This window comes from Perca flavescens, chromosome 10 (genome assembly GCF_004354835.1).
Source record: "Perca flavescens isolate YP-PL-M2 chromosome 10, PFLA_1.0, whole genome shotgun sequence".
Lineage (NCBI taxonomy): Eukaryota > Metazoa > Chordata > Actinopteri > Perciformes > Percidae > Perca > Perca flavescens.
The window spans coordinates 15,713,765-16,002,122 of NC_041340.1; the positions used below are offsets into that span (position 1 = coordinate 15,713,765).

The 288,358-nt window shown below is 40.5% G+C and overlaps 14 protein-coding genes across 26 annotated transcripts in view; 8 read left to right on the forward strand and 6 right to left on the reverse strand.

Moving 5' to 3' along the window:
- Positions 1-2,462: 2,462 nt before the first annotated feature.
- Positions 2,463-4,319, reverse strand: sox3 (SRY-box transcription factor 3). The gene has a single exon (XM_028589218.1). The coding sequence runs from the start codon at positions 4,091-4,093 to the stop codon at positions 3,191-3,193; it is 903 nt and encodes a 300-aa protein (XP_028445019.1). The 5' UTR covers positions 4,094-4,319; the 3' UTR covers positions 2,463-3,190.
- A 16,856-nt stretch (positions 4,320-21,175) lies between these two features.
- On the reverse strand, positions 21,176-27,444 carry LOC114563240 (P2Y purinoceptor 4). Its single transcript, XM_028590091.1, has 2 exons — positions 27,113-27,444; positions 21,176-25,524 (listed from the first exon to the last, which is right to left on the reverse strand). Exon 2 carries the CDS (start codon positions 25,474-25,476, stop codon positions 24,403-24,405), a length of 1,074 nt encoding a protein of 357 aa, XP_028445892.1. The 5' UTR covers positions 25,477-25,524; positions 27,113-27,444; the 3' UTR covers positions 21,176-24,402.
- A 4,499-nt stretch (positions 27,445-31,943) lies between these two features.
- Positions 31,944-66,445, reverse strand: inppl1b (inositol polyphosphate phosphatase-like 1b). Of its 2 annotated transcripts, XM_028588735.1 has the most exons (28): positions 66,428-66,445; positions 50,715-51,143; positions 49,421-49,484; positions 47,014-47,152; positions 46,619-46,739; positions 45,690-45,830; positions 45,416-45,503; positions 45,185-45,262; positions 44,838-44,975; positions 44,596-44,710; positions 44,402-44,502; positions 44,213-44,315; positions 43,901-44,097; positions 42,953-43,070; positions 42,668-42,764; positions 42,418-42,556; positions 42,207-42,306; positions 41,929-42,017; positions 37,161-37,242; positions 36,551-36,640; positions 36,351-36,464; positions 36,177-36,265; positions 36,002-36,089; positions 35,312-35,464; positions 34,838-34,919; positions 33,423-34,218; positions 33,194-33,309; positions 31,944-32,788 (listed from the first exon to the last, which is right to left on the reverse strand). In XM_028588735.1, the coding sequence occupies exons 2-28, from the start codon at positions 50,849-50,851 to the stop codon at positions 32,695-32,697; spliced, it is 3,669 nt and encodes a 1,222-aa protein (XP_028444536.1). In that variant the 5' UTR covers positions 50,852-51,143; positions 66,428-66,445; the 3' UTR covers positions 31,944-32,694. The 2 variants fall into 2 exon arrangements, with proteins under 2 accessions (XP_028444536.1, XP_028444535.1); XM_028588734.1 differs by lacking the exon at positions 66,428-66,445 and having other exon boundaries at positions 50,715-52,006.
- Positions 58,549-62,554, forward strand: arr3b (arrestin 3b, retinal (X-arrestin)). Its single transcript, XM_028590244.1, has 15 exons — positions 58,549-58,560; positions 59,135-59,203; positions 59,360-59,420; positions 59,529-59,573; positions 59,684-59,877; positions 60,026-60,085; positions 60,173-60,249; positions 60,364-60,499; positions 60,665-60,749; positions 60,923-60,995; positions 61,290-61,427; positions 61,931-62,008; positions 62,101-62,124; positions 62,232-62,281; positions 62,529-62,554. Exons 1-15 carry the CDS (start codon positions 58,549-58,551, stop codon positions 62,552-62,554), a joined length of 1,128 nt encoding a protein of 375 aa, XP_028446045.1.
- Positions 65,557-73,189, forward strand: rab41 (RAB41, member RAS oncogene family). The gene is given in 9 exon segments (XM_028588736.1): positions 65,557-65,789; positions 67,091-67,149; positions 67,588-67,641; positions 68,548-68,653; positions 68,974-69,030; positions 69,033-69,084; positions 69,557-69,650; positions 70,929-70,995; positions 71,227-73,189. Coding segments are annotated over 9 exon segments (633 nt in total). The 5' UTR covers positions 65,557-65,710; the 3' UTR covers positions 71,292-73,189.
- A 1,132-nt stretch (positions 73,190-74,321) lies between these two features.
- On the forward strand, positions 74,322-78,658 carry stard14 (START domain containing 14). Its single transcript, XM_028588737.1, has 6 exons — positions 74,322-74,675; positions 74,936-75,083; positions 75,735-75,838; positions 76,053-76,170; positions 76,271-76,323; positions 77,913-78,658. Exons 1-6 carry the CDS (start codon positions 74,514-74,516, stop codon positions 78,117-78,119), a joined length of 792 nt encoding a protein of 263 aa, XP_028444538.1. The 5' UTR covers positions 74,322-74,513; the 3' UTR covers positions 78,120-78,658.
- Positions 78,659-83,074: 4,416 nt separating this feature from the next.
- pdzd11 (PDZ domain containing 11) lies at positions 83,075-90,178 on the reverse strand. Its single transcript, XM_028588738.1, has 6 exons — positions 90,094-90,178; positions 89,409-89,520; positions 86,819-86,959; positions 86,341-86,439; positions 85,998-86,058; positions 83,075-84,500 (listed from the first exon to the last, which is right to left on the reverse strand). The coding sequence occupies exons 2-6, from the start codon at positions 89,499-89,501 to the stop codon at positions 84,466-84,468; spliced, it is 429 nt and encodes a 142-aa protein (XP_028444539.1). The 5' UTR covers positions 89,502-89,520; positions 90,094-90,178; the 3' UTR covers positions 83,075-84,465.
- Positions 90,179-94,691: 4,513 nt separating this feature from the next.
- On the forward strand, positions 94,692-101,077 carry gdpd2 (glycerophosphodiester phosphodiesterase domain containing 2). Its single transcript, XM_028588748.1, has 11 exons — positions 94,692-94,782; positions 94,898-94,991; positions 95,554-95,699; positions 96,398-96,480; positions 97,381-97,540; positions 97,649-97,855; positions 97,938-98,080; positions 98,985-99,132; positions 99,308-99,390; positions 99,484-99,512; positions 100,598-101,077. Exons 1-11 carry the CDS (start codon positions 94,705-94,707, stop codon positions 100,669-100,671), a joined length of 1,245 nt encoding a protein of 414 aa, XP_028444549.1. The 5' UTR covers positions 94,692-94,704; the 3' UTR covers positions 100,672-101,077.
- A 1,277-nt stretch (positions 101,078-102,354) lies between these two features.
- dlg3 (discs, large homolog 3 (Drosophila)) lies at positions 102,355-189,142 on the forward strand. 8 transcript variants are annotated; one of them, XM_028588742.1, is made up of 25 exons: positions 102,355-102,444; positions 104,289-104,420; positions 111,755-111,840; positions 119,649-119,756; positions 152,535-152,588; positions 153,136-153,186; positions 155,649-155,773; positions 156,119-156,288; positions 157,089-157,225; positions 158,415-158,559; positions 159,858-160,020; positions 162,408-162,533; positions 168,394-168,550; positions 170,072-170,174; positions 178,238-178,352; positions 180,088-180,264; positions 180,375-180,450; positions 181,035-181,134; positions 182,612-182,653; positions 182,771-182,821; positions 184,520-184,621; positions 184,711-184,883; positions 185,166-185,275; positions 185,384-185,475; positions 185,974-189,142. In XM_028588742.1, the coding sequence occupies exons 1-25, from the start codon at positions 102,423-102,425 to the stop codon at positions 186,078-186,080; spliced, it is 2,724 nt and encodes a 907-aa protein (XP_028444543.1). In that variant the 5' UTR covers positions 102,355-102,422; the 3' UTR covers positions 186,081-189,142. The 8 variants fall into 8 exon arrangements, with proteins under 8 accessions (XP_028444543.1, XP_028444544.1, XP_028444540.1 ...); XM_028588743.1 differs by lacking the exon at positions 102,355-102,444 and adding an exon at positions 102,930-103,242 and having other exon boundaries at positions 104,285-104,420; XM_028588739.1 differs by lacking the exon at positions 102,355-102,444 and adding an exon at positions 102,930-103,242.
- Positions 189,143-189,298: 156 nt separating this feature from the next.
- Positions 189,299-200,084, reverse strand: tex11 (testis expressed 11). Of its 2 annotated transcripts, none has more exons than XM_028588670.1 (29): positions 199,811-200,084; positions 197,849-197,961; positions 197,488-197,572; positions 197,235-197,314; positions 197,071-197,151; positions 196,840-196,959; positions 196,533-196,613; positions 196,330-196,415; positions 196,198-196,255; positions 196,011-196,106; positions 195,826-195,907; positions 195,358-195,436; positions 195,059-195,210; positions 194,840-194,925; positions 194,471-194,608; positions 194,227-194,329; positions 193,971-194,095; positions 193,429-193,514; positions 193,115-193,168; positions 192,963-193,003; positions 192,773-192,850; positions 192,566-192,636; positions 191,538-191,651; positions 191,256-191,328; positions 190,994-191,143; positions 190,789-190,897; positions 190,544-190,664; positions 189,762-189,929; positions 189,299-189,568 (listed from the first exon to the last, which is right to left on the reverse strand). In XM_028588670.1, the coding sequence occupies exons 1-29, from the start codon at positions 199,836-199,838 to the stop codon at positions 189,566-189,568; spliced, it is 2,661 nt and encodes an 886-aa protein (XP_028444471.1). In that variant the 5' UTR covers positions 199,839-200,084; the 3' UTR covers positions 189,299-189,565. The 2 variants fall into 2 exon arrangements, with proteins under 2 accessions (XP_028444471.1, XP_028444470.1); XM_028588669.1 differs by having other exon boundaries at positions 189,299-189,585.
- Positions 200,085-202,756: 2,672 nt separating this feature from the next.
- Positions 202,757-248,682, forward strand: kdrl (kinase insert domain receptor like). Its single transcript, XM_028588668.1, has 30 exons — positions 202,757-203,303; positions 210,696-210,786; positions 212,136-212,341; positions 213,881-214,008; positions 215,351-215,510; positions 215,627-215,763; positions 215,855-216,023; positions 216,226-216,352; positions 216,522-216,691; positions 217,885-218,041; positions 219,827-219,941; positions 222,665-222,773; positions 223,757-224,041; positions 224,211-224,357; positions 225,019-225,147; positions 226,164-226,270; positions 226,655-226,784; positions 227,548-227,652; positions 229,953-230,066; positions 230,230-230,318; positions 230,527-230,680; positions 231,451-231,548; positions 232,438-232,560; positions 232,932-233,043; positions 236,433-236,532; positions 238,989-239,094; positions 241,188-241,312; positions 242,188-242,266; positions 243,462-243,565; positions 246,411-248,682. Exons 1-30 carry the CDS (start codon positions 203,240-203,242, stop codon positions 246,586-246,588), a joined length of 3,918 nt encoding a protein of 1,305 aa, XP_028444469.1. The 5' UTR covers positions 202,757-203,239; the 3' UTR covers positions 246,589-248,682.
- An 11,781-nt stretch (positions 248,683-260,463) lies between these two features.
- cdx4 (caudal type homeobox 4) lies at positions 260,464-263,623 on the forward strand. The gene is made up of 3 exons (XM_028590032.1): positions 260,464-260,899; positions 262,312-262,457; positions 263,282-263,623. Exons 1-3 carry the CDS (start codon positions 260,464-260,466, stop codon positions 263,552-263,554), a joined length of 855 nt encoding a protein of 284 aa, XP_028445833.1. The 3' UTR covers positions 263,555-263,623.
- Positions 263,624-264,992: 1,369 nt separating this feature from the next.
- On the forward strand, positions 264,993-271,279 carry chic1 (cysteine-rich hydrophobic domain 1). Its single transcript, XM_028589278.1, has 6 exons — positions 264,993-265,203; positions 267,062-267,116; positions 268,132-268,287; positions 268,657-268,713; positions 269,356-269,415; positions 269,898-271,279. The coding sequence occupies exons 1-6, from the start codon at positions 265,058-265,060 to the stop codon at positions 269,946-269,948; spliced, it is 525 nt and encodes a 174-aa protein (XP_028445079.1). The 5' UTR covers positions 264,993-265,057; the 3' UTR covers positions 269,949-271,279.
- Positions 271,280-273,006: 1,727 nt separating this feature from the next.
- lnx2b (ligand of numb-protein X 2b) overlaps positions 273,007-288,358 on the reverse strand; it is a 32,032-nt gene continuing 16,680 nt past the window's right edge. For 2 of the 4 annotated variants that reach the window (XM_028589111.1, XM_028589109.1), the window contains 10 exons: positions 284,988-285,566; positions 282,774-282,967; positions 281,369-281,568; positions 279,686-280,117; positions 279,540-279,554; positions 277,691-277,837; positions 276,106-276,280; positions 274,838-275,081; positions 274,591-274,749; positions 273,007-274,492 (listed from right to left, as the gene is read on the reverse strand). In XM_028589111.1, the coding sequence (XP_028444912.1) occupies positions 274,357-274,492; positions 274,591-274,749; positions 274,838-275,081; positions 276,106-276,280; positions 277,691-277,837; positions 279,540-279,554; positions 279,686-280,117; positions 281,369-281,568; positions 282,774-282,967; positions 284,988-285,394 (2,109 nt within the window). In that variant the 5' untranslated portion in view covers positions 285,395-285,566 and the 3' untranslated portion in view covers positions 273,007-274,356. Of the gene's footprint in view, positions 274,493-274,590; positions 274,750-274,837; positions 275,082-276,105; positions 276,281-277,690; positions 277,838-279,539; positions 279,555-279,685; positions 280,118-281,368; positions 281,569-282,773; positions 282,968-284,987; positions 285,567-286,444; positions 286,609-288,358 lie in introns of those variants that run through there. The other 2 variants (XM_028589110.1, XM_028589112.1) reach the window with 2 other exon arrangements.

Genomic DNA, 288,358 nt, shown 5'->3' on the forward strand with positions numbered 1-288,358 from the left:
AGGAGGTTCCAGATTTGAGTTTAAGATTACGCAAAGATTTGAGAGTATGTGCGGAAGGTGTGTTGCTGCTTGAAGTTGCCCATCCAGTTGAGCAGGAGAGTTAGTGATGTCACCAACGTCAGCCTGTCAGCCAGATTTGTCTAATGACTTTTCCACTCATCATGCTGATGTAAAGAGAGACACTCAAAACACACTCCTGTTGATTTAACCACCTAGTTCACATAAACCACAAGATGTGTAACTAGCAGGGCATGTTCTAACCTAATATGAGGAGAGACAGTTGTGAAACACAGTTTGGACTGAAACACGGCCTAGAGCACTGCCGCTGTTAAGCTGGAGCCTTGCATGCGATGCACACATGCATAGGTGCGCGTAGGCACACAGTGGCAGAATCCACTGGGAATCCGCTGAATCCGTGTTCTACAGGGCTATAATTAGGTTAGTTTTTGGAGAGGGGGTTAAACAAACAGGGGCTGTGAGGTCATAGGCAGATGGAAGTGGGATATGCCTGCACTTGCTGAGTGGGCACAGAGCTCCACATGACAGGAGAGAGAGGCCCTCTGGGCGCTCAGCAGGGGGAGAGTGAGGGGGGGATGGGAGTGGGGGTGGTGGGGAGCCCCACTCGTACAGGCTCACTGCCAGAACATTCAAACACAATCAATAGCCATGCACGGTGCAGTCACACACACACCTTTCCCCAAACAGAGTTTCACTCCTAAATCATCATTAGGCATGACATTTCTGTGCCAATCCCAGATATCGCTGACATGTTTCAACTTTTGCATCACTTGTTAACCTCAACATTTTGGTTCAAAGTTAACCCACAACTTGCCATATTTATATTTCTGTGCAGGTGTAAGCCATACTGAGGTAACCCTCATTTTCAGAGTTTGATAAATGACTAAAACCTATCGGTCTGTCTAGCCCACAGCAAACACCTCTGACACTGAGGAGCAGGAAGAGAAAAGCTGCTTAATCACAAAAAAATGAGTTGGAAAGTGTGATTAGGTGACGGGTGGCTGCTGGCACGCTAGAGTGACTTAAGACCCTGTCAGTGAATGCAGGGAGGTCTGGATAATCTTTCCCTCCACAAAGGTGTGTGGGGCTAATCCAGGCCGCTGTGCTGAGCTGTGGATCAAGTCCTACAGGGAGTGTGGGAAGGCCAGCAGGACTGACACAGGTTCGGCCCTTTTTAGTGGCCGGAGCTTATTTATCCTAAAGTACGCTGCGACAGCAGGCTGGTCCATTCTTCCACACACCTTTGCATTATTAGTGTCAGCCACAGTACGTGCTGTTGAGGGCTGTTAAGTTCGAGAATGTGATGTGATTTCAGAAAAACTTGTTAAAAAATGACAACCACCACATAGATTGTTGCCTGATTCATCACTATATTTTAACAGAAGCAACACGTAGGTGGACACATCGCCACAGAGCAATTTCAAAGCGTTCCAAATGTAAATGAGCAAAACTAAAGTTTCTCTGTGCACATCAGAAATTATATAAAAGACTAAATGTGAAAATCTCTCGTCAATATGCAAAATACTTATATAACACTTAAGTTGAAGTCATTTATGACATTATTTTCTATGCCAAAGAAAGTCACAAATTACATATACTATATTGGTACATCAGCACTGACACAAAGTCAATTCACAAAACTTTTCAAAACAGGTTTTAGATGGCATCTTGTTTATCGGTAATTATACATTTTGAAAAATGTGTTTACAAAACTTTTAAATGTGAAGTGATCTGACGCTCATCTCTTTATTTCTTATTTAGATTCTTAAATTATTATTTTTTATAGTAGAAATATAAGTGAATTTTTGTGATAAAATATGAAAAACACATTCAAAGTGACTGCTGACAACCTGTGGCATTGAATAGTCTTTCTTCACCAATAAATACTGAAATAAGTGAGAGAAAATGTAAATTTAGGTAAGTATTCCAACTTAATAGGACAGACAAATAGTTTCTTTTCACCAGCTATTTCAAAAAGACTACCCTCATTTTCTACTAGTGTTCTAATTCCAAAACTAACCTGCCTGTAAAATAAATGTTTACCAAAAATCTGATTAAAACCCAGCAGGCCTGAGAATGATATTCTTAATTTTAAATGGATGTTTAAAACTATACACAAGCATTTTTCCCCCCAGGAAAGCAACAATAGAACTGGAAGACCAAATTATTTGTATAGTACCTTCTCCATGAAGACAAATCAGATGAGTTACCAACATGGTACCAGTATTTTTATTAATGAAATAATTGTGAGCAAACATGTTGAAATTGTAGATTCCAATTGTTTGATCGTTACAGGATTATCATTGTGGAAATAACAGATTGTCATTCAGTGAGTCTTTACACCTCTATAATAAATCACTTTTCTGTAGGCCTACTTGAGATTATTTTAAACAACCAGTCATATTTCCAAACCTCATGTTACACACAAAAGACAGAGTCAAGAATTATGTTTCGTACAAATTTATTCAGCATTTAAGAATAGAGGATGGTCTTAAAATATGTAGAAACGTCAGTTTAAATAAACATTTTCGTTCAGGATAATGAGTAAACATGACACTGTCAAAACCATCATAACATTTTACAAAAAACAAATTTGAACATTTTTCACGTGACAAAAAACACCGGGTTCACAAGCTAAAAAGAAGAAAACAAAATCTTACTATAAATAAAACTTGCGTTTGCGACCCGCACAGTCTTAACATTTCATTTTAACCTATAGGTCATGAGGGGGAAGAAAATAAAGGGATTACAAAATTTGGACACAGTCGAGACAACTGACATTCTACAAATTAGGTGTAAACATTTATGAACCAACTTTCCATCCAGCTTTTCTGAAATACACCAGCCTCTCTTAATGAGGCCACATGCCTTTTCATAGAGAGAAAATATGGCATTCATTAAAATATAGAAGTCCAATTCTTCTACATAAGTTGATTGCTTATACTTGTGATAAAAAGCCTCTTTGCAATGCAATTTACTCTGATGGGCTCAACGTTTAGTTTCGGTCCATTTCAAATGCATTTAAAAATGGACAACTCAATACATATTGAGATTTTTTTTAAACAAAACTGCTGAACGTTGATTCTTTAGCAACCAAAAAGTTCAAGTATCCGAAGTACTTTTTTATTTTTATTTTTTAAAGTTAGAAGTCTTTTTCTTTTCACAATTGCTCTCAGATGTGGGTGAGAGGTAGCGTCCCATTGACGCCAGTCCCTGCGGTCTGATAGTGCGGATGGACGCTGTGTAACCGGCTGCTCTGCAGGGAGGAATGCTCTGCGCTTTCCCCGCCGGGAGGCAGGTACATGCTTATCATATCCCTCAGGTCCCCCAAACACGCCCGCTGAGAGTGGGACGTGATGGCCGGCGGCGGTGAGCTCGGCTCGGTCTTGCACACGGACGCCATGGAGCCCAGTCCCATGGCGCTGCTGGTCTGCTGCGTGTACGCTGGAGACATGCTGTACGTGGAAGCCGCGTTCATGTAGGTCTGCGCCGAGGACATCATCGGGTACTGGAGCCCTGCCATCTCGTATCGGTGCATCTGCTGAATCTGGGGGCTGTTCATGCTGTGATGCTGAGGGTAGGCCAACTGGTCCTGCATGAGGGAGTACGCACTGTTTGTCCACCCGTTCATGTGCGCATAACCGTCCATCCGCTGCCCCACCGACACAGAGTTGCCCACGGCGTTGGATCCTGGCGCCAACAGTCCCCCGGGCAAAGAATACTTGTCTTTCTTGAGCAAGGTCTTGGTCTTCCTGCGGGGACGGTATTTATAATCCGGATGCTCCTTCATGTGCATAGCGCGTAGACGCTTGGCCTCGTCGATGAATGGCCTCTTTTCAGCGTCGGTCAAAAGTTTCCAGTCAGCACCGAGCCTCTTGCTGATTTCAGAGTTGTGCATTTTGGGATTTTCTTGAGCCATCTTCCTCCGCTGTCCCCGGGACCAGACCATGAAGGCGTTCATCGGCCGCTTCACCCGCTCCTGGTCGCTGGCACTGTTGTTCTTAGCGCCCGGCGCCGAGCCCGAGTTGGACTGCGGGAGCGGGGTCTTGAGCTCGGTTTCCATCATGTTATACATTCAGGCGGCTTTTAGTGTTCACTCACAGGCACATAAAAAAAGTTCACAAAACAGCACCAGAAGTCAAAGAGGTAGAGGTACTGACCAGTCTTAAAAGAAGATAGGATAAAAAGTGTGCCCAAAGAGGCAAATGGGTCGGCAGGTGCTTCTGGTTTCTCTCCGCTCAAAGCTGCTCTGTCCCCTACGGCTCTGAAACAGAAGTCTGTAAACTTGTTCGCCAAGCTCATGTTAATAGGCCTAGTGGCCGGACCATGTGATGTGGATTGACAGCATGACAATGAGGGGCAGGCGACCAATCAGCGCGCAGCTCCCATATCCACCGTGAAAACCAACTGGAGCACACAGCGCTGTGTTTTGGTTAGAGGAGGAGGGAGAGGTAAAGTTTTAAAACAGCAGCCCAGCTCCACAACCTAAGCGCAAAATGGTAGAGATTTACAACCTTTATAATGTGAAAATGAAGATGACAAGTTCACGGAAAATGCAGCCGATTTGCTTTTCTTATTTAACTGATGTTTTTCGAACAAATTACATCCAAAATAGGTTATTTTGTCAACTGATTTCTAAATTTGGGGCTCAGTTGAATAAAACTGAAAAAAAAGTTTTGTAGACAATGAAGGCTATGCCTTTAAATGAAAAGGAGGCTATATAAATGCTGCTATATATGCTGCAGGGAAACAAAAGTCTAAAGGGATCAATCTCAATAAATTAATTGCAGAGGCGAGTCCCAACAGGCCAAAACCCACATAAGATGAGTGCAAATACTTTAAGTAAAAAGTGGAATATTGGAATAAAATGTGCCCTTGGCAGAGAGAAATCCTTTCATCTCTACTTGCTGTCAAACACGCTTTTGTTGCTTTAATCACAATTTTACAAAATATATATTGCCAACATCAAAACACCCTTATAAAAGGAGTGGTCTTATTTTAGGGATTATGTCTAACAGATGGCCTTAAATACTTGCTATCTTTTTCCGTCTTTAAACAACTAGAAGTTAACCTGCCGAGGGGCTGAAATCATTCAGTTCCCTTCCAATACAATATAACTCCTTTGGAAGAATAAGTGTAGGCTAAATATAACAGAATAATGATGTTTCAATTAGTATAATTAAAACAACAACATAATTGTTTTGTTTTTTAAGCAATCAATACTAATCTCATCTCATAACATGACCTTAACATGTTTTGACTAAGACAGTACTCCTTTTCAGATGAAATAAATGGCACGTTAATGTGGCTGTTTGTGCAGCGTTAAGGTACCCACAATGCAAAACTTTAATACATCAACGACCTCTTGTGGAGAGGACGGGCTAGCTCTTGAATCCCTGAGGGAAAGTTTAGTTTGGGACTCGTGACTTCCACACAGCTCGCTCCGTCGTGTTTAGTGTCAGTAACTGTTTGCGGACTTGTTTTCTCTCTGCCGTGTTAATGGTTATTAAAATGATGACCGCGGAGAGGTCTTCATTTGCATGTGTCTCCTTACAAACGACCTGAAACGCCGCTCCGCCGCTGAAACCAATCGGCCAACAACAGGGCACAGCTCACACCTGCTAATGGTTAGGAGCGAATCGCCCATCGAAAACCACTATTAACACCTCGGGATTTAGAAGAGCTCTGCAGGGAGCTGTGCATTTTAGAGCGTTTCGCCTCCCGCAGCTTTAACATCTAAAGTACGCCTCATGCATTGTATTATAGATGCAGCGCACCTGAGGGGCCGGAGCCTACAGACTTTTTATTTTTATTTTTATTTTATTTATCACAGTTGTGGAAAGCAATACAATGCAAAACCCCAGTCTATTGGAAAGTCGCGTATTTAGTTGAAAACACTTACTCAAGATCAGATCTTATTTAGGGCTTTAATGAGCTGCTTCTATTAAATTATAACATCACCAGTCATTGGTGCTCTTCTTTCTTCCCAATAATGAAAGTTTCAGTTTTCAAAATGAAACTCAAACATATCACACACATTTTGTTTAACAAAAGGGATATACGATGTCATTTGCAGCCATTAGACACGTTTATAAAAGTTACACTGTGACTAAAAAACAGAGCTACAGAAAAAAAAAAAAAAAAAAAAAAAAAAGTATGACTTTTCAAATGAAACGGCTCATCTATAGGTACAAAGAAAGAAAAGGATGCGTTGTCTTACAGGGAGGGAAAGCCTAGTCCCTCAGCCATATAGTTGTAGTAAATCAGCTAAAAAGAGACATCACTTCATGGATTTAATTTTCGCGTTCAGTGGGGCGTTACAAACAGAGCAGGGGCAATAAAACTAACGTCCAATTAGCAGCTATCTATTCTCAGGGACCAGTTATTTGTTTATCTGGGAAGATCTCAATACTGATCCGCTTGTAATCTTCTTATGGAAATTGACCGGTAGCAGAGGGAGAAAGAGAGAGAAAAAAAACCCACCAGGAGTAACCCGGAGTTTGGTAATGAGGGCCTCTGTGCAGCTAATTTCCTAATTAAGGAACGGAGGACCACCAGCACAGTCTGATTCAGACTCAACGAGCCTAACAGCCCAAAGGGGCTCTCAGGGCTAGGCTGCAGGGTCCCACTGTTGAATGTTGGGAAATATGTGGATGTCCTGATGGGAGGATATAACCTGCATGCAAACAGCTAAATAGATATACAGTTTTTTTTATGGATAAATTGTGCATATCATTTTTCTCTCTCTGAGGGGAAATTAATAGTGTTTTAGTCGTTTACAATAAAGATGTATCGGATTATTAAAAGCAAATATTTTGTTGAAATGTCACATTTATGTTGACACAGCAATGAATCTGGTGGCTAAATTTGATTACAGAAAATACAAGTTTGTGTTGATATTCTGGGATTTGGGCATCGAAAATAAAACAAACGAAAATGTAAGCTATATTTGCAAAGAGCTTTAGAGGAATTAAAATCTATTCAGGTCGACACAAAACCACATTAATCCCACCTTTAAAAAACAGTTGCGTTCTCTGCATGTCCGCATCCTTTACTCGGCTGTCAATAGAGCTCAATGGCCAGACAATTAGAATGAATGACGAACTAAATGCGCTCAACTTTAATATTATACAAGACACCGGCGCTGCATGTCCGCCATTCAGCTGCAAATAAGTATCTGATAATAACTTGTAATGTATTGCCTTTTTATTGCTTTTTTTTATCACTATAGCCAGCCTTTACAAGTATTTTTTTTTATCTTATTTTTGGCAATTCCCAAATAGGAAAGTGATTTTTTTTTCGATAATCGAAAGTCGCATCTGAAACCGACAATAAACAACATTATTGTAGGTGTACATTATAAATCCCCCGACCTCCAGAATCAATAACTTTTTTTGTTTCAGCTCAGTGACTGCGGACAAGGCCTTTGAGAAACAGTAATTAACAAAGAATGGGTTTTCAATTACAGCCACAATGGAGACTGTCTCATTAAGATTTGCATGATTTTTGGACCAGGAATGCAAATGAAGATGCATTTTACGCACGGTCTGCTGTTCCTATTGTGTCGGCGTGAATGGTTGCGTCCTCCCAGTTCAACACAGGTAAAATAATATTCACGGGTCATTTAAAGGAATAAAAGTGATGCTATTATCACCCCTTTATTTCACAAAGCAGGGCTAGTAGTCCTGATGGTAATTTGACTTATTTGACCCATACGAGACAATAAAATACTTAACAAAAATAGCCTAAAATGTTTAATGTCTGTGTGTAATGCAGAGTCATTGCTGAGGAACATTTATACTCTGTCAGATCTTAGTTATCTTAGTTATTTTTTTGAAAAGCGTTTGAACTGATATTAAACACATTTTTACAAACACTCTTCAGTCATGGTTCATTAATTCATTTCGGAATATTTCTTACTTAAGATTCTAAAAAAAAAATAGCTAAAGGCTTCTATAAAATGCTTTTTTATAGGCTGGATGCTGCTTTGGAAAATTCAGACGTTAATATTATGAGCTATTCCAGCAACAGGTATCATAAAACCTCATGTATACTTGCTGATAGCTTCTCAGGAGCTCATGGCAGATCTGTTATAGGAAAAGGAGCTTCACCTTGAGTTTTTTTATTTACTTTGAAACATTATCAAATGTTATTATTTCTCTTAAAATAATAATTTGAGAATATTTTTGGACTGCTGCATAACGTCCAAGAGTCCAAACTCTCTTTGCGAAGCAAACAACAAATTAAAAGAAATAAAGATTTATATATATATATATATATATATATATATATATATATATATATATATATATACATATATATGTATATAATCAAGATTTATTTAATCTAATTTAGTTTCCTTTTTAACATATTGAAAAATCATTCATGTTTTACAAATATGTGCAAATGTGGTCCAGATAAATGATGGCCAAAACGTTAAATTAATAAGCAGATTGGTTGAAGATGGTGTTTAGACTGACAGACTTTTTCTACTGTATGTACAGTATCAGGACAGAGAATAAATGAGAGCAGGTCTTTAATATAAATGTGATTTTCTGCTCTGTGTCATTACTTTTCCTCGGTTGTTCCACCGTAGAGCGGCTGTATGTGGAGCTTAAGTCATCATGAGAGAGGATGGGAAGGGATCAAGCAGGAAGATCATCTCTTACTGTGGGCCCATCTGAGGCAGTGAAAGCGTCTAAGTTCGGTCATTAGTTGGAGGGACTGTCACTCAAACCTTCAAAAGAACCACAACACACACTCAGAGGACAGATGCATTGATTTTCAGGAGAGCTTTTGTGGAGTGTTGCAAGTGTGTCAGGAGGACTCTGGGGCTAATAGAGAACGCTGCATTCTTGCCTCCACTGTAGCAGAGTAATTTGTATTTTTATTGTGGCGGTGGGGGAGTGAAGCCCAGGAGCGATATGTCCGCCACCTTGTTCAGCCCTGTGGAATGTAACCGTCTTACTTATTGACCTCAGCTTGTAAAACAACATGCAAAAAGCTGTTTTGCCTCCTGTAGCTGCCTGTGAAGAATGCTTCAAACTTCAGCCTCTTTTTCTCCCCGGCAGGCCAAGCATGTCCTTCCTCATTATGTGTGAGCAAGGCCAAGGCTGCTGACACAGACCCAGTGTAATCTCTTTAACCCGCCACTGTCATGAGCAGACAAGGCGTGACCACCCAACACTCTGCTCCATCTCACTTAGCCAAGGGAATAGTTTTTCACTTCATCACCTCACCCTCTCTGGGATGTAGCTGCTTATCGTTTTGGGATGCACATTTCAGACACACTTTTATCAAGTATGCTCGACACACAAGTGCATGCAAAATTGTTCAGTAGTGCACACACACACACACAGCCGGGGTTAATCATTGTTACAAGACCACTTAATATAATCGTGTGCAGCAGTGTGCAGTTAAAAATTCACATACTCACTGACCCTTGGAGTTGCCATAATTGACACAAGCATTTTTTTTTGCTGTGGTTATTGACTAATGAAGCTAAAAGCAAATGACATTATATCACAGGAGAGGACATCGGTGGAAGCATTTTTAAATGAATACACAATGATTATTAGCTCCTTGAAGTCATTTCTTAGACAAAGACTCTTTACGTTTACTTAGCAGATTAAGAGGAACACTCACATTAAAACATTTGGTATATGATGCGTTAAATGGAAAATAAAATACTAAATTACTGTGAATTATAAGCTCTTATCCATTGAAAGCTAATTTCAATTCAGTTGAAATTAAGCAGAAAATTTCAATAAATATGGTTTTGCTTCTGAGCCACTGGGTGAGGCTGGATTAAGCCATCCAGTGCGCAACGTGATCACGTCTGTGTTTGCGCAGGAACAAAGTCTGCTGCCTAAACATCCTCCGCTAAAGCTCTGCTCACACTTGAAATTCTAATCTGTGCAATCTTCATTTATCCTATACAGACATCATATTACATCTTATTTGCTGGTTTCAAGAGTTTGCTATGCAGTCATTTTCAGAATGAGATGCACTCTAGAATAATACCAAATGCATTAAACGTGCAACAAAAGAGAACACAGGCCTCCAGATGCTTTCTTTCACCAGCACTAAAGTTATGATAGTCTGTCAGCGAGCAGATGCCTGCTGCCTGCCTCCTGTGAATGGCATTATCAAGCACCTCTATATGATGATCATTTTAAATACTGTTGTTGCCTGACTGGCTAATTACGGCCCTCATTATTTTCCATGTATCTTTTGAATCATTGCCATGTTCAGTTTTTTTCCAAAAACAATGGAAACTTTCTCAGTTTTTTGTTTGGACAAAAGTGCTGAATCCTCACTTTTTGCTTTGTGCCATGCCCAAGCCAGCAGCCCTCTTTTGTTTTAGCCATAAATGAGATCCCACTAATCTAGCCTCTTTAAAAAAAGAAAAGAAACAGTCTCTTTGTCAAGCCTTCATTAGTTTAAGATAATATTGTGAGAATGCACAATTAATTTTCAGTGTAACTTCTAATTAATTAAATATAGCCAATTTTGTAATATGATTAATGCCACCACGTTGTTATCTGTATTCTCCTCCAAAATGAATATGTAACAGCGATACAGCACTGAGCATTAATTGCACAAATGTGGGCTTTTTAGAACCCAAAACTAGGTTAGGTAATTATAGGAGGTAATTTATTAAACCTTAAATAAAGAAACAAACAAGCATAAATTGATATATAAATCATGAGTACCATTGTGTGTAATCTGGCTGTGATTTGGGACAAAATGACTCATCTTTGTTGCGTGCAGAGGACTTGATAAAGCAGATAGTAGTCATAAATTTAGTCCCAGTCAAGGTCTCATTAAATGAGGCATAATTTAATTAAGAGTTAGCCATCGACCTCCAAATATATTAATTACCTTGAGCATGACGAGATGAGTGTGGTGATTATTGCGTATTTCATTAGAGTAAGTCTTCTGGGAGAAGAGCAAACTAAGGTGGGAAGCTGACTGTGTTGACAAGATAATGGATGGGCTGGTCCGAGATGAATTTGGTCACCTTGCCTTGGGTTGAGCTGAGGAGGTGATACAGAGGACAGCACAGGTCCTCGAGGAGGTAGCACGTCTCCGCTCTGTTTACCGGGATTGAATAGAGCTTTCAGGTTAATGTTTGAGAAAGGTTTGGCAAGTCCGTACCTCACTTAAGTAAACATGTTTTTACCGTATTGATCAATTATTAATGAGAAATTTGGACCAAATGATAATGCGAGCATGTTAAAAATGTTTAGAGTCAATTCAGGATAAAATAATCAACATTCTTTATCCTGAACGGCAGCGGCCGCGGGTTCGACTCCGACCTGCGGCCCTTTGCTGCATGTCGCTCCCCCTCTCTCTCTCTCCCCCTTCATGTCTTCAGCTGTCCTATACATATAAAGGCCTAAAAAGGCCAAAAAAGAATCTGAAAAAAAAAACAAAAAAATGTGACTGAACTAGAAAGTGTATCTACTGTATATCCCTAAGTGTGCTGTTTTTGTGTCTTACCTCTTTTGTCGCTATAACCTCTGAATATGGTGTACAAAAGAAAAACAAAAAAAGGTGTGAAAACATAAATAATTACAGTTGAAATCATTATTGTGATTAATTTGCAATATAACTGCTAAACCAAAAGCTACTGCCTCTGTTCTCAGCCGCTCAATCCCCCGTGTAACTATAATAATGCTTTACTTTTACAGTTCGCTTATATCAACTTCACTTTTTTTTACTAACACTGTTAAGAAGCACACCTTGGTGTGCCACCTATTTGCGCACACACACACACACACACACACACACATACACATTATACATACACACACACAGACCAGGAGTGCAGAGGCGACGGCTCATTGCCCCATAGACTGATATGTCAATGAAACATACAAGATGTTGCCGCTGCATTACAGCGATTTCCAGCCTAGCTCCTCTCCTGGCTGACAGCAGGACAAAGAGCCTAAGCTACTATTATCTGGAAGCAAGCTCTCATTCTTGCTTTCATCTTTCTCTTCACTTACACAAACATAGATGTACGTGCTTGAGCAAACCCACGGAGCTCAGCATAAAGTCACAGATGCATCCAGTGTGCATATCAGCCGGGACAAACCTTTGCTATTGTAGGGGGTTTGTTAAAGTGTCAAAATGGTTGCTGACTGTATAACGTTGGCATATAAAAGAAGTGTAGCATGAGTTCTGATTTTCTGAGGCTGTCGGTATTTTTGCAACAGGGCAGACCAGCTGTAATATTTTACATAAGTTAATAGTTTCTACTGTTTCTGTCTTATTTTTGATTCTTCTGATCAGAATGACATCTAGACCAACAGGTGACGTGACATGACGTGTCTTCAAAAAGAAATAATTGCCACAGGTAAAGTCAGACAATGTCTTCACAAATATATGCGTGAACAGAGACAGCAAACACGACTCACAGAACACACAGATGGTGCAGGGATGGTGCTGCCTGCACCATCTCCCTGATCGCCCCCTCCCTCTTTTCTCCTCTCTTTACCACTAACCTCCTCCCACTCTGGCCAGAAAATTGAGGACACTCACCAATGTCTGACTGGTCCCAAGGCTGCTGCTGCTTCCCAATCCCTCTGTTAGACACACCTTCAACAGCTGGCTGTCAGCAGGGCCAGGAGCAGGAGCAGGACCATGGACTGGAAGATAGCAGTGACATCCACAGCGCAGAGCCTCGGCCCAGAGTCCAACCACGGCCATTCAGACGGCAGCACCACCACCATGGCAGCTCCCAGTGCAGCAGAGAAATATAAAGAGTGAGAGAGCCGGTCGGTCACTGGTGTGGTAGTGCACACAGCAGCTGAGCTCTCCCTGCTCTGGGACCCATCTCATTCAGCCAAGATTGCTTCATACAAAAGTTGACAATGCACCAGTGAAAGCCATTGTTGATATTCAACATTTTTTAAATAGCTGAGCAGAATAGACAACATGGCAGGCTGCAAAACTTGGCAAGGGAAACTGACCTGGAGCGTCCCCGTTTGAAAGGGTTGCCACACTGGGCGAGAGGAGAGAGGGCTATTGTGTTAAAAACAATAAAAAGGGAGAGCTGGTGTGAAAGAGCTCAAAATACAAAACATCTCCCATCCCAAGAGAGCAGAGTACAATGACCTTGCATGGTCACAAGCATATACGCATTACCAAGAAAGGGCAGAACAATGAAATCAGTGCAATCAGATCCATTTTAAAAAGAGGATATTATAAGTCTGATTCTTGGACCGAACAAGGAAGCTCCAACTGCACACTCAGGTACAGTTGTTACAAAATAAACCTGAGAACACTCAAATGCGTTGTCAAATGCAACATTCAGACCCAACAGCTAAATGTAACAAAAGTCAAAACTGTAATACGTTCTCTGTGCATTGGCTCAGCTAACATCCAGAGGAATGTCTTCCAGAGGGCCATCTATTTCTCTAATGTTGCACAGATGAGGACGATACTGCCTGACGCTGTTAATGGTGTTCGGTTTCCGTCATTGTCAAGCTGACAAGCGTGCAGATTGATATGGATATTTAAGAAGCCTTTAAGCTTCCATATGTCAGAGCGTTACAGTGCCGCTGGTGCCTCAGAAGCTATCAAAACATCTAAGGCGGCACCCAGTGTTGTGTTTCGTGCATCCTCGTCTCTCTTAGTGTGGAGCAGGGTGGGTGAGAGGGCCTGAGTGACTAATGTGGATTTTAAAACCCCTGAAGGAAACAGCTGCAATACCTGAGACCCTTCCCATCTAGCACAACACACATCTATTCACTCATTTAGTAACGTCTTACAATACTGTAAACTCAAAGAAATCAAAAGTTCACTTATTGCAGTGCATATATTCTTTTTTTTTACATGACTGCTGATGGATTTACTGTTGCAATAAACTTACCAGCACTGCAACTAAATGGTCATTTAAAAACGCAAAGGTTTTCACTTCATCATCATCTGCAATAAAAAAAAGCTGCAAATCCTCACACTTAAAATGCTGGGGGATTTTTATTTGGTAAATTACTTATTATAAATGATTAATCCACTATTACAATTGTTATTGTTTAGTTTTCCATCAGTTGACCGAATCGATAAACCCTATTTTCGTTGACAGTGGCTTTGCTTACTCAATGTGTCCACATACCACAATGCTATAAAAGTAATTATATCATCAACTTCCATATGTAAGCTTATAAAATCAACAAAGTTTTCCCCCTCAAATATTTTTTTCTTTTCTTTTGAGTTTATTTAAACCCAATATGTAGAAAAGTATTGAAGTGCTAACTCGTTCCTTTAACACAAACTGAGCTTGCACATTTGATGATGGTGATAAAATACAGAAATGACCATAAAGTACTATTATGACACCAAATATATAATATATTTCATGTTTCATGAAAAAATGTCAATAATAAAAATAATAGAAATCCAAAAAGACCTATTTCAGATTTGGCATTTCACCATGTTCTTATATGTTAGCACAAACAGAGCTGACTTCTGAAACATGTCATGAGTTAAAATATAATGAATAAAATAGATACAATTAGGAAATGTGATGAAGTACCAAGTTGATAAAACAATGTTAAGTATGTCTTTTGAGCTCAGAAAAATGGCTTAGGGTGTCCAGCACCCCAAACCGAAAATTAGTATTAATTGAGTAATCATTTCAGCACATATACCTACTACTGTGTCATACAGTAATGTAAAGTGGAGGGCTTCAGTTACAAAATCTGTGAGTCTCAGTCTGCAGTGTGTGTGTGTGTGTGTATGTGTGTGCGTGCGTGTGAGAGAGAGAGAGAAAGAAGAAGGCTCACAGAGAAACAGGACCGGTCTGGCCCTTTGACATAGGCAGGCTTGGAGTTGGAGAAGTATAATTACACTGAGCAGGGAGAAATTACAGCTCTGAGAAATAAGGCAGGGCCCACATAATCTTATAGGTGTGTCAGTGCTTGGCTGCAGGACAGAGAGAGAGAGAGAGAGAGAGAGAGAGAGAGAGAGAGAGAGAGAGACCGAGAGAGAGAGACAGAGAGAGAACCTGTGGCGTCTTTACTGGAAATTCACATCAGCGCCACCCATCACACACTATTAGCTGCCATCAAAGCTCTAATTTTACTCTAGCATTACACCCGCTCCCTGTACCCCCCTCCCTCCCCTGCTGCTATGGATGGCGCAGCCTGGTGGGAAAACGACATTCAATCCGCTGTCCGCCCCATTCAGGCCAAATTGGCAAATGACAGCTCTCCGCCTCTCAGATTTCGGGAAGTGAAAGTTAGTACCGCCTGAGCCTCCTGTTAGTGGGGGAAGGAGGAGGAGTGAGGACCGGTGAGGCCGACGACTGGACCGAGGAGGGTTAACAGCCTCCCTCGTCCTTGGCGGTGGTGACGATGCTGGACAGAGAACACAGAGAAGAGAGAGAAGAATGCCTACTCAGCAGATCAAAGGAACTTCCCTCAGACCAATGGGAAAAGTTGACCTCAATCCCCTAATCACCCACTTTACCACGCCGGGCTGAGCCGTGCGGGAAGATGGGAATAAAACGTTTGTCCTCATGGAGGTCAGCAGCAGCGAGAGGGCAGCACACAGAGTTGAATCTGGATAGAGGCATGCTGACTTAGGAGCACAGGCCTTCACTGTTCCACTGTACCAGCATTTATAGCTCTCTTCTAGATGTATTCAATCACAAATTCTGCAGAAATAAACCATAAAAATAATAAGGTGTGACATATTTGGTCTGATAAGCTGCATAGGAAAACGACATAAAAAATAAAGAATGGAACACGCAGCACTGCTCGATACACATGCACAAACAACATGGTATTTAATCTGCGTTTTACCATGACACAAAGGGAAAAGACACAGAACATATTGTGTAAGACACTAACTGGCCGCCCGACTGAATGGTACTCTTACTGCTAATTAAGTGCTAATGGCAGTTCCCCCCGCAGAGAATACTAATTAATGTTCCATTCTTCTGTGACCATTCTGCTTCCAACACAGTGGGGTCTGAGTAGAGAGGGCCATACCAGGGGGCTGCTTCCTGTTCCCGAATCTTAACAGACCCCCCTCAGAAAAATCACAATGAGCCACAGAGGTAATGAAAGGGTTTGTACCATGAACTCGGAAAATAGGCCAGCTTGTGTGTCTCTGTGGATAGCACCTTTAATATATTTGGTGTCTCTACTAATGTAACATTAACATGTAGGAAATGCTGGATTTAACAACAAAAAACATATGACAACAAAACAACCTGTCCACTTAAAGAAAGTGATAATTATTTCAGACAAAGATATTTGTGATAATTTTGGGGAACTGTGTCCACATTTCACAGGCAAGTGTATGTAACTCAGCATATAACTATTGTATGTACACACTATTTCTACCCAGCAATGCAAAAGTATAACAGTACTTGGAAAACTGTTCCTTAAGTACCATTTCATATTGGGTATGTCTTCCTGTGTGTCTTCCTACAGAATTACGACCTAGAAACTGCTGATGTCTCTTAGAAAACAACTTCTATTTTATATAGTTTCCAGCTCCCTGAGAATATGCGCTGCAGAAAAATAAATAAAAACATTACCTGTTTGGATGCAGAAAGCCTGGGAATCAGATTCAAAGTGCTGAAGAATGAATGGATGTGCGAGAATGTGGGTGCGTGCGCGAGCGTAAACATAGATTGAGGATGGTATTGGAATTACCTGAGTGAGATAATGGTGGTGCATTAGATTAACTTTCAGTCCTTAAATGCAACACATTTAGGCAATCTTGTCCCCCAAAAACATGTCAATGTCTGAAAGGCCTCCCTCTCGCTATCAGGAGCCTCTGGTCCCCCACACTGATGCAGCTGGCAAGGCGCTACCGTCGACAGTCAAAACGCAGCGCCAGATCTAGTTATAAAATAATTGAATTTTCATATCAGAGGGGACCAGAGTCCCAGCAGACAATAGGACTGCTGAGTCCTCTCTGATATTGGCTCAGGCCCTTTGCCATGCGCATGAAATCAGTATGTTAATGTTCCAGGGTTTTCTTTTTTTAAGGGCACTTGTGCTCTCGCAATGTACTACCGATGCGGTTTCAAAAAATTGCAACTATTGATAAGTAGGCAGCCAGCAACCCCCTCGACCCCTCCTCCCACCCAACATGCTCACCCCCGCCTCCCCCCAACCCACCGAGGCTCTAGACGTTCTTGCACCCCCATCCTCCCCCATTATTAAAATTGTAATTTATTTTTCTAAATCAGAATGACAGCTTGCTTTCTTTTCTCTGCAGCAGGCAGTGAATCACCAAGCTTTAATTACTTTCGTAACTTCGCTGACCCTGTGAGCGCGCTGCTCTGTGAGAGAAAATGGGACCTCCAACAAAGGCTCTCCACCACCACAGCCGCCTTCGGTTCATTCAAAATGCGAAAATTTATCAAATCGGATTTTATAAGATTTTGTTAACATTTCACTGCCTATCTTTTCACCCCCAGCCCCCCCCCCCCAAAAAAAACATGCCCGTTTGCAACAGTTCTGCACTCCCAATCTCCTGGCCCACCTCCTGAAGAAACTCAGTGCACTAAACAACCTTGTTCCAACTCTCCCTCTTTCCATCTCTCATGTGCTTGAGTTGACTCAACAAGGTCTATTCAGGTCAAAACAGCCAGAGGTCACTATCATCAATACCCCCTCATATCCAGGCCGTGGCCTCGGCAGCAGGAAGACAGGCAGCGGCCTGAGGCCAGACAGGGTCAAGATTTTCATTTTGGCAGACAGGGTCAAGCTTTATTCAGCACGGCCGTCAGAGTCTACATCACACAGCCATCCGGGGCCTTTTCTCACCACAGGTCAACGCCACAAAGGAGTCGCTTCATTGTTTAAAAGCATCTCTGAGACTCGCATGGATCTAGGCCGTGACACTGATGTTTGTGAGAGAGCCATTAGTGACTTTTGAAATGAACAGGAAGAAGGTTTAAGATACTGCCCTCTTCGGCTTTGCTGCTACAAAGTTCAGGCATGTTTCTTGTTCGCCAACACAGATCTCTGTTTGCGTCACATTATTCCCGCCGCCCGACTTATTAAAGAAGCTAACATGTTGTAATCCCTGCTATCGCTCTCACCTTCTCACTGGCACACCTCTGTTTTGGGCTGTGCCACTGTGTGAACCAGAGGGTGCACAGGCACGGTTGGTCTTTTGCTGACTGCCTGATAATTGAATGAACGATTATCCCTCCCATTAATAGACAATGATACAGAAAGCACTGCCATATGTACGGAATATTAATGAGTGGCTGCAGGGGCCTAGATAAGAGAAGCGCCATGCAGTTGCTGTAATAGGGGTTAAAACAATTTGCCCCCCACCACCCTAACCCACACACACACACACACACACACACACACACACACACACACACACACACACACACACACACACACACACACACACACACACACACACACTTTTCACTATGCTAATCCTCCATCCTCTCACCAACTAAGCAGGCTGCCACCAAAAAACCACCCACCCCCCGCATGGCCTGAACTTGTGCTTGGCGCTGACCTCACTGCTGCCAAGGCCGACCCACCATTGTGTAAGAGTGTGAGCAGGGTCACTGACAACAAAATGACATGCTAATGATGGGAAGCAGCGGGTGTTTAGAATTTATGTCATGAGACATTTTGCAACATGGGAGCTGGGAACACATGCAGCAATTCAGATTTTTTATGCCAGAAAAAGAAAAATGACTAGGCCTACCTCATGTTTTTTTTTAGTTTTCTAGCTTCATCTCACTGTTTCACTGCTGAATCTGTCTTCATCTTCTTGCTGTCACAAGTAAAGTTAATATTTATTTATATATTTTTCTATATTCAGGTAAAGTAAAGACGCAAGAGCTGCTGAAGCCCGCAACGCCACAAAGGCCTATCCAGCCTCACCTCTATCACATTTCATTAAAAGGTTGCAGAGAGTCAGGCCGGTAAAACAGTTGGGGCACACTTCTATATGAATCACCATGCCAATCAATATCTAACATCTATTAGCATTGGAAAGCAATATTTCCCCTTTTACCTTGCAATAATTGTGCTTAATGCTGTGAAGTACCTTATCATACGACTGACGGCAAAAGAAAGGCCAGTTACCATGGCGACTGTGAAAGCCATTGGTTTCCTTTTCAGCAGAATAATGAACTTCTTTCCTATGTGTGTCACTCTTCGACTCCACTCTCAGCCTCTCCGATTAAATTGAAGTCCACGCGTCCTTGAAATCCCTCGTCTCTGCCTTATAATTTGCCAAACAAGAAAAAAACACAGAAGAAATGTGCCAAGGCTTGACAAATGCATCACTTTAAGCCGAGGTGTGGGTGTATATCTCACAATCAACATGCAGTGTATTTTAATTTACTAATAGGAATATGTCCTCGTAATTAAAAAAGCAAATACTTCTATAATTCCAGTTACATTTTGTATTTCATGAATGGTTTAAGATTACATTTTCCTTGACTTTGTTTAGTGGCATAATAATCTTTCAGTTTTCTCTTAGAACGCCTGTAATCATGCTCTCAGATTAAACAACTCTGACACATTGGTTTTAAACAGTCCAACAGGCTATAGATTTAAAATCAGTTGCAATTACTTTTAATGTTTGCATTTTTGGAAATTAAAATGCAATTTTTCTGCAAGTGAAGACTTTAAGCTGATGTGTGTCAAAAGTGTTTTACAGTAAAGTCAGTAAGACAAGGCTACTCTGTCACGTTTAATAATAATACTAATAATGATACATAGAGCTGAATAGACTTCTCAAAGTAGTCTGACACGTGCTCCTCTGTCAGGTCATTTTTTTCTATATTTCTATAAGAATAAAAAAAAAAAACTTGCTTTGTGAATCCGAAGCACTCGCTATCCACAGCGTCCTTGAGCACAGACGTCCTCACTGTCCAAAGACATCAAGTGGTTTATTCAGTGGTGTTGGTCGATAATGGCAAGAAAAAACACTAATTCAAGTCAACCTGGAGAATCGAGACGATACTTTCTTTCTTTTTCTTTTACCGAAACTACTGCAATTGGTTGGGTTTTTAGATATAGCCCGTATAAACATTGCATCCTTTAGGTCCTATTTTAATATGATTATTTAACTTGAAGTTATTTAGGGTCATTATATTTGATTGCTTTATCAGTTAAATACACAATACATTATTTTAATGTTTTTTTTTTATGTCGTTTTCGATAAGTTGTTGGCTGGTGCATTATTTGTAAAATATTTTTATTTGAATTAATCCTACTGCTTTGTCACAATTAAAGTGACAACCGCTACATTTACTAATTAAGTTAGTTATCACATATTGCCATCCTAATGTACCTCCATTAACGGGTTTCCGTGTCGCTTCTCCTGTTATATAGACTGTAAATGACAGACTCGGTCATTTAATGCTTCAGATGCGTTTTAAGTCGAAACATCAATTACTCAGAGAGGGCGATAAATACCCGTGTTGTTGTCTTACAGGCGTGGGGTGGGCCTGGTAACATATGACCCTGACTTCTTCCCCAAAATATTACTACAGCCAATTGATATTGGTTATCTGGTTATTTTAAATTCCTGGTGGCATATGGCAGCAAACCAAAAGCACTATTGCATCTCTATTTAAAAATAGACAGTTAAGTTACTCTGCACTGTATCACTTAATAATATTTGATAATTACGTGTAGATAAGTCAAGAAGCAAACATTTCTCTCACAGTACCTTAAACCATTATAACAGCAATTTCAAGAGAACAATTAGTTTCTTTACATTCATAAAGCAATGTCTAATCTGACCATACAACGCACACAATTGTGTTCACAACTCCAGACAGAGTCACCAACATATCTCATCAGCATGACCTTATTATAATTTAATGTAATGAAACCTGCCTTCTAAAGGGCAACCAGACACGTAAAGTAAGCCAACAGCATGATTGAGACAAAGATGTCTAAATCTGTTACAGAGGCAAGAGAAAAGTAGCTCACCAATGTTACTGTAAACTAAGAAAATCTGCTTCTCTTTTTAGGCTGATGGTCTTGCATCTTCAGTTTATATTGTTATTAAAGAGTTTCATGAACCCAACAGAGGGAGATTTCTCTGAACTCAGAGAGGGGCATGTCATTCAGTGTAGCAGCAACCTGAAAACCCGAAAAATCCCTAAAATATGTAATTTAGCACAATTCTATGACATGTAATCCAAATGCTCTATTCGTAGAGGAGAATTTCAAGACCAGACAACTTTTCTGACATCAGCACATCAAGGGCAGAGGGAGCAGGTGAACAATACAAACTGAAAGGATGCACTTTGCCCCAGAATGATCCTTCAACATCTTCTTTACACAATGCATGCAACAAACATAACACGAGTTATACTGTAAATAACCAACAAAATATACTTTGCAGTGGCCTATTAAACAATGATCTGCTTTTCTGTCATTTTATTTAGGTTTGCCTTCCATTTTAATCCTTGTCTGCACTGTACTGACACCTACCTCTACAAGTGCAACTTGCACACAGAACCTGCTTCAGATATGTATAGGCCTATATCAGGCACAACATACGTGTGTTTTAACATGAAAGTTTGCTTCCAGAGTTGCAACCAGGCCCAGGTCAATGGAGCCCATGCTTTGTGTTTCCAGGTTAAGGTTTTAATGTGAAACACGTGACTACCAGCATTTTCTCAGCAGTTTTGCAGGTTGAATGTTTCCTGACCCTCTTACCATGTTTCTGTAGGGTATACTTTGCTCTGGCCTCGTTCTTTGTCTGTTAGACAGCGCTGAGGGCCAAAATACCCAAATAGCACTTTTACAGTATTTCTTTCCACATTTTTTTGTAATGTTCCTTCTTAAAGTATTCTGACTTACTGGAGAGACACCCATCTGACAAGTTGAGCTCTCCTGACTGAGTGCAAGTTGCAACTTCTTGTCACCATCATACCACAGGGGGGCGCTCATGAGCTTACATCACATTGAGGTTAACTGTTGAAAAGTGCACAGAATGACAGAACAGTTTGAAACCTTCATTAGATTCATTTTCATTATTACCAATTCGATAATGTGTCAAATTAGCAGAGCTTTGAATCAAGTATCTGTTTTACATGCTAATAGTTGGTGGGAACGTGAAGATGAAGATGCTGGTGATGTGGTTTGTAGGTCTGCTGGCAAATGTTAACATGTAAAGAGTTATCCGATGCGGTCTGTCATGAACTGAAGTTTTGAGAAAAATAACAACTCAGAATGACTGACAGTGCTGCTTATATGTTTGTGATCATCCATTGTTTGTAAATTACAGACAACATGGAGCCATATTTCTAAACGGTATTGCCATTTAGACTGTAATTATTGTTATTAGCCTTCAGGCTACTGGGTCCTACTGCGCTCTGTTATTATTTTATTGGTTTCTAAAGATGGGAGAAAAAAAGTTGGTCATGTTCTCAAACACTGAACTGTTTCAATGACGTAGTTTAGGTGAATTCTGGCCTTGAGTTACATCTTAAGGAAATACGCAATCATAGTTTTATTTATTCATAGTATTTGCAATGGCATTACGTTTAATCTCTTCAACTTTTCATGGGTTGGTCATTGTAACTCATGTTGTGTGGACTGCAATTATGCACTGGAACAAACTAATATAAAATCACATTAGATGATGTCACACAGTGTGGAAATACTGTAGGTTTTTAACATTAAAGTGACTTTAGGGGGGAAATCTTTATCTTGTTCACTGTCATCATCGATATAGTGTTTTTTTTTTTTTAGCCAGCGCCCTTATCCAAAAAAGAGCCTTCAGAGTTCTCTTGCCGTGGAATGATATATGGAGATGATAACATGAAAGATCACTCCCTAAACATCAACTGTACTGTATCTATTTAGGTAATAGAAAGTGGAGTTAGTTTCAGTCTGGCTAAACACATGAGTTGTGTGGTTTACACAAATAGCAAACTTTATGTGCTTCCTCTGAATTCATAGATCACTTAAAATTGCTTTTTTCATGAGGGAGAGTTGAAAGAAGAAAAAATTAGAGCTTAATTATATTGTAAGTGATTTCACACTGACCAGACAGCAAACAGTCACTCGTGATGTACCACTTTATGATACATATAAAACTATTTATTTAGAGTTATTACAGAAACATCTTTGAAGATAGTGCTCATACTTAATATCAAGAGAACACCGTGTGATGCAGAGCTGTATGAATACATCTGCTCCTACAGTATTGGTTCATACGTCAACATTAAAAAGAAGGATGGAGGGACCAATGCTCTGTAACTGCTCTCACATGTTGCAAAACCATCAAGGAGTTCAGCCTAAACTACTGTAAGAAAAAGGGGCTTTCAATTCCACGTATCAATCCCAAAGGTAAAAGGAAAATCCCTTATCCCTCTAATGAGGCGTGGGTGGTTCTTGTCCTGAGTTGTCTCTTTGCTTTTCTCCACAGTTGAGCAAAAGACAGCTGTGAAAGTTAAAGGATAAAAACAGCTGGGATCATGAGCTGGCTGTAGCTTAGGTTTCTGGGTAACACATAGATATTGTTGATATTACAGGAAGGATTGCATCATAACTGCCTAATGTCTGAGAAAATGACCAGGCTATCTGTCATATTTGGTCAGATAATGAACTTTAATATTTAGATCAGTGAGTGACCGATTGATGACAACAATTCACTTACTTATTGCTTATGAACTCCTGCCTGAGGAGATCAGGGCTGTGAACCCTGTCCCATTTTTTTATTTTCCTTTAAAAACCCACTTTTTAAAATAGTTTTTCAGTGATTTCATTGATGTTTTATGCTCTGTGTCTTATGTGTTTAGTTTTTGGGGTTTTTAGTTTGTCTTATTCTCTTTGTGTTTTAAATGTGTTCTGTTTTTATTGTAAAGCACTTTGCAACTGTGTTTTCAAAGGTGCTATAAAAATAAAGTTTTTTGTTATTATTAATAATCTACCTGTGAACTCCAGTGTCAGTTTCGGTTCCCATAATTTGAAAGTAAAACGTTTCTTCTGTATAGCACAATTTTCCCCACACAGCAGGACAGTATACAGTAGCCTAAATACTGTCTTTTATAACTTGAGTTTGGTGTAATAATCCCTTTGTGGTAGGAGACTGGGTACAGACTCTTTCCCACTTGAACTTCATTTTACAAACACAAGAACCTCAAGAAAATGAGGGGAATTGAAACATGGCCTTTATGCCTGTTGAACACAGGCATTACATAAGCTGGATGGAGTGAATGCAAATACTGTAAGTAAATGTTACAGTAAACTGATTCTCTACCAAACCTCTCAATGCAAAAAAGGAAATATAAACAGGTGCTTCTGCATGTGGCATTAGAAATGTTAGCTAAGCCTGGAGCAGAAATACATGTTTAAAACTTCAGATTTCTCCAATAGATTTCCCACGATCTCTCAGAATCTTTCAATGGCTTTCAGGGTTCTTGTAGACCAGAGCGATGCTATGATTATTGTTCGGCTGTGTGTGTGCCTGTTCAGGTGTTTGGCTGTTTGTTGTCTGTCTTTTTCCCGTCAGAAAAGACATCATTTTGGCTCTGTAGTGATCCCCAGCCAGGAAGTACAGAATTGGGTCAATGCAGCTGTTGATGCTCGCCAGCGGCCGGGTGATCTTGTAAGTAAAGTTGACAATGTTGAGAAATTTACAGTTAAGATCTAAAACACGGGAGGTGTAGTAGAGCGTCCGTGTGATGTGAAATGGGACGAAGCTCACAGCAAACACCACCAACACCACGATGATGAGCTTGATGGACTTCTGACGTGAGGCGGTGCCCTGCTGGCTGGCAGAAAGTCCCTTTCTGGGTCGGCACAGGGCCCGCGCCATCATGCAATAACACACCACAATGACCAGGAACGGGATGCCAAATAGGAGCACCATGATGACAGAGCTGTAGTCCACATACTCCTTAAAGGCCTCCTGGTTGGTTGTGTCATGGCACAGGGTGTCATTGTCCCTCGTGGAGGTGGTGACAAAGATGAGGTTGGGCACCAGGCACACGCTCACCACAGCCCACACCATGCCGCACACCAGGTGGGCATGGCGGGACTTCACCAGGGTCATTGTTTTGAGTGGGTGGCAGATGCCCAGGTAACGGTGCACGCTGATGCAGGTGAGTAAGAGGATGCTGCAGTAGAGGTTGGCATAGAAGAGGAAGCGCACCATTTTGCAGACGGCCACTCCAAAAGGCCAGTGACTGCGGTTGGCGTAGTAGTAGATGAGGGTGGGCAGGGAGAGGACGTACAGGAAGTCGGACAGGGCGAGGTGGAACATGAACACGGTACTGGGCTTCCACGGACGCATCTTAAGGAACAACCACAAAGCTGTAGCATTGAGCACGAAGCCGACCACAAACACCAGACTGTAGGACACGGGCAGCAGGATGTATTTGAACTCCTCATCAAAGCGACAGCTAGCGTTGAAGATTGAGGTGAAAACCATCGACTGGTTGTACGCGCCGGGGTTGCTGATGACCGTTTCCATAGTGATGTAAATTTTAAGTAGCACTTTTAAGCCAGCAGGTGACCAAACCTGCAAAAGGAAAAAAGAGACACCAAATATGATGGCTTTTACATTATATCAAAAGAAAATACACATGTAAACCCAGTAACGTTACAAGGTGAAGGGCCCCCAAACCAAATCCTGCTCAGGGCCGACAAAGTCTAGCTTTGGGGGTGTCAGCTTTCAAGTCAGCTTGAACCTGCATGGCATTTTATCTCTAATTCACGTAATTTTAATAATCAGTGATTATTTGGCATTTAATTCCTGTCAATATTTCAGTCACACTTTTATGACAAATAAAAGCTAATACACCGACAAATTTATTCTAATCCTACTTTGCTCCACCAGCGGAGGTCTCAATCCCAGAGTTTTAAGTAAAAGTAGTGCTAGTCCGGGATAAATTAAAAGTGTTTGATGTACTTGTTAATCTATCGGTTATTGTATCAGGGAAGATGCATTGCTATCAATCACAAAGAACTACAAACAATCATCTGTGTCATATGCTTACAAATTAGGAAAACAAGATGTGCAATGGTTTTACAGCAAACTCTTCTCCTCCTCCCCTCCTGTAGTCTGGACAAACTGCTCCTTCCATGGAACAAACTGAACTTAAAAACTGACAGCACTACAGGACCATGGACTCTATGCACTTTATAATATTGTTGCAATTTTGGCAGTGGCTGAAAAAGTTGTGTCAGAATGTATAGCGTCGGAACACCTGAGGGAGTAGGATGTAAGTCTGTTGGATGTCCTCAGAGTGGTGACTTGATATTAAGGTCAGTTATTGAACAGTTGTATACTTATATTATGTGATTGTTTTGACTCCCAAGTCAATTTAGTTTATTTTCTTGAAAGTATATATTTTTTTTGCTTTCCATAATTTTATAAGGGAAAACAATAAAAATCCCATCTTGTCAACTTCATCTCCGACTCATCCTGAGTGTTTACACCTGCTCACGACTACTCGACATCTACCCTTTACTTTACATTTATTGTATTTATAAACTTGTCTTTTACTGTTGAAACTTCAAATACAGAACTTTAAAAACATAAAAGGAGTGCCATAGCGTAAAAACATACTCTGTCCTGTATGTTACAGTAAGTTACTTAATTTTTTACTGAGCAACAATATTATCAGAAAAACATGAAGTATGAAAAAGTAAAAGCATTTACTGCAGACCAGTATCTTTGAAATCTGCTATTATTTATATAACACTCTGAATTTTAGAGTGATATATAAATGATAATTATAATAATAATTATTATTACTACTATATTATTTTGTTATTATAGATGCATGTAAACATTTGATGTTGTAGGCCTAGGTCAAGGTAGAGCTATTGAATAATGTCTAACAATGTAAGTAACTATTAACTATAACTCAAACAAATGTAGGTTAGTGGAGTAAAAAGTATGCTACAATGTTTCACTCTGAAATATAGTGGAGTCGAGGTATAAAGTGAAAAAGTGGAAATACTCTAGTAAAGCACAAGAACCTCAAAAGTTGAGTAAATGCACTGGATACTTTCCACCACTGTTGGTTATGTCATGTGTTATCTTTCTCCTCAGTCACACACACACATAAGAACCGAGTTATCGTGCCACTGCGGCTACTCACCCCAAACGGGATCCGGAAAACAGCAGCGGTGGTGTCAGGCTGGTCTAGATGCCGTCGCTCCAGAGAAGTCCTTCAACTTTTCAGTCGAGATCGCTCGCTGCTCCTCTCTCTCACTCTCTCCGTCGTCGTCTTCTTCGTCCAGCCGGCGCACATTAGATACGCACGGCACTAAAAATTATGTTTCGGTGGACGTCGTGTTTGGAGTCCATGGCAGCGCTGCAGAGACGTTCTGCACTGAGCGCAGGATACGTGGAGAGCATACAGAACATACACTGTCTACACGCCTGAAATGGGAAGTCACGCTGCTGAGTGGACACAACTGCCTCCCAAAAAAGTGTGCAAGTCACTTTCAATTTAGTGAACCACGTGAAACTACTACCAGAGCTGATTGACACATTCAACATAAACACTACCCCATATTTTTACTTCAAAAGTTAGTTGTTCTCCTTATAGCAGCTTTTCATGTACTTCTACACTTGTACTCCTGACTTTTCATCAGTCTGTATTAAAATACTTGCAGTAATTCAAAGATCATTCTTGTGCTATCATTTTCTTTAACAACAGTTCAGAGGGAAATATAATCCCTATTCATATTATGTATAGTCTAATTTATGATGTGCTCATGAAATTAATGCAATATTATGGAGTAAATCACCCAACAGAATATAAACAAGCCAAACTCATCACTGTCCACAGCCTAACATATACTGCTTACATGTTAACACCCCATGTACAGTAACACATGGAGAACCAGCACTGTAAAATATGCGAGTACGTCTTCCAACATTGCTATTATGTGTCTCGTTCCCATGACAACACTTAATTCCACTCAATGCTGAAATGTTATAGAAGGTAATATTTGAACAGCTGTACAGTAGGCCATTATATAAGTAAACAGCTGAACTCTGGAGCTTCGAGGGATCAACTTGTTCGTCTCCTCAGTCAACTTTATCATCTCAGGCTTTTCTGTAAGATTCACGTGATAGGCGTGTAATTCTAATCATAAAGAAATAAAAAATAGGCAGGATGAGCAATGCTGGTGTCAGAGACAGACCATAAACTGAGGTGAGATAAGGCAGTCACTTAATAATTTACCAAAAACTGACCAATGGTCGCAAACAAGATCATATCCACTTCGAAGACTATAAACACATTTGGTAGGAATTACCCTTTTATGGTCTACATTGAGATAGACAATAGAATGCAAAATAGGACATGCAAGGACATCTCCTTGTAAAGTTCAAAAGGCTCAAAGATAAATCTTGGCAGTATTTGGAAGTTAATCAAGATACATTTTTAGGACCGATAACATATCTAAAATATTTAAAATCCTGATATGGTCAATAAAAGTCAGAATGAGATAGATGAAAACATATCCCTAGCAAATGGAAAGTCCAGACCCCTTCACCCCAGTCAATGTGTGTGTGAGTGAATACCGGTAGGTCATCTTGGTGGTAGCAGTGCGATTTTCTGTGTCTGTGAAGTGTTTGGGTTTCTGTGGTAAGAAGTCTGGAATGTGAGTGGGCCCCTGACAAAGCATGTTCTTCTTCAGAAACCCATTCAAAGCACAGCATCAGTTTACAGTACCTCACAGATGGAAAACATCAACAGACAAACAAAGCTACTCTTATCAGATTTTGAATTAAACTGTTGTTCGTTAATAAAGGACTTTTTTTCTTAAATCCATAAATTGTCGTAATCGTAAATTGCCTTTAAGCCCCCCTTCAGTCCAGAATGTGTTTTGCTTATTATTATTACTACTTCATTTGGGTGTTTGACCTTTACTGTGCAGAATGTGTGTGCAGAGTTGGTCATTAGAAGTATGTACTTACATGTATAATAATTTTCTTTCCGTCATCGCAATATCAACTCGCGCAATATTCACATCGCGCAAGGCTGCAACATATCGCGAAAATACACTCAGATCTTTTGTGTTAGTAGAAAGGAAATATCAGTAGAAAACTGCACTTTATAATGTAACTGTCATTCTTTTTTTAGTGGTGCCTTTATATTCAATTCAAAGTTGAATTGAAAAAAAAAAAGTATGTTGAAAATTATTTCTGTTCATTTGTTTTAAATTCAATAAGCAATTTGTTGTTTTTAGTTCCCTTTCTAATGGTGCCCCATTTGTAAGGAACATGGATTTATGGGATGAGCAGCAGTGCTGAGTATGTGGGTTGCAGCCATGAAAAATTTGCCAAATCTTCTTTGCCATTGCCAAACATATACAACACGTGCACTGGAACCTGAACATGTGGAGGAACGTTATGTTCAGTGATGAGTCCAGATTCTGCCTACGGCAGTGGGCTTGTAGTCAAAGTGTGGAGAAAACGCGGAGAACGCTATGCTGATTGCTGCACCGATAGAGTAACACCTTTTGGTGGAGGCAGTGTGATGGTGTGGGGCGGCATCTCCCTCACTGGAAAAACAAGCCTTGTCATCATTGGAGGCAATCTCAATGCAGAGAGATATAGAGATGAGATTCTGCAACCAGTGGCAATCCCATATCTCCACAGTCTGGGACTGAACTCTATCCTCCAAGATGACAACGCTGGCCCCCACAGGGCGGGGTTATCAGAGACTACCTCCAGAATGTGGGAGTGGAGAGGATGACGTGGCCTGCCAGCAGTCCTGACCTCAACCCCATTGAACACTTGTGGGATCAGCTTGGATGTGCTGTTTGTGCCAGAGTGACCAACACAACCACGTTGGCTGACTTGCGACAAATGCTGGTTGAAGAATAGGATGCCATCCCACAGCAGTGTGTGACCAGGCTGGTGACCAGCATGAGGAGGAAGTGCCAGGCTGTTGTGGCTGTGTATGGTTATTGGTCACGCTACCGAGGCTCCTGTTTGTGAAATGAATAAATTGTTAAATTGCCAATATGTCTTGTTTCTTCAAACTTCAATCATCCAATCCACCCAACACCAAACGAGTCAATAGCAGAGAAGATTTGGCAAATTTTTCATGGGCACAACCCACATACTCAGCGCTTCTGCTCATCCCACAAATGCATGTTCCTTCAAAGAATATTTTGATACATGGAGGGCATCTTTAAACTTCACTTTGTCAATATGTGCACACATTTGTCAAGCCTAATATGATAAACTAATAATCATGTATTAAAACATGCTGCTGCATAATCACAGACCAACTATGTCAATCTAAACCCCTGTTTTATTAAACATGTGACTTTTAAAAGAAAAGAAATCAACATTTTCCACCCTGTTGTTCACCCTGAAAAAATTCCCAGAAGCCCTACGGGTGATGACATACCTACCTGCTGTCAGATGACAGAGGGATGTGTTTGGTCATGCCTTAATGTGTAACTACAAGCAAAAACACATAGACACACTCTCACGCTCACTCTCACTCTCACTCTCACACACACTCTCTCTCTCACACACACATACACACACACATACACACACACACACACACAGTTGTCTCATTTCTTTCTGCTGCAGTCTATTATTTAACTAAGCTGACAAATACAACTTTTTTGTTCATGGACTTGGCAATCATGACAGTTACCCTGTAACATGACGGATGTAATATTTATGTAAGTTGTTTACACTGGAAAAGCACTGGTCTTTATCCAATCTAAGAAAATATTATCTATGCATGTTTCAACAAGATCCTGAAAAACTAGAAAGAAATAACAGATGCAGACTTTCTGTAACTTAAAAAAAAATAAAGACTATGATGCTTGGCTAAACCTAGCTAGTGTCACGCAGGGGGGCCTTAATATGTAATCTTTTGGATGTTTGTGTGCTGTTGTGCTTCCTTGTGTGTGTGTTTAAAAATAACAATGAAATGCTGCGCTATTGACTTTAGACCAGGTTTTTGTTGGTCAATGGCACGATCATTTCCCGCTGCCTCAAGAGAGCAATATGCCAGGAATTCACCTAAACACACTTCCCTGTAAGACTAGCACGCCCATGGGCGCAAAGATGGGTGCAGGTGCATTTGCTATATAAATGACGTGTGCACTGGACGGTCTTAAAATAGCAAAGACACTTGCGTCAGGCTTTGCGTTGAAATTTGCGTCGGGCTTTGCGCCGCGCTGCGCCAGGTGCAAGATAAGGCCCAGTGTGTTGGTACTTGCATGACTGTCACTCAAAGAGAGAAGCATTATTTTTATCAAGTATTGTGGCAAATAATTGCCCCATGAATTGCATTTCTGGTTCTACTGTTGCAACCCATATATATTGCAGTATTAGACTATTAAAGGAATACGCCACCGTTTGTTGAAATAGGGTTATTCACCGTCTCCTCTATATTTATATAGGTGGGCAAACGCATAATATCTCTGTGCCAAAGTAGCAGTGCTTCGGCTGTAGCCTACTTCCACCCAATGTAGTCCCAAGTCAATATCTGTCTAGGAAATCATCTAGTCTTAATCTGCATTGCTAATTGTACTCATTGTGAATACGCAGTCCACAATTAGTAATTAGGTTTTGTTTTTGTTGTTGTTGGGTCACTTTTAATCACAATATGCTAACCGGCAACATAGAATTCCATTCACTACGCTAAGCTAAGCTAGCGGCAGAGCTGTCGGACTAAGACAATACATGCACTGAGACAAAAATGCGTTTGCCCATCTATATAAATATAGAGGAGACTGTGAATGACCCTATTTCAACAAACGGTGGCATATTCCTTTAAGAAGGCTACACCTCCATTCTAGGTGGCATTAAACATTAAACAAAACATACAAGTAGCATGGTGCGATGATGTGAGTTGAGCATTGAAATGGAAAAGACCTGAGGAAGTGATTTCTCGGTTTCCAGCTGCTCAACAGAATGAAATGACACTTGTGATTGCCTAGTGAAAGTCAAGAGTTGCTTTATGCACTTTACTTTATAAAAAGGTTGCATAAAACACGCACAGTGGACTGTGCACATACACAGTGGTACTGATTAAGTGACATGATAACAACAGTATGCAACAGTAAACAACATGAGATAATGGCAGGTCCTTCTATACCAACTTTACAGCCGACGTTCGAGTAGATATGAACAGCTATGGATTTTATGCTCCATAGGTTTAATAGAGGGCTTTTACAAGCTCAGATCCAGGCTCAATAATAGCAGAGTAATGGGAAGCACACAGTAGAAGGCCTGAAGGTGAATGTTAAACACTAGCCTTGAGTTAACACTGGAAATTGAAAGACTATATTTTTATAGTCATTTAAAATTCACTTAAAACTAAATCAATGAGTCCTTGATATCATAAACAATATTTGCATACGTGTCAGTAACTGGAGGTACACATTAAGGCTTTCCATTCATATCCCCCAATGCTTTCATTATCTGTCAAGATGGATAGATGAGTGATGCAGACTGTGCAACAAGTACTTCCTGCGTTATGTTCCCTTTGCTGTGTTGACGCAGGCAAACTATTGTTACAGTATTGATCGAGTAAATAAAAAGACAGTAATGCTCTGATAAAGTCCAGCTGATGTGATTGATATCCGATTAGTCTGTCCTCTCTTTCAGACTTCGGTTCTGACAGTTTTTCCAGTTCTAATTGAGCGGTCTATGAGGCTTCGTACCAGCAATGTTTTTTATCTCTGTATGTCAGTTCCAGTTCCTGGGCAGGTTCTCGAGGATCTTGCGTCGGTGTGAAGGGTTCGTCACTCCTGCGGCGCGTAGATCCTCCTCAGTGATACCACTGTAGAGAGGAGAAATGACACTAAATCACACCTGACTGGAAATTCAATATAACTTCATAATCCGGTAAGTCTTTGTAAGTACATCTGGTGCCAACATCCTTATATCAACACACCATGACTGGATGTGTTTAAACATTGGTGCCCCAGCGAGGCTCCATGAGCTAACTTGACTGTCAAGTTCAATCATCTCACTCAGATGAGCATGACTGTCACATGCACGTTAGTAATTTGATCAGGCCTACAACTGATTATTGCAACAGTCCTGTGAACACAGAGGTTATCTCTACAAACAAATGTATCTTGCTCTGTGTGTGTGTAGTAACCACATTATTTGTATCTAAGAAGTGCAGTAATGAGCCTACCTAAGTACGGCTTGTGGAACATGTTATCCGAAATCATTTTACCTGAAGTAATCCAGATCATCCCAGCCATTGAGGCTGAGTCCCAGGGTGTATTTCTGAAGACCCAGAGCACTGAGAAGCTCCCGCACGGTCTCTGGTGCACCTTGGAGGACAGACACCTGCGTTGAGATAAAGCAGACAGAATCTTTTACAGAGAACCAGGAGTGACATCTTTAAAAAAAAAAAAAAAAAAAAAAAAAAAAAAAAAAAGTCTTTTGAAACAGTGTCATACCTCTTTCTCCCAGCTGTAGCCTCTATCTCCATGCGTAGAGGGGCCATTTCTATAACTTGGCCTCTGGTTGAGTATGGATGGGCCTCTCTGCTCTGTGGGGAAGAAGTCCACTTCGCTGAGGGACTTGGCCATTTGCAAAGCAGTGAGGGAGTTGTCCCCTGTAGGTCCAGGGGGCTGCTGATCCACCATCCAGGGAACAGAGACCTGAGAGTGTGCTATGTGAGTGGGGATGTAGGGGAAAGCTGACGGCGCCTTGGCTGCCCGAATAGGATTGGTTCTTTCTGGGAGAAGCTGATGTTGATCCCTTCTGGCTTTTTCCCTGATGATTGCCGAGTGATTCATATACAAGTTCCTCAGGTTCTTCTCGGGCAGTATAGAGTCTTGAACAACCTTTTTACCTTGGTATTTGTCTCTGGGTTGTGAAGACTGTTCCTGGTACTGTGACATGGCGTTACTTGAGGTTGGAGGTAAGGGAGATGGGTTTTTGGCCGGAAAAAGCTGATAGGAGGAGTTGGTTTGGGGTGTATGAAGGTCATTGGTTGGAGTGTACTGAGGCAGGACGGCTGGAATTTCAATCTCTGTAAAGTCTGATCTGCGACAGGGTCTTTTGTCAAAGCCCTGACGTCCTGAGATTTTTGGGAGCTGCAAGGCCTCATTTCCAGACCAGATCACCTGAGGGTCCCTTCGCTGGGGAAGAGCCTCCTCCACTCTGCGTGCCACTGACACACCTTCAAAGATGAAGTAGGCAGGATTGGTGTAGCTGCTTGGAGTAAGTTTGGGAGGAGCTGCCAAAGACCTGCAATGAACATACAAGTTTTGAATTTGCCAACCGAGTTACAATTTTATGGTACTAAATGTGTCCTCAGTTCTTTCTTTACAAGAGTTTGTATGTGGTCTCTGGCATTCATCAATGTTAACGTTGCAGGTTAGGGTTAGCTTGGACCTTTAGCTCAAACCAATAGTGGCACAGTGCTAATAGAAACACAAAGGCTGCATTGATTTGGACATGTGGCTTCAGTAAACGGTGAGATGATGAAATACCATCTAAAAAGGAGTCCAGTTTGAGTAATACACCCATGAGTTTGAAGGCTTATCAGATGTCAAAACATTACACAGCGGCATTGAAGAAAAAAAAAAAAAAAAAATTCATAGTTTTTCAGTATAATTTAGATAATATCTACTGTATCAGATTCACAAGAATAGGGAACACATTTCTGATAATTTTTTTCTAAATAAAAGTATACAGTGGAAAGTGACTAACTGAGCTTGGTTATGTTAAAAAAAAAAAAGCAGGTAAAACGTGCTCACAATCTGCTGAGGATTGGGGACGTTTTTCAAAGAGCTCCAGAGAACCTTTCCTTGGAGGCTTTCTGCTGCTTCACACTGATGCTCAGAAACAATGAGGAGGTTCTCACCTGTTTATTGGGACCCGTGTAGATGCAGGAGACATGTGTCCCCTCACAGGACCTTTATCATCTTTCTCAAAATAGAACCAGTCTGAAAAAGGAAATCACAGAATCACCGGTGATCAACACATTCCATAACGAGCAAGACTTCCTTAAAATCTGTATGCTGCAGGCAGGCCAAAAGCCATACCAGTTTGTTGTTGTAGTGCCTGACCTGGTGACATAAAACTCATCTGTCCTGTTTCAGTGTCTCAGGATGCATCTGGTCAGGGTCAGTCAATCAGGAGCCAAAAGAGGAAGCGGTCGATAGATACCAGCAAGTGTAAAGCCAAGCCAGGGATCGTTGAGGAACCAAATAGAGGAAGCAATGTAAGACTCACAGGAGAGTCAAAGAATGCAGTGACAGTGGAGATGAAAGTTTAGTGGGAAGTGATAGTGCAAGCAAGGCAGAGCGTACGAGATGACCAGTTCAGGCTGACTCACCGTAGGTCTTCTCCCGAGTTCCTCGTCTGTCCTTGGGCACATGAACTCTGACCCGTCCTCTTATGGAGCCCATCTCCTCGCCTCTGTGACTCAAAAATGTCTCAAACTGCTCCGACGCACCAGTGAGTGAGCGCAGAGCCACACAGCATTCACCTATGAAAAAAGATTTTAAAAGATTCTTCATTAGATCAATAAGACATCTCACGCTGAAACAAAGTGGGGAGTGCAACCTATCCATCCAGATAGTTCCAGCATGATTTCCACAGACCTTGACACTGACTGTAGTTCAACTACAATAAAGGTCAATTGCATTTGATTTGGAGAAAATTGTTATATATAACACTCAGTTTAGTGCCTCAAAATACAGTAATCCATGCACTTTGTTGTGAACATTTTCTGCCTTTTGCATCGAGATGAAAAAACTGTGAAACTGTTCACAAATTGATGTGTCATCTCCAAAGTGATGTTTTATGCAATTTTTTGATAAACTGAAATCTGCAAACCGTATCAACACATAATGAAACTATCTGGATTAGTAGATAGCAATGTGATAAGAGTTTACAATAAAAAAACAAAACAATTTCATGTTTTTGGATAAACTGTCATTCTAAGGGCACTCATTAGCCAACCTAGAGGGACATTATGAATGAAGGACTAAATTAGACTAAATAAATTTGTCCTGTGACCAACCGTATGACTCAAACCCGTCACATGACTTGACAGACAACAGCAGGTGCTGATCCTGAAGATAATCCATGTCAGACATAATTGGAAGAAGCTATGACAGACACAAACAAATCACAAGTTCAGAATTTGACTTAAAAAACAAACAATATTTTCAGCCATGCCCAAATGAGCCTCTAACCTTTGGCAGTTGTTTGAAGGACCAGCCAAGTTTGAGAAACCTGGGAACATCCCAACTCTGCGAGTCATTCTCATTTGAGCGTCGTGTCTCTGCAAAGAAAGACATTAACTACTCTTTTTCCTCTGTGCTGCAAAATGGCTTCATATGAAATGTCTTTTTCATGTGGCACCATACCTTCAAGGCAAGACGAATTAAATTCAATAAAGAACTTTGCCTTGCTTGCCGTCTTCACAATGGCCTCAATGCCTTCGAGCTCTATCCAGGCCCTCTCCATGCTTGAATTTGTATCTGTGCGAGACAAATGCATGACAATGCTTTTCACTTAATGAAGGGATTCAGTCCTATTCCATCTTGAAGGGTCACAATGACAGCACCTGTTTTGGAGCTGAACTGTGAGGTCACTCCCACTTGGAACGTGGCAAAAACAGGTGAGTGATCACTTGTGAAGATGTCATCTGGGCAACCTGGTGAGAGACAAATCCATCCTATTACTTTATTATTAGACATGCAATAACAACACTAAATATCACTAAAAATGTATTGTGAGGCTGATGAATGGTCAGCGATATTTCACAAGATGTGACAAAAGAGTGATTTAGGAGACAAAAAGTAGTTTTGCTACTCCACAGTATCTGTTATGTTTTAATAGTTTGCTGAGGTTAGTCAGACAGAAGCTCGGGCAGAATGAAAGGAAATGACTGTGTTTCTTTATGGACCATAGACCAGGATGTAGGGGCCGACGGTTTCTGTTCTCATTTCGCAGTGGTACAAATGAAAAAAAAAAATGACCACAGATATCTAATTTGAGAATGCTGCATCAAACCCTTTGGCTATGTCAAGACTTAAACACCGACATCTCTGTGCTGCTCTTACATACATACATACTGTACATACAGACATACATACATTTTGTTTATGCCTTATTTAACGGTTTACCTTTCTACTTTTGAATTTAATCCTTTTTTTTTAATCTCCAGATCTTACCATAGGCAGTGCAGATCATGTGCGTCTCTGGGTAGGACTTCCACAGAATCCTATCACACCATGATGGAACATTCACTCGCACCTAAAGAAACATATTCAGGTATAAATCAACAACATATTGTACAACAAATTAATTTGCCATATAGAAACTGTATGCAGTGAAGAATGCCTTCATTCCTGTTATGCCAGAGGTTCCATTTTTAGACTGTGGGTTAATGCTTGACCTCCTATGTTAGTGGTCATGGCAGCTGCTGTCAGTCACATATCCCTACAGACCCCTTAAATAGGATTAAGTTACACGTAAAAATATCTTAAGAAGTGAGTCAACTGTATATTTAGAATGCTTCTAGGGTCTTTTCTTTATAGTTCTGCTTTGCCATACTGCAGTCATCAAGTCACTCTTAAAAAAGAACAATCTAGACACGTCACTAATGAGCAACTATAGGCCGATATCAAACCTTCCATTTTTAAGTAAAATCACTGAAAAAACAGTTTCTCAACAACTCAAACTTTTCTTGTCACTAAACAACAGTTTTGATGCCTTCCAGTCGGGTTTTTGACCACATCACAGCACTGAGACAGCTCTTGTTAAAGTCTTTAATGACATCCACTTAAACACAGATAGAGGCAAAATTTCATTCTTAGTATTACTTGATCTCAGTGATGCATTTGATACGGTCGACCAAGACATATTACTAGACCAACTGCAAAACTGGGTTGGCACTTCTGGCTCAGTACTAAAGTGGTTTGAGTCTTATTTAAAGAATAGGGAATACTTTGTGTCTATAGGGAATTATACATCTGAGCATCAGTGTTGCCACAGTTACTTTGAAAAAGTAACTTAGTTACTTTACAGATTACTTGATTTTAAAAGTAGTTTAGTTACTTTACAGATTACTTGATTTTAAAAGTAACGAAGTTAGATTACAAGTTACTTTATTAGTTACATGCAGCAGCTGCCGACAACACCCCCACAGCCTCAACATAAAAATGACAACCGGTTTACTGTGAGGCAGCTCGGCGTTGCCAGTAGTAGGATCTGGTTTATTATGGCACGAAAGAGAGCGAGTCAACCGTGTTTAAGGGCAGCATTTCCGCTACAACATAGGCCTACTGCCCGACCAACTTCTTCAACTCTCCCCCACTTACTGGTTTTGCACCGAAGTCCAGCTTTTGTTGTTTGGGTGGTGGGGGACCTCCTCTCTGCTTCGTAAGTTTGACTGCAGCGCTGCGACTCCAAATGTTTCTTCAAATTTGACGTAGTTGCCACCAGCACAGAGTGTACAACGAACCTTAATATTGCCGTCTTTAGCTGACACAAACTCTATAGTAATATATAATGACTGTATTTCCAGCTAGAAAACGCGCATCTCTCTCGTCCCTCCATTGTTGTTTACATTTGTGTCGCTGCGTGGTACACGTGAACTGTCCACATGCTGAAAACGTGACTTGTCGCATACCTGACTTCACTCCCCGAGACGCAAGAAGAAAGCAAAAATATATATTTTTACTAAGGAAAATGACAAATAGTAATGCACAGTGACTTGGATAAGTAACTTTAATCTGATTACTGGTTTGGAAATAGTAACGCGTTAGATTACTCGTTACTGAAAAAAGTGCTCAGATTAGAGTAACGTGTAACGCGTTACGTGTCATCACTGCTGAGCATACAAATATGACGTGCGGAGTTCCCCAAGGCTCAGTTCTGGGGCCTCTCCTGTTTAACATCTACATGCTTCCACTGGCTCAAATTATGGAAAACAATAAAATCAGTTACCATAGTTATGTGGATGACACACAAATTTATATAACCTTATCGCCCAGGGGACTATACTCCAATACAACAACTAAGTGCATTGAACAAATTAACGACTGGATGTGCCAGAATTTTCTTAAATTAAATGACGAAAAAACTGAGGTGGTTGTTTTTGGAGCAAAAGAGGAACGATTAAAAGTCAGCACTCAGCTTCCAACGACAATGTTAAAAACAACAGACAAAGCCAGAACTCTTGGTGTAGTCATGGACTCAGACCTGAATTTTAACAGCCACATTAAGACAATTACAAAGTCAGCCTATTACCACCTTAAAAATATATCAAAGGTTAAAGGACTTATGTCTCAGCAGGATTTGGAAAAACTTGTCCATGCTTTTATCTTCAGTAGACTTGACTACTGCAACGGTGTCTTTACAGGTCTCCCTAAAAAATCAATCAGTCCTCACTAAGACCAAGAAAGTGGATCACATCACTCCAGTACTGAAGTCTCTCCACTGGCTTCCAGTGCCTCAGAGAATTGATTTCAAAAATACTTTTGCTGGTTTATAAATCACTAAACGGTTTAGGGCCGAAATACATTTCTGATCTGCTACTACACTATGACCCCTCAGACCTCTCAGGTCGTCTGGGACAGGTCTACTTGTTGTCCCCAGAGTCAGAACTAAACAGGGGGAAGCAGCATTCAGTTTTTATGCTCCACATATCTGGAACAAACTCCCAGAAAACTGCAGGTCCGCAGCAACTCGGAGTTCTTTTAAATCAAAGCTAAAGACCTATCTTTTGATGTTGCCTTTCTTTGTTATACTGAAGTTGCATTGATGACACTGTATGACACTCAGTAACTGCTCTTTAATGTTTAATTTCTTATACTACACTGTAACTTTTATTCGCATATTTTATCTCTCCCTTCTTTAAATTCTTATACTGCACAGTCAATTTTTTTCTTGTCGTTTAATGTTTTAATTTGTTTTTAAATCGTTTTCTAACTGCTCTTTGATGTTTTATGTAAAGCACTTTGAATTGCCTTGTTGCTGAAATGTGCTATACAAATAAAGCTGCCTTGCCTTGCCTTGCCTTTGCTGGTACAGTATGTATCACAAATTGAGCATCAGAGTCTAAAATATAATAAACCTATTTCAACAATGTCATTCAGAAAAATGATTAAGGCCGTGGTTACACTTGCCTTTTAATGCGACTTTTCAGATGTGCTGGATCGGAACTTGTCCGCATATGGGTCCACACTTGACACTTCAATGTGACCTGCCTGATCGTATAGTGATCGGATATATTTCCGAGTGAATATAACGTAATTGCATGCATCCCAAATGGTACTTGGTGCAAGAGAGAGCGTTCTTTGTTTCTTTATACATATTTCCTTTATTTTGTAAAGGTGGCAGGGACCGTACGAAAAGCGCTTTGTAGAGAGAGCAGCGGAGACAGTGGGTCCCTGCTGTGCTCCAGCCCCTTGTTTTTATTAATGACTAGCTACGAACAACGCTCCACTAATACCGTAATAAACACATATTTCCAATTAATTCCTCATGATAACAATTCCCCATTACTTTGAAATTTAAAAGTTTTTATAGCGAAGCAGCAAAATGTAGGAAATGTTGGGTTTTCATCAGTAGTAACTTAACACAACTTCTACAATAGTAAAATAAAGTCAATATCTGAAAGTACAAACAGGACGTAGAAGACATATGCATTATGCAAAACTTCTCAGTTCAGAGAGCAGCCCCGGTTCCCTTTGCTCTCGCTCAGGAGAGGAACTCCCGTGAAACTGGGTGATGACACAAGATCTCATATGTCCAATGTGTAGGAATTTCTCCCATCTAGCGTTGAGATCATATATCGCAATTGACTCTCTCGCACCACGCAGTTCAAAGTACGTATTATGGTACGCTACGGTAGCCTTCACGCTTCAAAAAGCCGGGCGAAGAAGAGGACTCACGTTCATGAAATTTGGATTTTGAATACGTATTGTCCTCCACGTTTCCTTCTTCAAACTTGCCGGGGCCGGGAAGCTACAATACCCATTAGCAGCATTAGCAGCACCTGTAAGTTTATCATGTGACAGCGAAAACGCGAAAGGCGGAGCAGTATGTCCTGTATGTCCCTTACCAGTTAACGTATTTCAAGATGGCGCATGAATATGGAGCGTCTACCTATGCGTCTCATATACTGTCTATGATGCGTCTACACGAGTTCATGCAAATGCAATTGTAAAATTTCAAGCCAAACGGAATACTTGGAATTGATGGTGGATGTGAATATTCATGAAAAGGATAAGTTTGTGAACGGGCAACACAGATTTTGATAATGAACAACTAAACACGTCACACACTGGACCTTTAACCTATTTTTTCTTTGGGGAGCATAAGTCATTCATGAACTCTCTCCAGCTGGTTCGGTGTTGGGCGGTCTTCTCTGCATCCTTCCAGGATGATGTTGTTTCAGATGACACGAGACCTACGTTTGAGTTTAAGTGTAACGGCCTGAGACACAAACTAAGATGATGAGGTGCCCTTAATGTGAAGGATAACAAATGCAATATATATATATATATATAAAATATTATAAAATATATAAAATATGAGATATATATATATATATATATATATATATATATATATATATATATCATATTTTATAATATTTTATAATATTATATAATTAATATAAACAGGACTAAGAGTCTACAGTAATGGTAGTGGCTCTGAGAGGCTGTTCCTAGATCTCCAAAGTCTTTAGGATACATTGTCTGGGACCAGTCTAGTCTAGTCTAGTCTAGACAGAAGTGGTGAATAGACCAACAAACCAACAGAGTCATGGCTAAAAACCTTGATGAAGTTATTGAAGTATTGATGGTGCGTGTCCAAACATTTCTGGTGGCTACTCAGAGGTGTGTATATCCTCCATACTGCAGGAGGAGTTTTTATTTGCACATCATCTGTTTTTTCTGAGCTGCCTTTGTGTAACAAGAAATGACTTACTCCTGAAGTCTTGTACTTTTGCCACAGGTAGCAGTCTCTAGAGCCCCGTTCATATCGATAGGTGGGTGGAAATGTAATCTTCTCTTCCTCTTAACCACGATAAACAGAGAAAAGTGCAGTGTGAGGTAAGCAAAGGTAGAGCCGAATCATAATAAATTGGTATTTATTTAATATCATTCATTTTGTAATTGTAAAATAGCCTTAAAGTGCATTTACAATAACTGTCAGATGATATAGCTTTCAATGCAGAACAAAGCCAATTGCAAACTGAAACTCACTGAAATTGAGAAAGGACTTCCTCTTGTGTCTCTCTCGGGTCAGCTGGTCTGCACACATGAGCTCCTCAAACTCTCTCTTAGATACATGTTTCAGTATGTCCTGGAGTCAGTGAGGACCAGAAAGAAGCAGTAACATCAATGTCTGGGCATTTTTTCAATTGACCATCAACACTTAAAAAAGAGCAATGAATAATAAAGAAATCGGTCCGACCTGTACATCCAAGTCGAGTCTGTAGTTGAGGTCTCCACACCATAAGAGATGGGTGAAGCGCAGGCTGATGTCGAAGGCACTGAGCTGTTTGTCGCCCAGAGAAAGCAGTCTGAGGATGTCCACAAAGTTCTGGTTCCTCCTAAAAATAATGTACATTACAAGAGACAATTCTAAATCTTTCTTATACTGCTTAGCAATGAAACAGGAGCACACAAATTTGGTATTACACGTATGTATCCACGCAATGTACCTCAGGACTTTCTCACTTCCAGAGGTCAGGTGGCAGTTGACAAACCCAAAAGATGTTCCGTTGAAGAGGAAGGAGACCCCAACAGCTCCCTTGTTTCCTGAAAACAGAAACACTCAACCTCAAACCTCCAGGTTAATAAACACAAATCTTGGTTCTTGTTAATTGTGCACTATTATTTCTGGCTGGCAGCCATGATACTGTACATTCTGTACATTCATCTGTAAATTCATCTGTATTTGCTTTGTGTGTATTTGTGATGGTGAGATCATGCAGTGCAGCCTCTACCTAATGTGTTTCCCAATCCAGTCTTCACACTGGCTGTGTTCACATGGCTGATGCGACTTTCGTGCTCCGGCTTCACAAACACAGCCAGCCTTATATTCCAGAGTGACTGTACTGCCACCTACAGGACAATGCGCCACATAACTTGTTGTTGGTGACAAGAACAGTTTCCAACTAGTCAAAGAACACATAATTACAGATTTCTGAAATTATTTGACCCATTTCTATAAAGTCAGGCTCAAATTCAGTTAACACAGCCACTGACACAGATGCTCATTATGCAAAAGAGCAAGATGAAGTGTTGCTTTAATTTTTATTTACAACGTTGGAAATACAAATATTGACATCAAAACTATAATCTATCATTAATTTTTTTTTATAAATTTTTTGTATAAATATATTCCCAAAATAACGCTGACAAAATATCAGAAACTGTCACAATCCTTCCTATAATCTGAGATGCTGCTGAAATATTATAGCCTGACAAGCCAGACCCTGGCTGCTGCTAGGGTGCATCTAGATTTCTAGGCTAGAAACATTATCCTGTTTGTGTGTTCCTTCACACTTAATATATACTTTCTACCACTTGTAACATCTCAAGGTTTTACTTGAGAGTGGATGCCCTTTGAAATGCTGAATAACGTGTTTTCATCTTTTCCAATGTACAATACTAGAAAATGAATAAGGCACTGATTGACATAAGTTAAAATACAAGCTTTGTAAGACTAAAATGCAAGGAGTCCTAAAAGGCTTTATACAACTTTTTTCACATATGCGGTAGTTCTCCCCATGACCTGTTTTGATGCATAACAGTGGTGCAGTCCCTCTTTAATTTTTCTGGGCATGTAAATTTGTGAATCTTTCTTTTGTGAAAATATGGTAGCTTTATGGATAATGCACCTATATAGCATAAGTATCACCACTTTAGGTTAAAAAAAGAAAGAAAATTACTTGTTTAAAGTCGATTTGAGTGTAGCTGCGAAGGGTTGCTTTTATATGTTCTGTCCATTCTCTCTCCCCCTGAGGGTTTTCCTGAGTCCCCAAAGCATAGATGTCGTGAGGGAGCAAGGCAGTCGAGTCATCAGGGGTGTGCCCCAAACCGCAGCAGGTCACCCACGACTGCAGGCTGCGAGGTGGAGGGGAACCGCCTGTGCACACAAAACAACACAATAAATAATAATCTTTTTAATAGTTTCTTTTTTGCCTTTAATTCAACTTCTGTTGCCTGACAGTGAAAGAGACCATCGCTACATTTATGGTTACCCATGTTCCAGGTGCCAACAAACACAGAGATCACGTCAGGGTCCCTCAGCTGAGAGTGCCTGGTTTTCATCAGCTGGAGGAGTTGGCAGAAGGCATGACATTTCTGAAAGAGATGAGAGCCACTTAGTGAATTATAGGAAAGGAAACCGTGGATTCCAGGTAATAATAAAGACAATCCTTTTTCTTTACCCGTGCACTCTCAAACGTCATCTCCCGTGGTGTGTTGTTGTGGCTGTCAACCACCATGCGTACCTTGGCCGGACTGCTCTGGAACTTGACAATCTGAAGGACTGATACACAGGTAACATGACAGCAGATAATTATACACTATATCTGCAAGCAAGAGAAATGTTTTAGGCACTAAAAAGTAAATATTGTCTTACTTCTGTCATGTGAGACCCTCTCTATACCAAATGAACCAGCCTTCCTGTCAAAGAGCAGCACTCCTGTGTCCACATCCACAGAAACCGTCTGTCTGCCATACCTCACCATCTTCACCTGGACGCACAAAGACAAACAGCTGTTAATACATTTACATAGTCAGAGATCAGTTGTATGATTTGTCTTATCCCATGTCATACATGATGAAAAGAGATACAAATTTAACTTTTTCAACCTGATTTACCTGAAAGGAGTGGACTGGCAGTTGTCTGGCATGGTTCTTGACAGATGTAACGTTGGTGGGTGTTGGTTCAGGAGGGGGTGGGTTCGACTGCACTGCCAGATTGTGACTGGTCACTGCATCTTGTAATGCTTTTAGTACCTTTTGGAGCAGAGAATGTGCAGTGTTACAATCTAACCAGTGCTGTCATCACAAACAAGACTGGTTTGTTTTTTTAATCTGTCATTGTGAAAACATCATCATTCAACAACCACTAAAAGTTACAAGACTGTGAGCGTAATCACTCAAGAATCTTGCCATGATAAAGAAAAACCACAAATAGATAACTTTGTGCAATTTCACAAACATACCTTTTTTTCCAATGAAGAAAGGAGGCTGACCAAAGCTGAAATCTTACACAAAAGGCTGTCTATTTCCATCTCTGGGCCCTTGTTCCAAAAAGTACAAGATGAAAAGGTGCAAGGAGTTAATGAATTATGTATAAGAACGCACCTGTTAGCCCTTCAGTACTGGGTTACCATTTGAGAAATTACAGTTAGTTAAAGCTCTTCGGAAAGTATGTTGCATGGTTTGTACTGTACCTGTGCTTTGGTGTGTGTTAAAGAGCAGCTAGGATGGTCGAAGACCTTGGCCAGGGTTTCCAGACTTGAGAGAGTCAGCTCAATCTCACTGTCGATCAGACCAATACACAACATTTGTTTAATGACCATACCATTCATTTACATACATTTTAGTGTAGGGCATCTACTGCATATATTTAATAAAAATATGCAGAATTATCAGTGTACTGCATCGTAATAGTCCGTACACCAGTTTTTACGTACAGTTCATAGTTAACAATAAAAGCATGCAAACCTGTTTAAACCTTGGCATGCAGTACCAAGAGTACGCCTGAGGTGGCAGAGAGTTGTTGCGCCTTTGTGCACATTCTCAATGTCAAGAGGCAGCTCAGTGAAGAGGTAGTCATTAAGTAGAGCGATCAGCTCACCAGCAGTACTGTAAACAGGGTAAAACAGGCAAACTTCAGCTGTGAAGCTATGCAAAACATTTTTGCTTTCTGGACATTCCAGTCATTATATCTCCTAGCAAAAACCACAGAGCAGATACTATACATCAGTACTGTTTATTAATAGGCCAAAAAAAAGTATTTCAGTGTTTCGCATGTTGCTTTCTCATTGCTTGATTGCCAACAGGTGCATATTTAAATGAGAAAATGTTCTGAACATAACAGATGGCTGACATTGAAGTTATAGTGCATAGTTTCTGTCCCCATCATGAGGAATTCTAAGTAATGACAACAAAACACGTCAGCACGTCCACATGATACAAGCCTTACGTGATCACGCATGCACCCCAACCCCTCCTCCCTTGCTAGTAGCCAAGGAGGAAACGGATTAAAAAACATGATGGACACTTCAGAAGAGATAATTATCTAAACTTGAGTTTCTGCACAGGAAAGTCACTGGACGCCACAATCTTCTGAACAAAGCCATACTGAGAAATACAGAGAGAGTTGTGTGGTAGTCTTAATTAGCTTCGTAGCAACTCATTTGGCAATGGCTTGAATGACGTTTATTAATATTAAAACATTACACACTAAAGCTTTAATGTGACACTATAAATCACCTCAAGTCAATAAACAGTCACATCTATAAATGGATCTGCTATTGTCGCACAGAAAAAGCAGCTGTCGAATAGAACATATATGTTAAGAAAAGCTACACATGCAGCATAGAAAGGCACTATGCCTACCTAGTTTTGGTAATAAGGCTAGATAATCATACCTGGATGTGTTCAGCTCCTGCAACTTATCCAGGAATAGGGCATGAGGGGCTGGTTTAGCTGGTGGTCCTGTGAAAGGCACTGTGTTGACAGAGACTGGAACTAGAGGGGGCTTCTCATCATCTGTGCAGGCATTAAAACATAAAATCAAACATCAATAATAATAATAATGATAAGGGGCAGACATTATAAGTTTTACTTCTTTCTGCTCATTTTCATTCATGTTAAATGCTGTTGTTGCATTTGTTTTAAATGAATGAAATAAATAAAGGAAAAAAAAATTCAGCCCTGAAAGGAGCACACCTTTTTATTAGGTATGTATTATGTTATTATGTATGCACTTGTACATGTATTTAAGTGTTGGATGATTTGTTGTGATAACAGCTAGTGGGCCCACCTGAGCTCTCATCCCCAGTGTCTGTATCACGGGGAACAGCATAGAGCAGAGGAGTGACCAGGCCCTTGTGGGGATGCTGGTACCCCAACACCAGGTCCTCCAGTGTCCGGAAACAGTTTACCTGCACCCCCTGTGTTGTCTGTGAGAGGTATGCACGCACGCACGCACGCACGCACGCACGCACGCACGCACGCACGCACGCACGCACGCACGCACGCACGCACACACGCACACACACACACACACACACACACACACACACACACACACACACACACACACACACACACACACACACACACACACACACACACACACACACACACACACACACACACACACACACACACACACACACACACACACACACACACACACACACACACACACGCATGTATATTTGAATAATGTAGCAGTTTACATTTTTATTAATCCCCCAGGGGAAAACTAAGTGCCACCATACAAATAGGACAGACCACAGGTGAGACAATAGGAGAAGACATACACATCCCAAGACAATACAAATTAAGGGAAGAGCACAGCACCATAAAGTGTGTGCATCAATGTGACTAGTGTAGGACATCAAAATCAACAAATTCATGACACCAACATTAACACAATACAATCAGTACAACCACCAATCTCGTCATCAACATGAGTTCATCATGTTCATCATAAACATTAACATTAAACTTTCTTTCAAAATACCCTTGGAATACCTATTATGCTATAATGTCTAAATCTTGTATTGTATGCATTAAATTGAACTGCCCAATTCTGACTTGCATACTTTGTGTGGGTATTAGTGGATGTTTCCTTACATGACTCCCCCCTTCTATTAAATGTTGCTTGGTAGAACAAAAGAGAAGTGTTTATTTGCATGACAGAAAAAGGAACACACAGATGATTTGCTGTGATAAAAAGCATCCCATGGGGGGGTTTAGAAAGCTCTAGCCAACACCAAACAGCAGAGGCAACATCACTGACAGCTACTTCCTGGCTACAGCAGAAGATGGCTGTCATGTTTCACTGTGGGTCAACATTCCCACTTAGTCTAAAAGGCCTCCCAAAAAAACATGGCAAGGATGCTTTCACATGCATACGTTCACACATTTAAGCCACAAGCACAAGCCAGCCTTCTATTAAACTTGGCAACTAAAATCTGTACAGCTACACTTCAGTGGCACTCAAAGCAGTACAGGCAGAAATTAAGATTAAATATGCTATGTACAGGTGCTGTGCACACATACTCATAACACTACCAGTCACATGCACAAAATCAATAGGGTTCACATTAGCCCACAAAAACGAGCAAGCTCTTTTCTTGTGCCCTCTTTTTAGAAGTTTTTGTTTTCATTTTGTGGTGAAAGAAACCTGGTTTTCTCTCGAGCTACCCGTCGGTTTTGCCAGGAACTCTTCAAATAGTATTTTTGTACCACAAGGATCTCTTGAAAAGCAATTAAAAATAAATGACAAGGAATAAGAGACAGTGAGAGACAAAATGTGCCCCAAAATATCTCCATGGCCATGTTGGAAACACAAAAAGGCAAGCATGCGACTTGTGAGTTAGTGGAGCAAATCCAGTGAGGGAAAATATGTACTGGGAGTTTATACTGATGGCAGTGGAAACACAACTGAAATAGCAATAGAGTTTATGTCTTCATTTGAAAGCAGAGAATCTTTCCAAGTTGGTGGCTTAAAAAAAACGACTGCCAGACAATCATTATTACAAGTTATTGGACTTTAATATACAGACATACAGTAGTTTAAAAAAAACTAAATGATTTGTGGCTTCGGCCCTTGAAACTGTTATTTTTGTCACTCTCTTGCTTTCTCTCAACGACTTTGTGTGTGCTTTTGTGGTTTGAAACGGTTTGCTTGTGTGTGTTTTTTTCCTTCGAATAATTAGGTCATTTGCTGACTTAATGCCCCCCTGCTCAGAGTATCAAAAACACATACCATTACTGGCTTAAACCCTGCCACATCCAACAGACTTATTATGTCTAATACAAACACCCCTGTGTATACACATAACAAATAAGCACACCCATTGGTCAAGGACCTAGTGTGTGGGTTGAGTAGGAATCTCTGAGACATAAAAACAATTTCTCCTCTGTGCTGCTGAGCAAATGCTGCTGAGCAAATGCTGCAAGCATGCGGCCACATGGCAGAGATGCCATTCAAACAACAAGGCTACTGCAGTCCTAACAGAGCCTGTACAGAGAGGAAACACAAACATCTTCCTGTTCTCCCTGCAACAGGCAATAACAAACCATTGTTTGATCCCTCTAACTCCATCTGACCGGCCGTGCCTCTCATGGTGTGTACAGTTTGTGCCAAGACATCTATTGTGTTTCACTTTCCTGTCAGGCAGAGGATTCAATGTTGTATGGTGATGAACACTCACTTGAACTGCTAGGAGGCCGTCTGCATCGGGAAGAATACGATAGGTGTGAACGTGACGTTGGAACCTTTGGAGACCAAAAATAACTCTGTGATTAATGCCATGGCAAATTACTAAAACATCTTCTGAGCAAACCTTCAAAAGGGGAAAAAAAATACTTAAATGTATTGTTTAAATAAGGACCAGATGTCTAACTGTAGTTAAAGACACGGTAACCTTCTTAACAAGGCGCCAGTTGTTTAGTGTTTTAGATCACTAATGACATGGCTTGTTGTTGTACTAATACAATGTGTGAGAGACACTTAGATCATCATCTCCATCAGTCACGTCAGAGGAATTTGTTTTAGGCAGCACGTAAAGATGAAGCCAGCTGTAAATCCGTCAGCTACTGTATATTACCTGAACAAAAGGGGAACCATGATAACAGAATAACTCAACAAAATATGTGGACATATTTACCAAAAGAAGGAATGACATATTGAGAAAAGAACGAAAGGAAAGAAGGGAGCACTGCGAGCAGCCCAGCTCAGCTTTCAGGAATGTATCTGGCTCAGGCTGATGAGCAGTTAGCGTAGTGCGGTCGCTGGAACTCCCGCCCTCTTTCAGGGGCCCCAGGGAAGAAATAGGGGTAAGAGGGGAAACAGGGAGTCCTGGGCCAGGGTTTGACTGGCTGAGATGGACTGTGTTCGGACAGGACAGTGTGACTAGTCTGGAGAGGGTGTGAGATTGGCCCATCCTGTACGCAAAAGCCTTTCTTTGCTGGCAGATGAAGGAGAAAGTGATGGATATGACAGGGGAGTGAAGCTGCTGAATCACTTTACAGATGGGGACATTCCGCAGAAATGTTGTGTTTATGAATAGTTTGCAATCCTATATGCCAAAATCAAAAAGTTTTGAAAGATTAATTTTGGTTTTACATAAAGTAGAACTGTTTCTTCTCACATGATGCAGCGTTTACTACTTCCTGAGTGAATAATTCATTAAGCATTTTCAAATTAGACATATAAAGTAAATTCAGTAACTTCTATAAAAAATAATTTAATAATAAAATTTTAGACAGCATTACTGATAAGAGCTTTACACTTTACACACATGTACAGTACACGCTCACAGGTGCTCGTAGGTACCGTCTAAGATAAAGTGAGCTTTACGTACCTCCGATAGGCAAATAGGTTTGATTATGATTGGTAAGATAAGCTTGCTGTCCTCTAAGTAGGTGATAGGTGTGTGTGTGTGTGTGTGTGTGTGTGTGTGTGTGTGTGTGTGTGTGTGTGTGTGTGTGTGTGTGTGTACTCACAGCAGGCACAATGCATATGCTCCTGGCACAGACTCACTGTCTCTCACTAGGTAGCTGCCATCCCTCCCTGCCCGTGCCAGCAAGTCCTCTGCATGCACACGGCTGATGTCACGATGATACCATGCTGCCGTAGCCATGGCAATCAATGTTCTGAGATATGTTCATAAAAATAATCCTCATGAGGTGATGAACTTGACGTAACACAAATTTAACGCACGTTTCCTGTCACACTTGCTCAGACAGCATTACGTCGGCGGACTGTCATTCAAGTTGTTATTGACAGTGTATGTTGAATGGTCTACTTAAATGTTTAGAACTTTCCCATGATCCTTTTCTTCATGATCCAAGTGTCAAGCAGACAACCCATCACCTTTTCTATTCCAGTTAGCACTCTCTGGGACCCTGTTGGTTCCTTCTGGGTCACACATCCTGTTGCAATGGAGGAATAAAGAAGAAACATTCAGCTGATTTTGAGGTTAGTCCACTCTTACAACAGTCTGCCCCTCAACAGAAGTCCACCTTTCTGTGATAATATCCGTGTGAAGAGGGAGCCTGTTTCAGTTTTTGGTTGCAAGTTGCTGCACCCAGGTGGGTGTGTTGCTCCAACAAACCCAAACCATCACAGCAGCGCGAGGCAGGGAGGTACAGGAAAAAAAAAGCGAGAGGTGCTGCACAGTCTGAATGAAGCAGCCACCCCTGAGGCAAAGCCGTGCCTCTAGCTTAACCACAAACACAAGCCCTCCTCTAAACCCTATATGCAAACAACAGCAAAAGAAGAACCAAGAATGGCAAAACAAACAAATCAAGCCACACACACGGCGCCCACACACTCACGCGCACACAGCAGAGACAGAAACATACCAGATGGAACTCAGTCAGCACTAAAACCAGACAGGCATGCAACAGAAACCAGACTAATTCAAATGATTTCCCAGCTCTGCTGCCATATAAGGGAATAGGAACACCCTCCAAAAGCTTCAGCTGATGACTGCAGTTGTCTTTGCTTCTTCCAGGCCCAGATTCCATTTAGAGTGTGTCTTAGTTGGATGAGGGCTACTCCAGTGGTCTCACTTTCATGCTGGACGTTTGTGTGCTGGCGTGTGTCTTTTCAGTAGAGTCCCGTCCGCACTGGCGTGGTCTCCAGCGGTTCTTCAGAGTGCTGTCAGAGCAGAGGGAGGGAGCTTGAAAGGCAGAGGACAACCCTGTTAGAGCGCAGGGCAGACAGAGGAAGTGACTCGACATTCCAGATGGCGGACATAGCCAGGAGAATTCTTGCGAGGGGCTCAACTTCACCAGCAGTGTGTGAAACAGCAGACTGCTTCCTCTCTCTCTCTCTCTTCTCCCGTCTCTTTACTTCTTCCTCCCTCAGCCCCTGCCCTCAAATTCCAAACACTATTTACCACACACAGGTGAGCTGCCCGGCTAATCCTCAGATTCTTCCTTGTTTTTTTTTTATAGTCTTTACCTTCAGACGTTTCATCCTCTGGCAGGCCTATTTGCTTTCTTTCACCCTCTCTTTCTCCTGTCTCAACCTTTTAATTTTTGTCACCCTCCCTAAACTTCCCTTGCTCTTTTGCTCACTCCTTCCCTCTCAGCAAAAAGCAGCCTCCATATGGTTATGATCATCCTTCACTTTCTTATTTTTGCCCTCCTAGAACTTCGCCCATTATTCAGCCCTCCTACTTCCCTACTTCTCCATTAGCTGGAGCGTATAACTCTGTGGGAAGCTGTTTAGTCCCATATTTGCTGTTCTGCCTCTCATTACTCAGCAGAAATGTGTGACCACTAACCGCAGGCCCCATAAAACAAATAGACACAAGTAAATCCCAATCTGATGACATATCAATTTAACCCTTAATCTCTTATATGTTCCTTTTAACATGAGCACTCTACAGCATATCATTGAAAGATAAACTGTATCATATGCCATTGAGGATGTACAGTGATGCTTTGAACTTAATGCTAACGTTGACATGCTAACATGCTCACAATAACAATGAAAACATGCCAATGTCAGAGATCTTTACCATGACGACCATCTTAGTTTAATGTGTTAGCATGCTAACATTTGCTAATTAGCACTTAACACAATGTAAAACTGGGGCTGATGGGAATGTCATACATGTTGCAGGTATTTGGTAATAATCATAGATCTTAGATGTAAATCAAAGAGCTTACAATTCATCATGAGAGGAACATGAATGTGTGTACCAAATTTCAAGGCAATCCTTCTAATAGTTTTTAAGACATTTCAATCAAAACTATCAACCGCATGGAAGAGTCGAGAGATCAGCAGTGTCAGTAGGAAACATCATCTGGGAACCATGAATATGGGTACAAATTATGTGCCAATCCATCCAATTGATATTGAGATATTTCACTGCATAAGTGAAAACACTGACCTGATGGTGGTGCTAGAGGGAACGTCAGAGGATCACCAAAGTCATTAGGGTTCACCCTGGGGACAATGAATATATGTACCGAATGTAATGATCAATGATTTGGTTTGAGCAATTAAAAATGATGCATTATCTAAGCTCTTCATCACAACAACACAAGCTTTAGCGAAGGTATATCTCTGATAGAGAATTTTTGTGATCATTTTTCTTTAAGTAAGTGGTGATTACAAATGGGGGAGTTTGGGGGGGAAAGATGTGTTCATGTTGTAAATGGTGTTTTGTAAGCTGTTTTAACAAAAAAATAAAAATTGTTAATCATAAAAGAAATTAAAGAACACAAACCCCCAGTAAGCCACGTCATAAATAAGAAATAGTTGTGCTCATAACAGCTAAGAATCTTTCCAATTAATAGCAACAACCCTTTAAAGTTACAGCATCAGTTGAGTTAGTGAGTAGCAGATAGAAATACAGTTGGCTATAGGTCAAATGGGAGTTGCAGAACACGATTAACAGAAAGCTCACAGGTAATCTCCCTGTACAACTCACTTCATACTCTGTGTGTTTCAAGTGCATTCATCTTTAAAACAGTGATGTTGACTTTAGTATGTATATTAAATCTTTGTTGACGGTTACACTGACAGCACTTCAAACAATTCATCATGACTTATAAGGAAGCACTGATTGGCTCAGCATCTAATAAAGTTTGTCCCTGTTAGCTACAAACACTGCAGCACTGTCTTAAATTTAGCAACACGCTGAAGACTGCGTTGTTAAGAGGTGGTAATGCCATGGTGCTGTAATGCACCGGGACTAGTCAACAGTCCCTTTAAGACAATGTTGACTGCCTATTTTAAAGCAACATGGAATATTCTTTTGGACCTTAAAATAATGTTTCCAAAATCATTTCAGTGGTTCATCAACTTGTAACAGGGTGAACGGCACTTCTGCATTCGCTTTGCGGCCCTCTATCGGCTATAACTGCACTATACAAGTTTGCCAGATCGGGTAGCGGATCTGTAGTTCGAATGACAGCGGTAATGGACAATTCCGCTTCCAACCTGTAGGGGGACCAAAGAGGAAATGTGCTGGTGTTGCTTTAAAGAACTTGCCAAAAATGGCACCATATTAAGTGTTAAGGGGCTTATGCAACTGTATGTAAACTCACACAGACATAAATGGAAGAAGAAAACCCAAGAGACAGAAAATAAGACTCTAAGTCTTTTGTTTTTTTTTGTCTTCATCCTGGATAGTAATAAGTGCTAGGCCTATGCAAAAATACACCTGTACACAGGTCTGTAGCTACACCAAGACTGGGTAATGCATTAATTTACTAACACATCCCTTCATTCATTCACTTGATAAATGGCTAACAGTTACACAAACCTTACACCTGTCTTTACCCCAAGAGGCCTACGAATAAATGTATGAATACACGATCAGTATTTATTTAGCATTGACGGAGCGTGTCAGTTAACAAGACAAATCAATGGTAATTAAATTGAGGAGGTGTACAGCTTTTAGGCAGTGTCCTTTCCCAGCCACAGATGTGGTTTTGTTTGCCCAATGAAGCGCATAGAGGCTGTATCAAAATGACTGTTAATTCTAAAATTAGAATACACAGAAAAGAAGATAGGGCTTTATGAAAAAAAAACCTGAGCAGTGTCAGTTTTCAGATTGTATGACTATTATCTGCCCAAACTGTGGCTGTAAATTTGGAGCTACATAAAACCCTTATGTTTAAAGGGCCTACTGCTCCCACATTTCACCACTCCTCCAAAAACAATTGTTGAATTTGGTTTTGTCCTGTCTAGACAGCTTTAAAGAGATCTCAGACTTTGGCCTCATGTCACAGTTGAATCTATCCAATCTAATTAATTATCCATCACTGCCAAGGTGCAACAATCCATCCTTTAAACTCATCATCCAGCTCCCTCATTAATCAATCAATTACATCTGGCTAAGTGGCCAATGAATGTGGGTCCTTTGAAAGACCTGAAAGGCAGGCTCAACCTGTGCCTCCTCCGCAAATGACAACTATAAACCGAGGAATTGATCAACATGATGATTTTTTAAAATCAGAATAGGTCAGTAACAATAAATCAGCAGGTCATTTTTAGATTTCTGTAAACCTACCATGAGCACAGATTGTACAAAGCTAGGTAGAAGAGCCATCTGGTGTCCCAGCAACCATAACACCCAAAATCCAACTAATACCATTCTACTCCTGTCTAAGCTATGACAAAAGGATGTCCTTGAATATTCTTGCATAGTCCATTCAGAACAAGACAATCCTTTAACCTTCGCAAGGCTCAAATAGCATCTCACAGCTTAGAGCAAAGAAGTTAAATACGTACCTTATCATTGAGACACTAAAAAGAATATTTTAACCATGTTTTTACAATCCAAGAAATATTTCCCCTCCAGGTCTTCTAATGTCAGTGACAGTTTGCCATTTGCTGCACCGTTATTTATTTGATCAGCTCTCATAAGAATAATGTTTTGTATTTTTAACATCTGCTTACAGTCATATAGAACACTATAAACTACTGTGTGTTGTTCAGGCATAATGTTCAGTATAAACACATCAAATTATAAATGACATGCATTAATAGGCTGGTTTGATGCATGATTATATCGGTGTTTCTGCACTAGCTATACGAAAATATGGAGGACCGTACGTGCCAAGTGTTTAGTACAATATTGTTCACATCCTGCAGCACATGTACTTTAACAAAGACCAAGTGACCAACACAGTTTTACTCCACTATCTATGTTTATTGCACTCCGTATCTGTTCCAACCCCAAAACTGCCCACGTCTCCGAGCTTATTCTTTTGAAGTCACATACACAATGTTATTTTACACATGCTGTGCACCAGAATAGTAGTTTTCTAATGAATTAATCAGATTTACTCTAAAACAGCCCTCTGACAGGCTGGGTAAGCTGAGGGAAGGCTGTGATTCTGGAGTTACATAAAAGCCTCATGTTTCACATAAAGGAGCTACTGCTCCTACATATCAACACTCTGCCAAAAGCAATGGTTGAATTTCTTACAATGACATCTGGTATACTACAGCAGTCTAAAGCATGCTGTCCACAGGTCCTTAGCTGTCCTGGATTTCATTGCACTGGTGTGAATATTAGAGTCATACATTGGAGTGAAGCTGCAAGTTATATGTAGAGCACTAATGTAGAATGATTAAGAGAGCAGCTTTAATGTTTTAAGCAGTTTAACTTGATGATCCAGCGGGGTAACAGCTTTAAAGAGATCTCAAACTTTGGCCCCATGTCACAGTTGAATCTAAGCCAATCTAATTCATTATCCTTCACTGCCAAGGTGTGACAACCAATCCAATAAACTCATCATCCAGCTCCCTCATTAATTAATGAATTACACCAGGAGTGAGAAGATCCTCCACCAATCCATCGGATTAACCTCTCTGTGTGCTCCAAGGTTGGAAGGTCATAGTTTTTAAAGCAAAGGGGAGGCGGTTGTTAGCACACACACACACACACACACACACACACACACACACACACACACACACACACACACACACACACACACACACACACACACACACACACACACACACTACATAGTGTCTTTAAACAGTGACGGATTACAGAAGACAGCAGAGAAGACTAAACTGAAGGCACGGTAAGTGAGGTTTTTTCTTGCTGACCAACGGCACATTAGAAATATATTAATAATGATCATTAATTGTTGAACTCATCAGTGGTCCTTATGATATGATTGAAATGCTCTTGGATTGGTAAATCATGTAGTGATTTAAAAAAAAAAAAAAATAATGATAAAAAAAATGTATGTTTTTGGAAAAAGCCTCTGTATAAAATCCAACAATAAACTAAATAATCCAAAAAATAACTATCCAAAATCCCAAACCAACCAGTTAGTAACTCAGTCTTTTCAACATTTTTATTTGCAGACTGGATCTGTAACTTTGCAATCAACATGTCAAAGTGAGTATCAGGAGACTCATTCACTGTTTCACTTATTATTCTGCAGCTATGTCATTAGAGGTTAAAACTCACGCCTTTTCATTTCAAAGCTTTAGTATGTTTCAAAAAGACATTTGATGAAACTCCTACCAAACATCAGTGGCCATTATTAATTTACTAGTATTGAATTAAGATTGCTTTGTTTCTTTTGAACTTTCTTTCCAACGTGTAGAAGTGTAAGGCTTTGTAGGAAAAGCCTGAGCACTCTAAGTTTTCAAATTCATGCTGCCTCAAAATGAACAGAAAATACCAAATGTTAATCCTTGAATTCTTCTTATAATTTAACTCTAATTTAAGGCATTTCTTTGATATTGTGTTTTGATAAACAGATTTTTGGAACTTGACTCAATTAATGGAAACAAGAAAGGCTCAGGCCCCATGCAGGGATCAAGGTGGACTTATACGTAACAATTTAACATCTTGGCAGAGGCACATACAATGTGACTTCTCTTTAGGGTTGGGTATCGTTTGGTTTTTTTCGATTCCGGTGCTAAATCGATACTTTTAAAACGGTGCCGGTGCCTAAACCGGTACTTTTCAATAAAGTAAAAAAAAAAAAAAAAAAGAAGAAAAAAAAAAATAAGGGTAGTAAACAACAGTCAGTGACTTGTTTATTGCTAAGGCCATGGTCAAAATTAAAGATTTAATAATAATGTAATAACTATAACAATAACTTATTTCACCAGTAAATTGCTGTTGAACCCCAGATGGGAAAAGGGTATTTTACAATTACTGTGAATGCACCACGAGGCTACTTGTTTTAAGTGAATCTGTGTTGTTTAATTCCGACAATGGCAGCTGCAAGTGAACGCACTGTCTGTGTTGTTTAATTCCGACAACGGCAGCTGCAAGTGAACGCACCGTCTGTGTAGTTTAATTCCGACAACGGCAGCTGCGAGTGAACACACCGTCTGTGTTGTTTAATTCCGACCATATAAACATACTGTATATCTATGAATTGCGACAACGGCAGCTGCTGCGCTGCAGAGCAGACTGTTACATCCCGCTGTTGAAGTCCTCCACAGTGAAATACAGTCACACTTTACACTGTTTAATGTTAGCTGTCAGCATTTTAACCGTGATTAATCCAGCTGCTAGCTAAAGGTAGGCTAACGTTACATGCTGTCAGGTGTAGTGTAAAGTCGAGCACCGAAACTTTTGTTCTTATTCGGTCTCGTTCCTACGTTTACGTCAGCACCGGTTCCCTATTGGCACCGAGTTTCGGTACCCAACCCTACTTCTCTTACACTTGAGTCTTCCAGGATATGGATAAATCCTGATTAAGGTGGATTGTGGGGATTTGATCTTGGAAGAGAGGTTTACAAGACAACGGAAACGTTTTAACATAATTACTTGTCACACACAAGAAAGAGGCTAACACCACTAAGGATTACCTGTTTGTTTATGGCTACATGGAGCAAAGGGTAATCCGCTTACAAGATTTATGTAACACTAAGAATATTAAGAAAAACAATATTTAGTGATATTGATGTCACGTTTACCAAAAATATTCACCATTCAATAAAATGCCACAACATATCATTAGTTCAAGAGATTTTTAGGAATATGCCACTTCCATGAGTTTAATAGTCAAGTCAGTACCATGAATGGAATTTAAAAAATTCTAATCTTAAATACTAAGCCAAACGAGACATTTTTCATATACTAAGTATAATATATTGATTTACCAAATCACAATTATGTCCAGATTAGACACGTGCCAGAAGGAGCCTTTCCATCCTGAGCACTTAGCCATGCAGGAGTGGGGTGGAGGGTGGGGGGATGATCCTATAATTGGATATGACAACTATGGGAGGTGGTAGGTGCACAACACTGTTGCCTTATTAAAAATAAACTAAATAATTGTAATGCAATAAGGAACATTTTCAACATTATGAGGGGACATTTGGACTTGGTCCGTGACGCCCTGTGTTTTTATCAAATATATTCAGTGAGCCTAAAAGTTAAAGTAAGTTAAGTAAAAGTGTGAAATAATAGTCTGATTCACTGCCTTTTCCTTTTTTCTCTCTTTTTAGGGTATTTAAGAAGACCAGTGGCAATGGACATGTAAGTGCCCTCTATAATATAGTCATTACCTCTTGGGTATAGGGAGGAGTGCATTTTGTATGTAGCTCGTCCAGCTCCCAGAAATAACTTCCAAACTCTTGTAACCTTGGCGGAGGAGTAACTGTTTTCGTCTCTGCTTTTCTCTGTTTCTCTCAGATTGCCCTGTACTTGGGGAAGAGAGACTTTGTGGACCATGTGGATTCAGTGGAAGTAGTTGGTGCGTGGCACAGTGTCTGTTTATACATCCCCAAATATGCACACGTACAGTATACTTGTCTCTGTGTAATCTAATGCTATTTGCTATTGGCTTTCCTCTCATTTGCAGACGGTGTTATTAAAGTGGACCCTTCTGGTCTTAACGGAAGAAAAGGTATTTTTTTATCTCATTCACTGTCAATGATAAAAGTTATAGAACCTGCATTTATGCAGCACACACTTAAATATTAAATATTAAATTAAATATTTCCTTTTCCATTGCAGTATTTGCCTACCTTGCTTGTGCCTTCCGCTATGGAAGCGACGATTCGGACATGATTGGGCTGTCTTTCAGGAAAGACATCTGGATACAGTGCGTTCAGGTGTATCCACCTACAGGTGCAAACGCAACCAAAACCCCAATGCAGGAATCCCTCATGAAGAAAGTTGGAGAGCAAGGATGTCCTTTTTCATTTCAGGTAGGAGGAGGAATCATGACTCACTCATTCTTTATATAACATAATAACTAACTCTTGTCCTTCAGTAAAATATTAGATTGATCAACCACAGATCATTCCTTCAGTCAAAATTTCATTCACTAATGTGCCATGTTTCTACTTGTTTCAGATGCCAATAAATCTCCCATGCTCAGTCTCATTACAGCCTGGGCCAAACGATGCTGGCAAGGTACTACTGTCCATTTTAATTTACTCTTGTAAACTACTTTAAATGTTTGACAAACAAATTGTTTATTTGGGTCTTGTTTTGTTGTAGGCTTGTGGTGTGGACTTTGAGGTTAAAGGATACATTGCAAACGAAGCTGACAGCGCAGATGAAGTCATTGACAAGAAGTATGTATACCCACAGTCAAACCATGTCAGCCCAATCTTATATTGCATTAAACTTAAGCTATAGCAGAATAAGGGAAATATATACTTGCATCGCGTGTCTTTTTCTGAACTTAGGGACACGTGTCGTCTGATGATTCGCAAAATACAATTTGCACCAACTAACAACAAGGCGGGACCCAAGGCTGATAAAGCCAAGAAGTTTAGGATGACTGACAAACCTGTTACCTTAGAGGCCTCCCTTGAAAAAGAGGTACATTGAAGTCTACATACTACAGTATTTAATATATACAGTACCAGTCAAACATTTGGACACACTTTCTCATTCAAGTGAATGGGAAAGTGAGTCCAAACTTTTGACTGGTACTGTATATAACGATTGCTAAAATTATTCCAAATAAATCATTCTTATTTTTAGATCTACTACCATGGAGATCCAATCAGCGTCAAGGTAAAAATCAACAACGAAACCACCAAGGTGGTGAAGAAAATCAAAGTCTCAGGTGAGCAACGAGGAAAGGGTTAAAGCTCGATTGGAGCTAAATTCTTTAAAAAATGGTGTTGTATGTAGCTCGTAAGAGAGAACAAGAATGAGTAAGGGTTCAAGTGCATCGGTTTATATGTTCAAGAGTCCGATATGAAGGGATCGCTCTAACAGAGCCATGTTTTCTTTTAGTTGAGCAGCTAACAAGTGTGATGCTCTACTCAGCTGATACTTACTCCAAGACAGTCTGCTCTGAGGAGTTTGGGTAAGGTTTTCAGTATATAAAAAGAGGCTTATTACAAGGATTTTAGATCAAATTTAACTAATTTATGAATTAACATTTTCTGCCAAATGAAATATCTGAAACTCCTATCATATAAAAAATATTCTCAGCTCCCAATGCCCCTACATTTAATCAACCCAGCTATTACTGAGAAATAAAATGCTTTGTCGTGGTTATATTTCAGTATGGATTGAGGAAAAGTCAATAAAAACAAACAATGACTGTTAAGTTCAACATTATTATTATTATGAATTATTTATTTCACTACCTTCACAGAGAGACAATTAACGCCAATGGTACATTGGAGAAGTCCTTCCAAATAACCCCCCTGCTGGCCAACAACAAAGAGAAGCGGGGTCTTTCAGTGGACGGACAGCTAAAAGACGAGGACACCCACCTAGCATCCACTACCCTGTAAGTCACTCTAGGTCTCTCATCAAAGGGCTTACAGTGAGCCCAGGACAGGTTGTCATACTCTTATTGAGTGGTGATGGTAATGCAACTCTGCATTGTGTCATCCACTTATCACATCTTAAAGTGCTCATATTATGCTCATTTTCAGGTTCATAATTGTATTTAGAGGTTGTACCAGAATAGGTTTACATGGTTTAATTTTCAAAGAACACCATATTTTTGTCATACTGCTGTAGCTCCTCTTTTCACTCTGTGTGTTGAGCTCTCCGTTTTAGCTACCGAGTGAGGCCTCACACTTCTATTCCATCTTTGTTGGGAGTCGCACATGCGCAGTAGCTAGGTAAGGACTGCTAGCTAATCAGAAGCTTTGTATACCTATAACATGCACAAAAAAAGATATACAACACTATAAAGGAAAGGGAAAAAGCCAAACAGCATAATATGAGCACTTTAAGACCAAATTGTCAAGCACTGAAAGGTAAATTATTCCTGTCTCTTCATAGGTGTCAAGGAGAAAAGGAGATACAGGGAATCCTCATCTCCTATAAAGTCAAGGTCAATATATTGGTGTCCGGCGGAGGGTAAGGCTTAACATAACAGAAACTATTCCGCCATAATACTTCTAATTGTGCACACTAAAGGTTTCTTTTATTGTGTTCTCTCTCACCAAAAGCCTGCTGGGTGGCCTTTCAGGAAGGTAAATATTGATTCTCCTTCAACTGTCGTCACATTATTAGTATGAATACATTATAAATTACTATTTTGTATATTTTTTATTAAAATAACGTTTTTTTTCATTTTCAGCAATGTCACTGTGGAGCTTCCTCTGACCCTGATGTCCCCAAAACCTGCAGGTGAGTGTAGTGTTTTTGAATATAACTGCTATTTAAATGCTTCTTGGGACATTTCACTTAAACAAAAAAGACAGGATAGATTAATGAACATGTTTTATGTCATGTCCTCCACTTTTATCCCTTTGCTGCATGTCACTGCTGTATCCTGAGCAGAAGTGTAAGTATAAAATAGTCTCTGTGGCTGTAATGCTTGTGACATGCTGCTTATAATTTTCTCCTGTGTCTTTGTGTGTTTTATGAACCACAGCCAATTGGATTAAAGGCCCCCTTTAGTTCAGGTGAGGTCAGCCCTTCTTCAAGGTCTACAACCCGTCTTCTTTTTGAAATAAATGCCTAATTTGAACACTACTATGTTTGATTACGTTCATGGCGTATATCAACAATAATTATTCCATTTATGAGACAAGTAAAGCTTATCAAGTCTTTAGAAATGAACTATAATTGCCCTAGAATGAGAGCACTGTTTCACCCTTTAACCCTGTTGCATTTGTGTGAAATATTACATTTGAACACTCGTTGCTCCACCTCCAAGATGATTTTTTTTGTTTAATTGCGGGGGTTGAGCAATAGCTTATACTGAATGTATGAGATATTCGCCCATGTTATCCATATGTAAAATGGGGTGAGCTGTATAATTAGATGAAATGCATTCCATGAGTTACCTTGTAATGCAATGTTGGACTCACAGAATCAGTTGTTTTTCCACTGCATACCAACAGTGCAGACATCTCAATTGAGGCCATGGAGGTTTGAGACAACCAGCGAAGGAAAAATCAGCTCACTGACAGAGAATACAGAACATAAAGGAACTCAACACCCATGAAGAAAAGCACAAAGTGTCAAAGAGTCTAAAAAGAGTATCTGAAAAAAAAGATCTAAACTCCGTGGGACATTTCTCAGAATGCAATTATACTGTAGCATTAAATAGAAATAAACATGTATTGTCATTTTCTTTGTTAAGAGATATGTCCCATCGTATAGAAAGTAAACTTTTCTTTATATGTGTTATGATTACCAAAACTTTATTTATCCTTCATCTCTATCACTGTGTCAGATATATTATGACTGAATGCAGATTCTCTTTATCAACAAGAGAAGTTAATAATAATAATAATAATAATAATAATAATAACACATTGTTTCCCCAATTATTTGATTGTTTGTTTATTTTGCTCAGTACTTTTACTACTACTTTTATTAATTTTCTTTTTTTTTTTTTTAAACGCCATTATTGTTCTCAAAGCGGTTTCTTTTTTTTATATGCCAAATATATACACTGTTATTTTTATTTAAACTGTGTATATTTCATTTGGGACTCAAATGAATAGCCACTGACACCCAAACATTTCTCTGAAAAGTAGCTTAGAGTAGTTGCTTTAAAGCACCGCTGTGAATCATGAAGTGAGTAGCTATAAAATAAGCAAACACATTGATGTGGATTCCAGTTTTTCTTCCAAGTGTGACTCACATTGAAATCCACTGGCTTAGGAAGCCTTCCTCTACCTCTTCTTCTTCCTTCTCGTTTTGCCCTTAATTAAATGTTTTCTAAACACACTATCTTACCTAGCTTTAGTAAAATGCCAGCAGCTAAATCAGAGTGACTAATTTTAGGCCTAGTGGCCCTCATTTATCAACCTAACGTAGAAACCAAGTCCACAATGACTGGAAAACGTGCGTACACAAGTTTAAACTTCACGTGAGATTTGATTGTAGCCTCCGCTCACGTCCATATTGATAAATGGCGAGCTTTGCGTTGAAACGACCGTACCCCGGTTTTACGCTTGTTTTCTGTCATACGTTCATTTCGTAAATGAGGGCCACGCTGTGTAAATTATCACTCCTTCTGTCTAGCCCAAATCAATTAAAATACTTTGTTTGACACATAAAATAAATAGCAATGTATAAACATATGGGCATGTAATAAGGCTTTTCGTTGGGTGTTTGTGATCATTGTGTGGTACTAGAAACTGTAGAGTATGTGCTTGCTAGTTGCAGGAAACATGTATCAGAGAGAAGGGACATGATGGAAGAAATGAAACGATTTGGGATAACAGGAGCAGGAATAAAGAACATACTGAAGTGTGGTGAAAGGGAACAAGGCAGAAGGTGCTTGGTCCGCTTTCTAATGAGAAACAGTACTGTTGAGGAAAATCTGACATACTAAGCACTGTAGCGATTACCTAATTCCAGAGGATGGCAGTAATGTAACATTAACCCTTGTGTTGTCTTCTATTCGACCATGCATAGTCATCCTGGGTCAAAACTGAAAATCACTTTTTCTAACGCTTTTTTCAATGTTTTTGGCACTTTGACGTTTAACGCTTCTTTTCACTACCATGTAACAACACAGCACCAACCCATTACTAGATTTACACTTATTTTCGGAATTCATGGTCAATAAACCTCATTTATTGGAAATTATACCTTATTCTTGAGTTAAAAAGCAGAAATTATGAATTTATTTTAACTAATATTAAAGGAAGGATAATCACAGAATGGCATATGTCAACATTCAGTCGAGTTTTTTTTCAAATGCTAAAAAATTGAACAAAACACACAAAATTCAATGAAAACATAGATTTTTGTTGTACTTGCGAAGCATGTTGTATGGAATAATCCATGTTATATGTTTGGGTAATCACAATTAAGTAGTTAAAAAGAAACTCTTATATTATTATATATTATATTACTGACATTTATTATTATATTACTGATATTACATTTAGACAATGGGTCAAATTTGACCCAAAGACAACACAAGGGTTAAAAGTGCAAGCTGCCGTTAAAACCCAGAAAAGAATGCTTTCCTATTTGGGGAAATACAGTTTTATCTCAGTTATCTGATACAGTGGGGACATGTTTTAGAATAGTATAGTGCTTTTGTGCAGTTATTCCTTTACCAGTTATAAACAGTCTAGTACAGTTTAAATTAATTTCAAAATAAAAAAAATTGGAGGGATGACTTCAGGATTCATAATTCATCATAATGTTTCGTTTTGCAAGCTCATACTTCTAGAGAAAGAAGCTGGAAATGATGACATATTTTGTGTTGTCCAATTGTGAATGTCATGTTATGTCTGTGGTTTAAATATAATTTCACAAAATGAGCACATATTATCATCAATATTAAAACGCCTAAGTAATTCTTTAGGATAAATGTCGTTCATAACTTTGAAATGTGTTTCTTTCATTTTGGGTGGTAAAGGGAATGTAAATACATAGCTAGTTCTCAGTTAAAAGAAAGCTTTATGTTACCATTCCTGTTATGTCTCAACATTTGCCTCTTGGTGGTGCTATTTCACTTCTGTACGTTTATGAAAACAATAGCGCTGGCTAGTGCAGGATAAAGATACACTACTTGCTCCTCTCCGGTCTAGACATCACACCATTAGCCAAGTCAGCTAGTTAGCGGTTTATTTTCTGGACAAAATGTCAACTACGACCGGCGGCGGAGAGTTTGGCAACCCTCTACGAAAGTTCAAGCTCGTCTTTCTGGGCGAACAGAGTGGTAAGCAGGGAGCCGTGTGCTTGAACAAAGTGTTAATTCAGTCGGATGTTAGAAGAAGTGGCTAAGATTAGCTCATTCCAGCTAGTAAAAGTTATCCACCGGGCATTAACCGCCAGTGATAATACAAAGCGAGATGTTGATATTCCAGTGTTAACAAGGGGTTTAAGAGAGAGTAAAATAACAAAAAGACTATAACGCTATGCACACATTATTTTTTCTTACTCGTGATGATGTCATTTCATAGCTAGCTAACGCTTAGCTAATCGTTAAGCTATCTTAACATATCGCTCTTTAACGATAACGTTAAATGCCTACAGTAAATAGTTACCGTTGCATAATATTAAGATCTGTTACTTATTTACATATTGAGTTGTTGCCTGATTAAAGCAAAAGGACACTGTCCTTTCTGTGATCAAGTTTGTGATGCATCATCTAACTGTAGCTAATGCTAGCCGTTAAGTTAGCTGTGCTAATCAGTAACGTTAGCTAATATTGACGTTCACTACTTAATTTGAACCCTAATGTAGCTTCCAAGAGTTTTTTAGGAACATTTGCTTCCTAATACAATACGCTGTATAACGTTACATCAAGGGAATATAGTGTATATGTCAGTGTTACGATAGCGCTTTTCAACTCACTAGCAGTTAGCCTCCTACGGCAGCACCTTGCAGAGCCACGTCGGCCAGGCAAGTATTTTTTTTCCCAGGATGGCGAAGGCATCTCCCGACCTACTCTGCCTCAGATTGGCTTACATTGACAATATTACCCTAACCTTACCCATCCCACACCTCTTTCCTGAATCTAACCAACCCAGCCAGAGCAGGCAACGAGTACTCGCCAATCGGAGGCAGAGTAGGGCGGGTCATGTCTTCCTTATGCCTTCGCCATCCTAGGAAATAAAATAGTGAATGGGTCGGTCCAGACCACCAGTCGGCCTTTTACCCCGAACATTTAACGACCAGGGACTGTCTCTTACACTGACATTTGCTAACATGCTTGTATTTTAGTGGTACATGTCTAATATGGCAGTGACATACTCCCTCATCACGAAACAAATATAAGAAGTCAAGATATTGTGTTGTGGCTCCACCCATACTGCCAGCTCAGCGAGTGGGTTCAGCAGTGCACATTGCATCAGTGCATGTATCACGGACTTACTGCGTTTTTTTTCTTCTTCTATAATGCAAAATTCGAATTTATATAATTTGTATTTAATGTAATATTGAAAGTTTTGGCATATAGAATATGGTTTTTGATTGCCAGGTGCAACTCTTAACGTGTATGTTATTGTGTTTGTACAGTTGGGAAGACCTCACTCATCACCAGGTTTATGTATGACAGTTTCGACAACACCTATCAGGTAATAACATCACAATATGATGCAGAAGTAGAGTGCCAAGGCACTGATTGATTGCATTCTAATACATTCTAATCTAATATATGGTGTGTTCCAAAACACATTTTTCTTAATAAACATTGTGACTTATTAAGTACAGGTATAATTGGTAGCATTAATTCATTATGGCTGTTTCATGACCTTCCACTTCCAAATCCTTTGTTAGTATGCATGATGACTTACCGGCATGATGAGCACCTTACTTGGAACATAGCCTTTGTTAATGTTTTAAGTTCTATCTGTGCCGATCCCACTATGACAAGTCAAAATGTTGTGGAAACGGTTTATGTATAATGTTTAATATAGACTGCAGTCAAACACTTTGTCTAATGGGTTTTTCTTGAATATAGACCTTATGCATTGGGTCTATAACAATGTTTTAATGCAATGATTTTCTTACAGGCAACCATTGGCATTGACTTTTTGTCAAAAACCATGTACCTAGAAGATCGCACGGTAAGCCCTGTGTATTTTATTGTCATTCTCATCATTCCTATTGCCATAGTTTTAAAACAGCTAAACAAGCTCAAAGCATGCATTTGTTTTTTTTATATTAGCTACCTTTTATTTCCCTTTCACCATTTCATATTGTTTCCATATTATCCTAGATTTTTCCATTTGTTTTGTTAGACGTGTGATCATGTGTTTTAGCTTCCATCGTTATTTCAAGTTTTTGTTTTCCTTCCATCCCCTGGCTGGGTCATGAAATGTCCTCCCCCTTCCCACATTCATTTCACGGCTGGCCACAGATTCGGCTGCAACTCTGGGATACAGCCGGACAGGAGCGTTTCCGCAGCCTCATTCCCAGTTACATCCGCGACTCAGCCGCTGCTGTGGTGGTTTATGACATAGCCAGTAGGTATCATGGCCTCACCTCGCCTCCTTGTCCTTCACTTAGTATATGGAAGGGCGAAAAAAGAGCATTTACTAGCCTGGCAAACCCCACTGGACAGCATGATAAGGGGTAGTTCCAGATTCTTTGCATCAGCCATAGTGATACTAAAGCATTTCTCCAGCAGTGTCCAGGGGGGGTCTGTGCTTCCTAAATGCTGTTACACATGATGCTGACAGAAGGAATAACGGAAAGTGTCTTCAGATGTCACCTCATGGGCAGAGATTCTCTGAAAAAGCCTAAATAATGATTCCCCAGGGCCTACTTTTACATGTCTAATCAGCATAATGCTGGTCATCTCTGACCCTTCTGCATTTGAATGATTCTCCCCATTCCTCCATAAAAAGCCATTTTCATCTCTGCTGCTTGGCTTGCAGTTCCTTTATGACTGTCCTATTCTCCAGTTTCTTGTTCTGCCTTTCCCATCTTTATCTCTTTGTCCTTTTCTTCCCCTCCATTCCAATCCTCAGGTCCGGCTCCAGCTTTGGGACACTGCTGGACAGGAGCGTTTTCGTAGCCTAATTCCCAGCTACATCCGTGACTCTACCATTGCCGTGGTTGTTTATGACATCACCAGTGAGTCAGGGCTGTACTCTAACCTTTCTGTAGGGGTCTAGAGGAAGAAAGCTATCTTGGCATAGTTGCTACCTTATGTACTTCTGCTAATAACCTTCAGAATCTCTAATTATATTTTCCTTCTTCAAGCTTCTTTTCTTAACACGTTTTCTGACTAACACGAATACTTTACGGGCTTTTCTTGCCAACCTTTTTAATGAAGACTAATACCTGCTTGAGCACACATTTAACTGTAGATAGAATACCAAATGTTTTATGTCTTTTGGGGCTACTTGTGGTTGATGTGTACAGTAATTGTGTGGATGTTTTTTCATCCACAGATCTTAATTCATTCCAGCAAACCTCAAAGTGGATTGATGATGTTAGAACAGAGAGAGGAAGGATGTCATTATCATGCTTGTTGGGAACAAAACAGACTTGGCGGATAAAAGGTACATGGTTGTGTGAGATGTGACATTGTTGTGTGAGACGTGTGAAAGATTGTTATGAATTTCCTTCTCTAGAAACAATGATTGATAAATAGACTGCAATTTTATAATTCTACTACAATTAGAAAGTGTGTAGCATTAAGTATTAAGTAGTATATAAACTGCCAACGCCTGGAATCCCACTTGTCTTCTCTTTAGTGCATCTCATCCAATTTTAAATTGTATCATCCCTTGGCATTTTACATACTCCAGCCTTTTTATTAGTGATTTAAGTACTTTTATTTGTATATTTTGTATGATTTGATCATATTTCTGTTCTGCCTTTTTTTTTTTTTTTTTTTTTTTTACTTTTTTTTTTTGTTCCCTTTCCTGCTCTGTTCTCTCCATGTCATTTTGAATTATTTTTTTTTTTTTTGTGTGTTTCCCTCAACACCACACTCCACTCCCTCCCTCTCCCTTCCTGGGGCCATGGCAGGCAAGTTTCTGTTGAGGCGGCAGAGAGGAAAGCTCGTGAGCTCAATGTGATGTACATAGAGACCAGTGCCAAGGCTGGCTATAACGTCAAACAGGTTGGTGTCCAACAACAGCAGGTGTAAAACTGACAAATAGTCCTGATAGTCATGATGTTCTTTAGGTTAGGGAGGCCAACCTGTGCAATCTAGGATGTACAACTCATTCAAATGGATCAGCGTGTGGCTGTTGAATGAATGAGTGATCTCCCGATTCGTTTTCCTGCTGCTTCGTCTTAACTCAGCACAGCAGCTTCTCTCCCTTTGTCTTCCTCTCTGTCTGTCTGTGTGATAACTAAACTAACCTCTCTCTTTTTCACCCACAAAACAAGACTGTGTTGAGCTCTCTTTGTTTCTCTCTCTCTCTCTCTCTCCATCTCTTCCCTCTCCTCTTGGCCTGTCCTCTTTGCGATGTTTCTTTCCATATCTGTCTGTTCGTCCATCTCCCCCCTCTGCTTCTACCTGAGCAGACAGATCACCACGGAGGAGGGTGAGCAGAGAGCTAAGGAACTGAATGTCATGTTCATTGAAACCAGCGCAAAGACTGGCTACAATGTCAAACAGGTAGAGATTCTGCTCTCTCAAGGTAGTTGAGCTAATTCTGCCCTCAAAGTCTACACTTAACTCTTTACGCCTCCTTTTCTGCTCTCGTTGCTCATCGGGACATGTCTTGGTATTCTCAGTACCTACTGTACATGTATAGTTTGTATTTTCTCCCCACAGGCTTTGCTTTGAGATGTTTCAGTATTCACTTGTCTGCACACATTTACTGCTACTGTGCTCGATTGTCTGATTCACTAAAACTTCTGCAGCTTTCAAACTGTTTCTGTGACTTTAATGGGCTTGCTCAGTGGAGGAGGTTACCACGGCAACCTTCCCTTTCATGCTGTTATCTCAACGACCAATTACAGTCACATTTTGTATCACTGCTTTAACTGCTTCTCGTGTTGTTCAGTGAAATATATTATTGCGTGAGTGACTTCTTATAACTTTGATCCCTTTCTGTCTATACTGTATAGTGACCGTAGGGGTGGGTGATATACACATACAGTAAATTAATGAGCAGTATTGCATTATAGCAATAATGGATTTACAGGATTTCTGCATTAAGGTGAACAATACCTTAACATTTTTCAGACACCAGATTAGACAAAAAAAAACATTACTGACTGATTATTTTATGTATGAACTGTTTGTGGCAATCAATTGAAATATAAGTACATACACTTTGATCGAAGATTTTACCCAAATCACTCACCCCTATTTGACAGCATTTTACTTCTACTACAACTTTTCAAATTTGTTCAATCGTTACATTTTTCTGACTTTGTTTTATAGCTGTTCCGTCGTGTTGCTGCTGCATTGCCTGGGATGGATAGCACACCAGAGAAAAGCAAAGAGGACAGTATCCTTTTAAAGTTGCTTTCAACTGAAATTGTTGGCATACTCGTTTGAATATCTGCTACTATCGCCACGATCTGTAAAAGTAGAAAAGCTGGTAACCAGTACCTCGTAGTTTACTCTGCACATAAGAGAGAATGTTCTCTGAGGAGATGGCAGCCAGATAGCGCTGCAGAAAATACTGAAGTGAAATTTGCAAATTCATTGACGTTGTTACTTAACCAAGTGCTCTCAGTGATCGACATCAAACTGGAGAAACAGCCAGAGATGAATGTCACCGAGAGCAGCTGCTCATGCTAGTACACCTCACCCCTCACCCTCACCTAGCCTGTCTCCTCCCCACCAACAGCTTGTCTCTCAGTGACCACTCTCTCCACCTTGGCACACTGCCATTGGCATGGAGAACCTGTCTTTTTTTCCTTTTCCAACTCAGTGACTTTTCAGAGTAACCGTGTGGATGTGCATTACTGTATTGAAACAGATTATCTATGTGTGGGGGGGACGGTACAAAAGTAAACATTTAAAACAAGGAATAAGTTAAACAATATGTTCATTTTTATCCAGTTGCATGGCATTATGTAGGATTGCATACTGACATAGCTAACCGCTCATGAGTTATTGCACAGTTGGGAATCTTAGTGCTGTTACTCTTGTCATTGTTGTAAAGTAAAACTGATTGGGATTATTTAAATGACTACAAGGTTGAGTCCTCAGCCCATTATATTCTACTTTTTTTTTTTTTATTATTATTTTAAATGGAGAGTTTGCCTACAACTTTTCTATCTCTCAGATTATTTCTTGACTTTGTTTTATTTTGAGGAAGTAGAGACAGGATGTTACCAGTGAATTTACATCATTGCTCACCATCATATTGGGCTCAAATATTAGGCTCAAATGGACCTTTTTTATTGAAGAGGGGCAATGGTCCATTCATAAGATATTATCTATACCTAACACATCTGCAATACACCAGTGTGTTAGTAGACCAAATTGACATCATTTGAGACCTTATTTAAAACCGTGGAAAAGGGATGTGTAACCAAACAATGAGGTAATAGATCATCAAAGGGAAAGCATCCCAAATTCAGTAGAATGGTTACTAACCTGAAACTGTGTCTGCATTAAAACTATAACAACTGTCATTCCAATGTTGTTAAATTAGCTGCACGCATACTAACATGTCTGAGGAGGAGTTTTCTGTTATTAGAAGCCCCTAATGTAGAAAAGAAAAAAAAAACATTAAAAGCCAGTGTTTAGTTTTTCCACGCTGATGGAAAGTTGTCACTTTGGTCGCTATGACGTACCCGCCATCTCATTGATAATTTGTGTTTTGTTGATTACACTATTGCAAAACATGCAGCATGCTCACCATGCAGGATTTATATGGATAAGAACACAGATGCCTTGCTTGTTTGTTCACCAACGTTGTGCACTGAATCAAGCCACAATATTGTAAAATATAAAAGAAGCCTGCTGACTGGTTCATGGCTTCACTAGTTGTTTTGTAGAGCTGGTAAATAAGAGTTAGTCCTCCGATACAGCTTATGCTTACTAACACCCTTGCTGTAAAAAGTGCAGAGAAGTTAGTCACAGTACCCATTGCTGTATTGCTATTGCCTGTGTAGGACTGTTGGTTTTATTTGTTTTATTTATTTTGTAACTTGGACATACAGATAACATTGTATGCTTGACCAAAAGTACAGATGCTGACACGCATGTTGAAAGTTTATTTAATTTATTGTTTGCGTGTCTGCTGGGACTCCATCTAAAGGCAACGCTTAGGCCCGGTTACGTTTTTTCCTGTCACACTGCTAGGAATTACTTTTTTGGTGTGTGTAGCTTGGTTTACAGTCACAGGTAAAAGCTGCACAGTCTCCACAGACACACACACACACACACACACACACAACTAACTAGCCATAGCACAACAAAAGACACTGGTCATTTGCTGTAGCTTGTTTGAAATGTCAATGTTTTAACATGAGCAGCTCTTCTATTACTTGTCACTGACTAAATACTCAGCTTTGTGCTATTCTAAATTGTGTCTGTCCATTTGAAAATATGCTGTCTACTCGTGTTTAGCAACGTTTGTGTGAATAATGTTCTATTACTATCTGATGTATAAAAAGGAGAAATAATGAAACACAAGTGTAGGCCTATCACATGGAATAAAATAAAGATATTTCACCAAAATTTAACATCTGTGAGCCCTGTTTTTGCAAAGCACATTTATAATGCTCTAATTTCAAATGCTTTGGAACAATAAACATTCTGTACAGTCTTTAAGCGATACTATAAAGCACCTCAGTTATGTGTGAAAAACCTGTCACAAAAGCCTGTGTGTCACAGGTCGCTAAAGTAGACTGAAACTACGCATTAGGCAATGCATCACAGGCATGTACTGTTACAACAGAAAGGTGTGGCTAAGAATGAACGTTGAGATTGCATTTCACACACACAACTGCCACTTGATGTGCATCTTTGCTCAAAAGCTATTGAAAGCATGTAAATAAAAAAATGTATGAGCTGGGGTTTCATACATTATTGCCAATCTCCATGCACATTGGCCTGTTTATACTAGAAGGCCTGTGTTCCACTGTTTGATTTTTTTCACCTACTTGAATATTTCATTTTAAACCTTTATTTAAAATCCAAGTTCACTGAGGTTGGCCTCATTTACAGAGAGTTGAATGAGGCCAGTTACACATCAAAATAAAATACAAAGATTATTATCTTTGTATTTAAAAAAAAAAAAAAAAAAAAACTCGAGCAAGAATAAAAAAGGGTATATGTGTGAGTCTGTTTTTTCTTTTTTCTATATTCTCTTTTGAGGATGTAGGCTATAGTGTACAGCTATTAGTAGGCATTCAAATAAAACAGCCATTTTTTTAATTATTTAATTTAATTTAATTAGAACTTTTGTTAACATTTTTGAACAGATGTTAAAATGCTTGAATTATTTCACTACATTTTTTGTTAGTGTACTTTTATCGTTTAACATTTATAGTCGTGATGATTCTCTTGAACACTGAGCAATTCGCACCCACCCACTGTCCCCTGAGCAGCCCACAGTGTATGTAGCCTTCTTTGTATCTTTCGCACTTTCTGATAATAAAACAACACTGCTCTTTTTTATGAACTGCTTCATTTCATCTGTTATCAGTTTTGACCTAGAGTAGGCCTATAGCTGTATGATATTGTTAAAAAAAAAATCTGTTTCTGTGACAGCGGGACGAACTGTTTTTGTTTTTTTTCTTTAGGCTACCTGCGTAACCACACCTGGATTCAGGAAGTGCTGTGACGTCAGCGGGAGAGGTGTTTGAAGGTATGACTCAGGAATTCAACACTTAAAAAGAAATCCTGCTCGACTTGATTGGTGATCACCAGCTCGCATATATTGGAGTAGCCAGAGGCAAACAACCGCAGACGCCTTTCAACTCTTCAAGAGTCGACTTGGTCAAACATACACACTCTGAATTGGACTGAACAGATAGTCTTTTTCTTCTAAATATTCATTCAAATATGTCTATTTTACCCGACGAGGCGGACTTTGCTGACTTCAGAAAGCAGTGTTTATCAACGGACAATTGGTCCAGCAAGTATGATAAGAATGGGATGCAAGTGTTGGTCGAAGCTTCACCTACAAATAAAGGGAATCCCGTACCAAAAGTCCACAAGATCAAGGTAAGTTAATTTTAACCCCAACTTTAGAAATAAAGATATCATAATTGTCTCTGGGAACTGGGAACTTTAACTATATATATGGGAACTTTAACTATATATATATATATATATATATATATATATATATATATATATATATATATATATATATATATATATATATATATATATATATACACACACATACATACATACATACATACATGGGCTACATACATATACCTATATATATATATTTTATAACACGTTGTTTGTTTCAGTGTAAAATGACAATCAACGACGTATCCGCTGCCACCATGTACGACGTCATTCATGATGGCCAGTACCGTAAGACGTGGGACCCCGCCATGTTAGACAGCTTTGACATTGCCCGGCTCTCTGCGAATGCTGATGTGGGCTACTACTCATGTGAGGACTCCTTTCTGCCGAATCTGATCACATTCCTCTGTGTGTTTGTCTCTCTAATGCAGAAACATGTCAGTCTGCAGTGCAGGCCTGGCCTGACTCCGTTTCACCTGTTGCTCACAAGAAACACACCCACTGAAAAGGGACAGTGCATATTTAGAGTTTGACTCATTTGGGATTTTGAAGATATTCTCTATAGGCTAGGCCTACTACTAAGAATAGTGCTTTCAAGACCGTTCATAATTAAAATCAGTGCTCATTTGTATTTGTTTTGTGACAAAGTTCTTGATGTAAATGTCATAAAAGTGCTGCAAATGAGTAATTAAACTTTATTTTTTAGCCATAGTGAAATGTAAACAACGCTACCATTATTTTCCCATCAGCAAGCTCTTTACTCAAACCAGGTTTGCTTTTCTTTTAGTGCATCTTAGTGCTGTCTCCTTTAACCTTCTTTTCTAAATAATTAGAACTGGTTTCTTCTGTCGTTTTGTAAGCTGCTGAAGCCCTCAGGGATGAAGAATCCGCGCCCTTTTTGTTCCACCGGTGTAATTATTGTCATAACAAGGGAACACTTGTTGAGTCTAAGGTTGTGTACAGTGAAGTAGTTAATGAAGGAACACTATATAACCAGATGTTTGTCTTTTTATCCTGCAGGGATTTGTCCACAGCCTATAAAGAACAGAGATGTGGTGACTCTGCGATCGTGGCAGGTGACCGAGGACGAGTACATCATCTTTAACTTCTCAGTCAAACACCTGGTACGCCGCCTCCTCCACACACCCACTGTCTCTAAACGTGCCATTTCTACAGCTCTCTCACCCCTATTGTATTCATGTTATGTGTGCATTCATGTTTTTCCTACACAAACTTGTCTAAACAAAGTTGATGTGTCCACATTGCATAACTTTTCCAACATCTTGTAGATGTATTGTAGTGTTTCTCATTCTGCAAACTGTTTTGATTCAATTCCAGAAATACCCTCCGCGCAAGAACCTGGTGAGGGCCATTTCCATCCTCACTGGATATTTGATCAAGCCCACAGGACCAAACAGCTGCACTTTCATATACCTTTCACAAGCTGACCCCAAAGGTAAGACCATAACCAACGCTCACCCTAGTCTTTTCAAATTGAGAATTGTTGCTAGCATTTTTGAAAGCGTTTTTTTTTAAAGTGTATTTCTCTGCTCCAGGTTCTCTTCCAAAGTGGGTGGTGAACCAAGCTTCTCAAGTTCTTGCTCCACGGGTATGTAACGCAACATGTTGCACAGTTTTGTTTTCTAGTAGTCAACAGCGGCACTGAAGGTGCTAAGGTTAAAAATACATGAACTGTGTATCCGTGCGTGGGCGTGTGTTCACAAGGTGATTCAAAGTGTGTAATGGGTGTGTGCGCGCATAAGGTAGTGAGGGTTTAATGTGTCTTAAAAGGACAATAGTAACCGTAGAAACCCAATTTTAAAGTGGCCTGTCCTGGTAAGGTTGCTGACAAAGGAGTATCTCATCTCTCTCTCTCGACAGAACTCGTCCACCAGGTTTCATATCCTCCGCAGGTCGAAACTATTTAGACCCTAATGTAATGTGTGCATTTGTGGGAGTCTGAATAGTTTCAAGTTTCTTATCATATGCACAATTGCAGATAAGCGGTCGGCAATAAAAATGGTCAAATAGTCTGTAAATAATTTAAAAGCCGATACTATTTCAGCCAGGCTAAGGTCCTCTAATAAGGGATAGCAATGAACAAATAAAACCCATCTTACAAAGGGTATTTTAGCAGTTTGAAGCAGGCTTGTGAAACGTAGCTGTTGAGACTCGTGGGGTCTTGCTAAGTTTCTGCAGAAGGGAGAGTTTGCTTGCTTAAATCTGAGAGAATGGAGTAGGGTTGCAAACTGAATATTTTCAACGGATTGTGATTATTTTCACACGACGAATCGTTTTGTCTATAAAGTGTCGAAAATATAGTGAAAACGGTCCACCATAATTTCAGAGTGGCTAATCCACCTAGCATCGAAAAGTTGTGCGAGAGAAAACTCAGATCGGACAGATAATCTAGCTAGCTGTCTCAATTTACGCTGCAGAGATCTGAGGAGCGGTCAAAAATAGTTCTCATTAATCCACCGAATTTCAAATTCCAACACAAAGAAACGGAAAATACATGCATCCAGTGGAATTTCCTGCGGCAACGGAGCAATCCCGGAAGGGTAACGTCAAGGATATAGGCTATCACAGGAGGCAAAAACTTAAATGATTAATACCTTTGCAAAATAGTTGCTGATTTAATTTCAAATTTGATGATTCGTTTCAGCTCTAGATTAAAAAATTACTGATGGCAGATAAAAAAATATATAAAATGACCTATGTCCGGCTGACTGAGAAGAAGCTCATAATGTAGATAGTTGAACAGTTAAAATGTAACCACAGCAGACAAAAGCAGAATTTTGAAGTAGGCTATCCTAATTCTAAACAGTCAAAGCTTGATTTGTTTGACATCTGGTTGAAGTCAAGAATTGATGTGCCCTGTAATGGCAAAGGCAAGGTTGCCATTACGTACTTGAGAATGTGAAGGCCTTTGGTTAAAATGGTAATGGTTTAAATATGACTTTATTAAGTCAATATTTTAGTTTTTGTTGTGTTACATTAACCTTATATGTAGACCGTCAGAGCTGTAAATAGTTAGACTTGTGTATCTGCTTGTGACATAGTCTGTTACTCAGTACGTTGTGACCAGCTTTATCTTCAGCTTTATTGACTGAGAATGAAGGTACGGTATGACCCTCATTGTAGGAATGCTGCCCTCTGATAATGGTATCCTCTCTTGGCTTGGCCCACTCCTTCCAGGTGATGAAGTGCGTACACCAGGCAGGACAGATGTATCCGGAGTGGAAACGGCAGAACTCTCCCGACCAGAAGCCGTGGCTGTATCCAGAGCTGAACATCTTGCCCATGATGGACCCCAGCGAACTGTCGATACAGAGAGCCGACTCGCTAGAAAACATGGATGAGAGTTCCAAGGTGGCCACTGTGGACAACCAGGACTGCAGTTAAATTACATCAAGGTGATGGGAAGGATAGCAAAGAGGGAGAGATTGGAGGATGGACTGTATATACTCATACATGTAATAAGACTTGAGACCTCCGACTCTCTGAGACGTCGCCCTAATGCTCTTGAATATTTATCCTTGTGTCTTTTGGATGAGCAAGAGCATGACGTGTTTACAGCTGTCTTACCTTACAAATGAGAACAGATCAAATTGCCATTCACCTCAGTCCAAGTTAAACTAAGCTTAACATCTCTCCAGTGTTTGCCGCCAGGCTTTTAAAACTTATTTTTACAATGTACAGGCTTACAGTTAACAATGTTTGAATGTGTCATAGTGAAAGCACTACATTTACAATGGGTAGCTTGGCTACGCAAAAATAGACAAACACATTTTTAAATAAAGAAATTAAGCATAGTTGTCCATTTTGTCTTTACAAGTGACTGAATGGAAAATAGATAAGTTACTGTCAGTTGTGAAAAGTAGAGTGAAGGGAAATTATTTTTTTCTAAATTGTCAGGTTAAAAATGATCTGATGATCTTTCATTTTTTTATAGTTTTTTTTTTTAATAGGTTTACAGTTTTTTTTTTTTTTTTTTTGCAAAACAAAAAAAACTGAATTGCTTTAATTGCTTACCATTAATTTATTTAATTAAGTCGTAATTAGTGAGCAATTAGAACAGGAAGCTGGTTTGAAGGTTCATTTTATTTATTTAACATGTGCAATCAAAGCTTTATGCAATGTAACATGTCATTTTGTATTCTAAGTTATACAGACCCTTGCATTGGCACTCAAGGAGGGGATCGGTTGTTGATCTCTGAGAATTAAAATCTTGTTAGACTGTATTAACATGTAAAATATACATAGCAAGTTAGCATTTTTTCATATGAATAACTTTACCTAAAGGATATCATTTATTTATTTGAAGTTGAAGTTTGAAGTCATGTTTGAGAAAAGACCCTGGAATGAAGCTCTGCAGGCTGAGCTCAAGTTTTTTTTTTTTTTTTTTTTTTTTTTTTCTTTTCTTAAGATCTTTGATGTTATGTTACATGGTCTTGACTTTTTTTTTTTTTTTTTTTTTTTTTTTTAAAATAAACCTTACAAGGTTTACGTGCTTTTGTAATGACTTGACTGCATTCCTTTTCAAGATCTGTCTCAAAGAAACCAAACAAACCAGTCGAACAAGTTTGGCTACTTGAACCAGAGCAAACTGGTCTATTTCCAGCTGGTTAAGGCTCTTCAAGTATAAAGACAAGGTTATTATGGTTCAAAAGTTTATTAGTGTACAAAAGAATAGAACAGTGTTGAGATGCAACAGGCAGGTATTTGCATACAAACACACATTTTACTGTATACTGCGGTAACCGCCCAGAGCTATTCAACTGTTTTCTGTAAATGTTAAGTGTGCACCTTTTCTTTCTCTTTCTCTCTCGAAATCTTGCTAGCATCAGGGTCTCTACTGCACACAGAAACATGTAAAATGTATCATGTATGAAACATGAACAAAATTTGAGTATTCAGTATTTAATAAACACTCAGCCCACAATAGCGGTCTCTAAACTATATTTACACAACTTAATTTCCCTAAGTAATTATAAATTTGTTAAATATTTAAAAACTGGATATATATTCAGAGATATTTAAAATCAGTGATATTTACATGTACCAGAAGTCTTGCATTATCATTTGCTCTTACAGTACGTAAGGCCCTGCTGTCTCTGTAAATCCAAGTATTATGTAAAATGTTTTACATGTAAAGTACATACACTCAGTTGCCAGTTTATTAATATAAGAGACATTAGAAAAAAACAGAGCTGTGATTTGCAGTTGAAAGCTCCAGGAAAAGTCAGTAAGCGGCTCTTGAGTTGAAATGATTTCATCAAACCGTTTTAAACAAAAATCTGAACGTTATATATTTCATGATGATTGGATATATTGCTGAGCTGATGTAATGGACTGCATTAGTTTTAGCCAGGTGTACCTAATACACTAGCAACTGGGGGTGGAATGGTACATTCGTATTGAACCGAAACGGTACGGCATCATGGTTCGGTGCATGAATTTACACAAAGAATACACGGTATAAAAAGAAATAAAACTCACGTGCAAATGAATATAATTGCAGAACTACCGTTACCCGCAATTTCCACCAACTGCGGAACGGCTGCAACACCCACCAGGTCCGGGTTTGTTGCGGAATGGCTGCGGCCGTGACTGACAGCTGAAGTCACGAGGACCCACGAGATCTTGCGATTTCACGTATGATTGCCCGATATAACAGTATGTAGTTTCTATAAATGTATTTTATTTTGAAAATTAACCAGATGTTTTATTTTGTTTCTGTGCTCGACTTCCTGTCCCGCACAATCTGCCCTGTGCTGAACTGCTGCGGAGCTTTCCGGCATCCGGCAAAAATAGAAGCTAGTGATGGGACAACCGACTCTTTTACGAGAGTCGGTTCAACCGGACGGTCGTTGGTTGGCCTAGCGAGTTAATAGATTCGGTCACCGGTTCGCCTCCAGATTTCCCACCGTGGTCACATATATATGACTCTAGAGTCGCTACTCGCTTTGTTTCTCTCACGTATATATGACTCTAGAGTTGCTACTCGCTGCGGAGATAATTGCCGTCACTCTCTCACTTCTCCCTCGCTCACTAGCTCCCCACACACACACATACGGCGACTCGACACACACACATCACACATGCGCGCACCAGTATAACCATCAGGCCACTTGTATGCTACAGAGAAAGCTCTGCGTGGAGCCTCCGGCAGCAAAAAAACACCGTTGGCTAAACTATTTAAAAATACCGTCTCTCGCTAGTGATGCAGTGATCAGTGACGCTTCTTTCCGACCAATCAGCAGCCTGCAGGGTTTCACGTCACCTTCTCGGCTCGCCTCAGCTCGCTTGGAACCTCGACTGAGCAGGTACTAAAAAAAGTACCTGTTAGCAGGTACCAGGTACTTTTTTTTCGTAATGGAAAACCAAAAAAGGAGAGTAGAGGCGAGGCGAGTAGGTACCATGTAATGTAAAAGCGCCATTAGAGTCGAGCGGGCCGGCCGGTTGCACGGTTACATTCGTTCTCGTTCGGCATAGGGTCTAGGCATTAGTAGCTCATTTCCTGATTGATTCTATCACCACCACTCCAGTCCAGCGGAGGCGCTAATGAGCTAGATTACAACACACACAGTAGCAGAAGAATACCAGCTACACAACGGCCAACCATTGACATATAATGCCAACGGCACGAATGAAGTAAAAGAAAAAAACAGAAGTGAGTCGGTTCATTGACGTATGGCACTCGATTCTCCCGGCTCAGTGACACGAGTCGGGTTAATTAACCGGCTCTTCGGTCAGTTCGTCAACACTAGTGCCATAATAAACCAGATCCTAATACTGGCAATGCCGAGCTGCCTCACAGTAAACCGGTTGTCATTTTTATGTTGAGGCTGTGGGGGTGTTGTCGGCAGCTGCTGCATGTAACTAATAAAGTAACTTGTAACCTAACTTTGTTACTTTTAAAATCAAGTAATCTGTAAAGTTATTAAACTACTTTTAAAATCAAGTAATCTGTAAAGTCTTCCAGTCAAGTTTTTGACCACACCACAGCACTGAGACGGCTCTTGTCAAAGTCTTTAATGACATCCACTTAAACACAGATCACAGAAAATTTCAGTCTTAGTATTACTTGATCTCAGTGCTGCATTTGAGACAGTCGACCACAACATATTACTTGACCGATTGGAAAACTGGGTTGGTCTTTCTGGCTCAGTACTAAAGTGGTTTGAATCCTATTTAAAGAATAGGGACTACTTTGTGTCTATAGGTAATTATACATCTGAGCATACAAATATGACATGCGGAGTTCCCCAAGGCTCAGTTCTGGGGCCTCTTCTGTTCAACATCTACATGCTTCCACTGGCTCAGATTATGGAAAACAACAAAATAAGTTACCATAGTTATGCGGATGACACACTAATTTACATAACCTTATCGCCAGGGAATTATAGCCCAATACAACAACTGAATATGTGCATTGAACAAATTAACGACTGGATGTGCCATAACTTTCTTAAATTAAATGAAGAAAAAACTGAGGTGGTTGTTTTTGGATCAAAAGAGGAACGATTAAAGGTCAACACTCAAACGACAAATGTTAAAAACAACAGACAAAGCCAGAAATCTTGGTGTAGTCATGGACTCAGACCTGAATTTTAAAAGTCACTTTAAGACAATTACAAAATCAGCCTATTATCACCTTAAAAATATATCAAGGGTTAAAGGACTTATGTCTCAGCAGGATTTGGAAAAACTTGTCCATGCTTTTATCTTCAGTAGACTTGACTACAGTAACGGTGTCTTTACAAATCTCCCTAAAAAATCAATTAGACAACTGCAGCTGATTCAGAACGCTGCTGCTCGAGTCCTCACTAAAACCAAGAAAGTGGATCACATCACTCCAGTACTGAAGTCTTTACACTGGCTTCCAGTGCCTCAAAGAATTGATTTTAAAATACTTTTGCTGGTTTACAAATCACTAAATGGTTGAGGGCCAAAATATGACCCACCCAGACCTCTCAGGTCGTCTGGGACAGGTCTACTTGTTGTTCCCAGAGTCAGAACTAAACAGGGGGAAGCAGCGTTCAGTTTTTATGCTCCACATATCTGGAACAAACTCCCAGAAAACTGCAGGTCCGCTGTAACTCTGTTCTTTTAAATCCAGGCTGAAGACATATCTTTTTAATGTTGCCTTTCTTTAAATAACCTATTTTTAACTGCTCTTTCTTTAAAATCCTTATACTGCACTGTACATTTTATTCTTGTCTTTTAATGATCTTAAATTGTTGTTAATTGTTTTAATGCTTTGAAATAGTTTTTAATTGTTTTCTAACTGTTTTTAATGTTTCATGTTTCATGTAAAGCACTTTGAATTGCCTTGTTGCTGAAATGTGCTATACAAATAAAGCTGCCTTGCCTTGCCTTGCCTAAAGTAACTAAGTTACTTTTTCAAAGTAACTGTGGCAACACTGGTGGCGACCCACAAGAGTTAGAGGAACCGCGGGCCTCTTTAAGATCACAAGTTTGGGAAAACTTTGTTTTCCCAGTCAGTTCCAGTAGTAGGCTACAGGGGGGAGAGTGGTGGATAAGACGAGAACTGTGAGTCAGCGCTGTTCACTAGTTGTTGGGTATGTGAGTGGAACTACATCTAACATGCTAACGCATATCCGACGCCATCACCCAGAGAACAAGCACCAAACTGTGTATCCAAGAACACTTAAATCAGTGTAAATTACGTTATTTTATACACAGACTGCTGTTGTAGATTAGTATTACCTTTCCAGTGTCGCGGCTCCGAACCGTAACGTTAGTTGGGACAGACGCCTTGTTTCTTAAGGGTAACTATATTAGCTTTAGCCAGGCAAGGAGCAGCTTTCTGTGGTGAAAAATGGCTGGGAGACGTTGTGACAACGTTGCATTAATCAGGTAATTTAGTTCGTCTTTGCAGAAAACAGAGATGCTGTATTTTTGTTTTATAGCCAATTGTCTTTACAGTTACAGATGGAGTCTGGAGATGATGTGGGGTACTTATTGTTAGCATCTTACTTTACACACTTCAGGCTGTTGCAGCTAGCACAGGGTAGAGACTGTATGACACTAGGTGGTACAGCCTGAAACATGCACACACAAAAAAAAAATTGCCTTCTGTATTTTTGCTTTTCCCTCCATTGTACCGAACTCGTACCGAACCGTGATGTCTGAACCAAACCGTGACCTCTGTGTACCGTTCCACCCCTACAAACAACTGAGTGTATGTGTGTCTCTACTTTGTATCAGTGTCATCAAGGCAAATGTGTAGAGTACACATAAGCGCTACTCTGTATTTGATCAAAATATGTCTAGAACAGTAGAAACATCTTATTATAGGACTTAAAGAAAAATGAATAAAGGCAATGCGTTATTAAAATATGCAGGGTCTATAAATGCTATGCTTGAATAGAAAAATAGGTATCAGTTCCATAATTTATAATGTGAAATATGTATGTATGTATGTATATTGAGTTTATGCTTATACGGTAACTCCCTTCACTCCCTGTGAATACATCCTGTTGTAGTAGAAACCATGTATCAGAGTAGATAAGGGAGCCCTCAGATATCTGGGTGAGAGAGGAAACCAATATTTAACAGAGTATATTGTTCTTACATGGAGAACTTTGAATGATGCTGAGTCATACGTCAGTTGTCATACGTCAGTTATCTTGAAGCTGAGACAGACAGGAAGCCAGAGTCTGTAGGAGGAAGGGAAATGACGTGCAGTGCCGCGGCTGTCCAACTCTCTCATTGCTGCCACCTAATGTACAGTCCTCTCCTTCTGCCGTTGATAGTCTGATAAACACAGACACAGAGAACAACATCACAAAACTGAAAGGGATGTTATTATATGATCTCATGCCAGTATAATATAATTCAGTGAATCCAATGACTGTGTTGTTGTTGTTGTTGAAGACATGCAGTGAGATCAGCCAGATTATCAGCCAGTTATCTTAGCTGCAGTATGCAGGTACTGTAACACGCAGGCAGCCAAGTGCTGACAAGCTTCAAATTCTTGACATGTGGTCCCTTGTAAAGAGATACATGTTCTGTATGAAAGCTTTTCTCGCACATGAACTTTTTACTGTCATTTTGAGAAGGGGTGTACATATACTGTAGTATTTGTTTTAGTATTTATTTTTTAGTATTTAGGGGTGGCAGTAGCTCAGTCTGTAGGGAGTTGGGTCCCCATACGGACTAAAGTTTGGGGGTGGACTGGTAGCTGGAGAGGTGCCAGTTCACCTCCTGGGCACTGCCAAGGTGCTCTTGAGCAAGGCACCAAACCCCCACCTGCTCGAGGCGCTTGTCTATCGACAGCTGCAGCCCCCTCACTCTGACATCTCTCCATTTGTGCATGTATAGGTACTGAGCATGTGTGTGTATTTCAGGCCTGTGTGTAGTGTAACAGCATTGTAATTTCCCTTGCAGGATTAATAAAGTGTAAATTATTATTATTTGCATCTGAAACGTTAGTATGATCAATAAATTGTATACTCTCTCCAAAAAAATATCTTCACAATGGGCAAAACCAACTACTACAACGACAACATAAATGGTCATGTTATAGTCCTCTGTAAAAGGAGGTAAAGGAAAAGGTATAGCAGATATGGACTCTATTTTCATGACGTAGAAATTGTCGTCTTGCTTTTGATATGATTTTGTAGAGTAAGGGCCGGGACACATATAGCCGACGGCCGACCGTTGACAGAAAACCCCGTCGATATGATCAGTCGCGTCCCCGAGGTCCAAAAAACTGCCACACAACAGACCAAAAAGACGAGAGGAGACGAGACGTAATACATCTCTATAACAGCAGGCGGCGCTAATCTGTAATGTTGTCCAAGAAATGAAAACCGGCAACTGATTGGACGAACGCGTCACATGGGTTTGTTTTCTCCGGAAATTGAAAGCCAGACTGTCCGTTGGCCGTTCAGAATATGATCTCATATTGTACTAAAATAGTTCACTGAAACATGTTTCTGAAAACATTTTAAGCAAGAAATAGGCCATGCAGTTGCTGAATCTGTCTTCATTTCAGCTCAACAAAGGTCACTTTAAAAAATGTTGATCAGATTTTGAGAGACTCTAGTCACCTCATTCCGCTCGTCATTTCCGGGTGAGTCCCGACGGCCCTGCCGCCGACCGAACATGTCAGGTCGGCCAAAATGAACGCCGACAGCCCCCCAGACGGACGACGGCACGGGACACACCGAACAGATTTGAGTCACTGACCTCGCCAGACTGTCCCCACGGCCAATAATCGGCCTGATGTGTCCCGGCCCTAAGACTTACTGTAAGGAAAGAAGCGAACCCTCATCAGTATCTCTCGGGCAGTCTTCAGAATCTCTACAGCCTAACGAGGAAGAAGAAATGAAATCAATACAATAAAACTGTTGGAGGAAAACGTTGAACAATGCAACATTGGACTCAATTTATTGAGACATTTTATAGACATTTACATATTCAATAGAAATTCAAATATTGAAATATATAACTGGCACGTTCTAAAATAAAGACCCATTTTACACAGATGTCTTTCAACATGTTCCGACTACAGTGAAAATGTGGTACTGTGTAATATTGTGTTGATTACAATCCATATGAATCTCGGCTTGAGAGTACTGCTCCGACTTACTCTTGAGTGCTCTATGTCTTGGAAATCAACCTCATTCACAGAAAGAACCTGGTCTCCCTCTTGCAGCCCTGCTCTGTGGGCATCGGAGTCTGGAACCACCTGACACACACACACACACACAGACACACACAGACACACACAGACACACACAGACACACACACACACACACACAGACACACACACAAAACCACAATGTGGAAAGTAAGCAGCTGAGTCTGACTTAATGTCCCACAACACTATCTGACTATCTTTTACTGTGTATTATGTTAAATGTTTCTAATTTATTAAATAATTTCTTAAATTATTTAAACAAAGTTTTGTGTCGGAGTTTTTAACATTCCAAATTCCTAATTTTGACCTTTTGAAGATTTTCATTTTCACTGTAAATGCACATCGGTTCCAAATACTGGTTATCGGTTACACTAAATACTAATAATCGATATCGGCCTTGAAAAACCAGTGTCGGTCAATCCTTACCTTGGATATAAAGATTCCCAACTGTGATGCCTTGCCCCCACGGATGTTGAAGCCCAGCTGTGCTCCTGGAGGTTTCTTTAATACAATGGTACGGGGCAGGAACTGGGTGAGCTCATTGTTGTAGTCAGGGTGAAGAACCCGCTAGAAATGTACAAGAAAAAAAAAAAAAGCTGACAATGTACGACCAAAATGATGGCATTATATCCATTACGACCCTGTGAGCTGAATTCTTCTCACACACCTTGACTCAAGGCTGTTTTATGCTTCTGCGTCAACTCCTACGCAATAGCTACGCCGTCGCTCCTACGGCAACATGACCCTTTTGGAGTTCTGTGTCGGGTTTGAACGCGTTTCTTTGCATCGAGGTGCATTTCACTTCCGGTTTTTGGAGGGTCAATCGTGAAACTCTGCCATTTCCGACGAAAGAGAGAGAGACAGTTTATATTATGTTGGCAAGCAAACTTTAGCACAAGTGCCCACAAAGTACAGCTTGTTGGCGAAGTGCTAATTTCAAAACGTTACTGACATATAGACACTTTAAAAACGGATAACCCCGTCATTGTAACCAAAATATGTCTGAGTTTATTTGCAAAGCTTATGTCAGTGAACTAGCATGTTGCTACTCCCCGCAGTAGGCTGCTTGAAACACCGACTATCAACACACAGGACGAGTTGACCAATCGCAGTCCTTGCGGTCTGCGTTGCCTCAACGCAAAGTTACACATTTTTGGAGGTGCGCGTCAAGCTACGGCGGAGGGCTCGGAGAGGGGTTCACGTCGATGCAGAGGGGTCTGCGGGGGTACGCCGTCGATTCGACGCAGAAGCATAAAACAGCCTTTACTAAGAGCAATCTTAAGGTTTAACAACCTGCAGAAAATGGTGTTACAAGACATCACATTCCAGAGGATTGGGAAAATACTGTTTTCGCACATTTTGTAACTAGGTGAATAGGCAGAAAAGTTACTTATACTGTCTGAGCGTGAAAGTTCATTTATATACTTCTATAAAGTTCCTTCATATTGGAAATCTTGGAAACCGTAGATTGACAAAAACATCTTCATTCAAGGTCCACTTATTTGCTTAGTGCAGAGCTTTCAACTTCATCACATCTTTTGGTGTCGGATGTGAAAGCATCTTTGATCTTTCTCCGGCCATCCACAGACCCCTGGTCAGTGACTTTGACCCATTTTTTTGTCTTACAGACAATGTTGTGTATTTTTAGTGTTGATGAAGTCTCTTGCCCAGGGACAAGGACACATGGGAAACAGACTAAATCAGCTCTCTGTGAACACAGATCAGAAAGCTCAAGGAGGCTATTCACATCCAACACCAGAGACCACCTTTAAACAGTGACACAGGTTACAAAACTACTTAGGATCTGTGATGACATCTGTGCCTTCTCCATAAGAAAACACCATCCCCTGATAAAGACCTGAAGGTGCAGTTGAGAAAAAGCTAGTAAACCCCCTGTGGACCTTGAGTTCACTTTTTCTCAGTCAAAGTTATATAAACAAAAAGTGTGGTTCTATTTCTCAGTTGCTTTGGTACATTTCTCAGATCACACCTTCACATGATTTAGTCACTTGTGCACAAGATAAAAGGCAATTTATCATTGTTTTGGTCAAATTGCAATTGCTTTTGTACATGCATGCAATTGATCATGTACAATTGTCTGCTGTTTTTTACATGATCAATTGCTTATGTCATGTTGCTCATAATATAATATACTGGATGTCTGTTGAATTGTCTTACCCCCCAAACCATCTAGACATAAGTTCATTGAATAGGTCTATAATTGCTAAATGGTTGAACTCACTGTTATTATCATTATCAAGCAAGTTTTCCATATAGTACATTACAATTGTTTTTACAGATTGTTGTTGTGAATTTGTCAAGAATTTTAATCAATAAATGTATCTCAGGTGAATCTTGACTTCCATTAATTAAGGAGATTGTGTAAAAAATGTGATCAACCACTATGTAAAATAGCTTGGAGGTACACCAAACGAACCTTAAATTGGCGAGCATATCTTAACAGAGAACAACACATAGTTTTGTGTTTTTCTTTCTGAATCGCAATGACACTGTAATTTGTTGAAAAACCAAAAATAAAAGCATAAATGGGAATCCTGTCCAATCTCTTGCTATCCTAATCTCACATAAAAGAATGTGTGGCTTTGTACTGTTGAGATGTATGAAATCCATACAGAAAAAGTGCATCCTTGTGTATTTTCAATCATTGTCATACAATATTTTAGCCATAGTATACATCAGAAAATACCTAGAGTACAATTTTATATTGACAACACGACTAAGCTTCTTTTTTTTTTTACAAAACTAAGCATCTTCTTTGTGAACGATGGCACAAGGAATTGACAATCTGATGGCTCTGACATGTTCATTGACATAAAGATTTACTTTTGAGGAATGGACTAGAGATTTTGAGCAAGTTACAGGCTTTTGCAGGTTATCGATTGTGTAGTGCTGTTTGTAATAATTGTTTTTGAGAAATCGACTTACTGGTTTGCAAATGTTAAGAATGATTCGAGAAATGTACCAAAGCAACTGAGAACTGTAATATGAGGCATACCTCCTGTGGGGCTATCCATGCTGGTGGGTTCTCATAAGAAGGCAGGAATACCACTGGGAGCTGATAGTCATCATAGGGAATCTTCTGATCCATTGTTTCTAAAAACAATACCCTAAAGAAAGAAATAAAGAAACGCACGTTGTTATGAAAAGCTGTTCCTTAAGAGTATTATTGTACCGCTTGTTTTGTTATAATAATAAAAAACATGAATGGGATATCTTTGAGTCTAGCTATATTACTCCAAATTAACGCTGTTTGTGTATAATCAAAGCCCGGTCTACGGTCTTATTAGAAATTATTATTTGGTATAATGTTAGCATAAGAACGAGCAAATCGAATAAAACATAGCCTACCATATATGTAACGTTAAGTTCTACTAAAAAAATCAATTTTCAAAGAGCAAAAATGCTGACATTAGACAAATCCTGAAATGAATGGAACATATTGATGCAACGTTAAATTGGATCAGATGATGGAAATAAAATTAAGTTACTTTTAGTGGACAATGACTGCTAGCTAGTTAGCTTACTAGCTAACTTCGAAACGAGCCTGCTTTGCTCTGTTTATCACACACCACGTTTAACTAACACTGACTGTTATCATCATTAGACCTATAACGATGAAGATAGTGAGTAACGTCTGGGTGAACACAAACTGACAACCATCAAATAACAAATGATCTCACCTGCCAGTCTGAAGCTGAAGTGTAGGCTAACAACAAGCCCTTTTTCTTATTAAACGAACGATGACTGGTCTCCAGTGCACTACCGCCACCTGCTGGCACGGAGGGGTCACGCCAACACGTAATAATCACTATGGTAGGCTATAATACAAAGGACTCATATCTTTTATTAGTAAAAGTAGCAATGCCACAGTGTAGACATACTCTGCTACAAGTAAAATCCATTCCCTGCACCACAAAGGAGACAAAGCAATTGGTGTGTGCATGCTGCTTTCTACTCAACACGTAAAAACCATACATTCAAAATAAAAATATATACATTTAAAGACAATGTTGTATTTTTTTTTTTGCTTATCATTTTATGTTGGTCTCACTTTGAAGCCTACCTGACGGAGCTGAACTGTTTGGATCCTCCCTTTCCATTAGGGCTACACGCCTTCATCCCTGCACCCATTCATGTGCGAACATTCACATTCAGTTCACGGAAAGGATGCGGGAGAAGTAGAGTGGAGGCAATAAGAGTGGTTTTCCCACGGAGTGTGCTACGGAGGAATTTAACAACACAGTGGGATTCACGGTGAGTTTCTTTTGGTTTGTTAGATTCTGCAGATAGATAGATAGATAGATAGATAGATAGATAGATAGATAGATAGATAGATAGATAGATATACTTTAAATAGATAGATAGATAGATAGATAGATAGATAGATAGATAGATAGATAGATAGATAGATAGATAGATAGATAGATAGATAGATAGATAAAAAGAAAGATGAACAAAAAATATTTATAGCTGATTTTCAGGAATGTTACAAAAAAAAACTAAAAAAAACAGTAAGCACTTCCTTCGTGCACTTCAGCCTGGACACATTGGTGTGATTACATTCTTGAAAGGTTTTGACGTAAAGCTGACAGGTTGAAGCTAAATAGTCTTTTATCTGTTTGGTCTAATGGGAAGCCCACTGAAGCTTAAAATCCAACATTTCTTTATTATAAAGGCTATATGTGTTATTTGATATGTTATTTATATTCTATGTATAGGCTAATATACATTACATGTTTTTTTATTCATGTGCTCAAGATTACATATTGCCATCATATGCTCTTTGCCATTTGAACATAATAAACACAGCAAAGCGAAACACAAGAAAGCAAGAAAACAAAAAGAAAACAAAACAAAAAAGCAGCCTAAACACCATCCAATGTCTTTCCTAATCCTTTAAGAGATTTACAGGGGAAAAAAACCTGGGGGGAAACAGAAGGCTATGATATATATAATGATGTATATCAAATCACAAAAAAATTAAGTTTTACATCATGATTCCTGTGTGCCAGAAATCGTACTTACTACTGGGCAATAATTAACCAAAAACTAAAGAAGGAAGTTGAAAAGTAAAGCTTAATGGAAAAATGTTTCTGAGAATAAAAGCAGCAGCAGCAGATCAGCACAATTCTTGCTCCACGAGAGTGTGAAAGTGAACGTTTCATAGTTTTCACTTTTTCCTCCATGTGTTTATCAATGTTGCATATCATTCATTCAAGAAAATGTGATTGGATATTTTATCTCTCATCAGTTTTTATTGCATTGGTATGCTCATTACATTTTTGTGCATAATTACAGTTTACATTGCTAAGTAGATTAGCAAGGTGTGTCTCTGTGTTATCTTTTAATCTTCCTAACAATGCAAGTATACCACTGTGTGCTATGCCTTTTAATCCATTCTATTACATGATATTCTTATACTTTGAAGCATATATTAAGTGTGCTTATGCATGAGTTGTGGATTGAGAGAGAGACAATTAAAGTATAAAAAAATAAATCAACAAAGTGATGTATTCCAGCTATTTGACAGGGACATCAAAAAAGGACACTAAACTGTATGTGGGACATTTCTATTTCCCTCTCTTTTGTCATCTTGTCACTTGTTGACAGTGTGGTTGCTCTCACATACCTGCAGATATTACTCAACATTCAGCTCAGCTTTGTTTCACTATGTAGTGTGCGCAGTGAAACAAACTGTCTTGTGTTTCTTGTCAATGACATTTACACCTGTGGACCTGTCCAAACACACACATTAGTTGATAATTATTTTTATAGAAAGGAGGTCATTTTATTAAATACTGTAGAATGACATAAGAGTGGTTTGTTAAGTTTCATCTTATCTTTACCTGCTTGATCTATTCAAAATGTATGTCCTAACCTTGCACTTGCTGAATACCCTGCAGGCTTTGACTGTGGCGACACAATGAACAATTGATGCATGAAGATAGCTGGCAAAACCCCAAGTCAAATCAAGTCTAACAAGAAACAAATGCCCCTATAAAACCTTTTTACAACTTAAACCGTTATTACTCAATCTGCCTCTTCAGTGGGTGACAACTAGCATGTGTAATTTCGCATGTCCCTTTTGGAAGAGTTGACCGAAACCTGGCACAACTACACTTAATTGATAGGCCCCAACATGTCTAGGATCTTGCTGTGCCCTGGTGTCAGGCTATGCATATCAACATGGACATTCCTCGCAGTCTAAACGCCTATAAACTAAACCCTTACAAGTACCCATGTCCAAAGATTGTCCTGCACTCGGTCAGTAAACAGTTTGTGTATTACGTTTGCACAGTTTATTTCCTCCACCCCCTCTCTGTGCATGGATGTGCCTGTCACTGTGGTTGTTTGTGCTGAAATAGTGTGACTTCACTCTTTGGCTGGTCTATGCACTACTCTCAATACCCCATGCTGTTGGCCATTGTAAGTGCAGCCAGTGGTGAACACCCCCTTTTGCACACAGGCTTTATTGAGAGGGTTATTGAGCAGGGATACCCCCCCTCCCTCATTTGCTTTCTGTCACAGTTGTCTTTTTTCCCCTCCTACACGTCATAGGTATAGAGAGGTAAATGAGGTCGGGCCTCTCCTGGTATCCAGAGAAAGAATTATCTTGGCTCCATCCAACCTCCTTCAGGCCGTCCTGTATCAGGTGTCCAGATTATACTGAGCAGGATCTGCACTTCCTAAACTGTGAATGAGGAGGAGAAGTCATGTCTCCAGACGAGAGCTGTTGCAGAGTTTGCAGCAGGGGCTTATATAGCTGCCACTGGAAGCACTCAAGTAAAACTGAAAGAAAAGTGGGTATTTTTAGCCATATTTGTGTTTATATTAACGTTTTCAAATATAAATGTATTCTTTATACTCTTGTACTCTTATGACCATTAGGGTGTTCAGATAAGTCCAAAATGTTCAGCCTTCAGCGCTGCTCTTTACTGTACTGTAGTGTGTGATGTTTATGAAATAATTGTTTGAAATTAGTTCTATTAAATCTATTTCAGTATTCAGGTTCCTTGTACTTCCATTGAGCATAACCTTTACAAATCCCTGTAATCAGGGATCAACATTCCACCTTACTGAATTCAGAAATGTAACATATTTCCAATGAACAGTTTTGCTATACATATCCCGTGCTTTAAATGCATGGAAAGTGGATACCTATGTTTAGAAAAAAACTATTCACATATTTTTAAGAAAAGAAAAACTTTGTAAATGAAGTAATGACGATGATGATCAAATGGGTGTGCCAAGAAAAACAAGTAAACTCTCATGCCCTAACAGGATTATGAAAGGGGAGGAGGGTTGTGGTGGCCTATAATTTTGTACACAAATGAAATGGTGGAGGTGTGTGTGAAAGCATGACGGGCCGTTTGTGGTTGCATGCGCAAAACCAACTATGAAAAAATACTGGAATTGTTCCATTGTCTTCTCGGATCAAATTCCCTTTGGAATCCATACACACACATACTTTCACTTACGCACACACACCATACAAAAAATATCTTTTTATTTATTATTTTATTATTATTTTAATCCTCATGAACTGATGTCTGGATAATATTTCACCTGTTCTTATCATTCTAGCGTGCATGCTGTTGGTTCTCAATTGTCATTATGGTCTGCCTGCTTTCCCTGTGCTGGATGTATATCTGTCTGGTTACTTTTAATGACCAAGAGGAGGTTAACTGGTGAGTGATCACAAACACACAGACAAACGGCCCACATTGAATCAAGCACAAAAGACCAGAATCCTCTCTTTTCTTTCCTTTTCTTCTCTTTATTTATTAGTGCTAACCCTGTGCTGCCCTCTTTTGTTCTATTATCAGGAATGGCTTCAAAACACTGAAACGATGGGTGAACTGGTTCATGGTGCTGATCATCATTTATGCAGTGGTAACCAGCTACTGCGTTCTGCTGCTGGTGAGAATATAGTGTTGATACTGTGGTGTTGATTGTTGCAGAATATTATACCTTATTGTCACAGGAGAGTTTAATTACTAGCATGTGATTGGATGTTTAGAAGTCTATAAGAAACATAAAATAACTATTGTTTAGCCTTGTAGCCATGTAACCAGATAATATGACAGTTTCAAAAAGAGATTTGTTATAATTTAGTTTCATTCATTACAGCTCTTTGCACTATTCCAAGTTGCCTTAGAAGAACCACTCAACTTACACTGGCTACACAAGGTATTGTGAACATTTCCAAACATGGATCCTCTATTGAGGCTGTTCAAGTTATTGAATGTTATTTTTTTTTCTCTACACAGATCCTCCTATTTTTTGGTGTGATGTTCATCACTTTAGGGGTCATAGGAATCTGTGTCAAGTGGAAAGATGAATTGCCAACTGTTCTTCTTTCACTTCAGGTACAGTGAGACAAGTTTTTGTGGGAATATTATAATGTAAATGTCTGTTGTTGTTTTGTTCTTAGTTGCCTGTGTCCGTCATGTGTTTCTGATGGGTGTGTCGGCCTGCCGGCAGGCCACAGCTCCTTTCTTGCAGTTTGGTGCTGTTGGGGCGTTGACCCTGCTGTGCTCGTTCGTCTTCCAGGGCTTCCACACTGCCAGGAAACAATGTATGTCTCAGACATAATTTAAAAGCACACTGGCATAAGTCACAAGCAATTAAAACACTGTGTACAGACACAAATACAATTACAGTACATACATACTTTGAAAGAGTCAATTTTGATATACTATAGGTCAAAGGAAAGTGAATAAAGATATAATAAATAAATAAAAAGGACACAGATATAGATATGGATATATCACATCTGGCAATGCCCTAAATTATAGCACACCACAGTCTGTGTCTGTGTGCAAATCTTTACTAGTTCATTTTAACTCAGCAAGTGAAACACATATATGTAACAAATGGCTGTTGCTTGACTAAGTTCTGTAATTTGCATGTTGCATAAAACTATGTACAGAAATATTCATGTGTTAATTCCTGCAAGTGAAAAAATACATAATGACTTGAAAAGCACAAATGATATTAATGACACTCCCACACTACAAACAATGTTTGTTATTTACTCACACTCCTCAAGGGACTTCTGTACAGTCCTCTGTTTAGACTCAGAGTGGTATAAACAGCTAAAGAGGGTTATCTTATTGTTTGACTTTTTTTCTCACCAGGGTCTAAGTTCCTGATTGCAGTGATATTTGTAGTGGTGTCAGCAGCCATCTTCCTGTGTCCCCTGAAGATCGAGTCTCCTTGTCTGATAGAGAAGCATGAATTACCTGATAAACCAAAGCTTATTGGTCACCGTGGCGCACCAATGGTGAACATCCTGTTTTACTTGATAACACCCTAAATGTACACATGGTCCACCTCACATTGTGTTTGCAATTCTTTTCAACTTTCTTTTCAACTTTAACTTTTGTCTTGCAGCCAGGTAAAATATAGAACAGACTGAGACTTAGGCACACAAACTAAGGTACACAAAACATGATAAAATACATGAAACATGAATACATCAAGTGACTACAAAAAGCACGAGTATCAGCCATTAGTAGTTATTTGGGAAAGCAGTCATCAGCTAAGTCTTCATGAGTATTTAACAAAGGCCTGTTTGACCTGGCCTTAGTCTAAATCTCTATACAGAGGATGAAGAGGACACTTTGAAATATCCCCTTTAATTTGTAAGCCACTTAAACATAAAATTTGACTGCTATACAGTCCATGCAATTATCATTATCTACTGTCTTTTGGAGCAGGTTATACAATGCATAATATTTTGCATGTGTTCATATTCCAGCAAATATACTCTATGCCATGCTCAGGTATGAACAAATGTCCAATCATGTGAGGCCCCCATGTGCTGTTCTGTCTTGTTAGTGTGCTGTGCTCCTGGGTCACCGATTAGCTCAATTTAACACTGGGTTCATGGGGTTGTGTGTGTGTTCACACAGCTTCAGGGTATTTTGCAAGTTTAAGCACCATGAGTGGGTCTCACGCATCTGTTCTTGCTGTGTTCAGCTGGCCCCAGAGAACACCATGATGTCGTTCAACAGGAGCATCGCGTGCGGCGTGACAGCCTTTGAGACAGACGTACAGCTCAGGTGAATACCAGTGATTACAGGGAGACTCATAGCACTATCTGACACTAAGCCCCATTGGTTACTGTAGCTTTATCTGTGAAGCTTTCGTTTCTTGCACAGCACATTTACAGTTTGCAATAATAATTATGGTGGCAGATTACCACTCTAAATGATCTTTTTTGTAATTTTTTTAACAATGGGTCCTTGATTTCACACAGAGGTAGACAAAAGCAGGCTTCTCTAATACAAGCACAGATTTTACTGGCTGAAATGACAACTGGCACTAGCATATTTTATCATATCTAGCTAATTATTGTTCGCTTCACAAGTTACTTTGAAACTCAATGTCTGGCTGGCTTGTTTTGAAATGAGAACCCTAAATATTGATGGCTGCATACATGATATTATGCTAAAAGACTTGATGCTAAAGCTACAAGTCGCAGGCAAAAAGTCAGCATCCTCCTGGTAGATGTCCTAGTGGCTTTTTCTAACATAACCTGTGTTAGAGCATATAAACATACTGTTTAAGCTATTCCCTACACTTTTCCCTTGTTAATTTGTTTTTTTGGAAAGGCTAAAAAAAGACACCATACTCCAAACTCTTACCAACTTTTGCTCTTACTACAGCCCAGCCTTCCAGCGGGCTGCAGCGAGACGTACTTGGCCCAGTGACGTGAAAAAAATCAAAGCTTGACATGCCTGCCCTGCCTAGTTACAGTTGCTAAGCTGATGACTGGACAATCACTGTTCGGGGGAGGGGTTTAGTGAATGAACAGTTACTTCTATCTGGTTGTTGACCAAGTCCAATGACTCATCTCCAGATAGGTCAATAAGGTTCATACATTACTTAATGAACTTTTGAATTGAGTTGTAACGTGTTTTTGCCTCACAGTTGCAATTTTCTGTGTTTTTTTAACCTAGTAAAGACAGAATTCCCTTCTTGATGCATGACCATAGTACTTCGTTCTTACGGAGAACGACAAACGTTATTGAGAAGTTCCCTGGCAAAGACTTCAGCCACAGCACCAACCTCACCTGGGAGGAATTACAGAGTCTGAATGCAGGTGAATGGTTCCTAAAGGTGAGGGCTCTGTTATGACACATTCTCCACACACTCACAAGGCTTCAAAGTGTATGTGTCATCATGCAGCATGCTACAGTTACAGTTAAGTATTATCTGACTTTCCAGACAGATCCTTTCTCTTCAGTGTCCAAGCTCTCAGAAGAGGAGATGGAAACAGCCAGGAATCAGACTATTCCCTCTTTACTTCAGCTCCTCAACCTCGCCAAGCAGCACAACATCTCAGTGATATTTGACCTATATAGTCCCAACCAGAAAGATGACACAGTGGACACAGTCAACACCACCTTGAGTTCTGGCATTGACCCAAGCCTGGTAAATCTAATACCCTCTAATGGAATTTGAGATATTTCATGATAAGACATTTTTGTTAAGGTGTTGTATATTCCAATTATAGGTTCTCTGGCTTCCTCCAGCAGAAAGAAAATATGTAAAAAGGACTGCTCCAGGCTTCATCCAGGTCTATAACAACGCAAATGATATGGAAGGGGGGAACCACCTAAATATGAAATACAACAACTTAAGTGTGAAAGAAATCAGGTAAAGAAATACATATGAAACAAAATAAACCCATCCTATATATGTGGTAGTGCCTGGGAGGCATGCACAGTAGTGTGTTAATTAAAAGTATGTGTGTAGCATGCTGAGACACATTGCTAGCGCTAAATATAAAGGCGCGGGATTTGCCTCCAGTGAATGACATTCAAATAATGTCCCAACCCAGGGGTGCTGTTTCATGGATGAGCAAGCAAAGCAAGCACACATTAAATAATGAAATGCAGTGTAGCAAAATGTTTTGAGAAAGTGGTGAAGTGTTGCATGAAGTGCTAAATGAACACACTGTACGTGGACTGTTGACCCTTTGCTTTATGACACAGGCTTTCTATATGTCTTATACATAAAACTAAACACTTTGCAGCACAGGTTAGTACTGTTTACACTTAAACATATGTTTGATGATAACATGAAATGGTGTGTGGGATAAATGTGTCTGGTCAGGCATCATGATGCTTGTGAGGACAAGGTGGATGTGTGCATGTGTGTATGCATCTTTTTACCCCTGTCTATCCATGTATGCAAGCAGAAAAAACTATTTTTATATAATGTATAGACTGTATTCTATTGATTTTGGTATTTAAACAAATGCAAACATGATCTAATCAGAAAATCGTGATGATCAATATATTGAAAAAAAGGAAAAGGGACAATACCCACAGGAGTGTAATGTATACATTTGCATGCACATATTGTACATACTTTCATGCACCTTCTTTCATATATACACACACACACAGATACAAACACACATATGCAGATACAGACATATTTACTGTCCTGTTTTCCATAGATTTCTGTTTTTCAATACACTACTCTCTTTATTTACCGACATATATATATATATACACACCTACATTTATACAATCGCTGTGTTTGTATCTGACAGGGAGCTTCGGAGCAGGAATGTTACGGTGAACCTGTGGGTGGTTAATGAGCGTTGGCTCTTTTCTCTGCTGTGGTGTGCGGGGGCCAGCTCTGTTACCACCAACTCCTGCCACCTCCTAAAAGACATGGACCATCCTCACTGGTTGATGGTGAGCAATACATACAGCGGCATGTACAGTAGCACATGCTGTTCCTCTTTTCTGTTCTTTTCACTATCCAGCATTAAACACCATCAGTTGAAGCACTTGTTCTGGAGCCGACAAGTTCATTCATGTGTTTTCCAAAGAATGTGATCACCCCTATGGGCATGTTTGTGTGTTACAGCCGCCTCTTACTTACAAAATAATATGGATTACATTGGACATTGTATCTATTCTGATAATGACTGGACTCTACATCTTTCAGTGGTAAGTGGAGCAGATGTTTGTTGTACACATGTGTGTCTATTGTTGTCTATTAAAGTGAACAGACTGACTCATCCACCTCAATGTTTCTGCCAGGAAATCACACCGTTTCTGTTGCAGAGAAGGTACTGTATGTTTAGATTTGAATATGTTTACATTAGGGCTCCTTCCTTATTGATTAGGCTACAGATTATTTTTCACAATAAATCGCTTAAGCCTATAAAATGTTTAACAATATTTCCGAAAGCTATAGGCTGCATCTTCAAATGTGTAGTGCAGAACTCTTTTCACTCCACTATTATATAACATAAAATAAAATGCAGCAAATCTGGAACAATGGAATGTTTTCGACCTTTTGCTTGAAAAATGACTGAAGGGCTTAATTGATTATGATTATTATTGATTATTTTCTGTCAATGGACTAACCTATTAACCGACTAATGGTTTCAACTCTAGTTAATATATTGACATTAATGATACTAAAAAAGACTAACAGGTCTATTTACATTATTAACATTTGGGTGTTGCACACTGTGTTCCAGATAACAGCTCATATCTTGATTACATATATATTACATATATCTCCACATACCATTGCCATCCACAAATCCATGTTTCTGATACTTTTATTATTATTATTATTATTTTTACAAGCGGTGATGTTAATCTAAGCTTTCATCTGGGTTTAACGTGAAGTTGATAACTGGATAATTTACCAGTAACTGCAATGCTTATTTACAAAATAACATTCTAGAAATTGTTATAATGCAAGGTAATGGGGGTTTATAAATTGTAACTATGGCTCATTTCACTTTTCCATTATGCCAAATTATTTACTAAAGCTTTATTGATCAATTAGGCTATCAATAACAAATTTCGGATTGCCAGGTAGTAAAACAACATTTTTACTTGAACTGTTTGACCACTTACTCATCATAACATCATAACCATATACAGTAGAAAGGATAAGTACCAGCTAACGAATGCTCTCACAACCTCGTTACCCCAACTCTGTTCTCATTATATTGTAATATAGTATATAACTGATCTATACATCATTAAATGTGTATTAACCATAAATAAAACAATTAGTAACAGCTTATAAACCCTTAATAAATGGTGCCAACTCTTTTACTGAAATGGATCTGTCAGCATTTACAAATGTATTAGGTCGTCTTTTTTTATAATTTGTTTTTGTGACTCTACACAGGGACAGAGAGGCAAAGAAACGATACTTTAGCCTGGACTGAGAAAGAATTGTCTCCCTTCTTACCCACCGGGTAGCTCGCCCAACTCCGGCAGTAGATTCTTCTGCCCCGAAACTGACGTACATTCTTGTCCGCACTGCCAGAATGGTTTGGACCTAAATCAGGAAGAAAGCAAGCTAATGTGAATAACCACTGTATTCCAAAGCCATGAAATAAGAATGTTGTTTCAGAGGTTATACTGTATGGTAACCAAATATTGGCACTATGTCCCTGGATTGTGGTTTTACTTTTTGTGTCTTTCTAAGTATAGCTGGTTAACTGGGTTTTTGATCATTCTTCTGTTACTGAAAATATGAAACTTTTCTCTGATTGTATCACTGCAACGTGCACTGTAGGTCTGCACTGGATTTCCTCTTGGCATTTTATTGTGTTTTTTTCTGATGTTGCTTTTGTGCTTTTCTGTTACAAAACTTTTTTTTCATGTTGTCACCACTGCAGGAGAGATATGTATGTATTGTAACCTGAGCCAAAAGCATTACAACTATTTTCTGCACTTTCCTTTGTCTGTGTATTTAATCCTCAAATATATGAATATTAATACTGTTTAAACGGCAAGAAAAATCTGATTCCTGTAGAACAGCCAGTAGATAACAACAAAGCAACATATACATTAGAAAAGTTGCATTAGAACATACATATGGTTCCTTTTTTATATATATATTTACTCCGTATTTTTGACCACATATTTTATGCACCCAGTTCTTTGTTTTCTGGTTTCTTTTCTTGCTTTTGTTTGTGAAATAATGGGAGTCACATTTTCTGAAATCTGCCTTTGCATAAGAGAGACAAAACATCCTTTGTATATCCTTGAGAAAACAACTGGAAAATTACACTTCAGAAATTGTGCTATAATAGTAATAATAATAATAATAGCAATGCTTATTTAGAGATTCATGCATATGCTTGTATTTCGATGTAAATGTGTGGAAAGAAACAAAGTACAAGTACTATGCTTAAGTACAATTTTAAGGAACTTATGTACTTTTCTTGATTTCTTTCTTGAATTTGAATGTTATCCAACTTAATACTTTTACTTCACTATATTTCAGAGGGAAATATCATACTTGTTACTCTATTACATTTATACATACATAAACATTTTTTAATGAGCATAAAAAAAACTGCATTACAATTAGATCTAAGATAGTCAGTGAAATCATCAAAAAGGCTTGTACTTTATGTAACGTTACTATACGTGCTTAAGGCCTCAGTAATATCTTGCCTGCATAATGACTACTATTAATTATCCATTTTGTTGATAATAGTTTTACTTGGGTATGTATTGAAAGCTTTTCACAAAGTACATAGACAGAAATAGACATAGGCCTATGGCTAAAACAAGTAAAAAAAACCAAGCTGAACAAGATAAACATAAACATTTCACTACTATGTAAAAATATAAGTATGTATATAAAAAGTGTAGCCTATAATTTACACATGTAGGCCTACACAAACAGCTCTATGAGGATCGTAAATAGTATACAATAGGCCAATGCCAGTGTGCAAATAGTGCTGGAATAAATTAAGAGGTATTAATATAACAGGTTGCTAATATAGCTGAGGTAACCTATGTGGATATACAGTGTATATTACGCTGTTAAAAGCTTACAATAGTCAGTTAGGAAATTCCACGCATTCTTTTTTCTTGTCAAAACTTGGCGCATACATTACCCATGATTCAACACGACAGCCGAGAGTTGGTCGGAAGGTCGAGATTCGGTTCGGTATGCTAGTAGCCTCGAGCTGCTAAAGCCGTAAGCAGAGATAATGAGCAGGCTAAAGAGGTCTGGTAAGCAACTTAGCTTACTTCTTTCTAACTTCACACCCCCAGTTTTTTTTTATTTTTTTATTTTCAAACATTTAGTCTTCAACCCCAACTGACTCACTTGAGGCAATTTATTACATTTCCCATAGCTCCCTTTGGAGCCACAAAAAGCTTTCTACATTTTATGCTGCGTTAGTTCTCCTTTACCTGTGATTTCCCAGCGCCACCTTAACGCACCACTAGATGGCACACTATGCAAACATTTGGATGAGGGACGACTTGAAGGAGATCAGAGAAAAATGTAACTTTGGACAACATGTTTTACTAACTGATTGATCAAGACGAAATGCATTGGATCATTTAAGCTAACTGCTGATAGTTTTAATGTATTAATATTAGCTAATATTACAGTGTCCCTATGAGGAGCCACAGGACCGTTTTCCATGAAGGCGAGGTATGTGTGTTTTCGGGGAGGAGGGACATGTCACGCTCTGGGGCCGTTTTGCCCAAAAACTTCTGGAAAGTTGTCATGAAGTTAACGGTCTCCTCTTGTAACATTTGACTGTAACCCGTCTGTGGGTGTGTGCACCACTGCTGACCACTGAAGTAATACTTCAGACCTGTTTCAGACAGACGGGGAGCGTCCGACTGGATTTAAAAACTCAACCTCTCACTTGTTTGTGAAGTAGGCGCGTCAATAACGTTATATAATATAAATCCGGGACTATTACTGTAATTATTTCTCTTCTAAAAAAAAACCCCCCAAAACTGTAATTTACATGACTTTTTTTGGAGTTGGACACACTATGGTTCATAAATATGGTAAGTACCGTTAAGTAACGTATTCCTCACGTGTCAAAGTTTTACAGTACTCGGTCTAAATTTAGTAGTTCATGGAAGTTGTTGCACGGCTTCTCACTGGCCCGCTAACCCCCAGTTCTAATCCCTTGAGAAACACGATATTTCGTGTCCGTAAGGAAGAAAACAGGTAATACTGTATGTGGAAAAGTGTGCAACTTCCAGGCAGCAGTTTACTGTTCTGAGGTTTTTCTCGATCAAAATGTTCGTAAACTGTGAAGTTGTAGATTTACCTCCGTGATGTGCATCATCTCTGTGCTGTGTTCCTCACCACCCACCGGGTTCAACCAGCTGTACAGTCGCGTTGCAAGAGATAAATACCTTTAATGTGCTCTGCAGGGGAATGTAACAAACAAGCGGTGCTTCATTTGCATATCAGTCAAGTATAAATTATTATTATTGTATGATATTTTTCTAGAAATTCCCATATTTGCACCGAACCATGTGTCTAGCTGTGTAGTCGTAGACGTTGTAGCTTTATGTATAATGGTATACTTCATCTTCTGTGACATACCTTTGCATTAGACTATTGTTTAAAAAATCGTTATTCTCTATAGACTTAGGGAATTAGTGGATTGGCAGAAAACTAGTCGGCAACAATTGTGTGTATCTTATAACTGTCTACTTTTGAATCAAAAATGGCACACATTCTCAGGTTACAGCACCCAAAATTAGATTTTCATTTTATCTTAGTTTTGGAACAGAATATCTTTGGGGCTCAGACTGTGGGCTTATTTTTTAGAGGCAATGATTAATCAAGAACATTATCTGTAGATTAATTAATAATAACAATAATTACAAGTTGTTGCAGCCTTAACAGATTTGAAAAGGTATTATGTCATATTGTCATGTTCTATCCCTGAATTAACTGCATTAAGAGCAATATGATAAATATGACTTTTAATCCCAGTTCATGAAAATATTATTGACCCTATCACTAATGACTGCCAACATGTCTAGGGCTTCTTTGCTGTTGTTGTCCTGAGACATGTATTTGTTTTGTGAGGCAGACACAGAGCGAGCAGTGGGGCTGCTCAGACGATACCAGGCCAACCTGACCAGTCCAGAGGAGCAGGCCCTGAAGTCCAGCGTGGGTAAAGTCTCTTCCATCTTGGGCAGCCAGCTGTTCCATGCCCTTCTTGGTAAGAAAACATTGGAAAACACTGCTTGTTTTGCAGTAGGAAGTCCTTCAAAACCCTGCCCATTAGCCAAAATTACATCACAGTTTTCTCAGGTTGGACTTTGTAAATAACTTCCTGTTCACGCCCCCTTCTTTTTGAGTAAGGGACATGGTTTACAGCTTGATTTTTATGATTTGCCGCACTTAGTTGTCTCAGTTATGTAATGTATCTTGTACACTCTTATTTGTGTTGTCTTGTGATTGGATGCAGGCAGACACAGGATGTAGACAGGGTCAGGTTGTATTAATTTGTATGGGAGGTTTACTGGGTCTAAATGTTTCCCAATTAAGTCTTATGAAAGAGGCCTTTCAGTTTGCCTCACAAAGGTTTGCTGTATAGCCCCCTCTGTAACATACTCACATTGTAATGAAATCCCAATAAAGCCAACCACAACACAGTCTATCTATAGAATGAGTTGTTATACGCTCAGACTTGTCACACTGTGAAAGCACAGTTCATCCCTTGACTTTGACAAAATGGCATCTTTTGTACCATATACCTCATGAACGAATGTCAACATGTTGTAGATCACTGAAAAACTGAAACAGTGATTCACCATTGCCAGAAAGCTTTAGTAATCTACTAAAGCTGCTGCTGACTAAACTGATATTAGGCTGCTACTCCTCAAAGCATCCTAAGTGTGCATCGTTTCTACTACAACTCATCTGAAGAGTCACTATTATGCAGCTATACCTTCATGGCGAGTTTGGTGTTTTTGAACAGAGCTCAGGGAAGCTAATGTGAATCTGAGTTTATTTTTTAAAGCAGATAAAGCACAATACTTCAGTTTAACCAACGGTTGAGTAGTCCTTCTAATTACCACAGCCTTGTTATAATGATGCTTGCCCTTGGGTCTGCTGTTGCTACTGCTGACCCACTGCTGGGCAGTTTGGGGGGAGGGGATGCTCAGGCAGCAGTTAAAGAAATACAGTACGACCTTTTCCAGTCTTTCCCACGGAATTAGAGTCTATTTGTGGTGGTGGCTCTACATGTCTGGCTTTTGTTTCAGTGTCAGTTTTTTATTTTCAAACTTTTTTTTCAGTTTAAATTTTTATTTCTGTCACTGTTGAGGGATTTGAGGGGAGGAGCAAGGAGAGCGTAATTTACATGTCATCTGGAGAAAACGTGAGTCTTCTGGAATCACAGCCCGCTACTCTGAAGCCTGACATCACCACACAGCTAGCATATGGTAATGTATTCCATGAGTTCACCTGGAAATCCCAAACAGCAGTATGTTAAGTCTGTTTCTCTCTACCATTGTTTATTCACATAGAACCCGGCTGGTTAAAGTTAACTCAACTGATGTTATGCATAGTATCAAAGCACAACCAGTATGGACTCAAATGCACGACTCCAGACAGAGGACAAGTTCACAAATGGGTTTATTCCAAAACCAAGTAACAGTGTCCAAATCCAAATCCAAGGGTGAGGTCCAAAAAACAGGCAAAAGCCAGCAAAGGCAGAGGTGCCAAATCTCTAAGCTGAAGGCAGAGTCCAAATAGGCAACGAGTCAAAAACTCAGTAAAAAACACATGATGAATGCTGGAACATAGACACTAGGGTACTAGACAATCTGGCAACCAATACCCCGTTTACCCCGGAGACATTTTCCTCTTCGCCTCTGAAAACGATTCTTTCTAATGCTACGTTTACACGTGGCCGGCTATTTTCATAAACGGACATTTCTACCTCTCGGTTTTCAGAAAAGTGTTTGTTTATATGTACCCGTGTTTATATGCCTTCAATGCAGTCAAGAGCACGCCAGACCTGTAGGTGGCAATGTAACAAGAAGCTCAAGCCCACGTTACCAATCAGAATCCCGACAATAGCAACTACAGCAACCAATCAAGTCCTCTTTCTCTCTCTCGGCTGCCTAAACCTCCGTTTGTCTCAGTTTACATGCAAATGTGCAAACAAAGTTTTCCAAAATCTCCACTTTGGTTGGAGTTTTTAGAAATAATCGTTTTCTGTGATAAAAACGGGGTTTTCGTGTAAATGAGAGGCCAAACCGCAGGAAAATATCTGCGTCTTCCCTTCGTGTAAACGGGGCCTTAAAACTCCGGCCAGAGTGGAGATTTACACGTTTACATGTAAACTGAGACAAACGGAGGCTTAGGCAGCCGAGGAAGTGAGGAAGAGAAGAGAGAGGAAGTGATTTGTTGCTGTTGTTGTTATTTTTGGGATTCTGATTGGCTAACGTGGGCTTGAGCTTCTCGTTACACTGCCACCTACAGGTTTGGCATGCTCTTGACGGTATTGACGGCATATATACACGGGTACGTCTAAACAAACACTTTTCTGAAAACTGACAGCTGTGCACAATGTTATTTTTGAAAACGGAGAGGTTGAAATGTCCATTTATGAAAATAGCCGGCCACGTGTAAACGTAACGTAACGTAACGTAAACGTAAGTTTGTGAGAACGGGGGTATATACTAAGGGAGGCAGGGAGACAATTAGACACAGATGAAACACATTAGGGTGGGGCAGGTGATCACACAGGCTGGAAAGTAGACAAAGACCAGAAGGGAAGTGACCTGGAATGAGAGACAGTGAATTTCAAAATAAAACAGGAAGAGACAAATATAATAAAGAAAACATAAACATGACCTAGGCATGGGTGGGAGACATGACACAGAGGTCCACTGTGACAAGTGCTAACGTTAGCTAATGTCAGCTATCATAGCTCTATGTGAAAAGCAACGGCAGAGGGAAACAGACTTACTGGTTTGGGAGTTCCAGATGAACTTGTGGAAGCTGTTGCCGTAGATAAACAGTAAAGGCCTTTTTACAGTCGCCGCAGCCGACCTGCCGTGCACCAATGTGACGTCAAAATGATGTAGATCTCCCTGGCACGCCAGGATTTTGAGTGCGCGAACAGAGGTTAAGATGAGCTCTTTTATGGTGAATGAAAGGCTTGATCCAACAAAGTAGGTAACTGAATCAAATCGAAACATTGACGTCAATGCTGCTGCCAGTTCTGCCATTGTTTATCTTTTTCTTCTTCTTCTAGTCTGTAGAAGAAGCAAAGTCGGTAGCCTTTCCTCATCAGTGCCACCTCTGCTCAGGACTCAAGACTAAAGACTGCAACTAGTGTTGCGACCACCACGCGCAAGTATAAATAGTTACGGCGCTCAGATGACGTCACACTGGCACGAGACAGGTCGGCTGCGGCGAGTATAACGCACGTTTAAAGCCAGAGGCTTACTGCTGTCAAGCAGTCGTGCACGGAGAGGAGGCGGCTGCGGGGCTAGTCACAGACAGGTACGAATGTGTTTCACACAGATAGCAAGGAGGGGCAAATCAATGCACTGTGCGCAGCTCTACAGTGAAATACGATGGGGGGGGGCTTTAACTTGTGTCTGTCTCTGAAAGGGGCAAAGCCATAAAAAACACCCTCAATCATTGCCCATTTCACCCAGTATTTGCACAGTTTTGCATAATATACAGTATATAATAATAATTGTTGCATAAAACATTTTTATTAGACATTTGCATTAAGTAATACTCATGTACTTCTGCAGAATACATGAATGGTTTACAAATGTATCTATATAATAGCTTGTTGCTTTGAACCGTTTTAAATCTAATAACATCAGATGTAATATACCTTGTTATTTATCCAAGTGAGAGAGGGGATAGAATTCGCTTACCAAGTCAGGATTCCAAGCATTCCTCATAAAGAATGTTTAGTCAGAGCCGAGCCGGCACACAGAAAAATAAACTGATCCTGGAAGAAGATGCCTGTGGTCGGCGTGTCTCAGGTACAGGACTTTGTTCAACATGTGGTTTTCATCAGTGAAAGCAGAGCAGAGGAGCAGCTGGTTCACAGCACTAATAGGAATACAGTGCTGTATAAGCATTACTCATCCTCTTTTCCTCTCCTGTTGTGTTTGCCTTCACATGCTCAAGGCCATATGAACTGGTTCTGTTCGGACCATTTTGTGTTGCTTTTGTGTAGAGCTTTCTGAACTGAGCAGACTGTGTTGTAAACTTTTTTGTCGTCAGATGATAATTTACAAAACAAAAAAGTTTTGCCATTTTTCTGAAGACAGTGATCTGCCAACATTGCAGGACAGTTTTTGTCTTTAAGAGATCTCTCTAGCTTTGATGCACTGTGGGAAGTAAAACAGTGTTTGATGCAGTGTGGGAAGGTTCAGTTACTGGCCACTTGATTGGATGTCTGCATGGTTGCACAGTCACGAACAAAGGTTGCCTTAACTGTGCGTCCACCCTTTTGTTCCAACATACAAACATGCAGTGGGAGGCATAGGGGGCTGCAGGGAGTTGGGGCACACATACAGACAGACACACATTAAATTACAGAATACCCTAAATGCCTGGGGAATGTTTTATCGAGGCAGTGACAAGGGGGTGAATTGTTTGCCCTGTCTTGAAATTGTGACCTAGTTTTCTGTGAATGTGTTATTCTAGTGAGCTGTGGCTTGCTCATCATCATATAAAGAACCAGAGCACTTTTTTTGTATGATTCATCCAGGCAGACAATGCAGAGATGACTTCAATCCAATTGAATAGGTACATGACAAATAGAAGAGGCCTGGCTGGCAGTAAAACACACACACACACACACACACACACACACACACACACACACACACACACACACACACACACACACACACACACACAGAAACACACTGATGCTGCATGCAGAGTCTTTGTAGGACAGGGAAAAGGTGCAGGAAACCCCCTATGACTGTGACAAAAAGGCTCAGAGCCCCGACCAGGCCATCCTAAAATAGTCCCAACATCAAAAGAGATCTGGGGAATAAGTCCTGTGCAAGAGACTTCTGGCTTGGATTATGTATTTTGTTCCATGGCCAGGAATGTATGTGGTCTGTGAGGGTTGGAACAGTTCAGAGATTTTTTTGGAAAGTCACAGTTGTAAAACAAAAACTCTCTGTTTGGTGCGACTGTGAATCTTGACCTCAAAACACTTCAAGACCTGATTGAGCACTTTTCTCTGTTTCGTTAGTTCTGCCAGGAATAGATGCAAACGATGTAATTAAAAGTGTACATGTAAGTTGCGTGAAAGTAAGTCAGGCGTCCGGGGTGCAGCTGATGAGCAAATCCGGCAAGACAGATGCAGCATTTTCTAGACTTGAAGCTGAAATAACTTTTGTTATATGACCAATGTGTCAAATGACTTAATAAATGTGAAAAGGTGTCACTCATAGGGATGAACCCACAGAGGGTTATCGCCTGTCTTGACAGTTCTCCTCAGCCTTACATACCTTTGTAGCGTCTTTCAGCTCATTGTTTTGGTTTTACAGCCTCATTTCTAGCTACAGCAGCTGGCTAGCTCTACAGATAAGGGTGTGGGGAGAGATCAGCTTTTTTATGACAGCAAAACAATGAGCTGCAGTGTTTTTAATGATATCGTATTTTGTGTAGTTTTATGGCCAGTTGAAAAATATTTTTTTTCAGTTTACCAGTCATTGGCAGATAGACCAAAAAGTTATTTTGGACCCTATTTATAACGTAGGAAAGCTTTTTTGCACACCTCTTTTGTCGGGCAGGTGCGTAGGATATGATCGAAAGTAGCAGATCAGAAGCTTAGAGAAAGTCACACACACTGACCATTACGCAAGCAATAATTTATTTAGAAAAATACAATGTTTCCGTCTTCAACCTTCATTAGGTAAATTCCTATGTATAGCAATTTGTTCCAGTGTTGTGGGTATTTGTGTGAATGTCTGTGCCTGCATACGTAAGTGTGTATATGCAGGTAGGCCCTACAGCATGTGTGTGTCTGCATGGATATAAGAGTTTGTGTAAGTGAGACTGCTCTTTAGTCAGCTGGGCAACAAACTCCTCTGCCCACACATGGCTTCACTCCTCCACATTCAGACACAGTGATGAGTCACATGCCCCATTCTTACACTTTTGTTCTCACAGTATCTTGTTGGGGCATACTGACTCTCTGTCTCACACACACATGCACACAAACACACATAGAGTGCAGAGCTTTCTTTCTTTCTGCTTCAACAAAAGATTCACATTGTTAATAATAAAAAAAAGATATGTTTTAAATGTGTCAGGTTTCATTTCCCTGACATTGAACTTTGGGAAGTTGATGAACTCTCTCCAGAAACCTCTTTATGTCAACAGTGCAGTAACCAGGCCTGCATGTGACATCAGCAAAGTTGTCCCAGTGCATTCTCATCAAATGGCTGCCACTCAATAGGTGACCACAGAACATGGGCATGTAATGAGCCAAGAAGTGATGAGTGGAGACGAGAAGAGAAGGGAGGAGAATGGAGGAGTGGAGTCTGGAAAGAAAAGGAAAAACTTTAAAAGACACACTGAGATGTCAGCTAATAATCATAGTATTTTGTGGTACTTAAGAAAGAGTTAGCATGTTAGCATGTTAACACGCTAAACTAAGATTGGGAACGTGGTTAAAATTATACCTGCTAACGCCAGCATGTTAGCTTCATCTTTGCGAGCATGTTAGCATGCTGACGTTAGCATTTAGCTCAAAGCCCTGCGTGCCATAGGACAGCCTTTCAGAGCTGCTGGCATTGCTTTACACTTAGTCTGATTTTCTTGTCAATATTATTTCTGCTTTTACACCCTTAGATTCACCAAATGGCATGTTATTAAATATATAAATGAAAGTCACATTCCTCACATTAAGTTTGAAGCATCATTTTACATCCCTTAATGTGAAAGTTCAGGAAATAGCTTTTATAAAAACCAACCTCCCTTTCTACAGCACTCCAATCAAAGCATATTACAGGGTATGAATTGCCCACTACTCAACTAGGGGGCAGTGTCTACATGTATTCAACATGTATAGGTGCTCATGTACCCTCACCATAAAATGGAGCTTTAAAGCAACGAGACTGGAAATGACCTGCAGTGTAATTGATCTATGATGATGTTGAACTAAAATAATCAAAATGATGCACATTGTTCAGGTAGTATGAAATATTATAATGTGGGCCTCTTAGACACTAAGTTGATGATTTACTCAGTCAGTACCTGAGTCATATAGTTCAGCAACAAGATATGAAGAGCGTTTGCAATTGTGGAGACATAACTTCCATGTAAACAGACGACTCACACCCCCACGTTTTCACCCAGTGCACCACTGAGGAAAACATCTCCCGATGTGTCCATGATTGATCGCTGCATTCTTTTGCTCAACCAAAGAGAAGGCTGAGACGTTATGAACAAGAGAGAAAGAAAAAAAACAAACACAAACATCTGTTTGTAATGATCCAAGTAAAGAAAAAAAATTGCATCATTTTTTTTTTTTTTTTCTCACAGATATTCAAGAGTGTTACGAGGTGACCTTGCAACTGAACACTGAACAAACTGTTGTGAAAGAAGACAGCAGGCAGGATGCGTGGGAGGTAATTTTCCTTCTTCACATTATACATTGGAGAAAATATGTTTACATTGTATCTGGCGTCACACATGCTGCTGTGTGCCGTGCTTTGCCTCCTTGGCTGCGCAAAAAGGTTACTCTGCAGCCAACACAAGGTGTCACTACCCGTGTCCCTCGCACTCCTACACGTACAAAATGTTATCATGAGTCACGCTGGCTATGACTGTAACCTGGTGAGTTAGTGTCAGGGAGGGGACACATGGCTAGAGGGGAAAAGAGGAAATTAGACAGACTCAAAAGAGCTCTGATTACCATTTGCTCATCAATGGGCTGCTCTCATTAAGTCTGCCAGTCCTTTTATTATAACAAGTGCTTGCAGTTACGTGGTTATTTTGAATATTTTTAGTGTAGGACACAAAATTCAACAATTGAATTGAAGAGAGAAAAGCTGCATTATGTGTAGATTTAAACCATATTCAGATGTTTACTGAGGAGCATCACAGAGTCCACACAGTGGTTAAAAGTATGAATAATTTTGTTTGTAGTTCCATGTCACTGATCTCCTAATAATATTTGGATGGGTAGGATCCCCTGACTTCATGTCACTTGCATGATTTAATATTGCTTCACAACTTTCCTTCAGCTTTGCCAAAATGTTAATGAAATTGATCTTTGGCTGACTTCTATAGCCCATTAACTGAATGATCCCTGGCCTGTTTTTGAGCAGAGATTAGGAAAACGCTTCTGCTTAATGTGTGTGTGTGTGTGTGTGTGTGTGTGTGTGTGTGTGTGTGTGTGTGTGTGTGTGTGTTTGTGTGTGATTATTTGTCTGCACTCACAGTCATGCAACATTAGTCTACGTGCGGTACGTGGGGGTACAAATTAATTTTGATGCCAAAAAAAAAATTGATTTCAATTTTAGCACAAATTTTTAAATGTAATTTTTAAAACTGGAATTCAGGCACAATGGCCAGCTTTGATCCCTTTTGAATTAACAAACTGGATTCTTCCACTGAATCATCAGACTAATTTAATCAAATTATGTGGGCCTGAAAGAAGCCTCAAAGACCCTTATTCTAGGAGGAAAAGCAACAGGCCATTTTCTACCGCTTACTGTTCTTTTTTATTATCCAGAAGAGACCAAGTGTGATGCGACTGGTTAATGTACTCAATGAAGTCGAGTATTGGTCTGTATTAAATTTATTATGTATTATTAGCAGTTCCTTACAAATACACTCTCCTACCACAGAAATAGGAATGAGCCCTTACCTTGCCTTTAGAGCAGGGATCTTTAACAGGGGGCCCGGGACCCTTAGGGGGTCTTCAGATGCAATGCAGGGGGGGCCGCCAAATTATTGTTAATTTTTTAAAGTAAAAAAAGAATTAAAAGTCCTAACATGAATCCACAGCCCATGGGCCCACCACCTGTGGGAGGAACCGTTGGGGTCGGGTGCGATGCCACATGGGTGGCAGTGAAGGTCAGGGGCCTCGACGGACCAGACCCGGGCTGCAGACGCTGGCTCTGGGGACGTGGAACGTCACCTCTCTGTGGGGGAACGAGCCGGAACTGGTGCGGGAGGTGGAGCGCTACCGGTTAGATCTGGTGGGGCTTACCTCTACGCACAGTCTTGGTTCTGGAACCATACTCCTGGATAGGGGTTGGACTCTTTTCTTCTCCGGAGTTGCCCAGGGTGTGAGGCGCCCGGGCGGGTGTGGGGATACTCACAAGCCCCGGCTGAGCGCCGCTGTGTTGGAGTTTACCCCGTGGACGAGAGGGTCGCCTCCCCACGCCTGCGGGTTGTGGGGGAACTCTGACTGTTGTTTGTGCATATGCACCAAACAGGAGTTCGGAGTATTCAGCCTTCTTGAGACCTTGACTGGAGTCCTGCATGGGGCTCCAGTGGGGACTCCATTGTTCTGCTGGGGGACTTCAACGCACACGTGGGCAATGATGGAGACACCTGGAGAGGCGTGATTGGGAGGAACGGCCTCCCTGATCTAAACCAGAGTGGCTGTTTGTTGTTGGACTTCTGTGCTAGTCATGGATTGTCTATAACGAACACCATGTTCGAACATAGGGATGCTCATAAGTGTACCTGGTACCAGAGCACCCTAGGCCGAAGGTCAATGATCGATTTCATAATCGTTTCATCTGATCTGAGGCCGTATGTTTTGGACACTCGGGAGAAGTTTGGAGAAGACATGGAGAAGGACTTTTGGTCGGCACCAAAGTGCTTCTGGAAAACTGTTCGCCACCTCAGGAGGGGGAAGCGGGGAACCATCCAAGCTGTGTACAGTAAGGATGGGACACTGTTGACCTCAACTGAGGAGGTAATAGGGCGGTGGAAGGAGCACTTTGAGGAACTCCTGAATCCGACTAATACGCCCTCTATGTTAGAGGCAGAGCTGGAGGATAATGGGGATTGTCATCGATTTCCGGGCGGAAGTCACTGATGTAGTCAAACAACTACACAGTGGCAAAGCCCCGGGATTGATGAGATCCGTCCCAGAAATGCTCAAAGTTCTGGGTGTGGAGGGGCTGTCCTGGTTGACACGCCTCTTCAACATTGCGTGGAAGTCTGGGACGGTGCCAAAGGAGTGGCAGACTGGGGTGGTGGTTCCCCTTTTTTTAAAGGGGGACCAGAGGGTGTGTGCCAATTATAGGGGTATCACACTTCTCAGCCTCCCTGGTAAAGTCTACTCCAAGGTGTTGGAAAGGAGGGTTCGGCCGATAGTCGAACCTCGGGTTGAGGAGGAACAATGCGGATTCCGCCCTGGTCGTGGAACAACGGACCAGCTCTTCACTCTCGCAAGGATCCTGGAGGGAGCCTGGGAGTATGCCCAACCGGTCTAAATGTGTTTTGTGGATTTGGAGAAGGCGTACGACCGGGTCCCCCGGGAGATACTGTGGGAGGTGCTGCGGGAGTATGGGGTGAGGGGGTCTCTACTCAGGGCCATCCAATCTCTGTATGACCAAAGTGAGAGCTGTGTCCGGGTTCTCGGTAGTAAGTCGGACTCGTTTCAGGTGAGGGTTGGCGTCCGCCAGGGCTGCGCTTTGTCACCAATCCTGTTTGTAATATTTATGGACAGGATATCGAGGCGTAGTCGGGGTGGGGAGGGGTTGCAGTTTGGTGGGCTGGGGATCTCATCGCTGCTCTTTGCAGATGATGTGGTCCTGATGGCATCATTGGCCTGCGACCTTCAGCACTCACTGGATCGGTTCGCAACCGAGTGTGAAGCGGTTGGGATGAGGATCAGCACCTCTAAATCTGAGGCCATGGTTCTCAGCAGGAAACCGATGGAATGCCTTCTCCAGGTAGGGAATGAGTCCTTACCCCAAGTGAAGGAGTTCAAGTACCTTGGGGTTTTGTTTGCAGTGAGGGGACAATGGAGCGGGAGATTGGTCGGAGAATCGGGCGCAGCGGGTGCGGTATTGCATTCAATCTATCGCACCGCTGTGACGAAAAGAGAGCTTAGCCAGAAGGCAAAGCTCTCGATCTACCGGGTCAGTTTTCGCCCTACCCTCACCTATGGTCATGAAGGCTGGGTCATGACCGAAAGAACGAGATCCAGGGTACAAGCGGCTGAAATGGGTTTCCTCAGGAGGGTGGCTGGCGTCTCCCTTAGAGATAGGGTGAGAAGCTCAGTCATCCGTGAGGAGCTCGGAGTAGAGCCGCTGCTCCTTTGCGTCAAAAGGAGCCAGTTGAGGTGGTTCGGGCATCTGGTAAGGATGCCCCTTGGGCGCCTCCCTAGGGAGGTGTTCCAGGCACGTCCAGCTGGGAGGAGGCCTCGGGGAAGACCCAGGACTAGGTGGAGGGATTATATCTCCAACCTGGCCTGGGAACGCCTCGATCCCCAGTCGGAGCTGGTTAATGTTGCTCGGGAAAGGGAAGTTTGGGGTCCCCTGCTGGAGCTGCTCCCCCCGCGACCCGACACCGGATAAGCGGACGAAGATGGATGGATGGATGGAACATGAATCCAACATATTATTAGCAAATATAAATCCCCACTGACGATAGGCTTTCTGGCCTATAGGTAAGGTAGTCACTAAGATAGTCATCCACAGATACAGTTCATCCTAAGGATTCACTGTGCCACATGATTTATAAAATCATGCCAACAATTATTTTAATAGCTTAGTATTCTATGCATAAAAAGGTATGTGAAAAGGCTGTAGGCCATCCTGCATGTTATGGTGGGCCCAGTTTAATATGCAATTTCATTTTGTACAATATATGTAGTAGGGGATCCCTGCTCTGTCTGTCTTTCAGTTAAGGGGTCCTTGGCTTAAAAAACGTTGAAGACCTCTGCTTTAGAGGATTGGAGTTTTGGTAGTGTTGTTAGACAACCATTCACTGTCTACTTCAAATACTTATCACAGAGGTGAAAAGAGCCCACTAGAAATTGGTTTTAAAGATTTTCTGGGTTTTAATGTGTCACACAAGCTCTTCAGCAAGCTGAAATGTATCTAAAGACATGCAGTGTGCTGATCAAGTCTCTAAATCTCAAAGATTACACTTTGGGCCTTCTTTTTTAAATTTACAGTAGAGATAAGACATGCAGGAAAAGAAAGACCTTACGATGTGTAACACTGGTCCCCGGCCCCGGCCCCATGCGGTTTTATGGAAGTCACGTTTGACCAGGGGGGCCACCAAGACACCCCAGGCGGTTGTCTTTGTTAACATAAGGGACAAAGTCTATCTTTTTTAGGAAGACATTTCCTCTTTGTGCTTGTGCCTGACCACTGGGTTTGTCCCACAATGCCTCCTTGTCCATTTTCTGTCTGGTCATTTTGGACCTTCTGATGCCAGGCCGCCATTGTAAATTGTAAAATTAATTGTGCAACCCTAATATGCACGTAATGTGCACGTCATGTATAGTATAGTATGTAAAGTTTTTTTGTGGTTTTTAGGCCTATAGTATAAAGGTGATAGTTAAAATTATGCAATTCAATCCTCACATGAGATGAAAACTTTAATCTAATATTATTCCTTCATGCTTAACAGCCCCTCGCTCCAGTCAATCACTTAATGGCAATATGTTTGTGAAATTCATGTGCTAAGTCTAAACTGGATTATATACAGCCAGTTGAACAGGGGAACTACAATAGACTTGTCATTTAAATGGACGCTTTAGAGCAAAAGACTGTGTTGACTGTTCCTCAACACGTAAAGCTTGAGCGAGTGACATTATTTTCAACAGAAAGGATTCTAATGCATTCTGTAAATAACATATTATATTTTTGAAATTAAGTATTTGCAAGAATTGTGACCAATAACATGAAGGATTAGTCCAGTGGCTCCTTTCTTTGTCTGAAGAACCCTTTTATCATGTGTTATCACAATTAATTATATAAAAGTCAATATTTGTGGATTATTTAGGTTGAATACTGTTATCCTAAGAATTACCTGGCTCCAATATTGTTATACAATTGATGTTGAATGTTTAGATCAGTTTGCATTCACACTACTTAGGGAGAGACTGATTCTTTCAACTATTTACCAATTACATTTAGCTAGCAAAAACTACTTACCATATAATTATAAAGATATCATTACTTTAAGATATCTATCTCAGCCATTTATACATTTCTTATAGCTAATTATTTTTAACCATTTGTCTAATTTCTTTGCTAACTATTGATCCATGACGATCTGATCCCAGAGCTGTGCGGGAGAACTGAACTAATTATTGCCTCTATGTTATAATCAGTTGATGTTTGTTTGTTCATCTCTGTCAGTCGTTCAGGCTGTATGATGAAACTGGTCATATATTTGATAAAATGCAGGTAAAGTTGATGGCAAGCATCAAATGTCAATCTACACAGCATGACATATTCCTTCTTCCCGTAAAGACAGGAAGTTAAAAGAGAAAATAACAGAGTCCGTGCACTTCCTTGATGCTGAAACGCATACGGTCGTGCCACATGTTCATAATCTCTACTACCAAAGAAAAACCCCACAAACTATGACTGTGGTTTAAACTTGACTCTGTCATCATAAGCTCCTCTCTGTGTATTCTGTGATCCACCCTGTCAAGCTTCTAATTCAGTGCAGCATGGCTCCTGATCCTTCCCCACATCCTTCCCCCTCTGGATCCCAGCTGCTTGTTGGGCCCAGGCACAGTGCTGGAGAGAAAGAGAGAAATGGAAGTTTGAGAACTGCTTAATGGACACGAGTGAGGTGCTCATCAGTATTCTAGCCATGTTGTCACCTGAGTGGAGGATGGGTGGGAAACTAAATGAGTCTGCAAATTCCCTGATTTGGTGCAGAGTAGCAGGTGAGAGTGGAGAATAGCTCCTTTGGAAAAGAAAGGAAAGAAAGCGTGAGCAAAGAAGCTGTTTTTAGTAGTCTGGTTGATTTCATAATAATAATGTTTTAATTTGCAAGAACCTTTTTTATTCTGTAATGATCCTGGAATAACTAAGAAAGTAATGTCCAAGAAGAAACTGAAACTTGTAATACATTTAAAAAAAAAATTATGACTTTTTTCAAATATGTCTGCACTTTTGCAATTTTGTAAGTGTATGTGAGTGTGTAAGCGTGTGTGCACAGCGCTGAGGGCATACTCCTGCTGCTAATAGACAGAGCGGGCTCAGCAGTCAGCCGTCAAAGAGTGCAACAACTTAGAAAAATGTTGTGTTGTGTTGCAACTCTTGTGAGCACTCTGCTCATGTCCTCTTAAATTGAGCATCTTTAGGTATCAGCTGAGAGAGAGGACACCACCTGTTTGGAAAATCTTTGGGGCTGTTCTGCTGTAACTTTTTTTATTTATTTGTTTGGAAGTTTGCACTAGTGATGTCCTGCTCTAAAGGCTGCCCTCTGCTGTCAGTTGAGGTTCTGTGTGGCCGAAACTATGGGAATTAACTCAGAGAATGTCAGGTACTGCAGACTTTGTGTATCCCCACCCACAGTCAGTAGACAATTTTTATGTTGGCTGTATTAGTTTCATTTGTCAAGAAATATGACACGGAGTGAACCATCTGGTCCATTTCTGTGCCGCTCTAGCAGGCTCTAGCATGGTGTTGGAGTGTGTTATTCGTAAAATTTTGATTTTGCAAGGGTACTCTCCTTTCACTACAGCACAATTTCTTTAACCATGCTTTTATTTATATTTTTGGACTAGCTTCTCTCTGTTCTTTAGTGCTGATTGTTGACAACCCACAAACAACACTTACTCTCTTGCTTGCCGACAGTTAGATGGGAAGATTGATTTCACTCTCGTTTGTGTTCGCTAAATATGAAGCTAGAGTTAGCAGCCAGTTAACTTAAGACTGAAACGAGAAACAGCTAGCCTGGCGCTGTTCAGACCAAGAGATAACTCCAGTATGTTACCCTCTGTGAAACCACAAATTATCGTTAAAAACAAATAAGTTATAATGTGTTAATAATGGGGCTTTAGAGGTGCTGGAAGGCAGATTTTTAAAACCTTTAGACAGAGCCAGGCTAGCTATTTTGTCTTGCTTCCAGTCTTTATGCTAAGCTAACTGCCTGCTGGTTCTAGCTCAATATTTTCATGTAGTACCATTACATCCGATGTTACAGATCTAAGCATCTGATTTTACCCTCATGGCTTTTATGAAGTTATTTCCAGAATCCTTAAAGACTCTTTTAACCACCTGTAAGAAAAATATTGTGTTTGCTGCTGTGACTCTATCCTACAAGCGTGACGTCTTATCTACAGTAACTCTCAGCAAGAAAGCAAATGAGGGAATTTCTCTACTCCTTTCAAGACGTTGGTGATGATTGTCATCTTTGGTGTCTACAAGTATGTCCTGATCATTGTTGGAGGAGTTTTTTTGTTAAAATAAGATTTTATTCACTCTTCACTCAGGACGAGGAGGAGGGTGTGTCTCGGGTGCGAGTGACCAGCAGGAGGAGCCCCCACAAAGTGGAGCGAGTTTCTGGCCTGGTGACTCTATCTCATGTCGACGTGCCAAAGGTGAGTAAAGAAAAGAAAACATGAATTTCCTAGGGGTCTCTTGAACACAACTTTTCCTCAGTGATTCTATTCAGGCTTTAGAAAAGGCAGCTGCTGCTAATATAAGCAAATACTAATGAGCCTGATGATGTGATGATTACGCATTCACCATGACAGTTTACTGAGGCATCACAGAAGTGCCTTAGCATGCATCATGAAACATTTGTTACTGTTCATAAAGGTTGATGACCTTTGAAAAATGTATTGATGTTGAGACATGAATGCTAAATCACAAAGCAGTTTAAGGAGTCCAGGGATTGATTTCTAGGGATTGGTATGACCAGTTTAATGGAATCTGTTAATAATCTGTGTTGATTATTGTGGTGTTAATTAGCCTCGTGAGACCGTCCTGATCTCGCGAGCTTCAGTTTTCCACTCGCAGATCAGTCTGGCATCTTGAGGCAGAGAAAATTTGGAGCCGTTAGCCAAACGACCGGGCCAATCAGTGTTGGTTTTGAGGTGGGTTAGGTGGTGATTGACAGATGGTTTATCCAATCAGCTAACCAGTATTTTCAGACAGCGGTAGCCCTAATTCTGTTAGCCGCTCGCTAATGCTTTTTTTCTCTTGGATCCTTCTTTTGGAATATGGTTCGGGAACCTGAAATGGTGTCTTTTATTACTAAATTCTCGTTACACAAACGGCAAATCTCCTTTACCGACATGTTGATTGCATGCTGAGCTAACGAGCTATGCTTTGCCTGCAGCAGCAGGGGCGGGCTTGTGGTTGTATTTTCATACGCTTCGTGGATCTGATTGGTTGATTTGGCCCGTCTATCACCAACATAGGTGATAAACAGATGGTTCAGCCAATCAGCTAACCAGTATTTCCGCCCCTTCCCAAAAGTTCTCCAACGGAAAGTTCCCAGATGGATATGCCGAGCAAATGCGAAGCAATCCATCTGGCGGAGTCAGGTTACGTGTTAATATGTCATGCTAAAAAGAAATAAATACACTTTCTCTTCAGTATTTCAACACCTACAATGAAAATGTGCATCTATTATGCTCGTACACATCTGTAGATAAAAATGATTGATTGAAATTTATTAGGGGTTATGTGCTATTTCTCATTTTTCTAACACAAACCTGATATAATGTGTTAATAAGTGAGCTTTAGAGATCGTCATAGTCTTATTTTGTTGCCATTGGCTAGCTGTGTCACCCTGTTTCCAGTCTTTATGCTAAGCTAAACTAACCGCGTGTTGGCTCTAGCGCAGAGACATGAGAGTGTGGTTGTTATCCACCTTCTCATCTAATTCTTGGCAATAAGCGTATTTCCCAAATTGTCAAACAATTTCCTTTAAGAATTGTGGGTAATCTGCTGCTTAGATGATCAACAGTTACGATAGAGATATGTCTCATAGGCTAGCCGTGGTCCTAAGCGTTTTTAAAAGCCCTTGTGTTCACATGCCTTTCCCATTACAACACAGCCAGTGGCACATGGTAGCACAGTGGCTGCAGGCGTTGGCTTTTCAGCTGAGCCCAGAACTAGTGCAATGGGTGGGGTTATGAGGATCAGGGGGTTTGGATGGGGTAAAAGAGAGGGAGATGCAGGCTGTGAGCACATGGATTAAATGTGCTTGTATGATAATGTCTGCATAAGGATACGGTGACAGTACAGGTTGACTCTGGATAATATGGGGCTGTGGTTGTGTGTGTGTGTGTGTGTGTGTGTGTGTGTGTGTGTGTGTGTGTGTGTGTGTGTGTGTGTGTGTGTGTGTGTGTGTGTGTGTGTGTGTGTGTGTGTGTGTGTGTGTGTGCACGCGTGTGTGACTCCCTCTATCACATGAAGGAGGAAGGTTGAGGAGGCACAAGGAACAGAAGTGAAAGAGAGAGAGAAGGTGGAGTGTAGAGAGAAAGATATAGTGGGGGAGACTGGAGAGAGAGAGCAAGGCGGCTGAGAGGCGAGGGCCGGTGCAGTGCAGAGCTGGAACGGACACCCAGAGCTCAGCCTTCCTCGGGTTGCCATGGAAACCACATTCCTCCCCCGCCTGCATCCCTACAGATTGCTCTGACTCTCTCTATCTATCTCTCTCCTCGCTTCTCTGTTTTTCATCCTGTCTTTTCCATTCCTCTTTTAATTTGTGTCTTTGTTTTTTTAACTCTCACTCTCTCTTTTTACACCATACACGCATTGAGCACAAACGTGATGATGCACACTCAGCAAGCACACTGGTTTCACATGCACGGCTCTCTGTGACAAGGTGAATGGGTAATTACACAGAGTTTATTTTGCATTCCTCGGCATCTCTCTATTTTCTTCTCTCTATTTTTACTCCCCCTTCTGTTCAGCACCATGCTTCAGTAATGCCCCCTCTAGTCATCGCATTTCTGCCCACACATAGGGCACCTTAGCTTTGATTCTCCTCAGTTATGGCATCTGTCGTGGACCTACAGCACCTTCATCGTATTTTATCAACTGCATTCAGCTTCCTTGGTTTTCAGCTCATCTCTTAACCTCCTACTTGGACCCCATTCCATAGCTCTCTTTCTTTCTGCTTCTGTCTTTTTATGCATGTACAAAGTCTACGCCAAACATTGTTCCTTAGCGATGCAGCTCTGATATAATCTCCCACTCTTGCCATCTTGTGTTCCCTCCACTCCTCATTTTGCTCAATGTGCATGCTCCTCTCTCTTATTATTCCATCAGTTGGAGGTGCTGTGTTTGGTGTGTGTGTGTGTGTGTGGTGGAGCAGCTGTTTTCTGCCACTGAGGCCTATTAATAGGAGTCTTAGCCGTGTAGCCTTTGTTTTCTGCGTCTGCATTGCTGTGAGAGCATCATGGAGGCTCCTGAGCAGGTTACATTGGCTTAAAGTACAAAATTGATGATACTCTCCTTGGACTGACTGACCGAGAGAATGAAGCAGCCCCCCCCCCCCCAGAGCTATGATTCATTGAACAGTGGAAGCATGACCTGTAAAGATTCTCCTAAAGATTTATTCCTTTCAACATCTGCTGTTTGTGGAAGAAACAAGTGAATTCTGCTAAGATGCATTGATTGCCTGAGTGAGACTTTTAAGACTTTCCTCCTCACCCCCCTCTTGCAGTTAGTTAAGGCTACAGTAGAGCAGCTTAGTACGTGTTGATATGGAGCTGCCTCTTTAAGACTTCCTCACTACCGACTGTCCTTTCATGGTGCTGCATCCGGTCAGGTGACAAAGGAGTAGTCACATAGCTTCTCTGAGAAATGCCTAGAAATGACTGAAAAGCTCAATACATGGTGTGTGCTGTGGTTGGGGGTTGTAATGCTCATTACAATAGCGTGTGTGTGTGTGTGTGTGTGTGTGTGTGTGTGTGTGTGTGTGTGTGTGTGTGTGTGTGTGTGTGTGTGTGTGTGAGAGATGTCCAGGTGGGTTTATGTAATAAGGGCAGTGCAGGCTGATGCTGAGCTGATAGTGTTGAGGAAGCTGCAAGGTGGGATGCGGGGAAGCATCTCTGTTCAAAAGTGCAGGATAATCTCCTCGTTTATGCCATAAATCACAGGCCCTTCTTTTTCATTTGTCAACAGCAGGTCAGAGGTTACCGCTTTCATTTCACAAGATAAATCACCTAATGCTGTTGATCCTCTCCTTTCCAGTGTAAGCTGTTTAATTGGGCACAATATTTTTTCAAGGACTGTACACACACACAAACACCAGTCACTCATGCATGTATGTATACATTATATTTGTGCATGGACACATGGTTAATGTCTGTTTCTTTATATCTTTTAAATTGCCATTAGTCCGACAAGATTGCTATTCTTCTGGGTCTACTAAAGCCAAGCTGTTCGTATTGTATTTTCTCCAGGATAGATTCAATTTGTGAGAGTCAGAGTGTAAACAGTTCAATCATACCCTGCTGCGCAGTGTTGTTCCAGTGTTTGTGACAATTTGTGGTTTTAGTAATTATGACAAAATGTTTTTCACTAATCTTTGAAAATGGAGAAAGTGTCCACTATTGAAGATAACCCGAAAGACTGCTACATTTCTTTGGTGGTTTTACATTTTCTCGCCTCTAGTATTTATGTCTAGCCACTAAAGAAATGCCAGTAACTGAATATTGCTTTTTCTACTTGGCACTGTGTCACAAATGGAAAAAATAATCTTATATAGGTGACAGTTTTATTACGTTATAAACTGCAGATTAAATTTGACAATATCATGTAATCTAATACAAGGACACTGCAAACGACAACCTGAAAAATAATAGTGTAATTGAGTCTAACAAAAACTTTGGCTACACAGTCACAACAAAAATTTAACATAATCTGCACAAAGGTTGTATTTATTGCAGTGCTAAGGTATTTCATTACACTATATTGGGTTTTATGCCCATTTTAAAGGTTCAATTGCCTATATTTCACATTATCAGCACTCTCCTGAAATGTTCACTCTTAAAGAAGCAGAAGAAGTTAAACATTACATGTCTTTAGTGATTAAAACATAAAGGAAAGATCAACACAGATTATCTAGATGTTTTTATCCACAAAGTTACGTTGTAAAATTTGATTTTATACGACATTCATTAACCTTCAAGACCTTTCCTGTAATAGCTCTAATGTGATTAGTGTATATTAACTTCCTGTATTCCTCTTCCTGCTATCCTTCTGATACAGAAAACCAGCAATTGATTGGCTCTAAAACGACCTACCAAATTCTTTATATATTTGATATTATGTAATATTTAAAGGGAGAGGTTTTTTTCTTCTAGAGGTACTAAATATGTCTACATACACAGTTCATATCGCAGATGTGAGATGTGTGTGTGTGTGTGTGTGTGTGTACGCAAACCATACAGATGACATATCTGTGTTCATTCAGCGCAGGGGATCTTTCTCTGTCCATCTCTCCTGCCTTTATTTTGTGTACCCTGCTTGTCATTCCCTCATTTTGTGTGCTGTACAGCATGTGTTATGTTTTAGTTTTTTTTAACTGCAAACCCTCTGTGTGGTAAATGCAATGTGGACAGTTTATAAGAGGGACAGAGTGAGGCTAGGGAAGGATGGTTGCAACATGTGCTCGGTCATGTGTGCTGTGATCGATATGCTTACATCGTCCTTTCAAGGCGCTGCCTCGAAGACCCGCCTCACTGCTCTGATTGGCTTCAGCAGGGTTTGTGGCTGCATCCGACAATGTAACTTGAGGCTTTCAGTGGTTTCTAGTCTCTGTTTAAAAATGCCAAAGTTTCTCCTCTTTTTGCTTTCTGTTTGGCATATCTCTGTATGTTACAGTGAAAGAATATCATTATAATGAAGTGAGTTAGTGTTGCATGTAATTTAGTGTCACTGAGCCTGCTTTGTGTGCCTCCTGGTAGGGCTGCAACACTATGCAGTGCGCCCTCTCCCCAAAATCCTGCTCAATTTAACAGGAAGGTTGCATAGATAGACATTAATATACATACAACTTAAAGGCACTAGGTCTAAATGTTATTCAAAACACTGAAAAAGCATTTGTGTATGAGCACTGTAACATGCAGACATGTATATGTATATGGATAAATGTACTCTTTCCCCCATGCAGACACACCCAGCTCAGTTCCCCGTCACATTTAATTAATAATGCATATATGCAGGGTTTTAATGGCGACACTGTAACATTCCCTCTTAGGTCTCTTAAAAAAGAAACCTTCACCCTCAGTGTCGGGATGTTTTATATCTGTGATCAACCCACAAATTTATACGCATGAAAAACGGTTCACAGGCAGTCCAATCACATTACTGAAAATATAACTGCCACAGATACATGAAAGCCATATAGTCTTTCCTTCTCTCTTTTTCCCCCTCACACATCCTCGCTCTCTATCTCTTCCTCCACCCACTCGAAAGCCCAAGCGTGTAATCTTGTTGGTTTTGTACACATGTGTTGATGTCATCATTGTGAACATAAAATATTTCCCCTATGGTTCTTAAACGAGGCTTCAGGAGTGCAGTTTTCTCTCACTGTGCTTATTTTTGACTCAGTACTGCACATGGGCAGGACTTAAGAATAAAATGAATTCAACAGCAGTGCTGCTTTGCCAGTAGTAATACTAAAATAAAAGGAAGATCGGTAGAGAGCGATGTAAAGTAATGCAGCGTGATTCAAAGGCATCACTGTTGAGAGGCAGGTCTAGTGATACCCAGGAGAAAAAAGGATTTTCATCTGCTGCACCTACTTCCATTGTGAGATTATATACAGAAGTGTGCTGTGACACAGAGCCCGGGGTCGCCACTCACTTGCACAAGAAAGAGAAAGTTAAGTCGGCGGCTGAACTAGAGATGAGCGTAGAGGTGACCAGTGATCAGTCGGAGGGACAAGGGTGCTCACTGTAAGTTGGATCTTGGCTGCATTGGTCTGATGAAAAACATGGATTAGACTCACAATTAGGGGATCATGGTCGGCATTGACAGGCTGCGGACTACTACTTCCTGACCTTTTTTATTGTGGAAATAGACAAATACAATATTTTCATTGTGCCTTGATTTGTGAAGCAGTACCTTTTCACCCAAGGCTGGCAGCAGTGAGGTTGAGCTGTTGTGGCCCCTTTAAGAGCAGCTAGTGAAGCGCTCAGTCCTGTTGGTGCTGCTGCTGCTGATGGCAGCGCTGCCAGTTGATTGGCTGTGACTGTCAGGGCTGAGGTGGTGGAGGGATGCTGCTACGTATCTCTCTCCCTCCCTCCCTGCCTCTTTTTCCCTCTCTCTCTCTCTCTCTCTCTCTCTCTCTCTTTCTCTCTCTCTCTCTCTCTCTGTGTCTCTCGCTCTCCATCTCCCTCTTGCTTGCTCTCATCCCTCTGAATAATCCACATCTAGGGCAAGCTGGCTGAGAGGCGATCCAGTGCTCAGCTCCTCTCTGCAGGCTGAGAAAAGAGACAGAGAGAGAAAGACAACGATTTCCAAAGCAGGAGGAAAACCGTGAGATTTTGACGGATCGGGAAGATACCAAGAATTAACAAAGGAAGGTTTTCATCTGCGGATATCATTTATTTATACATATTGTTTATATATCTATATATATATTTGTACACACGCATATAGATATTTATATATATATATTTATCCCTGTACATAACTGTATTTGTGCTTGTCTGTTTATATTAATATTTTTATATGTATTTGTGTGTGTAAATATATATGATATATAAACAAAAGAATATACATATATATATCTATGAATTTATATGCGTATCACTGTGAACCAAGAGAAGCAAGAGGAAATTTCTATCATCGGGGCTGGTCTCTGATTGTGTGGTCGTATACAATATTTTGAATATTTCCTTTGATCTTCTACGTCAAGAGGACAAAGACTACGTGCCCATTTTGTATTTTTTGTTTTCCTGTTTCCCGTCCCTCTTGATCTTTTTTTTTTTTTTTTTTTTTGCTACATCCGAGAGGAATAAAGCGGAGAGTGACAGGATTTGACGAAAAAGGGAAAATCTGTAGAAATTCCTGTGATTAGTGTTATTTCCATCGGCATTAGCGCTCTGTGAGCCGATCACAGCTTGCTGTGTGAGATCTGAGGAGGCAGCAGAGACAGAGTGCCACGCCGCTCAGCTCAGCGTCAGCCCAGCCAGCATGCACAAACACCACCACTGCTGCAAGTGCCCAGAATGTTATGAGGTGACCCGTATGGCTGCCCTGCGTAGGATGGACGCCCCGTCATATGGAGGAGACTGGCAGGCTGAGCCCTATGGATACCCGCCTGGGTACGGGGGAGGCCAGACCTTACCCCCTCCGGCCTCAGGGGGAGGTGGAAGCATGGGAGGAGGAGGGGGCACTTTGGGGAGAAGTAAGGGCAAGATCATGTCTGGTGGGGGCCCTGGAGGCCCCAACCCAAAGGGCCAATCCAAGGGTGCCCCCAAAGTAAACGGCAACAACTCCAGTGGACAGGGAGGATGGTGGCCCGAGTGCACCTGTACCAACCGGGAGTGGTATGACCAGGTAACTCATCTTCCTCACTCTCTAGATAGCTCAGGCCTTTGGGGCCTGGTAGGGTAGGACTGGGATCAGATGAGCTGCTGCTGTCGTAAAACAGAGACCATCATGCATCAGCTGTCGGTTTATGAAAGAGAATTCATATTTAGTATTCATCTCAAGCCCTCCGTTTTCCGATTTGTTGACTGTAATTCCTCTATTGGAAGCAGAGTAAGGAGAACAGAGCAGGACTGATCCAGTTCCACTGCACACACATGGAGATGATCTTCATGTTGGGATTTGATGCAGATGAGTTAATGCTGATACATTTAACACACCTAGTGTGTGTCGTCAAAAGGCTTACGCTGATGCAGTTACCATAGGCCAAAAAATGGTGCATTTTCATTCAATGGAGCAGCACTGAGATGCAGTTTGCAATTATTTTAAGTTATCTCTCGAGCCGTTAACTCCGACATTCCAGACCGAGTTTGTACATTAGATGTAGGAAATAGAATTCTCAGAGATCAACTAATTGTAGGATTGTGGCTCATTAGCTCAGAGTAGAGGAAGAGATGATGAAATCGATCTTTGATTCCAGTTCCATTTCTTATTTGGCCTTTGTTTTTTAAGAATCACAATATAATGAATATGTGAAAAAAAATAGCGATTCATCAGTGATCGGTGTCTAACCGCTGCCTGTCATACATGCCACACAGTGTGAATGAAACTGCCTCTTTACATGCACTCCCATTTTGTTTCTATTTTCTTCATGTATTTACATGTATTTATAAATCACAGTTGATAAAAGGTCAGAACAGCTTCAGAGGCACAGGCTTTAATTAAGGAAGGTGCATGTATGCGAGCATGAGAGTGAGCTTGGGTGGGGGAAGGGTAACTTGGTGAGCATGAGATCCAAGGAATGGTTCTCGCTGTGCATGAGTATGTGTCTATGTAGTCTCGTATTTGCGGCAAGTGAAGCCGCTGCATTGTTTGTAGTTCCTCCGTTTATGTCTGATCGTGTTTTGAGCAAGAAATGGGAGGCAATGGGAGGAAGGAAGGTGAGAAGAAGCACAGGGGTAAAATGGAGGATGAAATTTCAGTGGCAGAGTGGAAGAGATCCCCCTGAGCTGAGCCCACATATGAGCCGCAACCTGACTGATATTAGCAGATTACTACAAGCAAGAAGAGGTTTGAGGAGGCAAAAATAGATTGACACGTTCTCTTGGTTTGTGTAAAATCTATTGCAATCCTTTTTCTTCCAGACCAATGAGGCTTATTTCATGTTTCACACGTTTGAAAGCTCACAGCAGATGTCATTATGTAAGCATGTATTGCTTACATGGAGATTTTACTCTCCATCAGTATTACCCCCTAATTGTTCTACTGCTCATCTACAGCATATGTATTCCATATTCAACTATACAATGAAACAAATTAGTATCTTAATATGTTGCATCGTGATTCAGGTAGGGATCTTATGTTGTCGTAACAGCACAGTTAATGGATAAACCACTCTATAGAATCCTATCTGGTCTTGTCCTTTCAAATGATCCTTGCTCTCTTGCTGCGAATGTGCACCACACAAAAACTCTGTAGAGAAATGTCCAACCTGGCATTCATGGTTTCAGTCCAGGAGTATCTACACTGGAATGAAAAGAGCTGGAATTACAGAGAATGAATCAGTGATGGATGATGGTGGGGGAAAAGCAGCAGTCAGTGGGGTCAAAATGCTAAGGTTGAAAAAGAGAGAAATAAGCCAATAAAGGCAGGCAGTGGGCCTGGAGAGGGGGAGGGGGTTATGTAAGAGAAGGCAGTTGGTGGTGCTGTCAGAGAGAGAAAGCAAGCGAGGCCCTGACACTTTGGACAAGCATCTGTCCCTCCATCTCTTTAAACAGGCGTGTGAACGGCCAGTGTGTGCTCCCCCCTTCCTATGAACGGGCCATAGCACACGGCATGGATGGAGATGCACACCCACCACCACCCCCACCTTCCTCAGCCCTCCTCAGTCACCGTTGCTCATCCTTGGATGGGAAATGTGAATGCTACCCCTCCCCCCACTACCTATACACAGCCGGAGAACAGGGCAGTTATCACACACGCCCAACCACGCACGTCTATTATTGTATAGTTTTCATAACAACTCGTGTGTTTGGATGCTAACGCGATGAAAAGCAATAACCTTGCACAGTCATTCAGGATAATCTCAGCCGGCTTTTTGTAGCTCGATCATTGACATTTTCAAATGGCTTCTGTAACCATGAACATTTCATGTACGTATGTGTGAGGAAATCACTACACGATCCCCAAGACATAATGATGGCATATTCATTTCATGTCATCTATTTACTAAACTATTGTGCTGCTTTTATCAAGAGCTTGCTAGGTTAATTATGGATTGTTTGGACTATAAGAGCATTCTTTAAAACAAGAGCTTTTGAATTTAAATCTGAGAAAAGTAGAGACCTCGGTCTACTGGGAGCTTCAGTCAGAAAGCCCCTTCTTTCCCCTGCGGGCTCCAATATGTCTTTGTGTGTTCTCCAGCTCTGTGGCTATGATTAGCTTAAAATATTAATTGGATTTTACTTTATTTATTAGCATCAAGATTTGGTCCAAAATGCTTTGCCAGAACCATTGTTTATAACAGGCCTCTGTAGTGGCTGTGGTTCTTTAAATGAATGCATAGGCACAGTGGGTGTTCCATGTCAAAGACTCCCATAGGTGATTAGGACTCAAAAGCTTTCAGGCCTTGATCAGAAATGTTTTTGCACGTGTATGTGTGTGTGCGTGTTTGCATGCGCGTGTGTGTCTCCTACAGTCACATTGATTGATCAGTGTCAATGGTTTGTACATCTGTCTGATGAGATTTAGTTTGGGCCGGATTTGATTTGCCATTTCTGTAACAGCAACCCAGAGAGTATTAACGGATGGGATTTACATGTGCTCCATGGCCAAATGTCTTGAGCTGGATCCCCTACTGTGATCTTGAAAGGCTCTATCAAAAACCTGAAATATTCTCATCAGATCAAGAGAGATTTATCTATGAGCTTGTCTTGGAATAAAAAAAGGCAAGAAATATGTGATCTGAATGAAAGTGCAGTCCGCATATCCATACATTTTCTTTAAAACATCTGGTGTGAATGATTACGCCAAGATGTACATTTACAGTTCCTGTCAATGCATTCAGTCCAATGTGACACAGAATCACTGCACAGCTGTTTTTTTAAGTCTTGAGTAAAAGAAGAACATTTGCATATATTTTGTGTAACATTACACAGCAGTATTTTTTTTCTCTGATAGATGCACTACTTGGGGTTAACCCTTATGATGATGAGAAAAGTAGGAATCCAAGACTTCAGTGCTTAAGTTTTCTTTTGCATATGTGTATGCTCCAACATTATAGATCTTTTCATATTTGATTGTTGATTCGACCATAGATGTATTGGTTTGAATATGTATAATATGGTATTTTAAGTTGGTGCTCTTAGCATCAAGTGAAAATTGTACATTTACAAAATTAGGAAGGTGACTTTCGACAAAATGTCAACTCAAAGTCATGCACGTTATTTTGTAGCCTTCTTTTCAAATAAACATATTCTATGCTAATAATTTTAACAATTATGATAGAATATCACACCAAAGATTATATAAAGAAATATATTGTATTGTCTAGTATGATAGCACCTGTGATGTCATAATACCTCTGACATCACTTTTAAGCTTCAGCATTACCCTGGCTTCAGATTACATTTCATCTGAGGACCCTGCTCCCCCATGCTGTCCCTCCCTAACCGGCACACTCATCCCAAAAACCTTTTTTTTTTCTTTTTTCAGTAGGAGGCAAAAACATGCTAAAATAGTGTAATTACTCTTTGTAATATGTCTATACTGCAGCTCAAACCCTGTATTCAACTAAACAATGTGAAATGTTTTGAAACCTGCTACAGACAAGTGCTCCATTTTTTTTTAAAGATTTTGTCGTGCACTATTGCATCTGCCACAAACTTACATAATGTTTGTTTTAACCATTGGCGAGGTGTAAATGTTTGAAGAGTTTAGATTTCAGCACGAAGAAAACAATGTAATGTGATATCAGTGAACTGCACACAGCATTTTTAGCTAAACATTGATTGCTTCAGACCAAAGGACACAAAAGATGCAAAAGATCTCCAACTTTTTCAAGAAGCACTCTGCTCTTTAGGAGACAGCTTATATTTAGTTCTTATGTTGTGAGTTGTCAAAAACATTTCGTCAGCTAACACCATCATTTCATTTTGGCCAAACAGGGCAGATCTTACTTAGGTAGTAGGAGATGCTCTTCTCTTCTACAACTTTGGTGTATTTTTATGTTCAAAATCTTACACTGTGTAGCTTTAAACATACCCCTGTGCTTAAGCCTACTGCAAGATGTTCTTTCAAACTGTGCACAGCAGTTTAAAGATATTTTACCACCGTGAGCTCTGATGGTAACAACAAGAGCACCTCTACCGTAGTTTCTATGAACTCAGGTTGTTCCAGTCAGAAAGTAGAACAGCTACAGTCGTCTGAGTTCCACAACCTTTACTACTGTGTGACCGATATTACCTGCCAATAAAAGATTAAGGCAGTAAAATCCAGTACAGTGTAGTTTCTTCATAGTCTTAATGAGCGTCAACAATGTTTAAGCATGTATAGGAGCTAACCGGCTTTGTACAAGAAACCCAATGTTATCAGCCAATACTGTTTAAAACACACAAAAACAGTTTTAAAAGTCCTGTTACAAATTTGCAAATTCGGCATTCCAAATACACAATTTGTTGCACAAAGCTTTTGCTTTTTGCCACATTTTGGTACAAGGACTACTTGGAACAGTAGCTATTGGTTCTTATCAGGGTTTTTGCCATTTAATGCGTCACCCTACCTTGCTCACTTGTCATCATGTTAATATACATGCAAAAGGAGAAAAAATACACTTGTTGGTTAATGTGAAAGAAAAAGAAATGTGTTGCAACGCACATGTTTAGTTTATGCAAGAAAAGCATTGCATCTCTTTGCACTTAATGCTTTGGTATTTGCACATTTGTACTTCAAAACAATACCTTTGTATACTTTTTCAGTTATATTACACTGAATGTTATTATTGCCACAGTAATTTAATTATGATTGAAATGCCAACATTCCATTTTACAGATCTCATACAAATTCATAGCACATAATTTCATTTTAGTTGTCTGCTAGCAAACCTCCTACATCATATCTTCCCTTCTGTGCTTGCCTGTCTCTCTCTCCCCCCCACACACACAAAGAGATACATTATAAGCGCACACACCCATGCCTGACACAGACCTTTACTGAGAAACAAAGTGTTCCATACCCATGGAAATTTGGGGTTTAAGAGAGGATGGGGAATCATGGGAAATGCACTATGAAACAAGGGAGACAAGGTGCACTGCAATATTTATGTGCACTTTGACAAAAGTTTGCTTTTTATACGCTGTAAGAGGGGGTAGGGACGGAGCGCCTGAGAAAAGGCCAGTCAGACATTGACGTGAGTGTGCAAGGGAGAAAACGGCGCAGCATTATGGAAGCTGAAGCAGTTTATCTGTGATGTGGAGCTGCTGTAGCTGCGACCCAGGACCTTAGTTGTCTCGAATCCTACCTCCTACACTTCTCTTAAAAGCCTCCACTCAGCTCTGTTGTTCTGTACCTTTACAGACCGAATCTGCTCTTATTGTCTTAACATGGAGGCCCTCTGTGAAATGCAGGATTCACAGAAATGTGTTGTGTCCTCTGCCAATGTCAATTTAATGCTCATTAAGTGATTTACTCATTACTGCAGTTTGGCTACAGCTATTGGCTACATATATATATATATATATATATACTTTTGTACAGTTTACAGGTGCACTCGCCTGAAGCTGCAGGTCGTGTGTGTGGAGGTGTGTGTCCTGCTGGAAGCAGAGGCTACCATGCCCCTGTGATCCATATGGTCATTGTCAGAGGCCCTGCCAGGGCTCAGCCCCATATCAGTTCGCCTGTTCCCCTCTCTGGCTCTCGCTGCCAGCTAGGGGAGGAGGGGAGAGAAGAAAGGAGAAGGGAGGGCAACGCCGTTTGTTTGTTTGCTTGCCTGCTTTGTTTTATTTAGGGGTTTTTGCTGATCACAGTAGCGACTGGCCTAGAAATGTGACTGTGCTGTGCAGGGCAGAGTGGACTCCTGATTCAGCGATGGAAACATCAGATTTTCTGTGAGACAGGGAAGCGATGGACATGGGGGCCTTAGATGGAATGAGATGGCAGCGTTAAACGCTACACCACTGTTGCTGTTAATTAAAAGAATCAGACGTCAGTGAGTGATAGATTGTATGTGCAGATGTGAGAGCTTTTTTTTTCTTCTTGCTATGCTAGATTTATTTGTAGCAAGAATGTGCTAACATTCTCAGCAGGGTACACCAGCTCCATCACCCACATGCTGCCGTGGAATATGTGTATATCCAATCAATACCAGAGGAGAGCTAGTCCCTCAGCCTTCTGACTCCTCTTCATTTTTGTGGGGGTGTGTGGGTGCTTTCAACAGCGTTTGTGCTTTCATTGCTTTTATTCAACCATCATATCAGCTGTTATTTTGGTAACACTTAACAATAAGGTACACAGACTCCTGAGTAATTACAGTACCATCGAAACAAGAGCTAGCTGCTGACTAATGAATACAAATAACTAATAATTAAGTTCCAAATTATACAAAATCAGTGATTATATAGTAGATATTCATAAGGTTCTCGAGACTAGACTGACAGTAGATATTATGTTAATAAGAAGTGTTTATTGATTGGTTTTGTACATATTTGTGAATCTGCATACTGACCACATTCTGATTTTCTTACCGTAAATCCTCTTAACAGGCTAAGTCTTTATTTATAATTATTCCCTATTTGATAAATAATATCTTATCATATTTTCACCAGAAGCCTTCATTTTTTCTGATCTGCTCCTGTTTTAATTAGCTTTTTAAGAAACTGAAAGCTTCCCATGTTTTCTTACATACATTTCCACAGCACTAATTCCATCCGTACAGCAATGTAATCCTTACGCACTCACCCCTCTTCTCTTATAGAGATACGGTTTTCATTCACTAATTACTTCCAGTCCCTTCCATTTTGCAATTTTTTAAATTCCTTTTAAAAAACTGGCAATGAAACCCAACACTTCCTGCTCCGATGTTTCACATTAAGAGTGTTCCTGTGGCTCAAAGGACCTAATCTCTACCATTCTAGGTAGACTTTTAATTTGAAACATCTGCAGGAAGTGTTAGGTTTCATTTATAGTAACTTACCGTGGTTTGATAAGAGATGACAGAATAGAAATGATTGGAATGAATGAATGAATGAAAAGAGCATTTCTGTTAGAGAGAAGAAATGTGGAAATGTACCTTTTGCGGAATTTACCATGTCAGCTATCAGAGTCATTTGTTTTCTATCTATGGTCATTTCACCTCCTCAGTGTTTTTGCCCGTACTACTTTGTGCTGGACAGCTAATACTTTTTTGAGAATTAACAGTATATTCGAAGCATCTTCACATTATAATAATTCTTCTATATGTCATATTGTTGGATTACACAGCCACACTAGAAGCTAGATAAGTGACATTTCGGCATGTCACAGTAGCAAAAACCCCGGTGTAAATGAATGATGGCTGAATTCCATTTAGCTGTTTCAGTTTCTGCGTCCTGGTATCGTGCATGCTGGCTCACAGTCGCAGTGGCACAGCTTACTGGGACACTCGAAGAGAACAAAGTCATCGTTGATGTTATTGGTAACACCTGTGCTTTTCATTGAGGCGGTTATCATTTCAAATGTTTTGATACTATTGCCAACATGATACCTGAGTTTCAGTGCTAATACAAAATCATACTTTTTCGATGCCTTGCTTTGAGAAATAAAAAGATTTTTTTCAACAAAAAATTAACAATAGAAGCTCAACTTCTCAAATGTTAAATGTTAGATAAACCAAGCAGCCATACAAGAAGGTTGCCTAAATCAGACACAGCGTAAAAGTAGCCATAATCAGAAGTAAAAGGTTCACTATCGGACTATTTTTGAGACTGAGCGCTGCAGATAGATTTGTGCCAGTCCCAAAAATGAATGTTGGTTCGATATTCAGCCCTGGTTGTGAGCTTTTAGGTCAGTCAGTCACACATGTTAAGAAAAAGTCAAAGGTAATTTTTTGCAGCTTCACAGTAATATACTAAATCTACTATATACATTTCTTATTATCTTATATCTTATTGTTATCAGAAACTACTTGTTCGCTGGTACTCATTCATTGGTAACTACTCAGGAATTATTTTAGCTGACTATAACGGGTTACCACTATGTTTGCCATTTCAAACACTACTACACCACACTACACTACTATTTTGTGTGTGTATGTGTGTGTGTGTGTGTGTGTGTGTGTGTGTGTGTGTGTGTGTGTGTGTGTGTGTTTGCATTTGGAAATGCAGGTGTACTTGTGTATGTGTGTGGTGGAGGACATTTGGCAAATCAGTGCATTTCTTACCATGTGCAGCTGCTCTGAGTGCCATCTCTGTCTAATGCATTATCCAAGCAGCCCTTCAGCCATTTGGTCTGGCCTCTCATTTGTGTGTGTGTGTGTGTTTCTGTGTTGTTTTTCAGTGTTCTTCATTTCTATCATCTCCCTCCTGTCTTCCATTGCCCTTCTCCTCCTCCGCTCTTTCTTTTTTCATACATAGCACAAATCAAAGGCTTAATTTTCGGGTACAGTATTTAGAGAGGACGCTGCAGCAGCAAAGAATGCTTCAGTATGATTAGTGTAGTTGAATATGCACAAGAATACCACATCTACGCCCAACCCAAATGTCTCATATCTTCAGCCCATATCTCAGCAATTATGTGTGTAATAAAACGTTGAAAGAAAGAACCAGGTTGTAAAAAAATAAAAAATAATCCTGCAATGACTCATAAGTTTGCTTTTATTATTTTAAATGTAGGTCTAGTTGCAGACTGGCTTAACATCAGATTCTTGTTTTGATTGATGATATAGATTGGTTAGCATAAATCAATTTCAATAATCCTGATAAATTTGGTCAAATCCAGAGTGATCTGTGCATACTGTTCTGCATAAACTGGATTGGTGCCATTAATGGTGACTTGTTTTAAGATATGCGCAAGACAAATTCAGCGTATTAGGTTGATAAGGTTATTTTAAACCTCTCCTTTGTTACAGTTAAAATTTGGGCAATAATTTGGGACTATTAAACCACTGCTAGTATGTGTTGCTTGCCCTTTTGCACTGTGGTTACAGTACTGGATTAGTGCATAATAACACTACATCTTAAAGGATCTATTTTGAGCTGATATCCGTTTCTACAATCCTTTCAAAAAATCCTGATTGTTTTTTTGTTAAAAAAAATTATGTTCTCTCTCTACTGGGACCTATAAGGGGTGTTTAATAGTTGCATCTTCTTGTTATGTGAACAGTATAGACATACAGTATATTGTGACAACATATGTTTGGCTCACATGGACTTCCTGTTTCCCCCCCACTGAGCCGACAAGATGAGAGGACAGCAAACATTTTCCAGACATATGTCTGTTGAATGTGCACAGAACCACAGATGATCCTTAAACATGTCCCTCTGTTTATTATCAGTCAATATATTCTATTAGTGAGAATCGACTCCAACTACCCGCTGAATTTGGAAAAACAGAAACACACATCTCCGTCTCAGAGAGAGAGAGATAAAGTGAGAAATGATAAACATGCCCTCACCCTGTCACAGATATAAACAATACAAGCAATCCCAGCTTAATATCATACATCTTATTACACTGTTGATAGTACATCTCTGCCTTGAAATTACTTTTATGGATTTATTACTTTTTGTTTCCCTCCGTGTGTCTGTGCATTTTTGTTAATATTTCTTCACAATGCAGCACAACCTTTCCCAATACAAGCCAAATCCAAATTCTCCCTCACCACCTTTACTTGTGTAGATTACACTCTGAATTGGTGTTATGTAGCGTAAACTGTTGCACAATATGGGCATGATGTGTGATGTCACTTACAGCTTTCTAGATGGATGGTTTTATGGCTGGAATTTGGGTTTATGGTTTGTTGCTGTCTTGCCAGTGGTTTGGAAAGCAGCAACCACCACGACTGAGTGTGATAGGCTGAGCCACCTGACATTGACATCATTCTCAAAATCACCAGCAGGACACATATGCTAATGGCGATGAAATGCTATAAGCTTTTTAGACTCTAATTTTATTGCATTTCTGTTTTTTTAGATCATCTTGCAGCCTTTAAAGGGTACCTGCATACTGGTTTAACATAAATTATAATAAGTAAAGTATAATTCTGTTTGCTCATTCGGTCTGCAGCCGAGCCTTTCCTGCTCACCTCTGGCACAGTACAGTATGCAGTACATACAGTATGTGTAGCACAGACTGGACAGGTTTAACAGACAAACCCATGTCCTGTGTTGGGTGCTAATCTACTCAAAACACCATGTTGGTCAACCTTTATTTGACCAAGCAGGTTGTGAGCAACCTGATTCTTCTGATGAATGCCCATGTCTGCAGTATTGAGGGTCTAAGTAAATGTAGTCTGCTGGATTATCATGTTATGCTGAAGGTTTCAGTGTACAGCACATTGTTAGCAGGCAGTGGTCCACCCTCTCAGTTGGCAGCCACATTCTTACCTCTGTACAGTAATAACTTAATTCATGGCTGATTATCTTTATGTTTTAGTGTCAGCTTTATGTGTTGGCTTTTGTGATTGTCTTGGCTCCCAGTCAAAGATGTTTTTGCATAATTGAGTTTGTTTTATCACTAAATGAAGGCTGATACTATAAAGTAATTCCATCATTCACATCACATGTATGTTTACGGTGGGTGTTTTTGTAGTAAATGTATAATTAGAAAGCTAAGTAAGATTTGAAATTGTATGTCTATTCTGAGAATCTCTTAATGTAGATTAACCAAAAATATATATAGATTAATGTTATCTGAGGGGGGAAATAGAAAATCTCCCATTTGATATATAAATCTTGAAGCAGCCTTATAGCACAAGTCAGGTACTTAGCCAATGGGCAGATGTCAAAGCAAAGCCAGTTGTTTTTTTTAGAAGAGTTTCAGCAAGTACACTATGGCACAAGCTATCATATTAGTCTTTTATAGGATTACAGTATCATGTCTTGTGCAAATTTGTTAGACCTGTCCAGCTTTGTACTGATAATAATTATCTGCAGCTAAAGCACAGTCTGTAATACATTCTTTTATAAATTCAAACCGGTTTTTATTTTGTCACCTCAGAAATCACCCTAACGAGTGGAGATTGTGGTGTCTGTAGATGCTCATGACGCATTTGACAATATTTGATAATGATATTCTCAAATAGGAAGTTTGCATTTGGGCCCTTTTCCATTCCCAATGCCGGATTCTACAGTACATAGTCCAGATTATATTCCTATACTTGTATATATATGCAAACCGTTCTGCCGCTGCTGTGAAACCTTTACTTGTAAAACAAATTGCCCAAATGTTTATTGAAAAGAAAACCCCATCTTGACAAAAATGCTGTAAACGACAATAACTTTATTAGACAGAATTGGATTTTTTTTGTTGTTATCATAAACAGCGGTGTTAAAGGTCAACTGCTGCCATTCAACAATTACAGAGTCGCCTTTAAGATGAAGTCCCACAAGCTGAAACAGCTAGCCTGACTCTGCCCAACGGTAAAAAATAAATCTGCCTAGCAGTACCTCCAAAGCACAATCTTCTCATCTAACTATTGGCATTAAAGCGAGTGTTCCTAAAATGTCAAACAGTTTCTTTACTCATACATACTATTTGCCAGGAGTGGGTATTGTCGGAAAAACAGCGAGAACAGTTTGTTGTTGACAGTGAACATTTTGCAGGATGTTCATTCTGAACATTTTGCATTGGCAGTGAAGAGCTTGCAGATTTATTTTTTTGATTTAAAAAAAGATGTAATCAGCTAGCATTATGTTTCCTAAGTATAGATTGATATCGATTGCCACATGTCATAAAAATCCTCAGTCCTGTGTTCAGAATGTTTAGAAAAGCAACACCAAGCCCTCACCGAATGTGAACTAGTCTTTTCAGTTGTCAGTTTGGGTAGTGATGATGCAAGAGAGGAGGGGATGCAGGAGTGTGTGTGTGTGTGTGTGTGTGTGTGTGTGTGTGTGTGTGTGTGTGTAAAGAAAGAGATGAGAGGTGTAGAAGGAAGAGGAATGGAAAGGGAAGACGGGGTGGGGGGGGCAGATATGAGCATGTGCTCAGCCACAGCCCTGTGTGTTGCCATGGTGCAGGCTCAGTCAGAGCTGCACAGTAGCTTTGCTGCTCAGCTACCTAATTACCCGCAGACAATGTTGATACGCAGGTGGACGAAGCTTTCTGGATTTCCAAGAGCTCTTTTTGAATTGCCGTACTTGCACACAAGTACAAGTAAAGGGACACTCTATTTATATGTAGTTTGTTGTATCTAAGATGATGACATCATCTAAAAATGAAAAGTGAACAGCATTTCTGAACATTGTAGTGGTGCTCTGCTGTGTCAGCCGTGCCACTTGTGTAATATAAAGAGCTCTTCCAGCCCAGAGCTTCATTGTCCGCAGACTGCCGCTGCTTACTGAGAGCCTGCAGATCCTGATCAGCCTGCTTATAAAACCCAATATGGGCCATTGTGGATTAATATTCACCATTAAAATTTCCAATTATGTAATCAGACAAATCCAAGCCCTGCATATGTTCACTAGAATATCTCAGCGGGCAGGAATGAGAGAGGGGAGGGCAGTCAGAATGAGAGTAATGATGCAACATCGGCATCGTCATGCATCTAGAATTAAAGAACATTTGTATCTTTGTTCGAACGAAGATCTTAGTTGATTAAGCCTGATAATGTTTAGTGTAACCAGGTTCAAATGAAAATCTAAAATCCAGAGTTAAAGTGTGTCTTTCAGTAGATATAGAAAAACATATTGCAATATCAAATTATCAAATCATCCATTGCATTTGGTTTCAACTTCTCAAACTAAAAAAACTAAACTAAATATGTTAAATTGACTATGATAAAACAGAAATAAGCAGCAAATCCTCATGGTTGAGAAGCTGGAACCATCAGCTTTGTGCTTGACAAACGACTTAAACTGTCAAGCGATTATCAATCAACTAATCGATTATGAATTAATTGTTTCAGCACTAAGACTTGGTTTCTCGGAGGATTTTCAGTTTAACCACTTTTGCATTTTATATTATTGATACCTTCTAAAAACTGGCAACTACTGTTTATCTTACTGCATTCACATTGTATTTCTGTAGCCAGAGTCCATATATTCTGTCCAACAGAGCAGGTTGGTTGTGTTTTGACAGCCAGCTGGTATTAAAGGTGCAGTAAGCAATGCTGCGTGAAGATTGTTGATATTTGAACTCAACTGCCAAACAAATAGAAGCCCCCTTTCAGAATCTCTTCTCCCCAGATTCATTGATGCGCATTGCCATAATGACCACTTTTGTTAGTGTCTCTGCTAGTCTTGCATTGCCAGACCTTCCTCCACAGCGCTGCGAAGGAGGGTCAGGCTAGTCCACACAGCATTCCGGCATGGGAGAAAAAGTGCTCTTGTTTATTGGCATTTCTTTAAACCAATCACAATCGTCTTGGGCGGCGCTAAGCGCCAGATGGAGCAACGGTGCCGCTGCAAAATAGCCCCGGGAACATTGACTGTAAATATGAATGGAAATTCCAGCAGGGGGCGACACGTGCAGTTGCAAAAAGAGGTCGGTTTCTGTAGAAGTCTATGAGAAAGTGACCCACTTCTCACTTGATTTCAGTAAACATTTTCATAATGAGTTTATGGTCTCAATCGCTAGTTTTAAGTCTTCTGCAATACAGAATGATGTTAATTTTTTTAATTATGGTCTCGTTGATTTTAAAATCTGTGATAAAGCAGGGGGTGTTTTAGGGCGTGGCTATGATGTGATTGCCAGTGAAAGTGTGTAATGTAACATGGCTCCTCCCTCATTCCTTCTCGTCTAAGTGTATTGGATTAACATTGCTTACGACTTAATGGTTTGAGTGTTTTCAGATCAGTGTTCGTGTCATTTCTCCAGTTCAATAAGATGGCTGCTGTAGGGGCAACCTCTAGCTCACCCAGTAGAGCGAGCAAGCGCCCCATGTAGTCCTTGGCAGCAGCCCGGGTTTGAATCTGACCTTTCCTGTCTATCCACTTTCACTATCTAATAAAGTAAAAGCAAAACAAGCGTTTGTTAAGGGATGGTGTGTCGTGCCTGAACGCAACCCGAAGTGGGCAGAGAAGAAGGGCAAATCTGGACCCTCGACAGGAGGCAGATTGATTTGGCAATCGCCAAAGTGCTACAAACGTTTAAAACAATGCCCTGTTTTTTTCCCCTCTGCTGTTTGGCGCTAAATACATCAGCATATGGATAAATGTGCTCATGTACTGTATTCATAACTATCACAGTGAAACTAGAGGCACGGCTCTTGTTTCTGTTGCCTCGCCCATTGTCCTACTTACTGTATTTCTTCATCACTTTCAACACCTACACTTATTGTGAGCCAAAACTCAGGCAAGGGTAGTGAATGGAGATATGTGAATGCGTGGGCGTTCAACTGGAGCTTATAGAACAGCGTGAAACCTCAACCATGACACGAGGATCTCTGCTGCTGTATGTGGAGACAGGCTGAGCCCCCTGGGAGGTGGGCACAAATGGTTTTCATTGGGCTTTGGGTCAAAGTTAGGCTTGTTATTTTCACTGTAGTATTTTTACAGTGGAGCTTTAAGTGCTCTGTATTTGCTGCCAGTAGTTTTATTGCTGTCTCATGATTTTGATTTGTGAACCTGTATCAGCTGAGGAGCTTTTTATTCCTGTCCAAAATATCACAGTCACATTTAAAGAAAAAAAAAAAAACTATGAACAAATGAGTGAAGGCTTGTCTTGTAAAAGGCTGTAAAAGGAAATGAGAGACAAATCTTAGTTTTTTTGCACTCAAATGCATCATGATGGGTTTAAGGGCCATTGTGGCCTTATGGGAGAGTGTTTGTTACAGCGTTGGGTTCATGAAGCAGAATCACAGTCCAATGGTCCCAATTAAAAGAAACAAAAAAGTCTGAAACGACTAATTGCAGCTCAGAATATTGTGTTCTGGGGTGCTCGGGAAAGAAATGAGAAAAATGAAGGTGACAAAAGTGAAACAAAGCAGAGAGCTCTCCTTGTAAAAGTACAGAGCATTGTGGACCATCAGGTGTGTTTTCTGATGGTAAATTGTTTCAGATTGTTAATTTTTATGTGGATCCCTTTTAACTGCAGTGAGATACTTTTCTGAGAGCTTCGGTAGTCGATAAGTGCAAGATGCAAGGAGAGAGTTAAGACTGATGGAGGCAGCTTAACACCTTTATTAAAGGAATAGTTCAACATTTTGGGAAATTCGCAGAGAGTTGGATGAGAAGATCGATACCACTCTGTGTGGTCGGTAAATATGAAACCTTAGTCTAGCACAAAGACTGAAATAATGGGAAACAGCTAGCCTCTGTCTACTAACAAAATTCGCCACCATCCCTAAAGCACATTAGTTATATTATATCATGTTTGTTTAATTCATGGGGTTATTTTATAGATATACAGTATCTATATATGTGTGTGTGTAGATACAGTCTTTGGCTTGTCAGCTGCGTCTCTGACCATACAGACTCGTACAAAAAGACAGATTTTTGTGCGACTTTTGTGCTGCTTTTGGATGTTCATGCGAAACAAATCCCAAACTAAGCAACATGGTATAACATTTCACAGATGAAAAAGGTGTTTTACAATACTTTTACTTGCATGTTGAATTTAATATCACAAGAGGTGAAATTAATTCTTCTTTTAAGCTAACATAAAGTTAAATGACTTTCCTGACACTGAAGTAAGCTGATGCTAGCTTGTGCTAGGTAACGTTTTTTTTAATTTAAGTAATTAGTAATAAATCAGTAACATGCTGAAAACGATGTGTGTTATTGATGTTATTATGCTCCGGCGCTGGACTGCAGTTCCTCGAGTGGCCACTTGAGGCGAGTCATTCCCCGGAGACACCCATGTTTAAAAATCTTAACTTTACAGCAGAAATTAACATGTTTACAGCCTGGTACAAAAAATGATTTTGGTCTCTTTAGCTAATTCCCCCCTTCGTGACAACTGTACAAGGGGTGAATTTTTCTATAACTAAACCTTAAAGCCACGTACTGTTACTATCAACACAACATACGACATTTTGGTATGAAAAGTCACACTTTTAATTTGTCCGAGTGTCCTGTATCACAAATATACTGTATGTCTGGCATAACCTCCTGCCTCAATAGACAGCAGCGGCCAATGCTTATATCGACAGTGGATAGACATGAAAAGGGGAGAGAGATGGGGGGATGACATGTAGCAAAGGGCAGCAAGTTGGATTTGAACCCAGGCCGCTGCAGAACTCAGCCAACATGGGGCGAATGCTCTTACTGGGTGAGCTAGAGGCCGCCCCCAAATTGTTGTTTTTTAAACTTCGTTTTTGTACAGACAAAACAAACAAGATATACTGTATTTTTAATTAGTAAGCTTTAGAGGTGCTTGTAGATGAATTTTTGTTACCTTTGGACAGAGCCAGGCTAGCTGTTTACCCTGGTTTCCAGTCTTTATGCTAGGATAACTGTCTGCTGGCTGTGGTATCAATCCTCTCATCTAACACTCTTAAGCAAATAAGATGGTTTTCCATTATGTCAAACTATTGCTTCAATACAGTAAGGTTTGCTTTGTGATTACCCAAAAGAAAACCAGCGTCACAGAATAGTTTCATGTAAAATGCACAGATGCAGTGCAATGTGTAGATAGATAAATATCTGGATGCATTTCTTACCTGTTGGTACAGTGGTGTGGTTCACCTGGTGATGTCAAATTAAGACCATCAGCATCTTCACAGCATCACACAACATACACACTCAAACGCAATCAAAACCAAATAACTGAAGTTTAATGCAACTAAATACATCTAACAAGTTCACCTTCTCCATGATGACACCACAGCAGCTGAATAATACACCCTTGTTGACTGAGGAGGCAACGTGACAGCGGAGAAAGCATCAAAATGGCAGCACTCACAGTTGTGTGTGGTTGTGCGCTGTCACCGGTACTCAGCGCAGGATCCAAAACACCAGAGAGGAACAAGCTTAGCAGCTCTCTCAGCTTAGCAACAAGGGGTAGCAACTAGTCAAGAGCTGTGAGGTAACACGCTGCAGTGACCTCTGATGTAGAGGAAGCAGTGGGGGCGGGATTATGTGAAGCATACTGATGACACTCGCACATGACAGGCTTGCTTCATCATGGAGCCTCGCCACATGAGTACAATTGGTAACTTTCAGGCATGGCTGTTACATTGTGACTGAGCGTCTTGGTGTTGGCCGGGTGATGTTAAATTGATTTAAATTAGCAGCACAGGAATTGACAATGTATCTGGATGAAAAAACAATAATGATTAATGATGAGGGAATCATTGTGTGTAATTATTAGCAGCAATATTCGAAAGGCAGAGATGACTCAATCAGAGATATAACACTGAGATATCACATACAAACAATTTTGCCTTAAGTTCATGTCATGACCTTCATAGCAAAGAATAAAACTGAACTGGGTAGTCTATTCATCTTTTTTTTAAATAAATGAATGGTTTATCTGCAACAATTTTGGTCGAGTCAATAGTACACATGCCCACATACTCTATGTACATCAAAGTTAAAGCACACACACACACACACACACACACACACACACACACACACACACACACACAGACTCACTGCTATGTTCAAACCTGATCAACTCATCATTAGACTTGTAGAAAGCCTTCTCTGTGTTATGAATATTGGTTACACTAAGTACTTTTCCCTCTGTGGCTGCACTTGTGAAGGTCAAACTAGCCAGCTCTCATTTGGAGCTGCTCAGCATGACAGAGAGGTAAGCCAGAGCATGCTTTTGTAATATTACATAAAGATGAGGAGGGAGCGCTGCTGACAGCTGTGACGGACTATTAATTATGGTTTCATGAATGTGCGTCTGCGGTGTGTGTTGGGAGAGTTAGGGAGAAAGGGGGGCAACACAGTTACAATGCTCAATCATAGTTATCAAATCCGAAAACTTTGAGCTTTAATGGGGCCATTTTATGGGTGAACTAATTAATTTCCTTGTGGCTGCCTCATTGAAATGAACGCCTGAATTCAGCTAGTGTTGTAGCAGGAGCGTAGGAGCAGTTGACCTTTACCGCTATGGGATTTTCCTTATTACATCTCGTTATCCCGCCTTTGTCCCCGACAAAGATTGCGACATTGAGTTTCGACGGCGTCCGTGAGTAAGACATCCCTCGCTGTCATGTGTTCATCCTTCTCAGCTCCATCCATCTGTAACTTCTTCTCTCACCTTGCCTCTCTCCTTCCCTCTTCCCTCCGGCACAGGGGCCCCAGCGTGAATGAGATGTTGGGTGCATGGTAATTGAGTAGGTATTGATTGGACTGCAGCGTGGCCTACAAGAGGCCAATGAGAGCCGGGGGATCAGAGCAGCACCACTGACTACGTCTCTCATTCCACATTCTGCAGGAAAACAAAAACGCAGTACCGCTAGAGGCATCAGAAAATGAAGGAACATTACATTTTTAAATAACATAAGTACGCCTTGTTCTCCTACATGTATCTGTTATCAGCTCTGACTTAAGGCCCAGGACGAGCTTCCTTCAGCATTGGCTGTATCATTTGACTGACTGGGTGCATCATTGGAGCGGGGCTGGCTGTCATATTTCACTGCGATGTCACCACTGGAGACTGAGTTGCCATGTCGGTGTGCCTGGCCAGAGAGGAACTGATGTGGAAATGTTTGCTCAGGAGGAAGGGGTTATGCCCTGTCAGCATGCCGCCGCTGTGCACATGCTGAACCCTCTTGTTCTTCCCCTCCACTCTACCTGCGATGAAGGCGAGGGTTTAAAAAAAAGTAATGCTGACGACAGGTGAAGAAGAAAGCTACACTAAGTTAGCCGATTGCTGGCTGTAGCTTCATATTCACCACACAGACATCCCAGCTCTTGACTCCATTGCAGCCATAACATCATTTTTTAGCTAATGACGTATGGATTGTGTATGGACGTGTGTGTGTGTGTGTTTGTGTGTGTGTGTGTGTGTGTGTGTGTGTGTGTGTGTGTGTGTGTGTGTGTGTGTGTGTGTGTGTGTGTGTGTGTTGTGTACAGGCAGCACTGAAGGCAATCTGGCACATCCAGCCCATGGCTAGGCATGTGTGAGCACAGAGCCGCATACACTGCATTGAGAGCCCTGAGAGGTGAAGCAGGGGGGCCGTGGCTAAGAGGGTTTGCCGGCCAATACCGTGCAAGCACCGGTTACCATGGGAACACATTGATTATTTAACAATTTGCCCTGCACTTGCCAAGGTTCAGTGAGAGTCTTTGTGGCTTTACTGTCCTGAGGGTCTGCAGCCAAGTGAGTGTTGTGTGGTGCAGTGCCACCAGGACATGATCCACATCCACCGTGATGCTGAGAGACAAGAGACAGACACACACAGTCTCAACTGACAGAAGAACAAGATGATAGATTGATGAATAAAAAGCTATTATGAACAGATGGGTGAGTGAGACGAGGGAGTTAGAGAAAGAAAGCACTTTAGCGAGTGAATTTTCCTCGCTCCTGGTGGTCATTCGGGACTTGTTGTAATGATCTCATGCTGTGGAAGCAGTCTGGACTCCTTGTCATTGTGTGTTCATCAGATCTTTGTGTCCAGTATGCTCACTTGCTTCCATGTCTCAGCCTACGTGTGTGGGTGGCCATATAGTGCCGAAGCTACTGTAACCCTAAACGCTGCATTGCAGTTGGGCAGAAGCAAATAACAACTCTCTTTGAAAACATCCTTTAATGATTGAATTAAAACAAACTTTTATGGCAATCATATCCAGATTTGATGTATTGCTGACATATCTGTCAGCCCTCCAGAAAACTTTAAGTACTTTCTCCTTTTTATAGTGAAAACTTTCAATCTTTCAAACGCTGCCACTCTAGCCATCTCACAAGCCCACTCTGAGATTCAAGGCACCCCTTCATTCCTCCATCCTCCTAGAACAATCTGTCTGGCTATCATTAAACTAGTTTAGACCCAGCTTCTTACTTTTTTCTATCCTGCTTAGGATCTCCTAGAACAAATAGTCTTGGTCTGAATGGAACCCTGCAATCAGACATAGGTTCATCATGTATCCCGGTCTAAAATTCTTGGACCTTGTCACACGCGTGACGACATTATTAAGAAAAACATTACTCCAGGCATTAGTAATAGCTAGCAAGTCTTCTAGCCCCGCCTAACTAATTTGCGGATTGAGATCCAATCACAAGTGGGCAGAATGGAGATAAGAAGAATGCTTATTACCATATATAAATGCAAAGGCCTGTAGATTGGATGTCATTATCCATATAAATCTAGAGACAGTTCATAATAATAATAATAATGTCCTCAAGTCCTCAGTTTTGAAACTTAAGTCTGACTCGAGTCTCCAGGCTCAAGTCTACAGCTCTGGCACTGTACCCCATCTGCAGCCTTTATATTGCCTCACCTTCTGAATCTCTTCAAGTTATATGACCCATATTTACCTGCAACCCATTGACCGACATTCCCATCTCCTCCTGGGTTGACATCAATCTGTAAGAGGCTGCTTTTGTTTTCACCCCTGTGATCTTCAACCTGCCTCCCATGGTAGGAAAATCCAGATACTGTAAATTTGTGTATGTCCTCTGCCCGTCCTCTGAGGGCCCATTATAGCACAGATGGGGCTTACCTTCAGTATGTGTCATAAAATTCAGCGGTTGTCAAATATTATGGTCTTTAATCAGCTGCCTTCCTCCTCTGGGCAGTTGGTTATTGTAAAGGTAAAAGCAGGTTACCAGCAGTCCCAAGGAGGGAGGGGTAATCCATCCTAATCCAAGTTACCTGAGTAAATTGCCAAATGTTAATCAAACTCATGTTGAGATTACTCATGTTGAGATTATCTTCCATTATTCCTTTTTGTTTGCTTGTAATGTGAGATTCAGATCGAGGGATTACGCAGCACTCCCAGGCAAGGATAATACTGCTGTTTTCTACGACTGATGGGTTTATTGTCTTACAGATGGACTTGTAGGTTCAGTGATCCCATTGGGAGGCATTGGTCCACTATGATACTTATGTTAAGCACTGCAGGCTTTATACTGTAACAGGTGTTTTTTTGTCACATGTGGCCTCAGTAGTGGATTCAGTAGCTTAGTCTGTCAGTCACCAAGGGACAAAAGTAACCAATGTATTCCCCTGTGTTGCCCTCAGGCTGTTCCATCACTTCTTGCTGTATGTGCTTTGGTTTTATTCACAATAGACTGTCAATAACATGGCTGCTGTGGACTTTGCATTCGTAATACAGATGTTTTACTAAACCCTCTGTTATCAAATGGGGTCTAAGATGAAGGGGGAAAAAAAGAGCAAAGCATTCATGAGAAATGTGCAAACACAAGCACAGACGTGAGCATCTGTTAGCCCATATGCAGATTACAACGGAGGCCTGATTGTGCTGACTGGGGGGTTAGCCACAGCTGTCCAGAGTCATAGCACATCACCACTGAGAGCGGGTCAAATCTACAACTCCTGTTTATCTGAAGAGCAACCTTCATTACCACGGAACTCACTCAATGAGAAGTGGAAAAATGGATTGACACCTGCCCACAGCTTGTGAGGTGATGAAAGGATCAGATCTTTAGAGCGTGTTTCAAGCTTCTGTCTTCAGGTGCAGCCTCATTGATTGAAAACCCTTCAGTGCCTTTAAAATACTGCGCAAGTTGTGTAATAGATGTTTTAAATAGTGTACATACTTAAAGGCTTAAAGGTGAATTGTTCATGGAACAGTGGCAATGTGATGGTTACTGTAGGGTTGGGTCATATGATGACACCGTGCGTGAGCAGATTTTGCTATGCTTTATTATGAGCAGGACTGCAATTTGGAATATACATATATGTATCACAATGTCAAATTATAAATACCATGAGGACTGTGTCTAGAGTGCTCATTGTATAGTATATCTAGTTATATATATTTTCTAGAAATTCAGTTGACAATTTTACACCAATAATTACAATAACTGGATAGGATTGAGTACAGTGTGATATCGACAAACTCCTTGTGATTTTTTTTAAAACAAATACCACTTCATCAATTTATAACTACAAGGACACTTGGAAAGCACAGACCTCCGCCAAGGCCATGCCCTATCTCAGAATGTTAATGAGAGGTAAAAAAAAAAGAATTTGTATGTCTGCCCCGTGATGTAATGGGTTCTACCTTGACTGATGCTACACCCTTCCACTAAGTTTCAATGTTTCCGAAATTCTGCTGACAAACAAACAAACAAACAGAAAACATAACCTCCATGGCGGGGCTAACAATACAACGTGGGGCTCACTAATGGAGCTTTTGAAACACTTTCAAAATAATTTGTAATGTGGATACAATGAAAGTATCAAGTACAATAATTCTTTCTTAATTTTATTAAGATGGAACACTCAAACAATGAAAGCAAATTAAATCAAATAAACTGGAAACCAGCCTTAAAGCCCTTTAAGGAATTAAATACATTACCATAACCAAATCCCAAATAAAAGTGAATCTTATTTTACAATATGATATTATGTTGATTTTTGGCCAGCTCTTCATCTGTGTACATCTAATATTGTACTACAGGCTGTCAATCTTTGAGAGATATCACTGCAGGCAGATCCACAATATACAAGCAAATGGTACAATAGGACAGTTAAAAGGTAGTCATCATCACATATCACAGACTACTTATGTTATGACTAAAAACATAAGTAGTCTGTGATATGTGACGATTAGAGCTGTAACAATTCCACATTTTGCTGTACAATTAATTGTTTATATATAATATAATTTTCTCTTTGAGTCAAATTTAAAAATATTTATTTATGTATTAGTTTTTCAACAGAGTAAAGTTTTGAATGAATCCCTGGATACATATTGTGTTTTTATCACTGTTACGTGACCGAGATAATGTAATAACACAGTTACACAGCCTATATAGTAAACCTCTTTATTATCATAAAACATTGTAATTTTACTAAATTAACATACAATTGACAGTAGAACATTTATCCTAATCCAAAAAAAAATAAAGCACCAATAATCAGTTATATAATTACAATTTGGCATATCTAAACAAAATAAACAATTACCATCAACAGTCATACCCCTTAAGATAGCCTTAGCTAATGTTAGCAATTAATAGCTGTCAAACAAAGAAATTACGATAACGTAAAAATATTGCGATTAGACAATTATTTAATAATGGCAACAGGCCTAGTGACGATTCAGGAAGACAATCACAATCAATTGCTTGGGCTTGGACGCAGGCAGCATCTGCATATAGTAAGACAGAGCCGATGGGGTGGGATTGGGTGAGGTGGGGGAGAGCAGGGGTAAGATAGGCAGCTAGTGATTTTCTCCTCAGTGTCGGACCTCAGGAAGTGTTAAGTCCCCATGCAGCGTCGTCAGCATCCCCTCACCCACACAGCTCAATCAAATCAATACAAAGTAGACAGCCAGGGTGCTGAACTAGAAGATGGCCATCAAGCTGCTCGTAAACCAAACAGTGTCTGTCCCTGCACGCTTCTGCTTCTCTGTTTCCATTCTGGCAGCTTTCCTCAGAGGTCTCAGCGTTTCCGGACGCTCGGCAGGCCTTAAATGGAAAAAGAAACACCAGGTGGCACAATAGAGCTGAGCCTGAAAGTTAATTGAACTGTGTAACTAATATGTAGCACTTGTGGTTGGGTTCAACTGGGTTTTCAAGGCTGATACTGATACTATGCATCAATATTGCCAATAGGCCATCTGAATTTTACATTTGACCCTTTCCATGTGCCCAAAGAAATACATAAAGAGTAATGTGTTTTCCATAAAATAGTATTCATGCTACAGAGGCGAGCATCTAAAATAGCATTTGGGGCCAAGAAAACGCTTAGCTGAAATCCATATATTTTTAATGACTGAATAAATGAGGAAAGATCAGAATATATTTTCTTTAATAATTGATTTCCACCAAAAGTTCCTTCCCGAGGCTATTTTACAGAGGCACCGTTGCTCCTTGACAAGACGATTGTGAATGTGATTGGTTTAAAGAAATGGCAATTAACCAGAGCACGTTTTTCTCCTATCCCGGAATGCTGTGTGGACTAGCCAGACCCTCCTCCGCAGCGCTGTGGAGGAAGGTCTGGCAATGCAAGACTATCAATTAATCAACTAATCCTTCACATATAAAATAAACCTGACCCACTAAATTATAGAATACAGTAAGTTAATTTAGACATTACTTTTGTCCCTCTAGTATTCTAGTATTACATGTAGCCTGTCATGTTAACTGAATGGTTACCGAACCATGAAATCATGCGTTTTATATGTGATTCTACATGGTGTCATTTCTGTGTGTGTAATGAAAGTGAAAAGGATGTGTGGGATAAACATATTTTCCCCCACGGCTGGAACCAGAAGCCGGTTTATTTTATGAGGTGACCGCAGGACGTCCGGCTGTGGCAGTTAATAAACAGCGGTCTCTCTGCCCCAGTCCTCATTCTCAGTCCTCACACCTTTTCAACATCCCCACACACAGTCTCATCCCCAAGGAGATTCACCCACTGTTCCCATGGCATCCGTTCATTTTGCTCCCAAGTGATAGTGTGTGTACCGCATTACGTCTGTGTGCTGCCAGCCTCACACACAGAGATAATGTGTATCTCCTCATATTCACAGGCCAACCCTCCCCCCATCATCGTCAACGCAGACTCACTAGATGCAGGCCCTTATGTAAGTATCTGTTCTCTCTCTTTCTCTCTCTCTATCTCTGTACAGTATATATCTCTCTCATTCACACTCCCTCTGTGTCAGCGCATGAGCTTGTGTGTGTGTGTGTGTGTGTGTGTGTGTGTGTGTGTGTGTGTGTGTGTGTGTGTGTCGATGAAAAGGCCTCCTCCTGGTAGCAACGTGCTGTTTGCTATGTGGACCGACATCCATTATCCTATTGACCCTGCCTGTTTGTGGTGAATGTGCATTTTGCAGTTAGATTTAGTGTCACAGTGCATATGCATTTTAGAAAGAAAGAGACAGCAAATCAGAAATTGGTGGTGGTATTTTTAGTTAATAAAACAATCTGGTATTTTTCTGTATATTTTCAGCAATCTTATTCTCCACGGTTCTGTGTTCAGTCTGTACATACGTCTACTCTGTGTAATATTGTAAAGGATTTAGCTGAAACGTTTGCATGCTTCTCTTTTTTTCTTACTATATTTTTTAGAAAGTGACATAATTCAGGCTCAGGGATGTAACTAACCATTATGCTTTTTTATATTGACAGGTAAATGGCAGTGATGGGATGTACAAATATGAAGAGATCATTTTAGAGAGGGTGAGTTTTACCATTTCTTTCCACAATTTACACATTCCTCTTTTTTCGATTGCTAAACGACAGTGGGCACAACTGGAGTCACATGTGCAAAACTCTAACTACAGTCTGCACAGCAGCAGTTCATGTGGACCAAACTCTAGTTTGTTTTTCATTGCTTGAACACAGTTTTCAAAACTCTACACACTTATCCCATGACTTTAACCACAACGTGCACAACACTGTAGATTTACAGCACTTTGTTCAAATGCTAACACACTGCTGTCAAAACTGTTAACCACACATTCAAAACTGAATATATTTCAGTCTGGTGCCTATCAAACACTGCTGATTGCAATTTTAGCTGAAAGCCTAAGCAGGTGTCTTGTTTTAGACTAGTTAGTGAACATATATGGTATAGAGAAAGCTCAGAAAGCCTTTTTTTGTATACAAACACCAAATAAGAATGAAACAATTGTACACTGTACTGTTTGAGAGAAACAGGTAAAAGAGCAAAGATACCAACATGTTCAGGTAAGATGTCTGAGGTTATATACACAGCTATAAAAAAAAGTGAAAAACACTATATCTTTACAATAGTAAAACTGCGTTCAGAAAGTAATGGCGGTGAAAGCAATAGAAACACCACATTCATTTGTATTTAGAAATGATGCAGACATCCAATGTGATGAAGAAAACTTGCCACATGATGCTGGAGCAAGGCAGGATTAGTCACACTATTCTTTGGTACTGTTACGAAATTACTACAGACAAAAAACTTTAAACTGAAAAACTGCAGATTTTCATTTCTTCTTGTTTAACTTATGTAAAAATTGGTATGCTATACAATATATATTTTTTCCTTAAATAAACTGTTGAGTAGTGTCAAGTCACTCAAATTGTTCAAACTGTAAAGATTAAAAAGTTTGTAATTTCTGTATTGGTGTTTGACGCTAGTGTTTTTTACCCTAGTGTGTACTGAGTGACAGTGTGTGTTATCTCAGTGTGGCTTGTGCACAGTGTTTGGCTGCACTGAGCCTGTTTTGCAGGTGATGTGAACTGTTTAGCTCAGGTGACTGTTGGTAGTGCAGACTGTAGTTTGAGTTTTGCACATGTGACTCCAGTTGTGCCCACTGTCGTTTAGCAATTGGAAAAAACTGTAAATGCATTTTCTGCATGATGGAAGAATTTCTTCCCACTAGGTGGTGGTAAGCAGCTCAGTCTTCACTCATTGAGCTTAAAGAACATGAAAACCAAAGACAATTTTTAATTACTGTACATTTATGAGAATTGTATGTGATGCTGTGTGAAAGTGAAGTTATAGCTGTTACATCACTGCAGTGAGTGTGTCTCAAGTGAGTATGAGCACAGAATAACGGCAGCAAGGCAGAGCTTTTACATAATCCTGATGCACATGTCATCAGCAGACGCCAGAAATGTAAAGTACTCTCCTGTTCAATTGTTCAGCAGGCACCACTGCACTTGAGCAACGGTTCAGCTTGTAGTAGCAGAGCTATATGTTTCTGCTCTCACTGTTCCACCCACATATAGATGCACCTCCAACCCCATGATAGATGCACACTATATTGCTGCCCCTTCGACTCTAAGTGGCATTTCTGCATGCAGAAAGCTTAAATAAGCTATGCGAAGTCACACTTTAAAAGGTCTGTGGGTGTGGAACATTTGGTGGTAAAGCCCAGCGTACTCCTCACAGCTCCAGAGCAGCACACTGGGAGGCCTCAGCCTCCCTCTGTCCTAATTTGTTGCGACTGTTGCTCATTAATTATAGAAAATAATAAAGTGAGGTCTTTTCTCAGCTGTCTTGTTTGCTGCCTGTCTCTGTGGCCACAGCTGTCAGATGCAGCAGTGTGCCTGGACCCACTGGATCCAAATGGGCCCTGTGTCATTTCAGGGACAGGAAAGATGGGAGGTGGTAGCAGAGAGTGAGAAGATCTATATCATGCAATAGAAATGACACTTCTCAGCTCATCTTTACTTAAGATCATAAATCCACTTTTCTGTGGACACAGGGCACTTCTAACACTGATGCCTCTCTGTAGGTTGATGGAATAAGCGTGACATTTTGAATTAAGTGCCCTCTTCTAATGAAATGCATGGCATTATCATTTGTCACATGCAAGGACACACACACACACACACACACACACACACACACACACACACAAAAACACATGTGTCCACGATAATGGACATCGGAAATGCCTTGTGAAATCCCTGGAGTAGTTTGCATCGATCACGTGTTCCTCTGAGATACCAATACACTTAAGAGCCACATTGCACTGACCTGAGCACACATTGGGTGCATCACTTACATCTAAGTGTATGTGTGTGTGTGTGTGTGTGTGTGTGTGTGTGTGTGTGTGTGTGTGTGTGTGTGTGTGTGTGTGTGTGTGTGTGTGTGTGTGTGTGTGTGTGTTGTTGTTTATGGTACCACACTGAAAATGCCAATCATAACCTGTGTGCAGGGGAACTCTGGCCTGGGCTTTAGCATTGCTGGAGGAATAGACAATCCCCACATTCCTGATGATCCGGGGATCTTCATCACAAAGATTATCCCTGGAGGAGCAGCTGCTATGGATGGAAGGCTGGGGTAAGTTCCCCTCCTCACCTGTCCTCTCTCTAGTCTAACCTCCCTACTCTCTTCTTTAAAGCTCACCACCACTGTGTCCTGCCAGGCAGTGCTGTGTGGGAGGCAGAGTTTTTACAGCCCTCTGCCCCCAGGCTCTCTGTGTTTCCTCAAAGTTATGATTTACTGGAAAACCAAAGTCTGAAACATGCAAGAATTATGATATGAAGTGCCTTTTTATGTGCTTTGGAGGCTTTTGATTACATTGGCCATGCTAGAGTCTCTCCCTGCCTTTGTGCAGTGCTGTTATCTGTTGACGGACAGGGTAGTGTGTTTGATATATATATATTCAAACTTTTCCCTCCACAGGGTGAATGATTGCGTGCTGCGTGTGAACGAAGTGGACGTGTCTGAGGTGGTTCACAGTCGGGCGGTGGAAGCCCTGAAGGAGGCGGGGCCGGTAGTGAGGCTGCTGGTCCGACGGAGACAGGCACCACCCGAGACGATTCTGGAGGTCAACCTGCTGAAAGGGCCCAAAGGTCAGGGACACATCCCACTTATCAACCACAAAGATAGAAATATATAAGTCAGGGTGCCTGGTTATGATGCTATTATGATGGCGGATTTGCTGAGCAGGAAGGAGAGAAGAAACTGATCTGCTTGTGCGTGAAGTGAAAGCATGCGAGCAGATCATATCATAATACTATTTCACATTGTAATATTTTTATTTTTAATCTCGCCTAGGCTCACGATGTTCTCGAGTCTAAGCGCATTTTAATCATGCGCTGTTAAAATAACAATGAACTTGACTTTAGACCAGTTTTTTGTTGGTCAATGGCGCGATAACTTCCCACTGCCTCAAAATAGCAATATGCCAAGAATTCACCTGAACACAGCTCCCTGTAAGACCAGCACGACGTGGGCGCTGGACGGTCTTAAAATAGCAAAGACACTTTTGTCGGGCTTTGCGCCGGATGCAAGCTAGAGCCCTCAGTCTTCGACGCAGCAGCCGTGGGTTTGGTTCCGACCTGCGGTCCTTTGCTGCATGTCGTTCCCTCTCTCTCCTCTTTCGTGTCTAGGCTGTCCTATCAAATAAAGGCCTAAAATGGCAATAAAAAATTATCTTTAAAAATTTTTTATCAAAAAATAAATATATATGTCCATTGTCACGCAAGCTTTTTGAAGATGAATGCAATAATACTGAATAACCACAACACAGAGATTAATTGAAGACACATTTGTACTTTTTCAGAGGAGGCAGCCCCAGGCCCCGAGACATGGAATATATCTAAAGGTGATACACGTATTGACTATCTGACTGTGTTTATTACTCAACCAGGGCTTGGATTCAGCATCGCCGGAGGGATCGGCAACCAACATATCCCAGGAGACAACAGCATCTATATTACCAAGATCATAGAAGGAGGAGCTGCCCAAAAAGATGGACGGCTGCAGACTGGAGACCGCCTGCTAGCTGTAAGAACCTCCCTCTGACTCAGTCACATAAATCAAAATAAACCTATTTTAGATCCTCATATATAGGCGAAAAAACTTCAGCTATAATTGTTAGTATTGATCACAAACACTTATTGCTTCAGCTGTACAATGTACTGTATATGATCTATGTAGATGACTGAATGTTTCTGGAACATGTTAAGTACACTACATTATCTGGTCGGTTGCCCCATCCTGTCATATTAAGCAAAGCAAGACGACACACATCAGCGTTTATGACTTTGTGCATGATCAATAATCTACTATTTGGGCCATGAGGTGGTACAATAAAAAGCCCATCAGCTGGGCATAAGAGTAAGAAATATTACATATGTTTAATTTGCTGCATCACTGAGCTTTCATTAATACAAAATGCATTAACAGACATGTTGATTTTACTGATAATTTTCTCACTGTTAAAATACAAATACCAGTCAACGGTTTTTAAACACTGTATAATATAGGACACTTTGTTATTTTATTGTATTTATATTATTTTATTAGAAATTACTTACATCTGATTAGGCAAATCCTACATCATAAATGTAGCCAGCGTACTACATGTTTTAACATGCTGTTTATATGCTTGACCCTTCCAGTGCAGCGGCTTTTAATTAAGCGCTAATTAGAATACGAACAATGAAAAAATAATGGCACCCACTCTTATTATTTACTCACGTTTTTCTGTTTGTTTTCAACTAATTGCAGCAGCTTCATAAGATCATTTTTGCAAACTGCTAAATAAAAATAATTAAAATAATAATAATAAACACTCAAATTAATAATCCCATTGGGAACTTGACAGTTAATTAAATACAAACTCAGACATCATTGTGGCAGTCAAATGTAAGTTCAACACAGAGAAAAGGCAAAGCTCTTACTCCTCTGAGAAATGTAAAGTGTCTTACATTACAAAAAGGCATCAAATCAAATTCAGAGCACCTTTAGAACCTGTACCGACTGCTTTTGACCTCTGTTAATGCTGCGCAGCACACCAACCTTTCACTCTGCTGTTGAAATGAACTAAAATCTCATAATACCTTCAAGCTATGATTCATTATTGTGTTGGCTGGTCTGATGACTGGTGTGATGCGTGATGCGTGATGTTGTCACAGTGCAACTAAGACAAGTGTTGATACAAGGATTTTTTTTCAACGATCATCACATTCAGGTGAACAACATCGTGCTACAGGACGTGCGTCATGAGGAGGCAGTGGCTGCGCTGAAGAACACCTCTGACATGGTTTACCTCAAGGTGGCCAAGCCAGGACCTGTGCACCTCAACGACATGTACGCCCCTCCAGACTACTCCAGCAGTACGTATCTACCTCTTCTTGTTGTTACTAGTCGTGGTGCAAACACTGTCCAAGTCAGAAACTACATTTTATATTCACTAATCCATAATCAGCTGGCTCCAAAACTAGAACAGGTTTATTTATATAAAATGTTTGACGTAAGATGAAGGGTGATTTATAAGTGTGGGTCCATGTTAGAGCGTTTTGCACTGGGAATCATCTTTTTATCTTTATCAGAGATGCTGAATGTTAGAGTTGGATCACTGTTCTCTCCCCAAAACTGCTATGCCCAGACACCCACATAGTGAATGTAGTGAATGCTTGCACACACACACACACACACACACACACACACACACACACACACACACACACACATACACAATTCTACCCACAGCAACAACAAGCGCAGTTCTCTGCCTCCCACTGAGTGTGGACGGTTTCTCACATCCCACCTGCTCATGAGAGCCCACGATCTTGAGCTGCAGCTTCTCAAATTTTCACAGAATAGTGGTTTAGTATTAGAGGGAGCTATTTAGAACTTTGTTATATGTTTTACAGTAAATGTTTGCAGTTGTAAGGGTTTAAGTGAACCCTTAATGCAGACTTAACCCCACTCTGACACTATAACCCCGTGATCAGATGATCTGGATTTGAAACGCTTGTTTAATGCTCTGCTGCCTCCATCAAGATTTTTTTTGTAATCGTTTGCATGCATGCACAATACACCAACTTTTTAGAATATATTTTTCCTCTTAGGTGGTAAGAGGGTTGACAGATTTAAAACAAAATCAGGTCTAGATTATTAAAACATCTCTGTTCATACATTAGTCAGTGCTAGTTGCCTAATGTGCAAAGATAAGCACAGACAGAGAACAGAGACAAGAGATGATTAAAGATGATAGAAAGCCAAATTCCTAAATGTCATTTTGGTTATTTGAAGGGAAATTATGGTTTCACACAACCTGGGTCCTATTTTTGTAGTTTTGGCGACCATTCCTATTAGCTGCATAGTCATTGTCCTCACCAAGTTAATTGTGAAGATCTGGGAATGCGGAGACGTTGCTAAAAAGAGGAGTTAGATAAATAAATAAACAGACAGACAGCTACATACGTTTTATACAAACATAGATTGGGCAAACTTATTTGGAAGAGAAAAGGAAGGCAGATAATTATAACTTAAACTGTTGCCATTCTTTTTCTTAATAAATTGGTTAAGATAAACTGACTAAACTGTTACCTCCTTTACAGTTTGTCTTCGTGCTATGCAGCGTTCCTGTTGTGCCTGTGTTGTAATCATTCTTTCTTTCCCCCTACTGGCCTGGCCCTCCCCCCAGCCTTCCCCACCATGGTGGACAACCACGTCAGCCACAACTACATGGGCGCAATGGAACCCAAACCAGTGTACCCACCGCCCCAGGTCACCCCGTCCAGGTACTCGCCAGTTCCCCGCCACATGATGGGGGAGGAAGACTTCACAAGGTAGGTTACAAACTGGTTCCTTCATAAATGACTCTCCTCGCACACATACTGTATGCATATATATACTGTATATACAGTGGGGGAAATAAGTATTTGACCCCTTGCTGATTTTGCAGGTTTGCCCACTTACAAAGAATGCAAAAATCTACAATTTTAATCATATGTACATTCTAACAGTGAAAGACAGAATCCCAAAGAAAATTCCAGAAAATCACATCATATGAATTTATTAAAATTGATAACCATCTGATGAGGAAAAACAAGTATTTGACCCCCTGGACAAACAGCATGTTAATATTTTGTAGAAAAGCCATTATTGGCCAGCACAGATGTCAAACGGTTTTTATAGTTGGTGACAAGGTTTGTGCACATTTCGGCAGGGATGTTGGCCCACCTCCCCCTGCAGACAGCCTCCAAATCATTCAGGTTCCGAGGTTGTCGCCTGGCAACTCGAATTTTAAGCTCCCTCCAAAGATTTTCAATCGAATTCAGGTCTGGAGACTGGCTAGGCCACTCCAGAACCTTGATGTGCTTCTTCTTCAGCCACTCTTTTGTTGCTTTGGCGGTGTGCTTAGGGTCGTTGTCGTGCTGAAACACCCATCCTCGACCCATCTTCAGCTCTCTCACTGAGGGAAGGACATGTCGGTCCAGAATTCCACGATACATGGCCCCGTCCATCCTCCCCTCAATACGATGGAGTTGTCCCGTCCCTTGGCTGAAAAGCACCCCCAAAGCATGATGTTGCCACCACCATGCTTGACGGTGGGGATGGTGTTCTTTGGGTTGTACTCTGTGTTCTTTGCCCTCCAAACACGACAAGTTGAAAAGTTCTATTTTGGTCTCATCTGACCACATCACCTTCTTCCAGGCCTCTTCTGAGTCGTCCAGGTGGTGAATGGCGAACTTCATGCGGGCCTGTACATGTTTCTTCTTGAGCAGGGGGACCTTGCGTGCGCTGCAGGATTTCAACCCATGACGGCGTAGTGTGTTACCAACCGTTTCTTTTTGTAACTGTGGTCCCAGCTGCCTTCAGTTGATTCATCAGTTCCCCCCCTTGTGGTTTTGGGATGATTCCTCACCGTTCGCATGATCAGGGACACCCCACGAGGCAAGATCTTGTGTGGAGGCCCAGACCGAGGAGGTTGGCGGTGGTGTGGTGCTTCTTCCATTTCCTGATAACTGCACCGACAGTTGATCTTTTCTCTCCAAGTTGCTTTCCGATTCTCTTGTAGCCCATCCCAGCCTTGTGCAGATCAACAATCTTGTCCCTGATGTCCGTAGAAAGCTCTTTGGTCTTGCCCATGGTGGTGAAGTTGGATGATGGTTGTTTGGGTGTTGACAGGTGTCTTTTATACAGGTAACGAGGTGAGGCAGGAGTATTTGATGTAGATAATTGGTTCGGATTGGGGCTGTGTCTTAAAGAAAGACTAACTGGCTTGTAGGAGCCAGAATACTTGCTGTTTGTCCAGGGGGTCAAATACTTGTTTTTCCTCATCAGATGGTTATCAATTTTAATAAATTCATATGATGTGATTTTCTGGAATTTTCTTTGGGATTCTGTCTTTCACTGTTAGAATGTACATATGATTAAAATTGTAGATTTTTGCATTCTTTGTAAGTTGGCAAACCTGCAAAATCAGCAAGGGGTCAAATACTTATTTCCCCCACTGTATATATATATATATACAAAATTACAGACTTTGAATATTATTTAAAGTTTTGCATGGGTTTCTCTTTGCGTCCATTTTGTTGGTTTTTTAAAGGTGTTGTCATGGTGTGGTTCATTTTGACGATACATGAATGTACAGCAATTTGAATCGCCCTTTATGAAGTGTTTCGTGAAGCAAAACAATGCTTTGTTTAAATGTTCAGCTCATCAGGGCCCTGGTGGTGCATACTGTGTTATAGCTTGACAGTGTGTGGTGGCTGTGTGCTGACCAAATACTTTGCAGAGAGGCCTCTTGTCACTTATTGTACTTGTTATGACTGTGTTTTAACCTTTGACCTCCTATCCAAGTACTGGATCAGAAGTAGCATTCATAGAGGCTTGATTGGAGTGCCCCACAAGGCCTTGAGTCATCTTAACCCACAGCTCGAGGGAAAAGGCTGTATTCTCCGTGTGTGTGTGTGTGTGTGTGTGTGAGAGAGAGGGAGAGAGAGAGGGAGAGAGAGAGAGAGAGAGAGAGAGAGAGAGACTGCATGCAGGCGTTTATGCGTGTCTGTGTTCACTATGGAGTGAATGTGGACGAGTGTTTGTTATGTGGGCCTGTAATGTCCTACAAGCTGTCTACATGACGTGTATGTGCATTTGTCGCATCTTTGTTGGTATGTGTGCTTTACATGTGTCCTACACTTGTCCCGTTCACTGTAATTCCTGTACCCCACAGCAGAGCTGAACCTATTTACAGTGTCATCCACAAACCTGGGGACATCAAGGTGCCCCAGGCCCTCTACAGAGGCTTCTGTCCTTCCTCTGCTCCCTTGTGCCAAGGTCCACTCCCCTTCTCTGGCAGGTACTAACCTAGTCCATCACGCCTTGCTTAGCTAACCCTCCTCTGTATAGCTTAGCATCTGGATCTGGCATCAGAAAGGAGCAGGGCCAAAGCAGCACTACTGCCTCAACAGTAGTATGCTGCGCCACATTTGTGCACAAATTATACAAGCAGACGAAATAGACTGAGAGGAGAAAGATGGCAACAGACTTCTTTTAGCTTTCTGTCTCTATGTTTGCATGTAAATGTTTCCTCACCTCATGTCTTTACTGCTTTGTATGCTATTACTTGTTACTAAGTATGTTGCTGCTTTTTATGTTTGTATGACATGTTTGACTCATATCACACTCACAGGAATTGTACTAAAAAACAAAATACTATAAAAGCAAATTGACTGTACATCTGAAATGTTTTAAAAGAAATTAGCTTTAAAAAAAAAAATTAGCTCATTATTTCTTGCCCTTTGTATATTTGTTTTGATTTTTTTCCCCTCTCTTTTTCATAATTTCAAAGGCCTGGCCCATATTCATTATTTGTTCATCAATTTTCGACTAATCTGCTCACATCTATGAATCTAAAACAATAGGGCCCTGTTTATTGCAGTTTAAAATGGAGTCGTACCTGGTCTGCACAAACACATCTCCACGGGAGCGCAGCCGAAAGGGCTTCACGCTCCCACAAGCTGCTCAATTCCATCTGTCAGGAGGCATCGACAAAACTAAGCCTCTATCTCGGGCCAAGCTACTTTCACTGGTGGTTACTGCTAAGGACAATTAAATACATGATATTTATGGCAATGTGTTTGGCATTACCAAATGTGCAAAAGGCCTCCTGTTTGTTGATTTAGTTTAACATTTTTTGTTTCTTTTATTTATTACATTTTACCCACAGTCTTGGCCATCGTGCTTCACCTCAGAGATGAATGCCCCGGTGTTTCTGTGTGTGAACCATTGCTTTTATGTAATGTGTTTGTGTTGAACGTAGCTTATATTGTGTGCCATAAATGTCATATATTGTTGCCAATATGTGTTTTCCTGGGTGTGTGTGTGTTTGTGCTATATGTGTGTGTGAGAAAGAGAGAGAGAGAGCGAGAGAGAAAAAGACAGAAATATGGAGTTGCTGTTTGGCTGGAACTAAAGGCAGGTTGTTGTGTTAAGAAACACCCTGAAGGACAGCACAGGAGGATGGGGGGGCTGACTGGAGCCACCCAGCACAAATATTCTGCTTTGCAGCATTGGAATGTTTTGCCTGCTGCTCTAAGTATGTAAATACAAACACCATGCCTGGCTGTTACCATAAATGTAATGGGGGAGTAAGAGCCTGATGATCCAGTACGGGCCTGCGGACCAGTAGCAGCAGACAGTCCTGCAGCTGTCATGATTCATCTGCACACTGGGAAAACCAGGCCGTGCACTCAGGTCTTACCCCTCTCATCACCAATGCTGCCAGCACCAATCACACACACATACTGTACACTGAGACATTTGCTCCTAATGTGCTGACACACACGGTGCACACACGCAGATACACATGCTTTAAGTGCAATGCACAATTATGACATGGACACATACAGTACATGTGAGTATACATCCTGCTCACCAGACAACTCGTAAATCAGCGCTGCAAATGAGAACGGCCTACATACTGTGACCATGTGTGCACCTGTTTGCCCCTAGTGGGTTTGTGTGTCATGACCGCTGCATATTTCAGAAAACAGTGTCTCAGAGGACATCATGGCCGACAACCAACTTGATCCCAATCACAGCAGATGAGCATCCAGCTCCATCACACTGACAGGCAGGTAGCAGACACCTCCCCCCAGCCCCAGTAGCTTCCTCATTGGCTCAAACCGGGAGGGGTTATTTTAGATGGATGCTGTAGTAAGCACAGGCTTCCACAGAAGTGGAGCAGGCTGGTTGTGAGGATTGAGTCAGAGCTTGTATCCGCCCTCTGCCCATCTGCACATCCCCCTCAGTGGTGTCATCACAGACACGTCCTCCCCCTTCTCCATCTGATGTTACCCCCTTCTTGTGGAGTCAGTGCTGTACATCCTTGTCTCTGTTCACATTGGACTCGATAAGAGATAAAACCTCTGTGTTTAAATATACACGTTTGGTGTAATATACTTGTGTGCAGTGGTGACAGTCAGTGACGGATTGGGATAAAAAAAACGGCACCGGCATTTGCAACACACCGGCCCTATTTTTGTCAATAACCTAGCTTGGAAATTAGTAACTCTGCCTTCCGAGTGAATCTTTCCACGCACCTCGCCGCAGTACAATCTTGAATATTTGTGGCTGTGTGCATAAATTAACTTCTCAAAATTAATCAAAGACAAATTATCAGTAGTGGCCCATAGGGGTCCATTGGGGGGCGGCCCTTCTGGCATTTGCCCAAATTCCAGATGGCCAGTCCGTCACTGGTGACAGTAGTGTGCACTATCAATAAACAAGCAGCTCCCCTCTGCTCGTCATATTAGATATAGACAACAGTGCTTCTAGTAAAGTGTCTCATTCACACACAAACACAAAACCTTTTGACTGGTAAGCGCAAGAATTCAGAAATCAATAACGACAAAGGCTTTTACCTTTATTAAGCGTTTTTAAAAGCTATAGAAACACAAAGGGGAGTTTGAAATAGAATAAATTACAGCAGATTCAGCTTCTGCAATGTTATTCTTAGTCACAGTGAGAGGCATAAAATATCTTAAACTGTCTATCACCTTAGCAGTGAATAGATTTTTCCCTATGTCAAGTGAGACGAAAATAGCAGGCCGTGGAGAAGAGGCAGCCACAGAAAATCTATTGGTGAAATTTAAGCAGTGAAAAGAAAGACAGAGACAAAGCAGCTTTTTAATTTAATCGGTATACGCCTCTATACATAAGCTGATGTGATCCATTTGGGGGAAAAGGGAGAGAGAAAGTTCTGCGTGAGGTAGTGCCTGTCTGTGGAAAATGGCGTCCATCTGCAGTGTCCACCATTAATCAGCCAAGCAGAGCCAATTACTGGGCTGAGTACAGGGCAGCATGACCCGCTGAACCCCACAGCCCAGATATCCATTCACAGCTTTAGGATAGAGCTGCGACTGCCTCAGCCAAAACCCAGAAGCAGACAGGGAAAATATAGCGGTGGGAGGGGGGGAGCTTTTAAATTAGAGAAAAGAGTCACGGGAGAGCAGAGAGAAAGGCTTTTTACCGCTCAGTAACTGTTTACATTCCAGGCATGGATGAAAAGGCAAAGGGGGAAGGGAGGGCAGGCAGGTCTTGTGATAGGGAGGGAGGAGGACTTGATCCCTCCATTTAAAACTGTAGGAATTTACTCCCATTTTCCATTGAAATAGCCAGGCGATTCACATCCTACGGACAAACAGTGCATGCAGAAACACACACATACGCATAGTGCTCCTATAAGATAATAAAAAACGATGCCGGCCTCACGTGTCCAAATATTCCACAGTAGTCTACACATTATTTTGCTGTGAGGAAATCCAGCTTCCAGCGTGCAGCCAGGTCACAGAAGATGGGGGCGTTCAATCAAAGGCCGAAAGTCAGCTCATGAGCTCCTCAGTTTGTTTACACTCTGACAAATTAGCAAGGAGCTTCTGGGAATCTGCCTATTCTCCCGAGGTCCAGATCTGAAAGACAGGAATGCTGGTGTGCTGTATTGAAGAGGGGGCTGGAACCAAAGCAGCATCAGAGCAGAGACGAGGGGAAAGCGCGGTGTGAAAGGGGATCAAGCTTGGATAACCTACAGTTCAACACATCCGCCAAGTCCTAATGCACTTGATGTAATGCAGTCCTGGTTATTCCAGATGTGAGTAAAGGGTAATTTTGGCCTCCTTGCTTTGAATTGAACAAAGATGGTTTGCGTGGGAGCGTTAGGGTTAAGTGTTAAGTCTTGCCTTGCTGGTGATGATGGGGAGAGAGCGTTTGTGACAGCCCAAAGAGGAGCTGCTTCTCATCACAGCACACAAGGATGAGATAGGGAAAACCAGGCCCCAAACACAGAAGCTTCTAAAATTGTAGCCCCTCTTTTGAAGGGCCAGACAGGAAGAAGGGTCGAGGAGTAAGAGCGATGTGCCATAGCCACCATGTTCACAGTCAACATCTCATCTTCCATGTCGCTGATGAGGAGCCTGCCTGAACGCACTGTTAGGAAATGCTCTTTCAGAAGCAAGCACCATTTCCGGATCCTAAGGTAACCATGGAGATCTGTGCCTCGTCGAGATGGGATGAAAAGCTCAAGATGGGAAGCAATGTTATTTTAAGCTTGACTTGTTTGAAGGCAAGTCCGTTGTTTTAGCATATTTAAAGGCATTTGCCACTTGTCAATTTTTTTATTTTAGTATTTCATCTCTGGTACAGAAAGATCTAAACGGCTTTAGAAAAAAGAAAGAATGTGTTAAGCTTTGTCAGTACAATGAATACACTTTAACAATCTGTTTAAACTTCCAGAAGTTTAACCAGGTTAAACTTCCAGAAGTTTAACTATTTAGGACATTCCGATGCTATTCATTTCTGTTAGTGGAGTAATCAATGCTTTTTCCAGTCAGTCATGGGTATGATTCTGAAAGTCTGGAATGCTGCCTCTGCTGCCATTGATGGGAAAATGGTCTTAACAGCAAGTCAGAGCGCAGCCATTAGGGATTGAGTAAGAATTGTTCCTGTAGACCGCAGGCTCAGTACTGCGAGAGAAGACCACTAATGGGAACCATGCAGTGTTTTCTGTTCAGAGTGGAAACTGTGTGCGTCTCTGTGTGGTTTGTGCATGTTTGATTATGTGTGCATTTGTATATAAAGTATGTGTGCAAGTGTTACTGTGTGTGTGTGCGTGTGTGTGTGTGTGTGTGTGTGTGTGAGGCCAACGCTGGGCTTCCTAGTGTGTGTGTGTGTGAGGCCAACGCTGGGCTTCCTAGTGTGTGTGTGTGTGAGGCCAACGCTGGGCTTCCTAGGGTATGTGTGTGTGTGTGTGTGTGTGTGTGTTTGTGTGTGTGTGTGTGTGTGTGTGTATAATTGTATGTATGTGTGTGTGTGCGTGTGTGTGTGTGAGGCTAACACTGGGCTTTCTAGTGTGTGTGTGTGTGTGTGTGTGTGTGTGTGAGGCTAATGCTGGGCTTCCTAGTGTGTTTGTGTGTGTGTGTATGTGTGTGCGTGCGTGTGTGCATGCGTGCGTGTGTGTGTGTGTGTGTGTGTGTGTGTGTGCACTAGTATGAAGTGTGTTCTCAGAGGGCTTTTGCTGGACCATAGCAGCGGTTTGGCCTCTCTAGCATCTTAAAACCGAGGCAGTCTGAATAGCCTGCTGGAGGATGAGTCATAGTGGCTAACGCTAAAGCAGAGTGGGTGTGTCGAGCAGTGGGTGGCTCATTGTGTCTGCGTACATTAATATGAGTGGGTGTTTAAATGTGTACACATGTGTACATTTCCATGAGATTGCCATGCAAAGCAGGAAGGTCTATAGCCAGCAGATAATATGCATTTGGATCTAGTCGTTTTGCTGCTTGTTTTATTGCCTTCATTGTATCTAAACAATAAACTATTTGCAGTGTTATCAGTGTAATCCACATTATCTTTTTAAGTAATGTGATTAGTACATGATTAATACATGTTTAATCATTGTGTTCTCCTGGTGAGTGGTCCTGTAGATAAATCATTTAAATGTTCTATTTAAAGCAATCACTTTCAAATATATACAGAGTGTATCTACAAAAAGATCCGCAGGCTTACAGCTTGCAGCACTTAACATTGTGGGATCATACACACTAGATGATGGCTGTTGTTTGAAACAGCCTCTGTGTACCCCTCTGTTTATGCTGTTTCTATTTTAGTTGTGGTCCTATATCTCTCTCTGCCCTTCACCCTGACGCTGTCACTGTGTTTGGCAGGGAGCCAAGGAAGGTGTTGCTGCACAAGGGCTCCACAGGCCTGGGCTTCAACATTGTTGGTGGGGAGGATGGAGAAGGCATCTTCGTCTCCTTCATCCTGGCAGGAGGGCCGGCTGACCTGAGCGGTGAACTGAGGAGGGGAGACCGGATTCTCTCGGTCAGTATCTCAACCTCAAGCTTTCTGTTTGGACACATAAAGAACTGTACTGCTTTGAGGCAGTTCAGCCAACTCCCGTTGTCAGAATAATGACGATAGAATTAGTGCTGTCAGTTAAACACGTTATTTTTTTAAAGATAATTTTTTGGGGGCTTTTCCCTTTATTTGAAAGTGGATAGAGAGATGGGGGATGACAGGCAGCAAAGGGCAGCAGGTCGGATTCGAACACTGCGCCGCTGCGTGACTCAGCCAATAGGGAGCGAATGCTCTTACTGGGCGAGCTAGAGGCCGCCCCAGTTAAACGTGTTATTAGCGCCATTAACACAAACCCATTTTAACGGCGTCAATTTTTTTATCGTGAGATTTACGTTATTTTTGGCCTAGCAACCTTTGTAGTTTTTTTCACATGCTGTTGCAACAACTAGTAACGTTAGAAAAACTATAACACCACACCGGATCTAGCTAGACCGGAAACATAACAACAGGCACGCCGCACACACTTGTTTGGGCTTGCGAGCATAGACAGTATAGCTCGCGAGCCGGCAAAAGAGTAGATAGATAGATTTTTTTTTATTGATCCCAAAAAAATGGGAAATAATGGTGTTGCAGCTGCAGAAATATCAGACACACAGCACACATACAGAGTATACATTAAATAATAGGAAACAATATACATTAATAATTATTTATTATATTATTATTATTAAATTATTTATTATTATATAATTAAGTAGTAGGCCAACGTTACGTTTTGAGTGGATGGCGAGCGCGATATGCCGAAATAGATGCCAATAAGATTCTGAATGGAAAGTTTACTTTTAAAAAGTTGCCAAATGGTTCCATTGACAAGACCAAAGTGATCTGTGTGTTTTGTTGTTGTGAACTGAGCTATCATCGCAGCACGTCCAGTCTGAAATACCACTTGATGGCCAAGCGCACAGCTGATACGAATTCTCCGCCCCCTCGTCAAAGTCAGGCGACAAAAGCACAAAGCAAGCCGATCCACTTTTCCATGTTGATAAGAGCATTAAAATGAGAAAAAATAATTGGACAAAAAGAAATCAAGGGACATTTAGAATAGATAAAAATGTGCAAATAATTGTGATTAATTGAGAGTTAATTATGACATTAATGCAATTAATCACGATTAAATATTTTAATCGTTTGACAGCACTAGATAGAATTAAAGGTGGCCTACTGTTTAGAAAGCCAGCAAACATCTGCCCTGCTGAAATATCCTTGAGCAAGAAAATTCAATTCATAACAACTCTGAAGGAGCTTAGCTGTGCTCTGCCAGACAAGAGAATTTTGTGAATCAATAAGGTATCCAATTAATAACATATTTAAATCCCTTGACGTTCACTCTTAACCTAAATATATGCATGTTGTATTTCACTGCTGCTTGCTTCCAGCTAAACTTGTTTCCTCTACAGATCTTCACAATTAGACAAGCACCACACATTCAGGATCTAATCTGGGTTTTCTTGCTGAAATATTGGTTGTGTGCCTGGTTTGTTGCAGGTGAATGGAGTGAACCTAAGGAATGCCACACATGAGCAGGCGGCTGCAGCGCTGAAGAGAGCTGGACAGACTGTCACCATCATAGCTCAGTACAGGCCTGAAGGTGAGGCCATACTGTCTCATATCACACATGAACACTTTATATTATATAAATATAAAATGTGCCAAAATGGGTCTTGAACTCTCAGTTTTGATGGGCTGTATTGGAAAGAGTCACCATCAAACAACCAGTATATAGCCTAGATTGTTTTGCTATTCGGCCCCACGGATCTACACCTATTGCCGTCTGTGCAATGTTGCCTCCAAGTTCCAACTTGTACTTATATGATCAAATAATACTTAATTTATTTTAGTTTGTGGTTATTGTATTAAACACAATTTTATTAGAATGTGAGCACAATATAAACTAAAATTAATAAAGATCCTTAAAACTCGGTTTTGAACTAGCAAATGACTGCTACTCATGGATGTTTTATATAACTCTCATTCTGTTTCTATGGGAAAGGCACTGTCAAATTGCATTGTGAGAAACGTAGGATCCAGTATTTTTGACGCTTACACTAGGCAATAAAAGTCAGGATATCTCGGCTTCTGCTGCTTTGATTTAAGCCATTTACCCTGATTTCTTTTCTTTTTTAAAACCACCACTTGATGAGGTCTTTCCACATAAATATGAGTTCCCCCAGCCTGCCTATGGTCCCCCAGTGGCTAGAAATGGCAATAGATGTAAACCGAGCCCTGGGTATCGTGCTCCACCTTCGAGAAAAAGTAAACTCAGATGGGCAGATCTGAGGCCTGTACTACAAAGCAGGATTTGGCGTTAACGAGCTAACTTAAGGCTCAACCCAGGATTTTCTGTACTACAAAGGTGGATCAGTTGTTATCGGGTTCAATCGCCGTGGTAACTCATGATGAACACCCAACCTGGTCGGGAGCAGGTTAAGTCGGAGATCAGAGATCAACCGGTGTAAAAGCACCGCCTACTGACCAATCAATAGGTCGATTGATAACGGCGTCACCATTCTTAAAGAAGATCAGGCGGAGCTCGGTGCAGAGAGAGAGAGGGGGAGAGAGAGGGGTGCGCTCATAAAAGTTAAAACATTTACATTTATTTTTTTTAGAGACCAACAACCCCGTTAACATGGGTATTTTTATGAAATATAGCCTATATATTTTAATGGGAGGGAATTACATATCGGCTTCTTAAGCCGTGTGTCGCCAATGCGCACATCGGTTTGAATTATGTTTTTATATGTTTTATTTGCTCTAACGATCGCTTCCCACTGCCAGGGTTGCAACTGAAATAATAGGCTAAAGCAATGACAGTTTATGGAAAGCACAAGTGTAATTATGGTCAGATCTTGGTCCTGACTGATGAGGAAGTGATATTAATAAGCGTTGTGATTTAAACATCTACAGCGTCGGCTATTTATTTATTTTTTTGCCAGCTTTCCTTCCTGTTTTAGGAAGCAGCGACTGTATTGCGTTTTCCCTGTAAAACCGTGTCTGTGTTCTTCATATTTATGGAGAATTATAATTTGCCCTTCTTATATATAACATGCGGCTCTGGTAGATGTTTGCGATTGGTCGTGGTGCGCAGACACCGCCTCTTTTATGTGAACGCGCGCGCCGCTGGATTGGGAAACCCTGAGTTGACTGAACTAGTTGATAACCAGCGTCGTAGTACAGGTTATGCGGGACCGCGGTTGTTAGGTTAGGTGAAGCCGGATTACTGAAAGAAATCCAGGACAAGTTGATCTTGCTTCGTAGTACAGGCCTCTGGAATCTCCCCCTTATGTTGTCATACGGAGCAAGGTTACCTCCCCTTTTCTCTGCTTTGCCCACCCAGAGCATTTGGCCCACCCATGAGAAAGAGAGAGACATCATGGCTTGCAAACAAGGGAAGCATGGTTGGTCAAGGCCACACCCCCACCCTCCACCTTGCCCCCTCTCTCCTCCTCAATAGCATTTAAAGCTACAGACACAGAAATGGCACATAATAAGGAAAGCTCATTGTGGGACTGGCTCTAGTGGCTGTAATTCTGCACCAAGGCTGAATTTCGGTAAAGAGACTTAAGATACAGTTTTAGGGGACCACTAAGGCCTATATAAAAGCCTCCAAAGAGCAGCATGTCATGGGACCTTTAAGAAAGTACAGCACTATATCACAGGAATACCCCTTTAACGTTGCTATGAAACATCAGATCCACCTGGTTCGGCGATGGAGGCATGCGCGATTAGCTCTGGCTGCAAATGAGGCCAGCGCTCCTGCTGTAGGAGGAAGTATTCAGGTTCAGGGGCGGCCCTGGTGTTAGCAGGCTCAAGTGTTGAGCCAACTGCAAGGCGGGCAAACGAGCCGCTGTTGTTCTTCCTGTTCAAACTCCGAGCCCGCTGTTCGTGGACGCAAACCCGGACAGCGATGGAAAGAGGACACTAAGCGGATATCGCGAGCTACGACACCAGAGGAAAGTTAAAAAGAGAGTTTAAACTGACAGTGGAAAACGGGAAACAAGTTCCAACTTTTATCTGTCTACCAGCCTGTGTCGATGGGGGATGGGCTCGACTACAACAGCAGCAGCAGCAGCAGAGCAGGAGCCGCATGAACTCCCGAATGACTTGATGTAGAAACCGGCGAAATAAAAGCCACAGTTTCACTTGATTGAGGTGAGAAAAGGAACAAAAATCAGAAATATTGACACGTTGAAACAGGAACAAATTGTGTGAGGTAACAGGTTTATTTTTACTGCTACTGTACCGAGTTTGACGTTAGTTTGTTGCTCTTCCTAGCTGAAACCTGTAGTTTTTACTCCTGTAACGTTATACAAAGTGAGCGTACGGCCCGCTTATGTCTGAGACACTAGCTAAAAGCAAGAGCTGTGGCGACACGGGCCTCAAAGTCTTTTAATAAACCTTGAAATGAAAACGTTACCGCGGGAGATATGCGATATAGCCTCACCCCTACTGTACTTCAATACAACCACTTCTATGGGGAATTCCTGCCATTACCTGCAAGTTTTATGACTTGTTTTTTTCTCACTTGTGGCCAGTTGAAGTAGCGTTGTGTTTTAATTTATATGCAGGAGAATTTATTATTAAGGTGCTTTAAACCGTTGCTTTACTCTTCTTATGTAACCTAAACCATTGTGGGGACACAGGTAAACACCTGTTTGTCAGATGGTGGTGGTTTTAAACGGTGACCTCACATGTGAACTCCCCTCTTCACATTTACATTACATCTGTATGTCACACCAGACTTTGGACTCTCTGACCACAAGTCCAATTTCATGCTGACTAAAGCATAATTGATGTGTTGGCTAGCCTTCACAAAATGGCACCGGTCTTTCTTTGTAATAGTACATTGTAGATTGGCTGTGCATTACAGTTCCTTTGGCAGCTGCATTTTTCTCAGTGTTTTTGTAATTCTTTGCATGTGTACTTGAGCATGCTGCAGTAATGCTATAACAACAATGGGGAGGATATTGTGAGCATTAGATCAAGGCTGAGTTCTCAGGTTGGACTATGACAGGAATGTGAAGGGGCATACGTTGCAGCATGCTCTCACTCCATATTCCTCTCTTTCTCTCTCTCAATAAAACACACGCCTTTAATGTCCAATAACTCTCCCAGGTCATTGGAATGGAGGTGGGACAAGCTCAGTCAATTGGCATGGGGCTAAGCTGAAAGACACAGGCTGAGATCAAAACTGACAGAGGTTTTCTTTCTGCTACAAAATACTGATTATAATGCTTTATTTTTGTCCATGTGAGTTCATGTTGTCTCACAGGCCAATCAGGCAGCATCTTCAATAATGATGTGGTTAGTTGAAGGGAACCTTTGTTTTCCATATCAAATCATGCCGTCAGCTCTGCGCCCCCTTTGTAACCCAGTGAAGGACACCTATCTGTTTTGTATACAATGCTTAACTACTCAAAACACGCAAGCTGAGCGCTGGCAAATGATTGACTTCCTGCATCCCCGCTGGTGACCTGCGATCTGTCGCCAGTAATTTTGCTGGCATACTAAAGTGGTGTGCGACATGTCGTTCGTTTGAGTTTGGAGCAGGAGGGACCCCCTAGTGAGATGTTCAGTCAGTCAGTCAGTCAGTCAGGGGGAGGAAGGTTGATGCAGGGCAAACTGCCTGGAGAGTATTCTCAAGATGCCGGGGCCTGAGCGTCCACAGACCTCTGATGGAAGGCCAGCACTGACAACTACAAGAAGCCCCAACAGAGCTCACAAGCTGCATAAGGTTAAGGAGCCCGACTCTCAGTGGCTAACTGGAGCATCACCAAGTCTTCTCGCATTCAGCTGGAAGGAATGGAAGTGAGGGGTGTAGATCTACATGCTGCCTTACCCCACTGTGAAGGAGTGTAATTACACAAAAATCTTTGCATGTAGGAAATGGGAGGAGAGCTGTGGAGGAAATGTTAAACTCAATGGCCCCTCAGCAAACTCCCACCAATGCGCATGACAGAAGTTTGTAGAAATAGTGAAGCCAGGGTCTACATGTTCCTCCTGCAGTATATTATTGGTTAGGGTGTGTGTGTCTGCACTGGCTCAACTATCCCTGAGAACATAACACACTCTCACATTACAAGTACATGCCTGCTGTGTTGCATAACTGGATCAAAAGAGAAGCGACCGTCCCACCCCAATAAAATAAAAAAAGCTGTACGACTAATGAGGACACGCAGTGGGAGTGAGAGATACAGAATAGACCCAGTTTCTATTAGCTGTCTTTTCTTCCTGTGGGTCACTCCTAAAAATATAGGCTAGCTCTTGTGTATTAAGTGCTTTAAGGGAGTTAAGAGTTTAATCGTTAATAATTGTGGACTCCCGTTTCCCAGCATTTTATTGGTGTGCTGGAGAGTAGTGATGTACTGTTAATGAATAATTGATGTTGGGTTAATCACTGTAAAGAGTTAGATAAGTCAAAAATGTATTAATAGACATGGCAAATATGAATCATTCTTAACCAGGTAGCTATGATTATGTTCTTATAAAAGTCAGTAACACTTGCTGTGTCATAAGATAATTTAGCCTATTTCTACTTTATATCAGCATTAGGGGTGGAACGGTACACAGAAGTCACGGTTCGGTTCAGACGTCAGGGTTTGGTACGAGTTCGGTACAATGGAGGGAAAAGAAAAACAAAAATGCAGAAGGCAATTTTTTTTTATTGTGCATGTCTCAGGCTGTACCACCTAGTGTCATACAGTCTCTCCCCTGAGCTAGCTGCAACATCCTGATGTGTGTAAAGTAAGATGTATACAGTAAACAAAACGTACCCCACATCATCTCCAGACTCCATCTGTAACTTGTAAACAAAATAAGACAATCAGCTATAAAACTGAAAATACAGCACCTCTTATTTATGAACGTGCAAATAACAACAAAACAAAATTCTAATTAGGCGAAACCTTCCCTCACAAAAGAAAGTATTCTTGCTATTAATTGCGACAGGCATACCTTTCTAGTTTTCACTCTGCCACGACCTCCTGTAGCTTCTCAGCTAGGTGAGTGCTTGCGGGCTGTTCAATACGAATACATGTACCGTTCCACCCCTAATAAGCATTTGCTGCTGTAGGTTTCAGCCCCAATCGTTGATACAAGAATAGGTTAAGATTTGAGTGCCCTGCATGTCCATCCAAAACATATTCTATCAAATATAAAAGGCAAATTGTGCAGAATTTATTAACGGCCGACATTTTCTTTTTTTAATTTCTATTTTCTTTTTTTAATAATTCAAGAGGTGAGGATTTAATTTAATGCACAAGGTTTAGGCTTGGGATGGATAATATAGGTTCTATAGATAATAAACCTTGTCAACTTCCATGAGGACCCACGATGGCCCCCTAGATTTTTGACAGTGACATGACAGTCATCAATCAATCACAAAGTTCCCATTTCATGGGCAGCTCCTGTTGAGCCAATTAGTTTTTTAGTGACATCAGTCATCAATCAATCACAGTTCATCCCGTTGCACAATTAGTTAAGGAATTTGATTTTGACATTACATGTCATTTAGCTGACGCTGCTTGTTATATTGATTTGTATTAGTTTCCTGATCTGATTTCCTCACAATCCAGGCACACTTCTGATAGATGTATTTCAAATACTGTTACTCCAGGTGCTCAATATATAATGTGGAACCAGCAGTTGATACAGAACTTAGGTCTCAGTATAATGTATCGTTCTCCTGTGACACTGTTGTGATACTCATTCTCCAGTATAACAGCAGTACTGACAGTATCCTTTTCTGTGTAACAGGTGTAAACTTCCTCATCATCTGACTTTAAAATGAATGGAAACTGAAAGCACTTTATTGTAAATAAAGTAAGTGCTGCAAGTTGATCAGAGATGTATTATATTGCGTTTCCCTACTCCGTTACACTGATAAAGTGATATACTGTACATGGATGATTGTGTTGACGAAATTGCTTTATGCTGATGTGGTCAACAAGGCGCGGCGGCAATTTATGGTTTAGCTTATGATTCCCAACCTGTCTTCCCAACAGAGACCTAAAGCTGATGGTAGTTCAGTGCTCCTCCTGCTCCTCTTGAATGTCCACAGTGTTTAGATGAATCATTGGGACGTTAGGAATGTGAACAAGCAAAGCATTTAGCCCTTCCACCTGTGCTACTCCTAGTACTATCTCACCGGCACAGCTCTCAGCCAGCCTTTCAGGTTGGTGTTATTGTGAAGCGGAGCATCGCCATTCTCTCTGTCTCCTGTGCCTGAGCACCAAGTGGACTAGTCTGAATGGCTGTTTGTTTCCAAATGTGCCGTCCCTGTTCTGAGTGCTAGGACGTTGCTCTTGGTTACAGGCAGTCAGACGGTGTCTGGTTACCTCACCTTGCAGTGACACCCTGTTGTATTGTTAACCCTTTTAGCAGAGACCAGGGTGGAGAGCTGGCACCATGCCCGGGGCGGGATGTGTGTTTGCTTTGAATCCCCTTTAGGTTTCGGCAGGAGGTTAGAGTTCAGCGACCTGAAGCTTGTTTTTGCACCTGCCCAGAATTTTCCGGGACCTTGGACTAACTTCTGCTAAATAATATTTGGAGGCAGGTTTTTTTTTTTTTTTTTTTTTTTTTTTTACGGCTACTTGTAGGCTTGCTGGACAGACTCTGGACTTTGATCTCTTGTTGTTCACGTTACAGGAAGTGTTACCAGCTATGGATGATTAAGCTCTAAGGTAGGAGTCGAGCCATGAAGGCTTGGCAGCAAAAGAGACGTGTGGACAATACTCTCTCGCACTGGTTCTTTTATAGGCTAATTATGATCAAGACATAAATATGTTGTGTCATTGAAGCTAAAGCGTACGTTATTGCATGCCATTAACAATTAAATTCTTGTTTATTGCATACAGCTAAATTCCTTAGCGCAGCTGTGCAACCTAATTCTACTAACTGCGATTACTTTCTTTTCATCAGCAGTGTAAAGACTATTTTAACATTTAGATATAAGACAAAAATTGGTTGCTCACACGGCTGCTTCTTTGTGTGGTCCCAACAGCTCCTTTGTGTGATCACGTGAGCAACCTAGCTTACTTGTTTTTCTAGCTGCATCTGCCGGTCTGTTTATCTAGCCGTGTGCTGTGTGCTGCGGTGGCATAGCTTGTTCCAGCAGCCTGGGCACAGAGCTCGCTGCGCACAGCGGGCTAATGAGAGCATTCTTAACGAGGAGGTCCAGGCGGATTCATATATCATCCCTGTGCTCCAGAGCAGCAACTGGATTTACACACCTATGACAAATGGTCATGCATTTGAAATTGTTGGAGTCCTTCCCTTTTTTTAACCACACTAAAGAGCCCATGTTGAACTTAATTAATCTGTGTAATTAATTACCTGACATGAGACATTACTGGATGTGTTAGGCAGATCTGTGATAAACCATCTGTTCCTAGGGTCATTAATCAGCCTAAGGATTCACTGAACCTTTTCCTCTCTTCACTCCGGCTCACTGCAGTGCCAACTGAGACACCGAGGTCTCCAACGGTTTACCAGTGAAACGAGAGCAGGGTCCAACTCTCTTTTGGCCTCTTTATTCAACATGTTTGATACCACCTTAACCTTGGGTGTATCAACTGTTAAAGCCCAAGCTGGCAGTATATATGCTCGAGGACCTATTTTTGACACTGCTTGTTTGGTTTGTTCCCTCCAATGCAGAGTATAGTCGCTTTGAGTCCAAGATCCACGACCTGAGGGAGCAGATGATGAACAGCAGCATGAGCTCAGGATCAGGCTCCCTGCGCACCAGTGAGAAACGCTCCCTCTATGTCAGGTAAAGATGGAACACACACACACACACAGTCCTGTTTGCACTCACAACATGATATTCTAAGATCCGTAGTCAAAATTGTCACTCTTGCCTAATAAACCTCTACCTGCCTGTGTGGTAGAATAAAGCCTTAAAAGCACGCAGTCAAAAAGCAGCCACGCTGTCCGAGTACAGCAGCATGACGTATATAGCATAGATCATAAGATAAAACGCGATTCGTCACACTAAGCTATTTGTAGGGTGACATTTAATCTAAGGCATTGGGTTGATACAATTCATCACCATCATAAAGGTGATGGACAGGCATCCCCTGTTGTTGTTTTTAATGCCACATATGACATTGACTCTACTTTGTGTAATGTAGATTTACAGTGAGGCTTGTCGGAGGGACCTGTGTTATGACACTTTGGGACAGTTGCCAAACTGGATGGAGGCTCATTTAGGAATTAAAACAGGTGGCATCCTTCTGCTCACATAAAAGCAGGACTCACAGGGCTCAAGGTGAAAGGACTGTGTGATGTAACTCCATGGTTCAAGGGCTTCGCCATATTTCTACTGAAGCACTAATGCGCTTCTCTCAATCGAAGCCTAATATTTACATTACTAGATGTATTTAGCCCAAGTTCAACAGCAATGGACCTTACACTGATCTATCAAGAGTATATAGGTGTTATCTCATCAGACGCCCGCTGTAGAGAGAGGAGTGTTAACCAGTCTGACTCACGCCTTTCTTCTAGGCTGGCTCCTATGAAGCATGTAGAGCCTAGACTGCTCGTGTGCGGGTGATAAAGCCCACAGTTATGTTGGAAAAGCTGTCTAGCTAGCCAGGTGATGCAAGAGCCACCATGTTTTCCCAGCCCAGCCTCAGGAATGTGGAGGCGTTGGGCCTCTAACGTGTTCTTAGAAATAAAATTAAAACAGCGTCACGTGTGCTCACATACTCTCCGAAACTCTTAAGTGTGCCAAGGTGCTATAACATGGTTACGGTTAGGAATTTGACTATCACTCATCAACCTGTGTTAAAAGTGCCCTTGTTTTCCTGTTAAGCACACAGGCAGTTAAGCTTAGATTGCACCATGACAGTTTCAGTAGCACTGTTTACATATTGCCAGCTGCAGTTTCAGTTGGCAGGAATACTTCAGCCAAAATCTTTAACTGGTGGGAGGAGGTGGGGGGGACACAACATATCTGTCCACTTGACCATGGTATATGACCTGTAGATCTAGGCTTGTAGGTCAAATAAAGCTAAAACCTGTAAAGCATGTTAATACCTTTCTAGAAATTACTGGGTTTACCTGTCTGACAAGATGGTGACGCACTCAGAAGAACAATAAACAGTGAACGTCTGTAGTGGAAAGTATGTAGCCATGTAACGGCAGTTACAAATGTCAAGTGGAAGCACATGAACGGCATGCTTTAAATTGCGTGTTGTCAGAAATAAGATGTGACATTGCTTTCCACCTTATGTTTGTATGGTTACACAGACACAAGATGACTTACACCAGGTGTTACATTGTCCTCTTTATTTCCACACATTGTTAATAATAGTAAAGGCACAGCCCACATGCAAGCAATGTAAAATAATTGAATAAGCGACAAATAATGTAATACAGGAAATTCAGAGCTGCCATTTTGTGCCACGTATGGAGTAATTTGATCTTGATGCATGTGGAATCTCTACACACAAATTCAAGATAAAAGGAAGGAAGGAGTGTAACCCAAGCCTTTGATTTTGCAGAGCTTTGTTTGACTATGATCGAACGAGGGACAGCTGCCTGCCCAGCCAAGGCCTGAGCTTCTCTTATGGGGATATCCTTCATGTCATAAACGCTTCTGATGACGAGTGGTGGCAGGCGAGGCTGGTCACGCCACATGGAGAAAGCGAACAGATTGGGGTCATTCCGAGCAAGAAAAGGTACACTCGCACTTCATTCATAGTGTGCCAGACAAAGCTAATGTGACTACTACCATTCATGCCCAGCCTAAACGTATTTTCCCTTTCGCTTTCTCCCCCCCCTCCTCCAGAGTTGAGAAGAAAGAGCGGGCCAGGTTAAAAACAGTCAAGTTCCACGCCAGGACAGGCATGATTGAGTCCAACAGGGTAAGTGTAGAGGGCCAGCTGCTCCTTGCCCTGGTGCCAGAGAGGCTGCCTTCAGAGCTGCTGCTGGGCTCCCAGGGAGATGGCCTACTTCCCCCTGAGTGTGGGAAAGAGACCAGCACCTGCTCACTGAAGCGAGCACAAAAGGCGCTCATATTACTGTATAGATTACACAGAACCTCCGTGGAGATGTGAGGGCCCTGTTGCCTCCACAGCTCGTGGATATTAAGAAATGAGCACTTACAAAATGTCTGCACGTTTGTCAGAGGCTGATCTGTCAGATGTAATTTGCAGATGGATAAATCAGCTGTAAATGTTGTCTGTGTCATCTATAATGCAAGCAGATTCAATTGAATGAAAATGGTACATGTTTAAGTTGGCAAACGGACTCCTGTTTACTTCACGTTGATATACCATTCATTTTCACCCAGCTTCTCATTTTCATTATCTGATGTGCATTGTTTGTTTGCATTTCTTTTGTTTTTTTGCATGGGTGTTGAGTACCCTCATTGAAACCCATTCTGTTTTTGTTTTCACCCTCTCATTGCCCCCCCCTCCTCCCTTCTCACCCACACATCGACAAGCAGCCAGTCAAAGTAAAGCGCAAAAAAAGCTTCAACCTCTCACGCAAGTTCCCGTTTTACAAGAGCAAGGAGAATATTGTGCAGGAGTTGGTGGAGTCTGAACGTGAGTACCAGCTGTGTGATCGAGGGGGGGTGGTGTTGTTTTCGTCCTATCCCCTTCATGCTTCCGTTCTGTCTCTCAACTTTCATCTTTTCGCTCACCTCCAGGGATGGTTTGTGTGATGCACCACTCTCATCCCTTTTTCACTGTCCCAGAGAGATGCCCCACATGCAGAGCCGGCATCAGGCTGGAGATGTGGGGCTCTCTCTGGTGTGTCTGTGCATCTGTCTATGGGCTCCAGAGGAGTGTGTGCTGCCAGCTGTGCGTGCGTGTGTGTGTGTGTGTGCTTGGCTGCATTAACACACTGGCCTTCTTACACCGTGATGCTACTCCTTGTATAAGTCCTGATCAATTCTCCAGTCAGTCACTGACCCACAACAAGAAGAATCTCATTAACTGGACTGAAGCTTTAACACTTAACAGGTCAAAATCCCATTTTAATGGGATTGGACTTGTGTAATTGAAAGGCCGTGGCTTACTATGAACAAAGTGGGGCTCAGGCTTAATGAGTACAGCACAGCGCCATGTGTCAGTGGGCCTGGCGAGCACTACACAGCACTCCTCTCTCCCTCTCTGCCCCAACTCTCACTAACCTCTTCTTCTTCCTGTCTGCTCTCTTCTCTTTGTTTCTGCTCTCACCTGTTGGGACATCTAGGACTTCCCAGGGTTAAGCGATGACTTTTATGGATCAAAGAGTTTGAGTAAGTGTGTGGTTGTACTGTGTCAAGCAGCTGTCCCCTGAGCTCAGAAAAAAATGCTTTGTCACTGCAGACCCAACTGGGAATGCTAAACCACACACATTTAGTTTAGCGTGACACACACACAGACCTATGTGCGGGCTCACACACAAACACAAAAACTCAGATTCACAGTACACATAAAATGTGCATTCCCAAGGGATGGTGAGTGAGCGTTACACTTATTCTGAAGGTCTCCTGGGGTCTTTACAATAACTGTTTAGCAGAGTTTTCTCAGATAGAGAGCTGGAATATATCTGTCACCAGAGCAGAATGTTGCTATGCCTGGTTGGAAACACTTTTTCCCTCCAGTTCCCCTGAGTCAGCCAGCTCCTGCCTCCCTCCTGTGGATGGCGTAATGCCTGTATGTTTTCTTTGTCTTTCCCTGATATGAGATCCGCTGCCACAGGCACAGATCTAGCAATAGGAAACATTGCCCAGGGAGTTGGGGGTCATTTGGGATATTGTCACAGGAAACACTTAATTTCCTATTGCTCACACCTAAAACCACTTCCCTAATATTGCGAGAGCATGGCTGCCACATCAAACAAGACTTCTGCTTTCTTCTTTATCTTTTTTTAATGGCCTAGATGTTGAGAAACAAAGTGCTTTTTTTCCCCCCCCTAATGCTGTTGAGGCAGGTGAAAATTATTTTCACCCATACCATTATTTATTTGAATTTAAATGTGGCTCTGTTGTTGTTTTTTAAATGATCTGCAACTCCCTCTCTTGTGCTTTTGCAGAATGCCTGACGTCCAACACAAGTGACAGTGAAAGCAGTTCGAGTGAGTCCCCGGACATCTGTAGAATATTCTCCTTTGCATTTTATCAGCCAGGACTTCTATTGTGTTTCTTTAAATAAGATGTAAACTTTCTGATGATTTTGCTTTTTGCTATTACAGAGGGACAGGAGGACACAATTCTTTCCTATGAGCCAGTCATTCGACAGGAAAGTGAGTGAATCACTTCTCCACAATTGACTAAAAACTAGGGATGCACAATATTGGATTTTGGCCGATATTCAATATGCTGATATTTTTAAACTATATATATATATATATATATATATATATATATATATATATATATATACACACACACACACACACACACACACACACACACACACACACAGGGGAGAACAAGTATTTGATACACTGCCGATTTTGCAGGTTTTCTCACTTACAAAGCATGTAGAAGTCTAAGTTTTTATCATAGGTACTCTTCAACTGTGAGTGACGGAATCTAAAACAAAAATCCAGAAAATCACATTGTATGATTTTTTTTTAAATAATTTGCATTTTATTGCATTACATAAGTATTTGATACATCAGAAAAACAGAACTTAATATTTGGTACAGAAACCTTTGTTTGCAATTACAGAGATCATACGTTTCCTGTAGTTCTTGACCAGGTTTGCACACTGCAGCAGGGGTTTTGGCCCACTCTTGCATACAGACCTTCCCCAGATCCTTCAGGTTTCGGGGCTGTCGCTGGGCAATACGGACTTTCAGCTCCCTCCAAAGATTTTCTATTGGGTTCAGGTCTGGAGACTGGCTAGGCCACTCCAGGACCTTGAGATGCTTCTTACGGAGCCACTCCTTAGTTACCCTGGCTGTGGGTTTCAGGTTGTTGTCATGCTGGAAGACCAGCCACGACCCATCTTCAGTGCTCTTACTGAGGGAAGGAAGTTGTTGGCCAAGATCTCGTGATACATGGCCCCATCCATCCTCCCCTCAATACGGTGCAGTCGTCCTGTCCCCTTTGCAGAAAAGCATCCCCAAAGAATGATGTTTCCACCTCCATGCTTCACGGTTGGGATGGTGTTCTTGGGGTTGTACTCATCCTTCTTCTTCCTCCAAACACGCCGACTGGAGTTTAGACCAAAAAGCTCTATTTTTGTCTCCTCAGACCACATGACCTTCTCCCATTCCTCCTCTGGATCATCCAGATGGTCATTGGCAAACTTCAGACAGGCCTGGATATGCGCTGGCTTGAGCAGGGGGGACCTTGCGTGCGCTGCAGGATTTTAATCCATCACGGCGTAGTGTGTTACTAATGGTTTTCTTTGAGACTGTGGTCCCAGCTCTCTTCAGGTCATTGACCAGGTCCTGCCCTGTAGTTCATTGATGCCCCACGAGGTGAGATCTTGCATGGAACCCCAGACTGAGGGAGATTGACCGTCATCTTGAACTTCTTCCATTTTCTAATAATTGCGCCAACAGTTGTTGCCTTCTCACCAAGCTGCTTGCTCCTGAAATTGTTTAACTTCTGGATGGCGGTTCTTCATATGAGTGATCAAATTGGTGGCGTTAAGGATTTTACACGGCATCCTCTCGCATTACTTCGACCTTGCAAGCATTGCACACTGCACTCGCATGTCTTGATTTTTTTCACCGTGAACAACGCTCAGACCGCAGACGTTACCGTCTCCACTTCCGCATGTAAATCCTGTGTGGGTATGTGTTTGTCGCCAGTTTTGCTCATCGGACCGATGACGATATATAAATAAATGCCAAATGTCTGCCAATACCAAGGTGATTGCCGATTATATTGTGCATCCCTACTAAAAACGTATAGCATAAGTCAAACTATGTGCATTGTACATTTCAACATGTAGCCTCACCTTAAGTTCTTTGTCTCCAATGCAGTTCACTACACAAGGCCTGTGATCATACTGGGCCCCATGAAGGACAGAGTAAATGATGACCTCATCTCTGAGTTTCCCCACAAGTTTGGCTCCTGTGTACCCCGTGAGTTTACAGCAACAAGCAGATCCAGACAGTGCAACTAAACGTACCAGCAGTGATAAAAGTAAACTTGTTCCATTCCCCTTCTGCAGATACGACTCGTCCGAGGCGAGAGAACGAGATGGATGGCCAGGATTACCACTTTGTGGGATCGCGAGAACAAATGGAGAAAGACATTCAGGATAATAAATTCATTGAGGCTGGCCAGTTCAATGAGAACCTCTATGGGACGAGCATCTTGTCTGTCAGAACTGTGGCTGAGAGGGTAGGCACCGAGGCTTGGGTTTCTCTGTGCGATTGGGTTACCACATTGGGTTTGGTGTATTTGGAATGTAACCAGAGGAATGTTAGGTTTCCTGCTAAATCGGAAAGCAGACATTTGTAATTTAATGTTCTACCAAATTATTAGTTTGCAGTAGTCATTTTTGCAGCATTACAAGAACCACGATTAATCCTGTGTGGCCTACTTGTGTGACAAAAATCTAGAAGTTTCTAGTATTTTTTTTAATTTTTTTTTTTAACGAAGCCTATCTCTACCTGCCAACAGGGGAAACACTGCATTCTGGATGTGTCTGGGAATGCCATAAAACGACTGCAGCAAGCACAACTTTATCCGATTGCCATCTTTATTAAACCAAAATCCATTGAAGCCCTAATGTAAGTTTGAGCTGTTTTTTTTTTTTTTTTTTTTTTTTTTAAACATACTGTAGTTTAGATAGGAGTGATAAGTCTGTGATACTAACCACAGCTACTTGTCTTTTTCAGGGAAATGAATAAGAGGCAGACGTACGAGCAGGCCAATAAAGTCTTTGACAAGGCAGTTAAGCTGGAGCAAGACTTTGGAGAGTATTTCACAGGTTGGTCTCACTGCCCTTTTGCTTTGTAGTTCTGACTTGGGCTGTGGCTAATGTTCAGAAGATTGTGGCGTCTGGCGATTTTCGTGCGCAGAAACTCAAGTGAAGATAATTACCTCTTCTGAAGAGTCCATGTTTTTTTTATCCTCCGTGTCCTCCTTGGCTACTAGCAACTGCAAGGCTTGTATCATGTGGATGCCCCGACAGTTTTGTTGTCATTACTTAGAATTCCTCATGGGGTGACAGAAACTACGCACTATAACTTTAAACACACAAAATTCACATTTAAAAAAAAAAAAAAAAGCAAATATTTGGCATTTTTGCTTCAGTTAACTGAAAATGTATTATCAAAATTGTTGCCGACTAATTATCTATCTATCTAACTCCAGTTCGGATGCAACTAACACATATATTATATAATCTCTCTCTCTCTCTCTCTCTCTCTCTCTCTCTCTCTCTCTCTCTCTCTCTCTCTCTCTCTTTTTGTGTTTTTGTCTCCAGCTATTGTACAGGGTGACTCACTAGAGGAGATCTACAACAAAATCAAGCTAATCATCGAGGAGCAGTCTGGTCCCTACATCTGGATCCCCTCCTCAGAGAAGCTCTGAGCTTCCCGCCGTCCCCCTTCTGCCTCCCAGAGACCCCACCCAAGCCCAAATAGCCCCCCTCCTCACTTCCTTTTTGCAGATATGTTTCATATCAAGTTTTAGTGTCATCATTATGTTACTCTCTAAATGGAAAAAGAAGTCTTATCACCATTACTGTGACTGTGCACACCCCTGCATGAGTTTCTCAACAAAATCCATTCAAGACTGGAAATGCCATTCCAAAGGAATTTGTCAACAAAAGGGAAAAAGGAATAAATCCTTTTGTGAACTAGGACTGACTGAAGATCAGAATGTTACAGAAATCTGGAGAGAGGAGTTGGGATTCAAAAGGAAGTTGCAGGGAAACAGACAAATCATACCAAGTTGGAACACTTTGTAAATGTTCATCAGATCACATTTAAAAAGACACCCAAGATGAAAAGTGAAGACCAATTAAGGTTGTTTTTTTTTCTTTCTTTTCTAAAGACTGGATAAAAATCGAGCCCTGCTGATGGTACTGTTCAAGGAGTCATCTCTCTTGTTTATAATGACTGAGGAAATTAGTGGAGCCTACAAACTGGTGATCTATTTATCACAAACCAGCTTGCTGTTTGGTCGTCTGCCAGTTGTCTGTGCTGCAGCTGATAAAGACATCTCGGGAGGCAGATCAAGAGGAAGAAACGCGTTGTGAATCTCTACATTTATATTATGAAATCACAAGATAAATGATAAAACCCCACTGAGATTTTCCTACATATTAAATACTACACATTTTACACTTCACTAGAATTGTCAATTTGGAGGGCTGTTAAATTTCTTTTCTTTTTTCTTTGTGGGATTTTTTGCTTGTGGTTTTTAGCTGCTCTGTGTAAAGGTTGGAGGTAGAGAAGTGTAACTGGGCTCTCTGCAAAACACCAAACTGCCTTAGATCAAATACAAATTCTGTTTTGTGACTGACTACCTGTTGTCTGTGAGGGAGGCTGCACACAATTGACACGGAAAAGAGAGGAAACATTCAAATCTTTTCTTACTTGTTTGTGTCATCCAGCTGCCAGGAGGCCTGACTTGAGTGCAATAGTTAAAAACGAAGTCTCACCTCTTCAATAGATAAAACAAAGTCTCGCCTCTGTGGGCGCCTTTTCTCGCCTGCACTTCAACCTTCCTTCCTGTGTAAGTAAAGAATTTGGCCATTGGATTACAATTTGGACAGCCAGAGCCTCCTAACTCATGTTGAGCAGCAGACCACCCTATTACACTCTCTGCCTTCCAAGAGGATTCTCTTCCGATTGAATGGTCATATGGTACTGTCCTATCTGCCGCCATAACGGTGGCCTTAAAACGGGTAGAACAAGACAATAATTGTATTGGATGTCCTAATGATTAAAGAGTTAATATATCCTGTTTTGGATTGTCCCCCTGTACCCCTACCAAAAATAACACTAAAGTTGGGTTTGATTAAAACCTACATGCTTTGTGTATCTCTACACGTATAAATTCTTGATGAATCTGTTGTTGGCAGGTACTGAACCACTGTGTTGAGCTCTTAGCGTGTCTAGGGTGAGCTAGACCAGCTCAGGAATCTTTAACGTACAGATACCATTTCCCCTGCGACTGAAAGGGCCATGTTTTGGCAATGACACAGAGTTCATAGCTGTCAAATGTGAACAAGTACTTCTAGTACAATTTCAACTCAACAGTGTAATCGGGCTGTATCATGTCTTCTCTTTTTCGTGAGGTGGCGAGTTTGTTCAAGGCCGTCGGGGCTATAACCGTTTTGAGTTGGCTGTATGGCATCACCAGGATTGAAATGACCTGCTCCACCCTCCCATGCAGATCTTGGCACTGTATGTTAATGTGTGCATGTGAGAGAGTGCGTCTGAAGGAGTACTGTGGCCCCTGATCCTGTGAACGTTCTCGCTTTCCTCCTCAGCTTTTTGAAGAGCGCAAAGGATTTTTTTTTTTTTTTTTTTTGTCTTCTCAGAGAGCCAGACCCAACAGGAAGTGGTAACCTAAGACCTCTGGGTCCCCTGCTCTCTCCCACCCACAGAGCACCTGTACCTGCAGGCATTTTCTGAACAGGTGTGCCCACCTGCCAGGCACCACTGCTAAACCAGCTGTCATTACCTGTGTCAAAACCAGAGTTCAGGGAATAACCGAAGGGAACAGAGCCATTTATAAACTGCTTGCAGACTGTTTCAAAGGGTGTGGTAGCTGTACAATGTAAATAAGCCCCCAGCAGATCCCCCTCACCTGTGCTTCATGCATGTGTGAATCAAACTGAGACAAATGTTTTATAGACCACAAATGTCAGGTAAGTAAAGTTTGAGCTACTATTGAGATATAATTTCCATACAAATGTGCTGTATTGTTGGTATTTCTCTTCAAATGCCTATTGGAAATTAACTAGTCAGTTGGGAATTAATTTCCCTAAAGTAGGGCCTGTCTACATGTGATTTCTTGTGGAACGTGTCTGGGTGTATAGATTTTAAAAATATATTGTAAAATAATTAAAGAGATGCAGGCAGAAACCTACACAATATCACAGAAACCAGGAGCATTGATCAATACATCATTAGAAGTTTAGAATTGGTCCTCTCTGGTGTTTAGTTGAAATACAGCTGACTGTTAACAATGTGTGTGGTATTTATACCTCAGTCAGTCATGTCAAAGCCCAAAGAACTTGATTTCATTTTGCTCTTTCCATTGAGGTTGTGGTATATAACAAGATGGAACCTGAATGCCTCTGTGTGTGTATAATTGATGAGGGTCTTTGTTCTGATGAGAGAAATTATGACATATATGCTTTTAATTTTGGGTGGGGGGGTCAGGGTTCTTGTTTGTACTTTTGGGTGATGTTTATGTTATAGCACATCTGTGCAGTAAGTGCTTGCAAACATGAACCCTTTGATTGTACAGTAGTTTCTTCCTGTCACTGCAGGTGGTACAGCCTATCAGGACACTTGGCCTCATGGTCTTCCCTGTCCTAGTCATGAGGGAACACAGTCCTGCAACTTTTGTTTGGGTTTTATTTTGGGACTTGACAAGAGTTTATTTGTTTGAAAATAAAATATGTGACTCAGTTATGATTTTGATCTGCTTGTTATTGCACTTTAAACGACTCGGTGGCTTTAAAAAATAACAATTATTAAAATAAGCCCACTTTTCTTTTTTAGATTGTTTTTATTGACTGTTTAGCCTTTTTTGACAGGAGACTAGAGAGAGACAGGTAGCGTGGGGGGGGATAAAGGCTGAAACGAAAGTGGTATGTGTCTTAACCTCTCAACACAATTATACAGATTTAAAGCATCACTTTACCAAACTGGAACATCTGATGAACATTTTACCACAACATTAATAACATTTGTCTGCAACTTATAGAACGGATTCAATTTAAATTGACCCTCAGAACAAGCAGTTACCCCCGGCTGACGACAGCTGACCTGTCCCTGTTGGCTTACTCCTCCATGATGAGGTTCTTCTTGGCTTTGTCCAACCTGTCCAGGATTTCACTGTAGAGACCAGACATCTGTGAGCACACAAGAAACAGCTGTAAATCTTACAAAGCTCTCGGCTCTTTAAAGGTCTACAATGATACTTGATACAGCATAAGACCTGTGTGTTTCTGGGGCCAAAGCCTTTGTACTACAACCACCCCAGTCTGCTTCACCCCCGCCCACCCCCTCCTTTCCACCAGTCCTGCACCTGTGTCTCGTAGCTCTCCTGCAGTGATCCAAGGTGGCGGATGAAGCTCATTGCGAGGCCACACCACTTCTCAGCCTCGGGGTACTGAGCCAGGCTGTACAGCAAAATCCCTGTGTTCCAAGCCCGAGTCAGCAGCCACAGGGTCTCCATCTCTGGGAAGTCGTCTGGCTACAGAGAAAAAGCAGGAAGATGTTCAAAAGGCCATTTAACAGAGACCACCTGGCTGGCTCACTTGAGCCAAGTGTGTGTTTTTTTTTTGTGTGGATAAAGCTTGTGAGTAACTTTAAGCCAATCCTGTTCAACTGTATGTTAACCTTTACTAATGCTTTGGAGTCCTAAACAGACCGTAAACAAACTCGAAGGTCTATCATTTCTAAAGTTTCATTCGTTTTTCACACCACTTTAATCTTGGGCTTTCACTTTGATCCAAAGAATTCCACAGCTTTTGAATAATAACTCAAAATCAAAGGGGAAATATGCACTGCCTCTAAAGCAGTGTAATGTCTCAATAATTTGATGCCTCTTTCAGAGCTGCAGCTCACCGGCAGTATGATGACTTGTACAGCACATTAACATTCAAATTGGCAGGAAGGGGGTGGTGAATGGAAGCATCTGCTAATTGAAGTGCGGCTGAAAGCCCATTGATAAAAAATGGCATCTAGGACAGTAGGCAGGCATGGAGTGGAAGAGAGGGGGTTAATTATATAGCATGGCGCAGTTCTGTTGGAGGGAACAGGAGGTGGGTGCCAACGGATGGCGATGTGTGATTGGTGCTGACTCACTGCGGCTGCAATGATGGACAGGGCCTCCTCGTAGTAGTCCCACACCTCCTCGAGCACATGGGCCTCCACCTCTGACACACCGCTTGGGAGGGACAGCTTGATCAGGCTGTGGACACACTTGCTAAGAAAGGGACACAACAACAGGCACACAATCAGAAAACCTTTCATCCCAACACACACTTTGTGGGAATGGATCGTTAATGAAATGTTGAGGGTGTTTTCATGCAGAGTAGAGATGGGTATGCCTGCAGCGGGCCAGGTCAGCCTGTGGTTGCTTCTTGTGCAGGGAGAAAGCAACCCTCAAGGCCTTCTTACACAGCAGAGGGAAGTGGGCTGGAGGCTCCATGGCTAAGGCTCCATATAGAAAGAAAGAAAAAAAGATGCCAGCATAATGCAAATACTACGTGTCTGTTTCTTTAGGCATGTCGGCAGAGATGAGATGAACAATACCTGCAATGGTCTCTAGCACCTTGGTTTCAACATTTTCAAGCTCCAAGACAGACTCCAGTACTGTCTCAACCTTGGGGTCATTCAGCTTTGCTCGAGCTTCAAATTCATACAGCAGCAGCAGTGTGTCTGTTGGGTCCATTGGGGAGCTTCCTGCCAAGTACGTGGTGAGAATACATTTCCTTTGCTTCATTTAAATCAATGTAAGATGTGCGCAAATAATTAAACATGGCTGTTTTTCGGATAGTGAAGCTACTTAAGGTACCTGATGCTTTCAGGGTTTTCCAGACCTCCCAACAGATCTGAATGTGCTCCAGAGCCTGAGTGAGCTCCTCAGTCTGTGAACCAAACGGAAACATAAAAAGAGTATTCTGGATTCATCATCGCCATCTAGTGTTCACTTACTGTTCAAAGGCAGAGGACTTCAAAATGAAACGCCTACGCCAGCACCAATAATGTGGTTAGTCACCTCTCTTCACCACTGGTATTGGTAAATTTGGAGAGCGGGCTAAATGTAGGAGATGGACAGAGGGAGTGGGTGGCACACCTGGACAGAGTGAAGAGACTTCCTGCAGATCTCCAGAGAGGCGGCGGCGGCCATTAGCAGACACGTCTTCTGGCCCATGAGCAGTGTGCGATCAGGAGGGCACAGCTGGGAGAGCTACGGGTTCATTCAGATGTCATATTTCCATTATTGCAATAAAACAAAGGTAAGTTGGTTAGTTCAAAACAAGTGAAAGTTTTGAGCACAGGACAAACTGGAATATTTGTGGTAGAAAAGAATTCAACAATTGCATCTGATGATTCCGCCTAAAATAAAGTACTTCATCCCAGTTTCTCTCAAACATCGACTCAACATCCAACAGCAGAAGCTTCTGATTGTACAGGGGTGTTCTCAGACATGGATGCATCTGTCAACAGTAGGGTTGGGCATCGAGAACCGATTCCTACTCGGAATCGTTTCAAAAATGACGATTCCAGCGTAATCGTTTCTTTATTGGAATCGTTTGGAGGATTTGGTTTCAAATCTGATCATGGATTCCAAATTTAACATGCGTAAGTTTTGGATTCCGTAGAGGCCAGGCGCTTGTTGTGTTGCAGCCTTGGAGCACAGTAAGCGGCGCTCTGGTGTGGCTTTATTTTACGTTGAAAAAGCCCGGTAAAACTGCAACCCACCATTGAATCAAAATAAAACTTTCCTCTTATTTGTGAAATAAGCATGTGACCCGTTTCAACTCTCCCCTCAAAGAATCGGAATCGCTAAGAACCGGAATAGAAAGGAAGAATCGGAATTGGAATCGGAATCGGAATCGTTAAAATCCAAACGATGCCCAACCCTAGTCAACAGTCAACATCTCATGGAGAAATAAATATTAAAAATCCACTTGCAAATACAGGTGTTCTGTTGAAGGTAAAGTCAAAGGTCAGATGGATCATTGTGGGTTACAGAGATTCTTTATCTTAAACTATCTTTCTAAAGCAATGTTAAATCCCTGTTCAGGTGTTATTGATCTCTATACCCACATACTGTTGATATTAATTAATCCACCTGGCAAAGCTAATAAGGGCACTTGCCTGGTAAGAGAGCACAAAGAAATCCCTCATTCTGTCAGGGCTCTTCTCGCACTGCAGAGCAGAGTTCCACGCTGTAAGGACATACACCAACCCACACCCACACCCACATCCACAGCCACACACACACACACACACACACAGACAGACAAAATTAGTTTAAGCGATAGCATACCAGATTGAAGTGACAAGTAGAGAAAGTCTTAGTACCAATCTTCCTGAACCAGTTAGATTCCTCTGTGCGTTGCTCAACAGTCATGCAGGACTGCTGAGAAAGTTTCTGCAGCGCTGCAGTGATGGCAAACAAAACATTTGTGGGTTATGATGCACAGCAGATACTGTAGTTGAGACATTTCTTCCCAAAATACAATTACACCTCAATTGTTGCATATGTACTCACCCATTTTTAAATATGGCAGCACGACATCCAGATTCCCATTCCTACATGGAGTAAGGTAAGGTAGTAAATGTAAATCTCCGTTCTGATTTGATTAAAAGCAGCATCAATAATAGTATGTAATCACTCTATTAGGTACTTTCGCTTCCCCTCACCTCATCTCATCACTCGATTTTTCTACTGTGGAGAGCACAAGTCGAACCAAACACCTATAAAAAGATGAATGGAGAAACTGGTGTTGACCTCCTTTCTTTCACCTACTAACTGTATTATACAGAGACACACTTTCAGTGGAGAAGCAAGGGAATATAGGTCAGTGGATCATAGAGGTGTATGGAAAACTAACAGACTCGCTACAATCTCTCAGCATATAAGCCATCTCTACTAAATGTTGTCATCTTATGTGTGAAACTGTACCATCATGTTTTGTTTACACAGTCTGAACACATGAACGCTGAATGCATCTGACCTGAGAGCAGTCAGAACCTGAGCTTCATCTTTGGAGTTTTCACACAAGGTCTCCAGAGCCTTCATGGCAGTTTCCTGCTGTTCATTCTGTCACAGGGCGACATGCATCCTCCTCATTAATACCACCACCCACCAGTCAAATAACTGTGTCATGTAACTATAAAACATTTGTCAGTACTTATTTATATGTTTATGTGCAAATAGCCCGGGGAGGTGGTAACCAGTAACGTTCTATCTTTGATCCCAGCCGATTGTTTTTACCCAATGAGGAGCTTTTCCTGGAAATGTGTAACAAACAACCAAACATCCGTTATCATGCCATCCTCCCCAGATCAGTGCAGTGTTTAAGACATGATCCCTCATCAGCTTCACACCCATAAACTCCAGGCTGCAAGCATCGCTCTTGAGGACTAAACACAGGGTTTTGGAGCCCTACAACACCATAAGAGTTTGACAAGTGATAAGTTATAATTCCACCAAACCAAACTAATTATTTCCCCAATTTTTTACAACTGGTGTACAGAGCCGAGTGATGAGTCCTACCTCCAAAGCAATCTGAGCAGCCAGACTGAGGAGATTGGAAGCAGCGTTCTCAGAAACCAGCAGTCCATCCTCACTGGCAACACGACTCTTGGACAGAAGTCCCATTGCATTCACTGCCTCTGCAGCTGGTACAAATCAACAGCCTCATCATCACCACGCAGAATATGCTGAAAATGTGGCTGTAATAAAATAGCAGTGCTATAACCGTATCTGTTTTTACTCGTTATGTATCACACAACTAATGCTTTGTAAATACCTTTTTCCACATTGTTTTCATGCACTGCAATCTTGTAAACACTGAACTGAGTGAAAATGCTGTCAGGATCACATCTCTCTGCTTCTTTAATTGCTTCTTTGGCCTGATAAACACAAGGTTTCACATACAAGCAAACATACCTCACATACATAAACTGTAAAAATGTGTCAGGAGCATTTGCCATTGGGGCTGCTGAGTTCTGTCACGCACCACTGACTTGCTGCTGTGGCTCAAGTTGTCTTACCTTTTCCAGTTGCTTAAGTTGCAGAAAACAGGAAGCTCTGTTCCTCTGCAGTTTGGCTGAGTTGGGCTCCATTTGACCTGCTTTGAAAAAACTCAGCGAGTAGTTATACCACTGAAGAGCCTCAGCATAGTTCTTGGCCTGGGAAGAAATATAGAGTATTAAGTTATCCTTTATGTATCTCTGTGTGGAAATGAAACCTCTGCATTGAACCTATCCTAACTATTTAGGAGCCGTGGGCATTGTGTGGGCCCACCAGCCTCCTTGCTATGAGGCAACAGTGCTGATCTCTCAGCCACAATGCTGAAAAGTGTATGTACACTATAAAAATAGCTTTTGAATTAAGGATAAACAAGGCTATATTTAGCATACCTCGAAATGTTTGGACGCTTTATCCCACAGCATGACATGTAGGCGAGTGAGGGCCTGTGGAGTCAGCTGTTTTCCTGTATAGTGGCCTGTGTGGGTGTAAAAAAGAATGGTTATACTAATACAGAGGCACATCTACAGTGTATTACCTGCATTATATATGTGATCATATTCTTATTAAAATCAGACTTATTCAAGAACTGGAATGCAAAAATAAAGTACCAGTGATGATATCCTCTATCTTCTGTTTGCCCAACAGCTCCTTGCCCCTCTGCAGCAGTAGCTCAATGTGCAAGACAAGAGCAGTTCCCAGGTCAGGGGAAGACTCAAAGTGTTGACACACACGTTTCAAATACTCAAATGCCAGCACTTCTCTATGCAAATAAAACAGATATCATTCAGTTAAATAGCATGCATCTGGGCATTCCTTAAAAAAAATTCCTTGTTTATATAGGCTATGTGTGTGTTTCTACAAAGAGCAAAGTGTAGTAGAGTACTAGCAAAGATGCTGAAGTTTTTACCTGTCTTCAGACATGAGTAGTTTCACTGTGCTCAGGCACACTTCAAGATAAACATTAGATTTCAGCATCTCATTAAGTCCTGAAAACATATTTTTATGATCTGCTTTTAAATGTGCATTTAACTCAAGTGCAAGTTATCCATAGACACACAGGAACACTTGGGAGGGTCCCAGTACAAGCACAATCTTCTACTGTTGGAGACTGAGCAATTCTACTGGAACACCTGACCAGACTTAGTAGCTACATCACTGTAGACACTTAGAATATTTCTGAAGCAATTAAACTCATCAGTAGCCATATTTAGTTTTTCCAAATTCACTTTTCTCTCTAGTAGCCTCAGAGAATCAAATTAGCAACATTTCCTTCTTGCATCTACTTCTCTAAACTCTCAGCCACTGATGCCCCACTGCTGCCTATGTTAATGAAGTTCTGTATAAATAATTCAGTGAGATTCGGGTAATAACTAACCTGCTCTGATATGATCGTCTGCGGCCCCACATCTCAGGAGTATTCTGATCTTTAAGTACAGCCCAGAGGCGCTCACACATTCCTGTTAAATTGCAATTGGGTACAGAGCATCTTTTTTTTGTAAGTGTATGTTTAAAAAAATGCATATGTAGAATACAATTTGAAAATAATTTCTCATATCCCACCTTGTTTGCTAAGCTGACAGCATTAAGAGCCTTCTCCTGAAACCCCTGACAGTCCCACTCTAAATAAACAGTGGCAAGGAGCCTCAAAACCTTGGCCTATTGTCAGGGAAATTGAAGACAGTAATAATAATTACTATTTTAATGTGTACCAGTTGTTTGTACTAAATTCAGTTTTGCACTGTCTTACCTGGACTTCAGATCCAGGGGCATATTTCACATTCATTTTCCCAATTTCATAGCTTTGGCTGAAAAAGAAGAACACGTTGCTTTCCCACTGCATTGTTTCTAAGCTCTCGCTTTTAAAAAATATTCTATTTACCTCAGCCAAAATGCGCTGTCCTCAAACTTTCTCAGATTGTAAGAGTCTATTCCAAAGTTGTAGCACATAAGGGAGAGGTACGCAGTCTACATTGAAAAAATATATTCAGAGTTAACATCTCCTACACTTTCAACAGCAATATGTTATGTAAATGTGAAACAACAATATATAGTGTTGTTATAGTGATAACACTATAAATTTACATCTTTAGGTAGCCGCAGCAGCATGTCTTTACAGCGCTGCACATAGACCACAGCCTCATGGTTATTCCCTTGACTTAAGGCCTGAAAAGAAGAGATTTGAACTTCCTGTTTAATGTCAGCAAACAGTATAACATTCCATATTAGCACAGAATAAGATTTTCCCCTCTCATTGTTTCTAGGTTTACATTTTAGCTGTCTCACACTTCACACTGCAAGTCTTTCAAAATAGCACTTCCTCAGCTGCCAAATATCACAAGAACAAATATTCACATTGAAAGTGTTGAACATCACATGCGCCACAGCTCACCGATTCTGCCTGGCATGAGAGAATTCGAAGCAGATCCTTCTCTACATCCCCCTTGGATGAAGTGATGTCATCTGCTCCGTCACCCCTGGACGTCAGTTGGCCATAGAGAGTTTCCAGGCTCTAGGGATATTGAATGTCGAATAATTTGTAAAGACACCCTATTTCTGTTTGCTCTAAACTTGAATAGATTGAAGCTCTCTCAATTTGAGTGTTATTTTTCTTATTCTTTACCTTGACAGCACACCTTAAGAAGTTATCCGCCATCTGGGGATTTTTGCAGTCCAGCCAGGTTCTCCCTGTTTTGCTGGCCATCTGTAAAGATTAGACACTGACATACAGACTTTTTCCTCCTGAAATGTTGAGCACTCACAGACGATGCCTACAGTATTGCTTACCAGGATCTGCTTGCGGATGACGCCCTCTGTTGGATTCTCAGGCTCACAGCAGTACAGAAGACTGCATGCGACATGACGCACTGTGAGGATGGTGAAAGCATTTGAATGTGACGTGACACGACACAACCGTGACCTCTCCAGCTTGCAATCCTTACATTGTGCCAACACTTCAGATAATATGTATGGGTATTTTCAAGTGTCATGATCATCAGTAAGATTATCATGTAAATAAATACTGCAACTAGAAGTGTACCTTTGGCTTTCTGATTTTTACTTATAGAGGTGCCCACATTCTTAGTAACTGCCCAGTTCCACAGCTGGATGGCACACTCCTCAAGCTGTAATATGAGTAAGAAAAAAGAAATATGCATGCAACCTACAAATTCTGCCAACTTATAGCCATATAAAGGTGACATTAATGCTAGAGTACTAGATAAATAGATCTGATGTAAAGCTTTACATTACATTGCATCACTTTTTGAGGGGAAAAAACACTGCCAACTAGAGATATACTTTTTGGTATTACATATGATAGGTTTTTTTGTTCCTTTAGTTTTTTTTATTTACTATTACAGTCAAACTATAGTCAAATTCTCTCACATTCTTGTATCTACCTGTGGATCTGGTATTTTGGGGAAATCCTCTAGGCCAGAGACTTCAGAGAAGAGTTTCTCTATCACCTCGTCATAATCTGTCAGCTTTCTCTGCAGTAGATTCTCTGTGAGACCTCAAACAAACAAATTAAGACATGTTGACTTTTTTTTCTTGAAATAAGTCAAATGTTTTCCCAGAAAAAGTTAGTGTCGCAATAGCAAATTTCACTTCTAATGAGCTTATTGTTAGGCTAACACATTTTTTTAAATTACATATTATTTTAGTATTGATTGTTTAATTTAGTGTAGTTATATATAGTCTCAAAATCACAAATGCATCACAAGTTTCCAAATTCCAAAGTATTCAAGGATATGAAATAAGAATAGCGAACTCATCAAAAGTTGAGAAGCCATAACCAGTAAATGTTTGCTGTTGTTTTTTTTTTTTTACTTAAAATAACGTTAAGTTCAGCAATTGTTTAAATAAATTGTCATTGACTAGCTAGATACGTTTCTGTCCAAAGAATAGCATAACTACCTTGCTAAGTTATGTGATCTTGTCATAATTGGGTCAATTAAGGATCAGTGTAACGCTTATCAGTTCAATTTTCTAAGCACAAACGGACATTTGGAAAAACAGAAAAATGGGTTCAAATATCCAATTTTTCATTTGTTTCCACCTTGACAAATTAAAAAATTGGATCTTTAACCTGTTTTTTCAATTTTCTGTTTTTTATTTAGAGGATCAGAAATTGATAAAATTACAAATTGCGTCTGAGGTCCAATTATTCAATACTGCAAATGGTATTCTCTTCCTCTACTTTGCGGAATATGCAGGTCATTAACTGCATATGGACCAAAGAAAACAAAAGCTGATAGACTTTGGAGTCAGAGGTGCTTGCAACTGATGGTTTGGAGTGGGGGGGGCGGGCGTAGCTAGGTGGAACCATAGTAGTGTTGGGTACCGAAACTCGGTGCCAATAGGGAACCGGTGCTGACGTAAACGGTAGTAACGAGACCGAATAAGAACGAAAGTTTCGGTGCCTCATTTCGGTGCTCGACTTTACACTACACCTGACAGCATGTAACGTTAGCCTACCTTTAGCTAGCAGCTGGATAAATCGCGGTTAAAATGCTGATAGCTAACATTAAACAGTGTAAAGTGTGACTGTATTTCACTGTGGAGGACTTCTACAGCGGGATGTACCAGTCTGCTCTGTAGCGCAGCAGCTGCCATTTAGAGGAGCCCAGACGCAATTTTGTAATTTTCTAAATTTCTGATCCTCTGAATAAAAACTGAAAATTGGAAAAACAGTTTAAAGATCCAATTTTTTAATTTGTCAAGGCGGGAAAAAAAATTAAAATTGGATATTGGAATCCATTTTTCTGTTTTTCCAAATGTCCGTTTGTGCTTAGAAAATTTAACTGATAGCTAGCTAGCTAAGCGCTACCGCTACACGGACCATTAAGCACCATTTTGAGTAATAAGGTAGCTTGGTATTGGTGTAAAAAAAGGCTTAATTATTTTCTTTTTTTCTTGATATTATGTATTTAAAACTTCACGTTAACCCCTGGTATGTCTAGCTTATTGTTCACTTGTTTTGCAATACATCATAAAAAAAGCTTGTTGTACATAAGGTACATAATAATGTACCTTATCTAATATAAAATCCTCTTCAATTATTTGGTCATGACTAAGGTAGCAAAGTAAAGGGCATAGCTAAATCAGAAGAAGTCAATGCGGAGGTAACTTTAACGTTAACATAGCTAGCTACATAAACAAGCTAACATGGCTAGCTAGGTAGCCTCATAGTGTAACCTTAGCTAATGGCAGAGGAACTCTATGCATAGGTTACCTTGCCAACGGTTAACGGTTACTGACCCAGATAGGCTGGAAGTCTCAGAACGTTATTCGTAACCAAAACTGTCTACAAATAGCAGTTAGAACAGCTGAATGGGATAGCTAGCTAGCTAGTTACTCACATTTTACAGTTAAAACAAACCGCTCCATGTTTTAGGTTTTACCGCTGAAAATAATAATGTTAGCTCCCTACAGCGCCATCTTGTTTGATTGACAGCTGATACAAATGCCCGCGAGGTTGGGTTGGAGGAGGCCCTGATGAAACATCCTTCTTCTTCTTCTTCTTCAGTTGCTTGTTTAACGGCGGATGCGGACTAACTTAGCGCACTACCGCCACCCTCCAGATAAATTGTGCATGATCATCACTATGGCTTACATCCTTGAAAATACTGTTGATGAAACATCCATGGATGGAAGAGCCTAAAGGAAGAGCCGGAAGCATTAACAATAGGCCTGAAGGTAATCACTGTCTATGAAGGTAACAAACAACCCTAACAAGTTTTGGATTAGTGTGAACTTCTTGTAACGTTAGCCATACATAGCTTATTTACACTAGAATGGGACTGAAGTACATTTTACTGTATTGCAGGTCTACATCTTCAACACATAGGCTAGCCTACTGCACTAAACTAGGCTACTTTTTGAAAACCTATTTTTATTCTGCCTTAACAGCCCAATTTAATAAAAGTACCCAAATAGATTGGTCAACATGACTAGCTAAACCTGAGAATTTTCCACTGTTAAAATGGTGGAGTAATCCGAGTTGGCATAGACATTTTTACTCTGTTGTTCTAAAACAGGATCTTCAGTGGCACTTTAAACGAGACAGCTCCCTCTGCTAATTATCTACATTTAATTTCCAAATCTTTGAATTGATTTCTTTTTATGCCATATTACCTTTTTCCATATTGTTGATTTGATGTGCTACTTTTACTTTTGATCCAAAATGGTAATATCGACCACAAAATATTTAACAAGAATATTTTATATCAGATAGTTTTATAATATTTTGCAGAGAGCCCAGATCTTAAACCATGGGCCAGCTTCTTGCATGTCAAATTTGATGCATTATTGGTTTTCGGAACTCTTCAGATTTTCCAACTAGTGCAGACTTCTTTAAATGACCCTGGCTTGAAGATCAGCAATTTATAATAGTGTGGTCATGCAAGAAATGGTTTTGTTAATAGTGTGGGCTATACATTTTATTTTTCCCACCAACATTTACTCTATGAAATGATATTTCTTGCTTCTGAAAGCTGCAGTATGAGTGGGGTCTGGAGACTGAGGAATCAAGACTGAATACAGTCATTTGATGAGCAGGGCAGGCAGTCCGACCCCCTTCACCCCTCTGCTGAAGAAATACTTTATTTCTACTGGTTCATTTACCCAAGAGGACATTCCTGTTGGGGTTAAAGGAAGAGTGCATGCTGTGTGTGTAGAACCAGTTAGTCCCCCATAGTGTGTTTTTGAACACCAGATTCTAAAATAAAACACTTTAAACCCACCCCTATCAGCTAGCAACTTCCAGCAATTGTTCATCAGGAGACTTATCTGCTGCCCTCTTGGCCCAGTGGGAATGTCTCCTTCAATGAGGACTTAAATGTGAAAACACGCTAAGAAAATTGTTGAAGTAGATAAGGCAGTTTCTTGCAAACCTCACCTCTTTTGTTTTGCATTTAGTGAGCTGCTATCTTTCTCTTCAGATGTGTCAGCATATCATCTTTACCACGTGTCACCATTCAGACTTGAGAGCCCATCTTGTAGACATTTTCTTGAGACTATTACTATTTGACTCCAGTTGTCATCTTGTCAATTTATGCCATATAGAGTTCATTCCCAAGTCTACAAAGTGAGAAGGCTGAATTTAATGTTGCTTCACCGCCAATTTGTAATAATGAGTGTCCACGTCTAGAACAAAGTAGCTACACATTAGCCTAAAATGTCTCCTTTTTGGGATTAAACCACGCACAGGAGTGCTAACTTTTTTGTGTACGTTGTTCTAGCCACCCAAATATGGACATTACTTTTTGATTTCCTTGAGTGATTTCATTAAAAAAAGGACATTCTTGACCTGTGACTATTTGGTCTCTGAATCCCAGAAAGCAAAAGGACTCCCACAACCGGGATGTTATAAACTGTTTCCCACGTTTTCATGTGACATTTCACTGTTATCCTACAGGGATGGAAGAGTGGTGTCCATCACATTTCACTACTTGTGCTGTGCCTCACCCATGCCACCACTCAAGATCCATTTCCCAAGATGGTGGCTGTTCAGTCCTGACATGGACGGAAAGGTGAGGGCAGGATGTTCTTATTTACAGTGCGTGCTACTGTGACCTACAGCAGCAGAGTAATTGTTGTGGTGATAAAAGAAAACAGTCTGCAGCACATCCACACACGGCAGGGTTCTGCTGGACAAAAGAGGATTATTTATATTGATATAATAAGCATCACATCCTGTTTCTGAAGTTAAAAATAAATCTGGCAAATATTTATTCTAAACACATGAACAGGTAGATTCGATCTGATATCACAATGATTGTTTACGTTTTATTCTATTTCCTTGTGATACAAGATTGCTGCTGTAACCTTTAACCTCATTTAGGCCTACACAGTAGGTTGATTTCATCAAATACAGCATTACACACAAAGGTCAGTTAAAAAATGTAGTTTAATGATCTACTTCATAATTTAGAAACCACAAGTCAATAAGGTTGATATGAATCATGATTGAAACAATGCTGTGATAAATCCCATTCAGGTTCATTTTGGTTCCCCTTAGGGTGGATAAATATAATGACTGTGATTTTTGCTATTGCATAGTATCATGTTTAATGGTATTACTACATCCCTGTACCATTCCTAGTAGTTACCCATCATGTTGGTCTGACACAATGTGTTGCAGGATTACTATAGATAATCATTATTTCTCATTGAGTCATCTCCTCCTCAGTAGCCTGCAGAAAGGAGTTTGTCCCCCCCACAAAAAAAGTGACGTTGCGTCCTTCCACTATGTCTCCATAAAACGTGCCTCGCGCTTGGACTGTGAGTGTTGCACAGAGGCGAAAGGGAGGAGAATATTGTTCAAGGCGCGCATGAAAGAGAGGAGCTGATTGATCTGGCTTTTGTGGGATATACCAGACACCAGTTAGAAGCTGATATATACCACTCACTTAACTTTTATTTTTCACCAACCATTGAATTTAATCCATCTAACTTTTTGTTGTTCGAGAGCACCTGCCCCGAGGATACAGCGGTACATCCGTCTCCTCTTTGCCGGGTCGGGAGTTGGACTCCCCCAGCTGCGCTGGAGAGCTCCCCTGCGAAACGCGTCATGGGATACGGGAGAATCACGGCCGCTTTCTGCATGTACACCTGAGTTTTTTGGGGGGATTTACAACACGGATTTTTTTTTTTAAAAAAAGGACTCTTTGATTGACTCGCTTTGAGAAGCAACTTTTGTAAGTCACTCGGAACTCTAAGCCTCTGCCAAGGACTCGTATTACTTTATTTATAACGCACGGTTTGGATTCCGGTGAAGAGCTGGCAGGATGGTCTCATCCGACTGCTTCAGATTGGTCGTTGTCATCTTGTGTGGTTCATCACTCACAAATGGTAAGAAGTCATTCATGCTGATACTGATCAGTTATTTACGCGTAGTAGAGTTTTATGCATGAAAGAACAGAGTTTTAACATCGTACTGTTTGATTCGTTTTAATGAATGGCTGAATGCATATTGTTATACAGATAGTGAACACAATCGGCTGTCAGTTATTATATTAGAGGGATAAGTAGGCTACAGAGATTGGCGTCCTTGTATTCGTCTGTAATAATAATGATCTAATTCTTACTGTGTCTAATTGAGCTGTTACCAAGAGCATACCTGCCAACACTCCCGTTTTTCCCGGGTTTCTCCCGTTTTTTTAGCCCTATCTCCCGTACCCCTCCTGGTTTGTTATTTTTCACGGGAAACTACCGTAATTTGCACGGCCCAAACTCTTTTATAAATAATCGGACCAATATGTTTGTCTAATGTAGACCAGTTTCCAGATCTTGTATGAAACGCATTCTATTCACACAATCCACACACCATATATAATGTTCAACCCGTTTGTCACCTCAACCTGGCAACCTATAACCCAGTTGCGCAGTTGATCTCTGTGCAAGCATCACGGAAAGTTCAGTCGGTGTTCCCGCAAAGAAATCGAAATATAGCTGTAAATTTCAACAGTGTTGGGCGCAACAATTTACATGAATCTTACCTAGTCATCTCGACAACCTCCACGCTTAAATGCGTTTTATTGTTTATAGTTGTTTCAGTAGAATATTCACTTTGCATGTTTTAGGATAATTCTATGTCAACAGATTCGGGCTGTCATTGGACCTGCAGTTCTCACACAAGCCGCTAGAGGTAGTCTTGTCCCATTGTTAATGGTTGATTATTAACATTAATAAAAATGTGCTGACACTATATGATAGGTAACTGTGATAGATAAGTAGACTTTATATTTTAATTGTCAGACTGATTTTATGGATGACATTTGGATTTGTTTGATTTGAATTTGTTTCTCAGATATGAAGATATTGCAAGTCAGCCTTTTGTTAAATATTATGAAAAACGTTTATCCAGCAATTGTTATGAGTGAACAGGATTAAACATTTTGGGAAGAGAATGCATGTTTCTTCAGACAGTACAATCAGCTTCATTGTCTCAGTGTCACTCCACAGAAACCCGATAGAGTATACAGTAAAAGGTGGATGTTCCTCCACCTTAGGTCTAGTGTGCCACTGAGATACACACTAAGCCTTCCTCACCATTCCCAAATAAACAGCCTATCCAAACAAAGGAAATACTGTTCATGTCCCCCCGACCCCCTATCACACACACACTCATACACACTTTTAGCCTATAAAGCTTTGTCTACTATGTTTTTAAGTAGATTTCCTTCACTGTCCACACACAAAGCGTGGGAAAGACACAAGGAGGAAGCGGACGTAGGGCAAGAGGCAGCCTGGAATTGTTCTGGCTAGTAAAGGTCATGGAGATGTGACACGCTACCTGAGTAAAGATTTCTTCCCGGAGTTCCTTGTGCTTGTATTGAGCTATGTCAAACTGCATCCACAAGACAATGGCGGGGAGGAAGGGAGGGGTATTGTTTCTGCAGAGGAGCCACTGACTGGTAGAGCCATCAGTTATTGATGGTGCATCAACTTCTTTCTATTCAAGCACAGAGCTGTACAAAAACAACAAATTCATGCTTAACCACCAAAATGGAAGATGCATGATGCACCCTATCACTGATGGTGCAGTTTAATAATATTAATTATTAAACTGATTGTTCTACTGACATACATTTTAACAGTCTTCTATTTCACTCAACCTTTCTTTTTTACCGTTATATCAGTAAATGGGGGGAGGGGGGGCTAAAAACTGTCTGAAAAATCGCCTGACCTATTTGCTATTTTGTTAATATTTCACTTGCTTCTTATTGAAAAGTGAGCACAGATCAAGTGTGTTGCTTCGTGACCTTTTGACACCAATTTAAAGTAAGCATAACGGCTCAGACTGAGGCAGAGAACCTTTTTGTAGCTCTCTGCAACATGATGTTTGCATTTCTGATTTATTTCAGTCGGTCTGTGTTATGGTCAAAGTCCTTAAGCCTTCTGCATAGATTATTGATGCAATAATATTGATTCAGTGAACTGTGTGTACTAGTTTCATAGATTTTGGGCTGTAGTTTACTACAACCAATCCTTGTGCTGTACAGGTGAATTTGTCCAAGGAACAAGTTATATGTGTAGACTACTGTAACATGGTTTTATTCAGTGGTGTTTTAGGACACATGCCAAATTCTGGAAAAACAAGTGAAGCAAAGTGATGATTGAAAGAAATATGATTGAATGGATGATTGAATTTGAAACTGGAAGCTGCCTTGTTATTTTTTTTGTCATAAAATTCCTTTTTCTTCACTCATGTCTACAATAAGGACAGTGTTTTAAAGCCGAGTGTTGATGTTGTGTCTAATTTGTTTTGGAGTCATTTTTTCTTTCCTGCTTGCACACTTGAGATAGAGTAGAAAATGGGAGTGACGAGAGGTCATCCGAGTGCAGTGGGGGCTCATTGCTCACTTAGGGAACGTCTGGGTCCATACACACACACTCACCTGGATTGGGAGATTTACAAACAGAGCAGATAAAGCCATTCCCTTACACAGGGATATAACTTAACAAATTGCTTTGTGTAGCCGTTCTTATTGCATGATTGCAGCATCTGGTCCATACTAGGCATATCCATCCTGAGCCAGCAATATATTTTCTTTGAATTCTGCATGAGATTTCAATTTCAAGGAGCTTCTGTCTGCCTACTAGTCTTAATCATACGTTATGGAACAGGAATCCTATGGGTTTACCATTTAGGACTTTCATGCAGGCGATTCCTGTTTGTTGGCTCTACTCAACTTTATATAACCTAGAATGGCCACCCATCATGGCCAGATGTTCCTTTATTTTTTCTTTTTTAAGAGGAGTCTGGGGCATTTTTGCCTCCAAATCTCTAATGGCTAATATACGGCTAATAAAAAAAGCACTCTCCCTAACTGTTGTCTTAACCTTGCAGTTGGCAAAGTGGAGGGGTTTTAGAAGGACTGTGTGAGAGAGAAAATACTTCAGGGCACACTGACAATGTAACACAGCCAGAGCAGTTGTAGCTACTCCATATTTTGGCAGGTGGTTTCAAGTGTTGTCAAGGTTTCAACTTTGTGTTGTAATTTTTAGTTTGTCTTGAAAAATTCAACCTGAAGGCAATTTATCATTAAAACATCACTGGCATCTCACAGCAACCAACGGAGTAGTAGCGTATCCCCATTTGAAATAATAATAGTAACTTTAATCTTTCAGAGATAATTTGAAAACAAGTTCATGTGTAGTGTGTTGCATTGGTTTCCAATTACTATAATGATTTGACCATCAACAGGCTAAACGGATGTTGTGCTATCCATTTCCACTAGAGGACAGGAAGCTCATCTCAGTGGCCACAGCAGATTGGTGCTACTGTTTGGCTCTTGACGCCATGGTCACATAACAGCCAAGATGACTCACCAAGAGTGACCCTGCACTCCTTTGTTAAACTGTAATTCACTCTCCACCATTTCTATGTCTTTTGTTGTTACAGAAGTACAAGGATTCATTTGGCAAGGTTAAACAAGGGAATCATCATGCCGTATTGTTACTTTTGCCTTGAACACACCAAAAAAAGATTGACTCTCAAGACAGTTGCGTTGTTTCATGATGGCACGGGAAGTACGGGAAGATGAAGCTTACTAATAAAAGGGAGTTCCGCACATTATTTCCCGCACTTGAAGGGATGTGTGTGACTTGTGGTTTCCCGTCTAATTCAGTCACAGTACTCATCTCATACAGTAAAAGTGTTTTTTATTACGCAACATCATGCATGAGCTACTGGCGGGCATACTGCAAAAGCGTACTTTGCCATAGTTATTCCATAACGTCCTTTCTTCTCGCATTTGCTCTAAGATTCTTTATTGTTGTTCACATATTAGTTTGTTGTATGCTCAACTTTCAATTCTGTAAAATTGTTGTAATATGTTAACTTTGTGCAGTACGTATACAAATAATAATAATAATGTAATAGCTAACAAGAGCACCTTACTTTTGGGGGATCCTCTCAGTTCATCTTACCATGGTTCTCTAAATAAATCTTGTTGCTATATTACATCAATAATAGACCAAATTCATGTTATTTTTCTGATTATATATATAAATTTAAGCAGTTAGGGTAGTCAACAATTTTGGTTGCACTGCTGAACCTCTGTCTTAGGTTAATTGAAAAACTCTTTCAGTTTTGTCATTGTTTGGCTGTTCTTTCAGACTAAATATTTAAATGGCATTTTCTGGGCCACAAACATTTCTGAACAGTGTAGCGCAGATCCTGGAATTCTACAGTCTTTATTTCCTTACCGGTAGTGAACCTACCACATATGTTTTCCAAACACTGTGTCCTGTGCCACTTCCCGTCATCAATGCCAAGTGAGGACAATGACATACAAATGTGATCCTGGTCTAATCTTAGTTAACTCGGACCCGTGTCAATAATCAGTTTGCTGCAATGTGACTGACTCAAAACCCCATAATCAGTTGAAACTGAATCCAAAGTCACTCAGTCTCCCTCCTTCACTCTTGTTTGTTCCATCGCTGTCTTCTTCTTAATGACTTTTAATGAGAACCAGCTTCAGAGCTCTTTGAACCAACACAGTAAGCACAATTTCTGGCATTTTTCAGGCGCTCTGCTGGAGGAATGCAGCATACAGCTGTTACGGGGGGTTAGGGGTGTCGGGACGCTTGCTGAGGTCAGCGTTGGGCAGGCACCAGGGCAGGTGGGAGTTTTGACGGTGTGGGGGTAGAGCGACGACGGCGGGATGTTTTTTCTCTTTCAGTGGGCTGCTGGGAGCCCCTGCTGATTCATCCATCTGTAGTATGTTACTGAGGAGAATAGGCGAAACATTGGCAAGTTTTTAGAGATGAGCTGCCTGTTTCAAGGTCAGGAAGATGTTTTCAGTTGTTTTTATTGGTGTTAGTGTGCAAGTAGATGCCATCATTCTTACATGTGTTGCTTTTGTATCACAACATAAGTCAAAGAACATGCAGAAATTTGTGCTGCATACAGCACATGATATATTGTGCTTTTTATTTAGCAATTTGTATTTAACAGGCCCCAGGGGTCAAAGTCAGTTTGATTCATTATTTGCAAAGTTCTCATTTCAAGAAATTCAATTACATGACTCACTGCCGATTTCCAGATGTGAGACAGGAAAACAGAAATTAAAACATTCTCAAGGAAATTTGTGATTTCAGGAGAAATCAACAACAGATAGCTATTACAGTAACTCGTGAATTTAGATTCTGGATTGTTTATTAAAGTCAGGAACATAGATTTTTATTAATCTAATATACAGCTGAAAGCGTGTGGTATCACAGCATGAAAGAATAAGAGCCACATCCTTTCCCCATGCATAACCTTGGACAATAAAACAATGAGGTTCTAATATTTTGCGAGGAAGTCGAGTCGAGTGCCACTGCCAACACTGGTACTGTCAGCTCATGATAGCACAACAGCTGTTCTGAATAATAGACAAATACTAGTAACACGTGTGTGTGTGTATGTGTATGTGTGTGTGTGTGTGTGTGTGTGTGTGTGTGTGTGTGTGTGTGTGTGTGTGTGTGTGTGTGTGTGTGTTTTTCTGTGTATGTGTTTGCATTTGGAAATGCAGGTGTACTTGTGTATGTGTGTTGTTTTCCATGTGTGTGTTCCGTGTGTGTGCATATACAGTACATGTGTATCCATCATGTGTCAGCCTGGCAGTACCCTGTTGTTTAGCTCCATTGTCTTTCGCGATTATGTGCTACAAATAAAGATTTCCCCAAAGATCGTCACATTTGGAGGGTAGACTTTCAGTTTTTTGAAAGTGTTTTTTTGTGAAAGTGCAAATATACATTTATTCACCAAAAACTACACAAGACCAATGCTGCAGACTGAGGAAAATATAATTTATTTCTCTCCATATACCCAAATCAGTCAACATGGAGAATCACAACAAATGTCCTAGTTTTCAAACAGCTACTACAGTAGTGTGCATAACAATGTTAGCTCAGCGAACAACAGACAGACATAAAATACTGTATCCAGTACAGGTTACAATTACAGAAAATCTCTTCGCCTAGCTGGATCTGGCCAGAGAATTTCATCAACATCACAGGCGATATCCTCATTGGCAAGACAATGTGGGAAGAACCGTCTTGAATGTTGAATCCATCCTTGCACAGCTGCAAGTCAACCTGTTCACAGGCGTCCTCCATGGCCTGAATGAGGGGTACCTCTTCCTCTACCTCCTTCTCCTCCTCTGTGGATTCCCCCTTTCACCCTCCCTCTTCTTCTGACTCCTTTCATTTTGGTTGAAGGCAGGTGAACTTACCTGCTGCATTTTTATAGTGCTTAAACCTGATTGGTGTGTCTACAATTAAGCCATCATGTGTTTACGCACATGATGGCTGTGTTTCACAGTGTGGTCAGTGCTTTGGAATTGCAAGGGAGTGACATCATGATATACTTCTGTGTCTAATGAATACAAGTGTGTTTAGTGTTTTGCAAATCACTGTGTATTTTTTTGCAAAAAGTGTGAAGCTGACATTGTGCTTATAGTGGTGCACAACTGGGCCAGTGTTTTGCTCCTTGAGTGTAAGGTTTTGATAATTGTGTAATACTTTTGATTTCAGTGTGTGAGCAATTGTCAAAAACTGTAATAAACTTGTTTTCTGACCACAATGACAAGTTCAGGGAGCTCAGTGAAAAGAAGGAAATCACATCTGGGACTGGGACACCTCCTGGACAGCTGTGAGAATCACAGTGTATCCTATGTTGATCACTGTTAGAGGGACCTCTCAACAGATACAGCTGGCTAGAGGCCACCTTTGAGTCAAACATCTCAACCTCAGATTTTCCCTTGTGATAATGTAATAATAGCACTTAGAGTGCAAGGTCGATGATAAATGGGAAAAAAACTTGTTCCTAAAAGAGAGGAAGGGAGGACCCGCTAACGGAGGTTGAGCAGTTGATTTAGATGAAATGAAAAGACACTCATCAGCATCTGCCTCTGTTCTCTGTGACTCCGTTGCTCCTCATATCATTCCCTTCCTCTATTCCAGCTTCCCTCTTTCATTCTTTCTTTCTATTCAACCCAGAACACTATTCATTCAACAACCTGCCTTCTCAGCACAGTCGTGCACAGTGCTGAAGTGATTCATGGACATTTTCTACCACGGTTTTCATTTTGTTGTTTGGTGTGACAGTGAAATATGAACATTAATAAGGTGCTGTAAATTAGCAGGTTTGTTGGCCTTTCTCACTAAGTGGTCAATGTGTGTGTGTGTGTGTGTGTGTGTGTGTGTGTGTGTGTGTGTGTGTGTGTGTGTTTGTGTGTGTGTGTTCAACAGGACATTTGGAGAGAGAGCACACGCCTAAGATTCTGCCCCCTGGCAATCCCCTCATTCTTTCTAAGGACGATTTGTTAAACCTCATATGCAGGTATGCACCATACCTATTTGTGTCAATGCCAAGTGAACCGAAACAACATTTAATTTAAATACAATCAGTATTAAATGTAACATTTAGCCAATAGTGGAATATATATTGTATTTGTGTACTACTCAAATTTTTGCAAAAGTTTGTTTTTTTACTTTACTTGAGTATTTCCATTTCATGCCACTTTATACTTCTGCTTCACAACATTTCAGGGGAAAATACTTTACTCCGTTACATTTATTTGACAGCTATAGTTAGTAGTTATACAAAATCATACTGTACAACACTTGATGAACTTACAAAATTTTATGCGTTGTTACAGATTAAACTACCCAACATTAAAATGCTCCTTACATGTTAATGAATCAGTAACAAAATCCAATAATATAATATATAATAGTATAACACTCACAGCGACCTTTTTCTGCATGGAGTAAGACTACTCTATTACTTCAGTCTGTTTCTAAAGTGTGACTGCAGCCATAGAGTTTAGACTCTGGTCTGAATACATGACAGAAAGGCGAGGGGGAAAATAAACGGGACATGCCTGGGCCTGGGGACACTTGCTGGCTACGAAGAAGCTGGGACAGTCCTTGACAGGAACCAGTGGTGGTCCACATTTATCAATCTTTTGCAATTTCCTTTAGGGATCCTGGGACCCAAGTGTGCTGCATTCACATTTGTTATAAATTTAGAGAGCCTTGCATCATTTTGTAGGCCTGCAAGGAATGTTTAGTAACTCTTTTCTATCTAATGTAATGCTTCCCTACAAGGACATATGCTAAGACGCCTTGGCCATACAGTACTGTCTTGCTTTCTGTCACTGGATAAGAGCTAGAGGTTGCTTGACCCAAAATTCTGCAGGCAAAGACAGTGGTATGCAAGACATGTTTGATGCTCCTCTGGGATCTCTTTAATGAGAGTTTTTAAATGGATTCGTGTGGAAAGAATGTGTTAGCTGACCACATCGTTCAGGAGAAGCATGTTCCCATGTGAAAGTTCAAGTTACTGGACTCAAGATTAACTCATTCATTTTCTCGTTAATTTTAAGATAAACTTAAAATGAACATCAAGTCAAAAAGTCCCAAGGGGAGAGGCAGCCGCTGGCATCCTAAACTAAATAGCTGAATTAATTGCCAGCTGTGACACTTTTCCTTAAAATAGATCCGAAATAGAAGTTTTGGATCCAGGGCTTTGTTTAAGGAGAAGATATATACATATATAGTATATATAGTATAGTATTGTTTATACATTTTCTTTTATCCAGAGTAGCCTCAGTCATCAAACAGTAAGTTGACTAAGCAATATTTTCCTCTTGTTCATTAATTCTATCCTTCTCCATCTTCTGTCAGAGGTCATGGCCTGCTGCACTGGACACTTGCTGATCCCAATCGGTTGACCTCATCAGAGGGGGTGAAGGTGGAGCAGTGTGATTCCAGACGTCACTGCAGCAAACTGACAGTCACAAACTTGATTGCCAATGACACAGGAAGGTACAGCTGTAAATACTCCAAAGATGGTTCAGACCACATAACCTCGACCTACGTGTATGTCAAAGGTGAGACCTGAAAAACACTCTGACCAGTTCAGATTATAGCTCGTATTTATCAAATGCAGTCAATGAACCAGTGACCTGTGCAGTCTCTGATAGATTTACGACACTGACATTTTCCCCTCCAGTCCAGAGTGTAAGTAATTTGCCACCATGAGAAAAATTGAATGTAATGTTTAGAAATACAAAGAATTGGTCTATAAACTAAAACAAAGATAAGAGTTCTTTCTTTTTGACTTGAGTTGTTTTTCTTCCATCCAGGATTTAACTGTTTTTGTGTAAGTGAAGACTCCTGATAAAAGAGAGGTTTTCACAGGGTGATTGTCATCTGCTGACGCCAGTGTAGGGTTCTGGTGTTGAACTGAGCCCACAAACAGTGGCACGTAATGAACACAATGAAATGGTTAATGAGCAATCTGATATTTTCCGCAAGATAAGAGATCTGGAAAACACCCACTTCAGCAAAAAGAAAATACTGAATTAGGGAGAACACAAGAAAAAGTGAAAGAAAGAAGTTGAAAATGTGAAGAAAGTCTCAAAGAAAGAAAGAAACTGAATTTGTATGTATGACTACAGTTAGCCCTTACATACAGGAAGCTGACTTTACTGTAATCTACATGCATTCAGATTCAAGTCCCACAGCTTTCCTTCTCAGAGAGAGAGAGAGAGAGAGACAGAGAGAGGAAGTGGTTTCTTTGGTGCTTTGGTTTCTCCTGGAGTTGGAAGGGTGAACGTGATTGCACGGGAAGCCCTGGTCATTGACTGTGATTTCCTGCTCTGGCTACTGTAAGTGTCACATGGCACCAGTTACAGTTACAGTATCATTGAAATGGAGATTGTGCTGGGCAGCATAAGGAGAGACAATTTTGAGTGTTAAGTCAGCCTCAGCCCATTTTACTTAGATGTGTTTGTTTTTTAGTTGTTGTTTCAGTTGATGTAAAGACATTAAATAATAAGGGATGTAAAATAGTTAGACTAAACTAAATGCTGGAAACCCTTTGTTCCCTCTCCCTGTTGCTCTGTGAATGTGATTCACAGTTCGCTTGGCTATCAGGCATCCTGCTGTGCCTGTGTTTAGTCTAACGCTCTCTTTTCAAAGCCCCTTAGCTGTTTAATACATCATTTTCCATGCTTACTTTTCAAATAATAGTTCCTTTATCACACCACTACTGCTTGACCTCACACCAATCGCAGACTGTTTGGGTAGTCGTGAAGTTCCCACAGCAATTGTGTGATGCCTGGCTGCCCAGTAGGAACACACCACTAGCATGATTGCTCTATCTGTGCTCTGCTGCCTTATCTGGTTAGAATGAACTGATCCGAGATTTGATTTCTGTGTTGGATGCCCAGACATTGCCCTGATTCAATTGCACTGCTGAACTCATGTTTTCTTTTTTCAAAACAACAGCTGTAAATTTGCTACAAAACATGGTAATCCCAAAAGACAAAATGTAAAGGGCCACATCTGCTTTAAAATGTGACTTCTGACCGACCTGTTTTTTAAATCTCTTTGGGGGTATTTTCTTCTTCTTTTTTGTCTCTCAGATCCCGAGCAACCATTTGTGGTGCTCCAATATCTGTCACCTGAAATGTTGTACAGATACAGCCATGAGACCAGCCTCGTGGTCCCCTGCCGGACGTCCTCTCCTGATACTGTTGTAAACCTCATAGGGGTAAGGCCTCAGAAAGACGATCAGTTCTCACCTTATGCTCATGACTTCCACTTGCAGGTTGTTTTCTTGTACTGTATATAGTGTATACATGTGCAATATACACACATTTTTTAGGCCAGAGACCCCTTAGCTGAAGAGAAACCAAGTAGGGATCCCCTACTACATATATTGTATACAACTGAGTTGCATATTAAACTGGGTTGAATTGATGGAAATAAATGGTCAATATGTATGCATCATGTATTAACATTAAACATACATGTGGAAGGAACAGTGAATCTTTAAGCTTAACTGTAAGGCTAGTCGGCTACCATAGTTACCTATAGTAAGCTTATCTTCAGTATCAGTACATCATCTGAGAAAGCAAGATTGCTATTAATACCACAGCAGGCATCCTTACTACTTTGGAAGAAAGAAAATGTCTGTGCTTAAGTCATCTCACTGTTTCTCACACCCTTTTGTGTGTTAAATCACTCTAGCACACAAAAAATAGACGAAGGACAGTGGCTTGTCTGAGGGAATCTCAGGGGCAGCGAAGGGAGTCATTCTGTCTGCTTCCTGTAAGATCAGGAAGGTGCTCCAAGAGTGTTTTTCTCAGAATAGACAAATTTAGCCCCCCTTCTCTTACAAACATCCGGAAATGCAGTAGAAAAAACAGTACACCCTGTGTCAGAAAACAACAGGTAACTTATCATGAGAATTCATATGATTACAGAATGCAGCTAAAGTAAAGCTGTCAGTGGAGGAGAGCTCCCTCAGTGATATGGTTCGCACAATGCTTTTCATCTTTCTGTCAACTGATTGTAGCTAGCATGAAAGCCATCTTTTAAAAATTACCATGCCATACCGTGATTTTTGTTACTGATATACAACCATGTGACATAGTGCCTACCATGGACATTCACATCTGACTCAGGTGGCACAGATAGTGGTTGTGTGACCTTCCTGCTGTTGGTAAAACCAATGGCACTCTTCCTTCCTGCTCCCTTTCCTTCCCTTGCCTCCTCTCCCAGCCCAACCTCTGGCAAGAGAACAAACTGCAGCAGGCACGTACACATCCTGTTCCGAGTCCACAGTATTTTGTGCTCTAATGCATAAATGATTACAGAGGTTACACTCCATGAAAAAATAAAAACTAATTAGGCCTTCACTCTAACCAATGTTGGTCTGTCCCCAGCTGAGCCCAGTAGACCATGAGTTACATGTTAAATGAAGTTGAGTGCATTACACTTCAGTCTGTCTGGCTCAGTGATCTTTATTGAACATCATTTAATGTCATTTAATGTCACCAAATATCTACGGTATTGACAAAACCTTCTCTGCTCTACTCTCTTGATTGCAGCTCCCACCATTATCAGAGAAGGTTAAAAAGGAAATGGTATGGGATCCGATGGTCGGATTCAAGATTCCCTACAATCTCGCCACTGACTATAGTATGCTCATCTGTACCACCATGGTCAACGGTCGTGAGTTCCAGTCACGATACATCCCTAAAAGACTGAGTGAGTCTGTTGTCTTGCTGGCCCAACTTGCTTATTGAAAAATATAAATTTGTGTCGATTACTCTGTTTTTTGAGCATTTCACAGTCTTTATATATATATTGTCTACATTTTACAGCTGATGTTCTTAAAAATGTGAAGATCACCCCAGACCGTGTCAAAGTGTTGGTTGGAGACACCTTAATGCTCAACTGTACTGGCGAGACCACCTATAATGGAAGAATCAACTTCACATGGGATATTCCAAAAAAGAGAGTAAGAATTCAGGTTTTACTTTTGACACTGTACTACTGTATGTAAAAGGAACCATTGCAGGTGGAGTTTATGGTACTTCCTTTGTCTTCAGGAAAATGTTTATACGAACAAGACTGAAGTCCGCCCTGCTCAGGTTCTTGTGATGAGCAAGGCTTTAATCTTGCCAAACATTACCATGGAGGATAAGGGGGTGTACCGCTGCAAAGCTGAGCTTCAACCCACAATATACAAGAATGTCTCAGCAAAAGTCCTTGTCTATGGTAAATATGCTTTGGATGGATTAAAAATTCTTTGTAATGAACTCTGAAGTTCATTACAAAGTATTAACTACTACAAGATTACCACACAACTAAAGTATTTTAGCATCTCAATTATTGTGCGACTGTGGCGATTCTATGACAATATGATGATAACTTTGCTTTCGGACGGATTCCAATATCTGTCATTAATCTTTTGTTCCAGAGCATCCGTTCCTCAATGTCTCCTATAAGTATGAGCGGCCTAGTACGGTGAATGTCAAAGAAGGTAGAAAAAAGCTTGTATTTGAGCCCAAGGTCAACGCTCTGCCACCCCCTGACATGGTAGCATGGTAAGTAATAAAAACTGCTGATTATGTATAAAGAGTAGGAGCACCTACATAATATGCTGTGGAAAATCCTGAATTATAACTTTATGAGTCAACTTTCCATTTACTTCTTTTCATTGATTGTTATTCTTTATCCATGGTTTAAAAACCTTTCCATGCCTCCAACTTTTAGGTATAAGGATGGGGTCCCTATCAACAAGAATTCCACCTGTTACAAGATGTCTGGTTTTAACTTGATCATCACTGATGTGGAGCAGAAGCATGCTGGGGTATTCACCATAAACCTGGGCAACCAAGTGAAGGGCTTGTCCAGGAATCTGAGCTACACACTGGTAGTCCATGGTAAGCTGTTGCCATAAACTTGATAATGACTGCTGATCCCAAGGAAATGAAGCAGTGCCTTGGCTGTGGACTGAGGCTGCCCCAGCACTGTAGCTGCTTTCACTGCAGTTCACTGGACGGCAGGTAGCTGCTCTAGTATGAGAGGAATTTGGGGGCTTGTTGATTCCAGGGCTGGATTGACGTAGCAGGGGCAGCTGTTGTTGATTATTGGGGCTCTTTTGAAGGGGCTTGGCGCAGTGTGTAAATGGCCTGGGCTCTATTCTGCACACAGACTACAGCCGCTCCAGACCCCCCCTAGTCCCCAGCATTTATTTGCATCCTCACCATGTGTATATACAGTACAGCACATATAAACAACATGTTCCATACAATATGTATACAGCTTGAGAAAAAGAAGAACTGAGCATGTAATTTATTGTTTTGATAACTTTGTAAAGGCTACTGATAACTGTTAACACAAGAGGTTATAAATGTTTTAGCATGTAAAATTCGAATGAAGTCTGCCTGAGAACAGAGAAGTGTGTGTCAGTTTTATTTCAAGCATGACATGGGGGCCAAAGCTATTTTCATTGCATTCTTTAAAGATTATTTAGGAATCCCAATAGCTTGCCAAAAAATTAAAAAAGTCAGCCCCCTCTGGCTTGTATAAACTTAATTTATGGTCCTTGACTGTCCCGCTTCGCAAAACATTAATTTATTGGAAGGACACGGAAGTGAAGAGAGATTCCTGGTATCAATTATCAAACTATTTCAAACTTTGTTCATCACTTGTTTAGAGCTGTCGAATGATAATAAATGTGCTGATGAATGTGTGGCAGGATGCAAGTTTTGTTGTTTGCCAAGCTCTGTCACTGTGTGTGGTGTCTGCTGTTGATTGCAGCGCACATGGTTGATTCAGTGACCTGGGCATGGGCCACAGAGGGGTCATTCTTTCACCTACAGCCCCGAGCTATCCAATCATCCTGCCATTCTTCTCTTACACAGTGTCTAAAGTACAACTGGTGTCAATGGCACCTTTTTCATGGCTATTCATCATGACTGTCGGCCCTCATTATAAAGACATTATGAGATTCCACAGTGGGCTGGGCTGGGCTGGGCTGGGATGGTGGATGGTTCATCTAACCTGTTGTCGTTATCTCTCTCTTGTGTGTCTGTGTACTTATATGTTTTTTTTGTGCACTTCTCTCTCACAGTAAAGCCAACCATTTCAGAGGCAGAGCTTGCCTCTGTTGACGTGCAGCCCTACATGTTTGGCAAACAGTATCAGCTAACCTGCAATGCTTACGGGGTGCCCTTGCCAAACATCACTTGGCTCTGGCAACCGTGTCATTCAGACCCTAAGCTTATTGAGTGAGTCACCATCTTGCTATGTTCCAGCATGTAGAATTGAAATGTTTAAACTAGATGTTCTGTTACTTCCTCCAATCTTGAAGAATTAAAAGCATATCAAAGGGAAAGTTTTCCTGATTTTGAATACCCAACATAATCTGATTAAAGATCATCTACATGCCACTAGTTACCATATAGTGCTCCTGGATTGAGTGTGGCGTTTCACTTAGTTACCTGTTGTGTACTGTATGTTAAGATTTAGCTGCCAGTTTACAGGAGATTAAAATATCTGATTATTTGATTTCTCTTTGTCTAAAAACCTGTTTACGCATTTTGTATGTTTATTATCTTTCGGGCTGAACAAAAGCATTTTGCACAAATTTCACAGCTGTGTTGAAGGACAAAAACTTAAGTACCACCACGATACTGGAGTTGTTAGTAAACAGCATCACAGACTTAACAGTAGATAAGTGTAGGGTCCAGAGCCACCAGACTAGCCTGGGATCCCACTATATAAAAGATCTGCATTAACTGAATATATTCAGGCCCAAAATATGACGCATTAATCAAATAATCGCAGCCCTGGAGAACTGCCCTCTCTTTGTGGTCAGTGGTTCTGTAGGCTGACGGGGAAACACTGGGGAGATAAATCAATCTCAGATTCCCAGAGCTGTTACACAGCTGAAAAGAACTGAGTGTATGAGTGGCTGTGCATGAATACCAGACTGGTAGTGAACCCACAAACAAGATGAACATTCCCTGTGACCTGGCTTTTCAGTGACAGCAGGAGACCTGTGAGTTGTGAGAAAACAATGGGCCATTGCCCTTGGGTTATCAGGCCTCAACACCATTCACAAAAACAACATTACGGACCACTGCACACAAAAAATACGAAAAAATTATGTTACATGTTCGATGGTGTTAATCCACCAGTGCCTCCATTTTTTTTTTTTATATCTCAAAAACCCAATTGTACTTTATGATAAATAACAGCAGAGCGTTAGTTGGGTCAGAGCATCTCTTTCTGCAGGCCTAAAGATAATCAAGACTGGCACTAGGAACAGTGGCAGGCAGCTAATGAGACAAAGGAACAGCTATAGCCTGGTGGGAGGCCAATTGTGCAAAATGTTTGTTTTATACAGCCCTGACCCTGCAAAGAACCTGTCACTGTAAATCCAACATGTAGCCCTTCAAGATCATATCTCATCTAAATCTTTGTGAGTTTAGAGAGGAGGGGAATTGCTGCATGTGAGGAGGGTTTAGACATGAGGGTAGCTTGCTATGTTGGATGTGGAATAAGGCTGATAGTGTAGAGGGGCAGAAATATGGGGGTGTCTTTATCACAATGTTGAGAAGTTATCAGCTGACCCTTGTTGACTGCCAAGGTCTTAGGATCAACCTTATCTCCTCTGGCCAGAACGTGTGGTTGGGGAGGGTTTCCTGTACGAGGTGACGCATAGCACAGCCCTTCCTGTCGCTGTTGCGGTTTCCTCCTCTGCTCTCCTCTCATCAGGATGATTGTTCCCCACCACGGGCGGTGAAGGGTTTGGGGGTGGGGGTCAAATCAATGCTTTTTCTTGGTTTTATAACCCAGACAAGCTAGTCTAGACCTGGTTTATGTCTGATCAGTCTCAGTGGTCTTTTAAAATACCCTCAACCTTTCAGAATTAGGGTTTTTACAATAGGATAGATTCCCAATTAAAACAACATGGAAGTCGGATTTCTTATACTGTGTTTTATTGTTTAATACTGACAGTTACTGACAGCATGGCTAAATAGTCTTATCCATTTTTTTCTGTCCTGCAGTTGCATTGCAAACACTAAGCCAATCCTGGTCAACATTGATGACAGGAGAAAATACTCTCACAACTGGATTAAGAGCATAAGTGTCAAATCTGAACTGGTTAAAGGAAAAAACAAGGTATGTTGTTTAACTTTATGTGTAGTGTTTCCATATGTTTTCTTAAACAACGTATGCACTTGTAGCATACTTGTAAGTATGAAATGAAAAATGTGGTTGATAAATATCAGTGACCAACTCAACAGTTTTATATCCTAGTGGACCAAGAAGAGGCCTTCAGATGTAGAGAATAGCCAATAGCTAGGTCAGATTTCAGTAGAAACCTCAGTAGAAAAGTCAGATGCAACATCTGAGATCCATAAATCCTCATCATTTTTCTGCTATTGACAGTTATGCTGTACTTCTCATCACTGAAAATTATTAATTTTGTCTGCATTAGTTTTGACTTATTTGTGACCAAAACCCAGGAAAAGCCCTCAGCAGTCCCTTTTGAAGAAGTGAGTCTTGTTTTTCATTGCTTTTCTTAAAAAGGCTTTATTTATTCTTGGAATAAGCAAACAGGAAAATATGGGGAAATCCCTTGGCTTCCCGCATATGATGTGGTGCATTTGAAAAGGAAGATGCCAAATTGATAAATACTGTACATTTGCAACATAAATCTAACATACTTGGATAACTATATTGGTTTTCGTATAAAAGCTTTCCTATAACGAGCAAGATCTCTACCAGACTGTTCCTGTCCTTTGAAATGGTGCACCCATAACTGACAGACACAGTTCATTTCCCCTACTGGAGTGAAATGCACCCTCCATTTCACTGTTTTTTCAGATGAAGAAGGCCTGTAAATGAAGCAGCTGCAGCTTCATCCTGGGCCTTGCCAGAGAAACATCTTTTATTCTGACATCAGTTAATCTTTTCGGCTGTTCAAACTCTTGGAGCTAAGCCTTATAAACATGAACAAACGCTATATGGCGTTAAGCCATGCGTGTGCCTAGAGCTGAGAACAGACATTTATAGATTCTCCCCTTCAACATTGCCTGTGACAATGAGCCACTATAGACACTGAAAAACAGCTGTAATTGTGCTTTTGTTGTGTAAGCACATACTGCTGTAATTGTATGTAATGTAATTATAGAAGCAAGATTTGATCATGAAAACAGCACATTTAAGCAGATAGAAATAGTCCATCACACCTATTAATTTAAGCAAATTTAAGTTGTTTTACACATCAAAATTATTGTTTTTTGCTAAATCAACACTAAGGTATCAATGAGGGATCTACCAGTCTGTCCGCTTTTAGGAGGAAACATCAAACACACGTTGCCATGTCACAAAATAGGGAAACTGTAGACATTGCTGTCCTGTGGGAGCCTGTTACTAAAACTGTTCACCCTAAGCATAATTAAGAGCAGGCCTCCACTGCCTTTCGAGGGTCTGTCTAAAGGATTAGGTTAAAGAAACCTATCACAGCAGGCTGGGTCAAATTAGGCAACAGAATTATAGGCATAAAGGTTTTCCGCTGGAGAAAGTATCAGTGATCATTCTCAATCCAAATCTTTTTGTTCACTGTTTTCACCTGTGTTTCTAGTGCATAACTAGGTGATTTATTGACTCCTGCTGACAGATTAAGCACTGAATGAAACAATCATATCAATTATTTGCTCACCAAGAAATTGTAAATTTGGCAATTTTCACAGGGCATCAGTTCTAATATGTCTCTGACATAAATAGGGAGGCACCACTTATTTACAAGTACTTGTGGCCAAACGCTGGTGCTTTATGAGGGTTAGGACTAAGGGTCAATGATAACAAGCAACAGTTTAAAAGAAGAGGGATTTGTTGGACGTGAATTCCTCTCTGTCACCCCACATAAATCGTGTTGGCCCGTGAATAAGAACGTAGTCAGGGTCGGGCCTCTGAGTGCCTCCCCAGAAGGCCCAGTAGAGAGGGAGACTGGCCCGGGTCATAATATAAGAAAAACACAGGGGGAAGGCGTGGGCACCGAGGTCACAGTGCGTCTGGTCAGGTCACCTCTTAGGGACTGTGCACAATTGTTTAAATGACTGTGTTCAAGCTCGGGTTACATCATAGTGAGTAATAGCCGTAACATAATACGATAAGGCCACTCCATCAGTGTTTTGACGTGTCAGAGCTGCATCAATTGGACAATATGAAATAACTTTTAAACACTTATTCTTTTACTGCCTGAATGTTTGTATGGTGAGCATTGTAAGTACAGGGACGCTGAAATTGTTTCATGGCTACAGCTGTGTGTCTTGAGAGTCGGCACAATAGCTCCTACAAGCCCAGGAAGTGTAGGCCAGCATACACCCACATCATTCACTCTCTTTGATGTAGCTGACTGCCCCCAAAAAAACAGATGTCACCATGAACACTAAACAGAGCCCCATGCAGTCTGGCCCTCACCCAAGTTTCACTTATTATTTTGTCTATTTAAGCCATTAAAATGTTGTACTGGTGCAATGACAAAATTGAGTGTGGCATTAGAAGTGCTTCTCAGGAAGTGGACATGGAGCCCCGGCACTAGATCTATAGCGCAGGTCTAAAGGAGACTCAGTGGGCTTTAAACTCCAGATGTATCCTTTCATTAATGTGACGCACTGGAGAGTATAAAACAGACCAGGCTCCGGACCTCTCACCCGCCTGTTAACAGGGACTCATTGCTCTGATGGTGATTGAAACCCCATGAATAAGTCACACTGAAAGTCTAAGTCAAAGTGGAATTCTGAATTGTGATATTAAGCATTTGTTGTTTATCTATCTCAACATGTTTTATTCTGCTTTGAACAATCTGTAACAATTGCCCTATTTATCCCAATTAGACTGTGAGCACCCTGGTGATAGGAGAGGCTACCATGTCAGGAAAGTACTCCTGTAGGGCCCAGAATGAAGAGGGCAACAGCACAGTGACGATCCCTTTCTACGTTGATGGTAAGCAGGTCACAAGAATAGGAAATATCAACATTTATATTGTAACTGCTCAGCTGAAAGTGCACACAGAAATATGCTGTTGCAATAATTGCAAAGCACAGTATTCTGTACACTAGATTCTTTTAAATTATCTACACGTATGTACACGCTGCAATGAATGGCAAAAACAGGAAAGAAATGTGCAGATTGTATTGTGCAATAAAGAAAACAAATGGGGAATTAATTAAAACCATCTTCCACTGTAGCTGAACAGCTTCAGGGCAGATGAGAGGCAAACATGTCCTGAGCCATATGGAGTGCTATAATGGCACGTGTTTAAAAACAGCTATGAATAACTGCGTTCCTGCTCCGATGCCAGCAGGTTCCCCCGGGGCCCAGACCCAATGCAGACTGAGTGCAGCATCAGCCATGCTGCCCACCGGCAACATGCTTCCAATTTACAGTGATGAAACAGGAAATAACTGCAAATTTAACATTCTAGGCATTGTGACGAGCAGCTTTGTGTTCAAAACTATTGTCCAACAAGATCTCGGGCCAGCAGGATACGTGTCTCTGTTCATGTATGTAAAACAGATGGCACGGTAAAATGCTCTTTATTCACAATTATTAACTGTAGTTGACTCCATTCTGATCATTAAAGATTGAAGTTAAATCATATATCACGATATTCTTGACCAAATACCTAAATTCCGATATTGCGGCGATATTCTAGGGTTGACAATTGGTGCTTTAAGAAAATATCGTCACACTTCGATTTTAGATAAATAATCATCAGTAATGTGGACATAATGTCTAAGTGGGGAAAAGGCAAATAATAGATGCAATGCAGCCTTTAAAACCAGGAAAAGACAACAATTATGTCATATCACGATATTACGATATCCAAAATCTAAGACGATATCTAGTCTCATATCATGATATCAATATAATATTGATATATTGCCCAGCCCTAATTGGAATCCTAATTTCCTAATTCATTCTAGATCACCTTGAGGAAATCACCACCATGCCTCGGACAGCCATCGAGGGGGATGATGTCATTCTGACCTGTCGGGCAGCTCGCTACCTCTACACAAATCTACAGTGGTTGGATTCCAGAAATCAAACGGTCACTTCCAATGTGTCCGGTCTGCAGCTTAGCAACAACTCCATTTCCATTTCTCTCCGTCTGCATAATGTGTCCCAAAACAGCAATACAGGTTACAAGTGCCAAGCATACAAGCTCCACAAGAGGGTTGAAGTCAAGACCGCTGAAGTTATTGTGGATGGTAAGTTAGAGGGGGATGTGAGAAGCTGATGTTTCTGTTGGTTAGCACACACAGGAACACAAAAAAACAACTCGCAACACTTGATGAGTCGCTGTCTGAAAAAGACAGTAAAAGAGGATAAAAACAGCATCTTTAATTCAAACTTTCTGTTTTGTTTTGTTTTGTGCAGTGAGAAAACGCCCCTGGCTGAGTCAAAATCTGACTAATCAATATGTGAACAGTAGCAGCACTGTGATGCTGGCTTGTTTCGCTCTGGGAGTTCCTCGTCCGAACATCACGTGGTACAAAAATGACGTTCTGGTGAAAAAAGGCCCAGGTAACCTGAAAATACAAATCCATGTGCTACGAATATCATATAATAAATTATTTAGCAATTTAGGTGACCAGTGGCATAAGTGCAATCCTGGCGCAGCACTGCACAAACTGGATGAAGGGCTAGAAGAGAATAAATACATTTTGTTATTTGTAGGACTACGTAATCAGCAGGTGGAGCTGTCATTCCCTTTGAAAGACGCTGACAGTTTCCTATTGTGTCAAAAGCCAGGCCAGCATTTTTTTTTTAGAGAAATTGTTTCTTCATTGGAAGGCATATAGAGTATTCCCTACATATATGATGCCGAGTGCAAATGATGCCCTTTCTGGAGCTGAATTTACATTTCAAAGTAAAGGTTGCATTCAGCTGGATTCAGGTAGTAATATTTACATGCACACAATTATCCCAGCACTCTAAATCCTGTGGGAAAATAAGTATGCTAAATCCTTTTAATATGATTTCATAAAATGAGCTCTCACGAAAAATATATTTCTGGCTAAAAGTGTTGAAACATCCTGAGTAGAAATTAAATGATTCCGCATTAACACAACTTCAGCTGTGGCGAGAGCGGGTTAGTTTTCAGCCACACTTTTTACAACAACAAGAGTCAAATGCCGCACGTTTTTAAATGTTATCAGTTTGACTGAGAGATTGTGTGTTGCAGGTATCACTCTGGGAAAGGATGGGGTTCTGACCATCGAGAGGGTGAAGAAAGATGACGAAGGTCTCTATGAGTGTGTAGCCGTCAATGATGAGGGAATCGCGAAAACAAGTGCTGTTGTTACTGTGCTCGGTAAGTCATTCAGACACCTTGAGATATCAATTACCTAACCATCAAAACAAATAAACACTCACCAACAACCTGCTGCATTTACAATACTGGTTTCTCAATGTGAAGTGGTGTGTGCTGCAGGCAGTGTGGCTACAGATCACATCAAATACACTAATCATCCATCCAAGCAGTAGCGTCATATGCATATTCTGCATATCCGCTCAGAGGCCCTCTTGGCCTCATGTTTTCTTGTCACCGCTACAAATAGCTCTGGTCTGACTTCAGTTTGAAAAGTTTCCCCTGACAGAAAATCTGTGGCTGCCATGAATTCCAAGTGAATTCCTTCTAGGGTTTTATGATCAAGGCTCTGGCTGAGGGTCCTTACCTTGAGGACATGACCTCTGTGAAGTGTTAAAAGGTCCACTAATGAGTGCAAAGAGATTGACTGCTACAACAGCCAAGGAACTGGAAACACACAGTAGATAATTGGACTAGCATGTCTCCTAACGTGTGTGTTGTCATGTAAAATGAATTGCATGTTGGCATGTAAAAGGTGAAGATGGCAGTGAAGGTAAGATATCATGCAACCAGTTTTGTTCACGTCTCGGCACTTAAATAGATTCTTATTACATAAGCTGAACTTGAATTTCTCTTGATATTCAACAGTTAGTGTTATCCATTCCATCAAGCATGTGCATGTTCTGCTTTGGCTGTTTTGTCAAAGATCTTGCACAGATTCAAGGGATATGAGGATATTATAGGAAAAAGTGTGGTATGCATGTCCCAAACAAGCCAGAAATGAACACTAAAGTGTGTTTCCACTTCCTTTTGGTATACAATCTCTCAGAGAAAATTTAGGAAAAAAGAAATAAACAAAAGAATCTCCAGTTAAATACCAAGCAATTTTTTTTTTGGGATCACAATTCTCCACAAATCCCTGCCAATATTATGTGACAATTTATGAGATCATGAAAAGTACACAGTGATTTCTTTGCCAAAGAGGTCTGGTAGTTGATAACAGTTCTTCTCTTTTTCAGGGGATGAACGGAAGCCAAAAGTTGAGGTAATCATTTTGGTTTGTACGGGAGCTGCAGCCACATTCCTCTGGCTCATGCTTATCCTCTTCATCCGCAAGCTAAGGAAGGTAAGAAGTTACATTACTTCTTTAAATTAGAAACCACACGTTGTGGATAGTTCAAGTGTCATGCCAGTTGTGATTTTTCTTCAATTACTTTGCATAAGCGACTGACTCATGCTTCTTCTGAAATACAAATTTAGCAGTGATTATGATTCCCACATATCCTGACCAACGGAAAGTGTTAGCTCATATTTGTACAGTCAAAAAAAGAACATAATGTGCCCATGCAAAAAAAGACAGTGAGAAAACATGTAGAGCAAGAATGTCAACATTTTTTACTACCTACTGATAATTTGAAATGAAACGTAATTTCAAAACTTGGTTGTTGTGACATGATTGTCATTATCAAAACCTCTTGAAGATAATCATGAAATTCATATATGTCCTCAGCAACCGGCACAGTATAAGATGGGTCCGTCAATCATCATTGACCCCGACGAGTGTCCCCTCGAGGAGCAGAATGATCTTCTTCAGTATGACAGCAGCAAATGGGAGTTTCCCCGAGACCGCCTGCGACTAGGTGAGAATCCAATGTGCGGGGAAATGTCTCATATTGAAAGAGTTTCATATATTACAGACAATAATAAGGCACCAACTAGACACGTTTTTGACCTCCTCTTTTTTATATTTTAAATAGGTTGACAGAAGCTGAAATCCTTAACTTTCCACAAATTAAATGATGTTTAAGCATTAACAGAACATCTAGAGTCACGCTTGTGATATCTCACAGTATCAGTGTGTTTAAATAGCTAGCTAGCTAGCTGGATTAATGAAAATGTAAACAACCCAGCAGGTTGTCCTTGTTATTTGTGGTGATGAATGGGATTATGTAGATAAAAAATAAAAAATAAATAAAAAAGTGATTTTACTGTTACTTTCATTTATATCACTGTGTCTGATATTTCTGGTTGTCTGCCAGAAACACCTGATACTACCCAGAGCAATTTGGGTGAATATAAGCACTCAGACAAGAAGTTAACAAAAGGTTAAAAGTTCATTTTAAAAGTGGTTCATGGTGAGAATATACACAGTCACATTAGGATACATATAATAGGTGTCACCTCTCTCTGCAGCTGTTGGGTAGGGTCATTACTTATCAGTGACCTGTGCTGTCATCCAGTCTTACGTGAGCCATAAATTCTCCAGAGAAACTGCCTGCCAGCGTGTTGTTTTAATTACAGACCCATAGCCTGACTGACAGGGAATCCAGTCTGATTTTTCTGCCCAAGGGACAGGAAACTCTAATGTCGTTCCACTTACCAAATACCTTCTTCCTTTGCCAGGCAAAACTCTTGGCCACGGAGCGTTTGGAAAAGTGGTAGAGGCTTCTGCCTTTGGGATCGACAAGCTCTCAACCTGCAAGACTGTTGCTGTCAAAATGTTGAAAGGTAGGATGTCAAAATCTCATTGCATTTTCATACTGTCACTCCAACAGTATTAGAAAAGAATCAGCATTCGTATTGACACATATGTAGTTTGCTCACGTGGCCCCTCTTGTTCATCCTAGAGGTTCCGCAACCCATGATAGACAGGCCGGCATAAACGTCACAGTATCTACTGTTGTATGGGTAGCAGATGAATAATAGCTATCTGTCATTTCTGCAGAAGATTTATTTATTGTGCACAAATCAGGCTCATGAGCTACAGAACCACATGTGCCTGCAGCCAATGTTTTATGGCGTATCGGTTCAAAGTAAAGCATGCAATGTGTGTTCCAAGCAATGTGTGTTCCTTGCAAAGTGCAGTTAGTGGTAAAGACCTTTAACCCTGTTCTTGATGAAGAGATTGAGTGTATGTAGATCTGACAGCTCAGATCAGAATGTCCCAAATCTGCAGGAGGAAAAGAGTGAAGAAACAAGTAGAAAATGAGCAATAAAAAACATGTTTATTTTTGCCACATTTTAGAGATTCCAACATTTGGAAATTATCCGCTGTCTCCGGTCTTGAATTTTAAGAGGAATTATTTACAATCCCATTCCAATGTCCTTCTAAATATTCAATGAATGTTGGATCAAAAATGAAAACAGGAAAACCAACAAGCTGAAAAGAGTTTTAACTACAGACATTTAGATAATTCATTCACCCCAGCTTTATTAGAGTATGTAAATGACATCTAATTTTCAAAAAATCTAGCTTTGTTATTTTTGCATTACTAGAGAAGCATACTGCAGAACTCTGAGTGATTGGCTATAGAGGGATGATTTATCATGAAAAATAGGGCTGTTGGTTAGATGTACTGGTCACTATCATATCATTAATCTTGTCTCAGCATAAATCACAGACTCTGAGAGGAACAACTCTGGCTGTTCTTAGTCATAGATCAAACGTAATAGAAAGCAGCAGCTCTCCTCAAATTGACCGTGGTTTAGCTATAGACTCCCTGGCTGCTTTAGCTTCTAGCTCATAAATATCTGGTTGTTTGAAGCAACATAAAACAACCCTTAAATCTTGATTTTCATAATGCAATGTTAAAGCTTTATACCATTGTTCAGACTTATCAAAGTCAGGTATGTAATGTGAGCACCTCCCATTTTATTTCTTTAATTCTTTTGACATTTATCTTTGAGAATGTCCTCCATTGCTGGGCCTAAAGCAATTCTAGTATTTTTCCATCATATTTAATGAACTCCCAAAATCAAATTCCCCAGCTACCAGTGTTCAGTTTCCCCCCCAAAAATTCTCCCTATACTTGCAAACTGCTAAAACAGATTTAATTTTTTTAAAACAAGGTAAGCAGGGAAAAAATATCATCAACTGGATGTTTAGATTTTATATGTACACATTTTGGTATAAACATGTCATATGTTATTGTTATAATGTATGAGACGCATGAGATTTTTGAGTTGGTAACTAAAAAAAGCTTTTCTGTTTTTACCTATTTCTACAAAAATAGTTTAATAAGTCCCCATGCAGCCACATGTTGCGTTTCCAGTTGCAAAAACTGTTTACCACAGTTTACAGTAAACAAGGCCTCGGAATAGGCCTCGGGTAATGGAGAGGGCAGACAAAAAATGCCAACAAGCTGTTAATTATGCACACTAGTCTCTTAAAGTTAGTACAATAAATGGTTAAACTACTGGCTGTTTTTCAAAATTCAAAGTCAAATGTTCATACAGGTGAAAAGAATTTCTTGAAACCTAGATAAAACTTGTTCACCACTATTAAAATATAGATTCCATGTTATGTGTTTGAGTGTGTATCTTGGAACATAAGAACAGACCTGCATAGACTTCCTTCTTCATACTGTTATCTTTGGATATTATCTTAACTTTATCTTCACTAACAAAACCACATTGTTCAACATAAAAGTTTGATTTGGAATAACCAGAGGTTACGGGACAGATAGGGTGAGGGTAATGTAAGGTGGGGCGAAGAAGGTCGAGGAGAGGGGTGAATAATGGGCTTGATTGCCGGGGACGAACGGGGTTGTGTTGTGGCTGAACGTCTGGGAACCCGGGGGTTGAGAATCAGGGTGGAGTTTTTTAAGTCAGTAAGTTATTATTTTTTCATGGAGTTTGGATTCCAAGCATTTATATTGTTGAAGGTAACATTGTTGGGGTGATCATAAAACAAAATGAAAGGACAATGAAACAATAAAAATCTAATTTGTTAGGAAAACGTATAAAGTATGTTTAATGATACAACAACCAATGCTGAACACGTTCTATATGTGTTCACATTATTACAGGAGGCGCGACTTCAAATGAGCGGAAAGCTCTGATGTCAGAGTTAAAGATCCTGATCCACATTGGCCATCACCTGAATGTGGTCAACCTGCTGGGAGCCTGCACAAAGCCTGGAGGTGAGCTTTATTACTGAGAAAGTTTGTTGGGTGTAGAAAATATAATGTATACGAAAAAAGATGTTAAATTGATGCTAGATTGCGTGTTAAATTGTCAGTTCAATTTTAAACTTTAAGTTAAAATTGAGTAGAAATAATCATAAGAGATATACCATCTTTACAGGCCCATTGATGATGATAGTGGAGTTCTGCAAATATGGCAACTTGTCCAACTATTTGAGAGGCAAGAGAGATGACTTTCGTGTCTACAAGGTGAGTCACAAGCTGCATGATTGAAACTTTCCGGCATTCTTGCTTTCTCATCATTCTGGCTATAAGCTTGTCAGCGGTATGAGCAATGAAAACCCCATGCATGTCAGCAGTGGCGTTTAACCTCATCTCATTTAACATGATATATGTGTGTGTGTGTGTGTGTGTGTGTGTGTGTGTGTGTGTGTGTGTGTGTGTGTGTGGTGGTCAGAGCCAGGACGGTAAGGTGGTGTCGTCAGGATCGGGCTGCGAGCTGAGCGAGCTGATGAAGCGCCGCCTGGAGAGTGTGGCCAGCACCGGAAGCTCGGCCAGCTCTGGCTTCATCGAAGATAAGAGCTACTGCGATTCAGAGGAAGAGGAAGAAGGTAAAGGCCAAGCACGTCTTACTTCCCTTCAACCCCCTCCCCCCTTATGTTTGTCCCTCCTGCTGTCTCCCTCCACCCCCTCCTGTCACCTCTGCTCCACCCTTCCTGCCCAGGAATGAAAGCTCCCTTCAGATTGTTTTCTAGCCCGAGCCTGATGGGACGTTTCCTCCTCCTGTTCAGCAGTACAATCACTGCAGCAGGAGCCACTGTCACCCCACTGAGTCTGGGGAGGCGTCTGTTTATTTCCTGTCCTGAACTAAGTGTTGCTCTGCTCTGTGGCTCCGGCTCAGGCACGTCGGCCATGTTGTTCCTGATGTGTTGATTCTGGTTTGATTAGCTGTTTACTCAGGTGGACCAGTGGAAGGACTCCTTGTGAGTTCCTCTCTCAGACCCCCGACCAGTACGCTCGGCCCATAACCACACATTTCACCTGACATTTGGAAAAAAAAGAAAGAGGAATTGTAATTTGTTTTCATCTCTCGTCTGTAAAGGATGTTTTAAAGACAGAGTGTGTAGGAGGAGACACGTACGTGACAGGACGGATTGTTAATATGATTTGTTTTTACATTTGCAGTTTCCCCATGAGAATTGTAACCGTTTCATCTTTTCTGAATTATCTGACAGAGAGCTGCTGATCAGGCTCACAGCATTTAAACAAAAGCCTAGAAGAGTAGGAATAGTAGGATTATTGTCCTAACTTTAAACGCCACATACATCCAATTTGAAAACTCTGTTTCACTGGGAAAACTTTGTGTTCTTTCGTTTCACAGAATCTGAGGATTTATATAAGAGAGTCCTGACGTTGGAAGATTTAATTTGCTACAGTTTCCAAGTTGCAAAAGGCATGGAGTTCTTGGCTTCACGCAAGGTATTCTCCCTTCACACAAATCACTCTTAAGACATCTATTTCATTTTAAACAGTTGAATATACATTTTTTCAAAATCTATGTTGTAAGTGTTGTGTTTTTTTAATTTACATTACATGTCATTTAGCTGACGCTTTTATCCAAAGTGACTTACAATTGCTATATGTGCTATATGTCAGAGGTCGCACGCCTCTGGAGCAACTACGGGTTAAGTGTCTTGCTCAGGGGCACATTGGTTGATGTGTCGCAATGTGAATTGAAACCAGATCTCCCACACCAAAGGCATGTGTCATATCCACTGCGCCATCACCACCAAGATCATGTTATTTTGATTGTATTTATTTTGGACACATTTTACTCCGTATAATGAATCACCATACTGAACCGTGTGTAACTGGTGTGTTTAAACCAGAATATCCCAGTAGAAGCAAACTGGTTCAGAGAGAGTCAAATTGTTTAAAGTTGTCGTGCATGCAGTTCATTGTAAATGAATAAATATACAGCAAAATACAACCTAAAAGATTTGACTTTTCTTAAATTTAAGTGTGCACCATTTTCGCCTCTACTATGACACCCTGTAACTCCAGTGTTTCTAAAGGATATCAGTCTAGAACTCATTCATTTTTCAAGTCATTCATAACTTTGGGCAGACCGGATGGGACTGATTAGAGAATGAAGCCATTGTTGTAAATAACCTGTTACAGACCGTTTCTGAGCCTGGATATGGAACACATCATTTTCTATTGTACTATCACTAATGACTTGACCATGTGTTGTTCTGCAAGCAGACATGCTTTGTAGCACACAGAGTACCGTTGCAAAAGTCAATTACATGCAGAAAAGTTTAACTAACGCAGTGAATAAGATTGTGTTTCTTCCTTTTCTCATTAGTGCATACATCGTGATTTGGCTGCACGAAACATCCTGCTTTCTGAGAATAATGTTGTGAAGATTTGTGATTTTGGACTTGCCAGAGACATCTACAAAGACCCGGATTATGTGCGCAAAGGAGATGTAAGTTCATTAAAGTATAGTCAAGTATTTTTCCAGCTGTCTGGTATTTACTGTCTTACAGAAAAAAATGATGAAAGCATTTTAACTAATAGATTATATGCAAACAGTGAGCTATTACTGACTTGGCAGTAAAAAGGAGGACTGAATAAATACAGCAATTCTTGGAAATCTCAAGAAAATAATGGAGATCAATGTATTTATTTGAATACTAGATAAAGGGAACCTAAATATTTAGGAGTCTAAATAAGTCTTAGCTAAATCAAAAGCTGCACCTACTCCACAGATGTAACAAAAACAGATGTGTAATTAGTGAGATGTCCACACTGCTGAGATAAGGGAGTAAATTGTTTTGTATCTCAATGTCTGCACAGGCCAGACTGCCGCTGAAGTGGATGGCACCTGAGGCCATTTTTGACAAGATCTACACGACTCAGAGTGACGTTTGGTCCTTTGGTGTTCTCATGTGGGAGATCTTCTCTCTGGGTAAGTGTCGTGGCTCAGCATTAACCACTAGTTTTATAGTTCACATGCTGTTTAAGATACAGAGGAGCAAAATAACCCTGCTTATGGAAAAATCACACATCTAAACTTATGCACACATAAAACTATTTGTGAAAGCAACCAAATATCTATAATAAACGCAATACAAGTGATACACAGACATAAATGTTGAAGTATCAAGTTCCATTGTTTACAGAGGTGATTTATTTTCTTCAAAGTTAAAACCTGTTTCATTACAATATTTGTAATACCTTACATACAAATACATACACATGCCCCTGTCTGTAGTTAGAGGATACCATTATTTCCTAGTGAAATTTTAATATTGACATTCAATTCACATTTACTGGTAGTTTGTGTTTATCATCCCCACATATGCATAAAGCCAAACACAGGGTTCTGTTATCAGAGATGTTCAATGAGAGCTCTACTTGCTTGGTGGACTCGCTCGGTGCCTCAGGCTATACAGCCTTACCAGATGCACTGGGTAATAACTGTCTTCTTCTTCTGTGTAATTGGGCCTTTAGGACAAAGGGCCTCAGCTCACAAACTATTTTCATGCCACTCAAACATTAGTGAAGTGAGACTGTGATTTTTATTACAGGCATGGCACATTAAAACAAGAGAAAACCTCCTATTTAAGTTATCCGTTTCATCCCAGCTGGCAACACAAACTCAGTGTTACCAGGCAGCCAGATGAGTGTAAAAAGTGTGCCCCTGCTGTGAAACCACTGCAGCCTTTAAGACAGCATTGTGTGCCGGTCCATGACTGCCTGTGCATCGTGGCACAGAGCTCCCCACACGTTTCTAAAGCAAGACTCAACATGAAATATTGTATGTTTAAATGTCACCATGGGAAGCAGTGAAAACATAAGAGTAAGTGTAACCAAAGTTGGATGTATTGCTCTTCTGTATGTTTTGACTGTGTGCTGCGTTTGAATCACCGCCATACAGCGTCGTCACCCACTGCAGTGGAAAGAAAAGTGTGTGAAATTGCATATTCTTTTAAATGTAAAGCACACTGACATCATTAGGGCCCTTTCCCTTTTGTCTTTTCTTCTTTTTCTTGGTCTCTTTCTCCCGCTTCTTCTCTCTTGACACATTCTCACCACATTTTTCCGTTAAAGAAACACTTACACATCTGGGTAGTGTTAGCGGGGCCTCAGAAAAATAAATCAGGAAACAAGGATACAAAATGACCAAGAAAAATGGCAAAGAAGTGAGCTTTGCAACCTGATCACGTTGGGAGGTTAAAAGTTTCAGGGGTAACCCAAGCGTGTTTGTCAGATCGCTCTGTGAAGCAAAAGTGTGTCAGTTCCATTTTGTGGGTTTAAATATCCAAAGCTTGTTTGTATAGTGTTAATGCCAAACAGTTAACCAGACCCACCCCCCACCTCCCATGTTGATGTAAGATTAGACATTAAAATTAATTCCAGTTGTTGTTGTTGAACAGCATGTTTACACACCAACCCTCACATCAGCTGCAACTAGAAATATGAACCATGTGAACTGTTACAGTTAGGATTTAATTGAATGTTTTCGCTACACATATTGTGTCTTTTGCTAATGCAGTAAGCTTCATTTCTTTACAGTTTGAACACTTTGCCAAGCTGAATCTGTGGTTTCTCTATAAATTTGTGTAGCCACAAAGATGGTGTTTTATATTGTATGTGGGGATTTAAGCAAACAATTAATTAACAATTCATATTTATGACTCAGGAAATTGTATTGATAGAATACATAGAATGGGCAGTATTTTCCAAAACCAACACAAATGGATAGATGTTGGTTCAGTATATGTTTCCACAGGGGGGTCGGCTAGGCTCTAAATTCAAATTTTATTTCCAACATGGCAAGTTCAAAAGTAAATAAAATTAGTTGTGGTTGGTGAGTAATATATTTGACAGATTCATGACTCAGCAAATATAACAACATTACACATTTACTGTGTCATGATGAGTGGACCATAGTTACATCATCCAACCAATTCTAATCAAATTTTAGCAAGCTGTTACACAATCTGCAAGAGTTTGAAAACAAATCTGTGAGATGTTTTCATGTAGACTATTTGCGTTGGAAAGCTGCAGTGGTTAAACTCACTAGTGAAGTGAGATTTGTGATCCCAGTACAGAATCAAGAATGCAACAAAGACTGGGCAGGTGTTGTCTTTGTAACTGCACATTGTGCATAATCCTTGTTTGAAATGTATTATAATGTATGTTAAAAATATATTATAATGTATTATAATGTATCATTCGCTCGGAGTCTGTTGATTATATTCATATCATCTAAATGTCTTTTCTACTCGTGGCCCAAGACTTGGTGTTAATGTTACATTCAGTCATTTCCCCAGATACTTTAAAGTCTTCCAATGTCTATTTGTCAGTTTATTAGGTAAACCTAGCTAAAACTAATGCTGTCTAATACAGTTCTGCAATAAACCCTCCCTTTATGAAGGTTTTAATTCAATTCAATTTTATTTATAGTATCAAATCATAACAAGAGTTATCTTAGGACACTTTACAGATAGAGTAGGTCTAGACCACACTCTATAATTTACAAAGACCCAACAATTCCAGTAATTCCCCCAAGAGCAAGCATTTAGTGTGACAGTGGCGAGGAAAAACTCACTTTTATGAAGAAATCTTGGACAGACCCAGGCTCTTGGTAGGCGGTGTCTGGCGGTGCCAGTTGGGGGTGTGATGAACACTGGCAATCATAGTCACAATAAAGATTATGAAATAGTGACTAGAAATAGTAGTCGTAGTAGTTCATGGCATAATGTAATGTAATGTTACGTTTGTGTTGAAACTGTTTCAGGGAGGTTTTGATTGAACTTTATGAAGCTGTAGCTTGTGATGCTGTTGAACTGTAATGCATTATACAGAGAGGTTTTTCTGTTATTTAGCATATCCTTATCGATACAAAACGAAATAAAATAAAGAAACACCTGGTGTATATGTATAAGAGCAATTGAGTTTAATTCCATTACAAAATTCTTAATTGTATGTATTAAGTGCACTTTTCACCATCTTTTTTATTCCTCTCCTTTCTGCAGACACTTTTCCATGCAATAAGGGTTTCGTAGTTTGAAATGTAACAAGAACCGCCTGGGAGCCTAAGGATTTATTTTGGAGTCTTTAAAATACCTCAACAGTTTATCCAAGTATTTACATTGTAGGGAGGAAATCACTGTAGTTATTATGTGGCTGAGTATGGTGGCTTGTTTGGCTGAGTATCAATATCATTTAACCTTGCTTAAAAACGTAAACTGCAACATACAGTACATCTACATATACTGTGTATGGCCATTTTTATGCACAACAACAAATAACTTTGCAATCAACCTCTCCCCTTCTTTCCTTTCCCAGGTGCCTCCCCGTACCCTGGAGTCCAAATTGATGAAGAATTTTGCTGCAGGCTGAAAGAGGGGACTAGGATGAGAGCGCCAGAATACTCTTCCTCTGAAATGTGAGAATCTCTATCAACTAAACATACCTGCATGCCATCCACCTCAATAGAGCAATGAAGTAGAGTGTGTTTGGGAGCATTAACTTAATTTGCTGATTGTTTATCATGTAAATCTGTCTAAGAAAAATATGGGATTGCAAACATTTTTTAGTTTGAACTATCATTCAAACAAAAGTATATACAAGTCATGTGTATCCCAGCCAGTCAACTCCATATGCCCAGCTGCATGGTTTCCACACAGAGGCCAAAAATATATAGGCAGCAAGTAAAAGCCTTGGCTCCATATCGATATATACAGCTAAGGAGGCATTGTGTCTTTATCCCTCTTTGTGGTTGCACCAGCAGGTCAGGGGTGCCTGATAAGAATCATGGGTAATCCTACCATGAATGTTGCAGGAGGAAACATTAGCTACTGGTTAGCTCTGCAGCGGAAAGCTTGAAACTCTGAAGCATTTTCTGACTGACAGTGTGGCAGATGTAACTGAGCACCACGTTTAAATCCAAGTTCCCCCAAGCGTGGAGAGCTTAGAGACTGGAGATTGTTTTGAACAGGGGCTGGTGGATGGTGCTGGACATAAATATCTGTGAGAGAATAAAGAGTCTTCTTCTTTGGTATCAGTGATGTCAGTCAGTGATGCAGCTAGACAAACTTCTTTTTGTAATACTCACTCTTCTGTTTAATCTACAGCCGATCCAGACGCAGCAATCACAGTCTCAGCTCTACAACTAACTTCAACATGTGTGCATACTTTGTGTCTGGTTTTAATTTAAAATGACTCATATAGTCCACAAATCTTATTTGTTTTGAAAGCTTAATGTTGCACTTCTGCTTAATAATTTTGTGATACCAGAGTTTTAAAGCATCTTGTGCCAAGTAAAGCTAACTAAATTAATTTATCATCTTTGCAAAGCAGACAGTGATTGGAAATGATAGACAAAATCTAATCCAGACTGTAGTGTTCAGTCAGAACAGTAGATCTATAGATGCAGACCGACTGGTGCCCAGAATTATATATTTTAAATGCGTATAGCTTGTGAGGCCGGCTGCTAATTTGAAGCTGAGATAAAACCTGCTGATATCAGTGTAAATGGGATGCACAGTAATGCACTCAGAGTCAGTGGGGTGAATTCCTCTCATCCCCTCAATGGGTTTATGGTTGATCATATGTGTCTGTAAGCCCAGGTTTTTAACACCTGGACCCTCACCCCAAACTCGTAATATATAATAGATTTTTTTTAAAAAGCACTTGAGGTTGCAGTCTGTGTTGAGAAAATCATTTGTACTACTGTAGCTCTGATTCATCAGGAATGTTATCTTCCGTCTGTTAATGAGATTCCCCGTCCTGATGCATTGCAGAGGAATTTAGCGGATGCTGCTCAGAGAGTGGGAGGACAATAAATAGGATGCTCACTTGCCATCCTACCACACTTGCCCAACCGGACAAAGTAGCTCACTTCTACAGAATTTCTAACCTCCACCTCAGAAACACTCCCTTGAGGCCCCCAAACATGCGGGGATAGGCTATTTATTCTCATTGCGAACCAGGCAGGAAATGTGGTTTAAATTGTGCAATCATACAATGTGTATACTTCCCCCCTTTAATGATATGCATAAAGGCTGGGATCAAGCCCTCCACATCCTGTCAACGTTAGGAAGGCTCCCACCTGGATGAGTATACTCTATGTTTATTAACGTGGGAATCACAGCTGCTCGGCTTCTTACAGCCTGACAATACTGAAAGGAGCAGAGAGGTTTAGATGCCCTTCACACAAACTCAGATGGAGAGGAGGAGTGGGGTCGATAAAGCAGCAACGAACCATATGCTTTTCCAAGTCCTCAAACTTTAGATTGACTAAATATGATGCCAAAAGGGAATCATAATAGTAATATTTATATAAATCTTAAGACATCCGTAGGGAAAGTGGTGGTTGCTGCAATAAAAACAGGAGAGGGATCCATCACCCCCATCAATCCCAATCAGTAACATGCTGTGAATGTAATTTAAACAGCAGCCGTGGTGCTCTGTTTCTAAATTCCTCCACAAAATGAGACAGGCCACTGCAAGGGAAACTCACATAAAGGCTCAGAGTCTTCCCACATGGGCAGAGACGCTGACAGCTTGTCAGAGACCTGAGCAAGGCTGTCTGCTCTCACACCCAAGTCCAAAAGAGAATCAGATACTGCCCCAGAGGCTTAGGATCACCTGAGAATAGAAAACAGGGTATGTACAAATATTCTAGATGACAGTCAATTTTGAAGTGGACCAGATGTGGGCACTCAATGCAAAGAGGTTTGTTTATTGGACTACTAACCCTGAGGATAGTTTTTATCACAGTTTACAATACATCAACCCAAATATACTGTATGTTGGCATTAGAGTGTCTATCCAGAACGCTAAAGGCTTGCATGTGTCTGTCATGCAGTTTGTGTTCAGTGGTGTATTCTTTGCTCTTAGATATCAGACCATGTTGGACTGCTGGCAAGGGGAGCCGCAGGAGCGACCGACCTTCACTGAGCTGGTGGAACAGCTGGGAGATCTACTTCAGGCCAGCGTGCAACAGGTATGATAGACAAAAAAGAGTGTGTACTGTTTGAAAACTACATATGATGTGTCTTAGGCCTGTTTCAACAGTAGCAGTAATGAACCGTTTATGATAAGCAGCTGTTGAGCTCAGATAGGGGGGGCTGTGGCTCAGGAGGTAGATCAGTCAGATCACAAGGTTGGCGGTTCCATCCCAGGCTCCTCCTGTCCACATGTCGAAGTGTCCTTGAGCGAGACACTGAACCCCAAGTTGATCCACAGGCACTTTTCAAGATAAGTTAAATACTGAAGTCAAATTTCACACGTTCTAACGTGCTAACGATTGTATGTGACCATTGGTCAATAAAGTGTGAACGCAAACGATTGATGGTGATACACCAAAGAGATATATGGAAGTGTTTTCGTAGTTAATGACAAATAATGGAACTAAATTTTATTTCACGTTTAAATCCCCACATACTTCGGAATTTCTAATAAATACTGTTGCTTCACAGAACACTTAACAATAATAGTCACTAGTTTTGCCGAATGAGTCACAAACGCAAATATTCAGGAAGCAGCATTGCTGATCAGAGTCTTGCAGCCTGAAGAAGATTCAGAGCGGCATCTCACCCAGGGAGCTGCTCAGAGTAACTACGAGGGGAAGTAACACTAAACAAAAACACTTGGCTCCCTTTGAAATAGCAACATCATTCTTGTAAGAGGGACCACACTTCAAAACACCTGAAAAAACAATGTAAATATTAGTGTGACGCAAGATAATATTATCTGGTATGAATGCTGTGGAATGTCACGAACTGTGGGAGTTTGTAAATTGCATAAGGCTGTCAGAAAGTTTGTTCTAATTAGGACAACAAATATGCACTAGAGAAACAAATCAGTATTTGAGTATTATGCAAACATAATTCAAAAGCTAAGAAAGGTAATGACATATGTACCAATAGGCCTTTTTCACAGCAGACATTTTGACTTTCATAGGTTTTATTCTATTCAAGTGTCCCAATAAGCCGCAACAGTGAGCCAGCATGTACGATATCAGGACCCTAAAACTGAAGCAGTTAAATTGAATTTAGCCTATATTAATTATATTGATTAGAGAGGGAATTACATGCAGCAAAGAGCCGCAGGTCGGAAATGAACCCGCGGCTGCTGCGTCGAGGACTGAGCCTAAGTTTATGGGTATGCGCTCTACCAGGTGAGATTCCCAGGCGCCCCACCTGTGCTTTTTTAAAGAAAACAAATTAGGTTTGGCTAGGTTTTCCATCAATCTGTTTGTTATCAGGTGGACTGTTGAAGACCTCTAGTCCTGTTCTCTATTCAAATGAATATGATCAATGTATTTGAACCTCTCACCATCTATATAAAGCACAAAATAATTTATGATTATAGTAACTATAGTATATTATGTGTAACTCATTGAGCCACTGACATTTTAAACAAAAGTCGTGAAAAAAATATTTTTATAAAAGATGGAAATTGAAGAAAGTTGAGCACTTAGCAATAACGATCACTGGTGACAGGAAACTGGCCAGAGCCCGAACAAGACAGGGATTATTCTCAGTCATCAGGATCCACAAGATGCCCTTAGTTTCCACTTATAGCCACTAAACAGAAAGGGCTTCTAGTTCAGATTGTACATTACTGCAGACAGATAGGCATACAAAGAAAATGAATTATATTTCAGTACTTATGCAAAGACTACACAGGACTGTAGATTGAGTGGAGTAATAAGAGATAAAGACAAGGCCACACATAACATCATATGCATACACACGTACTACAGCATGTTGCATTACAAATGAGTCTGAGAAGCTTGTTTCTTCATTAGAAAAAAGTTCAGACTGGACAGAAAGAACAGTGGAGGGGTTTGACTAATATTAATTGGTTAATAAAGGTATTGTTACAGTGCAGGAAAGCTGGTCATGGACTCTGCTGCCTTCACCAATTTCATGAACTTTGTATTGGATTTATTAGGCATGACTTCAGTTTCTTTGGCTGCTCACCACAACCTGTAGATGATGATGACATCAACTTACACGTTCTTTTATTATTTGCATCATGAAAGCATAAGGCTGCCCTTTTAGATATTCTGTGTCTGTTTGGTTGACTTAGGAGGGGAAGCACTATATACCAATCAACACAGCCCTGCTGGTGAAGGTGGGAGACCCGTCAGCCACAGTGCCGTCAGAAGAGATGCCCACACGACCCGTCTCCCACCGTGACTCAGGGAGCACCTGGTGAGAACATGGAAAATGTATTCACTGGCTGGTTTACATAAGACAGACACCTGAAACGCTAATGTACTTGGACAGATGCTGCTATTCATAGCTATTCTTTATAGTGCTGAGTTGTTATATAGCCACACGAGCAACATGGCTCAAGGGATGGAAATGTTGATGTGTCGGACCCTCAGTCCACTTTGTTCCTGACCGGAGGGATTGTCATGACATTTGCTACAAACATTCATGGTCCCCAGTGTAATGTCTTAAGAAATTCCAAGGAAATAAATCACCTTATCTTAAAGACATGTAAACCTATCCTCAGACTGTTAAAGGCAAACAGCGCTGAGTCTGTTTTGCAAAGGAAATTCCTAAATCATTTCCCCATTTGGCACTGAATAATATTCCAAACAATTATTGTTCCTGTCATACTCAAACTAAACTCAACCAAGATAACATTTAGGTCTGACCTGAGGACAATGAGACGTGATTGGCACATGATAAGTAATGTACACACACAGCAGTCTTTGTGAGAAATTTCCCCAAAACCAATAGAGCCAGCTTCAAGATTTATGTCCACTTAAAATAATATGTGTTGAGCTCTTGGGTTTTCACAACCCCTCCAAGTGTGTTTATTGAGGTGTTGAAAAGCAGTAATGACAGTTAGCCTTTAAGCTAAATTAAGCAGTCGTTTTAGCCTCTGAGTGTTGAAATGCAAAGTAAACATGGTGTGTTTTCAAAGTACAACGTCATAGATGCTACATGTTGTTGATTTAAGTGATTAAGTTCCTGTGGTTTTGTTGCTGAACTTTGCCTCTGCGCTCCAGTCAAAGGATTCTTTAAACAGAAAGAGAACTTTTTGGAGACTTACCCTGGAAATATTTTCTCGCCAGGAACATCAAGATCCGTCCTGCTAGTGTGAAAACCTTTGACGAGGTTACCATGGAGGACAGGACTAATAAGAGCCACGAGGTGAGTTATTCATTCTAGACTTAAACCAGAAACAGATGCACAATCTGCGCTCTAACTTATCCTAAACCACGCAGTTAGTTAGATGACAGTTAACTAGAAACTTCACCCTGAAACATAAATGTCGTTATTTATGGTGGCTTGTTTGAACTGTATAAGAAGATATACCATTATTTTTGTGAATTTTAAAATAGCTTCAATTGGTACCTACAGAGTGTGATAACTTTATTCCTTCCCCGGATGTCATGTCATATGGAGTCCCACAAGGCTCTATACTTGGCCCAATTTTATTCAGTTTGTATCTGCTACCATCATATTTGTTTATTCAACACTGTGACCTTATGCCAATGACTCGTCACGTCGTTTAGTCAAGAAAATCTTAGCAATGTGCATTCCCTGCACTGCTGCCCCGCTGACATCAAAGACTGGTTGGCCTTTAACTGATAAAACGTTCTGGTAATTGGTCCTGATCATTATACTGTATAACAGAATCAACCCCTGATCTTGGATCATTGACAGCGAACTTTCAAACAGACATCAGATTTAAAGTCTTGTTTAGTCTTGCTATCTACAAATCAGAAATGTTGCCAAAGTCATTGAGGCAGCAATTGGTGCAAGTTGCAGCAAGTCTTCTGACAAACACCAGACTACAGTCCTGACTGAATTGAATAGACTCCATACTTGTTTTAGATTTCAATTTAAGATGTTGTTGATTACTTTTAAAGCCCTCGGCAGTTTGGCTTTACTATGTATTTTGGATCATTTAACTCCTTATTCTGTACCAATAACTGTAAGGAAGTTTTTACTTGTTTAGCTTAAACACTGTGCAACACATTCTCCCTCATTATCAGATCTACTGAGTCTCTGCCACATTCCAGCTTTAAGGGGCGCCCTGATACCTAAATTTATTTATTAAATTAAGTATCAAATAAAGGTGATAATTTCGCTCCAATGGCTTTATGATGTTGATTTTATTACTACATTTGGTCATTACCTGAGATTCTTTTTGTATTTCATGCTATTGTATTTTATCTGCACCTGTAAAGAACTTTATAACTTTGTAACTCTGTTTTTGAAGGGTTCTATAAAAATAAAGTTCACTTACTAACGTTTAGATATTTGTTATTTGTTCACCTCACATAACAAAGAAGAGAAGATTTGGGGTTTTAATTATTCTCTCTGTCTGTCTCACTATCAGGGCGGTCAGTCAGACAGCGGGATGGGCCTGTCGTCTGACAACATGGAGACTTTGAAGCGCCTTGAATCATTGGCAAGCCGACCCCTGAGCATCATGGCTCTGGCGTACGTACATTACACCACACAGCACCCCATCCAACATGGCATTTGACAAATCAGCACACACAAAAAGAGACTGCAAAATACCTACTTGAAAACCTCCCTGTTGTGCTGGAATGTAGACGCTATAACTGTCATACACTCACTCTCACAAACACGAGTTTCTTTTGCCTTAACAAAAAGTCGGCAGCTAGTTTTCTCTTTTGTATGGAGAAGCCGTGCGGGAGGAACAGTGGCACAAAGGAGAAGTGGGAGGGAAAAAGCTTGAAGGTGACAAACTGAAGAACTGAGCACAAAAGCAGAGTGGATGCGTCACTTGAGGTTTGGCTGTTTTAAAAGCATGCACTAAAACCCTTTGTTTTTTTTCCCTAAAAGAGTCCTGAATGAGATACCTCCAAGTCTGATTGAACTTATGAGTCATGGCTGCTAAGTAACAAACTTACATAATCTCTAAAGACTGACATTGGCTTACTAAAGACTGTACTCCAAAATGCTGCGGATCGTTTGATGACTTTAAGATGTGGATCCTGCCAGGTCAAGTATATAAAACCGTAATAAAGGGGGGGAAAACACTGAGACAATGTGTTCTCACTTTGTGGGTTATTTGAGGATAAAGTCAAATCTGAGTCAAATTTCTGTCAATCTTTTTCTTATGAGGGTCTCTGTAGGTGTCTTAAGGCGTACATATTAAGTTTTACAGCAGCTCAGTGGCACAGGGTCAAACCTCTGAACTCATTAATTACACTTTAAACCTTGTGGTATTATGCTGTTCCCTGCGCAGTAGCATCTATTAATACTCCTTCAAAGTAGTGTGACTTCCACTTAAAAGATTAAAGGAGGAACAGCAGTTAAGTAAATTGTCCTATAGCAAATCTGCATATGTTTCCCGAATCTCTGTTAAGTTGAAGAGGAAAGAGTGTGAACGATATAGAAGCGCTTGTAAATTATTAAGAGGGAACATGTAAACAACTGCTGGGGAAGTAACTTATGAGACACTTAGTAGAGTCAATGAAGCACTATAATTAATTTACAACTGACCGAACTTCTCTAACACTCAAAGTGTCTTTTAGAACTCAAAAGGTCGAGGCTACTGAGACGCATTACAGGCCTTCTTGTGTCATCAGGGCCTCGGTGTGGCAGAAACTCGGGCATGCAGAGAATGATCCACATTTTGAGGGGAGGACTTCCTTGCTGAGCAACCGCTCAATCACTGCCACCTTTGAACTTAGGAGGGTTTACAAGGGCCACCCCTGTTAGCTATTGCGCTGTGCTCCTTTTGTTAAGCTGAAGTCCACCTGTTGCTCCCTTGGCCTTCACCACTCCCGAGCCTGATTTCTTTTTAAACAGAAGCAAACAACACAACTTTTTGTTGATTGAGCAATATTGCCAAGAAAGCTGTCTTCCTTAGACAAAACTGTAAGTAAACATTAAAATCCAATAAGGTAAAACAGTCTACATTAATTTTACTATCATAAAAGAATTTCAGCTCAGAGAAAAAGGGATTTTTATCCTCACTCATTTTGTTTCCTGTTGCTCAATTGCCCATTGTATCCCACCTTTTGCTTGGCATGGACATGGCAACACTACTATTGTTAAGTATTTTTGATGGCTAGTTTATCAGGTAGTAATTCATCAGGACAACATTCCAGTACAGCAGCGTCACTTTACCCCCACTGGGCGCTGACCCCTTGGCCTCGAGAAAGGAGCTCTGGAAACCCTTGGCAACCTCAAAGACAATAAGAGGCAATTACTCATATTCTGAGCCTCAAATGAAGCAGAAGCACTCAGGATGATTGATTACATCATATATGAATAAAGAAAGGTTTCCCGGATTGTACAGCTTCACAAGGGGCATTTCTTAAATTAAAGAATATCAAAACAGACCTCTATTGTACAATAAGTTAAAGTGCACACAGCTTGTTGTTTACCCATTTACTGCATCAATTTCAGCCCTGATTATCTAGTTTTTCCACAATAAAGAGTTATGGCATTAAAATCATTTGAAAGATGCTATAATAATATATACAAATCAATGCACTGAATATTTAGTGAGTTACATACTGAGGACACAAGACTTTTGTCATTTCTTGGTCAGGATGTCCCTGATTTGTTGTGTCTGTTGTGCTTGATTGTCAGTGTTTTTGCAATTAGGATTGTTGATTACGAGGCTGATGATGTGGCCATTTACATAACTACATTTTCATTAACAGAAAAATTGGGAGAAGCTCATGGATATTAGAGCTTCACCTAATGATTATTTTCATTATCGACTAATAATAACTAAGTTATTTTGTTTATATTTGTTTATAATATGTCATCAATGGTGAATTCCCCTTAGCCTAAAGTGACATCTTCAAATGTTGTGCTGTGTCCAATCAGCCCAAAGAATTTAGAATTTACACTGATACAAAACAGAGAAACATTAACAACTAAATTAAAAATTGATCTTAAAAAAATAAATAAAAAGACTTTAAAAATGATTATTTAATCATCAAAATAGTTGCTGATCAATTTTTTGTAGATCGATTAATCGACTACTTGGTTTAACTCTAATGGAAATGTTTAAAAATTGTGATCATAATAGATGGAGACATTTTTGTTTTGCTGTGTTCTAAGTACATAATGAAAAGCTTCACTCTGAATCAACTTTCTGTCATTTCAGTGAGAGATTATTTTGTATTTTAGGTTTTTAAGCATGTAGAGATGAATAGTTTGTGTTTTATGTTCACAAACCTGCTTGTCTTGAATTGCCCCTTGAAAATGATGTCTTTTGAGTTGTTGTATGTTGTATTGTGTATAGTATGGTGATATTTCCCTGTTATATTTATGCCATATCTCTTTGTGTTTTCAGGATGAAGGCAGTGAGTAAGAGTAAAGAGTCTGTGCTGAGTGACACAGAGAAGTACCCACCCACAGTCCCCTCTCTGGACTTCAGTCTGGATGACTCGGCCCTGGACGCAGATTTGGAGTGTCACAGCCCGCCGCCTGACTACAACTATGTGGTGCGCTACTCCACCCCGCCTGTGTAACCTCCTGCTCCAGCCCTGGAGAGAATCTGAGTGACAGCCTTGAGGCCATTGCTTTGTTCTCCTCTGTTTTGACTCTTATCTCTGGACTGTAGCAAAGTTTGAGAGGAAAACACATTCCCTCAGATTCCCTCTTAAAGTGTTTAGAAAGGACGCTCTGAAATGAATCAAGAATCTACTTGACTGTAACGTCCAACTTTCAGGGCGTCTGCTGAGCAACAAAAGGAAACCTGTAGACTCTTGATTCCTTTCCAGTTTTCAGACACAGGCTGAAACGTTAATGCTGCTGGTCCGTTCCACATTCACTGTGATATGTCAAACAGCTGGAAACAGCCTCAGGTATTTCTTTCATCTACTGTGAAAACGAACCACAATCATTCCCACTTTACCACAGATCTGATTGAACTAAAACCTTTGATGATGAAGAGTAACATCCAGAAAAGAAAAGAGAGAGGAAAGCTGAGGCTTTTCACGTTGATATTGATTGACTTTTTAATATCTGTTTTCATTTTATTAAAAAAGTGAAAATGGGATTTTTTAATTTAAAAACAAAACGTTAAAGAAAAGACGTTTTTGTAATGTGGCTACATCTGCTCACATGAAGGTTGGCTAAAGTTCTGATTTGTTCAAAGCAAAAAGCCGATGACAACAATGAACATTTATTGTACTTATACTTATTTGCGTCACTGCTCCTTAAATTCCATAAAAAAATATCAGCTCAACTAACTCAGGTTGACCCAGAGTTACTGTCATGTTGTGGTGGGTGTGTTTTAAGCTCTCCTGGTTTATTGAAAATCACAGGTTAATGAGGAAACAGGGTAGAGCCGAGAGTGAGACCAGGCGGCTTCAGATTTAACATTACAGCTCGACCATTGAAGCATTTAAATGAAGAGTTACTGTAGATCTTCCTTTCCCAATCTAGTGTTGAAGAAACTCAAACACTGTGTTATTTTTATTTGGTCAAACTAAAAAGAAAGTGAGAAGAAAACATGTCATGTGTACAAAAACGAGATTAGACTTCATAGGAACAGTTTATTCAAAAAGCACTAATAAAATGTATTTATTTAGATTGTGAACACTGTCATTTAGTAATGTTTTAGAATTATAATTAAAAGTTAACCAAAGGATTTTCCAGCTCAGTCTTCCTATCAACATGTAATATCCCAACACTTCACCCTAGATGTATATGCTGTTAGTGCTGCTGAACGGAAACATGTATGTGGATTTATGTCCTTCGTCTTGTGCTACGTGTTAGTAAGCTCCCTTGTAAAAGAGATTTGACTATCTCAATGGGACATCACCTGGTAAAATAAAGGAGAAATAAAAAAATAAATAAAAAGCTTGCAGAGCAGGCTACAAAAACTCTACATGTGTGTGAAGTGAGCACCAGTCTGCTCTGGATCATGTTGTATTATTTTTTTATCATGTAAAATCATGCATTTTGTTTGTAATACCATATGTATTGAAAGTATTGTGGACCGAACTTACTTAGCGTACAAACACCCTGTATAAATGTGGCTAGCTTGTCCTTGTTGACCAGTAAAGAAAACAGTATTTGTCAGTGATTAAACTGCAGTAAAAATAGATGGATATTTTGAACCCCTGTGTATTTCCAAATGATGTTTTATTTGTGACCAATTTGTTTTGTTTATGCGGAGAGGAAGTGATTACCATATGCACTGATACTTTATATCAAGTATAATTTCTGTATTGGAAAGTTATATTATTATGAAACAGTGTTGAGGGTCAAAGATTTCTGATTTATTTTGCATTTTTATTTAACTATTCATAGTAGGAAATTAACATTTGTAGTATTTGTTATACTATTTCTTGCCAGTCTAACATCATCCTTTTTTATGTAAGTATGTTCACTTATAATTCTGTCTTCAATTTAATTTGAGTTACTGCTATCACAATAACATTGAATGGATTTTATTGCATTTCTTTATACATAACCATGAGTAATAGGACCTCCTATCTTTTTTGTTTTGTTCAAACAGTGTAACAAGTTAGTTTTGATGAAAGTTATGTTCCCCACACTGTTAACTGAGTATATGAAGTAAATAAATGAATAAAGATCTATATATTTATACATTACCTGCAGTCTCGACTTATAATTGCTTACAATACTTATATGAGAAAAACAATAATTCTAATCAGGCATTATACTGATATTCATGATTCTCAGAGGATGAATCTTACTAACTGATAATCTGTCCCTCTAGCGCCACCATGAGGTTGACGTTTGTGGTTTACAGTAAAATTTCACAACTATACGATGCATTAACTTGCAATCTGGGGCAGACATTAATGGTCTTTGTGAACTTTGTTGATTCCCTGACTTTCCATTAGGTGCCATCCTCAGTTCAAAATGTACAATAAGCATTGCAGCAACAAAGCTAATTTAATCAAACATAAATCTGCTGAAAATTACTCCAATTCAGCAAAACCCCTCACAGATCTGTGCACATTTATTGTGTGCTTTGGATTTTGTTCTTCCTAAATAAAAAAGTGGGAAAATAAAAACGTGTTGCATGCTAAAATGTTTTATTTATTTCTTGTAAATCATCTCATGACCCCTCACATTTTTTCTGACACCCATTAAAGCAGGGATGTTGAACTCAACTTCACTAAGGGCCACACTGGAAAATGAGAATCACATTAAGGGCCAGACATGTTGGACATGTTTTTTTTTAACCGAAAAGTTTAATAATACCTTTGATTGTATCATTCATGTCTCATATAGCTTTCTCACTAACAGTTTGGTTGACACAAAGCCCTAAACCTTAGCCATCATAGCTTAGCCATCATAGAGTTTAGCAAATCAAAGATTCATTTTTTTTTACAATAACCTGTTTCACAGCCTGAATATGTAAACTCTCTGGTTCTATGGCAATTTCTGAGCCTCAAAGTCGGCAAATCTGCCAAATTATGCTTTGAGTGTCGCACAACTGCAATCTGTCAAATCTATAGTGAACATACATGCGGGCCATCAAAATTTGCAAGGGGCCGAATTTGGCCCGCGGGCCTTGAGTTTGACACATGTGCATTAAAGGATGAACAAACATGACCCGAGGCTTCATACTATTCTTAACTCCAACCAAGTTGATTCACAGAATCAAAATGCTCCTTAATTATTCCCATTTGAATTCTCAAACCTTAATGAAAAGGTCTGTTTGTGGACTGTGCCATCAGCCCCTCTGCGGCTCCTTGGACTGTGAGAGACTCACTTCATCCTCAAGGAAAAGGTGTCGGCAGCCTGTCTGCTCACCGGGACAATGCCCCTCCGAACAGGAAAGAAAGGAACTCTTAATCATCCTGGCCACGACTGAAGGACGCCACACACAGGGCTTCCTATGGGAGCGCAGGGCCCCTGCTTACTAGCACCGGGTGTGTCTGAGGAACCACACGTCACAGGTTGGGCCCTTCACTGTCTCCGCTTGTCCTCACACGATTTACTATGTTTACTGTAAGGTGAGTGCCCGGCATTACACCCAAACACAGATCAACAACCACGACTATTTCCAGAATATGAGAAACAAACAAACAAGGGAAGGATGTTGGAGGGGGAGGGTACTGACTGTCAGGTTTGTGTAACTGCATCTTAACAGAGTATTTTTCCATACAGGCAGTAGTATGATTATCCTTTCCCGAGGGGCCACTGCGCCTGGGAGCTGCACTGCCACTGAGTGAAAGCTGTTTATTAAACTAATTCATTAATATCAAAGATTAAAATAAGTTTGAGATTATATTTTGCATTAATATTCTAAATACAAAAAGTAATTAGAAATACAGCTATAAAATGTAGTGGAGTAAAGAGTGCAATATTTCCCTCTGAACTGTAGTGAAGTATGAAATAGCATAAAATGTAACTACTCAAGTAAAGTACAAGTACCTCAGAATTGTATTTAAGTGCAGTACTGGAGTTTTGTTCTAAGTTATTGACATCAAAGATGGCACTATAGCCCCAGCAGCACAGTTTATTTCTCTTTATATACAGTCTATGGTTGGTATCAGTAAAGACAGGAAACTTATGATGAAGAAGAAATCATAAAATCAAACATTACAGCTTGTACATCACCTCTGATTGTATTTCCCTTTTTAATTAACAAATATCTCTGCTGATGTCCTTAGGTCCATTAATACATCATTTAACATAATTATGTATGGTGTTATTAGCAGTAGTAAAATGACATAACTGTATCAAAACCACGCAGGGAAGTAATATACTTTAAAAAGATTGTCACATGAGAAATAAGGGGACAAAGAATAATCAAATACTGTATTTATCAAAGATTGTAAAAACACTAAAGGATACGCTCAAATTTCACATTTTTCACATACTAAAAAAAAAGATATCCAATTGACTTGACTCTAACTCAGACTGCTGAAGTGTATGGACATATGGGCATGAGAGTATTGCAGAACAAATGTGAACCTATCCTCTAATGCAGGGGTCTTCAACAGAGGGTCCGGGACCACTAGGGGGTCCTCAGAGTCAATGCAGGGGGGCCTCCAAATTATTGTTGTGTTTTTAAAAGTCTTAATGTAGGCTCAGTTTAATGTGCAATTTCATTTTCTATGTAGCGGGGGGTCCCCGTTCCATCTCTCTTTAAGTTAGGGGGTTCTTGGCTTAAAAAATGTTGAAGACCCCTGCTCTAATGTGTCAGTGTAATAAACAAGCCACCAGGTGGGAAATACACGCCACTGAACAACAATTCATCATTGTTCTGTGATCAGAAGTATTACTAATAAAACATGTGGAAGCATTAATCTGTCACCAGAGCAGGATATGAGTCAAGGTGTTTTGACTCTAACTAGAATCCTATAAGACTTTCTTAAAGTCAGTTTTAATCATATAGACCAAAGTCAAAAATCACAAATGTGCCAGGGAGGGCTTTACAGTCTGCACAACGATATCCTCAGACTCTCAATCTGGAAAAGAAAAAAAAATAACTTTAACAGAAAAAAGGGGGAAATCTCGGGAAGAGCAAGAGGGCTCCCCTCTTCAGGATCTGATCAGTCAAGACTTTTAGTTACTGAGAGTGTAACAATGTATAATCATCAGAAATTTTCTTTTTGAATCAAGTACCACACCCACTGTGCAGTCTGTTTTTGTTTCCCTCGTTTAATTGCATGTTTGAAAAAGACCTCCCCTCCTCGAATACTTCCACGGCCTCTTCCCAAAGCAAACAGCTCTGTAAAACAAACACTCCATTAATCATTAAAAAGAGGTGCTAATGGATTAACGTCTGAAAGTACACCAGAAAACATCTGTGATCCAACTGAATCTGTGCAGCTTGAAATCCTATCATACACTGATTTGGGGCCATCGACCAAAGAGCACAAAGGTCCCCCCCCCCCCACCCCCTTCCATATATAAACGGCCGCACAATGCCATTCCCAGACCCCTGCCCAAGAAGGTGAATGGTGGGTAGGCCACATCCGCGCCTCTCACCTAAATGCAAAACAATGAGCCGGATACTGCCCCCTTTAAGATACCTAACTTCAGACCACCTTTAACAAGCAAAGTCTGAGCCAACAACACATGCAGCTAAATAAAGCTTCTTCTGTTATGGGCTTCAGAACCACTGTGGTTCAAAGGGCTAAGGGGAAAAAACAAACATCACAACATCAGCAACAGATTAATGTATTGTGATGTGTAGTAGCTATGTGAATGTCTGTTTCCATTTGAGTTTTACTCGTCTTTCTCCCCATGTCATCAAATAATATAATGTTTAACATGTCTTAGTTTAGCATGTTGCTAATTAGTACTAATCACAAAGTACAGCTGAGGCTGATGTGAATGTAAATAGTTTTGCGGGTATTTAGTCATAAACCAAAATATTAAATTAATCATGAGGTACATGAATGCCTGTGGCAACCCATCAAATAAAGAAATTGAATTGAAATATTTTTCTCAAAACCAGAAAAGACAACTTCATGGTGGTGCTAGATGAAAGGTCAGAGGATCACCAAATTCAGTAAGATTCATCATCTTGGGACCATGAATGTCTGTACAAACTTTCATGGCACTCAATCCAATACTTTTTGAGATATTTTGGTCTGAACAAAAGCGGTGGACCAACAGACTGACATTGCCATCCCTTGAGCAAATTAAAGACACCAAAAACCAAACAAACTTAAGGGACATCTGGTGACTCCACCTGTGTACTTTCATGTGGCTCTGGGATGTTGCTGAAGCAGCAGAACTTTAAACTCACTTCAGGAAATCAAAAAGTGTCATTTCATTCTGGTTGAGCAACTCATGTGTTGTGAATTAGTGAGAACAATCAAACAAAATTCACTGGATCTCTTAAAAACGCTAACCCTTTCTACAAAAAAACATCAGAAAGCTTGTATTGTCTGCCTGAATTTAAATTTGACAGGCTGGCATGCCAGTGGGGTAAAATAAAAGTTGCACAATGTTTACTTTATTCATAGCATGTGTTCCCCTTCTGTCACCCCCTGTTAGTTTACTGATGACAAACAGAAAGGAGACCTATATCAGATAAGACCAGAGCTTCTGATCACCTCCTGCTTCCATATGGTTCAGTGATAACAGGAGCTGCACAGAACCAACGAATATCTGACTTCTAATAGTTTCCAGAGAACTGCAACACAACTATGTCAGCCCTGCACCCTCGGGAGTCTTCAGATTCATCAATGCCCATTCAAAGGCAAAAGTGCAGTGAAACCAGCTTACCCACTTGCCCCCATTGTTTACCTCTCTGGCGAGGAGTGAGGGGTTTATAGAGTGCTCATGCACCAGGAGAGCCTGGGAAAAATGTTGTTCACAGTGGCATAATTAACGTGAACATGGTGGGGTTATTTTGGAGCTCAGACGCGTGTTGTTTTGTGTTAATCTCTTTCTGTGAAATGTCTGTCCGGTTCCGGTGCTGCCGCTCCGTGGCTGCTTTTGGTGAACTGAAATCCCTTTCGATGGTCTAAATGTGGGACATCAGAACCTCCTGTTTGTAAATGTGTGGTGGCACTCTTGCTTCGTCTCATCTCTGCATCTCTGCAAACATTTGCAGGGACATTTTGTGGCTTAGGTTACCACACACATCATCATGCATGAAAGAATATAAGATCCCAGATTGTTTCTTTTTATCTGGGGATTCAGTCTGCTGTGTCAACCAGAATTGATTTGAAGTTTTATTTATTTATTTTTCTTCTTTTGAAATGTTTTAAGTCAGCTTTGATGGATTGCTGTGAAATCTGGTACAGATCTCCATGGTCTCCAGAGGATGAATCCTAATGACTTTTATGATCCTCTGACTTTTCCTCCAGGCCACCAAAAGGTTGACATTTGTGGTTTATTGTGAAATGTCTCAACAACTAAACTGGATAGACAAATCGATTGCCATGGAATTTGTTCCACACATTCATGTTCCCCTTAGGATGAATTGTAATCACTTTGGTGATCCTTTGACTTTTCTTCTGCTTCAAATCAGCATGTTTGCATAGTTATTTTGAGCATGTTAGTATGCTAATATTAGCATTTATATCAAAGCATGGCTGTACCAAAGTATAGCCTCACAGAGCTGCTGGCATGCACTGTAAACCCAGATTTAGTTGTAATTAAACGTTTTAGTGGTCACTACTTTTCTTTCATGTTTTGTTAAAAAACATATTTATTACTAAATCACATTAGTTGTTTGTCATAATCAGCTTAAGTATGCTGTATACAGATCATATTAAGCAGAGATAACTAAGGAAGTTAAAGGGGCGCTATCATTGACATATATATAATGGACCAATAGACCCCGTTGCTCTGAGCTGAGACCAGTGAAGGCTATTAGAAGCACTTTTCCGGTGATCTCTTGCTTTACTGCGCAGCCTCCAACTGACAGAGACAACGTAAATGTGACGTGAGCAACGTGTCTGAAAGTTGGAAGTCTTCTGGTAGCTGTGCCAAGAGAAATCTCAATCATTCCCAATCTTACAGAGACGGAGAGCGTAGGTATATGTAAGGAGATAACATAAGCACAGGCTAATTATTGCTAGCTAACATACTAGTTAACATTAGTAATTAAACCTAAACAGCTAATGTAAGTCGAAACTGCCTGCAAGCTTCTCCTGTACTATACGGTAATTCCTCTACTGTGCGACAATAAGTCACTTGGTTATGACACAATCTTTAGCCTATTTTTACAAAAACGTCTGCTACGGAGCTATAACGTGAGCTCCAAGGTAATGGAGCCTTTTATGCATTGTCGTGTTTCTTTAGAAATAAACAATGGACAAATAGAGTCTTTAAACGCTTCAGATGTAAAGTTATTTGCAGTCAAGTGACGTAAAAAAAAAATGGCGGTCAGTGTAATGCTAACAAGAGGTGATCGCTTTGTAGCAACAAAATGGCGCCATCGGAGGTTTGAGTTCTGAAGCGAAGCTTACCCCCTGGGGCGTTATGCAGTTTTGGCAATTTCCATTCCATTCCATTCTCTCTTTTTGCTTGTAGGTTTCTCTATAGAGCTCCCCCTACAGCTTCGGAATAAATATTTGGCAACACTGTGTAAAAAATCACTCCGTCAGTCTGCCGTTTCCTCTTTCTCTGTTCCTCCGACAATGCTTTCCTAGCTTTCTGCTTCTTTTTTGCCAGCTCAGCCACGACAATAGTGTGAAAAACTCCATTGCTACCTTGTTGTTGCTAGCTCGTTCCTGGGGGTGTGTATGTGTGCAGTGCGTAAAGCAATTCGCTACATCGCCATCACCGGCTCGCCGGCCAAATGTTGCAAGGGTGGTTTTTCTGCTCACAGGCGCTAGGGGGAAGCGAGACGACCATCATTGAACCCGAAAAAAGTCATATAAGCATTCCAATGACTCCGACGCTGTAGCCTGGAAATCCAGACCCAAATACGAAAGATTAAGGGTCTGGCATTGAGTTATGAAAATGGCCCAACTCAAGGATGCCAGGAACCAAGCTTGCATTTTAAAATCTCTCTGCACGCAATTGGATAACACTACGACCAATCACAACAATGCACGGGGTGACGTATCCAGCGCCCCATACGCTTAGCTACCAGCGGAGCTAACTGGTTGATTAAACTTGTCATCTGTTTAGCTCGCCTCTGGCCCGCCTATATCAGATACACCGATGTGATTGGTGCAGCTCGCATAGTTAATGAGCATCAATACTCAATGCCAGAGTGACTCGCTGAGCAAATTCTCGCGAGAACTCTGAAGCTGTTCAGTTAAGGTAAATTAAGCTAAAAAAACTGCATAGTTCCCCTTTAAGTTTTTGTATGACCAAGAATGACACGGAGGATGAAAAGTACGTGATGGACTCTTCAGAAGAGGTAATTATCTTCACTTGATTTTCTGCACGCGAAAGTTGCCGGACAACACCAGTTTCTGAACATGGCCATACTGAGAAATACAGAGTTTTGTTGAGCTGATTGTCTGGCGGTTGTCTTAATTAGGTTTGTAGCAACTCATTTGGCAATTGCTTGAATGTAACGGACATTCATTAACATAAAAAAGTTACGCACTAAAGCTTTAACTTAACATGCTTATTTTAGACAACATGATTCCAGAAAAAAATTTAGTAATGACTAATGTACACTTGATTTGTCTACTGCATCAACTTACCGCTCTGTGTTAATACAACTTGACCTGTTAAGTTTCACCTTGTGTAAAAACTTAGAGGGTTTCCACGCAAATTTCTAGTAAATTCAACTAATTCGGGATAACAGTCATGTGGTTGAAAATTAAAGTGAACTTCCTGTGTGACTGTTTATCCTTTATTTCAGGGCATCAAATGATTCAAATGTTATCATCTTCCACAGAATAATGTCAAAGTGAAAGTTTAAAAAAAAGTTAAATTCCTCGACACCCCTGCTCCCAGAATGTAGAAAATGTTCTTTCGCTCTTAAAAATAAAACATGACAAAACATCAACCGCACATTTTTCACAATCTTGCCAACATCTATTTCTGTCAAATCCTGAATGAATCAATCAAAACACTCGAACATGGCTTGTGTTTGCAGTATCCTGCTTGCATGTGTTTTACATTACACATGACAAACTAAGAATTGTGACTGTGTGTCAGCCATGTAGGCAGTTTCTCTAAGAATAGTAGCAGATGGTCCTGTTTTACCTCCCTTCCTGCAGAGAAACACCGTGGACACTTTAATAACATCAATGAAGTTATGCAACAAACTGAATTCTTGTGCTGACTGTCACTGATCTACTACATGCACACTATGCTGAGCTCAATGAAAGAATGGACTTTTGTCACTTTGTATTTAAAAGACATTTGGGTGTGCATGTATCTCCATCATGACATGTTGTAGTATGCAAGAATGCAAATGTAACACCTGGAATCATTGTAATGATAATGAAACATAAATCACTCTCTGATTTATCCGATATAAAGAACACATTTGGATATACATATATGGGCATTGTGGTGAGACTTGATTCATTTTAAACCCCTGATTTTAAGAGCAACCAGATAAGAGTCCTTGATTAAAAAATGGAAATTGGTTTGAAACAGTGATTACTGGTGATATCAGACGGATGTACATTTGTAACTCTTCTCTACTGACAAGACAGACTGTTGGTATTGTGCTTTTTCAGGGCTTATACAATTTGTCTGTCAAATTGGCATCACAGTGCAGTTGGGTCTGAACCAGACAACCCAGCATGACCCTTCAAAACATCCTGGATACTCTCACAGTCGCCTTGTCAGTCTTTTGCAATGCACTCTATAAGCGTCAGTATATTGAGCTATCCATCTGTGCAACAGACTCAGAGGATGGACAAAAACTGCTGACCTTACACATAACACACATATTTCAGCACTGAGACACATAACCATGCGTTTCTTGGGATTGTATTTGTTCTCTTATGCATATCCATCCATAATAATAATGTATACTTTATTAATCCACAAGGGGAAATTACAATGTTTTCACTCTGTTGTTATTACACACATTACACACAGGCCTGAATTACACACACATGCTCAGTACCTAAACATGCACTAATGGAGAGATGTCAGAGTGGAAAGGTGCCTTTCTCAAGAGCACCTTGGCAGTGCCCAGGAGGTGCCAGTTCACCTCTGTACTTTGGTGCCATCCATCCATCCATCCATCCATCCATCCATCCATCCATCCATCCATACATCCATCTATCCATCCATCCAGCACATCCAGGAGAAGACCAGACACAGTTCTTAACTAACTCAATTGCGCCATCTAGTGAACACACATGCTGTCTGTTCATGCTCATATTTACTGTACTTCATCCATATGCACCACACAACTGATTTTAAACACTTAATTAAAAAACAATGACTGTACTGACATTTTGTAAATAAATACTACCATTGTTTAATCAACTAGTTATTCGAGAAATGAAGAATGTAATTTGATAACCAAAATACATTCTAGGACCTTATAAGAAAGTAAACTCTGTTACAAGTAAAAGTCACTTAAGTAAAAGTACAAAAGTATAAGCATCAAAATACAATCAAAGTGCAAAAGGTAAAAGTTCTCATTATGCAGAATGGCCCATTTCAGAATAATCTATATTATGTTATTGAATGTTAATTCAGATGATAAAGATGTGAGTGATTTTTACCATATATTCAGCCAGGTAGCTTGTGAATTTCACCAAGGAATCAATACAGTCTTGTCTGTATCCATAATAATGCATTATCATTTATCATTTGTTGATTATATTGTGCATTATTAACCTGAATCTGCAAAGTATAAAGTTATTAGATAAATGTAGCGGAGTAAAACGTACAATATTTCACTCTGTATTGAAGTGGAGTAGAAGAAGAAAAGTAGCAGAAAATGTAAATATTTAAGTCAAATACAAACTTGTACTTAAGTACAGCACTTGAGTATGTACAGACAGATTTCAACAATCCCCAGTTTAATTACAGCAGCTGTAGTTCTGCAGGAATCCACAAGAGAGCAGCAATGAATCTGAATAATCTACACACTGTGGAAACTACAAGACAAATGCAGTACTATGTGTAGTGCATGTAACCTGTCTGGGAAAAGTTATGAAAGAAAACTACTTAATGAAGTCTTAAAATCAAGAAAAAGAATGTGAAAGCCATGAAGTAACTCAATAAGTAAATTCTTCTCTTAGGCGTGACCTGACCTGTCTCCTCATAATTTGCATTTTTGTGCATGAAGTCTTATACATCACCTTGAGAAAAGACTGTTGGAAGTCAAACACATATGCAAGTTCCTTTAGAGGAAAGGCATTCATTTAGGCTTTTCTGACAGACACCATTTTTTTTTTTTTTTTTTTAAAGTAGTGATTGTGACAGCTTGGCCCAACACTACAGTGTAAAGTCTCTGAAGCCACCACAAAGCCAGGAAAACAAGTGAAATCTGGTTATACTTGATATTTTCTTTAAACAGAGAGCTGATCTTCAGAGAAGTGACTGGCTGTGGACTGTCAGAGGCCAACTCGATTGACTGTCTCATAAATATTTAGTGGTCAATAAACAGATGCTTCAGAGACATCCATCTGCATTTATGACTTTTAGACAAGCCAATTAGTTCTGATAAATAGGCCCTCAGACACCTGCCAAATTAATCACAAACATGCCAAGAAATGAATCAAATATGAGAATAAGAAGCAGTATGTGATCCTCAAATACAAAGTTATCCAACTATAATCAATAGACCACAAAAGTAGGCCTACAGCTCAGACTTGGGCCTGAAATTGAGTTCTTGAGAAAAAATTGTATAATTTTACTATTAAACACGTCTGGCATTTTCAGTTTTATGCTCACTGAGTTTGTTGTTTCATCAACTGAATTCGGCCTAAATGCATTTAGTTTCCAGTGAATGTTTGCCGTATGCAAGTGGCAATCTTAAACTTTAAAGGAACTGAGTGACTGTATCCAAACGTGCTTTTTACACTCAGATTTTTAATCGGGCTGTTAACTTAGTTCCTTGAGACTCGTGACACGTATGAGACACGATCACAGAAAAAATAAACGCACTGTAATTTCAGGAGAGTGTCGAGGGCCGCTGTTTGTCACAGAGGGGGTTGTTGGAGTTTCCTTGTAACCGGAATTAGCTGTGAAGTGTGACCTTGAGGTGTGAACACGGAATACGAAAGCTTCGGCTTGCTTCAAGAGAAAGTCTCTCATACTTTGCACTTCGTTTGCAAGCGAATCTCTTAATAGATAAAACGGGATTTACGCGAGAAGCGTGGTTGGAAACTGTTGAATTCCCATAACAGCAGGTTGCATTTAAACCTGTTGGATCATCTGGATTTAGTTTGGAAAGATAAAACTCGAGGACTAATGTGCAAAATAAGTTGCTGTCTATATTATGTTATAATGTGGTAGGCTCTGATGCAATTAATTGTCTCTAGAAAGTCAATGTTTTTAACAAGTCCAATACAATAAAATATATCTGCGCGCAATTACGCACAGGCCTTTTTTTTTGCTTGGTGCGTTTGTGGACGTGATGCCTCGGTTTATTGTACGTTCAAGTAGCATGTGCATCTGATAGGCCGTGGTGTTAATGTATTCATGGAGTAGAGAACTCCTGCTCAGGATAGGGCCACTGTCAGGTGATGACGCGCTGCAGGACAAGCGCAAGGGGACAGCTGGGCCGGCAGCACCGATCACTCTCATTTGAATGCAAATCTCCATGAGTTGAGGAGTTGGCTGACGTCAAGCAGGCCTTAGTATACCTTTACCATCTTGTCAACAGAAACACATAATGTGAGACTGGAGACAGACTGGAACTACGTCGCATTTCACACTGGGAACCCATTTGGACTACATAAACAGCCGAGGATTTCAGTTTCAGGGCAACAATGTCGCCTTGAAATAGGCCACATCATCGCCTTTTCTGTTTTTATTATATATAATAGTTTTTTGTACAAATCATGTATGTGGGATACATCCTGGATAAAGAAAGCGGCATGTATCACCAAGGGCCGGTAAGAAGATCGAGCATAAATCTGCCTCCACAGAACTTTGTTTCTACACCTCAGTACCCCGACTTTACTGGATACCATCATGTGCCAAACATGGATACGCACGCACAGTCTTCGGGGAGTTGGGGACCCACTTATGGCGCACCACGGGAAGACTGGGGTGCATATAGTCTGGGACCACCTAATACTATTCCTACACCCATGAACAACTCCCCTCCTGGACAGGTTCCTTACTGCTCATCTGAGTACAGTCATATGCATCCTCCAGGATCTGCGGTGTTACAGCCGCCGCCGGAGAACGTTAATGTTGCACAACTTTCTCCAGATAGAGAAAGGCGCAATTCATTCCAATGGATGAGTAAAACTGCGCAATCATCTTCCACAGGTATGTTCATCATTGTGCCAAAATTATGTTATGCGATTGCCTTGGTCTTGTAGCAAAAACTTTCGGTTTTTACGCACCGAAGAGTTTGTGTCCCATATGGGATTTTACGTACACATTTATAAAAAAAGAGTCTGGCAGCTCCATGTCATTTCAAATATTTTTGTTCTAATCGAATTAGATCAATTACATGCAAAAGCATTTTAACATTTGAAAAAAAAAAATCAAAATAGAAGGTGTGCAAAGAACTCGACAAGAAATGAACGAACAGAAGGAAACTGTGGTCTTTTGACACTTGCTTGTGCGGGTTGCATATATTTGGGCCAATAACAGTGTAACATGTTAATAGAATGATAATATTTATAGATATAATTGAATAAGCCTCTATAAAATAATAATAACGAATTACATCAGACTCAGCAGAAAGAATCAGTCAAACATAGTGTCCATAAATTATTTCAATTCTGATGGGAAAATGGACTGAAGGCCAACAGCTCAGTCTACTGTATTCTCTCATGTGGTGGAAATGAAAAAAAAAAAAAAAAGGTGTGAGGAATCGGCGCCAGGCCCAGTTGTGATGTTAATGGCATTATTCCTGGAGATGTGAGGTCGACTTCCCTGTCACATTGTTTGGTGTTTTGAGTGTTATCCGTCATATACAGGCGGTGGCCTTTGCTTTCAACACTTCTTCACTTTGATATGCACCAACCTCCCTTCCTCTCCAAGAGTTATGTTGCCGGTGACGTTTTTCACAGCCAGTGTCTCAAAATTGGAGTAGGCCTAGTAGCCACAAACTGTAGGCCTTTACAGTGGCGTAACATGCTGTATCAAATCACATATTCTGTCTGTCTGATTCTGTTGATTATGAGGCCTAAAATAAAACAGCCCTTATATGTTACACTAACTTATATTCTTTAAATGCATTTAGCTTATAGTTTATTATAGGAATATGGGTGTCCATCACGATGATAAGATTTGTCATCGTTAGCCATTTATTTTAAAGCTAACATAGCCTACATTAGAATTGAACATGCAATCAAATTGTAAGACAAATCCTACTGAAATGAACCCACATTCTGTCAAATAATGTGCATTAACTCTACAGTCGCTACAGACGTGTCATGTGTCTTTTTAACTTGTCAGATAGAGGATCTGATTGCTGGCTGTTTGAAATTCACTGTACTACAGTTGACGTCAAAACAAGATGAAAAAGCTCAATTTGCGTATCTGTAGAGAAAGCCAAGAGATGTGGATTTAGAGGCAGCTAATAAAGATGCTATGTGCAGATAGGCCGGTTCTGGCATGCAGCCTGCTCTGTGTAAATCTTCCAGTTTGACCACATGGCAGCTAAAAACGAAAAAAAGAAAGAAGCACAATCTTAATGCTGTGTTTTGTGTTTCGTTTCGCCTTCGCAGGTAAAACAAGAACGAGGGAGAAATACAGGGTAGTTTACACAGACCATCAGAGGCTGGAGCTGGAGAAGGAGTTCCATTTCAACAGATACATCACCATCAGGAGGAAATCTGAACTGGCTGTCAACCTCGGTCTGTCGGAAAGACAGGTATGTCTATGTCAGAATGAAATACTTGTGCCTGGTTTATTATTAGCGCAGACAGATGCAATACATCATATAAATATGTGACACCTGTGTGAGCATTAATGCACACCACATACGCTTGTTTTCACGCATGTAACTTACAAAATGAGGCCTACAGAAAACATCTCAATATTATCATCAAAATATTGGTTAGTCTGCACATTTATGAGACAATACATTTGCCTTGGATATATTTAAAGATAGACTATCTTAACCCCCTGACACATTGTCAGGTGTGCAGTTTTTTTTTAATATTAATTAGTCTATGTTTGATAATTAAATAAACATACTAGCCTATATAATTTATCATTTCATATTTCGAAACATACAGGTTTATAATATTTTCTATCATTTTGAAATGACAGCAAAAATAATGGCAAATTATGGAAATGTATCAGGCCTACATTTATTTTAATTTTTCTATCTATCTGCTAATAGACATTTGATTTGATTTTAGTAAGGAATGGCATGTAGATTATACGGGAAAATATATTAAATGTTTATTATTGTTATTTATTGATAGTGGTTTTTTGCCTATAGGCATATCTTTTGATTTAACTTCGTTTTAATTACAAGGGTTGGCATGGATATTAGACGAGGTATCTTAGACCTAAATATGGATTTAATGTTCATTATTCTTAGTGATTATTTTGTCATTTTCTTTTTTTTAATTTATATATAGTTTATTTTTTATTATTCATTAAGGGTTATGGAATTGCATGGAGAGTAAAGAAGGTAGCCCGCACCCAAAAATATTAATTTATTTCCTTTTCTTTGTGTCTCTTCAGGTGAAAATCTGGTTTCAGAACCGCAGAGCCAAAGAGAGGAAAATGATCAAGAAGAAGCTGGGTCAGTCTGACGGCAGCGGGGGGTCTGTGCACAGTGACCCGGGTTCAGTGAGCCCTCTGCCGGTGCCGGGCTCTCTCAGTCCCTCAGAAATCCACAACTCTCTGTACCCTCCTCAGGGAATGAACACTTTGCCATCTATCAGGAATATACAGCAAGTGACGTGTGAAGTGAAGTGTGAATCAGTAGAACAGTTCACCCTCCGGACCATCTAAAACCATAACAGAGCTCTCCGACCCGCTGACAGGACACTTGATAGGCAGCCAGAGGATCTGAACTCTCGTTCTGAAGCACAAAGCTGTGGATAAAGATTTGATTTATAGCAATGAAATGCTGGAGGCTCTTGAAATATTGCTTTTTATAGAATAGTTCTAATAACGTGAGAGGAAAAAAAAACTAAAAAATCGACGTGTTTCAAACTTAAAAGCTTTAAATTGTTTGTGAGTTAAGATATAAATATCATTTTTTTGTATGTGTTGAAGTGTATGTGAATAAAATGAGAATTCAGGGACATTTTAATGACGTTTTCAACTGGATTGTATGTAGCTCGTGCCACACAAACGACTTTGACTTGACAAATCATTTACACACATTTTTCTGCACAATTTAATCCGCTTTAGTAAAGCAGGGAACATCTGTTAATGATACGGGTAGAACGGTCGTTTGATGGCAAAATGTAAATAAAATGTTGTTGTTTTTTTTGCAGTACACCTGTCATTTTTCTTATTTCCGAATTTTGCAAAGTTGTGATAGCCATTGCATCAGGTTTTGTATTTTAAATGCTTTTATGCATGTATGGTATTCACCAGCAGATATACAGTCTGCAAGCTAAATATTCAGGTACAAAACAGTTTAAACCTTTTAGAAATTAACATCTCAAAGTAGCCTACCTGTAAGCAATATTGCTTTCATTCTTTTGCTATTTTAATTGTGTATTACTAGTACTCCTATAAAGTATTTTAAATATCTATAATGTTTTTACAGAGACCTGTAAAAATATACTGCTTACCAAAGTTCATAAGCAGCAATGGGCATTGTGACATATGTCAATTCAATATCTATTTTTAATTTTAACAAAATAGGATTAGGATAGATTTCGTTTCTGATCTTGACTTTTTATCACATTTGTTAGCCTACATGCAAGGCTGATTTGTTGTCAGTTATCTCTGAAATTGCCTCACTACTATTGACTCAAAACCAACCAGTACAAGTGCCCACAAATTAATATAGCGTTTGAAATGATGGGGGTTAATTCGCCCTGTTCTAAAACTCTTGTTAAATAGAATAGCTTTTGTTTTGTTTTTAGCTATTCGTGTCAAATGTGGCAGCCTACATAGCAGGTGCACGCTCATTTTGCATTCCGTGTCAGGGAATTTACATAATGGGCTATATTGTAAACATTTCAGCCTAGACTTAACTCGCATACAGGTCTGTTTAAGGTTGCTAGAAATAAGGCAGGTTCATGCGTAATTAGTTGAAGTGACATGTTAATTGTCATTTGGCTGGACTGACTATTTTAGGAGGAGGACTTTTCCTGACTTTGACACATGTCTCAAGAAGTTAATGCCCTTATGCAAACCGCAGAGATATATAGAGCTAGGCTATAATTTATTTAGCTCTGGTCCCTCTGAACACAGAGGGGCAATGGTCGCTGTTCACAAACTCTGGCTCCGCGCGCCCGCTCTCGTGCGTCAGCGCGCAGCCCCGTAGGAGACGTCATGAGCGTCTTACTACCCAACATGGCGGACTTTGATACCATTTATGAGTTGGAAGACGAAGAGGATGAGCACGTAGTGAGTGAGGAACACTTGCCCAGATACTGTCCGGAGCCCGTGGTGATGCGAGGGGCCGGGCACATCACAGTGTAAGCAGAGCCGCGTTTGTCGCTCCTGTCTCTCCCGGTGTCGCTTTGTTGTTTTGGTGTCTTCATCCTTTAGCCTGTTAGCTGATGCTAGCCTGCTAGCTAACACCAAACACAACAACTAACAGATAGCTAGCTCTATGTAGTGCCAAGGTTTGAACACGAGCAGAACCCAACATTATTACGACATAAACTAACGTTAACAGTTCTATGTCCCCATGGCAACCTTGACGTGGTAAACTAACAACCGATATTCATTGGTAGGTAAGTTTACATGTGATAAGCCGTTAGCTAAAAGTCTGTGGCTGTACCGTTTTTTACCGAGCAGACTCATAACGTTACACCATCACAAGGCATTATGAAGTTATCTGCCAAGTGAGCACAATGTCACCGGCTTAATTGTTGTCTAAAGCGTTTTTTATTGCAAGTTTCATCGTTGTTTACATGGGAATGTCTGCTCCTTAGCTACATTTGATGGAGGCTGCGCTTTTTCATGGCGAAAACTAGAGCTTTCAGCACGTCACTCCCCACTGTGACGTCATGTAGTAGTGCCATGGCTGTATGAGTAGTGCAGTGAGTTTTATTCTCTTAATACATCCATGGTTTTATTCACCACAGTCCTCATTGTCAGAGCGGCTCTCACCATCACAACATTACCCTGACTAGCAGATGCTGAGTCTCAGCTGCCAACTTTTCTTAGCCAACTTTGCATCTGGATTCTAATAAGACAAAAATAATGAGGATTTCCATTTTAAAGCAAAATCACATCTGTTACTTTCATTTGTTACTATTGAGCTTTGACCTTTCCAGGGAAGTAGAGCTGCAACAATTAGTCGACTAATCCATTAGTCGAACAACAGAAAATCGGCAACTTTGTTAATCGATTAATTATGCAAGTAAGTTCACATGCATAAATGGCAGAAAATGCCTATCTCTGTTTCATATCATAGTAAACTGAATATCTTTGGGTTTTTAATTGACAAAACAAGACATTTAAATACATCACTTTGGAATTTGAACAACTAGGATGGACATTTTTCACTATTTTCTGACATTTTATTGACCAAATGATTAATCAATTAACCTAGAAAATAATGTGCAGATTAATCATAATGAAAATAATCATAAGTTGGCTCCCTACAGGAAAGACATGCAAACAGAAGCAATTTTCTGGTAAAGCTAAATACAAGAAACAACAGTATTTTCCTCTATCAGCAGACTGACAATATACCTGCACACTGCTATCTCGCTCCCAAGTCTTATTTTATTCTACATGGACATGACAATTTTTCAACCACAAATGAATGGTCTTCATCTGTGAATTAGATAATTGATAATATAGCCTAAATTTGAGGATAATATGCCCAGTTATTTAATCACTGGGAGTCTGCAGTGAGAACTGGCCACTGGAGTTAGCCTAAATAAAACACTAATAGCTTTCGGGAAACTTGGAAGTTTAGGCTTATCATCCTAGTTATAATTTGTAATACATTTTTTGGATGTTTGACTTGAAGTGATTTAGCTGATGATGATTTATGTATTGGTTTGTTGGTGACTGGTCACTGGGGCTGGTGCATTTTTACTCTCTTTACATCAAGAACTGCAGTACGAAAAAGTATTTATTGTGCTGTCCTTTTGTAGTTGTGTGTGATCTTAATAATATCAAAGTTTACAATCATAATGTTGTAAACTACTACTAGTTTGTGAATAAGCATGTTATGTCTCATTATGTAATCAAACGGCATATTTCTGCTTTGGATTATTTTTGTTCTCATGTTCATAGTAATAGCAGATTTTGTATTTTGTTTGAGATACATTTTTATTACCATATAAATGCTCACATTTGGTTTGTTTTTTTCAGGTTTGGACTGAGCAACAGATTTGACACAGAATTTCCCTCTGTTCTCACGGGAAAGGTACAGTTGCTTTTCAGTTTTTTTACACTTCATTCTTGCAGGCTGCTGTCTGTTCAATTCCAAGCGGGAAGAATTAAGCAATTAAAGCCACAGTGATTCAGTTGTTCTTTTAGGCCTTTAACGGCCCCAACTTCCCCAAGCTGGCCCATTCAAACCTCACGGAGTGGTTTTGATCTGATGGAGCTGCATTTCAAGCAATGCACCACAGTGTATAGAAAAGAGCCTGAATGTGCTGCTGTCCACCTCTGTCAATGAGTAAGCCGTCTATGGAGTTCAGTTGGCAGGGATCCCAGTGCTTTTGAGGGTCCAGCTCCTGGTGATAAAATAATGAAATGAAGACTCTGCCGTAGACAAGAAAGGAAAGCTTCCTGGGTCGGACGCAGAAACACAAAAAGGCTGCAGGGGTAAGAGCAGGCCGAGGGAAGTGTGGGGCAATAAAAAGTACCTTCAGTATTGTGACCCAGGGTGACATGTGATGGATGAGGTCACAATTATGATGATTGAAGGTTGCAGATCAGGCCCTGCTGGGCTTTATTCTGAGGTCTTTGGCTGTTTGCAAAGAGACCTTTGCATCCTGTCATAAAAGATTACGACCCCGGTTTTATGGCGTACAGACTCTGCGAGGAATGAGCATCCATTCAAGTTGTTTGGCCGGCGCTGCCACAGGCACTGAGCTTATCTCTCCTTTGAGTCCCTCCTTGCCTTGAACAGTCAAGAGCTTGGTTAGCAAATCAGAGGCATAGTATTTTGAGATCTCATCTCATCTCTGGACAACATCTGCAAATATCTACCTGTTGGTTTTTCTAAAGCTCTTTGATCCTTGTGCACAGGTTATCTTTCGAGCAATTAGGAATCTTTCATGTCAGCACCACCTACGAACACTTGCCTCTCCCCCTCTTGCGCTTAGTATTTTGGTCATTGCATACATTTTCTGATAATTTCCCCCACTGTATGTACTCTAGGAGCTGTTTATTTTGGTATGCGCACATCCATTATTTCTCTTTTTTTCTTTTAGGTAGCGCCAGAGGAATTCAAAACCAGCATCAGCAGGGTGAATGCTTGTTTGAAGAAGAACTTGCCTGTGAATGTGAAGTGGCTTCTTTGCGGCTGCCTGTGCTGTTGCTGTACAGTAGGCTGCAGTCTATGGCCTGTTATCTGCCTCAACAAGAGAGTAAGTCTCAGACCTCCTGTGACACGAGTTGGACAGTTTAACTCTCCCTTACATCAGTGCTGATTACTCAGGGGCTGTTGTAGCAGTTCAGCCACATTGGTCTAAGTGTAGAGGGTAATAACAACTCATGTTCAATTAGTGGCTCTGTGTAGAAATGACGCATTGCACTGCACAGCTCCTCTCCTGCCCTGCTCAAGGGTGGATCATTTCAAGTTGGTGTTACCACTCAGAATAAATGGCAACAAAGTGGAAATTATTAGCTGGTAAATTGGGAGGACAGTCCATAAATCCTGACACTGTGGCTGTTTTCTGGTAAAGTGTTACATTTGTTTGCATTAATGTACACCCATTTGTTTTCTGTTCCTACAGACGAGACGGTCTATTCATAAGTTGTTAGAGTGGGAAAATAACCGATTATACCACAAGGTAAGACAGACAAATTGCACATTAGCACCTGTGTGAAAGTGCTTAATTGTCTGTGTCAATGTGCAGTGTAAGTTGAGTATCATCGTGATGGATAATGACCATTAATCTGCTTTGTGAACTGAACTCTAACCCGTCGGACAAGTCCCTCAAAGCTGAGTCAGGTCTGGTGCACGAGGTCTGAGAGGACCGTGAGGTCAGCAGTAAAATGCCGTGTTCATTTTGTTTTGTCTCGCAGCAACAAATTACAGCTAGTAGCTGTGCAAAGGCATAAAGGAAACTCTTCAGGGTGTCTGGCCACAGTTTGACCCCGGCGAGACCAGACAGCCCTGCTCCCAAATTCCCCCGACGCTAAGCAGAGATTTCAGACAGATTTCGCTGTCAGATTTCGGTCTGTCTGTCTCTCTCTCTGTGTGTGTGTGTGTGTGTGTGTGTGTGTGTGTGTGTGTGTGTGTGTGTGTGTGTGTGTGTGTGTGTGTGTGTGTGTGTGTGTGTGTGTGTGTGTGTGTGTGTGTGTGTGTGTGTGTGTGTGTGTGTGTGTGTGTGTGTGTGTGTGTGTGTGTGTGTGTGTGTGTGTGTGTGTGTGTGTGTGTTTTAAGAGAGATGTTCATTCATTGTGTCTGTGTCCTTTCTTCTCCTCATCAGCTGGGTCTGCACTGGAAACTCAGTAAAAGAAAATGTGAAAGCAGTAATATGATGGAATATGTAAGTAGGCTGTCACAACAAAACAACATTGGATTATTGCATAACTTCATAAACGTTTTGATTATTTCCATTAGCAATTAATCAGCAGATTATTTCCTTGATTAATCAGTCATTCATGTTATAAAATGTGATAAATGTGATAAATTAGTTAAATATTAAATGTTGGTCCAAAACACATCAACAGATATTTAGTTGACTATCATATATGACACAGAAAAGAAACAAATGCTCACATTTGAAAAGCTAGAGCCAGCACAAGTAAAAAATGATTAAAACAATGAATTACCTTAATAGTTGCGGATTAATTGGCAGTATCAGTAATACGATCTGCATTAGGTTTTCCTTATTCCGTTAGATATGAACATCATTTCTAGGAGATAAGGTGAAAATAACAGGACCCATGAAATAAAGCATTACCATTATGTTTAAACATCTTGCAGTTGCCCTAAATAATTATTTGTTTTGTATTGTTCTCTCTATAGGTAATTCTTATAGAATTCTTACCCAAATATCCTATATTCCGACCGGACTGAGGAGGCTGTTACTGTAAAAGACTGGATGCGTGGCCCTTGAATCTTATCCTTAGTGCCTTGTATATACGGTATGTCGGAATAAGGGTCTGCACCAATGTCTCTCGTGATGACCCTGTACATCTCCCTGTACCTTGTACTTTAGAATTTGCAACACTGTCACTTTGCTTTAGAGCAGATTTTGCACATATTTCTTCCTGACAGAACTAGACATGTCCCCTTTGTTGCACTCGGATGTGTTTTTTGTGACAAACAAGTGAAACCCTCAAAAAGTGCATTAACCCCAAAGAACCTTCAACCTGGATCCCATCTATTATATCAGTAATCCCTTGCAAAGAATGTGATGCCTCCACCTTCCTTAACTATCCTTGCCTTATGTATGATTTTCTTTTTATAACTACATGTAAGAGAAGTGGGAAGGCACTGGGTAATTCAACAAGTCTGTAGATTCAAATGCTGTTTGTTGGGTTTCCTCTCTTCGAATCCAGTTCTTTGCAAGTAGATGGGATGGTTGAAATTGCCTAACGTACAGTGTACGCCATCATCCTGTGTTAACTCTTTACATTTGACCCTCTGTATATGGGAACTAGCTAGTAATAACTTGACCTGTAAATACCATGTTTTAGAATAAGCTGTACAGTGGTATACCATTGTTTACATTAAGTTACTTAGCTCATTAGTTTTTTTGCCAATATATTGCTGTACCATAGTTTTAAATAATGAAAGATGTCTATGTACCTTTCTAGTTTATATGGACCTGTTTACCTTGTAAGCCATATAGTTACAATGTACATGATGCCAGAGTTAGGACTGATTATTGCACTTGAGCCCAGTAGAAAGTCAGGATTTCAGACGGTGATGCATCCTGAAGATTCATCCACAGCAGTGCATGTTACCATGTGGTCTTTGCCAATAAAGATGACATTTAATGAGTTGTCATCCATTAAAACTGGAGATGGTTGCATCTCTAATGTGCAGTTGGAAGATTATGATTTAAACCCATCTCTTCCACTCATCTATTTAAAAAAAAAAAAGAAGTTTATCCCAACTTTGCATTATTTTTTTTTAATGATTTGTACTTTTCCCTGTGCTGTGTTTACTCCTGATGTGTTAGGAAGCACATACGTCTACAGTACATGGCGTATCGAGCAGATGGTTCTTTTGTTTCAGTCATTCTGTCCAGTGTTAGTATTATTTTCCTGAATCTTATTGAAGAGATTGCTGCATTGTGTTTTATTGGAGTGCCTCTGGAATAGTCGGTGAACACAGAGAAGACAGGTTGAAATCTGTTCTCTTGTACAAAGGAGATTTTAAGTCCTCCTCCCTGTATTGTCCCTGTTCCTGTAAATGTTCGTCATGGTGAACCTAATCCCTACGGAGAGAGAAAATAAATTGTTGATTTTGAATTTCATTTGATTCCTTTTTCATTTGAAATCATTCGTCGCACTCAACGAATGATCTGTCATCTTAGTAAAAACAGATCATTATCGACTAAAGCCCACTACAGAAATGTGGCTATTTGTCACGTTTTAACAAGGTGTTGAATCGTTAACTTTAACAAGACGGTCCGCAATTAGTTGACACATTGGTTAAACTCAGGAACGCTGTTACCATAACCTGCTGCTACTTTCTAATGTTTGGGATCAGCGGTCATGGACCATGTCTTTACTTTATCTCACCACAACCCCCAAATACTAAAGTGGTGGGCTTCACTTTAGTCTGGTTGGTTTTATGGCCCTTTGTTTTCTTGTTCTCACATTCAGTCTGTCCCTGTTTAGACAGGAGATTTCAGTGTTCATTTACTGCACAATTACTTCAATAGTTTAAAGCTGCCACTACTAGTTTTAGTTCATTTCTAATATCATTTGTAATGGTAGTATGATATATATATATAGATAGATAGATAGATATAGATATATATATAGATAGATAGATAGATAGATAGATAGATAGATATATATATATATATATATATAGATATAGATATAGATAGATATATATATATATATATAGATATAGATATAGATAGATATAGATATATATATATATATATATATATAGATATAGATATATAGAGATATATATATATATATATATATATAGATAGATAGATAGATATATTTTAGCAGTTTATTTTAAGATTTCAACATAAACACAGCACCTACATCTAAAATGATTGTAATAGTGATTATGTATAGTCTGCAGCAAGTTTGCAGCATTTGCACTGGTCTTACTGCCTCGTGTATCTACACGCACAAACAAATGTGTCTGGGTTGGATGGTGGGTGTGTGTTTGTGTGTGTCTGTGTGTGTAATAGAGCAGGAGAGGATGTAATATGTCATGTGTGTGTTTGCACATGCAGAATATGTCGTGTGTTTGCACATGCAGAATATATGTCGTGTGTGTTTGCACATGCAGAATATTCATAACCTGCACTGTACACGTAGTACTCTGATCCACCAAGATTTTATGTACAGTAATCCAGATTCTTTGTACCCAAACGGTGTGCAGACTGATGATGAGTTTAAGTTTCACAATCAAAAAATAGATTTAATTAAGTGTTTCAAGAGTCTACAAAAAGTAAGAAACCTGGGTCACTTCTGTATTCTATACCTTTTCCATCCACTAGGGGTCAGACTGAGCCATGAACAGACTGTACAGTTTATTGGACATTACTGACTGGGCTAAATTATTTCAATCATTTGCACTCAAAAATGTGATATTCTATTGGTAAAAGTGGCACAACTACAAAACCCCTCTGAATTCCCAGGTCATCATGAGATTGTAACCAGTCGCAGCTTGTGAAGCCCAATAAAATTTACATTCACATTGACATGCAAGCTGCAGTGATTCTTTACTATTTTACTGACACTATAGGAGCTTTTAGCCAGGACAAATTGTGAATCTGAAATATTTTGTCCTACCTCAAATTGTGTCCCTGGCTCTTTGCTACACTGATGAACATTTCTGTGGGATCTTGTCAGCACTGCTCCACCTTCATAGCGCTTAATGTGACATCCCCCACAGCGCAGTTAGAAGCCACAATTCACAGAAGAACAGCTTGATTTGTTAAGATTTTATTGAACATAATGAAACAGTGGACGGGTTAATACACACATTACCTACTGTATATATTGTATGTCACAGCCACTCTTCTGAATTCTTCTATATTATAAGTCTTGTCTCAATCAAGACACAAGAAAGGCCACTGGGAATGTGTTGACAAAAAGAACAAGATAACACAAATGTATCTGAACAAGGCCGTTCTTTAAAACTCCTATAATATAATGAGAGGAAATAGTGAGGGGAAAACATTTTTGTACAGTGAAAATTTAAGTCAAGTATACATTCTGGTTTGTCCTTCAATGTCTACAAGGCACCCGCTTATCAAAGTCATTCAGTATTATATCATCTTATAATAAATACAGAGAACTGCTCAATGGACATGAATTTCTTATTTATAGAGTAACATGTTTGATTAAGACCAAACATTCATCACAGAATCAGTTGCTTCTATAGACCAGCTCACTGTTTTAAACAATATAAAAGTGTATTTCCTGTTGCAGAATTTGTAATACCAACAGCTACCTAGGAAAATAAACTTCGACCCAAGCTGTTTCCTACCAATGCAATTCTGATTAAATGGTCTATGCAGGTTTCCCGTTAAGTTTACGCCAAAAGGGACTGTCTATTCAACAACCTCCCTGTTAAAACCAAAGTCGGTTATCCTTAACGTCACTTTGTCTCAATTTACTTGAATTTCCATCACAGCTTCCTGCTTCTGTAAATAAAGTTGATACAATCACACATGGTATAAAAGCTACACGACAGGATGATGTTTCTGTCTTTGGCATGAGTCTTAACAGTCAGCATCCATATTATTATATGTAGCCATCTATAATCACAACTGTCTACACATATCGTAAGAACTACGTTTCATCTTTGGATGCGGTTTATGTGAATCACACAAAAGATAACATTATTTAACAGGAAAGCAAAACAATAAGTATTTAGAAAAAGGTGTTCCAAAAAGCAAAACCATCCTTCCAGCGTCCTTAGGATATAATTCACTGATTGTCATCATTCTCGCACCCTGATTAAATCCATTTTGTGCAATCATCTGCCCTTTGAGTGTGAGAGGACACTGAAACAAACGGGTGCCTGCTGAGACCATGCTTGGGAAAGTCCTGTCCATTGTACACAGGATGGTTCTTAATCACACACATTCTGTATTACATAACTGATCAAAAGACTGAACAACAATGCAAATACAACTATGAGTTACATATGCAAGGGACAGTGAGTGGCCCAGTCAAGAATGCAGCTGAACAGGGCGAGGATCTGTGTGTGCTATAAGCAATTAAAGAGGGTGATAGAAAGAAAAGAGAGTGAATGGGGCTGGTGTGTTCTGCTACACAAGACTCCCTGGCCACGACACCACAGTCAATGTGACTTTATTCTTCTGCAGCTTGAGCATGGGGATGAGAGAGGAGTTGTTCATTCCCACTGTTGTGGCGCCGTTCACTGCCACAATCTCATCACCGCACCTGGAGGGAACCACAGACCATTAACGTGGAGAGTAAGAGTGATGAAAGGATGCAGGAGCTCATTCCGTCATGTGGGTGTCAAACTGGGCTTAACTTACTTGAGGCGTCCATCAAAGTGAGCAGGTGTACCAGGCACAATGGTTTTGATGAAGAAAGGCTGCTGGCCGTGGCTCTCCTCGTAGCCGCCGACGATACTGAAGCCCCAGCTCTCGTTGTTGGTCTTCTGCAGGACAATGTCCCGGCACCAGTGCATGGGACTGAAAGGACAAGGGCAGGGTCAGCGCCAACTCTTTTATGTCAAAATGAACAGAATACACGAGTGGACGAGCAGAATGCAGGCTCTACCTGGGTAGTCCCAGCCAGCGAGTCCACAGCGGTGTCCAGTTGAGGGCGTCGTCTCGTGGGTCGTCCACAGTGTCCAGTTCGTCCTTGTTGGCAGCCTCTGTGTCCTCCTCCGAGTCCTCGGAGAGGGTCTGGATGACACGGAGGGTCACCTGGGACTGAGCTGTCTGAGCCTTTAGCACAGAAACGGCCTCATTGTAGGTCAGCTGGGTTAGGTCGACACCGTTGATGCTCAGCAGAACATCGCCTGAGGAGACACAGATGATGTTGTAAACAGGGACAGAGACATTTTATTAAAGAGGAGCTCTGTGTTCAACATGAGTAGTAGTTTTGAATTTAATTTCTTTAAATTAGCGGTGAACTCAATTTGCTGTCAATTTAACCATATGAATAAGACTGGATAAAACCAGTCTAAATGAAGCCATCGAAATTGTGTGAAAACGATTTGGAGAAATTATTTTGGGAGGAAAAAAACGCTGTTTTTGTTTTTAGTCTGGACGGAGGGTTGTGACGGAGAGAAAAGGATGCGTTTACAAATTTAAACGTCTTAATGTGGATGTACTTTGAGGAGGCCACACCTCTCCTAAAGAAGTCAGTGTGAAGCCTCTATTTTAGCATACATCCTCTGTTTAAGTGTCCACATTGTGTCGCTGAATAGAAGCAAGTGAAAAGAGAATTGCCCTTTTCCCTTTTAGCTAATTGTCACATTGTAATGGATTTGCAAACAGAACTGGAAATGGTTTCCCATAAACAGTTTCTTGCTGATGCTGACTTCAGTGTATTTATTCAAATCTTCCCACACAATTACTAACCTACTCTTGATACACTCACAACTCCTTTCTGTGCATTTACATTTATCGACGGTTAGTTAGCAACGATTAGTTGATGTTTTGATTAGTTGATCGACAGTAAACTCATCAGCAATTATTTTGATGATCGAATCATCATTTTCATCATTTTTTAAGCTAAAATTCTGAACATTTGCTGGTTCCAGCTAGTCAAATGTGAGGATTGGGGATTTTCTTTGTCGTACATAATAGGAAACGTATTACCTTTCGGTCAGACAGAACAAGAAGACGCTGCCATTTTTATAGACAAATGATTAATCAAGAAAATAATCGTTAGATTAATTGCTAATTAAAATAATAGTTAGTTGCAGCCCTCGCCATGATTAATAACATTGCAAAGACTAACTGCAAAGCCTAAAGCTTCAAATACAAATTCCTTATTAAAAAGGTCAATACCACACATCACCAGATGTTGCTTTGTACCTCTTTTGATGGTGCCATCTCGGTGAAGACAGCCGACAGGCTGCACACTCGTGATGTAAACGGGCAGACGGCTGCGTATGTCCCTCCCCCCAGCAATAGTGATGCCCAGGGAAAGCCGAGGCTCCTTCTTCAGGCTCACAGTCTTCTCCTGGCTGGAAAACCCACCTGGAGGATCCTTTATTAACAGTGAGACAAATTAATACCAAGCAACGACAAGTCATCAATATTGATCAACATCACCGTATGGATTTTTAAATATGTTGGCCTTGTTCAGGTTGCCATGTTTCACAAATTCTCCGCAAGAATTATTGTTTGATCTTATAGAGTGCTGATCAGGCCGCATTTTTCTGTCCGAGCCCGACCTGTGTCCGACAGGCATTAAGATATTTTTTTCTCATACTAATGACACATACGCTTGTTTGTGTGGAAAGCCCGCTTTTATTAAGCAACTGTAGGAAGGCATTCGGAAATGTCAAACAGATGAGCGCATTAGCGCACACAGGGCTACAAGCGCACGTTAACACAGGCACGTGCGCGGGTGTGTGTGTGTGTGTGTGTGTGTGTGTCTGTATGTCTGTGTGTGTCTGTGTGTGTGTGTCACAAAAACAAACCTTTGCATCAAGTGAAACAGGTCCATTGGTTACATAATAAGCGGTTTTAAATTTAAAATGTTCAATGCCTTATTGTGGTGATGTGACCGAGCCTGACCCAAACCCGAACATCATTTCTAAATATCTGTCCGAACCCAGCCCGCGCCGGGCGGGTTTGGGTCGGGTATCGGCACTCTAACACAGACACCCGCACACACACACACACACACACACACACACACACACACTTCAGCCTCTCCAGGATCCTTTGACTTAATTGATTCCTCTTACAAAACCACTCGTAGAAACAAATGTGAAACATTTGAGAAGGAGCTGAGAGGTAAGGGTAGAGGTAACGTGTGAGGATCAACACTAAGCTCTCGTAGTGGAAAAGATGTGTGGAAAGTGACAGCTTCAACCAGCTTCCTTGTTTCTCTCTGGAGTCTGTAAACCATCAGAAGGGAAGCTGGGGGGAGGAGGGGGCTCTTCCTCCCCCCAGCAGGGAACCCATCCCCCAGCAAGACGAAAAGGCTCGACTCTGCAGGCGAAAGCTAACTGTTACCAGCTTTGATCCTCTGCCACCCAAAGAAACAACCAAAAAAACAACAAGACAGTGGCCCCGTAGCGGCAGAGTGAGCAGCACCCCAGGCCTTTTGATCAGGACAGAGCGAGTCTTTCATCTCCGATCACTGACGCAGGTGTCTGCTTTCAAAGCTTCTCACCCCCGACTGGGGAGGGGTGGGGTGGGGGTGAGGGTTGCTTTTCTTCCTACTGACAGTGTATGGTACAACTGAGTGTGACTGACAAAGGAGCGGTCATCACAATTACACTGTGTAAACAGAACGTGTCTAGTTTGTAAGTTTGTAACAACATTGCGGTTAGTGGGGTATAAGGAAGTTGCAACAGCTGGAAAGGGCCCAAATAAATGTAGATACAAACTATGTTATTCAATAAGTAGTTTGAGCATTAGTTTGTGAGGAAATGTTCTCAGTTACCTTCATGTAGGTGGACCGGCGCCTGAAGTACTGCATTTCAGGTGCCCTCCTGGCTGCTCTGCTGTGTTGTCCCTCTCTGCTGCTTCCTCCTTCCTCCTGAGTCTCTGCAGGTCTCATCACCACAAAGTTCACACGCACCTCGCTCGCCTAAATGCACACAAAAAAAAGTTTAGGTTTTCATTTCGGAAGTTTTATATGTTTTGTGCAATTAACAACATTTAATTTATATTACTGCCGACGATTTCCATGCCATCATTATGGATTGTCAAATTGATTTCCTACCTAAATGTAGGGGTAGGTTGTTGACATTTTTTTTTTAAAGATTATTTTTTGGGGCATTTTTTCCCTTTATTTAGATAGGTACAGTGGATAGACAGGGAAGGTGGGAGAGAGATGGGGTACGACACAGACAAACGCAGCAAAGGGCTGCAGGTCGTACTCAAACCCGGGCCACTGCGAAAGACTCAGCCTACATGGGGCGCACGCTCTTACTGGGTGAGCTAGAGGTCGCCCCACGTTTTCCCCATTTTAATTGTATTAATGATAAATGCTTTGGTGATAAATACAGAAACTACAATGTGCTGTTTAATTTTAGCTCACAGTCACATTTTAATTGAATGGTGAAAATACACAATCAGAAATGTAAACAAAGCATTATTCCTGTCAATGTACTGTATTGTTGTATACAGTTGTATGTTGTATGTTCAGGCTCTCGCTCCATCCCTCCTCTCGGCCTTTTTTTGTTAACACTGAAATAACAATCATATCTAAGGTGATGAAACTTCCACGGAAAGGGGAGTATCTAACTAAGTATCCAACACCCAGTGTGGGAAAGATTGACTGATGAGTGAGCCAGAGAGAGAGAAGCTCACGACATTCAAAAGCAAAAACAAGCACTATTTGTTTTGACGAGGTAAATAGTTATATATTTGATCAGCAACTGTGTATTTAAAATTAAAATAACCGTTTGCTTATGGCCAGGCAAGAGCAGCCTAAATGTATTTTTGTTTTCATAGAAGCGGACTCCGCTCTCTGCTGTCACATCTTCCCCTCTCTTACCCAAGTGAGAGTGCGGTACCGCGGCGTGTGGCAAATGTCGGAGCTGACATTAGCAATCATTTAAAAATGCAAATGCATCAGTGAATGCACAGGCATTTAGGGGATATTCCGCAGTTGTGGTGCTTTTTGTCTGAGACCAAGAGAACCCTGAGCAAAAACAAAGTCGGGGGAAGAGAGGAGCGCTAATGGTAGGCTAACTCCTTATCGGCTATCACTACGCAGCATTTTCCTCGCCAATGTTCAGTCTTTGGCAAACAAAATGGATGAACTTTGGCTGCGTGATTCGGCTCATAAATGGATTATGAACTGCAACATCGTGATTTTCATGAAAACATGGTAATGACTTGTAGGATTCTATCGTCAACATCTTGTTCACTATTATTTATCACTTTTCTGCTAACTTCCAAATGAACGAGGCTTGAGGCTTTTATACCTGTTTTGTTAATATTAAATCATTGGAAAAGTAATTGAAAGCAGCGACTGTTCTGAAAGTATTTATTTTTTCTGCATTCAAGTGTTTGTGGGAAACCCCAACAAGTGATGATGGGAAACTAACAACAATGATTTAACTTCATAATTCACATTATTCTTTTCAGAATGTCCATTTTTGCATTTTGTTTGTTTTCTTTGTTTCTCAGCCTTGGTTTGATTTAAAAAAAAAAAAAAAAAAAAAAAAATGCAAAAATCAACCCAAATCTGTCTGTAATTTCATAAATGCACTAACACAAATGAGTTCAAACTAGTCCATGCTCACAAATACATTCTCACAATAACTAAATGTTCAACATACCTTAATAAACTCAGCCTGGAAGAAAGAAAATCAGTCTTTATACTTATGGCATGCTTTAGAAAAATGTCTTTGATAATGTAGAGTGTGTTATTTGTACTAAATGTGCTAAAAACGTACAAGATCATATCTTTGGTCCTTTAACATACCTGTATGATCTGGGCGGCGCTCTCGGGTGTACCGTGCCTCAGGTCATGTCCATTGATGGCCAACACCTTGTCATTGTTCCTCAGTTTTCCGTCTTTGGCTGCCAAACCACCAGCCAGCAGGTCCAGGATGAAAACCCCACTCTCATCAGATTTGCGGATGAGTTTGATGCCGAGCGGTTCGGTGCGCTGACTCTTCATCAGCGTCACCTGCAGGACTGTGCCGGGGTTGTTATTGGAGGTAGCGTTGCCATGGGGACTGTGAGAGGGCTGGGAGGCGGTGGAAGTGGTGCAAGAGGAAGGGTGGTGATCAGACCGTGGATCCCTTGATTTGAAACCCTTCTCCTGCATAACAGTGAGCCTGAGGAGGGAAGGCTGCCGCAGCACTGTGATGGCCCGGGCGTGGGGGACTGAAGCCAGGCTGACATCATTCACCTGGAGACACAACGTCACAGAGAGAAGAAACAACAGTCAGTGGTGCAGCAGCCTAATACAAACATTGCAGTACACACTGTACGTGGATGCTGGCACTATAGAAAGTTATGAGATGTTTTTTTGTTGAGCTGAAAAGTGAGATTTTTGGCCCTTGAAGCTCTGTTTCAATCAATTGTGCCATCGGACATATCTGACTTTTATATCACATCTGTATTTCCTGCATCAGAATGATCACAACCAGAACAAATACTAGATACAAGTTGTCACCAGCTTGCCTCTTCTGTTTAAAATAAGAGCCTTTCAAAACTAAATTTGCCTAACAAATCTGATGTGAAATTAGTCCTTCGTAAAAATCAATGCATCGATTCAAGGGGGAAAAAAAGATTGATCATAGTGACGCATTCTTCACTCGTCTTCACCGTATCTCTTTACATCCACCAGCTTTCCACAATGCCAAAAAAAACTGCAGCTAATGTTTCACATCCTGAAGGCAGCCTGTTGGAAGGCAGGTTTTTGTTTGCATTTCCAGGTTTGGGATTGGTTGGCTACGGAGGAAAAGCAACAGAGCCGAAGCTCAAATAGTTTAAAGCTCGGTTTACAGCGCTACCATGTTCCAGGAGACCCGGAGGGTAGAAATACAAGGAGGACATTGTTGGAAGACAGGAAACTGCAACTTATTAAAATCTTCAGTTATATTGTGCACTTCCATTCTTCTCTGTGGAAAACAAAAGTGTTACTGCAAATAAACTATACTCAAGTAGTTCATAAATAAAATTGAATTGAATAAATGTTAATATAATATTTACATGGGTATTGACACTGAACTCCAATATTTAGATAATAAAATGTCTATAAAATTGGAATATCATAGTGGAACTAGAGCTACAACGGTTAGAAGATTAATAGATAAGTCTTCTGAGTTTGGACTCTTGGTCGAACAAAACAAGATGTCACATTGGGCTCTAGGATATTGTAATTATATGTTTCAATCAGTTAAAGCTATAAACATATTCACCACGCCTTGTAACCACCGAGCTAAGAACCGGTTTATCTTGAATATCTACTTTCCATTAACTGCCTGCAAGCACCATGTTCACAATAACGTGAGAATGCAATGACATTGAATTGTTTATGCAAAAATCTGCTGAACTGAACTGTGTCACGCTACGCCACTAGGATACGTCTGAATTCCCATGCTGAGGAAAAGAGGAGTACTTGACTTTTCTCATTTAGTTTCTGAGTCTCTCTTACCTCTAAGATGTGGTCCCCTGGGGCCAGTCTGCCATCACGAGCTGCTAGCGAGTCCCGGACAATCTCCTGGATAACTATGTTCCCTAGCGGTGTGTCTTTCCCCCCCACAATGCGAAGGCCAAGATCCTCCTCGGGCTCTTCTCTGAACAGCTCCACCACGTTGGCCTCGGCCACCAGACTGGACCGCAAGGGGGTGTTGTCTGGAGGGACGTGGAACGGTTAAAACAAGTGTAATACATATAGCTGTTAATTACTGTTTATGAAGCAAATACTCCCACTCCTCTGTTTTCGTTGGCTCATTACACTTAAAAAAAAAAGCATTCCTATATAAAGTTATAACACTCTTGAAGTTGATGAGCTAATACCTGGGAGTGCAAAAACATTACTAAAAGAATAGTCCGTTGATCCAGACTGAAGCCTACCTAACTGATAAGACTGAATGACGTGGGTGTCTGCGTCGTAGTCTCCATTTCTGCCCGTCCAGACTACAACGAAACACCGGAGTTTTCGAACTTGAACGGAGTCAGCAGTGTTTCCAAATGTCTGCTTTTAGGGGCTTGGAAACAGCGGGGTGGTGTGGACGCAAGGCGTAAACATAGTAAAGGATATGCGTTTTTAAACAAAAACATATTAGTGTGGATGTAGTTTTAGTGCCACAAGCACTACAAAAGCATGAATTCAAGAGATAGTATAACCTGGAAAATTCAACATGATACTATTTTTATGCTAAAAAAAGAAATATTTCAACAATCAATAAATATAAAGCTTAATTGCAGAATTTAAACGTGTAAGCTCATTGTATTTCCTTTAAGGGATTTTAAGAGCATAAAACAGTAATTTGATTAAAATAGAGATTATAATGCCTGCCATGCAAACTTCTCTGCTGACACTGATTACCAGCTGCCTGGCAACTATGTTTCAGTGGAAATTGGCCCCTGGTACTGGCTTGCAGGTTGCTTTGAGGGTTTTTCCCGGTGATGAGACTGTCTGGTTACTACATCTGTGAGGTGGTACATGTTCGTACGACATGCCTGATGATTCACCTGTGACAGACTCAGAATCAAAACCTTAACCCTAAAAACATCACCATCCTGTCTGTGTGTTTCAACAACCATCCACACAGGCACAAGGATTTAAGTTTTCTGCAATCACCCCAAGTGGGGAAACTATTTCCGTTCAATCTAGAAGCTCCTATAAACATTATTCCGTGTCACTCACAGCCACAGTATGACCAGCCTCCTATTGCAAATCATTTCAATAGAAGTGTTGATCTTAATTATTATGTTTGTTTGTACGTGGGTACAAAGAAAACAGAAAGGTTATTGTTATATGAACAGAAAACAGACCCGTGGGACTGAATCGCGGATATAGTGGTGGTTGTTAGTACGTTAAAATGACTCCATACCATCCTCACTTTCTTCATAGGCAGGATTAATCAGCCCAGGCTCAGGTTGATCTCTGGTGGGATGTTGGGGAAGCGTTGCTGAATGTTTAGCATCACCAGACGACTCCCCGTCACCCTTACGCCCCTTTAGCTCATTCCACGAGGGCCTCTTCCTCTTCTCTGCTTCCTCCCTCAGTCTTCTAAAAACAGGACATCTGAGGAAAGATAGGAACGTGGAGGAAACTAGTAAAGCGAATGATATGGCTAATGATCGACCAGTGATTTTACTTTTAGAAACAACACAATCTTTATTGTGAAATAAAAGGGGATGTTCTAAAATGTTTCAGGTTACCAAGGAGTTAGGGCTGCACAATTAATCGAATTTTAATCACGATCACGATTTTGGCTTCCCACGATCAAATTTGCGTGATCGAGCGATATTTAAAATGAGTCATAGAACGCTCCTTATCAATCCTCATTTGTTTTGGTTAAATCAACAAATAATCGTGATAATTAATCGTGATCTCAATATTGATGAAAATAATCGTGCAGCCCTACAAGGAGTGTGAAACAAAATGGATGCTTAAAGTGTTTTGAGAAGGCAAAAAGGAGACAAGAAGAGAATATTTATTCACAGGTTTCAGAAAGGAAGCACTATGCAGATGAATAGACAATTTCACTGCATTGCAGGGTGTCTGGGCGAGACAGGTTGAGTCTGATTGAGTCAGTCAGAGTGCTTGGACTGCTGCTTGTTCCATATGCCTGAACTTTGTCTCCATATTGTTTGCACAGAGAGGCTGCAGCAGGACTATCTGCCACCCACAACTGAATGCGTCATGGCTGGCCACCAGGATGATAAGCACCACACTGGCCATGTGAAAAACAAGTTGACTGACCCGCACCTCGCCTTAAGCTCAATAATTAGAAGTTAGTTTGTGTGTTCAAAGAGGGACTGAGCTACGGGAATAAATGGTACGGCTTCAAAAAGGGGAAAACACAGCCTTTGGAAGTGCACATAGAAGAGAAACAAACAATTTTGATGACAGTTGTTTTACATCCCTGAGAAGTAGTCCAAATTATTTTGACATGACTTCAACTTCAGATCTTATGTTAACTTCAAGTGGAAATGCGTGCATGCAGATATGTATAGGGGAGAACCGACATTTGATACACCTGGCTTCCATCCAATTTCAGGAATAGTTTCAGGAAGCTTTTTTTGCAGAGAGTTAGATGAAAAGATTAATACCACTCTCATGTCTGTACGATATACATGAAACTACAGCCGGCCGAAATTTGTAATTTTTACACTTCAATTTCATATGGATTAAACAAACATGTTAAAATGTGTGAAGTAGTGAACTTAAAAAAGGTACAAGTAGGCAGACAAACCCAAACAAAGGTAGATGTTTCCTCATGCTTCTAATCTTTACGCTAAGCTAAGATAACCGGCTGCAGCTTCATTAACCTGACATATATCAAACTCTTGAAAAAGAAAGTGTATTTCCAAAAATGTCAAACTATTCCCTTAGCGACCAGTCAGTGGGATTGGTTTTCAGTGAATAGTAGGATGGCGCAGTTCAACACCTTAGAGACAATTTAATTCAACTTTGGAAGTAATATGTCATTGTCATGTTTTTATATACAGCATTATGTTGCTATGAATTATTACCCTGTGCTCACTGCTTTGTTTACATGCCCACCACCTTGCACTATAATATACTACCCACTGTAATATACAACTCTTCAGATGTATTCCTGGGTTCTCCCTGATATACCTTGGCCTTCATTTGAACCGTGCTTTGAATCCCTGCTAAAAGCCTCTCTGTGGCTCTTGACAAATTGTGGAAATCCAGGATTCCAACCATAGTGATGTATCATCCATGTATTATCTTAAGAATTTGTGTGAAACAGTCTGACGTTGGTGAAAACTTCTGATTTGTATTAGGCACTTGTTGGCTTACCACTGCTGAAGCATAACAAAGATAAATCTTATGAAACTACAGCTATTACCAAATGTTCTATTTGCTAAACCATTGTACAGGATTACATTACATTAAAAGGCTGCTCATAATATTGTGAAACACGCCTTTCTATTTGATAGAGGGGGAATATTTGTTTTTGCATTCCTGTCTAAAATAACACACACTGTGACCAATCATTTTAGCCAGGTCGAGGTTTAACAATATCCACTGAAACTGCTGTAATGGACGGTCAGCATCCCATTCAGAGTCTCACCTGTTGTGTAGGTGAGGCTGCAGTTCACAGCGCTGCATCTGCTGCTGACACTCTGCAGCGTGGGGGCACATCACAGTCAGCTTGTCCAGCAGGTTCCGAACCAGCAGACTGGAGGGACGGCATTGATGTAACTGCAGCCGCAGGCGGTCCACAGGGCAGAAGTCCTGCTCTTTCAAGAAGTTGCTCAGACAATGAAAGCAATATGTGTGGCCACAAGGGGTGTCCATAGGTCTGAGGAGGGGCTGCAGGCAGATGTGGCAAACCAGTTCATCATCCACCTCATCCTGGTACTCATACAGGTGGCTGTCCAAGCCCTCATGCTGCTGGCCACACTCTTTACACACCCGCGCCCATGACAGACCCGGAGCGCTACTGCTGCCGGCAACTTTGGTTTCTGTTGTCGCCATTAGCTGAAGATCAGTCCAAACGTCTTTGGAAATGATCAAAGTCCTCTTATCTCCTTAAAACTGTGTGGTCACAAGTCTATGTCTGCATGTCCAAAGCTAAAATCCATTCAAACTGGGAAAGTGAAACAATGATCCAGTCGACAATGTTATCTCCATGTCTTCATTTTATTTTCTGTAGAGAGAGAAACACAGTAAGGCCTAGTACAAAAGTTGGACTATTTCTACTCATACCAGCTAGCTCCACAGGAAATGACAAATCCACAGAGCAGCAGCAATATGGCAGCGAGCTGCAGCTGCTTCCTCTCAGCTAGTTTCCTGAGGGACAAAAGGAATTCTCATCTTAGCTAAAAGTCACTGTGCTCCACATTGAAAGGGCTAAACTCTGTGAAATGATGCAAGAGTAAAAGGAATAAAGTCAAACCACTGCTAATGGAAAGGAACAAAAGGCATGGCACTATCAAGAATAGTCACAAGAATAAGAGTTTTGAATGAACTGGGCAGAAATGCAACCCCAATCACTAATGACCCCTTGAACCCAATCGGCAGTGGTCTCCATCCCTTTGTGCAGCTCCTAATCTCCTTTATTTCTCTCATAAGAAGAGGGCTGATTAGGATCACATTCTTTGGAGAAACTTTTATCCATTTAATCCACATTTGAACACATATATCAAATAAACTGATATATCATAAATTACACAGAATATACATTGGGTTAGATCATAAAATCTAGCTTGTAAGATAAATTGCATCCACTTAAACAGTGCATGCATGGATTTATTAACTGCTCATTATGGTTGGGAGCAAAAAGCACTATTAAGTTGCAGTAAATGGCATTTGTATGATATAAGTAAGGAGTTTTGTGCTGAACACTTTCACAGGCATCATTTGAGAAGAGTTCATGCTATCTGAGAGACTAAACTGGCACAGAAACACCACCAAATACCACCTTAAGACACTTGACTTTGTCTTAAGAACACAAAGGAGTACAGAAGAATGTTCTCTTGCACATTACCACATATGAAAAAGAAAAAATATAAGCCACAACACTACCTTCTCTATGTGACCCCAGTCCAAGATTTCAGGCACAAAAAGGCTCCTTTATCTTCAGTGTTATTGTCTTGGAGCGACTAACCCGAGCTGATATCTTCCCAGTAGCCACTGCACGCAAACACAAGACTCTAACCTCACAGCTGCCTGAAGCCTGAATGAAACCAGAGCCCTGCCTCTCCAGCAGCACACAGTTAGAATAATGTGTGTGTGTGTGTGTATACACATATTTGTGTGCATGAGTGTGTATGTGTATGAGCTGTGACTGCACCGGTGTGAGGAATGCAGAGGGGAATTGGAGTAACTAGGCAGAGTGAGGAAAGTGTTCCTTCTGCCTCTGTTAATGCCTGTGAATGTGTGTGTGTGTGTGTGTGTGTGTGTGTGTGTGTGTGTGTGTGTGTGTTCGGGGGGTTCAGACTGCTGATGTTGCACTACCACAGGTAAAGCAGTAAAGTACTCTCTGTAGCTGAATGACTGATTGCAAACACACAAGAACCATAACAGACGTGCGCCTTTCCACATACATGCACACTGGTTGAGGTCAGACACACACTGGCCTTCTTTCTCTCTTTGTCTTTACTTTGTACAAGTGATACCTCGTCCTGTAATGGATAGGGGTCATGGATCCTGTAGCATAGAGAGGGAGACACAGTAGAAACAAGTCTGTGCTCTATTTATTTGGAAATCATATGGCGTGGTGCAAAAATGTGAAACAAGAGATAAACGATACAACACACTTACATTAAATACACCATGCTGCCCTACTTGCAAAGGATTCATCACTTTATATCCAAGGTGTAATTTTTGCTTTGTGATAAAGTCACGTGCACTAGCAGGGAGTCTCAGTTGGCCACAGAAAGCACCTAATGGATTTCACTGGGGATGAAACATGTCTTCATCAGAGCAGAGGTCATCTTCACAGGAAGACATACAGCGACCCTGGAGATTACTGGGACCCTCCAGCTTATTGTGTCTGAAGGTGGCTGGCTCTGAAGCTATCTATCACTGTCCACTATTACCACACTGACACAGCAGTATATACCCATGTTTCTCAAGGATACGGCATGACATCAATAAAAGATACTCGTTACTTGAGATCCTCCATGTGAAATGGACCACTCTGTAGTGCAAAAAGGAATCGTCGATTGATTAATTCATTGATTAGTCAATACAGCTCCGGGCGTCACGTGATTTGACTGTTTACGCCGCCATTTTGGCAGGAAAGTAGTGGCAAAAATAAATGCCGCCAGCACGGATTTCAACCCATCCGAGTTTAATTCAAAAGACACAGGCAGCTATAAAGCAAAACTTGATTTTTTTTCTTCGATTAAACACTAGTGATCCATATAATGCTCCTCCCGGAGTTAACGGAAAGCTTCCCTGACCTTCAGTATCCAGATGGACGCAATCAGCTGGATTCGTGATGAATATTCTGCTTTGTCGTCACTGGAAGGGTAAGTTAAAGTGTAACGTTGATGCAGTCAGTGTTATAACTTGTATAGCTAGCTAGCGTTGGCTAGTCTGTAACGTTCGCCAACGGTTAGCTACTAACGTTGGCTAACGTACATTATATCAATGCAATTTTTAATCACAAAAATGTCATCACATCTTTATAACAGGTAAGTCATTCCCAGAGACTGAATGATCCTCAGTTGAAGCCATGGGTGGTTGTCAGGAATGATGGGGGTTGTGTTAGGAGCCCACTGTAATTGCACAGCTGGACTGGGTGAGTGCTGCTCCCATATGTCAGCTGTGTTGTTGATTTGACCACGGAGATCTGAGTGTTGGCTGGCTTGACCACAGTTGCTTCTAGCACGTTTTATGGCAGCAATCCATTTACTTCTTCTCTCGGGATCTTTAGGAAACCTATAAAATGCTCTGCCTTTATCTTTTTCCCAATGGTTCTGGCATCCCGCA

Coding starts and splice junctions, on each gene's coding strand:
- tex11 (XM_028588669.1), bottom strand. CDS start 199,838: ATGGAGCGGTTTGTTTTAACTGTAAAAT. Junction 191,652..192,565: donor TCTTTGTGCTCTCTTACCAG/GCAAGTGCCCTT, acceptor ATGAACCCGTAG/CTCTCCCAGCTGTGCCCTCC. Junction 191,144..191,255: donor GAAAACCCTGAAAGCATCAG/GTACCTTAAGTA, acceptor CGTACTTGGCAG/GAAGCTCCCCAATGGACCCA.
- pdzd11 (XM_028588738.1), bottom strand. CDS start 89,501: ATGGATCAGAAGATTCCCTATGATGACTATCAGCTCCCAGTGGTATTC. Junction 86,960..89,408: donor CATGGATAGCCCCACAGGAG/GTATGCCTCATA, acceptor GTACATTTCTAG/CGGGTTCTTCACCCTGACTA. Junction 86,440..86,818: donor TGGGAATCTTTATATCCAAG/GTAAGGATTGAC, acceptor TGTGTGTGTCAG/GTGGTTCCAGACTCCGATGC.
- inppl1b (XM_028588735.1), bottom strand. CDS start 50,851: ATGGCTACGGCAGCATGGTATCATCGTGACATCAGCCGTGTGCATGCA. Junction 42,307..42,417: donor GACTCGACTTGGATGTACAG/GTCGGACCGATT, acceptor CACTGACTCCAG/GACATACTGAAACATGTATC. Junction 42,018..42,206: donor GAAGTCCTTTCTCAATTTCA/GTGAGTTTCAGT, acceptor ATCGTGGTTAAG/AGGAAGAGAAGATTACATTT.
- kdrl (XM_028588668.1), top strand. CDS start 203,240: ATGGTCTCATCCGACTGCTTCAGATTGGTCGTTGTCATCTTGTGTGGT. Junction 218,042..219,826: donor TCAGACCCTAAGCTTATTGA/GTGAGTCACCAT, acceptor TCTGTCCTGCAG/TTGCATTGCAAACACTAAGC. Junction 225,148..226,163: donor TGCTGTTGTTACTGTGCTCG/GTAAGTCATTCA, acceptor TCTCTTTTTCAG/GGGATGAACGGAAGCCAAAA.
- dlg3 (XM_028588739.1), top strand. CDS start 103,200: ATGACTTTTTTTGGAGTTGGACACACTATGGTTCATAAATATG. Junction 158,560..159,857: donor CCCTCCAGACTACTCCAGCA/GTACGTATCTAC, acceptor TTCCCCCTACTG/GCCTGGCCCTCCCCCCAGCC. Junction 178,353..180,087: donor AAACGCTCCCTCTATGTCAG/GTAAAGATGGAA, acceptor TTGATTTTGCAG/AGCTTTGTTTGACTATGATC.
- arr3b (XM_028590244.1), top strand. Junction 59,421..59,528: donor GGATTCAGTGGAAGTAGTTG/GTGCGTGGCACA, acceptor TCTCATTTGCAG/ACGGTGTTATTAAAGTGGAC. Junction 60,086..60,172: donor GGCCAAACGATGCTGGCAAG/GTACTACTGTCC, acceptor GTTTTGTTGTAG/GCTTGTGGTGTGGACTTTGA.
- sox3 (XM_028589218.1), bottom strand. CDS start 4,093: ATGTATAACATGATGGAAACCGAGCTCAAGACCCCGCTCCCGCAGTCC.
- stard14 (XM_028588737.1), top strand. CDS start 74,514: ATGTCTATTTTACCCGACGAGGCGGACTTTGCTGACTTCAGAAAGCAG. Junction 74,676..74,935: donor CAAAAGTCCACAAGATCAAG/GTAAGTTAATTT, acceptor TGTTTGTTTCAG/TGTAAAATGACAATCAACGA. Junction 75,084..75,734: donor TGATGTGGGCTACTACTCAT/GTGAGGACTCCT, acceptor TTTATCCTGCAG/GGATTTGTCCACAGCCTATA.
- chic1 (XM_028589278.1), top strand. CDS start 265,058: ATGAGCGTCTTACTACCCAACATGGCGGACTTTGATACCATTTATGAG. Junction 265,204..267,061: donor GGGGCCGGGCACATCACAGT/GTAAGCAGAGCC, acceptor TGTTTTTTTCAG/GTTTGGACTGAGCAACAGAT. Junction 268,714..269,355: donor ATAACCGATTATACCACAAG/GTAAGACAGACA, acceptor TCTCCTCATCAG/CTGGGTCTGCACTGGAAACT.
- LOC114563240 (XM_028590091.1), bottom strand. CDS start 25,476: ATGGAAACGGTCATCAGCAACCCCGGCGCGTACAACCAGTCGATGGTT.
- cdx4 (XM_028590032.1), top strand. CDS start 260,464: ATGTATGTGGGATACATCCTGGATAAAGAAAGCGGCATGTATCACCAA. Junction 260,900..262,311: donor TGCGCAATCATCTTCCACAG/GTATGTTCATCA, acceptor TCGCCTTCGCAG/GTAAAACAAGAACGAGGGAG. Junction 262,458..263,281: donor TCGGTCTGTCGGAAAGACAG/GTATGTCTATGT, acceptor GTGTCTCTTCAG/GTGAAAATCTGGTTTCAGAA.
- gdpd2 (XM_028588748.1), top strand. CDS start 94,705: ATGTTCATCACTTTAGGGGTCATAGGAATCTGTGTCAAGTGGAAAGAT. Junction 94,783..94,897: donor CTGTTCTTCTTTCACTTCAG/GTACAGTGAGAC, acceptor GCCTGCCGGCAG/GCCACAGCTCCTTTCTTGCA. Junction 99,513..100,597: donor CCGTTTCTGTTGCAGAGAAG/GTACTGTATGTT, acceptor GACTCTACACAG/GGACAGAGAGGCAAAGAAAC.